Consider the following 234606-nt stretch of genomic DNA (forward strand, 5'->3'; position numbering starts at 1 on the left):
TGCCTGCCTTGGAGGGAAGCATCTTCCTGGTATTTAGGCTTTATCACCCACCACTCAGGTAAGAGCAGATCACTTACCAGAGACGGAAAGACTCCAAGCTAAGGAGTGGACACTGAAGGATGTGCCATCCAGTAGTCTCCAGACTCAGCTGACCATGTTCCATCTTAGTAAAATATTTGAGTAGGCACCCTGTTATTTTTATATATCCACTTATAAGTTATGTACACACACTATGGTACTGACACACTACGAGCATTATAACACATGCACAATAATTTAAAAGATCACGTGAAGATAAAATGTTTTAAAACAATTTTTGTTTTATTATATATTATACAAAGAATTTTTGCTCTCACTAAAAAGCTGCCACCACTGATAACATTTCTTTACTGAGAATAATCCACTTGAATATGCTTCATTACAAAAAAATAAAATCTTGGTTTAGTTCCTTGTGATAGAGGAATCTGAAAGTTTGGTGCAGCCTTAATGGCTGTCATTGCTGAGAAAGATGCTTCTCGAAAATATGTTGATCCAAATGTAGGAAAGATGCATTGTTGGCTGGGATTACTAAATCATGAAACTTATTTTTACTTGCATCCACCAATTATAAGAAAGTTCTTTTTTTAAGTTTGCTAGTGAATTTCATTTTTTCCTGCTCTATCATTTGTTCTTGCCAGCAAATTAAAACTTAATGTATTTTTATATGTTTAATAAATGAATCCTTCAAAATATCCTGAAACGCTTCATTTTAAAATTGATTTTAAAATTTTATTCCTAGGTTTTCTAAGTTTATAATGTTCTGATTGTTAAAGATTACACTTACACAGCTTTGGCAACAAAAATAACATTAACGATGGAAACATTTTCAGCCACTATTTTCAAAATGCTTTTATCATAGCACAGGTTTTTGGTTTTCTTTTTTCAAAAAGCAACTGATTTCTCACCTTAGAGATGTAAATTAGTTTGTTTGACTGAGAAAGACTCTTCCTTTAAACCCCTCTCACTGACTGACTGAGTGATCTTGGGGAAGCCACTTTTTGCCTTTCTGAGCCTTGGTTTCCTCATCTGTAAAATGGAGCTAATGGTCCCTACTTTTCAAGGCTGTGTCATGAGTCAATGACTTAACCCACTTAAAGCAGAACATGCCTGGTTCATGTATCTAAATGGGACCAGTAACTGTGTTTATTTGTTCAAAACTGTCTAAGAAGTCTACTACCATCTGCCACTTGTCACAGGAGGACAACGTACTTGCATGATTGCAAACGTCTTTTTGTAAAAAAAAAAAAAAAAAAATCGCACAACTTTAAGTTAGACTATGCTTTATTTCACCCCTAGATAAGCCACAAACCTCTTTGTGACACAACAATTGTCATGTTTATTTCCCATTTAAGCTAGTGTAAAGATAATACTAGTAGCAATTCTGCAATTTAAGATACATTTCTTTAACAGGGCACAGTTAAACTACAGGTGTTTGGAAACATGTGAATGTAAACGAACCAAGGAAGGTCCTGCTGCAGCCTTCCTTGTTGGAAGACTTCTACTCTTGCTTCAGTGTCCTGTGTGACCTCTCAGATGTGGCACAAGACTGCCTGATTCACCAGACATCAAATGTTAGTAGGCCTACTTTCTTTTTTTTTTTTTTTACCCTTATATAGAATGTAAATATCAAGGGGATTTCATGTACCTTGTGCCCTCCACTGTGGAGTCCACTGCCCTGGTCTAGTGGTTTCCTAACAAAGATTCTCTAGATACTACCAGACCTACTAAATCAGACTACTTGGGTGAGGTCTGCTTCTCCATTAGCTCCCAGCCTGCTGGCGTCTGACAACTTGATGACACTAACCTCCCTACGTGGGCAGCTCCTTTACAGCAGCCTTGATGGTGTTCATCTTCTTGAACATTTCTGATGATGAAGAGCTTACTACCCTCCAGTGTGGTCCAGCTCATTTTTGGACTCCTGTAATTGTAAGAAAACACGTTCTTCTGCCTCCCTGTAGCTCTACCCACTGGTATAAGTATATTGCTCTCTGGTGTCAAACAGAAAATGATTCACCATCTCCTCCCTGTTCTCCCTCTCTCCTCCCTAGACCCTTAAATCAATTCCCAATTGACTTGGTTTTTAGAATATTTCTCCCATCCCGATTCCCCTCCCCTGGCTGGTCTCCTACTTGGAAATATTGCCCAATATCCTGTGTGTCATCAAGCCAGGGCAGAGCACTGCGGGTGTGTGGCCTCCTCTGATTGCTGCTGCAATGGGACTGTTAATGCCAAAGAGATTCATCATCACCAGCTGAGATTTGCCTGCTCTCTCCAATTGGGTGCTACATATAGATGCAGCACATACATTCATGAATGGTAGAAATATTTGGCATAATTGAGTTGAAGGATTTTCATACTCTCTTCAAGATATTCCCTCTGTGGCTACATGTGCATAATATACTGGTTCATGGTGCAAAGTCCTAAAGATATGATATTCTAAATTTTGTGTTTCTATCTTCATCTTGTTTCTTACCATTAAAAATATGCCATCAGGCTGGGTGCGGTGGCTCATACCTGTAATCCCAGCACTTTGGAAGGCTGAGCCAGGGAGATCACTTGAGATCAGGAGCTCAAGACCAGCCTGGCCAACATGGTGAAATCCCATGTCTACTAAAAATACAAAAATTAGGCAGGTGTGGTGGCTGGCGTCTGTAATCCCAGGTACTCGGGAGGCTGAGGCAGGAAAATCGCTTAAACTCGGGAGGCGGAAGTTGCAGTGAGCCAAGACCGCGCCACTGCACTCCAGCCTGGGCAACAGAGCGAGACTCCATCTCAAAAGAAAAAATGGCATCAGGACAAACACTGAACCTAGGATCACGTCAGCTGGCACCATGTAGGCCCACCTCTACTGTGTGACTTTCAGCAGGACACTTACTCTTTTTGTACCTCTCAACCCTCAATAAATAAAATGAGAATATCAGTGCCTACCCTCCTGACCTCAGAAAGTTTTAGCAAGAATTAAATCAGTTATAAATTGTGAAAAATGTTTACAATGGCTTTTAAAAATAGAATGTAGATATTACTACCATTATTATTACTATGTAAGCTGTAGGCACTTAATAAATATTAATGGAGAAATGAAACAGATAAATGATAGAGAAAGGACTGAACAATGACAAGAAGGAAGATCAGAGTAAGATAAGACACAACATCAATTCAAGCTCTTGGCACCTTAAGCCATTGTCTGTTGCTGATGGCAACACAGAAAGAATCACAGTACTTTAAGTCCAAGACAGTGTTTAAAATTTAAAGAATTCAGGGCTTACTTTCTGGCAAGGGATCATCTCACCCACGATTTCTAAAGTTCCATGCAGTTAATGAGGCATCTAGTAGCACCTGTTCAGAATCTACCCGGAAGAAATGTAATGGGGAAGAGGCAGAAGCTAAGAGGCAAGGCTCACATTCATCAATGCACATTGCTAGTCTTCAGAGGATAGCAAAATATTTAACTGCCGGGCAGCAAATCCCATTTGACTGTTTAAGTAAGAGGTAATGATTAATATCAAGCTAAAAGTATGTGCCTTTCTACATTTTATTATATAAAATACACTAATGGCATATATATGAAATAAAATTGCATTTTCAACAAGTTTTTCATTCTCCCATGAACTAAGCATCACAGGATATTTGTTCCTATGCATTTAGTCATCCATCCATTTATTCAAACAAACAGCTCTTAAGTGAATATTATGTGCTCAGCTTTGTCCCAGGTATAGCAGCAGGACTAAAAGAAGAATAACCTTGCAGTCGGGCATAGGAGACACACACACATACAGAGAGAGAGAGAGATTTAAATGCACTATGATGTGATTGAACACAGACAGATGACTCAGGCTGCAGAGGGCCTTACAGGTGATCTTTGAGCAGCAGATCAGTCAGGACTCAGTTGTAGATCAGAGAAACCATTCTAGCAAGTTTAAGTAGAACAGGATTTAATGCAGGAAATCAGGTGCTAACAAAATCTTTGAAAGGTCAGGAAAAGAGGTCTCTGTAAAACCTGGAGAAATATATCCTAGAACAGTACTGCAAAACCGGACTCCCAAGTGGAGCTGCCTTCTCTGCCATATTCAGGAAGCTTGGAAATCAAAAGGCTGACACTGCAACCATTGGCTCCAGGAATATAGCTCATTTGCAATTTTCATGGATACAAATGTTGGCTCCTGTTAGACCCTTGCTGGGGGGAAGAATAAAGGCTAACAGATCACACAGCTCTTGCCATTTAACTCAATTCTGATTTTAAGTCTTGTGCGAATGCCTCTGACTAAAAGAGCCCTAAATCATATTTGGAACCTCTGCAGTACAGAAACCCCAAGAAGAGGGTTTGAACAGCTACCAGTGAGCCTGTTTAGCTCACCCAGCTCAGCAGAAAATGTAAAGATGAAACAACATTAGGGTGGAGAAGGGGAAAGGACTGAAGCTAAGAGGAACAGCATGTGCATGATACTAACCAGTATTGGACCTATGCCCTTGATGAGCCACAAACACAGCCACGTAGAGCACTCGAAATGTCAAAATCTTTTTGGTCATCCTTGTTACTGACATTGTAATACTAACATCAAATCCATATGAGTGCTCTGGTACAGTAAATATGAACTCAGAGTCAAGAGACAGCAATGCAATGCTCTTCCCAGCTCTGACAGTGACAACGTCCCTTGGGAGGTCACTTAACATGCCTGGCTTCATTTTTCCTATTTGTAAGGTAGAAAGAGTTTCCATGATTCTCTTCTAACAGGAAGTAATAAGAAACAGAAACATCAAAACTCTTATCTTGGTGTGAGTGGTTATACACATACTAGACATCCTCTTTAATGGAGGAAAGGGGGACAGTTACAGTGTGTGCAGACTCGCTTTTGACTAGTAAATTCCTTTCCTAATAGTACAGTATTGCAGTTTTGTTAGGATAATGTTAGAACAGTGGCCACTCAATAAATGCTCATTGGCATGAGATTAAAATGTAATAATTCTGGAATTCAGTTTTCTTTGGAAATGTAGAACTCTTCCCAGCTTTCCTCTCACGACTTGAAGAAACCTGTCATAGAACAGCACATGTTGACTGGCAAGGTAAATAAGTGAGAGAGCCAGAGCTTTGCATTGTTTGCTGGGCCTTGTGCTCAGCCAACGTGAAGGCTTGGCAAGCAGAGTTGTCTTCCATTTCACAGTTTTCATGAATATGTAATTCATCTACTCACAATAGACATATTTAATGCAGTTTGGAAAGCCACATGTTATTTCCTTGCTCTAATGGCCTCTTCTGCCCCTTTTTAGAAACAGAGAGGCTCAGCAGCTGTTGAAGGTCAAGCTACCACTGGGTTACTGAGTTACAGCACACAGCAATGGTGGAGACCACGTGACGTATAAACTAACTGCAGGAGTACAGGCGGTATGCCATGGCGAACTATCTTTAAACACCTCTTCCTTCCCAGACCAAGAGGAAACAGGAGTCCAAGCAAGCTATGAGAGATAATATACAATCAGATAAGCTTTTAAGACAGGCACTGGGCTGAGAAAATATGACACATGTAGTAAGGATTCCATTTAGATTTTTTCCCTCATCATCTGCACTTATGTGAGAATCAGTGGTGACCAGAAAATAGCGCAAAACCAAAAAACCACAAACAACCCTAGAATAAGACCTGGTGGCAAAGAAACTGTGTCTTCAAAGTGACCATCTACCTCACGATAGCAGAAGGGAACAGTAAGTCTGAGGTTTGGGCCTTCCTCAGATCCAGATGGAGACAGCTAGTAACACGTCTCTGCTGTTTTTTCATTTCCTCATTTTTGTATACATACACACACACACACACACACACACACACACACACGCTTGGGAAGAAAGAGAGAAGAATTTCACAGAAATACTCTATGCCTTAACCAATTAACAATTACAAGATAAGAAATATGACTATATGATAATTGAATTGCCACCAGCAGTACAAGAAGACAAAGCCAGTTTCATTGCACTTAACGTGTTTCTTAGATTAACTTTCTTTTATTCCACCAAACTTATGCCTTACTCCTGTCTTGTCTCTTTGACTAATGAGAATAACTGATCCCCACTTGCTAACATTCAGACCTGTCAAAGTACTGGTATCCTTCAGTCTCCCTGCTTTTTCCACTCTTGGAAGCTACTAAGAAAGTAGCTACCACTCTTGATTTTATAAAGAACCTTCTTAAATGTATTACCATTTCAAGAGATTTCTTCTGAATCCTGGCCAACTTTGACTTGCTCTTATTAAAAAATGGAAATGTTTAAAATGTAAGAATGCTTTATATCTGCAAGGTAATGAGCAACAATGTGGCTAGTTCAAGCTGAGATTTTTTCCCCCTCTGTTTTAATCTTTCTTACGTGTGGTAACCATTTAGAGTTTACACAGAGCTTTGAAAAGACAGTCTTGGGCTTGGGGTATGGTAAAAGCCAGGGTGCCATAGAAGACTGGCACCTTTTATACTGGCAGAATAACTGTCTTTAAAGGGTTATTGTGAGGAGTAATCGGGGCAGAGTAGGAATTATGGAAAAGAACCAACCATATACAGAACTAGAGAGCCTGGCACATGGCATAGGCCTTGGGTCAGAGGGAACTTCAGAGCCCATTCCTCCAGCATTCTCTGCCTCATCTCAGGACTGCTGAGACATGAGGGCCTCCCTCAGCATGCAGGATTCAGGCGGACATGACTTGGTTTAAACAAGAAACCAGCTGGTTCTCAGAGGCTTAAGAGGATGACTGTGAGGGTCACCAAGACGACTCATCTTTTCTCAGCAGCCAGAGAACACAAATTTCCCTGACATAATTCAGGAGAATGGATGGGTTAGCCAATTCCTTCAGGGGTAAAGTAGAGCACCATCCAGCCATTCTCACCAACAATCCATGCAGGACTCACAAAGCGGGAGAAGACCCTAAAGGTTTCTTGCCTAAGAATTGTATTGTATTCACAATCTCTGGGTAATTACCTGCTTTTCACTTTATTGTGCCTAGGCAGCTTCAGTGCTCATGACACAACCCAGATGTGAAAGTTTCTACAGAGTAGTTTTTTCCAATTCTGTGAAGAAAGTCACTGGTAGCTTAATGGGGATGGCATTGAATCTGTAAATTACCTTGGGCAGTATGGCCATTTTCACGATATTGATTCTTCCTATCCATGAGCAAGGTATGTTCTTCCATTTGTTTATGTCCTCTTTTATTTCATTGAGCAGTGGTTTGTAGTTCTCCTTGAAGAGGTCCTTCACATCCCTTGTAAATTGGATTCCCAGGTATTTTATTCTCTTTGAAGCAATTGTGAATGGGAGTTCATTCATGGTTTGGCTCTCTGTTTGTCTGTTATTGGTGTATAAGAATGCTTGTGATTTTTGCACATTGATTTTGTATCCTGAGACTTTGCTGAGGTTGCTTATCAGCTTGAGGAGATTTTGGGCTGAGATGATGGGGTTTTCTAAATATACAATCATGTCATCTGCAAACAGGGACAATTTGACTTCTTCTTTTCCTAATTGAATACTCTTTATTTCTTTCTCTTACCTGACTGCCCTGGCCAGAACTTCCAACGCTATGTTGAACAGGGGTGGTGAGAGAGGGCATCCCTGTCTTGTGCCAAAGAGCCTGCAGTGCCAAGACAATCCTAAGTCAAAAGAACAAAGCTAGAGGCATCACACTACCTGACTTCAAACTATACTACAAGGCTACAGTAACCAAAACAGCATGGTATTGGTACCAAAACAGAGATATAGACCAATGGAACAGAGCAGAGCCCTCAGAAATAATACCACACATCTACAACCATCTGATCTTTGACAAACCTGACAAAAACAAGAAATAGGGAAAGGATTCCCTATTTAATAAATGGTGCTGGGAAAATTGGCTAGCCATAAGTAGAAAGCTGAAACTGGATCCCTTCCTTACTTCTTATAGAAAAATTAATTCAAGATGAATTAGAGACTTAAGTGTTAGACCTAAAACCATAAAAACCCTAGAAGAAAACCTAGGCAGTACCATTCAGGACATAGGCATGGGCAAAGACTTAATGACTAAAACACCAAAAGCAATGGCAACAAAAGCCAAAATAGACAAATGGGATCTAATTAACCTAAAGAGCTTCTGCACAGCAAAAGAAACTACCATAAGAGCGAACAGCCAACCTACAGAATGGGAGAAAATTTTTGCAATCTACTCATCTGACAAAGGGCTAATATCCAGAACCTATAAAGAACTCAAACAAATTTACAAGAAAAAAACTAACAACTCCATCAAAAAGTCAGCAAAGATATGAACAGACTCTTCTCAAAAGAAGACATCTATGCAGCCAACAGACACATGAAAAAAATGCTCATCATCACTGGCCATCAGAGAAATGCAAATCAATATCACAATGAGATACCATCTCACACCAGTTAGAATGGCAATCATTAAAAAGTCAGGAAACAACAGGTGCTGGAGAGGATGTGGAGAAAGAGGAACGCTTTTACACTGTTGGTGTGAGTGTAAACTAGGTCAACAATTGTGGAAGAGAGTGTGGCAATTCCTCAAGGATCTAGAACTAGAAATACCATTTGACCCAGCCATCTCATTACTAGGTATATACCCAAAGGATTATAAATCATGCTGCTATAAAGACACACGCACATGTATGTTTATTGCGGCACTATTCACAATAGCAAAGACTTGGAACCAACCCAAATGTTCATCAATGACAGACTGGGTTAAGAAAATGTGGCACATATACACCATGGAATACTATGCAGTCATAAAAAAGGATGGGTTTGTGTCCTTTGCAGGGACATGGATGAAGCTGGAAACCATCATTCTCAGCAAACTATCACAAGGACAGAAAACCAAACACCCCATGTTCTCACTCATAGGTGGGAACTGAACAATGAGATCACTTGGACGCAGGAAGGGGAATATCACACACCGGGGCCTGTTGTGGGGTGGGGAAGGGGAGGGATAGCATTAGGAGAAATACCTAATGTAAATGACGAGTTAATGGGTGCAGCACACCAACATGGCACATGTATACATACGTAACAAACCTGCACGTTGGTACCATAGAACATAAAGTATTAAAAAAAAAACAGTTTCTACAGAGGTGCAACGTATTAGCCACCAATAATACCTTTACCAACTGCAACTTTTCTCAATTTCCTTGAGCTGCTTACAGAACAAACAAAAACCAGCTTTATCAATTATTCTAACCATTTGCCAGTTACTTAGGTTTTAAGGAGGCTTTGATGTGCTTTAAAACCACATTTGTGTTAAATACCAACGTAAATGAAGCACAGCAATGAACAAAAAGCCTGCAGCATAGGACTGTAGTTCATGGAGATGGTAGTTCTTCCCCCACTTCAGGATATTTCACTCTGAGGACATTAAACTATCATTAAGATTGTCTTCCCTTCTAGGCCTCAAGGATGGATTTACTTTTGTACAATTCTCAGACTTGATGGCTAATAGCAGTCATGCCGAACACAAACATCTGGACTCACTGCAGGAAATCATCACCTGAGTGAATGGCATGGAAGAGCTTCAGTGCCTCAGCCAGCGATCCAGAAATAAAACGTTGTCTTACCAAAGTAAGAAGTGAAACTGACAAGACCTAAAAACTGAACTTCAGGGAACATTCTCCTGCCATCAAAGTGATCATCTATTCAGAATTTTGATATTTGGAAAATAGTAGGGCAAGAGATGTAGACTATAGGATTTGGGGTGTGTTTTTCTTAAGTAACTCATAAGCACTGCAAATATAGCTAAAACCCTGCACTGTACCCTCAAAGGATTGACAGCACCAAATGAAGAGGGAGATTTTTCATAACTATATTTGAAACCCTGGTCCTTGTCCACCAAGAAGGAGATAAGGTTTCCAAATCCGCATGCTGGAGATTGTGGAAATTCAATATTTCTCTGAATATCTGGGAGACCAGGACACAGGAACAGTGGTTTACAATCACAGAATTACTTTTTCCCGCCCCCCTCTCCCAGTAATTAATGGGATTACTGGATCTAATGGTAGTTCTAAGTCCTTTGAGAAATCTCCAACATCTATTGAATTGTTCTCTGGAGGTTTCCTATGATTGCATCCCTTATGTCAGCGACCCTAACAAGAGACTCAAGTCCTCGGTGACCCCGCTTGTCTTTTGCCCCCTGATCTCCTCCACCAAAGCATCAACAAACACATGTGTAATAGAAGTGTCACTAAAAAGGTAGGAGTCTTCGCCCTGGGCACAGCAGGGAGACATTTTGTAGGCTGTCACGTCTTACCTGGGAAGAGAGATACTTTACTTACTTATTTTTGGATCAGATCTTTTATTTTTATAATTTCGACTTTTATTTTAGATTCAGGGGGTACATGTGCAGGTTTTTTTACATGAGTATATTGTGTGACACTGAGGTTTGCAGTACAAATGATCCCATCACACAGGTAGTAAGCATAGTATCCAATAGGTAGTTTCTCAACCCTTATCCACTCCTTCTCTCCCCACTCTAATAGTCCCCAGAGTCTATGATTCCCATCTTTATGTTCATGTGTACCCAGTGTTCAGCTCCCATTTATAAATGAGAACATACAGCATCTGGTTTCTGTTCCTGCGTTAGTTCACTTGGGATAATGGCCTCTGGCTGCATCCATGTTGCTACAAAGGAAATAATTTCATTCTCCTTTATGGCTGCGTGGTATTCCATGGTATACATGTACCACATTTTCTTTATCCAGTCCACCATTGATGAACACCTAGGTTGATTCCATGTATTTGCTATTGTGAATAGTGCTACGATGAACATATGAGTAGATGTGTCTTTTTGATATACTGATTTATTTTCCTTTGAGTATATACTCATTAATGGGACTACTGGATCTAATGATAGTTCTAAGTCCTTTGAGAAATCTCCAAATTGCTTTCCACAGTGGCTAATTTACATTCCCACCAGCAGTGTATACGTATTCCCTGTTCTCCACAGCCTTGCTGCCCTTATTATTAATTTTTTTTGACATTTTAATAGCCATTTTGACTGGTGGTGTGAGGTGATATCTCATTGTGGTTTTGATTTTCACATCTTTGATGATTAGTGATGTTGAGCATTTTTTCACGTTTGTTGGCTACTTCTGTATCTTCAAAAAGCGCTTTAAAATGCATTATTAGTCCTCTCAGCCATTCCACCATCGGCAACTTCTTAATGGTTGTAGCCACCCTAACCCCTTAACATCTCATGATTTTTCTGATCCTTCTCACCTCTCCCTGTTTACACCAGTTATGGATTGAATTGTGTCCCCCAAAAAGATATATTCATAGTCCTAACCTCCAGTGCGTGTGAATGGGACCTTATTTAGAAACAGGGTCTTTGCAGATGCAACAAGTTAAGATGAAGTAATTTAGGTGGACCCTAATCCAATATGACTGACATCTTTATAAGAAAAGGAGAAGACGCACAGACAGACACACAAGGAGGATGCCATGTGACAACAGAGGCAGAGCTGGAGAGATGCAGTCGCAAACCAAGGAACCAGGGATTGCACAGGCACCAGGAGTAACCAAGAAGAGGTGAGGAAAAATTCTGTCCAGAGCTTTGTAGAGGGAGCATGGCCCTGCTGACACCTTGATTTCAGACTTCTAACCTCCAAAGTGGAGAGAATAAATGTCTGTTATTTTAAGCCACTCAGTTTGTGGTACTTTGTTAAGGCAGGCCTAGAAAACTAATACAAAACTCCCCTTCCTTCTGTCTCACTCCCTTTTATTTTCTCAGCAGAGATATTTAGTATCTCTTTATTATCTCAACACCTATCCTCAGATCTTCATCTCTGGCCCACAAGCTGCCAATGAATGCATTCTCCTGAATAAGGACAGTTCCCTCTCCAAGAGAAATTCTGATGCCAGAGGTCAAGAAAAGAAATTTTTTTCTCCATTACCTACAGTGTATTTAGATTAGGAAAACATATAATCCAAGTGCCCAAATTAGATTTGGTGGTCTAAACTCTACAAATTGGCTGTTGCTCTTTAACAAATAAGCACACTCCCGCTTCACATGCATTGGCAGCTTCCCGCTGTCAATAGAGATGAAGACCCCCTGCTTGCAAGAGCCCAGAAAGCTTGCATAAGGTCGCCTCTACCTCCCTCTGCCTCATCCAGTACTGCTACCCAGCTGCCACTCTTGGCTCCACCCACACTGCCTTCTTTCAGTTCCTCATTTTCAACACATCCTCCCTCCACCCTCACACCATTGACCCTGCTACTCTTGCTGCCTGGAACGCTTTCTCCAGATTCCTGCCCTAGCCTGTCTCTGAGATAACTCTAATCGTCGTCTGATCTTAGGTCAACAGTCAAGTCCTTTCCTAAAGCCCCAGGACTGTGATGTATATATCGCATCTCCCAATCACAGACTTTTATGGCACCCACCGCTTCTCTTTAGTAATATTTATTCGTTGTTAATTACAACAGCTCTCTTAATTCAGCACCACAGGGAATTAAGTGATACTTTCAAATCCCTTTGTAAAACGTATTGATGGATTGCCCAGATCACGATCAACACTTGTGGCTTCTGCCACCTGGTAACCTCAACGCCTCTACTCCCACCAGCTGAGATTATGCTTACTAAGAGTGGGTTGTTTTTGTTCCCAAACCTGTTTATGGCAGTTGTACTTGATTACTATAATTATGTAGTTTAATTAAATATCACATAAACTGATCAAATATGAGCATAAAAAGAGAGTTACTGTTTCTATGAAAGCTCAAATGCTTTGGAAAGACTTGAAAAGCTGGGGGAAAATAATTGCTCTTAAATTAGTTGTAGGCAAGACAAGTTTGTAAAAGATTGGGGAAAAAATAAAAATATAAGTGAATTCACTTAGTGAAGACACTTCACAAGTGTCTTTAAGTTTTCCCTTCACTTTAGAGTATCTGAAACTGGAAATTATAGATGATGTGCATATCCCACCATTTTGAGTGGGTTTTATGCATGAAAGATAACGTAAACTTTCAATGACTGGATAGAGTCTAAAAGAAACCATCTTGACTCTAACAAATTTAGCAAATGAATGTTCATTTATGTATTTTAAGTAAGAAAATAAAATATTTATTATATATAACCATATCTATACAATTAAATATATATATCAAATCATATACATACTTCCCACTTTAACTGCATTTTCCAATTAACTAGTTACTGGTCTTACTCCCATTGGAAAATGGGTTTTCTACAGTAAATATTGACATGATCATTTCATTAAGATTTGACTGTGAGCTCTATTACAAGGAGTACGTGTATCTGGTTCAACACTAACATTCCAAGCTGGGTGCGGTGGCTCACACCAGTAATCCCAACACTTTGGGAGGCCCAGGCAGGTGGATCACTTGCAGTTACGAGTTCAAGACCAGCCTGTCCAACATGGTGAAAACCCATCTCTACTAAAAATACAAAAATTAGCCAGAGGCGGTGGCGTGTGCCTATAATCCCAGCTACTCAGGTGGCTGAGGCAGGAGAATCGCTTGAACCCAGGAGGTGGAGGTTGCAGTGAGCCAAGATCCCACCACTGCCCTCCAGCCTGGGTGACAGAGCAAGACTCTGTCTCAAAAAAAAAAAAAAGAAAACAAAAACAAAAAACACTAGCATTCCAGTCCAGGCACAGTGGCTCAGGCCTGTAATCCCAGAACTTTGGGAGGCCGACGTGGGCAAATCACATGAAGTCAGGAGTTCAAGACCGACCTGACCAACATGGTGAAACCCTGTCTCTACTAAAAATACAAAATTAGCCGGGTGTGGTGGTACATGCCTGTAATCCCAGCTACTCGGGAGGCTGAGGCAGGAGAACTGCTTGAACCCAGGAGGCGGACGTTGCAGTGAGCTGAGACTGTGCCATTGCACTCTAGCCTGGGCAACAAGAGTGAAACTCTGTTTCAGAAAAAAAAAACACACACACACACACACACACACACACACACTAGCATTCCAGTGCTTGACTATGGCACATAGTAAATACTCAGTCAGCATTATTCTGAATAAATTGGAAAATTTCCTTTATTTTTGTCCTGTGCACACATAGCAGATAATATTCAAATATGTGCAAAAAAATTACTCCTCAGAATTCTTCTGAGCAATAAGTGTTAACTTCAACTTTGTGGAAGACTGCTCAGTATGTTGGGGTATGTTTGAGGGCCACAGTATCTTTTCTTTCTTACTGATAGGCTGACTGCCCTGTTTTGTCTGAACAGGACTCCCTGGATGGGGATGAATCTGAACCAGGGAATAAAGGAGGTGCATTTTACTCTCCTCTCTTTATGCTGTGAGAAATCTATCCTCCTCCATGATCTAGCCTTAGTGAACATAACAGATGGGTTTAATCCATAAAAATGGAAAACTTTTCCCATTTCAACTCCATTTCCTGCCTGTCCAGGTAAAACAAAACCTTCCCTGAGGAAATGATGTAAATGCACTCAACATTCTTAAAAAATCCTACATAGCATAAAATATTGCTAGGAACTGAACCATGTTTCTTTTCATTTACATTTAAAAAGAATTATGAATGGGGTAATGAAAAAAATATAGATGGGAGTTAGGAAAGGCTTTCCAATTCCAGCTTCATTGTGATTTCCTTCACGAAACTTCAGTTACCTTGTCTGTAAAATGGGACTGATAAAAATGCATGCCCTGTCTATCTTATAGAATTATTGTGAAGAATCAAATTAAATGATATCTATAAAGACTTGCAATACTACAAAGGGTGACATAAATATGCCCTGGTATTGTTACTACAAGGTGCCCTATGCCATCTTTCCTCAACAGTGTCAGTTTCTGCCCTTCTTCTTTGTGCCTGGCAGGCTGCACTCGATTCATTTCCTTTAGCACAGATACAAGTAATCTTCTGTTATTACAGATGAAAGGAAGTTGGAAGCTACTGATTTTGGAGTAGACAACAATGGTCTTGCTCCAACAAACCTTCTGGGGAAATCCACAGGACACTCATCTCCTATCTTGCCCCACAATCTTTTTAAGACAGATAAAGAAAGAAGTGTGAGTCAAGGTCCCTGCAAAAACTGTAATTTCATCACCAGTAAGGGTTTAAACTTTAACAGCTTTGGTATCCATCTGTCAAATGTCATTTGTTGGTTCCTAGTAGCTCAAACAAAGGAAAAAACACACATCCACTTCCTTCAATAAAATGTAAAAGTCTACAGTTTATCTATATTTGTGCACTCAAGCCATACTAATTTATTCTACAATTACTTTTACTTTTTAGCATTTCTATTTGGCTCTTATACTACATAATTAATGGTGTTTACATGGAAAGGTTGTTTATGTAAATGGCCTAAGTGGATCACTGAGCAAGCTTTAAAACAAATAAACATTTTTCTCCTTTTAAAATTTACCTCACTGTTCTCTGAATGTCTGGCAGAAGAGCAGAGTTTTTAAAATGTCAAAAGGGACACAGGAATCAGACTTTTGAGATCCATTCTCCCCTGGTGAGTTGGGCTTATAATTCTGTTTCCTGTAATGGTTGGCCTGGGGGGAGTCAACAGCGACCCCACTGACCCAGCACATCCCAGACTCAGAAGCCTGTCTTTTCTTTGGGAGGCTGCCACTGTTTTTCTCCACGACCTTAAACATAACACAATATCTGGCCCTTACAGATCGTTTCCTGCAGAGTTTGCAGACCTGAGGATGGGAGACTCATGAGATAAACAAATATGCTCACTATAAAGACCAGAAATACACCAGGAAAGAAAACCTACCAAAGTTTCTGAACACCTCCACCAAAACAACTGCATCACCTAATTGTGGCAATTACTGAGATTGTCCCTCTTTGTCAAAGTTCAAATTGCACGTTGTTTGAGTGGCAACACAGAGCCAAGTTACTGTAAAACAGAGCTGGCATGACAGTCACTACTTGCCAAGACATACATTATTTTTCTAAGGCATTCTGAAGGGAACATATTGACATCAAAGGCCATTTCTTTAGTCCTGCTCTTCCAGAGGCAAAACTAAGAGGGCAGGAGTGAAAATACCTTCCTCCACACCCACACAGGCCACCTTTCAGAGGCCTTAAGAGGGAAGCCTGGCTCCAGGTCATCTCTGGAAGAATAGGTCATGTGTTCCCTAAAGTACCTTTGGAGTTATGTCAGGAGTTACAGATCAGACTGTGGCAGCAGGTTTTCTCTACACCAGGCTTCTGCCTCAGAGATGACCATGGAAAAACTCAACCCAGGTGAGTTCTGAACATTCTAGCACACAGAGATCCCTGCACCAGTCCTATCCAGATTGGTAGAGCATAGCCTAGAATTGCAGTCCAGACCTAGAGGAGGACATGCAAGTCAAATGCCTAATGACAAGCATGTTTTTTTCTTTGTTTGTTCATTTTTGGGTTTTTTTTTTTTTTTTTTTTTGGAAACATACTTTCGCTCTTGTTGCCCAGGATAGAGTCTCAGCTCACTGCAACCCCCGTCTCCTGGGTTCAAGTAATTCTTCTGCCTCAACCTCCTGAGCAGCTGGGACTACAGGCACCCACCACCACGCCCAGTTAATTTTTGTATTTTTAGTAGAGACAGGGTTTCACCACGTTGGCCAGGATGGTCTCAAACTCCTGACCTCAGATGATCCGCTCACCTTGGCCTCCCAAAATGGTGGGATTACAAGTGTGAGCCATCGCGCCTGGCAATAAGCATGTTTTGAATGAACAAAATCGTACAAGACCCATAACTGTCTTAAGACCTTCGCATTCTTAAAACATTCTTTCACATCATTTGAAACATATTAAAAGGTATATACATTTCACACTTAATAATTTTTCTATAAAAGGACTTTTCAAATTTTCCTTGTGAAATTATTTGGCTAAAAGTTAAAATATAATTTCTCTACACTCATCACATATACTCAGGAACTCTCACTTGGTGAGAGCATCTCATCTAAAAACTGTTTTCTAATGTAATGAAGTTGTTATGAATGCTAAATCCAGCCATTAATGAAGCTGACAGTGTTCGATTTTGTGATCATTTAATAAATGCTTATTAATTTTGCTATGACTGCCTTTTTTTGGTTTTGTAGACAATCATTTTTCCTGGCCGGACTCCAGATATTTTCCCAAGCAGAGCTCCTTTCCCCAGCACTGCAGGCCCTGGATCTAGAGGCTAAACTGGTCCTCTGAGCTCATGGCAGTCAGCCAGGCACTCCCAAAGAGGGTATCAACCAGAGTGAGTTCTCAGGGATTCCCAGACATTCCACAGGACTCCCTCTAACCAAAACAATAATGGGGAGGCTCTGGGTCTTGTGCTATCACTTACAAACCCAAGAAATTCTTACTGATGAAACTCAAATTCTGAAAATTTGTGAACTTTTGGCTCCTTAGAGAAATTTACTCACAACCAGTGCTAAAAGCCTTCATTGTTGGCCTTGGTGAATCCATTCTTTTCCTTCAGTGGATGAAATCAGGTTTCATAAGTCAAAGTGATTTTATAAACCTTTGTCTTCCAACAATAAATGAGATTTGGAAGCTGATCTGGAGTTACATTTCTAGTAAGCTTTTCTGTCACTCCGCAATATCTAAGATACGCATGCTCCACCAAGGTGTCAGATCCCTTCTTTAAAGACATCCTATCAGCAACTGTTAGGTGGAGTGTGCTTTACCACTTGACTTTTTTTTTTTCCAGAAAAACTAAGTCTTATCAGAGTGCATTAACTCAAAAATAACCACAGGTAGTCTGTTGACAGTCACAAAATTCCCTCTTTAGCCTATCAGAAAATGCTGAAGTGACAAAGAACTTGTAAATTCTACTATCTTAATGTGGCTTCCAGCAACATCACATAATCAGTGTGGTTTAAGGAATTCATTCCTGACCTTGGTTTGCTTTGTATCTTTTTTAAAATCACTGAGTACACATTGAATTTATAGTGGGAAGCTTAAGACATCAGACAGCATGAGATGGAATTCCAAATCTACCATTTTGTAGCTGTGAGAACTTCAGCAAGTTATTAAACCTCCATTTCTTCATCTGTAAAATGGTACTGATACTTAACTGCATTGTTCTCAGGATTAAACAGACTAATGAGTATAAAGCTTTTTGTGAGCAATCAATAAATGTTAGCTTTGAGTATTACTATAATTATTATCCATCATTTTCTCATTATTTACTATACCACCATTCAAGCCACCACACCTACAACCTCAACTGCTCAGTAGCTTCCTCACCTCCCTGCTTGTTCTACTCTTGCCCATCCTCAACCTTTCTCATCTACTTCCCAAAGCTGAGGGATCCTTTCAGAATGGAAAAGCAATCAATTCACCCCCTTCCCACATAAAACAGAAATGCCCCCAGCTACCCTTAGCACAAACCTGAAAGGCCCTGCATGGCCAGACTCTTGCTTACCTCTCTAGCCTGTTTCCACCTCTCTCCCCATTCCCTTTAAGCCTCAGTCACACTCGTCAGTCTTCTGCATACAACCCATACTGCACACCCTCCACCAGACCCTTCCCACATCCTGCAGAGCTGTCCCCAACCAACGCCCTTCAAATCCCAGCCCCAAAGCTACCTCTTCAACGAGATCCCACTCAGATCTTTTCTCATATTCCTTCCCTGCAAAGCACTTAGCTGAATAAACGCATTACCTATTTAATAAGGGATGATTTCCTAATGTCTGCTTTCCCACACGATTTTCAGTTTGCGGGAGGGTACAGCTGCCAGTTTTGCTCATCGCATTCCCCATAACCTAGTTCAGCCAAGACCTAGTGGGGGAGGAGAGTAAATATTAAATTAACGAAAGAATGAATGCATGCAGAAGGGTTAAAATGGCTCGGACTCCGCAGCCTCGAAGAGTTGGCTCCCGCACCTGAGGCTCGTTATTAAATGGTTCCTAAACATGCGGGGTCACTTTTCCGTGTTTTGTTTTTTAGTTTGGCCTTGGTTTGTGTGTTACTCTTCACGAGTAAAGGTTCAGGCGCCGCCATCCTTGAGAGCGTAGGCGGGACCCCATCTGAGATAAACGGAGTCCGCCCGGCAGTGCTGCAGGCGTGGGGCGGAAGTGCGGGGAGCGGGGCCGGCCCCTGGCGGGTGCGGGCGGAAGTGCTCGGCGCAGGGCGGAAGCAGAGACGTTGGCGGCGTGAGGCTCAGGTGGGTGCCCTTAGCCCCACGCCGAGGTTGGGCGTTCGCAGGTCTCGGGCTCTGAGCCTACGCGCAGGCTGGCGGGGGTTCGCTATGCCGCATGCTGCCAATTTAGATTGTCGTTAGAGGGAATTTAATTAAACCGGGAGCCATAAATCCATGAACCACCCGGGGGGAGATTATAAACGCATGTGCGTGTGTCTGTGATGGCGCTCTGGGAAGTAAAGAAATGACGGGCGGGAAAAGGAAGCTTTTTTTTTTTTTAAGAGCAAGCCGAAAACATCTCAACTTCCTACTCTTCGGTGATTCACAGATGCCCCGTCCTGGGTTTAATTGAATTCTATGAAGTGGTAGTGTAATCACACTTTGGAGCCCGCGGAGCAGACTGCCTTTTTAAATAAATATTTTTGAGCAGCCATGTTGACCTTTAATTGGGGTGAAAAGGTTGAAAGGTGCAGCAGGGAACATTGTGAGTGCTGGGGCTCTCTGGATCAGCTGTCTGGAATTCCTCTCAGCCTTATTGGGCAAAAGCAACCCTCTGGGTACTGAACAATGAGAATAAATCAGAGACTGTACCTTCTCAACAAATATTCACTTCTGACAAATAGCAGCTCATACAGTTAATAAGTCCAAGGGTAGAAAAGTCCCCACTAAAATGTCATTGTGAGTTAGACTTGTGACTGTTTCTAACGCTGTCTTTAACAAGGATTGTTTTGCTTGGGTGATCTTTATTCTTGTTTATTAATAAATAGTGTGTATGTGGTACTTTACATTTTAGTGCCCTTAAAAACAAATCCATAGTATGGCCTTAGCTTGACCCCAAGATTCTCAATTCCTCAAGGACAGGAATGGTGTCTAAGATCTGTTATATCCCAATACTTTCTAGCGCATTTCCCCGCATTAGTATACGTTGCCTTGTTTAAGCAGCTACTAGAGCGGTGCCTTGGCGCACAACACTGAACAACTTGAGGTGCCTATTAGAGGCCACAGCCTTTTCATTTGGTCATATTCTGAGGACTAGCTTATAAAAATGCATGTGAAGCTCTCTACCAATATTTGTAGCTGTATACATTGAGGTGCATTGTAGGTAAATAGCAGAAAGATTTAAAACACTGAGAAAAAAGATACACCCTGGAAATACTGGATAATTATGATAATACTGGGGCAAAGCAGAACTAATCATGGTTCTATGTGAAATATTGTAGCCCAATAACCTGGGTCCTGTTCTGCTGAGGAATTGCCTGGAACCAGAAAGACCCTGTTGTGAAAATTAAGATTGGTGGGGCTGGTGCTTTAAACAGGCAGGATCCTCAGTGTCTTTCTTCCCTGCTGCTGTGGCAGCAATAGCCACATGCCAAGGAAGGATCAATATTTTTTTGTCTCCTTCATCAGAGGAATATGTGACTGTGTGGTTTTATTTAGATGGACTGTTGGCAGGTAAATAATAGAAACGAGGATTTTTCCAACTTGGGAATTGATTGGACTGTGTTTCTACTTTGTTCCAGATGCCTGGCTCTAAAGTACCCAGAGGCACTGTGAGAAATCCCTTTAAAATAGGTTATTTTTTATTATTAAAGTTTTTTATTTCATAACTTGTATATACTCTAGCTGGCTGATATATTCAGTTACTCTAATGCTAGGGTTTCGGGTTTCAAACATAGCAGGACCTTGAGGTGATCTGGTACAAGTAGCGAGGTGTTTTTATGTTCCTTATTTAAATCTAATTTTTGCTACTGCTTTATTCAAGGAGTATACATCAGAGGAAGCCAAAAGCCAGCTGGAATAGTTCCTGAATACAGTTTTAATCTTGTTTGCAATTATTTCAAAGGGGAGAAATCATCTGGATCAGGTATGTGTAACTACACAGCAGGGACTAGGTGAGCTTCCTCTATCCTTCCCCTAGTATTGCATAACAAATTCTAGGGACAAAATCATTTGGGGAAGAAAATTCAAATGAAAAGTTTTGGTGGCCGGGCGCGGTGGCTCAAGCCTGTAATCCCAGCACTTTGGGAGGCTGAGACGGGCGGATCACGAGGTCAGGAGATCGAGACCATCCTGGCTAACACGGTGAAACCTCGTCTCTACTAAAAATACAAAAAACTAGCCGGGCGAGGTGGCGGGCGCCTGTAGTCCCAGCTACTCGGGAGGCTGAGGCAGGAGAATGGCGTGAACCCGGGAGGCGGAGCTTGCAGTGAGCTGAGATCCCGCCACTGCACTCCAGCCCGGGCCACAGAGCGAGACTCCATCTCAAAAAAAAAAAAAAAAAAGAAAAGTTTTGGCTAAGTTTAGCATAGATGTGATTCCACATCCCTAACTTCCCATCCCAGTACAGCCACGGAGAACAGGAAACATGAAGATGTTACTGTCTTTTTATTCCAATCCTTACCAAAGTTAAAGTTTCTAGAGATGGAGGCAAACTGAAAGTACCTACCTACTATTTTTAGAAAGTATCTGTCTCCAAGGATATCAGACCATTTCACCAGTAATATCTAGTAACAGCCTTTTTACTGTTATAGCCTTCATCACTGTGGTATTGTGTTATTTGTTTGTGAGTCTTTCTCCTGCTCAAGGTGTGAGTTCCTTAAGGGCAGGGACAATGTCTTAATCACTTTTATATTTCTAATACATGGCACAGCACCTGGCACATTGCAAATGCTCAGTACAAGCTGTAGAAATGAAAATATATTGTCCCTGAAGGGAGGTTGGATCTATAAAAAGTATAAAACACTGGGAGTGTAACAAGATAGAGAAAAGAATATAAAGCAGTAACCTCCTTTCAGATTGTTACTAGAGACAGAAGTAATGCTTTAATAAACATCTTGGAGCGGGGAAGAGTGTATTTGGGAATCCATTAGATGCTCCTCAAACTGCCTTCCAAGGAGATCTGACCTGGTCAGTTGTGGGTCCTTTGTTGTTTAGAATATGCAAGCTGAAAGCTTCCGCCAATCCTGTCTCCACACTCTCTCCAGGTCTGCCATGCAATGCCTCACCCAAACACCTGTTTAGCAAATATTTGAAGAGTATCTGCTTGAAAGTGTGCCAAATTATTAGCTTACGTAGGGCACCAGTATCTTGGTTTGGTCTTGCCTTAAGCATAGAGGACCTCCGTAGAGTCACTATCTTAAGTCTGGTCACTATTTTAAGTCTAGGTTGCCCAAATAATATTGAAGGAAATCCATGTTTGTCTTTTCTACCTTACTAACAACGTTTCAAAGGAGTTCAAAGTTGACAGCTTTTTGTGTTGTAATAGGACAGTGGTGGTATATGCTGATGCGTTCTGTTGCCAATGGGATTGCAGCAGAAATCACTTTGTTACAACTGGAAACAAATGAATTTACTCTCATTGTTCCAGTGCTTTTTCATGTTAATCATGAAATAATGGGGAAATGATTTTTAGTCAGGAGGGAAGGACATGGCGTTGAATTATTTGATTTTTTTAAAACTCTTTGTTTCTTAAAACACATAGTCCTTCCATCTAGTGAAGAAAAATGATACTATTATTTAATAGAAAACTCTGTAAATTCAGCCATTTTTCCAGGTTCAAAAATGAAATGAATGTGAATCTTTTTCGATTTAGAGAACAGAGCCTAATTCTTATGGTAAAAGAATTCTGTCTGAAACTGAGACTTTCCTTATTCTCTCCATCCTTAAATTAAACCTTATACAAAATGAAGTGTCTGTTAATTGATATACCCTGAGGATTAATATGAAAAGTGTTTTGAGATTTTTTTGGAAGAAAGAGGGTTGAATTTGGAGATCCCTTCTAGTTCTGAAATTATGTGTTGATCTCATTATATATAAAAATATGCCATTGTTCCAGGAGAAAATATAGAGAAATGAACTAAAAAATGTAGTATGAAAGACTTAAGCATTAGTTTGCTTATACATAAAGCAAGAGGAATCTCCAAAGTCACTTCCAGTTCCAAAACATTAAAAAATTCTATCCAGGCACCTGTAGTCCCAGCTACTTCGGAGGCTGAGGCAGGAGAATGGCGTAAATCCGGGAGGTGGAGCTTGCAGTGAGCTGAGATCCCGCCACTGCACTCCAGCCTGGGCGACAGAGCGAGACTCCGTCTCAAAAAAAAATAAAATAAAATATTCTATCAATGATAGCTATTAAAAAACAGAATAGACTCAAAAGATTGTAGAATCCCACATAACTGAGAGATGCCACAGCCTAACATCAAGCAAGAATGGATGGCTCCCAACATTCACATTGAACACTGTATTTCTACAGGCCTGGGTCTTAACTGTTATCACAAGTCCAGGGAAATGCTGGATTTAGCAATTCAGTGTCCAAAGTCACTTGCTACAAAATGGCTAGCAATGAATGAAACGTCTTTTAGGTTTTGTGGGGGCACAAAGATAACTTCATCTCTTTGTCAAGATAAATTGAAAACGGTTGGAATTTTAGGGACAAAGAGAAGACATTGCCTGGGTGGATGGTTTTTGAATTGCAAACAGTTGTTTTTGGGAATAGGATTATGTGCTTTTTAAATAGCAGGGAAACTTGCATTACTAGCTGGGTACAATAAGACCAAGATGTTTAATGGAATTGTCTTCTTTCTAGGTCAGTACTAAGTATGAGAGATATCTTCAAAGGGAATGGGTCATGTTGGTTAAGAAGGATAATGTGGAAAGGAGTCTGCATAATTCCGTATATACTTTGTTCCCATCCCTTGAACTAGAATGATTTTGCCCTCATCTTAATGCTATCTTTATGGAATGAAGGAATTTTCAAATTGGTTTTTAAACTCCATTAAGTCCACATGTATGATATAACCCAACCACATTATTCAGGTTTTCTTGGCTTTCAGGAACAGCTTTGCAGCCATTATGTCATAATTGAACCGAATATTGTTGCACACTCTGAATTTGGAATATGCTGCTCTGGCTCCAGGCCAGTTGCTGAGTCAGTATCTTTGGAGTTGAGGATGGAGGGGAGGGGTGTAGTGTGTACAAACCCATTGTGTTAACAGGAATTAGTCCAGAATTCCCTTTGGAATCTTGGGAACTAGAGGGGGTATATGGTGAGCGTACGTTACTGTTCTTGATTAGCATCATTATTTTATTTTCTTAGCTGAGTGTTTGGAAACTCTTCCCTGACATTGTCATGTGCACCAACCCCATTACTGAGTAGACTCCTCTGAAGCAATGATCTGGAAAGTGTGACTGCTAAGATCTAAAGATTCTAAAACGAAATCTTGCTTATACTGAAGACTCCTCTCCCCTTCCACTTTACATTTGTCAGCTTGCCACCGCTGAGGCAAAGATAGCAGTGCTTCTGGATGGGAAAGAGAATGCCAAGATGAAGAGGATCTTTCATTTAAAATCATCTTGAAAATGTGTTTAATAGAAAGAGAAATTCATTGTTTTCTCTTTGTAGGGGGAGTTCCATCTTGGATACTTAGACAGTTGCAAGATGAGTGCTCTAGTGTCACCTTCCCCATTTTCCAACTTGGTTCCTTCTGACACCAGCACTTACCAGTTATGATTGAGAAGTAAGAAAAGAGAGTCTGCAATGAACAAGTACCTTTAAACTTCTGCCTGGACCTGTAAGTGAATTTGAGTCCTCTTTAAGGGTCTATTTTAGGCTCTTACAGGTAAAAACTACTTTGGATTTTTTATTCCAGGCCTTATTTAGTCATAGCCTATTCCCATGGCATTTGTTTAGCATGGGATTTCCCCTTCTCTGATCAGGAGAATGCTTGAGGCCCAAAGCCCCAGGCACAGTTCCTTTGGGTTTCTAAAATGAGAGAATGGGACAAGTGGTAGCATTTCCATTTAATTGTGGATGAAACTGAGGCCTTAGGAGATGAGGATTTACCTCTCTCTTTGGGGTTTATGTTTATGAAATCCTCACCTAAAAATGAACACAGGGAATTCAAACATGCTGAATTTCAACAGAAACTCTATATGAAGAATAACTTCAAAGCTCAAAATGAAGAATTATACCATTTATGCGTCATTCCCCTGACAAGTTAGTAGGAGCTGTGTTGGTTTAAATTTATTTTGACCTCTCTAGACAATTTACTCAGAACCACTTGGAACAAGTTTTGTCTTTAAAGATTGTGAATAAAATTCACCTTTACAATTACCTAGGCAGCTTCTTTTTTGATGTACATGAATTGAGGATATCCTTGGTAAAATAATAATGGTACTGAATTTTTCCCTGTTTGAGAAATAAAAACAAATATTGGGGAAAAGCAACTGGAAGGGAACTGGCCTTTGCTTAAAACCCATCAAGGGGAAACCTTGATTTCTCAAAATCTAAATTTCAGTACCTTCATAATTTTGTGAAGGCTGAGTAAGTTTAAGCCAATACCTAGTGCCAAGGTATTTGCTAGTCAGTCTTACCTAGACTTAGTGACATCCTTAGGTGCAGATAAATATGTTGAATCTTAAACAGTCTTATCTTAGAAATTCCTGTTTAAGTAATATTTGTGAGAAAACTTTCAGTTATTTCTATTTGAAATTTTTTTCAGTTTTGCAATTCCCTATTTCTGAGACTGCTGTTAATAGAGATTTAAATCTTTCATTTGAGGCCAGTAAAAGCACATTTCAGTCAATAGAATCATTATTATTAATAGTGATCTCTTTTAGTATTATTTAGTAATCAGTACTTAAGCTTTACTTTTCTATTCTGCTTTATAACTTACACAGAGATTTTTACCTTGATCATCTCTTTTTTTTTTTTTTTTTTTGAGACGGAGTCTCGCTCTGTCGCCCAGGCTGGAGTGCAGTGGCTGGATCTCAGCTCACTGCAAGCACCACCTCCGGGGTTTACGCCATTCTCCTGCCTCAGCCTCCCGAGTAGCTGGGACTAAAGGCGCCCACCACCTCCCCCGGCTAGTTTTTTGTATTTTTTTTAGTAGAGACAGGGTTTCACCGTGTTAGCCAGGATGGTCTCGACCTCCTGACCTCGTGATCCGCCCGTCTCGGCCTCCCAAAGTGCTGGGATTACAGGCTTGAGCCACCGCGCCCGGCCGATCATCTCTTTTTAAGATACCCAGTCGACATTTGCCTTCACTCTTCCCACCCTCCCCACTCCATCCTCTCCAGAAAGATCTCCTTTTAGTTAAGATGTTAAATTGGGTAAGAACCACTTAAGGTATTTCATTTTACGGGTAGCATTGGTTGAAAGATTTCATTCCTTTGAGGCAATCATTAGATGCATCTCTTCTGATTTGTGGTAGATTGTTTCACTGTCCCTGTTCTAGTCAAGCCCTCATCAGTCTCCTTGACAATGGACAATTCTTTCATTCTGTAAACACTTTCTCATTGACTTCTGTAATGACACACTTTTCAGGTTTTCCTCCCACCTCACCAGCTGTTCTGTCTGCCTCCTTTGCTGGTTCCTCTCGATCCAACCTCTAAATGTTGAATTGCTTCAGAGATCTATCCTCGGCCCTCTCTTTTTTTTCTGTACAATTTTAGATGATTTCACCTAGTTTCATAGCTGTAAATATAATCCTTAAACTGATGGAGACTCAAGTCTTTATCTTTAGACCTGGACTTTTTTCCTGAGTATCAAACCTGTGTATGTCATTCTCTATGTGAGTTCTAACATGTCCCTAACCAAGCTCTTGGTCTGACATATTCTTCAATCTGTTCTTGCCTCAGTTTTCTTATTTTGGTAACAGGCCCTGCCACCCACTTAGAGGCTCGGGACCAAAACTGAGATTGTCCTTAATGCCCTCTTTTCTTTAATTCCTCATGTCCAATTCATTGGCAAGTCCTGTTGACTCTGTTTCTGCCCTAGTCCATACCATCCAGTCTCATCCAAACTATTGCAGTAGCCTTCTACCTGCATCCCTGCTCCACTCTTGCCCCGCAACAATCTGTTCTTCACACAGCAGCTGAAGTTAACTTTTAAAAATGTATATGAGATCATGTCACTTTCCTCCTGTAAATCTAATTGTACTTAGAATAAAATCTCAATTCTTTAACATAACCCGCAAGGCCTACATGATCTGACCCCTGCTTACTGTGGGTTAACCTCATCTCCTGATTGTATCCCCTTTTCCTTGTTGTACTCTGCTTAAGCCATATGATCTTTTCTGTTTCTTTTAATAAATCATTTGTCCTCACTTACAGGCTTTTGCATATACTCTTTCCTCTCCAGTGCAAACAACACCTGCTCAGAGAATACCTTAATTAAAGAACCTGCCTCAGTCAGCATCACATCACTCTGCTATTATCTCTCCCCTGTACATATCACCATCTCAAGTGCCCTGACGTTAAAGAGTCTCTTCACTAGCACACGGACCCCATGATGGCAACGTACCTTAGTTTCTTGTTCATCACCATACCCCAGCACCTATAATAGTATCTGATACATGAAAAATATTAGATAATTGTTGAATAAATAAATGCATCCCACACCCAGATTTTCATAACTGACTTCTCTTTCCCACCTCCATTCTCCTTTTCTCGACAGTCTTTTCTGCCTGCTGCTGCCAGATTAATCTTTAAAAACACTGATTTTATCACATCACTCATTCAGAACCCTTCGGTGGTTCCCAAGACATACACAACACATCACACATACCACCATTAAAATCCTCCACAGGCTCATCCTAGTCCACCTTCAAAGCTTATTTTCCACTATTATTCAGCAGAAGTCTCTTTACCCTGTTCAAGGTTTCCCCAATCAAATAGCCATGGCATTCCTGCCTCCCTTACCTTTGTGTCTAACCCTGAATTTGGAAAGCTTTCTCTTTTTTCTACATATCCAAATCCTAAATGAAATGATTTAAGATACTTCTCTTGTGAAACCACCTCCAATTTTAGCCTATAGTACTCTTCTTTCCCAGTCTCTTACAACATTTGAATTATATGGTCCTATTACAGTATTTCCTGTATTTCTAATTTACCTGCACATACACATGTCTTAACTTCTGACCAGATTTTTCATGGGTTGGGATCAACTCTTAATTCATTTTTAACCCATCTTTCCATCCCCACTGTGGAACTAATGAGTGAATGATATCATTGGTTCACTAATCATTGTGAAGCCTGACATAAAACTTATTGTTTTAGTTAAGAATTCAACACCTTTCTCCTGAATCTGTATGACTGAAATACATCTTGTTAGTCTTGTTACTTGTATCAAACATGGAGTTGATTACTCCATCTGAGAGCTTTATTTAGAGGTGAAAAAATGAGCTAAACACCAGGCAGGATAAAAAAAAAATTAATGCCTTAATGTTACTGAGAACTAGAAGAGTGAAGGGGATGCACATCTACTAAGTGAAAGATATGTAAATGCTGTATACCTTCAGTGAAATTGCAATCTTAGGCAAGGCCCACACTTCAAATAGCTAAAGAATGTTTTCACTGAGCACTGTGTTGAATACAAATTAATGTAGCACCCATTGAGTCCAAACAGTGGAATAGCGACATCTAGATACTTAGAAATTGTCATGGTAATAATTTGAAGGGAAATAAAGAGTTTTTGTCCCAGGCACTCATGTGACCAATCCTTTCTGGAGACTGATTCTCTGCTGGCTTCTCTCATCCCCTGTGTGGTAAACCTGTTGACACTGACATCTGAAAGTAGAAGCTGCATAGAGGGAGTGGTATGAGGAGCTGCGTCTCAGTCCCCAGGGCTGGGCCATAATGTAGGCCTATTCATAGTTTAATGTGTTGTGTGGAAGCAAATCTGCAGTCCAAACTGTGTAGTCAGAATGAAGCTGAGCATGACACCATGTACAGTCCGGCCCACAGGAGGGTGATTAGCTCAGTATCTCTGTTGCAATATTTTGTTTGAGTTGGCTCTGCCTGCTTAATACTTCCCCCTGGCCAGGTACCCTGGCTGCTAAGGCTGAGACAGTAGAAAAGCACCTCTGATCTCATGTATGCCAGTGAGTTAGAGCCACACTCCAGATTGGGCCTTCTACTCCCCACTCCCTGTTTCTGTTCCAAAGCCTCATTTTCCCTCTGTGTAGCCCCTTGGAATTGACACATCAAAGTATTTACTCAATTTTCAGTTTTGGTTTTGTCCCTATGTGGTGCCTCTTCTTGTCACTCTTGGCTCCACAAGAGTCATTTTCTCTCTTGCCCTTGCACCCAAGTTCCCAGGCTAGGTTCCCACTTGTTTGGGAGAGTGGGAGGTTTGGACACAGATGACTGACCAAAAGCACACAGGCACACTGGGGAGGCATCAGTTGTCCTTGTTTCGCTGGACTGGTAGAGCCCAGTGACCCAGATGTGTCCCCTAAGAGCAACCTCACCTCATTACATAAACTTCCAGTAATCTAAAATAATGGTTTTGTTCCCAGAAAAGGTGTGTGTTTGTCTGTACATGTTTCTAGTCATTTGGGTAAAAATAGGAATGTTACACTTAGATGGTAATAAATGTGAAATAGAGCACTTAACTTCTCACATGGCACAAATGACTGAACAGAAGCCCTGAGTCTTCTTTAGGGAACATAGATTCAGTGAGAGTTACAGTAATAGTGTTTAGTTAATGTCAGCTCAGCATTCAATTTACATTATACTCTTGTGAAGAAGCTCCAACATTATCTGTTGAGTAACCAAGGCGGTACCTGGGCTGATGCAGACTTTTTGATTTTGCACATGAACTAACACTGCAGCTTGCTGATGAGGGATCCCATGAGCTTGAAAATTTGGTGTGCCAAAGGATTCTTTGTATGAATAAAAATTCTGGTCAGTAAAGGTCAGTTTCTCTCCTCAAGCAAGAATAATGTTTCCCTTCTAATCAGACACGCACAGTGTTTGAAGAATCCAGGAGCTCCATGCAAGCGATGTGCAGCCATAGCCTGGGCAGCTCCTCATGCACGAAACGAATAATCTTTAATAAAGACTCAAACGACCCTGGCTTCTTTTTGTACTGTAATCAGTTGCCTTAATGGTGTGCCCTTCAATGCCTTGCAGGGAAAATACTATAAAGTTATTTTTCTTATCTTGCTTCAAGGAGGGCTGAATTGGTCCAGTCAGTCCTCCTCCCATGTTGTATTTGACTCTACCATAAAGACCACTGAAATCAACCTCAGTTTTATTCAAAGGCCAGCATTCCCTTTCTCTTTCAGGGTGATCCGTGCCTCTGAGGGGCACTGGACTTGAAACAGCAGGAGTCACCATCTTTATTGTTAGGCTGTGGAATTTGTTTTAAGCACATTCTAAATCCAGTCTTATGTTTTTTGCTTTTATTTTTAGTCTGTGACAAAGGTGACCCAATTGTGCTTCTTTGATATTATGAACACAGCTCTTTTTGCTCATATCATAGAGGCATATAACAAAATACGAAGGATAAAATCGTGTCTGTGTGTGTAGTAAGGACACATATTTCATGACTAAATTCAATGACATAATCAAAAAAGTGTTGTCCTCTGACAGTCATGAGCTAACAGGCAGAGACCACGTTTCAGGATATTTTTTATAGTGCTGAGATACTGTTCAAAAATAATAGAACTAATGAAAATGTCACATTGACAGAGTAGCCCATATTAAGATTTTACTTCAAGAAGGCATGATTTGGTGAATGTGACATTGACAGCAATGGTGTTAGGGTTTACAGAGTTAGTAAAATGTTCTAAGAAGAATATTATAGCATTCCCATTGAAGTATATCATTTTTCATTTTATTTTTTCTTTTCTAGGATTAAGTAAATGTCAGAAATTAAGGAATTTTAGCGTACTATCTGCCTAAAAGAGGTATAATGAGCTTTTTCTTTCTGTCAGACTCTAATTTTATAATACAGTGCTTCCAAAGAAATAAGTTAATTTAACAATACAATAAAATGCATATACCTTAAGAGTATTTGAAGAATATGCAGGTAGTAAAATTGCATAATATGAATGCATTTCTCAGTAAAAAGATGTGCCATGTTTAAACAATTTAAAATGTGTAAAAAGGTAGAAATGGAGAGTAACAGTAGAAAAGAGAACTAGTTACAGACAGAATGGTTGTAGCATCACTGAAAACTTTAGCTCTGTAGATTGGTTGAACAAATACTCCAGCAAATCTGGAATGAATAGCAACTCTGCTTACTATGACAGGTTTTATTTGTCTTGGGTGCAACCAAGACCACATGCTGTGTTTTGTCATGTTGGAAAAACTGAAGCAGATTTCCGTTGTGAATTTGAAGTTTTTAAGAAAGCCTTAATACCTCAGTCTCAACTCAGCCAGGTAAAAGCAATGTTTTCCTTTTCTTTTCAGCTAGACATCAATAAATCTTAAATCCCTTCACCAAAAGCATGTAGCTGCAGTTCACTGCCCTGGTCATAGTCAGGTCACCACCACAGATGGCCTAATCCTTCTCATTTCCAGGGACCTTTAGTAAAACTATTTTTTCTTTAATAAAGTTAATTCTTCTACCTTTAGTAAAGCCAATTTTTAATTTTCTTTCTTCTAGAAGGGCGTGCCACCATTAGTATAGAGACTTTCCAAATCCCATGATGTATAAGTTTCTACCTAGAGTAAACATGGCTAACAATTCTGTACCTCCTCTCCACTTTTATAGCCTGTGTAGACAAAGCTGTGTTTAGAAGGTATGTCTCCAACTACATTTACCTATTGGAAAATTGTTCATTCTGCTGAATCTATAGAAATATGTATATACCAGTAATTAACACTTCATTGAGAGTAGCACAGAATGTTATGAAATTGTTTAGATCCACTTTTTACCTTGGAACAACCGGATAGCAGATCCTTGCAAAATTCTCATCATATTCCTTTTTTATGCATTTATCAGGATCATTTAGATGGCAGAGAGATCCAAGTAGAAGTGGAAGAGTAAGGGTTGAAGAATAAGGGAATGATCATTGTTTTCATGGATCAGTATCCAGTCTTTTTGTTCTGTGGTCTTTATTCTAGCGTGATATGGGTTGGTAGTTTTCTCTAAAGTCATATCATTCTGTTTGAAATGAGTTTAAGGCTAATCTTACACTGAGGAGCCTGGTTTCCAGTGAAGATTAGCATTTAATTAATATAGTCATGCTCTGTGGAGCAGAGGAGGGCAAGGTTTAAGGTGGTGGTGAAGGGGTTAGAACCAGCAGCAGTACCTCAGCTCAAAATTTTGTGGGTACCCTGAGGAGCACTGATCTTTAGTTATTATATAGAATAGGCCCAAATAGTGACTGCTGTACATACTGAGTATCTAATCAGGGTTAGAGGTAAGATTAAAGAAGGTGAGAAAAGCTCACTTTAATACTTTTAACGTCCAAATAAATATTTGAGCACCAATTATGTGCCAGGTTAATTGTGGGTACTTAGGGGTGAACAAGTGCCTGTTCTTATAGAACTTGCATTGTAGTGGAGGGGACATAAATAATTTTAGATAGTAAAGGGCAAAAGAAAACTACAGCAAGATGTGAGGGTGGGGAGTGATGGGTTAACATTGGTAAGTTAGTCACTAAGACCTCCAAGGCAATGACATGAGTCCCAGGCCAAATGAGGAGAAGCTACTTCAGAGCCTTTCATGCAGAAGTAAAGCAAGTGCAAAATGAGGAAGAAATGATATTGGGTACTCAAGGAACAGAAAGAGAAACTTTGCAAATGCAACTTGCCAAGGCAAGGGAGGGGAAAGTGATAGATGAAGTTGCAGAGATACAGTAAAGCAAAGTTTAAAAATTATGATCTCAGGAATTAGTTCATCCTGGGAATACTGATAAATGACAATGCCAACAGTGCACATGTGTTTTTAAAGTGAAATTATAATATTTCCAGTTTTAAGGACAAAGCTGGAGACAGTAGAATAACTAGGAATAAGCAGAATGATTGTAGCATCACAGAGGACTTATGTCTTATGTTGAGCAAAGTAGCAGGATGAGGAAGCTTCAAAGCCTAGTGTTTGGGATGCTGTGATCACCAAGCTGTTCTTATTGGAATACCTCCAGTAGAAACACAAGTACATTTGTGTATAAGGTTTCCAAAAGTTATGATAATCTCCTTTTAAAACACTTCTTAAGGACTTGAGTAGATTTTTTTTTCTGACAAGGTAACTCAGCCTGATTCTCTCCTATAGTTCCTGTAAGTATAGCTTTGTGTTTTTTGTTTTTGGTTTTGGTTTTTTGAGATGGAGTTTTGCTCTTGTTGCCCAGGCTGTAGTGCAATGGCACAATCTTGGCTCATCACAATCTCCGCCACCCAAGTTCAAGTGATTCTCCTGCCTCAGGTCCCAAGTAGCTGAGATTACAGGCTCCCGCCACCATGCCCAGCTACTTTGTATTTTTAGTAGAGATAGGGTTTCTCCATATTGGTCAGGCTGGTCTCAAACTCCTGACCTCAGGTGATGCCTCGGCCTCCCAAGGTGCTGGGATTACAGGCATGAGCCACCACGCCCAGCCACCTTTGTGTTTTCTTATGTCTCACAGTGGAGAAGCATAGGTCTCATAAGGGATAGTCTGAACCTTTGCCTGGGGACTTATGCTGCTATTGTTTCTTTTTCTTTTTCTTTTCTTTTTCTTTTTTTTTTTTTTGAGATAAGATATCATGCCCATCGCCCAGACTGGAGTGCAGTGGTGCAGTCATGGCTCACTGAAGCCCCAACTTCCCAGGCTCAGGTGATTGTCCCACCTCAGCCTCTTGAGTAGCTGGGGCTACAGGTATACACCACAACACCCAGCTAATTTTTTGTATTTTTAGTAGAGATGGGGTTTTGCCATGTTGCCCAGGCTGGTCTCGAACTCCTGGGCTCAAGTCATCTGCCCATTTTGGCCTCCCAAAGTGCTGGGATTACAGGTGTGAGCCATGGCACCTGGCCCTCATTGTTTTCTTTACCATGACAGTGGCTAGCTGTTATTGAATGCTTACCAGTATAATAAGCTATCCATGAGAATAAAAACCATCTCAGGAAACGTCCACATTTTAGGGGATCATCAAGATGCTGGCAAAATCTGCAGATGAAATTTTGTATTCAAATTAACCAACCCATGCAGTTTACTTACAGAAACCAAGTGATTAGGCACACAGCTAATTCATAACAAGGGGTTTTTTTCTATTCTAAATTCTGTTTTGTTTGGAATACAATGAATGTTGAGACATCAGAGAGACTTGCCAAATTTCTAGGTCTTTCCAGCACTCTTGGACTTGAAGAAACACTTCTAAAGCCTGCAAATTCCATCATAAGCTTGTAAATTACTGTTCATATTGTAAGGAACAAAGTCTAGGGCACATAAGTTTACTGCTTTATTTTTCTTTTGGCAGAATTAAGATGCTCTGGTTTCAAGGAAATAGCATGCAACTTGCCAGATCCGCCTTTGGACTCTTCTTGAGAAATTGCTCTGCCTCTAAAACAACTCTGCCTGTGCTGACCTTATTCACAAAGGTACAAAGTAAAAAAGTAAAATTATTGGGTGAAGAAAGTTGTACATTTAAGAAAAGGGGACAGGCCGGGCGCGGTGGCTCAAGCCTGTAATCCCAGCACTTTGGGAGGCCGAGACGGGTGGATCGCGAGGTCAGGAGATCGAGACCATCCTGGCTAACACGGTGAAACCCCGTCTCTACTAAAAAATACAAAAAACTAGCCGGGCGAGTTGGCGGGTGCCTGTAGTCCCAGCTACTCGGGAGGCTGAGGCAGGAGAATGGCGTAAACCCGGGAGGCGGAGCTTGCAGTGAGCTGAGATCCGGCCACTGCACTCCAGCCTGGGCGACTGCGAGACTCCGTCTCAAAAAAAAAAAAGAAAAGGGGACAAAGTTGAAAGGAAAGGCAATGGAATAAACTTTCTTCAGACCTGCTCTTCAATTTTTCTATCAGCACAACAGCAGCAACTCAGTTTTCTACCCAGATGCCTTATTATCTCCCAATTATCAGAGGGTAAATTGATGTATTTAATGGTCATCTGGCCCCTACATTGAAAAAAATGACATATAGGTTATAATATGATGTTTAAAAATGTATCATTTAGAAATGCAATCAATTATCTTTATTTGTGGTAATTATGTTCTATAAAGTCACCTCGAACCCTGAATTAGTGGATATTGAACCATTGCTCCTAGGGGAAATACACGGGTTCCTATGAGTCTCTGGTCATATTTTCATCAGCCTACCAAATACAGAACCTTATTTTATGTGTGATTCTGTTTAAAGATACTTTATTTTTACACATGCACCATGGAATACTATGCAGCCATAAAATAGATGAAATCATGTCTTTGCAGCAACATGGATGCAGTTAGAGGCCATTATCCTACGTAAATTAACACAGGAACAGAAAACCAAATACTGCATGTTCTCACTTATAAGTGGGAGCTAAACATTGAGTACACTGGACACAAAGAGGGGAATGCTAGACACCAGGGTCTACTTGAGGGTGGAGAATGAGGATCGAAACACTGCCTATCAGGTGTATGCTTACTACCTGGGTGACGAAATCGTTTATACACCAAACCCCAGTGGCATGCAATTTACCCATGTGACAAACCTGCACGTGTACCCCCAGACCTACAATAAAAGTTGAGAAAAAAAATGTTTTAATAAAGATACCTTATTTAATATATATTGTTGATTCATTAACACTCAACTCACAGCCAATAGCAACTGTGTATAACTCATGCCTAAATGAAGCTTATTGAACACATGTATTTTCTCCATAAGGCACATCACAGTCTTCTTGTGCTTAGGAACGCTCGCCAGCACTTCAGCACTGTGTCTGGGGCCTTATTTAAACAGTGAAATCATCAATGAAAAGCACAAAAATGCAAAAATCCTGGCACTATTCAGACGATGAAAAGGACACTAGCTTCCATTTGCAGTATGAGAGCTAAAATAAGAAGGCAGAGCATCACCTTGCTTGACCTCAGCATAGAATGAGTGCTTCGGGTGACTGAAATCTCTCACCACTCTGTGCATGTGCATGTCTGTGAATACCTGCAAAAGCACTTCAAGTATTGATTTGGGGGTTGCAAAGAAGTTTTAGCAATTAGGCAAATTCATAAATATGGAATCCATAAATAATGAGGACTGATTGTACTTGTTTTCTTATCCCTAACACTAGTTTTAAGCCATAAAGCTAGTTTTAAAATGTTTAACAGCTTTGTCTCCCTGAAATTATAATACAGATATTACTGATTTCCTTTTTTGCTAATTAACATCATTTTGTGTGATTTAACAAAAAAGAAATAAAGTGCAGGTTAATAGAAGTAACTTTGGTGAATAATACTGCAATTCAAATGAAGATCTCTTTTCAACAGGTTTTTGAGATTTCAGGCATTTTAGCAATTTGGATATGTATGACAGTTATCTAATAATGAAGTTTAATGAGTTTTAAAAATGAATTTATTGATGAAAATATTTAAACTAAACTACTTTTTGTATCTATAAGTATATATTGCACTGTTGGAAATTATGGAATCAAAAATATTTCATCATCTGAGAGTCTATGATGGGAAACCCATGTGCAAACCACAGAAGTTAACTAATCCCTTAAGGCTGGTGTTGTTCATTCAGCCTAACAGTTCTGTACTGTTCTTCAGTTTGGGCAGCAGCTGATATAGCCAAAAACATTTATTAAAAACAAAACAAAACACACCAATTTTCCATTCAGCTTAATATTTATACTTAATGCTTATTCTGTACCATTAGGCACATAAGAAGATGGCACTCCCACTTTTGGCAGCTTATAATCCAGTGAAGTAAATGCTTAAAAGTATAGTATCAGATTGCTATCGGTTATGAAAAATAGAACGTACTTCCTAGAGTGAGTTAAACAAAAAGATTTTGGAGTTGGTCTGGTTTCAGGAACATCTTGATTTAGGAACTAAACATGTTAACAATCTCTTCAGCTGTCTGGTTCCTCTCATGTGATATGGTTTGGCTCTGTGTCCCCACCCAAATCTCATCTTATAACTCCCATAATTCCCACATGTTGTGGGAGGGACCTGGTGGGAAGTGATTGAATTATGGGGCGAGTCTTTCCTGTGCTGTTCTTGTGATAGTGAATGGGTCTCATGAGATCTGATGGTTTTGAAAACGGCAGTTTCTCAGCACAAGCTCTATCTTTGCCTGCTGCCATCCATGTAAGATGTGACTTGCTCCTCCTTGCCTTCCGCCATCATTATGAGGCCTCCCCGGCCATATGGAACTGTAAGTCCAATAAACCTCTTTCTTTCGTGAATTGCCCAGTCTTGGGTATATATTTATCAGCAGCATGAAAATGGACTAATACATCATTGATGACTGCAGCCATCCCAAGCCTCAGATTTCACATCTCAGACATCTACAGAAACTCCAGCAAAAGCCTTATGGCTATCCACTGACTCTGATTGGCCCATTCTTGAGGGATAGGATGCACTGATTGCCTGAGCCTAAGTCAGGTTTCTCACCTTTCTTGTTCTGGGATGGGGTCAGCCACATGCTGAGAGTAGTTCCTGTGAATCAATATTACAGCACACTTGCTACAAGAAAGGGAAGTGGGCGGTGGACAGCCAACCCAACAATGTCCACTATGGTTTAGGGACAGAGTAAATAACAAGTGTCATGGAAAATCCTAGAGAAGGAAATTTGAATGGTCCATCCCACTGGTATCTTTTTTGGTTCTTTATCCTTTTCAAATTTGATGGGCATTTCCTCATAAAAATATATACACATATTTTCAGGTATAATTTGCATAGACTTCTGTGGACCCTAGGTCTAAGAAACAAAACAAAACAAAAAACCCAATCTAGATTCTTCTAAAGTTTTTAATATAAAAGCAAAAGTTTAGCACATTTGCTAGTTCTGAATTTAGCATGTTCTTGGGGTTTTTTGCTTTTAAGATCCTGTGTTGACTTTTTGAAACTTTCTCTGAAAATTTTATGATGATTATCTTAAAACATTACAAACTATCCATAATCTATGTATTGCTAATGCTAATAATAACATGATAAGCCAATTCTCTGTTCTAGGAAATTAGGGCCAGAAAGATCCTTTAATGATCTAAGTTCTTATTTCAAAACAAGCTATGCGTTAAGCTGGAGGAGAGGCCTCTCTTTTACATAATAGCTTATCTCTTCCTGTCCTGTTAAAAAGAAGGTTTTATATAAGCATAAGTAATTTGGGGTCTGTTTTGAGCTCATGCAAGAGAACCTATAGCAGGTCCCTGTTCAGTCAAGGGCCGAGAAGCCTTTAAAATCTGCAGATGTAGCCTTGTAATATAGTTTGAAGTCAGGTAGCATGATGTCTCCAGCTTTGTTCTTTTTGCTTAGGATTGTCTTGGCAATGCGGGCTCTTTTTTGATTCCATATGAACTTTAATGTAGTTTTTTCCAATTCTGTGAAGAAAGTCATTGGTAGCTTGATGGGAATGGCATTGAATCTATAAATTACCTTGGGCAGTATGGCCATTTTCACGATATTGATTCTTCCTCCAAGGCTACAGTAACCAAAACAGCATGGTACTGGTACCAAAACAGAGATATAGACTAGTGAAACAGAACAGAGCCCTCAGAAATAACAGAGCCCTCAGAAATAACACCACACATCTACAACCATCTTTGACAAACCTGACAAAAACAAGAAATGGGGAAAGGATTCCCTATTTAATAAATGGTGCTGGGAAAACTGGCTAGCCATATGTAGAAAGCTGAAATTGGATCCCTTCCTTACACCTTATATAAAAATTAATTCAAGATGGATTAAAGACTTAAATGTTAGACCTAAAACCATAAAAACCCTAGAAGAAAACCTAGGTGATACCATTCAGGACATAGGCATGGGCAAGGACTTCATGACTAAAACACCAAAAGCAATGGCAACAAAAGCCAAAATAGACAAATGGGATCTAATTAAACTAAAGAGGTTCTGCACAGCAAAAGAAACTACCATCAGAGTGAACAGGCAACCTACTGAATGGGAGAAAGTTTTTGCAATCTACTCATCTGACAAAGGGCTAATATCCAGAACCTATAAAGAACTTAAACAAAATTACAAGAAAATAACAACCCCATCAAAAAGTGGGCAAAGGATATGAACAGACACTTCTCAAAAGAAGACATCTATGCAGCCAACAGACACATGAAAAAATGCTCATCATCACTAGTCATCAGAGAAATGCAAATCAAAATCACAATGAGATACCATCTCACACCAGTTAGAATGGCAATCATTAAAAAGTCAGGAAACAACAGGTGCTGGAGAGGATGTGGAGAAATAGGAACACTTTTACACTGTTGGTGGGAGTGTAAACTAGGTCAACCATTGTGGAAGACGTGGCGACTCCTCAAGGATCTAGAACTAGAAATACCATTTGACCCAGCAATCCTATTACTGGGTATATACCCAAAGGATTATAAATCATGCTACTCTAAAGACACATGCACACGTATGTTTATTGTGGCACTATTCACAATAGCAAAGACTTGGAACCAACCCAAATGTCCATCAGTGATAGACTGGATTAAGAAAATATGGCACATGTACACCATGGAATACTATACAGCCATAAAAAGGATGAGTTCATGTCCTTTGTAGGGACATGGATGAAGCTGGAACCATCATTCTGAGCAAACTATCACATGGACAGAAAACCAAACACTGCATGTTCTCACTCATAGGTGGGAATTGAACAATGAGAACACTTGAACACAGGGTGGGGAACATCACACACTGGGGCCTGTCGTCAGGTGAAGGGAGGCGGGAGAGATAGCATTAGGAGAAATACCTAATGTAAATGACGAGTTAATGGGTGCAGCAAACCAACATGGCACATGTATACATATGTAACAAAACTGCACGTTGTGCACATGTACCCTAGAACTTAAAGTATAATAAAAAAAGTCATATATAATATATATAATAAACGTATAATAAAAATATAGGAGAAAGTAGAAAAAAATAAAATCTGCCGATGATCCGTAGTATTCTCATCAGAATTCTCTGCTAGATGGTTTATGAGTGCAAACAATGGACACTAAAAGTTGTTTGCTCTTCAGGTGGAGAATTTGTCCAGGAAACTTATTGTTGACACTTGTAATGAGAAAACAGGCGGTGCAATAATCGTTGAAGTGAATAGAGATTTGCTTTCCTTTTTAAAGATGAGGCAGTTACTATCTAACTCCATTCTAATGGGTTTGTTCCTGTGGACTGATTAGGAAAAACAGGCTGGCAAGGCTCAGTGCTTTTCAGTCAGAACAGACTTTAAGCCATCCTCGTGGTGTCAGCCAGGCCAACTGTATGAGGCCACAAGGGTGCACCTGACCTAGGAAGGACAAAGCCCTTAGATCAGTGAAAAAGAGAAACATCTCTGTGTATGTATAATACACATACACATAGCTTCATTTATGGAGAAAAATCAGAACAAAACAACCAAAAAAAATGCAGAGAGTCTATGAAATATTATAAGATTCTGTGGTAGTGTTTTACTTTGGAAAAGCTGTGTAACTAACGTGACAGAAAACTATTCTTTGAAATAAGTATAGTCTGCCTCTTAGGGGTTTTTTGTTTTGTTTTTGTAAGGGCAAATGCCATGCTTTGGGTTTACTCGCTTGATGTTTTTGTTCTTCCTGTAGGACCCGTGCCCCCTTTGTGATGAAGCCAAGGAAGTACTCAAGCCGTATAAAAACAGGGTAATATAATACAGTGTGGCTTTTATGGATGTGGAATGAATATTAGATGTGGTATAAAGTATCTGCCTGGATCCTTTCTTTAGGAAAAGAGATTAAATGATTTTTCATTTAAATTTTCTTTCTATTCTTCAGAGAGAGTTTAGTGCTTATTACCATAAAACTCATTACACCTAAGTGTTTTTCTCTGAGCAGTACTGGTTTTCTTACTCTGGCTCTTAATGAGTCAGAGTTAACTAGCAGGTGCAGTATTCGTGTTTTCTTTAAACTTTTGCCTCATTCCTTTTATCTTGTTTTGCAGTTTGCACCAGTGTGTTTTCATGTAATACACCATCACACCTTTCCAGTTCCTATAACCAAAACATTTCTGTCCTGATTCTCAGTCAGCTTCCCGACTGAGACGTGTTTTATTTCATTGGAACTGAGTACTGTCCTGATGCGGAATGTAACAAGGGTAACAGAAAAGCAGCAAGATCAGGAAGTAGAAAATATAATGAAACCAGTCAAGTTTTGGAAATCAGGGATGTTAGATGACTGTGGACCTAAAAAAGCAACTATAAGGAAAACAGCATAAGAAATGGTCTGGGGATCCGTTTATCACTGCAGTTGTTACATCACCCCCATGGTCTCTAAACTACAGAGCTTTAGTCTGTCTCTGTTTCAGTTCATTTTACAGGAGGTAAACATCACACTTCCAGAAAACTCTGTCTGGTATGAAAGATACAAATTTGACATTCCTGTCTTTCACCTGAATGGCCAGTTTCTGATGATGCATCGAGTAAATACCTCAAAACTTGAAAAACAGCTCCTGAAACTTGAGCAGCAAAGTACCAGAGGCTGACTTATGTCCTCATGATTTTCCACCCTCTCCTCCCATAAAGCATCTTCCTAAGAAATGACCATGGCCTGATACTCATTTTGTCACTTGTACAGAACCCTAAGGCTGTTCTGAATTCAGTGGTGCCAAATAAATGTTGACATTCCTCTTTTGGTTGATGGAAGTATCAGTGTGGGAACTATTTGCTTAATGGCATTTTATGAAATAAGAAGAGCATACTAGCAGGGAGGGAGATGATGGAGGGAGAGAGAAGTCCATTTGTCTTATTTATCCTTTTTGTATTAATAGAGAAGCACTTCACATTCACTGGGCAATGCCGTTTATAGGAAGAAGGTTCTGCATTCCTGCTGCTGCCCCGGAGGGCTTAACTTTTTAATGAAAGAGTAAATGCTCTTCCACTCAGTAGATAAAGTGAAATGTGAATTGTTAATTGTGCACAGTCAATAAAGGGATGTTTTAAGGAATACATCTGCATGAAGCCTATTCAGTGGGATTTAATAATACCTGTTTAAAATTAGAGTTCATTTTTGTTGAGTAGAAGAGAATTATTATCCTAGCCAAAAAGGCGTCATTTGAGAAAAACAAAAGAAAGACTTAAGCCCCTAAAATTTATATAAAAATCTCAACATTCTCTACACAGTCATTGAATTGATTTGTAATATTTGAGGACTGCCTTTCATAGTTATTCAGTTACTATCCATTGAGTTAATTTAACTTATTTTAAGACAGTAGGTTTTTTAAAATCAGATTTTAATATTTTGGAAAAAATCACTCCGAAATATGTCATCTAAAGATAAAATACTCTTTGCCATTCTATGTAAAGGGTAGAAATGTATTTGCATACCCTTGTTTATATTTAGTCAGATTAAGCCAGTGTAGAAATGGATTCACTTGAAAACAAAACTGCCTTTCCTCTTAAAATCTTACCACTGCAATTCCATGTGTAATGAAATTATTTTTTAAACTATTTGAATGAATTTGGATACTGTGAGTCACTAGATTTTAATTTGATCAGGATGATTCAGTCTTAGTATAGAATATTAGAGCTAGCTGACCTTAGACATTGTCTAGTCCCACTCTCCCATTTTATATATGAGGAGGAATCTGAATTCAGAGAATATCAGAGACTTAACCCAAGGTCACACAGCGCCAGGTCCTGCCCCACAGCCCCAGATTTCCAGTACTCCCTGGACTCATTGCAGGAGGCTCCTGTTATCTCACATACAGTATCCCCAGCCGTTCTGGATTCAACACAAATCTGGAAGCAACTGAAAAAGCCTTTTAAGCTGAGTACAGTGGTACATGCCTGTAGTCCCAGCTACTTGAGAGGCTGAGGCAGAAGAGCCAGAAGTTTGAGTCCAACCTGGGCAACATGGTGAGACCATGTCTCTTAAAAAAAAAAAAAAAAAAGGAAAAAGAAAAGAACAAAATCTTAGCAATTGAATAGCAGTGTTTATAATTTACAAATTTCTAGAACATGTATTTGACATAAATATTGAACCCTGGGGTAGACAGAATTCTAGGATGACCCCAGTGATCCCCACTCTTGGATAATTCCCTGTCCCTTTGAGTGTGGGTGGAAATATCACTGCTGTGATTATGTTACATTATATGGCAAAAGGCAAATTATCCTGGGTGGGCCTGACCTAACTGGGTGAGCCCTTTAAAAGCAGAGAATTCTCTCTGCTTAGTTATAAAGAGGAAAGTAGAGAGATGTGCTCTAGCAAGCCGGGAAGAAAGCAAGCATTATGTGAATTGCCTAGTGGAACCACATGGCAAGAAACTGGGTAGCCTCTGGGAACTGAGTAGTTCCCAGAAACTAGCAGGAAGATGGGGACATCAGTCCTATAGCTTCAAGGAAATGAATTCTGCCAATAATCAGTAAGCTTAGAAGAGGATCCACAACGACAGATGAGAACTGCAGCCTTGACCAACATCTTGATTTCAGCTCAGTGAGACTCTAATCCAAGAATCCAGCCACACCAAGTCTAGACTTCTGGTTTACAGAAACTGAAAGACAATAAATATGTATTGTTTTAAACTGCTAAATGTATGATAATTTGTTACATAGCAGTAAAGAATGAATACAAGTCCTTACAGCATTGAAGCACAGTAGTAGGTAGTGGGAGTACAGAAATGAATAAATCATAGTCCTTGTCTTTGAGATACTATCTGTTAAGGAGCAAGGAGAGACAAGTGAATAAATCATAGCATAGTACAATGAGGGCTGGAACTGACATGTGTCAAATGGTACCAGGTGGGGAAAGTAGCAGGAATGATTCACAGAAAATTAGACTTAAGCTAGGTCTTGATGGCTGAATAGAAGCAATGGATGGGGATTGGGAGTGAGAAGGGTATTCTATAAGGAAACAGTATATGTAAAAATATGAGGGTGTGGAAGGACACAGCATATTCAGGAAATGCCAGGTGGCTTTGTGTGGCTGGAGTAAAGGGGAGGAGAGTGAAGGAGATGAGACTGGCAAGGTAGATTGGGATCCATATTGTGAAGGCCTTAGCTAATGTGCTTTTGCCCCAGCAGCAGTAGCCTCCCATGCTTTCTGCCTTTATCCATAGTCAGTCCTTCTGGCTCCTGACTACTCAGGGGTGTCTGGCCTCCCTGCCCCAGCCTGTTGCAGTCCTTCTTCCTGTCCTTAAGCCTGCTGAGCTCAACAGTCCCTTCTAGTAGTCCTGCAGGACAATCCCACTCTCAGTACAACCAGGGATGCCACAGACAAGGTCCTCCACTTGTGTGTCTGGGTGTCTGTGTACATTCCTGCCTTCTCCAGGCAGGGTGAGATTTGTGTAGCCCCTAGGTCCTAGGTTGCTGATCCTTCTCCTAGACCACCAGTTGGAAAGGTTCCAAGAGTTTCTTTCAGTGTCTGCTCAACTAAGATGGAGACAATCCATTGGTTTCCTTCAGAAAGCATGGCTGGCCAGAAAGCCTAGAGACATTTGTTCTCTTGGAGCACTTCTTACCCGAGTATAACCACGTGGTTATGGTTTGCAGGAAGTGCAGAGACTAAAGGTGAAACAGGTTTTCAACAACAAATTTCTGATACTAGAATTTCAAACAAGAATCCCATGATATAGGATGCTCAAACTAAAGTATTGGCTGAGGCACCAAGAAATAATAGATGCTACATTTCCAGGAAATACTAAATCACGTGGAGGATTATTATGAACCTGGGAGAGAGGATCTTTGGAGGAGTTTTTTAAAAATAAGATGTCCTCTCACTTATTTTCTACCAAAGTAGAAAGGTTAGGAGTCACTTCATATCAAGAGGGAGGGGTGTAAGTTGGACTCACTGGAAAGCGAATGCATGTCCTTGGGTAAGAAGAACATAGTGGTCTAATTCTCCTGGGAAATCAGGCAAGAGATAGTTTAGCAAGCAGCTTTGGCTGTACAGTGAAGGCAGCTGATGCTGTTTTTCTGAGTTTGCCCCAGGGAAGTAAGAGTGTGTGTGTGTGTGTGTGTGTGTGTGTGTGTGTGTGTGTCCTCGTGGACCAAATATGAACCAAATGTGAGAGGGGACTGGTATGAGGGCACCTTCGTTGCAGGCAGGCCTCAGAAGGGGAGACCCAGAGGGGAACACTGGGTTCCTAGGGGCTGAGGGGTCTGCTTGAATGGAGAGCCCGTTTGCTTGAATCAGGGAACCGCAGGCAAGACATCACCAGTAATGGGTACAGTCTCCCAAGAAACCGCAACAGCCTATACCAAGTGTGGTCTGCTTTAACTATTTATCGGGTCCAGAAAGTAGGCCAGTGTACAACTCCACCACTGAAATAAGAACATTCTCACCTCTCTCCACTTTTTCCTTCTCCCATAGCAACTCTAGAAGGATCAGAAGCTGCCAAGAACAAGGAGAGGAAGACGCTCCCCTTCCTCAGCTTCCCACCCCGACATGGCTTCTCAGTCAGGGAAAAGATACAACTTAACTTTAAACCAAGTCTTAAGTTTTGATTATGACATTAAGTGCACCAAAAACAATTTCAAGTGACTATGGGGCATTCTATTGCCTGAGAATGTTCAAGAGTCCCGAAATGACCTGTTGTTTTCATCCTAAACAGCGAAAAATTCATCCACCAAATATATAGGGATAGAGGGAGACAGAAAGATGCTTTCTGAAGGTATCCCATATTTAGAGTATTGGTTACATATACCTAATGTTGATTTTAACCTATGGATCTTCAATAAACTTACTCATCAATTCTTATTTCAGAGTGGAATATGGTCATGTGACTAGGTATCCTGGAGATCTTCAGCAAACCCATGGGTCCCAACAGTTGGCAAAATGAAAGGTAGATATCTAGAAATATGGCATCTAAAAGGTGGTTTGATTATCCCACTGACAAGTATCAGTGTTATGTCACCTATTACTGTGATTTTCATGTGATGTTTGTAGCAGCAATTACTTTTCCTTTCTGAAATTATGTTTGCAAGGATCAATTTGTTCCTTTTATATGAAGATTAATTTTGATATAAGAAGCTCATCATTCACCTCCAAAGGAAAAAGTGATACAACCTTCCTTTTCTTTCCCCCTTCAACCTAATGCCTTATGAAGAAGTGGAATAGTTTGGAACTTCATATTTCTGCTCTAGAATAGTGCCTCTTTCTTCCACATGTCTCCTCGTAACATTATGAGCTTACTGGAACACATACCTCTTTGGCCAGTTTATTGCAGGAAACAAGGGCATACTCAGACTGGGGTTTTTTAAATAATGCAGCAATCTCATGGACATCTGACAGTAGGAATCACAATACAGCCAGGCTTCAGAAGTCCCATTAAAGAACCACCCAAAACTGAAACATCACCCTTCTCACAGTGCCTTGGCTTATTTTCTTCCCTGGTCTCTCCTGGCTCACAGCTCCCCTGCTTACACACAGTATCTGCTTCCTCATAGCTGCAGCCTGCTCATGCCCATCATTACTGCTGACCTTTCTGTTCAGCAATACAGCACCCTGAGCCTCTCAGGCTTCTCTATTCTGAAATCCTAAAAGAGGAATTTTACTCAGCTTATATTTTACAACCAGGCACCCATGACCTAAGTTGGCTGACCAAATCTATATAAGGAGCCACCTTTAGGACAGAAGCCCATCCCTGGGCCAATTGGCTGTGGAAGCAGTATGCAAATCACAGTCACTGCCCACTGGCAGAGGCCAGAAGCAGGACAGGCAATGACCAGTAACTCTGGCACACCTCCAAAAAGCTTAAGAGTGTGACATTCTACCATACTCAAGAGAAGTCAGGAGGAACACATTGGCGAGTTCATTTATATCCTACTCCACAGGAGTAATGAGGACATGAACCAAGGCAATGGGAGTCAGATAGAAAGAGATATCAGGAGATATTTAGGAGTGAGGTTGACAGAACTTCATGACTGACTGGATGGGTGGGTAGTGATGTGGAGAGGGGAGTAGAGAGAAAGCATGGATTCTGGGATAACTCCTAGTTTTCTTGCTTACACTATGGGGTGAATTCTGATACTTTTTATTCCCTGAGGCAGAGAATATAAGAGGAAGGAAAAGGGTTTTTGGCTGTGCTTGGTGGATGGGAAAGATGAGACATGGTGGATTCTCCATGCTTGTGTGGTATCAAGGTAAAGATTAAAGTTAGAAGTGCAAAACAAAGGTCTGGGGTTAAGGTATACATTTGAGAGCCTACTGAGTATGGTTGGAGCTGTGGCCACCTGGCATATAAGGAGAAAAGCAAGCTATTCCCAAACCCTGGAGAATACTAATCTTGACCCATGAGAACAGAAGAAGTTGCCAGTGAAGGAAAATAAGAGAGTGGTGGTAGAACTAGGAATGGGAGTTCATCCAATTTACATTACATGATGCCTTTTGTGATCTGATAGTGGCAGGTATTACTCCAAGCACTGGGGATAAAACAACAGACAAGGTAGCCAGGATTCCTTCTCTCAAAGTCTTGCATTCTAGGGGAGAGACAGACAATAAAGAAATCATATCAGTGGAAAATAATCATGAAAGTCAGGGAGGAGCTTTTCCCTGAGTAACTGACAGTATCAAATAGCAAGAGAGTTAGGATGAGGACTGAACAGAAGACATCAGATTTGAAAATCAGAAATTCAATGCTGCTATAGGAAGAATAGTCCCCAAAGATATCCAGGTCCTAATTCCTGGAACCTGTTACTTACATGCATAAAGGACTTTGCAGATGCAATTAAGGATCTTGAGATGGGAAAATTATCTTGGATTATCCAGGCAGGTCCTAATGTAATCACAGGTATTTCTATAAGAGGGAGTCAGAAGGAGATTTGACTAGGGAAAAGGGAGTAGGAGATTCAACAATGGAAGCAAAAGGTTGGAGTGATACAAGAAAGTGGCCATGAGCCAAGGAATGTGAATGGCCTGCAAAAGCTAAGAAAAGAAAAAGAAAACAGATTCTCCCCTACAGCCTCCTGAAGGAGCAAGCCTTGCTGACACATTGAGTTTAGTTCTATGAAACTGATTTCTGACTTCTGGCCTATAGAACTATGAGAGTATAAATTTGTGTTGTTTTAAGCCAAGTTTGTGGTAATTTGGTACAGCAGCAATAGAAAATGAAAACAAATGTTTCCTTGACCTTATTGAGAACAATTTTGGTGAAGAGGGAAGAAGTAATTAAAAGAAAATTGCGGTGGGATGATGACTGAAAGACACAGAAAAGACAGCATAGTATCCATTTTTTAGTAAGTTATTATATATCTCATTTGACCCTCTAAGAAAAGATATGTAGAAAGGAGCTAAAGACCAGAGGTAATTGATTAGCTCAGCACCCAAAAATGGCAGGCAGTGTTGGGGCAGTACCAGAATGAGGTAGCCATAACCTTCTACCTGTCTTTTGGCTGAATTGTGGGCAGGAGAGTTCAGAAGCCTCAAAAGTGACCCTGACACTGGAAAGTAAACCATAGTAACCCATTGTAGTCCACAGATACGCACACCAGACCCATGACTCTTGTTCGCCATAGAGACAGGATACTTTGATGCTGTGACCCAAAATCCTGCACCTGGAACAGATCTGGTATCTCTACTGATACAAATTCATGTTGAACATGGAGACGTAATCAAGAGAGAATGGCCTTATTCAGTCGGGCTTCAGTTTAGGCACTGACGTTTTGCATTTTACCTCCTCTCCCAACTTCAAAGATGACTACCAAAGCTAAAGCTCTGAATTCTAAAGCCTACAAAGACATAATGCTTCAGGGAAAGGGGAAATATTAATATTAATGTCATACAAAAGAGGGAGAAGCAGCATATAGGAGGAGTGCCAGCTAATGGACTAGTAGTAATAAGAAGAATCCAGCCATAAGCCTGTATTGAGAGTCATGCCTATCCCTTCTTTATGCTGAAATGGTATATTTGAACTGAATTCCTGATGGAAAACTTTCTATCCTTAGAAATACTGTAGGCCAAATATTAATTGGAACTTTCGTTAATGATTTGAGAACACCAAAAAGTTTAGATGATACAAGTTAAAGGCAAATTGAGCCCATGGCCTCATTGTGCTACTTAGAATACACTGTGACCCAGCTCGCCTCAGAAACCCTGATGGCTTTGTTGCAGCATCGCATTGCACAGAAGACCTCAGTGGTGATCCTGAGTCCTCACCACAAAGTCAACCTGTGGCCTGGCCACTAAGGCAAAAGAGAGGGAAATAAATTTTAGAAAACACTTCCCTTAAAAATGAGTTAAAACATGCATTTGTATCATGAGACTAGGTTAACTGTCACCTGAGAAAGTCCTGTATTCAGAAACACTTAATCCTGGACCAGGTAAGTGAGGCAATTGCTGTATGTTCTTTGTTATGAATTTAATGCTACAAAGAGAAAATGGGCGTTGATTCACAATCTGGGTAATAAAGAGATGTCAGAAGTTGGAAAGAACTGCCAGAAGAGCTATGTTTTAGGATTTCACTCCACCTTACCGTGTGTTTTCTTGTAAAGATATTCTCGAGATTAAGCCAGTTTCACTTTTTTAAGGTCAGAGGAGATTAAGATATTTAGAAATCATAGACTGTGGGATGTAGTCCCATTGTGATTGCTGACTTCTAGTATCAGCCTTTGGTTCTGCATGGATTCTCTCATCTTGCAAACTAGCAAGATTCCTGAATTTGGCCATGATCCTGCTCTGTGAAACATTCTCAAGTTAGGGTTCTTATCAATGTCAGATTTCACTAAGCCAGTAATAAAGGAAAGGTTGAGAGAGCAAAGGATGTCACTGAGTTGACACCTAACAGCACAAAACAACCTGTCATCTGGCAGGCACAAGCCACCATGTTCAGGGTGGTCACAGCCTTTGAGTTGGAAAGATAGTCTTTTAAACCTCCTTACCTCACCAAATAACTTTAAAGGATAAAATTTAGTTACTCCCTCCCACTTTTGTTCTATTAATTTAAAGCATTTTTTTTAAATTTACGTATATGTGACTACCTGAAAAATACATTACTGTGTTTCTTGATGTTTTATGACCTGTACACAAAGTGAGACAAGCAGATGCCTTCAAGAGAAATAAAGGACACTGCTGTCATTCTAACTAAATTGTCCAAAGGAGGAAAGAAGAGTACAAAAATGATTATGAATACTTAAGAAGAGGCATCACGTTGTCGTTGGTGTGGAGCCTATAATTATGTGCAATTCCCTACTTAAGACTTTTTAGTTATGCTGAACATTGAAAAAAAAAACTAAACAGCAGAGAGGAGAAAAGAAAAAGGGGGAAACTTAAACAATTGAACGGAACACATTCATTAAATGGAGACATCGCCCCCATTAGTCATTCAGAAAGTTTTCCATAAGGGGGCAGTTAAGGGTTTGGTAGTCCTGCTCACTTGCTATTGTCAAATCATTTGTTTTATCATGGATTTGGGATCCTTATAAGTCTTCATTATTTTGAAGTCGAGAACGGTTCCTTCTGCTCACAAAACATGATCACTTTTCATTGATTCTGTTTTAAATATTCTGACTGGTTTTGCATATCTGGAAAAGATAAATCTTCAAAACTTGGAAATAAATCTTTTTCCTCCCTGCCAAATCCATAATATGATCCCTTTCTATCACTGACAGCACCATCAGATAAGTGGACATGCCTTGCTTGGTTAGAAGGATGCTGCGATTTTCAGCAGGAACAAGAATGTAGTTACAGACCCAGCCTAAGACATGTTTAGGGCACGTCGTTACAGATTCTTTTGGGTTCTTTTCTAGAGGTGTCTTCTTAAGTCCCAATTTGACGTTAGAAATTCTCATTCAGGGCCAACGTCCCCGCAAACCAGGTGTCCCACAGGCGGGATACACCTTCAGGACTTGGGAGGAGGCTTCAAGACCTGGGCTGCAGCAGGAGACACAAAGACAAGAGACTAAATAAATACAGGGGCTTGGTCTCTTCAGATTCTTGGGATCTTCCTCTGCTCCTCAAACTGGAGATGAGTTTACCCCAGAACTGATGCTGAGAACAAACTGGGGAGGGACAGGCAAATCTGAAGATGTGGAAACCACAAAAAACTGGAGGCATGAGAAAATGAAATCTGGGATTCTGTAATAGCACCAATATTTGTTGTTGTTCCCTTCCACCATTTATAAGTAAAATGTGAAATAAGACAAAGGGAATCAGTTACACTACCTAAAGTTGTATTTTCTAGTTTTCCCCAGCTTTTATTTTATATATATATATTTTATTCTTTCAGCAATCCCATGATATAAATAGGGCAGGTATTACTATCCTTATGTTTGAGATGAGAACAGTGAGGCCCAGAAAGTGGAAATGAGTTTATAAGGTTATGCAATGAGTCAGACAGCCCAAGGAATAATAAATACCCAGTTCTGCTCTTATTTAATCCAGAACATTTCCCTTCCTGGCTTTAAGCATCCCCTTCCTCCTTCTCCCTTTGGTGGTTCTCCTTTGAACATGATCTCTCACCAACTGTGGATGAGTCCATGTTCAGAGTTGCAGAGAACTGTTGTTTAAAGATCCCCAAGGGGCTATTTTCATTGCTTACCTGCGAAGCCCCTGTGATGGAAGTCCCTTAGAGGCAGCCGCTGGGATTCTTCTCACCTGAGACTGCGAGACTGCTGTACTTAGCTCTGCTAACAACCGTGATCTGTGATTGAACATGGCTTGTCATAGTCATTGTTCACTGACAGGCACAGATAAGAGCTGCATCTCGGTGAGTGGTGTTCTAAATGGTGTTCTCCACTTGATAAACTCCTGTAAGGAACTTATCAGGGTCACTGTTCTCAAACTCAGCTAGCAGCAGGCAGTGTAACTAACACCTTCCAAAACACTCAAAAGAGGCTTTAACAGATCCCCAGGGAGTGCACCGCCATGTACTGGGAGAGACTGTGTCTATTTTGACCTTGCCCAGGATTTGCTTGCCCCTCCTTCTAATGGAAAACATAGGTGTGGCCTTGCATGAGAAAAGGCAGTCTTTGTCTTCCTGATCCTTGAGACTCCAAGGTTTCAAATCTCCCCGTAAGAACACTTGTAAGTGAAAGTATAATGGGTGATACATTCAGCCTATGCTTTTCAAAGCCTACACTCTTATTAGAAGCTAAACAAAAATACTGCTTATGAACACCTGCTGGTGAGGACCAAGCCAAGAGACAGTGTGGGCGTTGGATGGGAGGTGTTGCCCTGGCAGTAAATCCAAGTTGCTCACACCAAAGGAAGTGTTTCTAGGGAAGCTATCTGAGCAAGAGGTAAATACTTAGTCATTCAGAATAGTCCATAAATGACGACTGCTTTATCTTCAACAAGGGGAGGTCTGATTGGAAAGTGCTCATAGAATGTTGGATTGCATTGCTGTCTTCAATCCACCTTTGATTCACAATACACATTCCTTTGTTAAGAAATTTAAAAGTGTCTGTAATCAAACCCTTGTTAACAGATGTAAAGAGCTACAATTTGCTTGCTGGACATTATTTCAACAAAAGTTTTTACATTCAAAATAATTTGTCATAAAAGGACCCATGTCCTTATGTGGTTTCAGATAATGTGCTGTCCAATTTCTATGCTTTTCCACCTACTCCCCCAGGGCCATCAGGGAGTAGGTGAGTTTAACGATTCTACTTCTTAACCATCTCTTAAATCTGTCTCCTTGGTCGGGGTGCAGTGGGACCAAGGAGGACTCACACCTGTAGTCCTAACACTTTGGGAGGCTGAGGCAGGAGGATTGCCTGAGCCCAGGAGTTCAAGACCACCCTGGGCAACATAGCGCCCTGACTCTATTTAAAAAAAAAAACTGTCTCCTTGTTTCAGTCCTCACTGCTGTTGCAGTAGTTGAAGGCTTCTTCATCTCTCACCTACACACTGCAATGCCTTTGCCTCCTAAATGGCCTCCCTTACTCACTGCCTTCCCATGCCATCTTCCATCTACCTCATCACTTCTAATTATCCTTCCAAATCACAGTTCTGATCATCCACTCACAGACCTATCGTGGCTTTCCATTGCCTACAAAAATGAAAAACAAACCACAGAACTTAGCATGACAGTAAAAGCCCTGCATCTAGCCTCTGTCTACTGTATCTTCATGCATCTTAAACTCTTGTCTATTCTAGATAACTTGCCCTTGCATGAAAGCACCCCCACTTTGAGTGTCTCTTTGAGCATACCTTCCCTCCTTTCATCCACAGCATCTTACAAAAATCATCCTTTTTGAGTCAGCTCAAATGTCCCACCACTTTCTTCCAATCCAAATTAATTAATCACTCTTTCCTCCAAGTTCATACAGCTCTATCTATCTATCATCTATTGTCTTTATTAAGAGATAAAATTTTCATATCATACAATTCACCCATTTAAAGCATACAATTGAATGGTTTTTAGTACAGTCAACAAAGTTGTGCAACTGTCACCACAATCAATTTTAGGACATTTTGTCACTCCAAAAAGAAACCCTGTACCCACTAGCAGTCCCCCATTTCCTCCATCCTTCCCCACCCCCAGCCCTAGACAACCATCTGTTTTCTGTTTCTACAGATTTGCCTATTCAAGACATTTCATATAAATGGAATCGTACAATATGTGGTCCTTTATGACTGGTGTCTCTCACTTAACATAGCGTTTTTAAGATCCATCCATGTTGTAGCATGTATCAGTACTATATTCCACTTCATTGTTTAATAATAATAATAATAGTTCATTGTATGGAAATACCACGTTTGTGACTGGCTTCTCTCACTTAGCATAGTGTTTTTAAGATCCATCCATGTTGTAGCATTATCAGTCCCCTTTTTAGCAATTATGAATAATGCCTCATCTAACGCTTTGATTATACTTTTTATTATCATATGTGTGGCTTCAGGTTTTTGGTTGGTTGGTTTTGCCTGTGTCTGTTTTTATCACTTGATTATAAACTTCTGGAAAAAGATCATTATTTTCACTCTGAAATCTCCATACAGCAAGTATTCAAAAAGTGTTTGGCAGATGGATGAATGGGCAGATATTATAAGTTCTTACCATGTTGATTATGAAGAAGTACAAAGTATTCAGAATAAAAGCATTAAACGCAGTAATAACCCAAGGTGCACCAGTAAATTTACCCAGTAAATTATAACTTTCAAAAACTGGTTGTTCTTAAATAAACTTTAATCTCTGCACTATTTCCTGGACTTTCACACATAGTTATTACAGTTGATTATTTCAGGGAGGCAGTTCCTCTGCTAATAATAGTTGTGAACTGGCTGGACAGAGGCCTGGAAGACACCAGACTTTCTCTTCTGAATTAACTCCACAGTGTTTCGTTGTTGCTCTTGGCCTGACCAGTGTTACTCTTCTAGTCTAGAGTAGTGGTTCTCATCTCTGACTGAGCATCCAAATCCCCCGTGGAGATTTTTCAAGGCATAATTATCTAAATCCCACTGCCCAGATTCTGATTCTGTCGGCTGAGTAGGAGCCTATGTGCTCACATATTCTAAAAACTCTAGAGACATTTTTGATGCATAGCCAGGTTCAAGACTATTTCAAAAGTCACCCAGAGGTTAAAAAAAACAGAGAGAGAGAGAGAGAGAATTAATCTTATATATCATGTATGAGCACTTTACTCCTGAAGAGTATTTTACTCATTCTGGGATCATACCCATTAATACTACCTAACATTTATAAGGTACTTTTTATTTGGAAAGAGCTTTGCTGTCGCCTTTTATTAGCTAGGCTTGCATGCTGGGTGACCTTGTACAAATCACATAATCCCTTTGTATCTTAAATTTCCTCATATGTAAACTGTAGGTGGTAATACTGACCTACCCTCAAGGGGTATTGTGGGGACTAATGGAGGACTATAAAGCACTCAACAAATATAAAAATGTTACATGCATGCTTATTAGACAGGTATGAAGTCCTAGTCACAGCCTTTAAAAATGAAACAAATACCAAAATAAAACACTTCAACTGTCCTTCCTGCAACTTCATCATCATCTGTAAGATCCTTTCCTAACACAAAACTACCATACAGCAATTCCCTCTTACCACCAAGACTAATAAACACAGTCTGCAGTCACAAAGGAAGGCAGGGCCAATGATGGCAGCAGAGAAGTACAGCAAGCAGCCCTGAAATATAGTTTGCTAACCTTCTCTTATTTATCATTTATAATGCAATTAGAGATTATACCTATAATTACACTCTTCTGAAAAATATTCTTAGGAAAACTGTGCACATTCACAGTCTTTAAACTGATGCTAACTACCCACTGTTGATAGTAAGCCTGAAGTTGTTTTCCAGTTTACTGATGAGTTTTACTAGTCTTGCATAGCTACATTTAACCCCTTCTCATCTCCCACATGTGACTGAAAGAACATGTGGTCAAAATGGGACCTGGAGACCTATTTCAAGTTGGGTGTGGGTGAGAATGGGGAGGCAGAGGAGAAATCTCTAACCTGAGAACGAGGGGCAGGTCTTATAAAGATGTTGACCCATGACTGAGAGTTCATTTGCACTGTATTTTCAGCTTTTTGGAAAAGGGAGGCAGAAAACAAATGTGGTTTTTCCTTGTTTCCATTTTGCTTTGAAAGAGTCACATAATTTAAAGGACCATGTTCATTTTCTGTATTCTTGAAATCAAGGAAAATGTCATGGTGTTTTTAAGACAGGGCAGAAATCAGGTACAATATTCTGGTATAGTGCTTGTTTTCCACATCTTTTAGATGGGAGCTTTAAAATCTTAGGTGAAACTTAATCATCTTGGCATATTTTTCTTTCTTTCAAACTTCCTAAAAAACAAAAGAAAAAAAAAATGAGCAAATAAACAAACATGGAGAAACATTCTACCTTTTATTCACAAATCTCCATGACTTCAGTAGTAAAGGACAGTCTGTTGTGTAGTAGATTTGGGATTTTAAAATGTTCCATTTTGGCCAGGTACAGTGACTCACGCCTATAATCCCAGCACTTTGGGAGGCTGAGGCAGGTGGATCACTTGAGGTCAGGAGTTTGAGACCAGCCTGGCCAACATGGTGAAACCCTATCTCTACTAAAAATACAAAAATTAGGCCAGGCACCATGGTTCACGCGTATAATCCCAACACTTTGGAAGGCCAAGGCAGGCGGATCACCTGAGTTCAGGAGTTCAAGACCAGCCTGGCCAACATGGTGAACCCTGTCTCTCCTAAAAATACAAAAAATTAGCCATGTATGGTGGCGGGCGCCTGTAATCCCAACTACTTGGGAGGCTGAGGCAGGAGAATCTCTTGAACCAGGGAGGCGGAGGTTGCAGTGAGCCGAGATTGCACCACTGTACTCCAGCCTGGGCAACAAGAACAAAACTCCATTTCAAAAAACTAACTAAATAAATAAATAAAAATACAAAAGTTAGGTGTGGTGGCATGTGCCTGTCATCCCAGCTGCTTGGGCGGCTGAGGCAGAAGAATCTTGAACCAGTGAGCCAAGATCATGCCACTGCACTCCAACCTGGGCAACAGGGTGAGCCCGTCTCAAGAGAAAAAATATATTTCACTCCTATGTACTTATTTTTTCTGGAACAACACTGAACTAAGGTGAGGGGCATGTTGTTAGATGGGCATCCTGAGTACACTCTCCAGAATCTACATCCATTCTTTCCATTTGTCTCCATGTAGAAGTCAGGGATCCTACTTTCAAATCTCACATGTCAGTTATTAGCTACATGATCGTAGGGAAGTCTCAACCTCTAAGTGCATCAATTTTTTAATCCATTAAAGGAGGAATAATATGTATCTCAGAGTGACGCGAAGGTTAGAAAAGCTGATGTGTGGAAAAATACCTGTAGACTAAGCATGTATTAGCACTAAGTACAGCACATGTTATAATAATGAGTGAATACGAGAAGTCAGAGATAAGTCCAACCCCCATTGCCCATTAGGCTGAAATCCATGTATTCATGGATTCATCCATGTATTTGGACTGGGCATTCAGGATCTTGGGAAACCCGCTCCTTTCCACTCTCCTGCCCTTTCCCCACAATGGCCCTCCTATAGTCAGATACTCTCCAAAACATCTTAAATTTGCCCACCTTCATGTCTGTCATTCCCACTAGCCACACTTCCATTTTCCAAAATTCTGCCCATCCCTCATGGTCCCTGAATCCAACTCTCTCCAGGAATCCTAGTGAACTCTCACCCTCTTCTCCTCTGAACCCTGGTCCTTGCTGTCTGAGCACTCTGGGAGGCATAATTATGAACCACTTATTGTCTCAGCAGACTACAGGCTCTTGCAAGGTAGAGGCCACATAGACACTGTCTGTCTCCATGCACCACCACCATACAGACTTTGGTGCCTTGCCAAGAATAGATGCATGATTGAATGAATGAACAGTTTCTCACTCTGCCCCTGGCTTTGCTCTTGGATAAACCACTTTGCCTGTTTCAGTCTCCGTTGCCTCAGCTGTGAACAGAGGATAAATGCACAGATTTACTCCCCAGGTGTGCTGTGAAGAATAAGCCAATGACTGAAAAGCAATTTGAAAATGTAAAATGAAATGCTATATATAAATGTTACATAATCAAAATCATTTCCCTCTGTATTATGTTTTATTTGGCTTTATATCTTCAAATCCTTCATGGGTTTCAGAATTTCACAGATGTAGTACCATCCATATTAGCACCTAGATTCTCTTGGGTAATAAACAATTTTGTATAATATAGCTCACGGCTACTTTTCCCTGGCATCCTTACATGTGAATCTGTCATAATTTGGGGTATTCATAATCAGTAATGATACAATTCATTTCTAAGGGATAATCCAGCTTTTTCACTCATTGGCTGGCCAGTTATTGTTCCCATACTGCTGTGTCAAGGGAGCTAACTCCCATTAAGTCTAAAATCTAAGTGCCTATCATTAGTTATTGCTGTCATCTCTGCAAACTGGTCATAAGTACCACTGCAGTTTTCCAGATAGGAAACTAAGATATGGAAGGTTGATGACATGCCCAAGGTCTCAGAATAAATACATTGCAAAGGTAATATTAGAATCTGCAGCTTCTGGGCCAGGCACAGTGGCTCATACCTGTAATCCCAGCATTTTGGGAGGCCAAGGCAGGTGGATCACTTGAGGTCAGGAGCTCAAGACCAGCCTGGCCAACACAGCGAAACCCTGTCCCTACTGAAAATACAAAAATTAGCTGGGTGTGGCAGCACATGCCTATAGTCCCAGCTACTCAGGAGGCTGAGACAGGAGAATCGCTTGAACTCGGGTGGCAGAGGTTGCAGTGAGCTGAGATCGCACCACTGCACTCCAGCCTGAGTGATGGAGCGAGACTCTGTCTCAAAATAAATAAATAAATAAATAAATAAATAAATAAATAAATCTGCAGCTTCTGACTGCATTTCTTTGCTAAGATCTTTGGCTCAACCTCTTTAAATTGTGAACAACTTTCTCAGTAAATATGTGTTGAGAGAGGTGGCAGGAGCCAGGGAGAGGAAAAAAATACTATCCATGTAAGTAAAATTTTCCTCAACTCTAGGTCTGCTTCTACAACTCTTCCTGTTTTGGTAACTCATTCCTATTACACCTTCAAAAACTTTAGGTAACCAAAACTTTTAGAAGCTGTATTCCTCCTTAAAGAATAAAGATGGTTTCCTCTCATTTCCACTTACATACTGAAAGGACAATATCTAATGAGATTAAAATAAATGGGCTGCGCGTGATGGCTCACGCCTATAATTCCAGCACTTTGGGAGGTTGCAGTGGACAGATCACTTGAGGCCAGGAGTTGGAAACCAGCTTGACCAACATAGCAAAACCCCGTCTCTACTATAAATACAAAAATGAGTCAGGCGTGGTGGCCCACACCTGTTATCCCAGGTACTCGGATGGCTGAGGCAAGAGAATCACTTGAACTAGGGAGGTGGAGGTTGCAAGTGAGCCAAGATTACACCACTGCACTCCAGCCTGGGTGACAGAGTGTGAGTCTGAGAAAGAGAGGGAAAGAGAGAAAGAGAGTGAGAGCGGGAGAGAGAGAAAGAGAAAGAGAGGAAGGGAGGAAAGGGAAGGGAAGGAAGGAGGAAATTGCACATGTAAATAGAAAAATGTAAATTGCACATGTAAATAGTAATTGTTCATACCACACTATTTTCCCATCTCAACATCATTTTCATCTCCTTTTTAGCAGTCAGTACTACTATAAATGCAATGCATTTGCAGTGCTTCATAACCACTGTCATGATGTCCCCTTTACGCAGCTACACATAGTGGGCCAATTCTGCCACTACTGTTTTATGGCCAAAGAAGCAAGGATGAGTGACTGCAAGGAGCACCCACTACAGCAGCTGTTAAGATTAGAACCCATGGCTCCTACCAATCACATCCTATTGAAATTTAGGAGATTCTAAAATATTGTCTTAGTGTCAGAAAGGAGTGACAGTGCCTGAAGACAATCTTACCATTCACTAAAGAACAAGCCTTGCTTCCAATGTCCCACCTGAATCTTCTCATTCCAAAGCCATTCCATAAATTTCTTCATCTCTTTGAGTAAAAGAAATTTCCTTTCGCAAAATAGGTTGGAACTAAACAAGTGACTTTGCATCCAGATTTTCATGGTTCTCTGTTCCATACAGATAGTGTGAGCATGGGTTACTGGAGTAGTAACAGATCTTATTTTCCCTTGTAGAATATGGGGATGGCCCAAACTCAAGAGATTGTTAGGGACTCTTGTTGAAAATCAATTACAACAAAAGATGGTATGGAAATACGAATATAGTCTGAATATGCTGTCTTTTCCATGTCTTCTGTTCTACAAGGGAAAATGAGACCTGTTACTTGTCCAAGAACCCATGGATGATCTTATCTGTCTGAAACAAACAGAAAACTTTGGAAATTGGGACATGAAAGTCACCTGCTTAATTCTAACTTGTTTCATGACAGGAAATTTCCTTTATTTCCATTTTTCATCAGGTAATGTAAATACTAAAGTAATTTACAGTCACGACCTAGTGTTTGGCTCCTATTCCCAAAATGATTTTAAAAATAATAATCAGCATCTATGAAAAGCTTCACAGGGTACTAATATGATAAGCACTGTTGGCAAACGTTTTCTCTAGTTATATCCTGAAGTGTGGTAGGAAAAAAAATCCAAGGACGTATATTTCTTCCATGAGCATTTCCTGGTAATTCTAGTCAAAGATGATGTTTCATGGCAGCCTCCATGAAAGCAAACAGAAGAGCACAATTTTAAAAACACATCAAAGTGGAATGCTGCTACAATCAGGTTGGGAGTCAAGTCTTCTCTCTCTTTAGCTCTCCTGTGTGGCACCTCCAGCCATGTCTCTACCCAATCCAGACCTGGGCAGAAACCTGGTGAATATTCCATTCATGTGGACGACATCTAATACTTTATGGGCAAAGGCCATTCTCCTAGGCCAATCAGCAGCATGCTAAGAAACCCCTGGAACTGAGTCAGATGGTCTTCCTTGCCTGTAGCAGTCCTTTGGTTCACGAGATAGAAAAGAAATAACTTAAATATGGACAATTTTTGCATTACTGAGCAATTTTTCAGGGTCTGCAAAGGGCCATCCATGGCCTAGTCTCTTGCCTTTCGGACAACCTTCCTATGAACATTTTCCCATTGAGAAATGGAGCTGAGGAGACAGAGTTGAAACTCAAACCAAGCCAGAGCTCACCTAAGAGGGCCCATTTCACTCCTTTTCAGCTACCAGCCCTTTACATTCCTTCTCCCTGGTGACCTCATCAGAACCTTCTCATGAGAGGTCAGCTATGATGCAAGACCTTATAGAGGCCAGATGGCATTGAAACAGCACCTGCAGCTCCCTTACATGTGAATAGTTGCCCATACTGAGAGACTAAAACCCTTAGGACTCCTGGGACCTGAATGAGGCAATGCTCTGAAGTGCGCTTGGGCTGGGAGCAAGAGGTAAGTGGTGAAGGTCAGTATCCGGGCAGCAGGTTGTTTGACCCTTTACTAATAAGGGCTAGGTGCCTACCCATGGCAAGTGCAGTTCTAGGCAGGGAGAGGCCCCTACCCACCCAGAGCTGATGGTCTAGGGCTTGCTTACATTCTAGGCTTCAGCGGGAAAGCAAGAACACCCAACCCCCTGCTTTTGATTCTATGTTAGTAGCTCAGCGCGCCTGTGCAAGCGCGTGCTGCAGCCAGGGTAGGGGCTCAGAAACTGGTTGACAAGATGAGCAGCGAGGTCCTGGGGATTGGGCGGGAAGGGCCCACAAGGCCATATTCCAGGCTGTTCGGGCGCCAGTGACCCCTGAGAGGTCGGGATCTCCGAGCTCGCCCGATGTCTCCATCCCAGCCAGGAGCTTGCGAAGGGGAAGGAGGGCGGAAGCAGAGTGGGACAGATGTGGTTCGTTCTGGGGCTTCCTGTCTACGAAGTTGGATAATTCCAGCCACCCGCCCGGGATTTTGGAATCCTGGCGGACCCCAAAAACAGCAGCAGAAGTCACCGCAGAGGATGCCACCCCGCAGGGCAGTCCGTCCAGAGGGAGGGTCTCACAGCTTCCGGCACCGTCGAGCGCCCAAGCCTTCTGCTGGCCGCCAGCTGTGCCCGCGACGCCCTGGGTCGGGAGGAGGAGACCCGAGGCGCCGGCAAGTCCCCTGCTGCCAGTGGCCCGGAGGGCAGGGGTGAGGACGGGGACGTGTACTGAACTTTAGGGGGTTTGCGGGGCTGGAGTTTTGTTTCAGAGATAGCCAGATCGAGATCAGAACCTTTTCCAGAAAGCCCAGGTTTCCACCTGTGGCTGGGTGACCCGGTCCGGAACTCATCCTCTCTGGGCCCTCAGCTTCCTCCGGGCGGGGCTCCTATGGGACAGCTAAGTTCCGCGCCTGCTGCGGGCGCCAGGTACTGGCGTGTCGACCCGCGCTGAGGTTGGCTTCTTGCTCCACAGCGCTATGCCCGCGGCGGCTCCGAAGTCTCCTGGTCTCTCTCAGCCAACTGCCTTCTGGGGCCGCCGCCTCCCTCCAGAGCTGTTCGGGTCCCAATGCAGAGAGCCCCGCAGCGCCCGCCGGCAGCCACGGCCCTTCGCAATAACCAACTTCCCAGCCACCTGCGCGTCTCCCTAGCCTGCCCTCGGCCGCTGGCGACTGGACGGCAGCTACGGGGCGGCCCCAACGCCACCACGATTGGCTGCCGGCTCCGCCAGTCATGGGCTGATGACGCCCTGGGGCTGGCTCCGCCCCTCCCGCCGCGCGGCCCCGCCTCCCCTCCAGAGTCTGGTCCGCTCAGCCCGGCGTTCCGCCTCATTCGTTGAGCAGGTCCGTGAATTGTCAGCGCGCTCCGGGCGACTGTGTAGCCGCGGCAGCCGCCAGGCTTGCGGTACTCCTGCTGAGGTGGCCGCCGGAACCAATGTGCCCTGGTCCACTGGGCCGTGAGCAGCCACCGAGTGGGGGCAACTTGGCACTTAGAACCCGCAGGAGGGACGTCGGTTTGCGATCGGGACTAGGCGAGGAGGGTGAGTGGCCGCGCCGGGCTAGCGGCTCCTCTCGGCACGGTTCGGCGCCGGCGAGAGGGGACAGGACGCGTCCTGGCGTTCGGCGGTCCGTTCGTCCGAGCGTGACCGCTGTGGGGAGGTCAGGGCTGGGCGGGATTTACTCCGTGCCAATATCCCCACTCCCGAACTTCTTGTTGTCAAAAGCATCCCAACTCCGCCCGAGACGCGGCCCCCGTCCGCACCAACTTGGCATAAGTGACATGGGTAGGTGGGGCCGGGACGTGTCCCCTGCACCTCTGCGGCGACTACACGGAGCGCTGGGGCGGCCTCCGCGCCCGCGGCGTGCGGACCGCGGTTCCTGAGAAATTACCCGCGCTGTGCCGCACGGTAAGACCCAGCGTCCGCGTCTGAATCCCCAGGCTGAGCGAGCGCTCATCGGGCTCAAGGTGGGTCTCAGCGCCAGAGAACGGGAGTACCAGCCGGGTTCTGTAGCGGGGGCTTCAGTGCTCTGCTGCTACTGAGAGGAATTGAGAGTACTGCTGGGCTTTGAACTTTCTAAAGTAATTGCTTTCTATTAGCACTTGAATCCATGCCCCTCCTGAGGTGCTCGGACCTCCACATCCACCCGCAAGGGGTGTCCGAAGGACTTCGTTAGGACCAGGCGGGAGCTGCTGTCGGTTCTGGTGCCCAGAGCCCTGGAGAATCCTAGAGGCTGCGAAAGGGATCGCCAGCCTGGTCGGTTGGTGTTTGAGCACCTGCGTGTTTAAGTAATGAAGTTGAGTCAGGAATTGACAGCAGAGAACTCAAGGTTAAACCTGACACTCCGTTTGTGACTCGGTCTGGGTTAGATTGTTTTTTCCGCCTTAATGGTAAGGGGGTAAAAGCAGCTCGTTTTTCTGAGGCCAACTACATGCATGTACTTTATATTATGTGTGGACTAAATAGAATTCACTACGATGTTTTCTTATAATTCATATTTGACATGAATGAGAGCTTTTGAAAATACTAGACAGAAACACGTCCAGAATTTGGGGATGTTTAGACCTTTGAAAATACACGAAAATGTTGATATATAGAGTTCTGTATGTGTATATGTAGATGTAGATGCGCATATACACACGTATATACGTGTACATGTGTGAGTGTGTGTATATATATAAAATTAAAAGGTGAATGAGGTAAATATATGAAGAGGAAATTCAGCCTTGAACTTCCCTTAGGTCACAGAGATGGATCCTCTGAGCTGTGGGGTGTTAGTAAGTGTGTATGCGTAAGCATGTCTGCATCTGCCTGGTCTGTCTGGGTCAGAGTATGTCCATGAACTTTACGAGCATTCAGTTCAATACCACTCGGTGCAGATTACGCGTTCCTGTTTTACAGCCGAGCAGCCGCCAGCCGGCCCATCTGTTAAAACATAACATGTACACTTCAGTCTGACACTGGGGTGGAGCCGGGGTAGGGGGCAACTCTTAGCAGAAACAACATGCTACAAACAAAGGCTGCCTCTCAAGTTCATTTTCATTCAATATTTGGCCTGAACTTGCAGTTAGGTGAGGGAGAAGGAAATGTTTGTCTCTAGAAATGGCAAACTGCATTTTGTGAAATAATTATAGCCATGGCTTGGGGAGGGGGAGCTTGGAGAAAAAAAAATCCCTCTAGAAATGTGGTGCTTGTCACATCACCATGCAACACTGGTTTACAGCCTCGCAGTATGGCATGTGTATCAGAAACCGTTTGCTTTTGCTTGTTAAAAGAATGCATTAAAACTGAATCATTTTGCACCAAAAAAAACACAAAAAACAAAAAAACCCACCTTAATAGAAGTAAACAGAGCTTTATTGCAGAAGCTATAGTTAAGACTGCCTTGGTAATTCTAATGAAACATGCTTTTAGGAATTTATAACCTGGACATATATTCACAGTCAGTCTAATCACTAGTTGCAATGGTTCACAATTTATAGTTTTAAAATAATAAAAAGGCTTTATCACAAAACTTCTGATGACTAAAAGGGTATGGGAGGAGTGTAATAGCTTAATAAGTTCTTGCAGCCAAGTGACTGATACTTTAAAAAACAATAAATTCCTTTAATAGCATAATTACTTTGGTGGCAAAATAAAGGCAGTATTCTTGAGAAGCATAGTTCATATTTTTCCCGATAATTTTATGCTCAAAATTACATTTTAATAATGGTGTTCATTATATATGGGCAGAATAAGCTGGAATGGTTTTTAAGAACTCATCACAAGAAGTATTGTTTTCAATTTTATGGTATATAAGCATTTTGGGGAAAACATACAAAACACTAATCTGTGAGTGTCTTTAAATTTCTAATGGACTATATAGACATAATAATTTTCCCACCTTGACATGAATCATCGAAATTAACTAGGCTGTTTCTTAGAAATTCAGTTCTTGGACTGGACCTCAGTCCCTGGGTTTCAATTTAGGAGTCTGGGGTGGAACTTAGGAATATGCATTTTCGCAGGCACTGCCAAGTGATGTTAATGCCGGGGATCCCTTCACTGTACTTTGAGAAACACTGGAATGGTGTTAATGACATAAAAGAACAATTATAGTCTGTGAGTTGATTTAACAAATAGTTGTTCAGAAATGTCCAGGTGGCATCTAGGGGCCATGTGAAATTTATAGGTAATGCATTAACTCTCTGTCTTCAACAATGGACCCCTTTTGTCTTATGTCTGAAAGTGTTTTGGAATCCTCAACGATCCCTATTCCAGGTTGGCCCTGATTCTAAGGAAGTCTGCCTGATTAAACAAGACCTGATGAATTTAAGACCCAACCCCAAACCCCAGTCTTAGTTCCTTCACCCCCAACTCTGAGTTTGGTGGCGTCCTGGGATGCTCTGGGGTGACTTTGCCAGTCCTAATTCACATGGTTGAGCATTTCCTCCTGCAAAGTAGAATCCTTATCTTCATGAGGCACCCTTTTTCTCTTTGAAAGCTGTTCTAGAACAAAGTCCAGCACCTCAGCTGGGCTACTACAGACTATATGAGGTCAATAATCTCCTTGGAAAGCTGTGGCTATTTTGCTTGTGGCCAGGAAGAGTATCCCAGGCCACCCACCCAGAGGCCCAGAGATTCTTACTTTCTGAAAGTCACCTTAGGAGTATTTTGAGCTGCCCAATTAATTGAGTAAATAGATTTTCTCATCACAGAGATGTGGGCTAAGAATTGTTTGCTACCTCTCCTTTCACTGAGAACACTGTGAATTTTTATTAATTATTGTCAATTAGTTTTTTATTTATCATTTGATACTGACATTTGGATTCTGTTCTCCCATTTCAGACTGGCATAATTCTCCATTTAAGACTACTAAATAAGGTTTGAAAGAGAAAGGATCTATCAGAAGTTACCCTTCCCTCTTTCTACCATCCAAGTAGCTAAAAAAACAAATGACTTCTTTCAGAGGTGAGAAGTAGCCTCATAACAAAAGGATGTGGATAGGCCAGAGTATTGAACTTGGATTGTTCCAGACCACTGGATCGTCACTGGAACTTTTACAGAGTAATTTCTGTTTAAAGAAGCACTTGGCAGGCATGTTGATAGGTCACTTATCTTAATAATCCTTTGAGGACAATGATTTTTTTCCCACTTTCTTACAGATGAGCAAACAGCAGCTACAAAAGGATAATATTTAGATCTTATCTTTCATATTCAAAGTTGACACCAATAACTGAGAAGCTGGCCTTGCAACTTAAATTGTTTTTGATTTAGCATTGTGGTGATATGATAGGATTATGCTTAGTAATTGATATTATCTGCAATTTTTTTAACCTTTTTCTTCAAATTGTTTCTTATATTGAATGTGACCTTGTAATAGTTTTCTTTATAAAGTTAACTACTGTATGTAATAATTAGTTCAATGACCCTGACCTTAACCAGGCAGGCTTGACCCAGAGAGGAAAATAATTTGCTAAAAGTCCCAGATTACAAAAGCAGCAAAGCCTACGTGTAGAATCCTTTAGACCAGTGTTTTAGTCCTGTGCTGTTTTGTCTATTGTCATGTTAAGCTGCTAATGTTTTTACTCTGGCAAAATAGGGTTGCTTTTGTTTTATTTGCCTAGCTACTGTGTGATTGGACAGACTTAGAAAAATGGAAAAGCCTAAAATATACTATCCACAGCTCCTGCTCATACAATGGGACTGATTTCTGCCCAGTTAAAAAAACTGTAGTAGAATGCTGCTTTTCTTGAAACTGGGCCGTAGGTCATTGCAAGCTTCTAAGCAACAATTCTATTATAATTTTTTTTTTTTTTTAGCTATGGCATTCTTCTGGCATCTAACTTTCCTTTGACAAATTCTTTTCAAGTTTTTATGCTTCTTTTCTTACCCTTATCCCCATAGCAAAATCTACTTGTAAAAAATTCACTTTTTAAGTCAATCTGCCCTCTTAACATCTCCCAGTTCTTCCATTTTAGCCATTTTACCATTTGTCCTCTGAAATGCCACCTTAAGTTCCCAACCTTCACTTTAACTTTTTGGGTCTAGTAATATCCTCTAATATAGGACAGTCATTGAGCTACAAAAGTTTCACAACAGCTTAAGCTTGTAGATTTAATGATAACGGCAGTAAGAAAAAGAAAAAGATGAACAATAATACTGAAGTCATGTTGATATGTATATCATATTAGATATTCCCAGCTTACAGTGTCAGTGGGAAATTCAAGATCCAGATGAATGAAGTGACAGATGCACTCATCTGTGGCCTCACAGACATTCTCCTGATACAAGCTGAAAAATATAACTGAAGACAGCATCCTGGGTTACAGAAGGAAAACAAATGTTAAGCTCTGAGAAAAGAACTGGGCAAAAAGTGAAGGGTCAGGGGTGGGATGGGTAGCATGGTGGAAAAGAAATACCTCCAGTAAAATGCCAGACAGGGTGGTAAGAAATTTATAGAGGTACAGACGGTTTAGAGTTTCTTGGAGGCATTGATTCTGTTTTATATTGTCTTCACAACCTGCTCACCCTGCTTGCTTTAAATAATTTATTATAGCAGCAGGCCTTCCCCTGGTTAGTTTCTTTATATATATATATATATATATAGAGAGAGAGAGAGAGAGAGAGAGAGAGAGAGAGATAACTTTTTCCTTCTCATCTCTGGGTCTAATCAGAGGCATATATAATAGTGTGGCTGCTCTGGAGTACTTAGGAAAATCTGTGATCAATATCACTATATAATAAACCTATGGCTGTTCTGTTCTATTTTGCAGTGTTTTCTTCCCTGTTATATTAACTTAGTATCTGTGTTTTAAACAATATTTTATTAATCTCTGCACAGTGTTACTTCTGGGTTTATTCCTTTTGGCTAGAACTATCTTTTGAGTAATCCATCATTGGACCACCATTGATCTAATGATGTATTTATTGCTCACTATTGCAGTACTGGCAAGAAACCCAGTATGGTTCTAAAAATTTGATTAAAAAGAAATCAAGTTTTTGCAATGTGTAGCCATCCAATTATGTTAGGAGCTGCTGAGTGTATTTTATGCTAAAATATAAACATCTTTCAAGTGAGCAAAATGTGCTGTTTTTGAAGGCTTTTGAAACTTTTTGCTATGAAATAATAGAACAAGAAGAGACCTCATAATTGGGAAAATTATGAGTACACTCCCCCACCCCTGCCAAAGGTAAGATATAATACTTTTTCAGATTATACCCTTGAACACTAAAATAAATAGACTTATCTTTTTAATTGACAATAATGAAAAAGTGGTGATAAGAACTAGCTCCCAGTCCTTAAACGATATTGCAGGTAATCATTACAAATGAAAGTGAGCTGAAATTAATTAACAAATACTAACTGAGTACCTATCATGGGTAGTATTTCTCTACTTAGCCAATTCAGGATTCAGTTCAAATATTAATGCCTTTGGGAAGCTTTTCCCTGTCCCTCTTTGACCTGATGTCTTCTTCAGGCAGAACCTTATCTCCTGTATTCTCCCTCTTGGAGACCCTTGAGGGGAGGGACCACACTTTTCATCTTGTAGCTTCTCAAGCAAGGTTACTCAAGAAACGATTGCTGGGTGCACTAGAGGCTACAACGAATTACAAGTGAACATTTACAAGGCCTTAAAAGGATATGCATAAAGACAGTTCACCAAAAGTTTGAATGGTAGCAATAACTGAATCCTAGTGTTCAACTGTCAACTTTAGCAGTCATCTCAGCACTTTATAGAACTATTATATCATCCATTCCTGCTCCATCCATCTCCAAAGTCCCTCCATTTCATTTCTACCTTGCCTCCTCCTCTCACTACCTTCCTGTGTGTCTTCTTCAAGGATGTCTCCAACTTCCACCCTAGGCTAGGTCATCTCCCCTGATTTCTCTTTTGTTCCCATACCCCTTGTCATATCTTGAAAAGGCAGCTGACGCATGAGTCCTACTTTGAAACTTGGGACAGCTTCAGTCTAATGTCATTTGAAGCTGAAGATGACTTGGTTCCTTTTGTCATCCAATGCAGGTGACTAAGCTTTGGCCGTGGGAGGTTTAGGGGTCTTTGAAGAGCAAAATGGTGCTTGGCCTGGAGGTTGCTAATGTCTGAAGTTCAGCACGAAGGGGAAGTTTGACATTTGTTGAGGTAACCTTTTTTTATTTTTTATTTTTATTTATTTATTTATTTTTGAGATGGATTCTCACTATGTCGCCCAGGCTAGAGTGCAATAGCACAATCTCGGCTCACTGCAACCTCCACCTCCTAGTTCAAGTGATTCTCCTGCCTTGGCCTTCCAAGTAGCTGGGATTACAGGCATGCACCACCACACCTGGCTAATTTTTGTATTTTTTAGTAGAAATGGGGTTTCGCCATGTTGGCCAGGCTAGTCTTGAACTCCTGACCTCGAGTGATCTGCCCACCTCAGCCTACCAAAGTGCTGGGCTTACAGGTGTGAGCCACCATGCCCAGCCTGAGGGAGACTTTTTTAAAAAAAGACAATTCCAGCAAATTTTTATTTTATAAACTAACTTTTATAATACAGTTGACCCTTGAACAACACAGGTTTGAACTGTGCAGGTCCACTTATATAAGCAGATCAAAAATACAGTATTGGCAGGATTTGAAAGCCACATATAGGGAGGACAGAGTTTTTGTATGTACATAGATTCCTCAGGACCAAATGGGGGACTTATATTGGTGGATTTCAGTATATGTGGATGTCCTGGAACCAGTCCCTTGTGTATACTGAGGGAAGACTGTAGTTTTCATTTATAAATCTCCTTTTCTTTACAAAGCATCCTCTATATAGTCATGTTTAACACATGGTCTGATGGCTTAGGTAAACACTAGTCCTGGGCAGTGGGTTGCTGAGGTCGTGTACGGACCATGTGTCCATGTGTACAGACCAAGGATCAGCTGAATTAAGCCAACTACCTGAAGGGGACATTAGGATAGCCTTTTTGTATTGGATCTTATGGGGCTTTAAATGATTGCAAGAGATCAAGGTCCCCTATTTTCTGTCTCATCTGGGAGATTGATCGTCGCTTAATGTAGGTGCTTTCTTATCCTACCTGCCTGCCAAGAAGAAAATAGAGAATTGAATGGTTAAGCCTAGAAGGTACTTATATGTTTGAGGCCACAGAGAAGATGAGCAATCCCAGATTAGGTCATGAACTCAAATGCTGGTTTCTCTTGGGTCTTGGAAATCAGGAGCACCTGTTTCTGCGTATCCTAGGGCTTGTGCTTTTGCCTTTGGATTCAGGGGTTGGGAGGACTCAAGGGATGTTCCAGATGAGGTTGTAGAACCAATTATGTGCAGACCCTTTGCAGCAACTAGTAGATGTTCTCCCTGTGGAAATTTGCTTTGACGTTTTCCCATATCTGCTTTTCAGTATCCTAACTATTAAATCTTATTCCTCTTACACTTTGCACATACTGAGGTTCTCAGTCAGAAAGTTCTTACCTTTTGTTTCCCTAATTTCAACTTACTCCTTAGTTCAGCCTCCACCTTCCAGTAATGTTTTCCTTTATTTGATATTCTCTTTCCCCATCTTTTCAGGTAAGAGCTCCACTTTATAAAAGCTCTGTTACCATCAGTGTCACCATTAATCTTTTCCCTTTGAGAGTAATGCATTTTTGCCCGTTCTCAAAGGACTTGCTTAGAGTATTCCAGTGTGATTTTCCAATGGGATATTACATGCTCTGACAGCCTACACAGCAAAAAAGTGATTAGCCTCACAAAACCTTAGTTCTCACCAACCTTACCCATCCTTGCCAGTGATACCTCCCCCTTATTTGTCTAATTACTCTTACCACCTCCCACTCACTTATCTATCATTGAGAAACAAGATCATATGACTCAAATAGCAACACACATATTCATTACAATCAAGAAGATGAGGTTTTCTATAAAACCAAAACAAGTATACACAGAATATGGAGAAGAAGGACAGGCCTACCCTGCTTTCTTTAAAAGCAGGACATGTGGACTGATGTATCTTTTGGTGATAGATTCTTAATTTGTTGTTTTCACTAGCTGTGGTCTGTTTCTCTTTTGAGGCTAAGTTATTACTTTTATAGCTAATGTCAACAGTTGTCACTTTTTTCATTCCCTTCAGAATTATTGCCAGTGAATTTCAGGGTTTTCTTCATTTATTTTACTCTATTTTTTGTGTTTTGGGTGATCTACCTAATTAAGTTGTATTGTTTGATCTACCTAATTAAGTTGTATTGTTTCTAACCTCTTCATTTATTTTTCTACTACTTTCCTGCCCCTGGCAACATCTCATAGTTAGATACTCTCCTTACATTGAATGAATTTCCACTTTCACTGCAAATTAGCAATGAAGACATTAAATGGAATCCCGATAGTGACCCTTTCAAGAGCTAAGGCACCATTTACTATTCTGTTTTAATTATGGTCTCTTAGCAAATTTCCACCAGTTATAATGTTCACCCCATTTTCCAAGTAATATTTCTCAAATACTGTATGAAATTATGAAGTCTGTGTGTATTATATTTTCTGCTCTCTATTCTATAATTTTCTTGTAGGAAAACTGCTTATTAGACTGGAATGGTTAATTTGGTTTCATGCCATCCTGCTTTTTGCTTGTTGTGAACCACTAGACATTTATGTAATCTTTTATTTCTGACCCCCACCATCAGTTCCCCAAGCAATAATGCTACTCCATCCTTTCCCTCCATAGTCAGTTATCATCTATGCTTTGTGTGTGTAGGGGGTAGGGGGGACTCAGAGGGATAGTAAATGGATATTTTTTCTGATCCCTAATATTTTCACTTTTTAAAACTCTACATGGCTGAAAAAAATAGCCAGTGTCGTTTGGTGATATCTTAGTCTGTTTGGGTTGCTGTAACAAATAGACTGAGTAACTTATAAACAACAGAAATTTATTACTTACAGTTTTGGATGCTGGGAAGTTCAAGATCGAGGTGCCAGCAGATTTGATGTCTGGGAAGGGCCTCCTTCTCCATAGATGGTGCCTTTTTACTGTAACTTCACATGGCGGAAAGGGCTAGCTAGCTCTCTAGGGTCTCTTTTTATTTTTGTTTTATTATTATTATTTATTTATTTGGTTTTTTGTTTGTTTGTTTGTTTGTTTGTTTGAGACAAGGTCTCGCTGTGTTACCCAGGCTGGAGTGGAGTGGCAGTCTCGGCTCACTGCAGCCTTAACCTCCTGAGCTCAAGCAGTTCTCCCGCCACAGCTTCCCGAGTAGCTGCAATCACAGATGCGCGTCACCATGCCCAGCTAATTTCTGCATTTTTTATAGAGACGTGGTTTCACCATATTGCTCAGTCTGATCATGAACTCCTGAGCTCAAGTGATCTGCCCAACTTGGCCTCCCAAAGTGCTGGGATTACAGGCGTGAGCCACCACACCCAGCCTAGGGTCTCTTTTTATAAGGGTGCCAATCCCATTCAGGAGGGCTCATAATCAATTCTCAAAGGCCCCACCTACTAATACTATCGCACTGGGGATTCTGATTCAATGTCTTTTTGGGGAGATATAAATATTTAGACCATAACAGATGGTCAAGATTTTTTCCTCTTTTCTGTTCAGGTAAGTCTACCTCCTTAAAATATTGCACCCCTTCTCTGGAGGGCCTCTCCACTTTAATCCTCTTGTCCCTATACAGAGTGAAGCTGCTTTTGCTTCCTTAACATCTGGCCTGTGCCTGGGATCTGTGATAGCCCTATGTGATCTCTGTTGAGACTCTTGTAATTGGATAAGAGCTGGGTTGGCTGCTTTATAGCAACAGAAGACCAATGAAAAGTGTGCTTTGTTTAGGTCATGGGAGAAGAACAGATGTCTCAGACAGGTGGGAGGTAAAAGTCAAAGTTATTAAACAGGTAGGGAAAGCCACCGACAGATTATTTGGTACTGGCTGCTCATGCTAAAGTACCATCTTTGTGTTGTGATTTCTAGGGCATTTCCCCTTGGGCTTTTCTGGGTGACTATGCCAGTGTTGTAAATTAAAAAGCTGTCTCATCTCCTATCCCAGGATTCTTGAGATCACTGGGCTAGAATCAGAGTCCTAGTTCCTGTCCTAGACCTGCTAAGAAACAAAGAAATTAGTGACGTTTCCAAATGGAAATGTCCACATGGAAGTAATATGGTGCACTTGATAGTATATCTCCTGCATACAAAACAAAAGACTCCAACTCAAATTGACATAAACAGTAAGGAAGTGTATTAGCTCATGTGAGAAGTAAGGCAGGTGGCAGGATTGGTTGATTCTGTGGCACAGTGACATCATCAAGGAAACAGGGTCCTTTCATCTCTCTGCCTCTGTTGTCCTCAGGGACCATTCCAGTCTAAGTGGTTCTTTTCTTTTTTTTTTTTTTTTTTTTGAGACGGAGTCTCGCGCTGTCGCCCAGGCTGGAGTGCAGTGGCCGGATCTCGGCTCACTGCAACCTCCCGGGTTCACGCCATTCTCCTGCCTCAGCCTCCCAAGTAGCTGGGACTACAGGCACCCGCCACCTCGCCCGGCTAGTTTTTTTGTATTTTTTAGTAGAGACGGGGTTTCACCGTGTTAGCCAGGATGGCCTCGATCTTCTGACCTCGTGATCCGCCCGTCTCGGCCTCCCAAAGTGCTGGGATTACAGGCTTGAGCCACCGCGCCCGGCCAAGTGGTTCTTTTCTTATTTGCAAGATCGCTTCAGCAGTTTAGATGTTACTTGCAGACAAGACAATATCTACAGCACATAAAATGGGTCTGCTGCCCCCGTTCCAAGGTCTCCTTTTGAAGCATATGAAATTATTGCTAAGAAGAATCCCAGAGGATTTCTCAGCTCACTGATCAGAACTGCTTTGCATGTCCGTCTGTCAGTGTCACTAGCAAAGGACCACCATCATTGCCTGAGGGAGGGAGGAGGTGAACTTGAACAAAATTAGGATTCTGTTAGCAAGAAAGAAGTATGTATAGGTATGTGGGGGATGGGGTAGGGTGGTAGATATTGGCAGGCAGTGTGTCTACTACTCGTCCTGACTTGGAAAATAACTATGAAATTCCCTTCATGACTATCTGGATACAAAATGGCAAGGCCTAGGCAAGAGAAAAGGCAAAATACGGACTAATTAAGGACAGAGAAATGTGCCAAAATCAATAATTATTCTGATTAGGACCACAATAAACCCTAATGAACTTGAATGTACTAATTTATATCTATTTGTACTAAATAAGTGAATGATCTTTACTGAATAAAAAAGATTTAAATAATTTGCTTATTTCTCAATAATTCTATGTTTCTGTCATTATTTTGCAGTATAGGCTATTTAAATATAAAATTTTTTATTAACTTTATATTTCATAGCATTAACAATACTGATAATTACTGATGAATGTAAATGGCCATTATTTATTGAGTACCCTTTTGTAAATTAGGATTTTAGCATCCAAGAGGAGCTAGTAATTTGCTTAGGTCACATAGCTACAAAGTGGCTAAGCTAGGATTGGACTTAGATTCAGCTTGCTCTCCATGGTTTCCCTTTGCTTGGAAGACAATCCTAAGACTACCATGGCTTACAGGGCATTGGGTGATCGGCTTGCTTATCTTTGTGACCTCATTACTTACCCTCTGGCCCTCACTCAATTTTCCAGCCATACTGGCTTCCATGTTGTTAGTCTAATGAGCCAGTCCCATTTCCACCTCTGGTCCTTTGCATTTGCTGTTCCCTCCACTTGGCTTATACAGCTTCAGTTTGTATGGCGACATCCTTTCCATTCAGGCCTTTGAATGTCTCCTCTTCATAGGTGCCTCCCAGGACTACCCCATCTCATCTGTTAGGATCCCCTGCACTACCACCAATTTTCTGTTTCTGCCCCATTTTTGTTTCCTTCATGGTACTTGTCATAATCTTTTTTTATTTTTATTTTATTTGTTTTTTTATTTGTATTTATTTTTGAGATGAAGTCTCACTCTGTCACCCAGGCTAGAGTGCACTGTCATGATCTTGGCTCACTGCAACCTCCACCTCCCGGGTTCAAGCGATTCTCCTGTGTCAGCCTCTCTAGCAGCCAGGATTACAGGCGCCCACCACCACACCCAGCTAATTTTTGTAGTTTTAATAGAGATGGGGTTTCACCATGTTGGCTAGGCTGGTCTTATACTCCTGACCTCAGGTGATCTGCCCGCCTTGGCCTCCCAAAGTGCTGGGATTGCAGGCATGAGCCACCGCACCTGGCTTCACAATCTTATGTAATTTACTCATTTGTCTACTTGTTTTTGTTTTTTTTGTTTGTTTGTTTGTTTGTTTGTTTTTTGAGGCGGAGTCTCGCTCTGTCGCCCGGACTGGAGTGCAGTGGCCAGATCTCAGCTCACTGCAAGCTCCGCCTCCCGGGTTTACGCCATTCTCCTGCCTCAGCCTCCCGAGTAGCTGGGACTACAGGCGCCCGCCACCTCGCCCGGCTAATTTTTTTGTATTTTTAGTAGAGACGGGGTTTCACCGTGTTAGCCAGGATGGTCTCGATCTCCTGACCTCGTGATCCGCCCGTCTCGGCCTCCCAAAGTGCTGGGATTACAGGCTTGAGCCACCGCGTCCGGCCTGTCTACTTGTTTTTATCTGCCTCCTCTACTAGAATATAAACTCAATGAAGGTAGAGACCCTAGCTGTTTTGTAAAGCAAATGAACAGATGAGTTAATAAGTTAATGAAGGAATGAATATTTAGAAGTTTTGGCCTCTAATAATCCAGTCTTTATCTTCTACACTAGGAATAAAGTAGGATGCCAGTTGTCATTTGAGCTGAATATATCCCTCTCAGATTTTTTTCCTATAAAATTTAAAAACTAAAAAAAAATTCTTCATTTTGTTTGAGGATGAAAAAAGATACAGATATCAAAGTTCTTTGATATAGGAGTATTATGTAAAGTTTCAAGAGAGCTTAATGCAGATAGTCCTCGACTTAATGATGGTTTGATTTTTCTCAACTTTGTGATGGTACCCATACAACCATTCTGTTTTTCAACATAGTATGCACTAAGTTACATGAGATATTCAACACTTTATTGTAAATAGGCTTTGTATTAGATGAGTTTGCCCCATGGTAGGCTAATATAAGTGTTCTGAGCATGTTTGAGATAGGCTAAGCTAAACTATGATGTTCTAGGTGTATTAAAGCATTTTGGTATACAATATTTTCAACTTATGTTCAGTTCATAAAGATATATAAACCCCTTGTAAGTTGAGAAGCATCTGTACAAGAGGGAAATTTGAGTAATACTCAACTTTAGTTTTTTTAATTGATTGCAGTTTTAAGGACACCATTTTTAATTTGACATATCTTTTAAAAATGAAGGTACTTACAAGACTAAATTGCGGACTGGGATAATTCATTTTTTTAATTATACTTTAAGTTCCAGGGTACATGTGCACAATGTGCAGGTTTGTTACATAGGTATACAAGTGCCATGTTTGTTTGCTGCACCCATCAACTCATCATTTACATTAGATATTTCTCCTAATACTATCCTTCCCCCAGCCCCCCACCACCTGACAGGCCCCAGTGTGTGATGTTCCCCACCCTGCGTCCAACTGATCTCATTGTTCAGTTCCCACCTAAGAGTGAGAGCATGCGGTGTTTGGTTTTCTGTCCTTGTGATAGTTTCGTGAGAATGATGGTTTCCAGCTTCATCCATGTCCCTGCAAAGGACATGAACTTATCTTTTGTTATGGCTGCATAGTATTCTATGGTGTATATGTGCCATATTTTCTTAATCCAGTCTATCATTGATGGACATTTGGGTTGGTTCCAAGTCTTTGCTATTGTGAATAGTGCCACAATAAACACACATGTACGTGTAGTCTTTATAGTAGCATGATTTATAATCCTTTGAGTATATACCCAATAATGAGATCACTAGGTCAAATGGTATTTCTAGTTCTAGATCCTTGAGAAATCACCACAATGTCTTCCACAGTGGTTGAACTAATTTACACTCCCACCAACAGTGTAAAAGCATTCCTGTTTCTCCACATCCTCTCCAGCATCTGTTGTTTCCTGCCTTTTTAATGATTGCCATTCTAAATGGCATGAGATGGTGTCTCATTGTGGTTTTGATTTGCAGTTCTCTGATGACCAGTGATGATGAGCATTTTTTCATGTCTCTGTTGGCTACTTAAATGTCTTCTTTTGAGAAGTGTCTGTTCATATCCTTTGCCCACTTTTTGATGAGGTTGTCTTTTTCTTGTAAAATTGTTTAAGTTCTTTGTAGATTCTGGATATTAGCCCTTTGTCAGATGGGTAGATTGCAAAACTTTTCTCCCGGTCTGCAGATTGTGCAGTGACAAATTCATTTAAAAAATAAAATTTTTTGTGTACAATACACATAGTTTTTCATTGGAACTCATAACAGTAGTTTCCCCTTGTCTGCAGGGAATGTGTTCTAAGTCCCACAGTGGATACCTGAAATTATGGTTAGTACTAAAACCTATATGTACTATGTTTTTTTCCTACATGTATATACCTATGATAAAGTTTAATTTATAAATTAGGCACAGTAGAGATTAACAACAATAACTAATAATAAAAGTAGAACAATTATAGCACTATGCCAGCATCACTACTCTTAGGGCCATTATGAAGTAAAGTAAGGGTTCCTTAGAATCTGCCAACAGTTGATCTGATAATGCAGAGGGCTACTAAGTGACTAACAGGCAGGGAGTGTAGACAGCATAGACACGCTGGACAAGCAGAGGATGCATGTCCAAGCAGAATGGAGTGGGACAGCATGAGATTTCATCATGCCACTCAGAATGTTGCACAGTTTAAAACTTATGAATTCTTTGTTTCTAGAATTTTCCATTTTATATTTTCGGGCCATGGTTGACCAAGGGTAACTGTAACTGCAGAAAGTGAATCCACAGATAAGGGGGGAGTGCTCGTGTATCCACTAGAATGATGTATTCTTAGAACTATGTTCTTAGTGATTCTAGGTAATCATGAAGGTACAAGTTGGAAAATAGCTTTACCTCAAATATTAGTTTGGAAGGGATTGACAGAAATGAAGCAGAGGGCTTTCCTCCGAAGTCCTTTTCTGTGGCTTTCAGCTCAGGACCTTCTCCACTAAAGTGTGTGTTTTCTTGTTTTTTTCTTTCCCTGTCATTCTGTGGGTTGTGTCATTTGCCAACTACATTGTGAGGCATTATTTTCTGGGGCTTGCAGTGTGACTTTCACATTCAACTGAATAAATCATCATTTAATGTTGACAAGAACTTCACTTTCCCCTCCTCCCTGCTAATCTTCCCTCGACCTTTCCCCAGGTGATCTCAAAAGCTCTGTTGTCTCTGCACATAGTGTCAGTCTAAACCTATTTGACATTGTTTTCTAGTCCTCTGGTGTTCCCCCTACAGAAAAACTTGTTAGAGTAGCTTACTATGAAATATACTCTGAGCTAAACTTCCCATATCATATTTTCAAAAACATATCTGAATTTTATGGTGAGTAAAGTACATCTGTATTTGAAAGTAATTTCTCAAATTTATTTATTTTTAACATATAATTGTACATATTTATGGGGTACGTAGTGATGTTTCAGTACATACAATGTGTAGTTATCAGATCAGGGTAATTATCATATCTATCATTTCAAACATTTATCATTTCTTTGTGTTGGGAACATTTAATATATCTTTTCTAGCTATCTGAAAGTATATAATGTATCATTGTTAACTATAGTCATTCTACAGTGCTATAAAACACTACAGTGCCATAAAACTTGAACTTGTTCCTCCTACATAGCTGGAATTTTATATCCTTTAAGCAATTTCTCCCTATCCCCAACTTCCTCTTACCCTTTCTAACCTCTAGCAATTGCTGTTCTGCCTTTTACTTCTGTGAGATCAACTTTTTTAGCTTCTGCTTATGAGTGAGAACATATGGTGTTTAGCTTTCTGTTCCTGGCTTATTTTAGTTAACATAATGTCCTCCATTTCCATTCATGTTGCTGTAAAATGACAAAACTTCATTCTTTTTTATGGCTGGATAGTATTCCATTGTGTATATATACCACATTTTTTAATCCATTCATCCATTGATGGACACTTAGGTTGATTCCATATTTTGGCTATTGTGAATATCAGTGCTGTAATAAACATGGGGCTGCAGATATCTCTTCAGTATATTAACTTCCTTTCCTTTGGATAAATTCCCAGGTGTGGGATTGCTGGATCATATGGTAGTTCTGTTTTTAGTTTTTTGAGGAATCTCTATACTGCTCTCAATAATGGCTGTACTAGTTTACATTCCCACCAGCAGTGTATAAGTTTGTCTTTTTGATAGTAGCCATCCTATCTGGGGTGAGTTATCTCATTGTGGTTTTTATTTGCATTTCTCTATTAGCGATGCTGAGTATTTTTCCATATACCTATTGGCCCATTTTTAAATTGGATTATTTGATTTTTTGCTATTGAGTTGTTTGAGTTCTCTGTATATTCTGGATATTAATCCCTTATCAGATGAATAGTTTGCAAATATTCTATTCTTCAGGTTATTGGTTCATTCCGTTTTTTTTCTTTGCTGTGCAGAGGAATTTTAGTTTTATGTAATCCCATTTACTTATTTTTGCGTTAGTTGCCTGTGTTTTTGAGTTCTTAGTCATGAAATCTTTTCTCAGACCAATGTCCTGAAGTATTTCCTCTATGTTTTCTTCCAGTTGTTTTGTAGCTTCAGGTCTTACAATTAGGCCTTTAATCCATTTTGAGTTGATTTTTGTATAGGGGGAAAGATAGGATCTAGTTTCATTCTTCTGCATATGGATATCCATTGCTTTTAGCACCATTTATTGAAGAAACTGTTTTTTCCCCAATAGATGTTGTTGGCACCTTTGTCAAAAATCAATTGGCCTTATATACATGAACTAATTAATTTCTGGGTTTTCTGTTCTGTTACATTGGTCTCTATGTGAGAGTAATCTTTAATCTAATTCATCCAGATTGTGTTTATGTTATGCATCAGAGACAAGTCAGAAAAAGAAAGGAAGAGGATGTTATGATGTTGTCTGCATCGTACTTCCTTCTTACGGATCCTGGCAAGGATTCCCTTTCCTCCTCACTTAATAACCTGGATAGATTTGGGTGTATAATCGTGAGAACTCATCAGGATCCAGGTGAAAATGAGACCAGTAATTAAAGGGCTGGGTCAACGTCTCATTATTAAGTTAAATGGGTACATGGTCTGTGTAAGCTCTTGAGAGCCTGCCTTTGACAGCAGTTTTCATATACAGTAGATTTAGCCCTGGCTTAACAGAAGCTTTTCTTTTCCTTTCCTTTGAATTACTTTGTTGTTGTTGTTGCTTTCTAAGCTATGTGGGTGAAAAATAGCATGAGGTTATAACAAAATGTATAGCAAAAGCAGTAGCAGTGAGAAAGAGTCCATAATGGATACACACACATTGCTGGAATATTTCTCAAGTATTTCGGGGGGTGGCTGTGAGGCTTCTTTGGCAGAGGCAAAGTGGAACATGTGCTTTTCCATGTGTGAACACTGTGATTTGAAAGGTCCATTATGATTCACTTCAACTAGAAAGCAATTGCTTTCTAGTTGGTGTAGAAGCAGAGTTTTGAACATTCACTGAAATAGGTGTATTGCAGACTCCTGACGTCTGTTTTGGAGATTCAGTGGAGTGTTGGGAATTTGCTTCTTCACAAGTGACATCGAATGAGTTGTTCTTTATGAGAGTGTTGGACTCTATTCATTTCTTTAAGGCTGTGAATTAAGTCTAACAAGAAAAGACTTAAAAATTTGAACAGTCATTTGCTGTGTTACACACACACATACATTTGCACTGATTGCCTTCTTCTTAATTTCGAAAACTATGAATGACAATTTTACTTTGCCTAATAAACCAGCTTTACTGAGGTACCCTCAGGCATATTTTGTTGTGTTGTAAAGCTTTCTTGCTAGGTATTTGCAATCTTATTGTGCACTGTTTTTCAGTGAGCTTTTAGTTTTTGCCCATAGTTTCTAACATATCCTGGGTCTCTGTCTTTTTGTACACTTCTGTTCCATCTCTGAGTATTAGTTTTTATCTACTCTTTTTTATCATTATTAATAAGTTATTTTCACTTCTCTAATGATTTCAAACCTCAGTGATACTAGAAGTATTGTTTCTTATCACTTTCAACAAAGGTCATTTGTAGCCAGTTCTTCAAACAAGATAAGTAACTAGGACATGATTCTTTCACTTTTTGCTGGTTAGTTTTCAGTTTACTAGATACTGACATAATGTGGCATTTTCACAGGTTGCTTTTTTAAAAAGGTGAAAGCTTTGTTTTAATGCTTCATAACTATTATAATGTTTCTAAATGACAGAGCAAAAAAGGTTTACCACAAAATAAGATTAGTGTGGATATCTTGAACTGGAAATCATTTGAAACATTTCATGGCTACATTTTGTGCTAAATATAAAAATAATTGTGTTTCCCATGTGTGAGCATCAAAAGCCCCAGTTGGAAAATCACATGGTATAGCAAGTAGGTCACTATTGATGGTAGAACATGAGACAGGAAATGTCACAGCTAAGATTAGAGGCCCAAGCACTGTGTCTCACCATGCTTGCTGCATTGGTTGTCCAAAGAAGTGGAAGGACTCAACTAACTGTAGGCCAACTGGAAAATATTAGCCAGGACAACCTTTTAATCTGCCATTCCATTTGTTTCTAGATAACTCACTCTCCCAGTTGGGCAAAATAATTGAGCTGCTTGGGTTTGCACATTGGCAGACCTCCGAATGCCAATTAAAATGGCAGCTTTTACATTCTAAAAGTGTCCATGGGAAGCAATAATCAACTATATACAGTCATAATTGTAGATTCACCTGGTGTCTGAAATTGTTAACAAGGAATAACCAACCAGTTAATGAATTCCCTTAAAATCTTATTTATCTCCATATTTGAAGATGTGATAATATAGGAATGGGGGGAAAACTACACTTTTAGGGAATCAGTTTCCTTTTCCTTTTCTTTCTAGGCAACATGAGGAAGATTTGTTGTTTATATGTAGGAAGTTTTACCACAGAAGATACCTAATTTTTTAAACATACGTGCATAGTCTAGTTTTTAAGCAATAGACTAGGGGAAAAAAGCAGTGCTCTGCGGCATACCCAAATGAGAGACAATACCTCATTTTTTGGGCCCAGACCAAAATAGAGCCTTGGATTGTGAGCATAGCCATCCCCTCATGCTAGATTGAGTAGTTGAACACATGCCCAAAGAGCTTGAGGTTATTTGGATGAGTAGATAGAGGCATGCCGCGATGATTGCATTTGGATCAGTCATCAGAGCCTTATTCATTCACTTCCAGCATAGAGTCCTTCACAGAAGTACCCTGGCTTATGGACTCAGCGTACTGAGTGGATAGTTTCATTGCTTAAATCTCAGAGATCTTCCTAGGCTCACATTTTCAAAAGTCTTTAATGCAGATTAAAACATTCTATTTTGAACTAGGATTATTTCATGCAGTTTATCACTTTTAAGAGAGGAAGTGAGTAGCATGAAGGCTCCATGGAAAAAGTATTTTTTATAATTTATATTACTTTTGTGTAGTAAAATTTGCATAACATAAAATTTAACATCTTAAATCATTTTTAAGTGTACAGTTCAGTGGTAGTAAATACATTCATAATATTGTACAACCATCACCACCATCCATCAACAGAACTCTTTTCATCTTACAAAACTCCCTTCCCCAAGCTCCTGGCAACCGCCATTCTCTTTGTTGTCTCTGATTTTGACTACTCTACCTCATTTTGGTGGAATCATACAGTATTTGTCTTTTGTAGCCGACATTACAGTTGGTATAATGTCCTGAAGGTTTACTCATATTGTAGTGTATGTCAGAATTTCCTTCCTTTTTAAGGCTGAATAATATTCCTCAGTGGAAAAAGTATTTTGACAGTATTTTTAGTCTTTATTCCATCTCCAGCTTAAATACAGAGCCTAGATTTTCCTGCTTAATCCAGGGATAGTATGTTGGGAAAGGGATTGGAAGCTCGGCTCTCACAGAATGTTCATTCTGGAGGTTGTTGGTAGTAAGAGGCCTGTTGGCTTCCGATTGGAGAAAATGCAAGAGATGTGACAGTTGGACCTGGATGTGCCACTGTGGCCTGGTTCTCGACCCTCACAAAAGTGAGCTGGTTGTGGGTTATATAGGGTTAGCTCATTTTCTAGGCTTCTGTCAAGGAATGTGAGTTGACAGAGGTTAGTGAAAACTTGCTGGAAAGTATCTAGGGGTGTACAAAAGACTTTTTTGCTTTGAAATAAAACATGTTGATTTTGGTTGTCCTTTCTAGTTTCCTAAATGTATGAATAACTAATAAATATCCAAACCTTTATGTGCCTTGTGTAACCCCTTACCACCTTATGAAATTGGTTACCTAATTTTAGTTACTGAAGAGTTCTTGGACCTTCAGAGATTTCTCTATGAAGTCAGTGTAAATGACCGAATGGCCAGGTTTTCCATTTTGCTTCAACCCCACTCAGAACCCTGAGTGGTCCAGGCTCTGTCTCTGACTGGAGATGGATATAGAAAGTCACCAGGAGTCACCAGGTTCCTCTTCTGAGAAAGGAACAGAAAACTGGATCATTTGTACGGACTTGTTCCAATGTTAACACTATATGCTTCTATTCATCTTTCAAGTCTGTTTGTTTATTATTCCTTCTTGTAGGTAGGGAAATGTAAAGTTGGCATCCAGTTGGTAACTTTTCATTGTAAAGGTAGTACTCACCAGGTTACTAGTTGGCTGCCTAAGTTGCAATTTTGGCTGTTTCTTTTACCTGTGTTGCATGGAAGAGACCAACTAAATGTGTCTGATCACAAACTCTAAGTTAAAGTCACCAATAGGTTTCATACTTTAATACAAGAAGAAACAAGATTTTGGGGGGCAAAGTCTTGACCGGTTGGGGTTGGTAGGGTGTGGAGAATCTAGTTTCATAGAAAATTAAAGAGGGGAAATCCCCTATGCAAACATGTAGCAGGAACCCAGTTGGGATTCACACAGTTAACTCTGTCCCTTTATATAAGAAGTACAATACAGGTGCTTATAAACCTGTGTGTAAAGAAGTAGCACAAATAAAAATGTCATTTATAAGAGCCATTTCTCATTTTTGAAAAGGCCAAGTGGAAAGGGTATTGTAACTTTAAATGAGACACAAATAATCCCTTATTATCTTTAGATCTCTCTGATAATAGAGAATATGGGCAGAATCTCTAACATACAGAAAAACAACCTAAATTGGATATTTTTTCTTGTTTTTGTTAACAAAACTTTTTTCTGAAGAAATAAATACTGAATGTCATCTATATTCTGTACACCTACATTTTCTCAAACATAGACATAGGCAATCAATTTAATTTCCCAAGGGTTTATTATCCTTGCTTTTGGGAAGGATTCTGGTTACGAGAATACTTAACCCCTGAAAGGAATTGGGCTTTGGAATCTCAGGGAATTCCTTATAAGAACAGGAGAGAAGCAGTTTGCGTGGAGGAAATTTGGACAGATTCTGGAGATCATCTTTTGGTCCTGTCTTCTCTTATTTGAAAACCTACCTGTGTTATTGTAACTTAGTACCTTAAAAAGATTTTGCTTATAGGTAACCAGATCCTGCTGCTATAAAAATAACGCCTCCTCTCTCATCCTTTAAGCTAAACCTGCAAGGTTAAAAATTTATTTATTTATTTATTTTTATTTTTTTTTAAAGAAATAACATCTCCTAAATGTTTGTGACTGTCCTTTCAGGCTCTTAAAATAGGGTTTGGTCACTGGACCAGGTTGTCTGGCCTGTTGCCTGCCATATGACTTGGTTACCACTGACTGCAGTGGTACACACTGGACTTCCTGAGCTCCTGCCCCTCAGGGTGGAAATATGGAAAACCATGTTCAAAGCAAATAATCCAGGTGATAAAGACTCTAAATTTAGAAAACTTCTACTTTCCACATAATAGAACACAGTTTATTTCTTCTTCCCACACAAAATAGAGCTGTCCAGAACAACAACTATGAAAACACATGACCCCATCGTATCCCTCCCACTTGCAGCTGTTAAGGCCAAATGCAATTTGTGTGTGCTGAATAATTTTGCTGTGAGACAGACTTATTGACATTACACAGTTCTTCTCCCAACTCTGAATGAATTCACCCAGACTCTCTTCTAAGTGACTGCAAGAGAAAACTCACCCCAGTAACCTCACTTGATTCCTCTCTCAGTGAACTTTTGGTTGGAGGGTTTCTCTGGAGCCACTAGGAAAGAAACAGGAATTTGGGGATTATCCAGGAGTTCTTTGAACAATCAAACAATGAGGGCCAGTGTCCTTCTAGCATAACATTCATTAATTTTTCATTTTCACTTGGAAACGTCACTAGAGATTATCTAGACCAAGGTTTCCAGAGTGGAGTTTGCAAGATAAACCATTGGGGTATGGGAAGAAAATACTAGAACTTCAATGCATTTTTTTTTAATACCCAAAGAATAAAAAAAAATTACTAATATTAAATACATGGATTGACATTTGCACCTCTTCTGTTCTTTAGACTAGAAGGCCATGTGTTGATATGTGATGTGCTCTGAAGGAGGACTAGGTTTTCCTCAGCATGCTAAGCTCAATTGTGATTCCCTCGTGTCTGTAGCATGTTGCATGTATTTATATGTGTCCACTTATGTTGATTTGCAGAATATTAATTAGTTTTAAATATTCTAGCCTTCAGCAACCAAAAGGTCAAGTAGCTTAAAAAGAATGCTGACAAAAGTAGAATAAAAACAAAAACAAAGCATGATTGAAGATGTCATCACTATTTATGCAAGCTAGCACAAATGAACAATATGAAAATGGAGTTGCTAGTTTATCATAAAATAAGCTCTTTGTTAGCCAAATTAGGAATTAAAAACAATAACAATCCAACCAGATCTTATAAGTTAGCCAGATCTCAAAACTGTAGAGATAACTAACTGAAATACAGATTTATACCTACTATCATTAAGAATGAATATATTGGAATGAAGTGTATACTTGGCCTTGAGAAATTTCCTAATAATACGAAGATACTATGATTAGAAAAACATGAAGAATAACTTCTATACTTTTCATCAATGTTTAAATTTACATAAGAATCTTTATAAAACTTTACTAAATATGTGTTTTTAAACTTTGTAAGGTTTTTTTTTTTTTTTTTGTATGCAAGTTAAAAAAAATCCACGTATCTTTAGGAAACACTTGTTCTTCCTCCTGAAACAAGACAAGATAATATGTTGAAATAACATCTATGTAAAATGAGTTTCTTTGTCAGAAAAATGCTGTTGGAGGAATTATAGAAAATGTTGCCAAAATCTTGTTGAAAAAGCAAGTATTATATTAGATCAAAACATGGAGACAAAAGGCTTGTTTTATGTTTGGAAGATGTTAGATCTGTCTTGCTTGTTACTTTGTTTCACTGATGAAATATACTAAGAGATTCTTGGTGAGCCACCACCAGAGATCTGTTCACAATCTTTGTGAAAAATTTTTTAAAAACGAAGTAGTTTTCTCTTAAGAAGCAGCTGTTTCCTTGAGAAGGATTCCAGGGTAATGTTACAAAACATAAATTCATTCACTGCATCATTCATAAGCAAGCTAGTGCAGCCAGGGTGTTAAAACCAGAAGTACACAAAAGGCTGCGGGGCGTTACTAATGTTAATTTTATAAAAACAAACTGTTAATATCTTGTACAGCAGAAGCCATAAAATACTATGTAGTAAATTGTGAAAGGACCATGAAAGTCTTTTGTAACTCGCAGAAGTTTGTTGGTTATCTTGTTGAAAAATACTTAATGAAGAATTGTCAAGCTTACAAATAGTTATATTCATCTTTCTCTTTACGAAAAGGAAAGTATTTCATATTTCGTTAACTACTTCTGTGATAATAAGCAATTTCAGTAGTGTGCTACCTAGCACTCATTTTTTAAAAAACTAAAAGTAATGAATTTTTTCTTTCAAGATAAAGGTGTCATTTTAAGAATAAGAAAGAAAATAACAACGATTTTATAGAGAACATCGTGAAAAAGTGTTTGTAAATGTTTACAGTGTGTGTGAATTTATGGCCTAAAACAATGACAGCCCTTAAAACTCAGCTATGTAAAATAAATTGAACTTAGAACTAGACTTCAAAATTAATATATCACAAATAATTAAAGCTAGATTTTTAAACATAATGAAGCACATTCTTTTATTGTTTAGACAGAGCCTCACCGTGTCTCCCAGGCTGGAGTCCAGTGGCACAATCTCAGCTCACCGCAACCTCCACCTCCTGGATTCAAGTGATTCTCATGCCTCAACATCCCGAGTAGCTGGTAGCTGGGATTACAAGTGCGTGCCACCATGCCTAGCTAATTTCTGTATTTCTTAGTAGAGATAGGGTTTCACCATGTTGACCAGGCTGGTCTCAAACTCCTGACCTTAAGTGATCTGCCCGCCTCGGCCTCCCAAAGTGGTGGGATTACAGGCATATGCCACCACGCCTGGCCAAAAATGTTTTAAAGTATGGTTTATTTTATATTTATTTCATGCTTTTGTAATGTCAATGTTTGTTTATAGTACATATGTACATATCTAGTGCATGAACATGACATGCATACTTAAAAGCTTTTTAGTGTTGGGATTCATGATCTAACAGTTTTGAAGATTTCTACTCTAGGCTAAAGATTTTTAAACTTTTTGGGACAGGGAACAGTCACAGACCTCTTTGAGACAATAAAAGATATATACTCACTTCTCGGAAAAAAATGATGCACATATTCTGCCAAATAAAATTTTGCCCAGAATTTCAGGACAGTCACATGCTTATTGATGGCTGTTGTTATGGACTCAGGTAAAACCCTCTGGATGAGGATGTGAATGCCCTAAGGAGTTGTGTGACTTACCCAGGGTCACGTGGTAGCATAATCTGATCTTTCGATCATGACTTCCTGGCCGGGTGCGTTGGCTCACACCTCTAATCCCAGCACTTTGCGAGGTCAAGGCGGGTGGATCACTTGAGGCCAGGAGTTCAAGACCAGCCTGGCCAACATGGTGAAACCCTGTCTCTAGTAAAAATATAAAAATTAGCCAGACATGGTGGCAGGTGCCTGTAATTCCAGCTACTCGGAGGCTGAGGCAGGAGAATTGCTTGAACCCCGGTGGTGGAGGTTGGAGTGAGCTGAGATCGCGCCACTGTATTCCAGCCTGAGTGACAGAGCGAGACTCCATCTAAAAAAGAAAAAAAAAAAAAAAAAAACTTTCTGAGCATGTATGTCATTCCAGGCTTTGGTCTAGTTACTGAGGATGCAAACATGAGGATGGAACTCTTTTCTGGACTTTCAAGGAGTTTACAAGTCCACTGGGAACTTTAGTATTCAACAAATAATCACAATATGATTTGTGTTTAGGAAAAACATGTTTTTTTTTTTTTTTTTTTCTAACTCCAGCATCAGCTGACACCAGCTGTGTGAGGGAATTGTGCTAGACTCCAAGGGAAAAACAGAGATGGTAAGACAACTCGTGTAGTAAATTGGGTCTCAGTTACTTGCTTTTGTGCCTAGTGCTTTTTCTAATATGCCTTTTATATTGCCAAAGAGCACCAATGAAGGCACTCTTCGCTGGGGTTTTGCAGCTGTTTCCTTCATGTACTAAGTGATGATGTGCATGAAAAGGAAGTTGAGAGAGGGGTCATACTCCTTCCTATGTCTGAGCAAAGTTCTCTCTTTGAGTTTGTGTGCATTTACATGTACTTCTTTGCCCATGGGATAAAGACCTGAACTCTTAGCTAAATTGGCAAATAGAAGAAAACAGGGAATAATAAAGGAGGTATGGAATTTCATAAGCTTCGTGATCTCCTTCCCCAAAGGCCTGAACCTATGTAATGAGGTAGCAGAACAAATTCTTGCCAAGTCTGAATTTATTTCTATTAAAAAAGAAATGATAGGAATGAAGTAAATTTAAATTCTATTTCTGCCTTCATCATTAATTGGTAATATTCCTGAAGGTGATACAGAGTTTTTTTCTACAAATATCAGGCTCTGTATAAGGGCTAAAAATAAACAGAGCAGCACACAGAAATGGGCAAGCATTATTGATCTATGGCAGGGCCATTTCCACTTTAATGTTTGCAAAAGGCACAGCCCCATTTTGCAGCCTATTTATAGGGAGCAGATCATCCATTTCTATATATAGATAATAAAAACAAGGTGAATTGTCAGGTAAATTTTGGTTTCTGTTAGGAAATAGGACTAGACAGGCTCTCCTTTGGAATTTGTGAAAGGGCTCATTTGTTCCTATGGAACAAAGAAAGAGCCATACAGATGGGTGTCTGAAGCTGCCTTGCCGAGGACATGCCTCCACCCTGTGTGCCACCTGCAGCTGGTGTCTGCCCTCGCTGGCTACCCCCAGCCTCCCTCAGCCACTCCCCATGCTGCAGGCAGGGGCCAAAGCCAACAGGGCCCCTCCCAGAACCCTCCACCCTTCATTCTTCTGTCAAGTTCTAGTTCCCCATTAGTATATGCCATGTTTGTGTGCACATGTGTGTGCAAATATGTCCACATTACATTTGTGCACACCTGTGTATGACAAATGTAATGTTTTTGTGGGATCCTCTCGTGACACGTAATTCTCTATCCATTTTTTGGAAATTTTCATCTTCACTCCTCAGCTACCAGGGTTGTTTACTCTTCTAATACCCTATAAGCCTTATTTTTCTAGTTTCACACCCCACTTACCAAGCTTCCACCTCTGGGCTTTTTTTTCTTTCTTTCTTCTTTCTTACAACTGTCAGTTCAACAAGTGTTTTGTGAATGCTGGGCACCTGCTAGGATCTGGGGCTAATTAAATAAATAAGACAGAATATCTGTCCCCCAGTTGCTCAGTCCACTGGGACTTGTGATTGTTGCTTTGCTGTCCTCTCCACTCTGGTTATCGATTGCTCCCTCCAGGCAGTTTCCTGCCAGCGTACACCATTGTAGTAACAGCTAAGCTTTGGCCCAGTAGAAATTCATTTAGTGTTAACCCCTCAATTTTGTCTGATTTATGAAAGGAGCTGTGTTTGTAGAAAGGGGGCTCACCCGACCTGAAAAATGTTCCAAGAAGGGGTTGGAATCTGGGTACGTTAAACAGGTCAAAGGGATGCTAATGGCCAGCCATCTTCTGAGAGTTCTGCAGTGATGTTTTACCAGAGGACAAAGTTGTCCCAACTCTGGAAAATGACTTGTTGACAGTTTTTCCTCTGATGTGGTGATCTTAGTGCCAATGCAGCACTGGAATGCTAACATAACTAAGCATTTTTAAATCAGTGCAGAAAACAAACCAACCCTAAGTAACCATAGTAACTGTTTATTCCAGTTTTGGGCTGGTGAAATTGCTTTCCATCTCTATGCCCATCCCTTCCTTGTAGATATTTTATATGTGTAAGTTTCTCTGTCCATCCAAATACAACAGACATCAGTTTTTTTTCAATGAAGGAGTCACCAAGAATAGTGACAGGCTGGTACATCTTTCATAGTCACAAAACTGTGCTGGTTATATATAAGCCAGACTTAAAACAAGTGGTAGGAAAGGAACTTGAAAACTAACATTTTTTTTAAAAACCCTCATCTCTACTGCTTAGTGTTCTGATAATCACCAGACAAATGGTGTCAGGGCTGAGATAATATGAGATCTTTTTCCCTTCAAGGCCTTGCCATTTGGCTGGAATTCTTAACTGGTTTCATCACTCGTGATAGGGCTAATGTCTTCCTGGTGGCTGGATATTGTTGGTTTACCAGCTTCATTCTTTAAATCCTTTTGCGCCCTGTCATTCTTCACTAAGTCTACTCAATCCATCCTTGGTCTTACTCTGTTTCTCATTCCATATCCTCTGGAATGTGTCACTATGTGTAGTGTCCATTCTGTAGTGTTCTAAGTGGCATGCATCCAAATGATTACAGCTGGCTTCCTTGAGTCTTCGATAAAGTAATTCATGCTTGCCTTTTCAGAGTGTAGTGGTGCTGCGAGATCACTGACACCACAAATCCAAATTATTCCTCATCCTCCTGCATGTTCTATCACTACCCAGCACTCAAGGGCTTATTGGCAGGGACCAAATTCACTGTGACTTACTTGCATCCTGTGGGCACCCTGATCACTGGCTGCTATGGGGAGAATAGATTGTACAGGGACAAAAGTGGAAGCAAGGCAACCAATTAGGAGGTTACCACAGTAATTCAGGGAAGATCTGATGATGGCTTAGGTAGGGTAACAGTGGAGAGGGAAAGAAGTATATGATTTCAAGGTGGCAGTAAAATAGGACTTGATAATAAATTGCACTTATGGGGTGAGGAATGGAAAGGAAGCAAATATGACTCCTGAATTTTTGGCCTGAGCAACTAAGTGCACACTGGTACCATGGGGGAGAGGCAGCTTTTGTAGTTTGAATCAAGAATTATTTATTGACCATGTTATGTTCTATTGTTTTACAGACGACAGTAAAGTTCAGTTCCATATAGAATTTAGATCAGAAGCTTTAGACTAAGATATTTGAACAAAATAAGAATCTTTCTGACCCATTATTCCTACCTTCTTTGTCAAATGGCATTGGAAATCTTGTGTAGTTCTACCACTAGAACCTTTTTTTTTTTTTTTTAAGACAAAGTCTCGCTCTGTCACCCAGGCTGGAGTGCAGTGGCACAATCTCAGCTCACTGCAACCTCAGCCTCCCAGGTTCAAGCAATCCTCCTGCCTCAGCCTCCCGAGTAGCGGGGACTACAGGCATGCATCACCACGCCTGGCTAATTTTTGTATTTTTAGTAGAGATGGAATTTCACCATGTTGACCAGGCTGGTCTCAAACTTCTGACGTCGTGATCTGTCCACCTCAGCCTCCCAAAGTGCTGGGGTTACATGTGTGAACCACCACACCCAGCCCTAGAACTTTTTAAAAGGGCAAACTCAAGAGTCATGAATGATCACTACCTTTGCTCAAAGGTGGTTGCAATTCCTTTCATTCTGCTGTGTTGGTCATGTAGAGCTGGATGGGCTATCAGGTGTTCTTTCTAGCTTTAGTGAGTCTGTGGGGTGAAGACTGTTTCAGCAGTATCTGGTTCTCCCTGGTCCTACTTGTTACTCCTTCCATTGGGTGACTTGGTACAGTTGGGTTTATCTGGGGGTATAAGGGATCATAGAGGGACCTTGAGCCCCCTTGGCTCTGCTGCCATCTAACTCAGTGACCAAATAACTTAGCCACGCTAGGCCCATTGAACTGTCCACATAGATCTGATCTGTCATATCACTTTGTGCCTTAAAATTCTATGTCTTCTAGCATCAAGAGGCAGAGCATGAGAACAGGCATTTTTTTTTTTTTTTTTCAAAAAGTTCTGAGAAACATGTTTCCAAAAGATTTTTATTGAGGCTACAGGGAGAGGGAGGTTGATTAGGAGGGAGGTATGCTAAAAGGGAGGGGGCTAGAGATAGCAAACAAAGGTTGGTTAAATGATATGAAGGATCTCTTTCAATCCCCTAGTGAGACTCTGACTTAAGATCATTAATATAGTATACTTTATAGAATAATATGTATTCTATATAATATATATTCTAATATTAATAATATATATTCTAATATTAATAATATATATTCTAATGTACTTTATAGAATAATATATATTCTAGCATTAATAATCTTAAATCAGAGTCTCACTAATGGAAAAGCTACTGGAAAGCTATAAAGTTTAGAATGACTCTGAAGTATTAGTATGATTTTGCTTTGATTCCATAATATGGATTCAATGGCGTAGCTGATTTCTATCCAATGTGGTACATTAGTAATGGCTGAGTGCTCTGAGGATGACAGTATCTTATTTGATGTACCTTCAGCACTAACAATCTTATAATAATCAGTGTTCATTGTTTGTTGAACAAATAAATGATGTGTATTTGATTGGTAGCAGAGTTGACCATCTGGTAACAAATAGCATGTTTTGAAAATGTATCTCTCTGCCCCCCTGAAGTGGCCAGATGCCAGAATACCAGCAACCAAGTCAGCTGAGAGACATTACTGCAATGCAACTGGATTGACTGGTGAAGCTGTAATGGAGGGAAGGTAAATTGATGCCTAGAAATAGAACAACGAGGGTCAAATCTGAAGGTCAGGGAGAGAGTAGCCTGAGAGAACAACAATGAAGTCTAGAGCTTGGAGGAACGGGAGCTGGGTCAAGCCATCCAGGACTTTGCCCTGTAAACAGAATCCATGTCCCCAAGGGACAGGCTGTGCAGGAAGTTGTGCTGGACTGGCTGGCTCTAATGGACTCACTGAAAGCTGGTCTGGGCATAATTGCCATACAAATGGGTATTGTATAAGACAAAAAAGTCTGCCATCTGGAAAAAGGAAGAAAATTGACACATTTTCTGCATCATCTACAATGGATAAAAACTTCTTATGCAGGTTGGCAGTTTTTTATGTGTTTGCCCCGACTGAGCCCTACAGCTCACCAACCTGCCAGTATTATAGGATCAATATAAAAATTCCTGTTGTTTTGCTGACTTAGGTATTCACCAAGGAATCATTTGGGAGGCAGACCTGAAAAGCAATTATGTGTAAAGTATAATAAGCTGGTTCTCCTTGAGAGGGGTTGCTGAGAGGGAACTTTCTGGGAGCCTCTCTGGATTTTTGGCACACATACTTTCTTCCTAATGTCTTGTGGCATGTAGTACTATTTTTTCCAATTCTTAGTCACAGTTTTTCACTTTGGTCCATGACTTCAGGGCTTCTTTAGGTGACATCCACAGATATTTTGGAGCTTTTTCTTTTTACCACAGATCTTTACAGCTTCTCAACTTATTGTGGCATGTCCTGGGGATTGACAGGGAAAGAGTAGGACAGGGGAACGAGTGAGATTTCTGTTGTTTAAAAGATGACTTTTCTCAGGTTGGTAGCCACAGAAACATCTGTGGGCTGTCCTCCTCCTGGGATGGATTTTAAAGCATTCATGAGGTGGCCTCCTTCTCACCCTGTTCCTGACCTTCCCTTACCCCACCTCCCTACCCGTTTTCCCCAGCATGAGTGTGAGAAAGTACATTTGCAGCCGTCTCCACCTGATGGCTTCTGTGTGTGGCCTCAGCCGTGAAATGCTGAATGTTTGCATGGGGTTTGCTGAGAGCCAAGTCAAGGAACAAGCGTGTTGGTGAGAGGCCAAATACCCATCTTGTGTAGCTTCTCCAGTTTCACTCTTGATCCAAACCAGAGCATATTCTCCAATTTGAAGAAAGCCAATGAGTGCTTTGAAAAGGGACCAGGAACTTGGTGTTTTATTCTTAGCTACTAGAGCAGAATTCTGGTCCACCATAAGTCAGCACTTTCTGTTTACTGATCAGCAGATGGGCCTGGCTGATTCCTGGTTGTACAGCTCACCGACTGCCACATGGGCCACTTGGACACTGCGTTTGTATTTTCATAATCCTCTCTTCCCTTTGTACATGGAGTTTTCTGATTTACTTGTGACAGAATAAAAGATAAAATTTCTCCAAGACCCAAGATTTCCCATGTTGTGAGATACATTATTTCCTGCCATTGAACAGATTGTTTTATGATTCCAGCCAGGAGAGTTTTTAGTGATAGGGTAATATTCTCTTCTTTTTCTTAATATTTCCTCAGTTATTCTTAGACTGCCTATAGCCTCCAATGGACTTCTGTAATAAAAGTGCTTCAATATTTTCTTTCTAGTGATAAACAATCAATAGGCTTAATATGGTCATTCTCCAAAACAACTGGCTGTGTTTCTTTGCTATATTAATACTATAGCACAAATGGTTAATTCCCCAATAGTGGTAGCAGGCAAGCCTAGATTGACCAGGTGTACCAAATGGACAATGAGAATTATTGTTTATCTAATGTAATTTTAAAGGGGAAAGAGATTTGCAAAAAAGCACAACCTTATCAAAAAAATTAAATATGCAGTCATTTTGAATAAACTGGAATTTAGAAAAATAACTGAATAGATGATTCTACTGTTTCTATTCGAAACAGGATCTGAATCCACAGGACAGACTGCCCTGAGGACCCAGTCCTTTCTACCTTGGGGTATCAGTGATAGGGAGAGATCGGAAGCCTATTGATTAGAGAGGAAGTTCTCCCTGGTAAGGGGATCCAGCCTCCCTCATGCAGCATTCTGCCATCCCTTTTGAGACAAGTCCTCACCAAATGGACTTCCCTTCCATGTCCGTTGAAAATCCCACCATGTTTTTTCTTGTCTTCTCATTCTGTTGCTCTTTCTGTGTTTTCTTCACCCATCCAAACCCTAATCCCCGCCTCCACCAGGAAGTCTTCTTTGACTGCCTGGCTTTCCCATGCATTCACATCATGTCTGTTACTGTTCTCTTTGTATTAACTTGTCCACATACTCTGTTGTCAGCTGCTTAAGGATTGGACAATAACCTACTCAGTAACTGCTTAATAAATTAAATGTTTTAATAGTTGCTAAATTTAACATCTGGTATCTATTGGTCCTTTTACAACAGTAGTTGCTAGTCCTCATACTAAATTTCAGGTCAGCCCTGGGAAGTACTGTAAGTATTCTTGAATGCTTACTCATCGTCATCATCATATGAGTTGCTTTTAACTATTTGTTAAGGGTATAAATTCAAAAGTAAAATTTTTGCTTTCTCTTATCCTCATTTTTCACTCCTCAGATATAACAAATGTTAACAGTTTGTACGCACCCTCCTAGAAGTTTGTGTATATATGCGAACATAAATGGGAGCTTATTACACATACTCTTCTGCACTGTGATTTTTAAATAATTTATCCTAGAGATCTTTCTTTCTCTTCACACTTATTTATTTTTCTTACTTGCGTTGTTGTACCCCATTGTATAAATAATCAATTATTGATTTAATCAGTTCCCTGTTGATGAACATTTAGGTGTTTTCCAGTTTTCTCGGTAATGATAATATTACACTGACGGTTCTCCTGCGTTCCTTATTAGTGCTTTTTGCTAATACCACTCCTCAAGGGGATTAAAGATCCTAGATCCATATCCCCACTGGAGAAGAGCTGCAACCCCTCTTAAAGCCTGCCACCAGTGTGCCTTCTCCCTTTCTTTTTTTTTTTTTTCCTTCCTTGCAGTCAACTCTTCCTAACCCTATGATTGCCCACAAGCAATACATTTAAACCAGGGACCCAGCTGAAATGCTTTAATGGACAACACAAAGTGGGAGACTAAATATGTGAAGCTACAGCAAGTGCGAGTGACTCACCAACCTATTTGCATCTGGATCTCTTTCCCACTATCTACTAACATTTTTCCTATCAAAGCTGCTTAATGATTCCTTAATTGCCAAATCAGATAACTGGTTCTGTTCTCCGTGCATCTTGACTGTGCTGCGACATTTGGAGCTATTTATTATCACCTCCCCTCTCCTGCTCTTTCCTCTATAACTTTAGAGGTGCAGTGGGACTCGTGGAGAAATGGAGAGACCTGAGGCCTGAAGACATTGAAATTCAAAAATATTTTCAAATACTCCTGGCTTTTAGGCTCCAGGATGCCAGCTGATGTTCACTGATTTTAACAAATCTGCATTCAAAAGTGTGCAAAATAGTCTCTAAGCCTGGAATGTCTGGAGTCTCACTTCTTATTCATCTTTCAAGGACGCAGCTTAAATTCCACCTTCCCAGATTGTTCCAATTTCCTCTCCCTCTTGCTGCCTTAGCAGTGTATTTATGCCTATATTTATAACACATCGCACATTGCCTTCCATTCGAGTTATCTGAGTAGGTCTAGTAGAATGCCAAAAGGCTGGATTTGAGTTTCTCATTCTTCCTGCTCTTAGCATTCATTTCCATTTAGTGAATTCTTAATAAATGTTTGGCTGATTTGTTTATTGGGAGAAAAACAGGGAAAAATAAAACCTAGCTGCAAGTCACAGACATTCAAAGTGGAGACAGTATATAATGGTCACATCAAATGAAAGTTAAACAAAAATCCTTGAATACCCAGGATGTGAATATTGTTCAGCCAAAAATAAGTCTGTAAAAGGAATCAATGAGAATATCCCAGAATTAGGGAAGTCTCTTTTTTCTGTAGTATGTTCAGTCAGAATAGATTACTTTGCTTCACCATAGAAAACACACAGGGCAGGCTTTAATAATCAGTCTGAAATAATTTCTTGACTCCAAGGATTATGAAAGCAGTGGCACCCAGGCAGTTGGAACTCTAGGAAAAGCAAGATAGGAGCATGTGCAACAACCTGCAAAGTAAACAGCACCTTAATGTCAGAATGGCAGAAGCCCTTATGAAGAACAGGCTTGAAAACATCCAGTTGCATGCTGGTACATTGGCTCAATTGATTTATGTATTAGTGCTTTTTTAAACTGTGTGTCCAAGAGTAACAGGGTGCTGTCTCCAGAGTGCAGACCAAGAGTGATGGTTAATATTGAGTGTCAACTTGATTGGATTGAAGGATGCAAAGTATTGCTCCTGAGTGTGTCTGTGAGGGTGTTGCCAAAAGAGATTCACATTTGAGTCAGTAGACTGGGAAAGGCAAACCCACCCTCAATCTGGGTGGGCACCATCTAATCAGCTGCCAGTGCAGCCAGAATAAAGCAGGCAGAAGAATGTGGCAGGACTTGACTTGCTGAGTCTTCCGGTCTTCATCTTTCTCCCGTGCTGGATGCTTTCTGCCCTCGAACATCAGACTCCAATTTCTTCAGCTTTTGGACTCTTGGACTCAAACCAGCAGCTCTTGGGCCTTGGGCCACAGACTGAAGGCTGCACTGTTGGCTTCCCTACTTTTGAGGTTTGGGGACTCAGACTGGGCCACCACTGACTTCCTTTCTTCTCAACTTGCAGACAGCCTATCATGGAACTTCACCTTGTGGTCATGTGAGTCAATTCTCCTTAATAACTCCCTTTCATATTCACATATATCTTATTAGTTCTGTACCTCTAGAGAAACCTGACTAAATACACCAAGCTTGGGAGAAAGCCTGTAGATCTTGTTGATGTAAGTGGGAGGTTAATCAGTTGTTTTGAAGTCTGCCTTTCTTACACTGAACATTTTACACTGAGATTATGTTTTTCATTGCGTTTACTGAGATAGAACTTACATGCCGTAAAATTCATTCTTTTTTAGCATACACTACTATACATTTTGAGAAATGCATACCGTTTTGTTAACTACTACTACAATCAAGATATAGAAGAGTGCCATCACCCCCCTACCCCCTAGGTGCTCTCATCCCCTTTTACAGTCAACCCTTTCACCACCTCCAGCCTCTGGCCACTACTGACCTGTTTTCTCACCCTATAGTTTTGCCTTTTCCAGGGTGTCATATAAATGGAATCATATGTAGTCTTTTGAGTCTAGCTCCTATGACACAGCACAATGAATTTGAGGTCTGTTCACATTGTTGTATCAGTAGTTAGTTCCTTTTTACTGCTGAGTAGTCTTCTGTTGTGCGGCTGTGCAGTTTACCCATTACCAGCTGAAGGATATTTGGATTGTTTCCAGGTATTGGTCATTATAAATAAAGTCACTATAAGCATGCATATACCATCTTTTGTGTGTATATATGTTTTTATTTCTCTTACCTAAATATCTAGGTGTGAGGTTACTAGGTAGAATGACAGGTGTATATTCAACTCTCTAAGATGCTACTGAACTATTTTCCAAAGTAGTTGAACTATTTTGCATTCCTATAGTATTCACAAGAACTTAAAGGTCTAAAACTAAGGTTAAATCTACCATTGTAGGTCATTTCAATAGGATTACTTGTTTCAAGTAGATCGAAAGTCACTTAAAGGTGTTGATTGGGTTGTTCTGGCTCAGCTGCAGGTGTATTGAGAAGAAAGGAGAGAAGTGGAATGGAGATGTATGTAGACCCCATCTCAAAGAATTAAATTTTTTATTTATATACAGAACACTTTTTTTTTTTCCTGCCTGAAAATGATTAAAGTGAGTGTTTGGCAAGAGTCTGCCCTGATATTCAGGGGAGATTAGAGCAGCTTTGTAGATAAGCTCAGAAAATCTACTGAGCCACATAGTGATTTCCCAGGTCCTCCAGGCAGCCACCAGTGGTGGGGTATTGATGGCATCTGATAATAGTGCCTATCTGGAACCTGAAGATGGGTACATCTTTTAGAGGATGATATTTCCATAAATTGTAACACATGTAGAAGAAGGGAGTAGTATCAACATGTATATTCTCAATTGCCTAATAACTGATTACTTTTGGCTCCTCATCTGAATGTTTTCAGATTCTGACCACTGGAGATACTTTGCTTGTAATTATGGCTTGTTATCATCTACATTTCATATGGTTGAAGTAGGAGGCTATTGAGTTGGCCTCTACACCTCGCCTTGGAACTTTGGCCCTGACTCAGGAGGGATGTATCTGTGTGCTGTCTGCCTGTTGCTGTAGTCAGCACCTTTTATACTCAATGGAAAAATCAGTGCAAGGACTATTTGAGTTGGAGGCCTCGTCTTTCTGTAGTCTGTGGTGGATCATGGTGGTCTGCTTTAAAATCCCATGGATGTCGGCCAGACGCGGTGGCTCACACCTGTCATCCCAACACTTTGGGAGGCGGAGACGGGTGGATCATGAGGTCAGGAGATCAAGACCATCCTGGCTAACATGGTGAAATTCCATCGCTACTAAAAATATAAAGAAATAAACCAGGGGTGGTGGCTGGTGCCTGTAGTCCTAGCTACTTGGGAGGCTGAGGCAGAAGAATGGCTTGAACCCGGGAGGCAGAGCTTGCAGCGATCCGAGATTGCGCCACTGCACTCCAGCCTGGACAACAGGGCAAGACTGCATCTCAAAAAAAAAAAAAAAAAAAGAAAAAAAATTCACGTGGATGTCAAAAAGAGGAAGAAAAAAAATCGGTGACTTGTAGACTTCCGATGTCCCTTTGTAATTGTCAGAGTTCTGTGGTAACTGTATCAGCACCCTGACCTAAAACTCAAGCCAGTAACCTCCAGGAACCCATAATGTGTAGTAGTTAAGTAGAAATTAACTGGAAGATCCTGACTAAGGGAGACATTCAGCCAGGGGCACAAAACTCAATGGAGTTTTTGTATTTTACTCACGACACCACTTTAACAAAATAGAAAGGAGGTGAGAAAGCAAACCGAAAGTGATTATTTTCTGTCTGATTTTGCTTCAGGGGAATGTCCATTCAGATGCCTGCCTATAAGTCACAGGGCTATAAATTCTTCTGCCCTGAGCCTGTCTCCTCTGAGGTGCATTGGAAGGAGCTTGCAGCATCATTAGGGAGGTGCTTGTGTTTTGGGCTGATTTGACATTCTTCTTATGAATGTCAGTTTGGACAGAGTGATAAAGACTAATAAATATGGTATCCTGTGGTATCGAGAAGAAGTTTGTTTTGTTTCGAGCTACAGATTTGTCTGCAGGTAACTTTTTAGAGCTAAGCTAACAGAATGTGAGAGCAAAGAAAAGCTGGGGGAAAAACAATCACAGGTTTTGATTGTACTGAATATCCTGGGGCGACTGTTCACTCAGCATTAACTAACCCCACAGGATGCCTTTCTCTTTTATCATCAGGTAAATTGTTTTCCCAGAGCTGCTAGTGTTTGTGGTCCAAGTGAATTGTTCAGCTTTGTGTATTTCACATGGCCTGAAGAAGACCCAGTTGACAGACCCTGTTGATCAATTAAGAAAGGCAGAAAGTCAATGGAAATACCTTTGAGAATCTAACTTGCTAGGTATATGGAGAGTTGAGAAAAGGAGATGTTTTATCAGGTCGAGGCATACATTTGCCAAGGAAAAGAACACAGTGAGAATGGATGTGGGGGTAAGAAAATGCAGTAATGGAAGAAGCTGTCATGCCACTAGGTTCTTTTTTTTTTTTTTTTTTTTTTTTTTGAGATGGAATCTTGCTCTGTCGCCCAGGCTGAAGTGCAGTGGCTCTATGTGAGCTCACTGCAACCTTTGCCTCCTGTGTTCAAGCAATTCTCCTGCCTCAGCCTCCCTGAGTAGCTGGGACTACAGGTGTGCACCACTATGCCCAGCTAATTTGGTATTTTTTCTGTTATTATTATACTTTAAGTTCTAGGGTACATGTGCACAACATGCAGGTTTGTTACATAGATATACATGTGCCATGTTGGTTTGCTACACCCATCAACTCGTCATTACATTAGGTATTTCTCCTAATGCTATCCCTCCCCTAGATCCCCACCCCACAACAGTCCCTGTTGTGTGAGGTTTCCCTCCCTGTGTCCAGGTGATCTCACTGTTCAATTCCCAACTAAGAGTGAGAACATACAGTGTTTGATTTTCTGTCCTTGTGATAGTTTGGTGAGAATGGTGGTTTCCAGCTTTATCTATGTCCCTGTAAAGGACATGAACTCATCTTTTGTTATGGCTGCATAGTAATCTATGGTGTATACGTGCCACATTTTCTTAATCCAGTCTATCATTGATGGACATTTGGGTTGGTTCCAAGTCTTTGCTATTGTGAATAGTGCTGCAATAAACATACATGTACATGTGTCTTTATAGTAGCATGATTTATAATCCTTTGGGTGTATATCCAGTAATGGGATCACTAGGTCAAATGGTATTTCTAGGTCTAGATCCTTGAGGAATCGCCACACTGTCTTCCACAGTGGTTGAATTAATTTACACTCCTACCAACAGAGTAAAAGTGTTCCTATTTCTCCACATCCTCTCCAGCATCTGTTGTTTCCTGCCTTTTTAATGATCGCCATTCTGACTGGTGTGAGATGGTATCTCATTGTGGTTTTGATTTGCAGTTCTCTGATGACCAATGATGATGAGCATTCTTTCGTGTGTCTATTAATTGCATAGATGTCTTCTTTTGAGAAGTGTCTGTTCATATCCTTTGACCACTTTTTGATGGGGTTTCTTTTTCTTGTTAATTTGTGTAAGTTCTTTGTAGATTCTGGATATTAGCCCTTTGTCAGACGGGTAGATTGCAAAATTTTTCTCCCATTCTGTAGGTTGCCTGTTCACTCTGATGGTAGTTTCTTTTTTTTTTTTTTTTTTTTTTTTTTGAGACCGAGTCTGGCTGTTGCCCAGGCTGGAGTGCAGTGGCCAGATCTCAGCTCACTGCAAGCTCCGCCTCCCAGGTTTACGCCATTCTCCTGCCTCAGCCTCCCAAGTAGCTGGGACTACAGGCACCCGCCACCTCACCCAGCTAGCTTTTTTTAAATATTTTTTAGTAGAGAGGGGGTTTCACCATGTTAGCCAGGATGGTCTCAAACTCCTGACCTCGTGATCCGCCCGTCTCGGCCTCCCAAAGTGCTGGGATTACAGGCTTGAGCCACCGCGCCCGGCCGATGGTAGTTTCTTTTGCTGTGCAGAACCTCTTTAGCTTAATTAGATCCCATTTGTCTATTTTGGCTTTTGTTGCCATTGCGTTTTGTGTTTTAGTCATGAAGCCCTTGCCCATGCCTATGTCCTGAATGGTATTGCCTAGATTTTCTTCTAGTGGCTTTTATGGTTTTAGGTCTAACATTTAAGTCTTTAATCCATCTTGAATTAATTTTTGTATAAGGCATAAGGAAGGGATCCAGTTTCAGCTTTCTACATATGGCTGGCCAGTTTTCCCAGCACCATTTATTAAATAGGGAATCCTTTCCCCTTTTCTTGTTTTTGTCAAGTTTGTCAAAGATCAGATGGTTGTAGATGTGTGGTGTTATTTCTGAGGCCTCTGTTCTGTTCCATTGGTCTATATATCTGTTTTGGTACCAGTACCATGCTGTTTTGGTTACTGTAGCCTTGTAGTATAGTTTGAAGTCAGGTAACAGGATGCCTCCAGTGTTGTTCTTTTTGCTTGGATTGTCTTGGCAATGCAGGCTCTTTTTTTGGTTCCATATGAACTTCAAAGTAGTTTTTTCTAATTCTGTGAAGAAAATCATTTGTAGCTTGATGGGGATGACATTGAATCTATAAATTAATTTTTGTATTTTTAGTAGAGATGAGGTTTTGCCATATTGGCTAGGCTGGTCTCAAACTCCTGACTTCAGGTGATCCGCCCACCTCGGCCTCCCAAAGTGCCGGGATTACAGGTGTGAGCCACCGCACCCATCCAGATTTCATTTTTAATAAAAGCAACTTGATATTGCTGCAAGAGACACTGAGGATCAGAGTGTAATATAATAGGAAGCTGTTCATAATTATAATTGATGTGCTGTAAGTATTGTGATTAATATATACATGTTGATACTACTCCTTTCTTCTACATGTGTTACAATTTATGGTTCACCAGATCACAGTAGTGCTAAACACTCTACAAATCTCACTCCCCAGCTGAGGGAAGGTGTTCAGATGAATCTGTGCCCCTGCTTGTGGAGCTATTATCCATTTTTCCACTTAGATTTACATTGCACTGGCACTTATACATGAACAAGATTCATGGCATCTGGGGAGGGGAGGGGAAACTAAATTGTGGCTTAATTTTCTTCTTTAAAAAAAAACTTCCTTTACTTTCTAACAAAGTGGTTAGTGTAGAAATTTCCAAATTGTCTTACTGCTTTAGCTTCTAAACCTGCATTTGAAATGGTTCTCTTTAGTCCTAGTAGTAGTTGTAGTAGTAGTAGTAGTAGTATTACTACTACTAGTAGTAGTAGTAGTAGTAGTACTAGTAGTAGTAGTATTTTAGAGACAGGGTCTGTCTCTGTCACCCAGGCTGAAGTGCAGTGGTACCATCATAGCCAACTGCAGGCTCAAACACCTAGGCTCAAGCAATCATCCCACCTCAGCTTCCTGAGTAGCTGGGAGTACAGGTGTGCACCACCACACTCTGCTAATTTTTTAATTTTTGTTGAGATGGGGTCTCACTATGTTTCTCAGGCTGGTCTCAAACTCCTGGCTTCAAGTGATCCTCCCACCTCAGCCTAGTCCTACTGTAGACTTTTTTTCTTCAATGAAGTGTGTTGTCGATGTCAGTGGGAGTTACCTACATTTTAAAATCTCCTGTTTCATCCCTGAGAGAATATTTTTGAAGAAACATCTTTTCTTTATTCCCTTTAAAGTTTTTGTGAAAATAGTATATGCATAGGTTAAGAAATAAAATCGCACAGAAACGCTTATAATGAAAAGCCATGGTTCCCTTCCAAAGACAATATTTCTCTGTGGTAATAGATGCTCACTAACATAATAGTGTTTACTTGCCTGATGTAATACTAGTAATAGTAATAATAATGTTTATACTCTTGCCTTTTTGCTATTTGTTCTTTTTCCTTCTCCCTTCCTCAATAGATAGTTATTATTTTAACTTTTCTAGTGATTATCTTTGTACCTTAAAAATCATAGTTTTAAACCTCAATTTCTTGTCCCAATTTATGTAGTAAATCTTGACTCTCCTGCCTGTTAGATCAAGATGTTAATAATCCCTGTGAAAACAGAGCATGAGTTCTCTTTAAGCTTCTCTTCTATGGTCTGAATTGTCTGTGTCTTCAGGAGTCAGAGGCCATGTTTAATTACTTGGCTTTTCTTTTTGGTGTTTCTGTTTTGTTTTTAGATATGAGTGGTGAACTTTGGTTATCCATCTGTATTTAAGATCAAGGGGCTGAGTTTTATTTTTCTTCACAGATGGTGTGGGTTTCCCCTGCTCTTATATATGTAGATCTGGTTTCCTGTTATTGCTGCCTATGAATAGGAAGTCTGCATGGAACCTTGATGTTGGGTCGGGGACTTATCTCCTGGAAGTTTCACTTTAAGATCAAGACTGAGAATGGGCTGGATTTTAATCAGGAGTTTATGTGTATGTGGTAAGGGGATTCAAAGGATTCAAATACCTGGGGATTTGGCGGGGACGGGGTGTGCTTTACTCTAGAGTGTTTGCATATAATCTGGCCCTCCTAGTTCTTTCTAGACAGTTTTTTTTTTAACTTTTTATTTTGAACTAGTTTTAGACTTAGAGACAAGTTACTAAAATAATACATAGTTTCTGTATGTCCCTCATGTGGCTTCCCATAATGTTAATGTGTTATCTACTATATACGTTCCAGGCAGTTTTTCAATTTCTTTATAGATCAAGAGTCCTCTGATATTTGGCCCCTGAGTAAAATCATGGGTTTCTAGTGCAGTGCATGGCCCTAAGGCAGGGAGTAGCGGAGGAGAGTGAAGGGTACCCACAGTGTCCCTTAGGCAGACTTCAGTTCACTTCTCTCTTGTCCACCTGGACTTGAATTCCCAGTCTCTGTTGCAGCTTCCTGGTGGGCCTGGGGTTTTGTTGTTATGTTGCCAGGCATCTCACGTGCACCCTCTGACTCTTCTGAAGTTTTCTCCTGTATATTCTAGACTCTTCCATTCTTATTTTGTAATGCCCACATGAGGTAGGGTTCTCCATGTGGGGATTGGGGGATGGGGAAGTGGCAGAGGGGTGAAAGAAAGACAGAGAAATATTTGGTTTAAGGAATTGGCTCACGCAGTTGTGGGGGCTGGGAAGTCCAAAACCCATGGGGCAGGTAGACATGCCAGAAATTCAAGTAAGCGTTGATGTTGCAGTCTTGAGTCCCAAATCCATAGCACAGGCCAGCAGACTGGAAACTCAGGCAGGAAATCTGTTACAGTCTTTTCTTTTACTTTCTTTTTTTTGTGATAAGAACAGAACATGAGATTTACCCTCTTATCAAATGTTTAAGTACACCCTATATTATTCTTGATAATGTCAAGACAAGAATGACAGTGGATCTCTAGGGCATATTCATCTTGTTTGACTGAAACTTTATACCCACTAATGAATAACTCCTCACTTTCTATGTTACAGTCTTGAAGCAGAATTCCTTCTTCTCCAAGAAAGCTCAGTTTTTGCCCTTATGGCCTTCAACTGATTAGATGAGGCCCACCCATATGATGGCAGGTATCTGATTGACTTTAATTCAGATGATTGTAAGGGCTGATCACACCCACAAACCCCCACAGCAACATACAGACTAGTGTTTGACCAAACAACTGGCCACCATAGCCTAGCCAAGTTGACACATAAAACTAACTGTCATACATTCTATTCTATTTGCCATTTTCTTCCTGGCCTCCAGAAATTTATTGAAATCTTTTCATGATGTACATCTCCCAATTGCATCACTCTCATGTCTTTTTCCTTTCAGTATTATTCTTTTAGAGTCCAGGGAACCACAGTTCATTTGTTAAAGAGAACCCAGTTTTTCATACAGGTGCCTCTCCCAAACATTGGCATGTCAACCGAGGTCAGCAGTCTTTTTGAGGTTAAAAAAGAAAACAGTCATCACATGATTTAGCTCAAATTTATTTGCCTTACATATTACTCTAGACACTTTCATCAGTGTTCATTTTTGGGTGGGTATCTCACTGTTCTTATTTAGAATTTTTTATATATTCATGTTATTTACTCTGATCTATTTAAATGCAACTGTTTGTTTGCCTATTTATTTGGAAGTAAGTCCATCCAATTTGAAATATTTTTTAAAATCTTCATACTGTAAGTTTAATTTTAAAATAATAAACTAAGATTTTTAAAGGGTTTATTCACATTACCTTAACAATACCTTGTCCAAATTAGGTGCTCAAAAAATTGCTTCCATTTTCAAAAAATTATTTAGCTTTGTATAATAAAGGCATAAGTTAATATGATACTTAAAGATTTTGAATGCTTTAGTTGTGGGTATTTAATTCCCTGCCCACATTTGATGCTACTTATAAGGTAGGGAGGTGGCAGGCATTTTTAGTTTCTTGGGTAGCACACTTGGGCACTGTCTGAAATGTTTAATAATTTGCCTGAGATCATTTTCCTTACAGTTTCAAGCCTGCTACAAACTCCAGGTCTTTTAACTCCTACTTCTGTGCTCTTTATTTTGTTATATGTTGAACTATGCTGTACATATCCTTGGGGAATATTTGACAATGAGCATATTTCTGTAAACCCTAGTACTGTTAGATGTGGTTGCAATGAAGTCACATGCAGAGCATGTTCTGCTAATGATTTTAACTCTTTTGTAAGAGGTGAGTTTCCTTGGATGATCAGCCACCCCACTGTGTTCCTTGTGTGTTCTATAACCAGGGACCAAATTGAGTCATGCATGAAAAATACTCTCAAGGTCAGGTTCTCTCCCTGCAAACATGTATTTAAGAATCAAAAACAACTTTGTGTTTTCAGAACCCAAGTATCTCTAAACCCACTATCTCTAAAAATTAATCCAGGTAGGCCGGACGGAGTGGCTCACGCCTGTAATCCCAGCACTTTGGGAGGCCAAGGCGGGTGGATCACAAGGTCAAGAGATCGAGACCATCCTGGCCAACATGGTGAAACCCCATCTCTACTAAAAAATACCAAAAAAAAAAAAAAAAAATAGCTGGGCGTGGTGGCGGGTGCCTGTAGTCCCAGCTATTTGGGACGCTGAGGCAAGGGAATCGCTTGAACTCGGGACGGGGAGGTTGCAGTGAGCCAAGATCATGCCACTTCACTCTAGCCTGGGCGACAGAGTGAGACTCCATCCCAAAAAAAAAAAAAAAATTCATCCAGATTAAAAAAAAGACATGCTCTAGTATTAATGCAAAAACATCAAATTAAACCCGTCATATGATTCACTAAGAGCACACAGAACTGTAACCCTGTCCGTCTCATTCTTCCCAAGATGTATCTTTTCAAAAATCAGACTGTGGTTTAATTAAATGACCAGATGAAAAATAACAATGCCCCTGTTTAAGAAATGGAAAAAGAGCAGCATTTCAATGTTAAGTCCTGGCTCACTGTCACAAATATATATTTTTTATTTTCCTTTTTTTGTAGACATACCATATGCCTTAATTTAGTATGAAACGCATGTTACAAAAGCCAAGAGTAGTCCCCCAAAGGAAATCCCCATCATCCAGGGCCATTCACCATTGTTCTGAATTAACTTTCTCCCACTACCACCTGGGGGAGAGTAGGAAGACAGTTTCCTCACCGCTCACCCCCATCTTTGACTTCTCAATTTTTCTTTATTCCTCTTCTTTCCAGGGCTGCCTCAAAGGCCTCCCACCCAGCCTTCCAGCCCCCGCCTTTCCACTAGAGTCATGCATTCACTGACAGCTTAAGTGCCTAACTAATCTTTGCAGCAAATTATGTATTATTCAGACCAGTTTCAGGCCAGGCCTCATATTATTCCACTTATTTTTCCAGAGTTTTAAAGAATTAAATAATCCTCCAAGTATTTCCTGTGATCACTCCTCTTTCTTCAGTGCATAGGAGTATCCTCTGGACCTGGGGTTCGTAACCTTCAGTCTGTGGCTTGGCTTTCAGGGACCTGTGAATCCCCAGAAGTGAAAAGTAGAATTATGTGAGCATGAGTGCATTTTCTTGGCCGGGGGTGACTCTGTAGTTTTTCTTGTATCCTAGAAGAGACCCATGATCCAAGAATGTTTTAAAGAGAGTGGCTGGCTCTCAGAGGCCCCACCCTGGAAGCCCAGCTCTCGCCAGCTCCTTCTGTTTTTGAGGCCTAGGCTGGATTCTGTAGTGATCCTGTTTCCCGCTGGTTCCCCTGTGGGCCTCAACCTGTGGGGCGTTACCTCCTGTATTCTTTCTCCAGTATACTACCTCCTTCGCTGGACCTAACCTGCTTGGCTTTCCTTACTCCCTTCTGCATCCGCCTGTCCCGCTGTAGAAGGGGTTCCTGTCCTGCTTATTTCCCAAGCACCTTTATGCTGGTTTGGTTTATTCTAGAGTTTCTCTGAATATAGAGTATCTCCAGGAGTTTTCCTCAATCCCTTTCCCCCTCATCAGTCCACCTGGCCTGTCCTAGAGCCACTGTCCTCTTAAAGGGTGGCACATTGCCTTCTTGGGGAATGGCATGGCTCAAAAGACAGTAGCACCACCATGCCCTTGGAAATCCTGACATTGTCTTTTCCCCCAACCCCCTAAAATTGCAAGATCCCACATTAGCATTGCAGAATATCCCCCACCCCAGTCCTATCCAGTTAGCTGTAGATCACAAGCAGGTTTTAATCTTTTACTACAACCTGGCTTAATAACTTCCCTCGCTTAGTTGTATGATAGTGTTTTCTGTATTTTCCAGTTAATTTCTCAATGTTGGAGTTGGGAAAAAATAGCCAACACTAAACATGAAAAAGATCAAGGAAGCTGGAGATAAGAAAAAGATAGAGGAACACAGACTTCCAATGCTCTGCTTTGGTTGCACGTTTGCTTTGGTATAGGCCTCTTCTGAGAGAACCCTTTGCATCCTGCACTCCTTCTGATTTGCCTCCCATTAAGTGTCAGGGATGTGGAAAGGGACAAGTTGGAAAGTGAGGGACCTGGCTCCTCAGCCCTCTGAGCCCCAGTGGACTGACTTCAGCATCATAAATCATAAATTGGTAGCAAGGGTGGATTCAAGGCCTTGAGTAAACTGCTGTTCTAGTCCAAAGTTAGCTCTTCATGAGGTCTGCATTCTGAGCCTGCTGACAGTTCCGAGAGCCTTTGCTGATATCCAAAAGACAGAATTCGAGCCCTGCCATATTTAGATCCCTGCCCTAAGTCAAAGTTCTGAGCTGCTCTGTCACTGTTTCTGATACATGATCTTAGGCTGAGGAAGTGACCAGCCTGTGGCCTCAGAGACTCAGGAAAGTCTGGTCATGGGCAGAGGGCTCGTTCCTGTCCCCTGATAGGGATGGAGGCACCAAGGCCCACCAGATTGCCTGCCTACCCCTTCCCTGCCCTCCTGGAGCCGATTTTTAAGAGGGGTCATCTGTCCCTTCATTAACTGAAAAACAGGCAGCATTCTCGTGAAGCCAAAGCCAACTCCCTTCTGGGACCTGTGGGGGCTGCTGAAGCAGTGTCCGGTGGCATCCAGCGATGTGATTCCTCTGCATGGTTAAGTCAGCTCTTCTCTTGCAGAGGGAAGGTAGAAGCACAGCGGAGGAGTGGACAGCTGGCCCCACACTCCCTCCATGCGCCACTGCTCCTCCTATCTTATAAGAAATGAAAACAGCATAAAATGCTGGGGCCCAGCTGTGCACCTATGTCAGGATTAGCTGTAAGGTCCCCAGTATGCTCAGCCAGCTCAGCCATTTTGCCTTCCGTCAAAGGAGTCACCCTAACGTGGACCACCCAACCATATTAGTGGTATAACAAAAACAATTCAGAACAAGGCATATATACCCCAATTCAGCTCCCATCTCGGAACTTTGTACTCTACTTTATACTTCACATTTGATCTAATTAGTGCTCAGGGTATTTCTGTGAAGGTGCATTTATCCCATGGTACAAATGTGAAAATGTAGAGAAGAGAGTTGATGTGCCCCAGATGTTACAGCTAGCTGTTAGTAAACCAAGCTTTGAACCCAGGTCATCTGACGTAAAAGCTCTTGCTTGTCCTACTACCCCTTGCTACTGTGGCCGTCTAGTAGATCCTAGGACTGCTCATTAGGTCATCTGGGAGACTCTGAAAATAATTAAGTCAGACTGTCTGCAGATGGGGCCTAGATTGCCTTGGGAAGAGCTGCAAAGCAGGTCAGCTTCCTCTCCAGTAGTACTGGGACAGCCTCTCTCACTGTCAGTCATCCCGGGGCCCACTGTGGGTCTAAGCAGAATCACCAGCTCCCTTGCTGTTCCTTCCCCATCCCTGCCCTCAAGACAGAGTCATTTGCTGCCGTCCATCCATGTTATGGTTCAAGGGCTCAGACATGGTGTAGGGAAGATGGGAGCAGGGAAAGACATGAACTGCTGCGCTGTATGACAAGGCCAGGGGGTGTCACTGAGGATGCACCAGGAGGCCCGCAGGCAGGTGAGAGAAGCTGGGGAGGCAGAAGAGAGAGAGTTATTCTAGCACAGCAATGAATGAATTTGATTTGAATGAAGCACAGATGCAAATGTTTGGACAGCGGAACTAGGTTTCATGGTCTTTGGGTTGTCCTCATAACATGTTGGAACTAGGTATTGAAAAGTCTGAGGTAATCTGAAGCTTAGAAAGGCACAATCTATCAAGTTAACTTAAAAGGAAAGGAAGGTGTTAACAAAATTAGAAAGTGCTGTTTTGGAAACAGCCCTAGATATTTTCCAAAAAAGCCTTGGGAATATTCCAGTATAGGGATTCTAAATACCATAGTAGTCAAGTAATGTGTTCTTCTGGTAAAATTAAAAAGAGCATGCCTGGCAGCATATGAAGAACTAAATTTCACTCCGAACATAATATTTGATATTATCCCACTTCAGTACTCTGTTACTGTTGGCTTAGGTATTTGATGTAATATTTTCCTTTGTTGTTTAAGAAAAAAGGTTGGACAATTCTCAATTTGCTGGTATAGTGAGAGGGAAATTTTGTGCATGCACAAGCGTAAATCTCTCTTCAAACTAAACATGTATGTAACACCTTCACTTTGAAGAGAACACTGTGTTTCGTATTTCCTAAAGCCTTGCAAAGTACATTAATATCCTACAACCATTTCTCTAATGTATTTAAAGAAAGTAAGGCTCAAGGAAGTTATCTCCAAACACACTTACGTCTGGAGTGGGAACAAGTTCTTGAAGGTCTCCAAAGTCTCGTCTTGCTAAGTTAGGCTTTTCATAGCTTCCTCCACCGAAGCCTCTGAGGTTGTGTGGTCCAAGAAGCAGGCCAAGAGCACAAGGTGCTCATGGGCTGGATTAGTTGATCCCTGAATGGATGCAAGTTTAGTCAATGTTTTGCACAGCCTTGCTTGAGCAAAAAGGCATGGTAGAGTCCCCCTACTAGGAGAGGTTCCATTATTCTGAGAAGCTTTACTTCGTCACTGGACAGTGACTATCCAGAGATGCCTGGGAAGCAGTCATTCATTGTTTATTGCTGGAGGCCAATTTGCTGCCCATCAGAAGTATACGCAATGTAAGAGAGCAAAGGTAGGCTGTGGATTTTTCTGCAAATTCAACAGAGTGCTGCACACTAACAATCGGTTTGAAGAAGGCTGAAGTTGTATGTCAGTGCTCACCAGGCTGATTCTTTGTGTGGCACAAAGATTGAATGGTGGCTTAAGGGAGGTAGCCACATACAACTGCTCTTGACTTTCAGTCTGGGGCCACGGATGGAATATTTGAAATCCACAGATAGTCTAAAAACAATTTTAACATCTGTGTCCACCACTTCCCTCACTAAACCTTGTTGTAGAGATGCTAACAAACAAAAACTTAAAATACTAATCTTACCTCTCCTCCATGCCTGTAATATGCCACACTGGGCAGAAGATGGTTCTAGATGTTCCCCAGATGAAACTAAGTTTGTAAACTGGTAGCCCATGGGCCCACCCAACCATAGATGTGTTTTATTTGGCCTACACTGGGGTTTTAAAAAATATTTGAGGCCAGGCGCTGTGGCTCATGCCTGTAATCCCAGCACTTTGGAAGGCCGAGGTGGGCAGATCATGAGGTCAGGAGATTGAGACCATCGTGGCCAACATGGTGAAATCGTGTCTCTACTAAAATACAAAAAATTAGCCAAGTGTGGTGGTGTACGCCTGCAGTCCCAGCTATTCGGGAGGCTGAGGCAGGGGAATCACTTGAACCCGGGAGGCAGAGATTGCAGTGAACCAAGGTCACGCCACTGCACTCCAGCCTGGCAACAGAGTGAGACTCGGTCTCAAAAGACAATTTTTTTTGAATGAATCATCAACATCTAAAACTCTAGAGATTCTACATAAAATCTGTATTTCTGGCTTCTCTTAAAATTCTAAAGATCTAGTTACCCTGGGCCCACATTCTCAAGTGATAATGATGAAGTAAGGCCAAGGAGTGGCTATTCCCTTCCTGATGGATTAGGGCTCCCGTCTGGCTGCCCCAGTTCACACCCAGCCCACGTGTCACTTCCAGTATCTACTAGTCCCTGCAGGCATTTGAGTTTGGCATCCCCAACAAAAGAAGGTGCACAGAAGAGGAAAGATTTTGCTTTCCTTATAGATGTTCCTGGTGACATCTCTGTGTCAATAAGAAATTTGATCCACTCATGAATAAGATTATTATACACAAGAGTTCTGGAATCAGAGACAGGTGAAATAAGCTCAATTAATATACAGGATTTCACGTTAATTTTTTTTTTGTTTTGCTTTGGTTTGGTTTGTTTGTTTGTTTTTGAGGTGGAGTTTCTCTCTTGTTGTTCAGGCTGGAGAGCAATGGTGCAATCTCGGCTCACTGCAACCTCTGCCTCCCCGGTTCAAGAGTTCTTCTGCCTCAGCCTCCCGAGTAGCTGGGATTACAGGCATGTACTACCAAGCCTGGCTAATTTTGTATTTTTAGTAGAGACAACATTTCTCCATGTTGGTCAGGCTGATCTCGAACTCCTGACCTCAGGTGATCTGCCCACCTCAGCCTCCCAAAGTGCTGGGATTACAGGCGTGAGCCACCACACCCGGCCTCACTTGCATTTCTAGTAAGGAATGAAGACCATTTCAAAATTAGAAAAGTCTAAGGAAAAACACACTTAAATGGAAGACAGGTAACCTGAGTTCCTGATGCAGCCGCCCTGCTCCCATGCTGATACCTAGTGTCTTTACCTACATAATGGAAAGTGTTAACCGTCACTCAGCATTCATTCCCTTAACAAGATTTATAGAGTGGTTGACATCAAGGGTTTAGAGTCTTCCCAAAATGTACCTGCGTTTAAGACTTCCTTTTCCTCACCTATCAAGTAAGGAATGAAGTCACAAACACCTCAGTGTGTGACATACTCTGAATACCCAGTTATTGTGAGCTCTTATTATTTATTAAGTACCAGCTGTTTGCCAAGCTTTGTGCTAGGCCTTGGAAATACGAAAACACAAGAACACGTGGTCCGTGTCCTAAAGAGCTACAGTCTGGCTGAGGAAGTAAATTCTGGGTTAACAAGTGGAGTCAGTAACAAAGAAAAGCCCCTCAGAATGACTGTACTGTTGAAACGTAAATAGGGTTGATAAAGCCCCAGGTTGTTACAATATCATATTAAATTAAGGAAAGTTCATGTGCAACACCTACATTGAGAAATAAACATGTATATACATATCTAAATATGACAGAGGTAACAAAAGTTTGCAATAATAGGATTTTTTTTAGAGGAGTTCCATATCAGACTTCTAAATCCGAGGTTCTTGACATCTGGAGTGGAGTCTTCCCATTGATAGTTTAGCCAGAGCCCTCGCTCCAGAAAATGTGCGCACACAATAGTTTGCATAACATTCCAGGGATCTGAGAGCCCTGGAAGCCCATCCACGGGGCCTGCTCCATGTAGTTCCTCACTGGGCTGCTCACACAAGACATAAAAGCAGTGGCTCCAAAAGAGGTGCTCAGTTGCAGAAGAAAGAGCCGCTCATAGAAACAGTCAGGGCAGTTCTGGGTGAGAACAAAAAGCTGAGTTGCGTAGAGGTCAAGTGGGCAGTGAGGGGAATGTTGAATGAAGAAAACATCTAATTTCTTTTCTTAGATAATGATGATATCGCTATAACAACTAATGTAGTCAGAACGAGTACTTCATATATCTGTCACATGTTTACTTGTGGCCACTCTGACACATTATCTTCTCTCCTGTAATCCTTTCACCTTTTTCATAAATCTCTGTTATCTAGGTGTGAAAAGAAGCCTTAATATCTACTAAGCCAGAGCATCCTTTCACATAGGGTTGATTTGGCTTTTTGTTCTTTTTCCCCCACTCTTTTCCTCCTCTTCAACGTTCTGTTCCCAGTATGTCCAGAACTGATTCTGCCTGGGACCTAATTATCTGTTGGTGACCTGAATGGGGCTGGTCACTCTGGGCAGTCTCTGTCCTTGGCTCTTTCTAGCCTTTAGGTCACATGTAGCACTTTGTCAGTTCCCTCCAAAACAAATCCAGTTGCAAAAGTATTGGAAAATAAGGTAGGTTTTACTGAGGGTTTTGGGGGTGGAGTGAAAAGAAAACTCGCCACATGAAGACAAAACATCACAAGACTCCCGTTATACAATCCTCAACTGCCAAAGCCTTTCTCTTGAGGGCCAGCCCCTCATCTTTCCTCAGCTCTACCTGCCTTCCCCATACTCTTGCTCTGTACTTGTGCTAATTCAGAGAATATAGCTCCCTCAGCTTCTCCAATTTTGCTTTCTCATATCTGTTAGTTACTTAATACTGCCTTGAATTATGAGAAATCTTCTGCATTAAGGATGACAATTTTTGTTTGTACCCCTAATCACAAATGTCTTTGTTTTTTACTTAATACATTGAAGGCATCCTTGATGTTAGGACATGTATATTAGTCTGTCATTTCTGAATGGCTGAATAGTGTTGCCTTGTATACATGCAACATGCTGTGTTTAGCCATTCCTGGACATTTACCTTACTTCTTTTTCTTTTTTCTATTATAAACAATGCTGCAATCAAACATATATTGCACACTTATATGAGTATGACTATAGGATAAATTTCTGGAATTGATATTTCTGTGTCATGAATATATGCATTGTAACATTTAGTAGTTATTGCTCTCTAGAAATTTATCTTCCAAGCAACGGTGTGAAAGAGATCCTGTTTCAGTTTTCCATAAAACCTCATTTTTATGTTTGTTTACCTTATTTTATGTTTGTTGATTCCTTGATTTAGGAAGGGCTTAAGGTGGCTGGCAAGGAAATAGGTAGATGGGTTGGGGGGAGAAGTGAAAAATGAAAGTACGAATATAAAATGGACCAGTGATTAAGATTATTATAAAAATTCATTTGATTTATTCTATGCCCTAGTGACCTTCAGGTTTGGTGCTAAGCTTTCCAGGAGCCAAGGCAAAGAGAGGAATCACTTATATAAGCCACTACTAAAACAAAGCTGTGTCTTGGGGTCCTTATAAAAAAGAAAAAAGGACTTTGTACAGGGCAACAGTAACCGCAGCAGCATGACTTCATGTGATCCCCACAGCACCTCTGTATCTTCTATTTGCCTCGGACCCAAAACATGTTGCCCTAGAGCAGAGCTCTGCCTTCAGTCATGTACATGCTGATTATGTTGGGTGGACAGCAGTCTGGCCAAAACTGATAAAACCTGTGCCTCCAAATGTGGCCAGATAGCAGGGCATTCAGAGCAGGTATCACCTCTCATATACATAGACCTTCCTTTCTCTTCAAAGCTCCTAGGAATCGTCTTACAGGATGGGACCAAGAAGCAAACCCAGGATCAGTGGATGTAAACCAGATCAGGAAAGCACCACTGTGGGGGCATTCCCAGGCAGGATGTGTGGGCTGCCTGCCACGTGAGCAGATGGAGGGCCCAATGGGGCTCTCCCTGCTGCCAGGATCGGGGCGAGGATTCCCAGAGGGAGAGAGAGCCAGGCGCCATGTGTACAACTGCAGATGCCAGAGTGGGCTCCTGAAGGAGATTGGGTCATTCAGCTCTTGACCTCAAGGACAGGAAATAGGAGGAAGCCATCGTAACCTCAGCTGAGTGGGGAGACAACTAATCAGCCACCCCAGGTCTGAGGTGCCCCGAAGGCAGGTCAAGGATGTGAAGAGGTCTCAATAGATAGAAAGGAAATACAGAGACTCAGCTTTGTGGAAATCACAAAGGGGCTGAGTGCCCCAGCAGAGGGTCAGATAGTTCTGCAAGGAAGCCAGGGTGGCCCAAAAGCAGAGGCAATGAACCTGGAGACCAAGTAGCAGAGGAGCTGAAAGAGAGTTTGACTTGGACCTATATTTGAAACCAGAGTAAGCTAACAAGAAGACAGAATGATTCCCAGGTTCAGGGCTGGCAAAATGCAGAGTGAAATTGATTGAGTCATGTAAGATTTTGTGTCCAAACTCCACTGGGCCATGGATAATTTTACCCTCAAGGTCCTCCACACTGTAGTATGGACACCCAGATGTGTCCCATAGAGGACATAACAAAAATGTATCTTAACTGGGAAAAAAAGATTAACAAAAAGAATGGGCCGGGCGCGGTGGCTCAAGCCTGTAATCCCAGCACTTTGGGAGGCCGAGACGGGCGGATCACGAGGTCAGGAGATCGAGACCACCCTGGCTAACACGGTGAAACCCCGTCTCTACTCAAAAATACAAAAAAATTAGCCGGGCGAGGTGGCGGGCGCCTGTAGTCCCAGCTACTCGGGAGGCTGAGGCAGGAGAATGGCGTGAACCCGGGAGGCGGAGCTTGCAGTGAGCTGAGATCCGGCCACTGCACTCCAGCATGGGCGACAGAGCAAGATCCGTCTCAAAAAAAAAACAAAAACAAAAAGAATGAACATGTGTCTCAGCCCCATGAATATAGAAAGAGAAATATCCCTCTGTGTCATTCCCTGGGTGATAGCAGGAGAACATTATCCTAAGGAGGAAAAAAAGACAGTGGAAACCTGATTGAAGGAGCTTTTTTGCATATCACCCTGGGGAGCCACAAAAGAGAGACAGGAACAAAAGAACAGCTGCAAAGGGAGTAAAAGAAACCCAAAGAGGCATTAGCACAGGCCTACTGGGAATATGATATGCAAAGGGAGAAAATGAGGTATGTTTTCTAGTTAGAGAAGATTGATCTATTCAAAGGACTTTAAATTTTGTTGATTCTCTTTGGGTGCATCCATGTGAAGGTTTAAATTTTGAATCATCGTGATTTTTAGCCAGTAAAAGTGTTCTGGGTTTTATCTTCACCCACATGGATCCCGACCCACTATTTAGAAGCCTATTACCCTTCATGTGGGTTGCTAACAGACTCTGCCTTTGCTGTACCTGGGAGAATGGCTTCCTCATCACCACATTCTACATCCTTCCAGGATGGCAGTGAAGAGCTTCCCAGGGCATCTGGCATTAGCAGAATGTGGCTGATGAGGAAATATGACCCCAGTTTAGGCTATTTTACCAGAATATTACACAAATTACAAAATAATTTGATAGCTAGAAGAGAGGATTTTGAATGTTTTTACTACAAAGAAATGATTAATGGTTGAGGTGATGGATTTATTAATTACCCTGATTTGATCATTGCACAATGTATACATGTATCAAAACATCTCATTGTACACCAAAAATATGTATAATTTTGTGTCAATTAAAAAGAAAACTTAAAAAAAATTTTGAACTATATAAGTGAACACATGAAAATGTAATAGTAAAATTTCATTGTTACAATATTATATCCCACTTTAGCCAGGCGCAGTGGCTCACACCTGTAATCCCAGCATTTGGGGAGCCCAAGGCAGGCAGATCACAAGGTCAAGAGATTGAGACCATCCTGGCCAACATGGTGAAACCCCATCTCTACTACAAATACAAAAATTAGCTGGGCGTGGTGGCACACGCCTATAGTCCCAGCTACTCGGGAGGCTGAGGCAGGAGAATCACTTGAACCTGGGAGATGGAGGTTGCAGTGAGCCGAGATCGTGCCACTGCACTCCAGCCTGGCGACAGAGCGAGACTCTGTCTCAATAAATGAAAAATAAATAATTTTTTTTAAAAAAAAGAATGTTGTATCCCACTTTGAAAATAGATTTCAGAATGAATGGTAGCCAGATTACTTCAGCTGTCACATGTAACTTACATAGCTTTTCGTTAAGACTGTTAAGTCACAGATAAAATTAATTTTTTGGAATAAAGTAATGCTCAAAGCATGATTGAACATGTAAAAACTTAATAAGAAGCAGAGTTTAGGTTACAAAAAGAGACGTACTTTCTTATTGTCTGAGTAACCACAGTCTCCGTAACTTGTATGTGGTGATCTGAAATCTTGGTCAAGATTCCCTGAAATCCACTTTTAAATGAGTTCATCTGACAAACTTAATGCAATGATTTTGATTTCAGAACCTCCAACTGAAGTTCCTAATCATTCTTTTGGTAACAGAGAGTTTTGAACAAAATACAAGGGCAAGAGTATCAGGAAAGGTTACTTATTTTTCCCTCTGCCTCTGATTACCTGGAGAGCAACAGTGAAAAATATGGAGGAAGAGAGCAGAGGGCTCTTTTGGTCCAGTAACAGCATTCAGAAGTAGGACACACTGGGGAGGCTTCTCCCTCCTGCAGTGGTTTTCTCCAGGATTTTTTCACCCTCACTTAGGTGTAGCCTTGACAGGAAAGGATGCGGGCCAGGAGCCTGGACCATCATTCCCAGCAATCTGACCCACTTGAGGGAGGGAAGGGTCCCCATCCATCTTTTCTTCATTCTGGGCACTCACTTTAAAAAATAGATTTTGCTTAATATTCTGGATAGAAAGTATTTATTCCTCTTACAGATGCTTCAGTCTCCAACTTATATATATGCCTGAAAATAATGTTCTTTATGGCCATCACCTTAGGCAATTTGGATGGTGATGAACTACAAAAATATATACATGTTCTTACTAATACAGATAACTTACTGCTTTATCATTGCACAGAAGCAGTAATCCACATGTCTCTCCTAGCACTACTGAACTAGGTGGAGTCATTACAATGCATTTTAGGCAAAAGGAATGTGAGAGTTGAGGATGATTGCCCCCAAATGCTCTCTGCCACCTTCTGCACTTCTGCAATTGTCTGCTTTAGCATCTAGCTAAGTGAGCTCAGATGTGGCCTGAATCAAGAGCAATGTGACCTCAGAGCTGCCAGGTTTGCAGGCGCCTCCCCTACAGGTGGAAACTATACTTCTGGATTGCTCCACCTGGCGGGAGCCCCAGAGAAGTGGAATTTCATGCATTGTGCTTGGACCACCACAAGCTACAGGCTGCTACAGAATGTGTTTACTGGGTTACTGCGACCTAGCGTGTAAACATGTGTACACAGGATAGTCACAACTCCCACGGCAGCCTAAAGGTACTATGCAGGTCAGGTTGTGAAATGGCACCCAGAGTTATTTAGAAGGGCGTTTGGAATTCATAACGAGGTTGGTTTTGTTTTAAACCCTGCTGTTGCCCTGGTAGAAAACAATGAGTGTTGATTACATTTTATTCTACTTAACATCAGTGCTTCTCAAGGGAGATGTTGGTGACATGGAATTAGGTCCTATATTCAGGCATATAGCAAAAATAACTGAAGAACCTAGGGAGAAGATATTAAAATTATAAGTGAAAGTGAAAATAAGACCAGGAACAAAGGCAAAGAGAAAGAATATCTTAAACTGATATATCATGTGATATAGAGACATGAGCCCACACTTCTGTTGGGTACAGGGAGAAATGTGGTATATAAATTATGCCAAAATCAAATTTTTCTCCATTGCTGGAGTATATTTTGGATGGGTGTCAAAACTCTCTCAAATATACGGGGGTTTTTTTTTGGTGTTTTCTTACATCCTGTTTCAACATCCAGGGTCTAGACATTGGACTTCCTTCAAATAAGAGATCAGTGAGAATAAATTTGAGCATGCAGTTGTTAAAACCTCTTTCTTCCTACACGTAGCTCTTGACAGCAACTGCAGAAAAGGAAACCTGCTGGGGATGGAAGTGGATGGAGGTAAGGCAGTCTCAGATGGGAGGAATATGCTGATGGAGGAATCTGACCCTCAATTAATGAATGGCATCAACACCTTTCATGTTGAATGGCACACCCGAGGCCTGGGTGAGACAAGCAGGAAGAGAAGAGAAAGATCATATCTGGTTAATTGACCTCATCTCACCTCTTCCCCCATAACAGCACATGACTGGTAACACAGAACTTCCTTTAATTTCATCACACTGCCTCGCCCAGAAACCAAGCACAGTAGTGATTATGAATGAACAGATACTTTGCCCCTACTTCTTGCCATTATCTCTTCCATAAACACATAGGGAAAGCTAACATGAATCTCACTTCCTGGTTTTTAGTGGGTGTTTCAGGGTCTAGGGATTTTGTTGCTGTTGTTGTTGTTCTTTAATTTTAAGCAGTCAAACACTCTGTTCCAAACAGAGTGCAAATCCCACTCGAACTCCTAACTTCGTATTATAAATATTGGGCTCTGTGAAAGCAGCAAGAGTAATGGTGTAACTGGTGTGGACAATGACAGTTTTTGGTCTTGGAAAAGAAAAAAATGAAAAGACTTGTTCAGAATTGCACAACCGCGGAGTCTGGCAGTTTTTTCTCATATTTCTAGGTGATAGACAAATTGTTAGTTACCACATGTATAATTTATTAGTAATTGCTCTAATTTGTCTCCTAGGTTTCTAAGTTGCCAGTTCACTGAGATCAACTATTTTGTACCCATAAAATAAGAATCATATGGTAATTTAATGAAGTAGCTAGCCAGTTAGCATGATTTCTGTGCAAATGCAGTTATTACCCTTGCAATTTAGAAAAGGGGGAGAGGAATAACAGTGTCAAACTTCTTAGCAGCCTAGTGACTAATTATCGCTCACTGGGATTAAAATGCTACACGCACATTTTCCTCTTGTGGACATATGGACACTAAGATAACTGGCTTTCCTTTGGGTTGTGTTGCAGTCTCTTTAAAACAAGATGCTTCCTTCCTCCTGGGATCAGTGTAAGAGCTGCTGAGTGAAGGAAGCTGGATCTCTCCCATGGGTGATCTGGGGGACAGAGGCCTGGAGCCTGCCAATGAAGTTAGAGCACAACTTAGAGTACAATAGACCTGCTGCAAGGATGTTGGGGATAGGGTCAGCATAGAACATTGTTTTTTTCTTCTTAAAGCAAGTGTTCTACTTCTCTCCAAACATAATTAGTTGACTTCAGGTATGGCTATAAGAACATAAATGCAAAAATGTCTTCTTATGGCCAGACTGTCAGATTTCTCTCTGTTCTTGAATTTTCTCAACCAACCAACAATAAATTGTCTATTTATCTTCTAAACTCAGTAGCCAAATAAGCAGAGGCCTCATTCTGCCTCATGTGACATCAGCAAGACTGAACTCTTCTCTGCTTGCTGTGCTCTGTTCTTGCTGGTTTGTAAGAGGCAGGAACACAGCTTCCCATTTGTTTTTCAGGTTTAAGCTATGGTTTTGGAAATGACAGGAAGTAGGAAAATGAAGCTTTTGGCTGGCCTTTGAAGAAACTGGAAGTAGAGGTGACAGCATACATGTGGATTGCTCTGGACTTTTTTGGAAAATCACTCTTTTGCCCAACGCAGTTGGCAACCATCCCGGGACTGATAAAATTCCTTTGCGCTTCATCAGAATTTAACTTTGGCTCAATCTGTCAAAGTCACAACCACATCTCTCAAGAGTACCATTTGGCCACAAGTCAAATACATTGTCACAAACACAGTAGATGTTCCTGAGTAGCATTCCTAACCCACAGCTGATGTCCACATTCATCGAGCAAGATCAAATACTAAAAAACAGAAAAAAAGTAATTTAATCAATGCTAATTTTATTGAAATCAAGACACTTTCCTAAGTGAACAAATTATGTTTAGAAAAAGAGCATAAGCCAGCTGGGCATGGTGCTCACACCTGTAATCCCAGCACGTTGGGCAGCTGAGGTGGGTGGATCACCTGAGGTCAAGAGTTCAAGACCAGCCTGGCTAACATGGCAAAACTCTGTCTCTACTAAAAATACAAAAGTTAGCCAGGTGTGGTGGCATGTGCCTGTAATCCCAGCTATCTGGGAGGCTGAGGCAGGAGAATCATTTGAACCCAGGAGGCAGAGGATGCAGTGAGCTGGTATCGCCCCACTGCACACCGCACCCAGGAGGCAGAGGATGCAGTGAACTGATACCGCCCCACCGCACTTGCTCTGGGTGACAGAGCAAGACTCTGTCTCAAAAATTAAAAAAAAAAAAAGAAAAGAAAAAGAACGTAAGCCTAGAACCTGAAATGACACCACCAGTGGTTAGAAATTTTAATGAAATTGGGATACTTATAGCCTCTTGAATTTCTCAGTAGATTGTTATCATATTCATCCCCAAGGAGAGTCACCTAGCTTAATGTTTGCTTGGTCAATGTTTGGTAAGCACCAGGGCAAAATGGTCAGTCCCTGTATCTAAAGTAGTGCTGCTCAAAGTGTGGTCTTAGGGCCAGCATCATCTGGAAGCCTATTAGAAATGCAAAGTAATGGCCCCACCCCAGCCTCCTGTAGCAGAATCTCTGCCGATGGGGCTCAGGAAGCTGGGTTTTTATAAACTCTCCAGGTGATTCTAATGCTCGTTCAAGTTTGAGAACCACTGGCCTCAGCATCTCCAGAACAAACTATCAACCAGCAACTGATGGTTTGTGGTTGTGCCTGCAAATGAAAGAAGTGCAGCCATCCATGCCATCCTCCCTTGGTTGGAAACTAAGTCCCAGCTGCTGAGTTTTGCTTCCTTTTCTCTACATTTCCAAATACCTGTGTTAGAACTGTGGGGCTCTATACATAGAAAATGTCTTAAGATAACAGTCTGTGTTTTTAAACTTGGGACTGTAAGGGGCTCCTCCTAAACATGTTTGGAGTATCTTATTTTGCTGATACTAAAAGCTGACCATTTACCTAAATAGTAATATACACTTTTCCAGAATCAGCTCTCTGGACAACTCAGTTGTCTGCTGCAAAAGAGCAAAAAACCCTAAAGTAGACAAAGAAAAGTTCCAATCCTCCAACATGTATGTGTTGGGTAAAATTGTGCATCAAAGCTCATAGCTTTTTCTAAACTCTTGGAGGCTATCAAAGTCTACTCACTCTTACTTTCTAAAATTAGTTGTACCTTAGAAGTACATGATAAGGTTTTTTAAAATGCAGATGTATAAGAACTAAATGTAAGAGCTAAAACTATAAAACTCTTATTAAAAAAAGTGTAAATCTTCATGATCTTGGATTAGGCAATGGTTTCTTAGATATGCCACCAGAAGCACAAGCAATGAAAGAAAAAATAATTAAAATTTGAAACTTTGTGCTTTAAAGGACTATTCAAGATAGAAAGTGAAAATACAGCCCACAGGATGGAAGGAAATATTTGCATATCACTTACCTGAAAAGACTCTAGTATCCAGAACATATAAAGAATTCTTACAACTTAATAGTAAAAAAAATAGGCCAGGCATGGTAGCTCACACTGGTAATCCCAGCAGTTTGGGAGGCCCTGGGTGGAGTTCGAGACCAGCCTGGCCAATGTGGCAAAACCCTGTATCTACTAAAAATGCAAAAATTAGCTGGGTGTGCTGGGGTACACCTGTAATCCCAGCTACTCTGGAGATGGAGGTTGCAGTGAACCAAGAACCCACCACTGCACTCCAGCATGGGCAAAAGAGTGAGACTCTGTCTCAAAAATAATAATAACCCAATTAAAAACTGGACAAAAGATTTGAATGGGCATTTCTCCAAAGAAGGTATATATATGGCCAATAAGCACATGAAAAGATGCTCAACATCTTTAGTCATTAGGGAAATGCAAATAAACACAATGAGATGCTATTTCACACCCACTAAGATGGATAGAATCAAAAAGATAAACAATAACAAATATTGACAAGAATCTGGAAAAACGGGAACCCTTATGCATTGCTGGGGGAAATGTAAAATGGTGTGGCCACTTTGGGAAATAGTTTGGCAGTTCCTCAAAAAGCTAAACAATAGTCACCATATGACCTAGCAATTCCACTCCTAGGTGCATACCCAATAGAATTGAAAATGTATGTGGAAACAACCGAACTGTCCAACTGATGAATGGATAAACAAAATGTGAAATGGTCAACCATGAAAAGGAACAAAGTACTGGTGCATTCTACAACATAGACGAACCTTGAAAACATTAAGCTAAGTGAAAGAAGCCAGACACCAAAAGCCACATATTGTATAATTCCATTTACGTGAAATATCTAGAGTAGGTAAAGCCAGAGAGATAAAGTTGATTAGTGGTTGCCAGGGGCTGATGGAAGGGGAGAATGAGTGACCGCTAATGGGTGTGGGGTTTCTTCTGGGTTGATGATAATGCCCTGGAATTAGATAATGGTGACAATTGCACAATGTTGTAAAATGCTAAAAACCACTGAATTGTATATTTTAAAAGAGTGAAATTTATAATGTGTTATATTAATTATATCTCCATTTTTAAAACACAGGCAGCAGGTTGGATGTGGCCTATGGGGTTACAATTTGCCAATCCCAGCTCTAGTGCAAAAAAAGAGGAGGGGGCAGATAGATGAAAAAAGGCCGACAAAATGTTTGAGACAGAGTCTTGCTCTTGTCACCCAGGCTGGAATACAATGGCAGGATCTCGGCCCGCTGCAACCTGTGCCTCCTGGGTTCAAGCAATTCTCCTACCTCAGCCTCCCAAGTAGCTGGGATTACAGGTGCTGGCCACCATGCCTGGCTAGTTTTTCTATTTTTAGTAGAGATGGGGTTTCACCATGCTGACCAGGCTTGTCTCGAACTCTTGACCTCAGGTGATGCGCCTGCCTCGGCCTCCCAAAGTGCTGGGATTACAGGCATGAGCCACCGCACCCGGCCTAATGTTGAGTATTTTTGAAGCAGGGTGATGAATATGTAGTTGTTCATTACATTATTTTCTCTACTTTTATGTTTGTTCAGACAGGCACATATTTTTATAAGAATCGCGTATCATGTATGCCAAATTAGATAATAGAATCACCAAGGATGGGGTCTGGGCATCTGTAAGTTTTAACCATTTTCCAGTTGATTCTTTTGAAACCAATCAATCGCCAGATTGAAAATCAATAGTTGGGGATCACTGCTCTGTATATAGTTCTGTTAACTTGATTATCTTAGCAGATTAAAAGAGAGGAAAACAACTCCAATAAAAAAACAAATGGGAGTGTATGCTTCTAGGGTGAGGGGTGCACCAAAATCTCACAAATCACCACTGAAGAACTTATTCATGTAACCAAATCACCTGTTCCCCAAAAAGTATGAAAATAAAAAAAATTAAAAATAAAAATAGATAATAGCAAAAAAAAAAAGGAAAAGAAAAGGCTCTCAGAGCCCAATGAGAGAGAAACAGAAAAGAAGCAAATACAAGAACTTAAAGAGCTCAGTATTCTAAGGCCACTGTTAGTGTAAAAGCAAACAGCCTCTGTGCCGTAATAAACTTTGAAATCATCACTGTATTACAGCACAATTTTTAATATTCCTAATGATGACCTGGAGGCATTCAGAGAGGATTAAATATGTTCAGTTAATGGTATTTAAGGTATATGGAAGTAAATACTTATTTTAGAAAATAGCATTTTAAATATGCTCCTTTCTTAAAACCTCAAATATCTAGGAAATCTGATTCACCCAAAAGATGGTTTAAAAATCCTTAATAACTTTATTTTAAAGTCTTCTAATTTTTCCACTTGACATTTATAAACAAAATTCTACCTTGCAACTAAGGAGAAATAACAGGATATAAACATCCTTTCTGAAACAAGCATTGGATACAGAAAACACTTGGGGGGTGGTGGGAACTGAGATGGATGTGATTGTTTTTGTTTCTTAATGTATACTGACTTCTAATCCCATATCTTCTTTTAAAATCAACTTGAGATATAATTTACATATAATAAAAAATTTTAGGTCTATAAGTTGAATGCTTTTGACAAATGTATACACCTGTGTAACCACCATCCCAATAAATATATAAAACATTTCCCTCTCCCCAGAATTCTGTATCCTTTTGCAGTGAGTCCCCCACCCAACACCCACTTTGACTTCAGGAAACCACTGATGTGATTTCTGTCACTATTGATTAATTTTGCCTTTAGACTTTCATATAAGCAGACTCATGCTGTAAACCTTCTTGTGTCCAGCTTCTTTGTGTCAGCATGATATCTATGAGATGCATCCATGTTGGTGCATGTTGTTAGTAGTTCATTCCATTTTATTACTGAGTAGTAATTCGTTACATGAATATACCATGAATTATTTATCCATTCACCTGTTGTTTCTGCTTGCATGAATAAAAATGCAGAAGTCTTTTTTATGTACCTAAGTTTTTATTTCCCTTGAGCAAATACCAGTGTTGGGTCATATGTTAAATATATGTTTAACTTTTTAAGAGACTGCCAAACTCCTTTCCCAGGGAGTTGCACCATTTTATACTTCCACTAGCAATGCACAACAGTACCACTTAAAACCCATGACCTTGACTTACAAATTAGTAGAGAGAAAATCCTCTCTTTTTCTCTCTCAATGGTTTTTATCTCTCACTGACTCACTATTTTGTGTGCTGTTTTAGGCACTTCACCTTGTACTTATATAAAACTTCTCCCATGTGTTTCCAAATTCATTTTAAGCTTCAATCAGCATTAATATTAATATGCTGTTAATAGTGCAGCTAAAGTTTTAAGCCTAAAAAAATTTACCCAAACACTGATAGCTAAAAACTCTCTCTAAAGCAGCATTTGCTTATGTTTCTAGTAAGTAGGCAATGAAAGTGATTGAGTACTTGACCATTCAATATCTTGGCAGTTTTTGTGGTTTACTCTTTTGAACGTCAGCTTTCTGTGGAAGTCAGTGCCAATGTTCATGAAAGAGGAACAACACAGTTCAGTGATAAAGAGCTCTAGCTTGAAGAAGTGGTTAGACCAGTGTAAGAACCTTGGCTTCCTTCCATGGGCCCATTCTTTACTTTAGTAGAGCATTGGTTTCCTCATCTGTAATCTGGAGAGTAGGGGTCATTATTATCCATGTCTCATATGATTGTTATGAAGATGATGATCTCATTTATGTAAAGCCTTTGGCAATGTTCCTGGTCCATATTTATTGCTCAAGAAATGGAAGCCTTAAGAGAGGAGTCGTCATTAGAAACACATCCTAGAACAGTTTTTTCTAGGATGTAAATTCCCTCCTAGAACACATGTGTTCTAGGATCTAAATTCCCTCTTTTTTTTTTGTTTTTTACCAAGAGCATGGTTCTTCTCTCCTTTCAGAAGTCAAGAAGGCTTCCATTTCATTAGCTTCTAATAAGCCCTATCTTTCTCAAGGTTGTTCCCTCCTCCCTACCTGCAGGGCTGGCTATTAGGAGGGAGGAAGGTGATTCTTCTCTCACCAGGGTCTAGTCTTGCTCACTTGCCCAGATGCCTGTACCCAAAACTGGCTCACCATGTTGTTGTCTGCCTCAGCTCGTTCATCTGGTCTCACACTGAAACATCCTGCTTCTTTCCAGAACTTGGCCTTGCCCTCCCATATGCTCAAGAGACTTACCTCTGGGTTGAGGGATTAAGATGTTTCTGCAGTGTGGACCCCAGCCTAGGCTGTGAAATTTCCCTGACCTCTTTTCTCTTGAAAAACAACCATAGCAGGACAACAAGAAAAAAACTCACTGGACTCATATCTTAAAATTTCAGAATATCGTTTTTAATTTTCCAAAGCATGTACCGTAAGAAAGGGAAATTGCCAAGGCTTAGGCCTTCCATTTAAAGACCATTTTGTAAATGTGTCTCTTTGCACTTGCTCTTAGGGCCTTTATGGAGTGCTAGTATTATATCTTCCCTAAGTACTGAATCTGGAGAAATTGAAGTCTGTCAGGAGGTGAAAGAATCAAACCAATAAATAAGCTAATTAAGAAATGTAATGTGTTTATGTATATCCAGCAAATAGAGTAACCAGGGAAACTCAGGATGAACCAGCCTTGTGACATCAGACCACTCATTTGAACATCCTATTGAGGCAAATTTTGTTATCCTCACCTTTGTGTGTGTTGTGTTTTTTGATCTGTGAATTTAGTTCCACCTTCAGGCCAAGGACAGATGAGGCATAGCAAGGAGGGGGAAGAGGAAAAGAATGCAGAGGTTATGGTCTGGCAGTGTTGGGGTGAAGTAAAGCTGACCTTAGCTCAAGATCTTTCTGACTTTGTCAAATACCCTAAAAAGTATCAACTGAAGACAGGCTGTCACCTCTGACCACATGACCCAAGCAAGCGGCTAGCTCACTTAGTCCCCTTAGCCAGAACTGGTGAACATATGAGACAGTCCAAGCTTTTATTAATACTGAAAATATGGCCCGCGGTAGGAGTGCTTATGACTGTCTCAGCCCTGATGCTGCCCCTTAGGTGGGTTCTCTGTTACATGGAGACTAAGAAAGAATGACAGAGATTTCAGTGAATTATGTGAATAGGCTTTAAGAGTTTAACATCAGTACTCTTGATATTGTGGCATCCTAATCTTTTTGTTTGTTTTCCTAACAGAAGAGTGTATACCAATTAAAGAAGAGTCAGAATCCTCTACTTGCTCTTTTTCAGCTGCTTAAAAACTCACCAGATTTTTTCTTAATTTAGCAATTATAAAACTAAGTTTAAATTTTTGTCAGCTTCTATTTCTAAAATATGCTTAGTATCTTAGATCCAATTAATCTTGTCTTAGCTCAAAGTATAAATAAACTTCTGTAGCAAATATCTCTTATGTCATGCAGAAGATGTGAGTGCTTGGTTTTTTTGTTTTTTTTAATTTTCTTCTTGAATGTAGCATTTTTTTAATAGCACTAAGTTTTTTTTTTTGAGACAGAGTCTTGCTCTATCGTCTGGGCTGGAGTGCAGTGGCCGGATCTCAGCTCACTGCAAGCTCCGCCTCCCGGGTTTACGCCATTCGCCTTCCTCAGCCTCCGGAGTAGCTGGGACTACAGGCGCCCGCCACCTCGCCCGGCTAGTTTTTTGTATTTTTTAGTAGAGATGGGGTTTCACCGTGTTAGCCAGGATGGTCTCAATCTCCTGACCTCGTGATCCGCCCGTCTCGGCCTCCCAAAGTGCTGGGATTACAGGCTTGAGCCACCGAGCCCGGCCAATAGCACTAACTTTTTTTTTTTTATTATTATACTTTAAGTTCTAGGGTACATGTGCATGACGTTTATATCATGTATAACTCCCCAATGCAATCCCTCCCTCCTCCCCCCTCCCCATGATAGGCCCCAGTGTGTGATGTTCCCCTTCCCGAGTCCAAGTGATCTCATTGTTCAGTTCCCACCTATGAGTGAGAACATGCGGTGTTTGGTTTTCTCTTCTTGTGATAGTTTGCTAAGAATGATGGTTTCCAGCTGCATCCATGTCCCTACAAAGGACGCAAACTCATCCTTTTTGATGGCTGCATAGTATTCCATGGTGTATATGTGCCACATTTTCTTAATCCAGTCTGTCACAGATGGACATTTGGGTTGATTCCAAGTCTTTGCTATTGTGAATAGTGCCGCAATAAACATACGTGTGCATGTGTCTTTGTAGTAGAGTAATTTATAATCCTTTGGGTATATACCCAGTAGTGGGATGGCTGGGTCATATGGTACATCTAGTTCTAGATCCTTGAGGAATCGCCATACTGTTTTCCATAATGGTTGAACTAGTTTACAATCCCACCAACAGTGTAAAAGTGTTCCTGTTTCTCCACATCCTCTCCAACACCTGTTGTTTCCTGACTTCTTAATGATTGCCATTCTAACTGGTGTGAGATGGTATCTCATTGTGGTTTTGATTTGCATTTCTCTGATGGCCAGTGATGATGAGCATTTTTTCAGTGTTGGAAGTTCTGGCTAGGGCAATCAGGCAAGAGAAAGAAATCAAGGGTATCCAGTTAGGAAAAGAAGAAGTCAAATTGTCCCTGTTTGCAGATGACATGATTGTATATTTAGAAAACCCCATTGTCTCAGCCCAAAATCTCCTTAAGCTGATAAGCAACTTCAGCAAAGTCTCAGGATACAAAATTAATGTGCAAAAATCACAAGCATTCTTATACACCAGTAACAGACAAGCAGAGAGCCAAATCAGGAATGAACTTCCATTCACAATTGCTTCAAAGAGAATAAAAAATCTAGGAATCCAGCTTACAAGGGATGTAAAGGACCTCTTCAAGGAGAACTACAAATCACTGCTCAGTGAAATCAAAGAGGACACAAACAAATGGAAGAACATACCATGCTCATGGATAGGAAGAATCAATATCGTGAAAATGGCCATACTGCCCAAGGTGATTTATAGATTCAATGCCATCCCCATCAAGCTACCAATGACTTTCTTCACAGAATTGGAAAAAACTGCTTTAAAGTTCATATGGAACCAAAAAAGAGCCCGCATTGCCAAGACAATCCTAAGTCAAAAGGACAAAGCTGGAGGCGTCATGCTACCTGACTTCAAACTATACTACAAGGCTACAGTAACCAAAACAGCATGGTACTGGTACCACAACAGAGATATAGACCAATGGAACAGAACAGAGTCCTCAGAAATAATACCACACATCTACAGCCATCTGATCTTTGACAAACCTGAGAAAAACAAGAAATGGGGAAAGGATTCCCTATTTAATAAATGGTGCTGGGAAAATTGGCTAGCCATAAGTAGAAAGCTGAAACTGGATCCTTTCCTTACCCCTTATACGAAAATTAATTCAAGATGGATTAGAGACTTAAATGTTAGACCTAATACCATAAAAACCCTAGAAGAAAATCTAGGTAGTACCATTCAGGACATAGGCATGGGCAAGGACTTCATGTCTAAAACACCAAAAGCAACGGCAGCAAAAGCAAAAATTGACACATGGGATCTAATTAAACTAAAGAGCTTTTGCACAGCTAAAGAAACTACCATCAGAGTGAACAGGCAACCTACAGAATGGGAGAAAATTTTTGCAACCTACTCATCTGACCAAGGGCTAATATCCAGAATCTACAAAGAACTCAAACAAATATACAAGAAAAAAACAAACAACCCCATCAAAAAGTGGGGAAAGGATATGAACAGACATTTCTCAAAAGAAGACATCCATACTGCCAACAGCACTAACTTTTTAATGATTTTTTCTCCTTGAAAACGTTGACTATTTAAGATTGGTCAAATCTTCTATTTTGGTTTATATGGGTATTACATTTAATATTGTCTGAATTTTTACTACAAAAATGTCAAACATGATGTATAATTACTCTAGTTTATCTTTTAAAGAAGAATTGCATTATTTTAGGGTCTATTCTTACAATTCATCAAAAATATTTTTGTAACAATTAATAAAAATGGCTTATCTTCCAAGGAGACAAACTGTAAGACTGGTCATTCTTTGCTCACTTGTTTCATAAGCTAAATAAAGAAGGTTAGAAAATAACAGAAAAACTCTATTGGGTGCCTACTGAGTGTGGCATACTAGGCTAAACATTACATGCATTATCTGTTAAGGCTTACAACATGCTATAAGCAGTGATAGGTGTTGTTATCATCTTAATTTTGTATATAAGGAAAATAAAGCTTAGAGAACATCAAGTTGCCCACAGTTACACAGGCAGAAAGAAAACACTTTTTCATGAAAAAATCATTATAAAATGGAGTCAATAACAGGTTACAGCATCACAAGTGCATATTTGTTTTATTACTGTTGCTACTTTTGAAAACATATAGTTACACACACACACACACACACACTCTCTCTCTCTCTCTTCCACAGGTTGAATATTCCATATTCAAAATGCTGGGACCAGAAGTGTTTTGGATTTCAGATTTTTTTCAGTTTCTGGAATATTTGCATATACATAATGAGATATCTTGGAGATGAGATCTAAGTCTAAACATGAAATTCACTCATGTTTCATATATACTTTATACACATAGCCTGACATTAACTTCACATAATATTTTAAATAATTTTGTACATGAAACAAAGTTCTGTATATTGAACTATCAGAATGCAAAATGTCAGGTATGACATTTCCCACCTGTGCCATCACGTTAGCACTCAAAAAGTTTCCTATTTTGGAACATTTTGTATTTTGTATTTTCAGATTAGGAAAGCTCAACCTGTATATAAATAAGTATATCTAAACACACACACACACACATATGATTATTGTTAATAGAACGTTAGACTGGAAGGGAATGACCATAGCACATTAATCCCCTCATTTTCCAAATGAAGAAATTAAGGGCCACAGAAGTGAAATGACTAGCCCACAGGGACACAGCCAGTTAACTGAATTTCAAAAATCAATCTGCAGATATATCTCTCTCTCTATATATATATATCTATAGAGATATAGAGAGAGAAAGACAGAGAGAGAGAAAGAAAGAGAGAGAGATAGCGTGTGTGTGTGTGCGCCTCCTGAGTTCCATGAATGTTAACCAAAAATTTCTTCCCTAAGTTCTCACATTGTAAAACTATCATGTTAATGTCATAGACCCATATACTTGTTTCTTCACTTGATGCTGCCTCCCTAACTCTGTAGGACAAAGAAACACACTACATATTTATGTTAAGTTTTGCAGGTGCCTGTTTGTTTACACTGTGAATGGGTAACCATGGTTGCTTCAGCATTGTCACTCTCAAGCTGGTCCATATAATTGTATAGTGTTATCATGGGGGTTGTGAAACAACCAGTAATATTCTTCTTTGTGTTTATATTTAGTAGTGACTGTTAATGGTGTGATTATAGGATGTAAACAAGCTCCACCTAGAGTGAGCTCAAATGACTCAGTGACTGCCTGGGGGCCAGTTGCCCCATGCATATTGCACTCGGAAATGAAAATATCCAGCGTAGACAACTTTATTATGACTATAAATTTGACTTCATACTATTACTACTTCAAGCCAAATTATATATGTTTGATGAGGCACGATTTCTTGTTAGATCCGAAGAATACCAGGGCAGACTACATTGCAATGGAATTATAATTTGAATTTTAATCATTTGTTCATTTCCAAATTCTGACTGATGAAATAAATTCAATACTGTAGTTACACGAATGAATAGGGGACAGCATAGGGCAAAAAAGGAACAAATTGTATTGCTTATCATTAATATTTTTTATAAGCATAAGCGTAACTGTTGGCATTTATTCCTGCCCTTTCTATGAACCCTCTTTCATCAGCCTTATGGTGCTTGCTTCTGAAAGACAGATGTCTGAGTTCGGGCATCTCTGATTAGGGATTGAACACCCCAAATTCTGCCCTCTCACGATTCTCTAAAATTTTATTTTGATAACCTCTATGCAAATCCTGCATGTAGATCAATGTTTCTCATTTTTGACAAAGAGAATGTATTGAAACCTTTTCAACAAAATATCTTTTGTGAAGAAGGGAGGGAATTGTAGGAAGGACCTGTGTTTGCTTGTGCTTGGTTGCATTTCTCTCTTTTCTTCAGTATTTCTGGGATTCAGACATATAAATGTTTACAACAAAAGATGCCATTGAATACATGAAGTCATAGCTGGAATTGCCTCTAACACCTCATCTTATTATCTGTACTAAGTACACCATAGCTGCATTTGTATAATATAAATAATAGAAACATGGAGTTATCTGAATAATGAGCAATTTCTCTTTAATTCTAGCTACTTTTAATTCATTCTGGTGAGTACTTAGCTTCTAATCAGAATACTTATTGTCTGATCATTTTTCTAAATCACAGTTACGTATTTGTGTATATGAACAATCAGAGTTTCATAAGGATTAAGAAGTCAGGTGAGATAAGCCAGTGGAAACAAGATGATATATAATTTTGAATATTAAAAATATGGTATTTGCCACACTGCCAGAGAGTTCTCTCTTTTTTAATGCATAAAAATGGCAAAATATCATTGCTGTGAATGTCTTGAGGGTCTGGTATCTGGCTATATATTGTTTTTCTAAAGTATTAAGTCATCAAAACAGTAGCAGGAGGTCATTGTCTAATGTTACTTCATAGCTGGAGGCAGGCAGATCAGGAAGATCTTAGATTCATTTTACGGAAAATGTTCACATGGGAAAATATTAATAAGCATTAATTAAAAATTAAAAAGAAAAATTTTAGGGTTTGCATTAAATAAACAGGAATAAGATTTATACTCTGCTTCTGTAAGGGTATTGAATATCATTTCAATTTGCAAATATTGATACAACTGTCATTTTCACATTGTGACAATTTTGAGTTTTCTTCACTTCAAACATTGTCCCAAGGGGCATTATGACTATTAAACTAATCTTTATTCATGATTTATACAGCCTGAACTCAAATCTCTGAAACAAAATTAATAAATCATGTGTCAGTGGAGAGAATAGCAGAAACCGTAAACAATTTGATGAACGATTTCTAGGTGAATGGCACCACTTATGCCAACTTTTAGTTTACGGAAATTTTCTATGTAAGATATAAAAACTCTTAGGACCTCCTGGAAACAGTAGAAATTCACATTCTTACTGGATTTACTCCAAGATGGGTTGAAACCAGGCTGGATCAAACCGTTGTATGGACCCTTGGAAAGATAATTAGCAGGGAATATCACGCAGCTTGACTCCATAGCATTCAAAAACTCTAACTCAAACCCCTCCTATTGCAATTTATGTCCATTTGTTCCTGCGGTTTTCTCAGAGGAACTCTTAGAGCATAACTGAGTGCCTTCTGTGGAACTATAACTAACTAATAACCTAGGAGACAAAGGTACATTGGTCATTAGTACAGGAAGTGCTGCTGGTCGGAATACCAAGCAATGCTCACTGTCTGTTAGTTACTGAGTTGTTGTCCATGAAGGTATAGTAATTACAGCTTTAAGAACATTCAAGAATTATTGGCCATGATCACTTAAGCTGTGATTATTTTCTTTTTTTTTTTTTTTTTTTTTTTTTTTTTTTTGAGGCGGAGTCTCGCTCTGTCGCCCGAGCTGGAGTGCAGTGGCCAGATCTCAGCTCACTGCAAGCTCCGCCTCCCAGGTTTATGCCATTCTCCTGCCTCAGCCTCCCGAGTAGCTGGGACTACAGGCGCCTGCCACCTCGCCCGGCTAGTTTTTTTTGTATTTTTAGTAGAGACGGGGTTTCACCGTGTTAGCCAGGATGGTCTCGATCTCCTGACCTCGTGATCCGCCCGCCTCGGCCTCCCAAAGTGCTGGGATTACAGGCTTGAGCCACCGTGCCCGGCCGCTGTGATTATTTTCTAAATAAACTCTTTTTTAGAACAGTTTTGTAGTGACAGGAAAAAATTGCTAAGATAGTACAGGGATTTTCCCTATACCTTGCACCTTCTTTCCCCTATTATTAATGTCTTACATTAGTATGGTATATTCGTTAGAACAAAGGACCAAGATTGATGCATTATTATGATATTAGCTAAAGTCCATACATCATTCATATTTACTTAGATTTTACCTAATATTCTTTTTCTGTTCCAGGATCCCATCCAGGAGCCTATGATACATTTAGTTTTCATTGTCCTTAGGCTCCTCTTCACTGGGATAGTTTCTCAGACTTTCTTTGTTCTTGATGACCTAGATAGTTTTGATAAATGCTGGTCAGCTATTTTATAAAAAGTCCCTGAATTGGGATTTGTTTGCTGTTTTTCACATAAATAGACTGGGGTTACGGATTTGGCAGGGGAAGCCCACAGAAGTAAAGGGCTATTTTCATCACATCATGTCAAGGAAACATACTACCAACATGCCCTATCACTGTTGATGTTGACCTTGATCACCTGGCTGAGGTAGTGTTTGTCAGATTTCTTCATAGTAAAGTTATTCCTTCGCCCTTTCCATACCATAGCCTTTGGAAGAGATGGCCAGCCTATACTCAAGGAATGAATAGGGAGTTACGCTCCACTTCCTTATGGTCAATGTCCACATAAATTATTTGGATTTCATCTGCACAAGAGATTTGCCTTTTCTTCCCTTTCCCCTTTATTTATGCAATCATTTATTTAAAGCAGTGTGGACTAATGGATGTTCGTTTTATACTTTGGCAATAATACAATACTTCACTTATTTCGTTACTTAGATTGTTCCACTGTTGGTCATTAGTCGTAGCTCGTTCACTTGGATCCTATGTTGCTTTAAAATAGCCCCATCATTGTGGAGTTAGGTTTGTTTTAGTTGTACATTACACGCAAAAATCAGTCAAATGACGGTTGTCAACTTGTCTTCTCTATGTACCAGGAATCAATTTCTATTCAAGTAAACAAGTGGCATTAAAAAAAAAAAAAAAAGTCACATTTGATTATTAACTAGAAGATTATTCGGTACCCTTGATCTGTGTTCTATATACTTCCCAGTCCTGACACCCTTTTTGGATTCAACGATTAATTAATTTAAAGGCAGTGATGAGCGGATTAGATCAGAATTAACTAGGGACCTAGAATGGAATATGAAGAATTAGATCATGAAAAGGAAAAAATACAGAATACAAAAGCAGTGGGCTTTTAGAAGTTTAAGAAAATTGAGCTCTGTAAAGAAAAAGCTGGTAATTCAAGAAAAAGTAAGCAAGCTAGACCATTTATTAAACTAATACATCTTAATATAATCACTTGTCTTGGCCAGAGAAACAACATAGAGGAAGGTTAATGGTAAACTGGAAGCACCTTATTAAAATCAGAAACAAGACAAAGATATTCCCTGTCATCATGATCATTCAGTATTATTCTGGAAGCGACTGCCCATCTAAGAAACAGAAAGCAGAGAAAAGGAGGAGAAAGATAGCTATGATTCGTATGTTATATTTCTGCTTACCTAGAAACTTAAAAGAATCAACAAAAGTAATGTAATCAATAAAAATTTGATGAACAGTAAAAGTCTGTATACAAAATAAAACTAAAATCAATAGCTTTCCTGTGTATGGGCAATAAGTAGTTACAACATGTAATGGGAAATGTCCCATTTACAAGAGTATAAAATATTCAGTAATAAATCTATATTTGGAAAACTAAAATATTTTACTGAGCAAAATAAAAGAAAATTTGAGTAAACACTGTGTTCCTAGATGAGAAGACTAAATATTTTCATGATACAATTCTTTCTATATTATTGTTCAGCTTAAATACATTTTTGTCAAGGTAATAATTTTAGATGATGGTTTAAAAAATATCAGGAAGGATAAACAAAAGAAATGATCGTAAAGTCTGAGCAACAATAATGTTGGAAACCTTCTTCTACCAGTTACTAAAATGAATTACAAGCCTATAATAATTTTTAAATGTGATGTTTTACAAAAATAGATTAATGAAGCAGAATCTAGGAACAGATTCAAGTATGTATAAGAATTTGCTACAGATAAAGTTGACCTATAAATAAAGAAGTTATCAATAAATAAGATTGATCCAACTGAGAAACCACTGGGAGAACATGAAAGTTACCTTTTAACATCATGCAATACACCAAAATAAATTACAAATGGATTGAAGGGTTTATGAAATCATAAAGCCATAGAAAAATCTAGGATGAGTATTTATCTGCCCTTGGAAGTACAGGAATAATGGAAGAGACTGCAGAAAAATGATTGGTAGGTTTAACTTCTAAAACTTGTGTGTTAAATAGCCTGTAAACAAAATGAGAAGACAAATAACTGAATGTTTTTAAAGTTAAACATATGTGACAAAAGATTACTGTCTTTAATGTATACATGGAGTTCTTAAGCACCACTAATAAAAAGGCAAAAAATATAACCCAATAGGAAGGAGGGAAAAGACATGAATAGACAAATAAAAAAAGACTAAATACAATGGCCAAGAAACATGATAAAGTTCTAAAGGAATATTTATTACTTAATATATATTTACTAAAATGTTTATGTCAAAAAAATCTCTAATGAAAGAACACCATTCTTAGCTGGGCACAGTGGCACCATGGCATGTGCCTGTAGTCCCAGCTACTCAGGAGGCTGAGGTGAGAGGATCACCTGAACCCAGCAGTTTGAGGCCAGCCTGGGCAACATAGTGAGACCCCATATTTTAAAAAGAAAGAAACACCATTCTTAACCTGCCAATTCAAAGAGATGTTTTAAATGATAAAACCTAGTCTTGACAAATATTTGGTGAAATGGCCAATTTCATTCAACTACTGGTGAAGTAAAATTTTCACAGAAAATGGAAACTTTCTGTGAGGAGGGCGTTAGTGGAAAGTGGATTGGAATGCAGTTTAAGATCTGAGTTCAAGCTTTCTGGGGTTTTTTTGTTGTTGTTATTGTTTGTTTGTTTTTTTGAGGTGGGGGGAGGTGGTGGTTGTTGTTGTTGTTATTTGGTTTCATTTTTTTGAGACAGAACCTTACTCTGTTGCCCAGACTGGAGTGCAGTGGCGCAATCTTGGCTCACTGCAACCTCCCCCTGCCAGGTTCAGGTGATTCCCCTGCCTCAACCTCACAAGTAGCTAGGATTACAGGTACCCGCCACCATACCTGGCTAATTTTTTTGTATTTTTAGCAGAGACAGAGTTTGACTATATTTCCAGGCTGGTCTCGAACTCCTGGGCTCAAACTATCCGCACTCCTTGGCCTCCCAAAGTGCTGGGATTACAGGCGTGAGCCACCACGGCCAGACCTAGTTCCAGCTTTCTAATTGTCTTGCTGCGTAAACCTGAATGGGAAATATAAGATCTCTGCATCTTTGTTTCTTCATTTATAAACAAAGAGGCTTGGTTTAAAAATATCTTCAGGTAATTGAAGACAAAAGAAATCCTAAGTTTGGGGTACAGATGGACAATTTGGGGACCAGAAGAAAACTGTTTAAAAACAGGTTCTGAAAAAAATCTGAGACCTATTCATTATTAACAGTGTAGAAACTCCAAAAACAATCTCCAAAATATATGTGGGAATTTGTCGTAGAGTAGACAAGACATTAAAAATAAGTGGGAAAAGAAAGGATTATTCAATAAGTGATTTAGTTCTCTTCATGAAAAAGAAAGGTAATGTCTCATCCCATACAAATGGATAATTTCAGATGTATTAAGGGACTGAGTGAAAAATAAAACTTTGAAACTATTAGAAAGAAATGCAGGCAAGTATCTTTACAACTATGGGGAAGAGATCATTTCTCAGTCAGTACACAAAAAGGACAATTCATAAAGGAACGATTACACTAAGTAAAACTCTTTTATGCAAAAGCCTCTATGAGTAAAGCTAAAAGGCAAATTCTGGACTGGAAAAATATTTTTTCAACACATAAAGCAGAAAAAATGTTTCAGACTATATAGATGGAGAATCCTTACCAATCAGTATGAAAGAGACAGACAACTTACTACAGAAATGGGTTGCAAAGGATACCCTCAGGCAATACACAGCGGAGCGGATTTAAAGAACCAATAAACATAAGAGATGCTGACCTTACTAACAATTAGGAGAAATGCTGGCTAAAACAAAAACTAGCCTTTCTCGCCCTTCATAATGACAAAAATAAAGAAACATGACTGTCCAAATATTGGGCCGGATGAACGAAACTGGGTGTGTAGTGTGGTACACCACTTTGGAAAGCGAGTTGGCAATACCTGGTAAAATTTGAAACGTGGTCCATAACCAAGCAGTTTTACCACAACAAATATTTCCCAAATAAGCACTTGCAACAGAAGCCCTGTACAAGGATGTTCATTGAAGCCTTTTTTTTTTTTTTTGTCATGATGAGACCTAATGTCTCTTAATGGAGAGATGAAAATAGAGAATGTTCATATTTTGTTTCCTTCATTGCTGTGCTCCCAGCCACCAGAACATTTCTTGGAACATTGTTGATGCACATAAATATTTGTTGAATGAATGAATATGGTGGAACCCACATAGTATTGAAAATGAATAAATTAGATCCATATGTATCAACATGGACAGATTTCAGAAACAGTGCTGGGCGAACAAAGGGACTTTGGAGTATGGATGTTATGGTACAATTTCAATATGCATAAAATGATACTATATGCTGTTTATAGATGTCTATGTGTAGTAAAAATATTAAAATGTACTGAAAAAATACACAATTTATAATGCCAGTTGCCTCTGGGAAGGGAGAGGAAGGAAAGATTTCTCTAGGAAAGAGAAAGAGGGAAGGAGAAGAGTGAGGGTAGGCATTGGGAAACAGGAGACTTAAATTTACCTCTGTGGCCTTATTTTTTTTAATAAGAAAATTCATCTGAAGTATAAATGACAAAATGTAAACTTTTTTTAAAATTCTGAGTCATAAATGCATGAGTGTGCTCTATTTATTAAACTTTAAAAACAAAACAAAACAAAACCGGGGCCAGGCATGGTGGGTCACTCCTGTAATCCCAGCAATTCAGGAGGCTGAAGTGGGAGAATCACTTGAGTGCAGAAGTTTGAGACCAGCCTGGGCAACATAGGGAGACTGCCTCTCTACAAACAAATTTTAAAATTAGCTGGGCATGGTGATGCATACCTGCAGTCCTACCTATCCAGGAAGCTGAGGCAGAAGGATTACTTGAACGCAGGAGTTGGAGGCTGCAGTGACCTGTGGCCATGCCACAGCACTCCAGTCTCAGAGACAGAATGAGACCCTGTCTCCAAAAAAAAAAAAAAAAAAAAAATTGTAGACATAAAATTAGAAGAGATTACTACATAAATGGGAGTAAGTAATAAAAGAGTGGAAATTAAAAATATGATGGATTATATTAAAAATTCATTTACTAGGTTTAAAATAAAGTCAAGTAAATCTCCTAGACTATAGAACAAAAAGATAAAAAGATAGAATATACAAGAGAAGGTTTAATGGGCATAGACACCCAATCCTAGAAGTCCAACATCTGATTAATGAGAGCTTCAGAAAGAGCAGACAAAGACAAGGGGGAGGAACAAGCAATTAAAGAGATAATATACCATTTCCCAGAGTGGAGGAAAGGCAAGAGCCTTCAGATTAAAAGGCAAATCCTTATGAAATTTTGAACACAAAAGATAAAGAGAAGATGCTAATGGTGTTCAGAGAGAGAAAAAGTTACTTACAAAGAAATAAGAATCAGAGTGGCATTTTACTTCCATATTGTGTAGCAATATGATATTAAAATTACTTCAAATTTCTGAGGGAAATTTTTTGAACCTAGAACTTATATACCGTTGAGCCATTCATCAATATAAAAGCAGAATAAACATTTTTGGAAATCTTTGGAATCAAAGATTGTGATTTTTTTTTGTTTGTTTTGTTTTGTTTTTTTTTTTTTTTTTTGGAGAATGTTCTCTAACAAAGAAAACAGGGAACCCAAAAGAGAGAAAGAACATTATTCAAGCAAATATTCATCCTAATCTCACAGAATACAATTTTTAAAAATCCTAGGGTAGTGGCAGGTTTAGAAAACAGTATGTGTGAATTACAACATGAAGTTTGGAAGCAATAGGAAGCATGTCTTCAAGAAGAACAGGGATTTTCTGTCATGATTTGATTAAACAGTCCAATGAAATTAAAGTGAAATAATATGCTGTTTTTGTCAACAAGAAAAAAAAGGCAATTAGAACTGCCTGAAAAAAACAAAAACCTTCATAAGAAATCTGTAGTCCAACTATGAAACAAATGAAAATATTTTGATTTTGAGCAGCTGGTGGAATATACTAAAATAAAAACAGACTTGACACTGAGGTTTGGAACATTTTCCCTCAAGCAACACCATTAAAGGACTTAGCATCTCCTTCTCCCAGGGTGCAATTATACTACTTGGTTCTGAAGCAAATAATATCTATACGATCATGATATTGAAATGCTCTTTGTTTTCATTTTCTGGAATTTATTTCTAGAGAATCTGTGGAAGACAATTAAGATTATAGGCAATTCACGTTATAAACCTTAAGAATGCAAAATTAATTATACGGCTAAGAGGATTTGGGTAATGGAAGAAGGAGGAACAATGGAGGGAAGTGAAATAGGGCCAATTTCCCCAACTGAAGTAATTGGGAGTGGTTAAGATACTGTCCTAAATTGATGGATTAAGAAATAAACATTTAGGCGTATTATTTAAAGTTATAAAGATAGCAAAGACCTTAAAAGTAAAAAAAAAATAATAATAACAAAACGTGGGGAAAGGAGGGAACAAGGGTAAAAAGCTAAGTTTCTATTTTAAATTTTGTAAAGGACAGGAAGTTAATAGATAATACTTAAAACTGATAAATCAAGAGAGGAGATAAAAGCACCACCAAAAGAACTAAAATCAAGAATTGTTACAAGAGGTTACTGGGACTAAGGAGGGTGTATAAAATGGAAATGTTAAGCCTCCATTTATACCATCCTTTAATGAGTGAATTTGCATTATTATGAGAATATACTACCTTTATAAATTTTGAAAGAGAGATTTTTAAAATGTAAGGTTTCCTCTGCCTTACTCATTCTCCCTCCCCTCTCCCCAGTAAAAAGAGTCTGGCTAGAAAAAGATACAAGAGTTTGCTGTTGAAGCTGGTTGTTTTGTAACTTGTGTATCCTTCTTACAGGGTGGTGGGCCTAGATTACAGCTGTACAAAAACTCAAAAACCTACTGAGGGCTGGGCGCGATGGCTCACATCTGTAGCCCCAGCACTTTGGGAGGCCAAGGTGGACAGATCACTTGAGGTCAGGAGTTCAAGACCAGCCTGACCAACATGGTGAAACCCCGTCTCTACTAAAATACAAAAATTAGCTGGGCGTGGTGGTGGGCACCTGTAATCCCAGCTACTTGGGAGGCTGAGACAGGATAATCACTTGAACCAGGGAGGCGGAGGTTGCACTGAGCCGAGATAGTGCCATTGCACTCCAGCTTGGGCAATAAAAGTGAAACTCCATCTCAAAAAAAAATAAACACCTACAGAGGAAACACTGAACAATGGAGAAAAATGTCCAAAGAACTCAAATGGAAACATTAAAGGTCAATGCCTTACAGACAGAGCTGTTGTGTACATCTAATCTACTCTTGGCTGGATGCATGAAACATCACCCAAAAGCAGCAGGGAAAAGATGAGTCCCATGAACTTAGCCAGCAGAGAAATAAATTGACTCAAAATGATTTGAGGGTGGGTACAGAGATATAATAACAAAGATAAGACTGTACACTCAAGTTCATTCCTCACTTAAGGAAGTTACCATAGTCAACATATGACTCAAAATATTTCTTGAAAAAAATTCTGCAAGTAGTACAACATATATTCCACCATTTTGAACTCCATAATTATTTTAAAGGAATAATAATAATAATAACTAACACTTTATTTAGTGCCTAATATATACCAAATACTGTGCTGAGTATTGTTTCATTTAATCTCTAAGAGAGTCCAATGAGGTTAGTACTATTATTAATATTATTCCAATTTAAAGATGAAGCTGAGTCACCAGGGGTTGAATAACTTGCTCAGACTTGCACAGCCATAAGAAATGGAGCATAGATCATATCTCAAATTTGCCTGATTCCAGCCTATGAGCTTAGAAAACATGAACACATTTTTAAAAAATAAATTAATAACTAACTGCAATATGAACATCCAGAGATTTTGATGTATTTTGATATAACTCATCCTCCCAATGTATTTCCTATATGTAATACATTTTCTATTTCTTACCAGTTTGGGGATTATGCTATGTTACTATATGTTGTTTGGTAATCCACTTTTCAAATTTAAGAATAAATGAATATTATTTCATATGATTCAATATTCTTCTGCAATATCAATTTTAACATCTGCTTGGTATTAATTTGTTCAACCAATATTTATTAATGCATAAGGCACTATTCTAGATACCTGTATAAGTGACCAAGTAGACAAAAATCCTTGAATTGATAGAGCTCATATTTCAGTGGGGAGAAATAACAATAAAAATCATAAGCAAAGTATATATTATGTTGGAAACTGGTATATATTACATGAATTAAAAGATGCAGCAAGATAAGAGGAATCAGGAGAGTTAGAGGGGATGGTAAGGTAATTGCAGTTTTCACTGAGAAAATGACATTTGAGCAAAGCCTTGAGAGAGGTAAAGGAGTAATCCAAGCAGACATCTAGGAAGAAACTCTTATAAAATTGAGATATCATTCACATATCACAAAATTCATTATCTTGGAGTGTACAATTTAGTGGTTTTTAGTATATTTACACCACTATCTAATTCCAAAACATTATCATCCCCCTCCCCAAAAAATAAACCCCTGTACCCCTTACCAATCACACCCTATTCCCCCTTCCCTCCCTGGAGACCATTAATCAACTTTCTGTTTCTATAGCTTTGCTTATTCTAGACATTTCATGGAAGTAGAATCATACAACATGTGGCCTTTTTTGTCTACCTTCTTTTTAAATGCCTTCAGAGCTCATCTATGTTGTAGCATGTATCAGTACTTCACTCATTTATGGCTAAATAATAGTCCATTGTGTGGATACACTACTTTTTATTTATCCACTCATCAGTTGATGGGTCTTTGGGTCGTTTCCACTTTTTGGCTATTATGAACAATGTTGCCATGAACATTCATATACAAGCTTTATATATATTTTCACTTATCTTGGGCATATACCTAGGAGTAGAATTACTAGGTCATGTGGCACCTCCATATTCAGCCTGTTAAGGAACTGTCAGATTGTTTTCCAAAGTGGCTGCACCAGGGAGAAAGCATTTGACTCAGGAGGAACAGCCCGAGCAATGGCATATCAAAGACAAAGCAGGGTGGCCAGTGTGGGTGGAGTGGTGCAAGTGAGTCAGAGATGGGTTCAGAGAGAGAATCGGGGAAGGGCTAGAATATTTAGGGCCCTTTAGGCCTTTATAAAGACCTCAGCTTTTATGCCAACGGGAAACCATTGGATGGTTTTTAGCAGAGGGATGAAGTGACCTGACTTCATGTGCAAAAGAATCAATATGGCTGCCATGTGGAGAACAGACTGTAGGAGAAAGGTAGGAAAGAAGACCATTGTGATCCAAGCAAGACAGAACAATGAGCCCTTAATGCTGCCCAGCAACTATTCCTCACTTCATTCATTTATACATTTTCACTCTTCTCAAAAACAATTTCACATTGACATTTCTCCCCTCAAATTTCCAACACCTTCTTCCCTATCTTCACACTCCAGGGTAGAAGCAATAGAGGTAGTGAAAGTGGTTAGTTTCTGGGTATGTTTTGAAAGAAGAGCCAACTAGATTTCTGTTGAATTTGGTGGCAGTGGTGAGAGAAAGAAAAGAATCAAGAATAATTTCAGGCCTTTGGCAGCCTGAGCTTTTGGAAGGATGGAGATGCCGTTGACTGAGATGAAGATGACTGCAGGTGGAACAGTTTTGTTGGGGATGGTAGATTCAGGAGTTCAGCTTTTAACATGTTAAATTTGAGAAGTCTCCACTCGGCTACATGGAGATGTTAAATAGACAGTTGGACATACAAGTATGGAGTAGAGAAGTCTGGGATGGAGATATGAATTTGGGACTAGCCATGTCACTAATTATGGATCATGAAGGGAGTGAGTCTAGATTGAGAGGAAAAGAAGACCATGAACTGGACCCTGGGGCCCTGTAGCATAAGATGATAGTGAGAATGGGAGAAACTAGTAAAGAGCATCAGTGAGGTAGGAGAAAAATTAATCAAATACGATGTTCTGGCCGCCAAGTGAAGAAAGTATATCACAACAGAAAGAGAAAACAATGAGGTCACATGCTGTGACAAGGTCAAGTAAGATGAGGACCACTGGATTTAGCAACATGGAATAACTAGCAAACTTAACAAAAACAGTTTTGTTGAAGTGGTGGTGGCAGAAGCCTCATTGGAATGGGAGTAAGAGGGAAGGGAAACGTATAGAAGGAAACTGGAGGGGGATGGATAAGTTCATTGTCTTGATTGTGGTAATAGTCTGATGGTGTGTACGTATGTCAAAACTGATCAAATTTTACACTTTATATTTGTGCAATTTAGGATATTTTAGTTATACCTCAATAAAGCTGAAAAAGGTAATAGGAGACAAAAATCAAAACGCCCTCTATTTCAGAGAGATTTGCTGTAAGGGGAGAAGAAAAATGAGGTGGTTGTTATAGAAAATCTGGAGTAAAAGAGGGACTTTTTTGAGATGGAAGAAATAACCAGATATTTGTGTGCTGTTGAGAATGGTCTAATAAGGAGAAATTGATGATGTTGAAGACAGGCAGTTACCAGAGTTAAACCTTAGAGTAGATAAGTGTGTAGAGGGATGGGATCTAGTGCACAAATGGGAAAAGAAGAACCCAGTGGTTCCTTTGTGATAGCAGCTAGAGAGGCAGAGTCAATAGAGACAGACACCAGTAGGTGAGGAGGTGGGGTGCAAGAGTCTGTGGAAGTTCTCTGTGGATTCTTCCACTTTTCTTCATGAAATGGAAAGCAAGCTCATCATCTGAGAGTGTGAGGATAGGGAAGAAGGTGTTGGAGATTTGAGGGGAGAAATGTCAATGTGAAATTGTTGTCAAGAAGAGTGAAAATGTGTAAATGAATAAAGTGAAGAATGATTGCTGGGCAGCATCAAGGGCTCACTGAGTCTGTGGTCATGAATTTAAAGTAAGACCATTCAGTACAGTCACATATGTTTCTCCAGCCGTGATCAGCAGCAGGAGTGCAGGCATCGAGTTGACAAAGAGTTGGATCCTGGTTTTGCCAGGAAACTAGACAAGAAGTTGTGGGTACATACAAGAGATCAATTAGAATGATGGGCCACTTGTTTAAACTGGGTCAGGAGGACATGAAGGGGCTGAGGAAAAGCGAAAAATGGGTAGGATCAATATATTGGAGGTCCTGGGGGAGTCAAAGGATTATTGGAGTTGGGGTACTGGAGGGAGTGAGCTGGAAAGGTAAGTAGTAGACAAAGACTGGGACCCATGATGTAGTATACCATTATATCGGTATACAGATTTCATCTCACAACTAGGACCACTTTCTAAGATAAGCTGATAGGATCACAGAACCTATCTCTTTTACTTCTGCCACCCCTTACTTTTTGGTCATTGATATTTCTCCCTGAGTTCCCAGGAATTCCTGCAGGGTTCAATTCCTTCCTTCTCAGATCACCTAATCCCAGCCTACCTTTGTGAACACTTTTGCCTCTCTGATCCCAACTCCCTAGCAACATCTGCTTCTGAATTATGCTGGGAATTCTGCAATTCCTTTGATAACCAGGAAGGAAGTAAGGGGAAACCAGTTCACTAGCTACATGTCTCTCCAGGGCCTCCTAGGATGTATTCCGCTTTGTCAAGGTCTGGGTCTCAGATGAAGGATTGCTGAAAGGGAGAGAGATGGAGTATTTTCCTTTTACAGTGAGGATTCTAGCTCCCTCATCCAGGAATGCAAAGATAAAAGGTTTAGGTTTTTCAGAATGTATTAATAGCTCGACATTTTGAGGCCTCTTGCTGTATGGAATGTGATCTGTCACTTTGCCTTAGAAGATATATTCCACATCAGAACTGTTATTTGTAGGTATACCAGCCATTTGGTGTCCTCATATTTTTCTTGGTTTAAATGATCTGTGTGTTATGATCTTTAATGCGAAATCAGTTTAACAGGATAATTAAATCCATTAAGGAGGATTAATTTGAGATTTCGTATCACTTATTAGCTTGCTAGTACCTTGTTTTCTTTAGCATATGTTCGTGTAGGAGTTGGCATTTAGTCTTGAATGCATTTATAACTGTGTTTGCCTCCTAAGCAATGTCTTTTAAGGTGTTTCCTCCATTGGAATTTCCTTTTAATGAAGTTAAAATTCTAATCAAAAGAATTTTTATGCATATGTCATAAGCTTTGTTGATTACCAAGGAAGATGTTTTTTCATGATGGTAAATATCCTCCCTCCTCTCCACATGCCCAAATTGTTCACCCTCCCACCTCCACCACTGCAGGCCGACAAAGGCACACTCACAAAGACACACGGGACAAATGCTATCTATCCAAGGAGCCTGCTTTCACCTTCCTTAGCTCGTGCCTGCCAGATGTGGATATTGAAGTCATCCTTTCCAGCATCACTGTAGCACCATCATACAGGGGTTTCATCCAGTTATTAGTTCCCTGTTGTTCTTATATCCTCTTTGTACACCAGAATCTTTCTGTAACTGTCACCAAGTTCCCTGCCACTGATCTGTGTCACCTGTGACACAGATGTGATGAAATCCCCAAGTACTTAAGAAATAGGCCCCTAAGACATAGCCCAATGATCACTATGCAGAACTCCATGTAACAGACTCCAGTGCCCTGACTTCACACTGCTTTCAGCTTTTGGTTCTCCCGTTCATTCTTTTATCAGCATATTGCTTCTCCATGGAGTATGGAAGTTATCAACACTAAAGTTTTCCCTGTACCTTTGTGTGTTTCTGAACAAGCCCTGGTGTGGTGCACACAGTAGATGTTCTTTAGAAATTACAGTTGACCAGTGAAGAACATGAGTTTGAACTGGGAGGGTCTACGTATTTGCAGATTTTTTTCAACCAACTGTGAATTGAAGATACAGTATTGGGCTGGGCGCGGTGGCTCACGCCTGTAATCCCAGCACTTTGGGAGGCCGAGACGGGCGGATCACGAGGTCAGGAGATCAAGACCATTCTAGCTAACACGGTGAAACCCCATCTCTACCAAAAACACAAAAATCAGCCAGGCACGGTGGTCGCGCCTGTAGTCCCAGCTGCATGGGAGGCTGAGGCAGGAGAATGGCGTGAACCCAGGAGGCAGAGCTTGCAGTGAGTGGAGATCGCACTCCAGCCTGGGCCACAGAGTAAGACTCCATCTCAAAAAAAAACAAACAAAAAAAAGAAGATACAGTATTGGCAGGATGCAAAACCTATACAGGGAGGGCAAACTGCAGGACTTGAGTATGCAGATTTGGGCACACTCGGGGTTTCTGGAACCAGTCCCCATGGGTACTGATGGATGACTGTCTTAGCAGACTGGTTAAGAAAACTGGGCAGGTACATTGAAGATACCCAACAGAGCCTGGCAGTGGCCCACCCAGGGTTGTGGTAGGAGAGGCTCCCAGTAATGTCTAGGAAATGGAAGTAGGCATTTCCTGGCTCCTACTTGATTAATGTAGGAAGTGTATATTGCCTTTTCCTTCCGACAGAAGATGATTTTGATGAGTTAAGAGGCATGGTAGGAAAAGACACAGGAGTTAGGTACCTGCAGATCATTAATGAGAATGTCCTCTTTGACCAAGTACAGTTGTCATGGTTAGGACAACAGTTCTCACACTGCTGCCCCACCTCCAACCCTTCCCAAACTCACATGGGAGGCAGTCTCATAACAGTTGCAGTTTCAATGACTGCCTGGAGTGATCATATGACATCCTGCACCAAGAAAAAGATTGGCCAGGGTGAGGTAGGAAGGGAGAGGATATTTTTCTATGAATATGTATTCAATTTGTTTGAGTTAATTTTTTAAAAGACTTTTGTTTTTTAGAGCAATTTTAGGTTCACAGCAAAATTGAGAGGAGGTACAGAGACTTCCCCTCTTCCCCATGCCCCTATGCACACGTACAGCCTTCTCCATTATCACCATCCCCCACCAGAGGGTACATCTGTTGCAATTCATGAACCTCTAAGTTCACATAAGGGTTCACTCTTGGTGTTCTATAATCTAAGGTTTTGGACAAATGTATAATGACACATATCCACTACATAGTGTCATCCAGAGCATTTCCACTGTTCTAAAAACCCTCTGTGCTCCCTTATTCATCCTCCTCCCCTCAAGATGTTCTTTTGTTCTTTTGCTCTTGCACCTTCCTCAGTAGAATCAAGGGTTTAAGAGGTTATTTTTAGCCACTTTTATCAGGAGGAAAGGGGGAAAGTGAAGGAGCCCTGATGTCTGTCACAGCTTGCTGTAAAGAATGGGCTTTAAAAAACATCATTGGTGAAGATTAATTCCTTTGTCAATAAATGTCAGCAGCTAATCTAGTGCCAATTGCATATGCAGGGGAATGAGCCGTGTGGAAACTCCAGGAAACTAAATCATCATGGGGTGCTTGTTTTTTCTGCCAAACACTGACCAGGCCTCTTGTCATTACTTTCCATTTTTTAAATTGAAAAGGAAAAAGAAATGCCAAACGGTGTTTGCAACTCCAAAGGGCAAATTGGATATATTTTGACATATGTTGAAAAGAAATTATTCTAAAATCTATTCACATACAGAATTATCTTTCTGGGATACACCAAACTAAAAGTCAGTTTCACATACTCATTTCCTTCATGTGCCAAGTGGTTGGGCAGCAACTTGTCTTAGATAGTTCCAATTACTGAGTTAATAAAAACAGGGGTGTTGGAGGTCCTCAGTGCCCCTTCCCCTCCACCACACACACACACACACACACCCACACACACACCCCTACTTACACGAGTCCCTCTCCCTCTCTGACCTGTGAGGCCACTTCTGTGGGTTGTTCTCTTTCCTGACTTTGGGAGGGCAGATAAGCCTATAGTCCTACCCGGCCCAAGGGGCATCCATTTTTACTGGAGACCCAAAGGACTAACTGCCTGAGACATTCCCAATTCCTAGTGGGGTAGGACTCCTTCTCCCAGTCCCCAGGACTCGCCCACAATGTCCTGTTAAATTAAGGGCTTTCACGCTTCTTAAATGCAGGAATAAATTTTACATGGTGACTTCATAAAACTCCATTGTGTTCACACAAACACGAAACTTAACTTTGCAACATGTGATGCACTCTGGCATTTTTTTTAATTTAATTCTATTCCTTTTATTTATTTATTTATTTATTTATTTTTGACAGAACCTCACTCTATGGCCCAGGCTGGAGTGCAGTGATGCAATCACAGCTCACTGCAACCTCTGCCTCCTGGGTTCAAGCAATTCTCCTGCCTCGGCCTCCTGAGTAGCTGGGGCGACAAGCATTTGCCACCACGCCTGGCTAATTTTTGTATTTTCAGTAGATATGGGGTTTCACTATGTTGGCCAGGCTGGTCTCCAACTCCTGACCTCAAGTGATCCACCCACCTCAACCTCCCAAAGTGCTGGGATTGCAGGTGTGAGCCACCGTGCTCGGCCCCTATTCTATTTTTTTAAGTGCCACTCAAGACTCACTAAATTGATTTCACCACTCACAAATGCGTCACTACCCAGAGTGACCTAGCCTACCAGAAGACTAATGTTTAAGGCAGGAAAGGGCTGCCAACACCACCCCTCCACTACAGAATATGTACGTCTGCTCTGTGGTTAGCTGGTCTGTGCTTGGACACCTCTGAAGCAACTGATGAGCCAAATATTGTGCTGTATGTGCCCAGATTCCTCTGTGCTATCATTCCTAGCACCTGTGGCAAATTGTATTTTGCTTCTCTATCCAAAGGAGTTCTAGTAAATGTTCAACAGCCTGCTCTCTGGGGGAAAGGAGGAGGGTGATTTGTAGCATTTGCCAATCCCATGGTGTAAATACTCCCACTATTGCCAATTTCAAGCCATCAATATGGCTTCACTGAATATGAAGCTGCGAAGAGATCTGTGAGACAGTACGAGCTGGCCACAGCACACCAGTGTATGCCTCTCTTGTCATCTCTGATGACAGGGGTGGGAGGGGATTATCTTTGTCTTATTGACCATTGTGTATCTCCTCAGCAAATAAAAAGAAGGGATGGATGAGGGAGGAAGGGGTAGGCAAAAAGAGTGGCTGGTAGACTGCAAAATACTAAGATTGTCAATGTATTGCTTCTTCACAATGAGTAAGGAAGGGATGGGAGAGGCAAGGATAAGGGCTGTATGTAATAAAAATAATTACCAACAATTACTTATTCCTCACAGGATATAAAATACCTCCTCATACCTTGTGTCATTTGATCGTGTCAGCATAAAGATTACAAGGACACATGTTATTTTGTAGATTAAGAAACTGGATGTCCTAAAGGTGAAGTGATTTACAGAGTCATAGTTTATACCTGACCTAGAACCAAGGTCTTCTGAGTTCTAGTCCCACATTCCTTTACTCTTCAAGGTGGCTTCCCATGTCAACATACCTCTTCAGGGTGTGAAAGCAGGTGATGATGATAAATCATGATTTATCATTGAGACACATGCAGAAATTAGAGGAAGGAGTGCAGTGGTTCAGAGAAGTGTGAATACTGTACAGATATGATGTTATATGCACCCCTGACAGTATCTTGGGAAAGGAATGCCTAGTGAGTGACAGAGCTGTTGTTATTAGTGAAATCCCTTAGTGTTAAGAGGCAGGATTATGAGTGGCTAAGATTAGGGGTTCATGGCTGGGAGGAGTGCCTCACGCTTGTAATCCCAGCACTTTGGGAGGCCGAGGCAGGTGGATCACAAGGTCAGAAGTTAAAGACCAGCCTGGCCAAGATGGTGAAACCCCATTGCTACTGAAAATACAAAAAAAAATTAGCTGGGCATGGTGGTGGGCGCCTATAATCCCAGCTACTCAGGAGGCTGAGGCAGAGAATTGCTTGAACCCAGGAGGCAGAGGTTGCAGTGAGCCGAGATTGCACCACTGGCACTCCAGCCTGGGTGACAGAGTGAGACTCCATATCCAAAAAAATAGAGTAGGGGTTCATGAATCTGATGCCAGGGTTCAAATAATTCTGGTTCTGCCACTTTGCTTTGCTCCTTTACAAGTGGCTCTACTTGCCCACGTGACATAGTTTTCTACTAATAACAGTTTTTTTTAAATAGTCCTTACTTGAGAGGATCATTATAAGGTTTCCATAAGATAATACAGGCTAAATGCTTAGAGAAGGGCTCATCAAATATTTTGAGGGTTTTTTTTTTTTTTTTTTTGGAGACGAGATCTGTCACCCAGGATGGAGTACAGTGGCACAATCACAGCACACTACAGCCTTGACCTCATGGGCTCAAGTGATCCTCCCACCTCAGCCTCCCAAGTAGCTGGGACCACAGGCCTGTGCCACCACACTCAGCTAATATTTGTTTTAATTGTTTTGTGTATACAGGATCTCCCTATGTTCCAAGCTGATCTCAATCTCCTGGGCTCAAACAATCCTCCCACACTGGCCTCCCAAAGTGCTGGGATTACAAGTGTGAGCCACCATGCACAGCTCAATAATAATATTGAGCTGGAGTTGCCCAGGCTGGAGTGCAGTGGCACAGTCTCAGCTCACTGCAGCCTCTACCTCCTGGGTTCAAGTGATTCTTCTGACTCAGCCTTACGAATAGCTGGGATTACAGGCACCTGCCACCAGGCCAGGCTAATATTTGTATTTTTAGTAGAGATGGGGTTTCACTGTGTTGGCCAGAATGGTCTCGAACTCCTGACCTAACTGATCAGCCCACCTCGGCCTCCCAGAGTGCCAGGATTACAGGCATGAGCCACTGCACCTGGCCTTAATATTATTTTTATATCCTTTATTACTTTCTCTTTTTGTCAGTGTTTGACACTGAGGAATTTTAGCATCCTTTATTGGTGTAAATCATAGAAAAAGAAAACCTTGCCAACAGTGTAGTGCTGTTAATATGGTAGTGATATAGGGCTATCTAGCATTTGAGTTGGTGAATGTTTTAATAAGTGGCGTTACTGAGAAAGTTTCAAAACACATGTCAGAGAACTGTCCCAAGATAGTCATAGAGTTAGAATAAAAGCCAATAACACTCGGATTTTTCTCATGGAAAGCTCTGATGATTTCCCTTCTTCATGTAAATTAACTGGTGGCTTTAAATGACCTAAGATAGTCATCAGTAAAACTTACAGAGATGTCAAACATCTAATATAAATGGCTTATCCTAAACTGTTATCCTATTGTGTCTGGTGTACAGTTATTTCTCTGTATTTTATTTATATGTCTGTATCAATATTTATTGCTTTAGATGGTCAACTCCTATAGGGCAGGGATTATATCTGCTTTTTCAAACTAAGAGAGTGGTTTTTGCATTCTTAATTTTTTTTTTTACAAATCTAAAACAAAGAATTACTTGAAATTTGAATTTTAATATCCAAAATTTAAGTTTTATTAAAATATAGCCACACTTGTTTAATGTTTGTAGCTATTTTCATGCTACCATGGCAGAACTGAGTATTTGTGACAGACTGTTTGGTCTGCCAAGCCTAAAATATTTACTATCTGGCCCTTTACAGAAAAGGTTTGCTGACTCCTGACCTAGAATAACTAATAGATTCTCTAAAAAGTTAAGATTTAATAAGTAAATGCTATGATGGCCATAGTGGGGCTTTCAAGGTTTTTATTGCTTCTTAAGCCACATGAGAAACAGTGTCGTAATGCCATTTTTAAAAAAGTTACAAGGTGATTAAATAGCTCAAAGTGCTCAAGAAGGCTTCTTTTCAGTGTCTCAAGATAGCTGTGATGGGATTGTGTAGTTAATTTTAGGTAAGATGCACTGAGCAGGAAGATTGCAACTTGAGCCTCAGCACCATGATCCTGTAAACCAGGAATGAACATACTGCCCAGGGCTGCTTAGATTAACTGAGATAAACCATTCATTCCTATTAGGTATGAGATGCCCACACTGTCTGCTTACACCTTACGGGACCTGACTCTCATTTCCTTCCAAGACCTCTTCCACATGCCAAGTATTTGGATGGAAACAACAGTGGCAATGGGGTCAGGGTACCTGCTGGCAGCTCCACCAGCAGAAGGCCTCCAGATGCTTTCCTGGTGCTCTCACCAGTGAACCAAGAAATGAATGAATATGCTTTTCTGGGGTCAGACCCAAATGTAATCACTTACTCTGCTAGAATCTTACTTTAATGCAGTCCTAGACCTAGATGCAAGTCAATTCTGCCTTATTCAGATTCTACTCCACAAGGCACTATTAACACGTATAACACATACTTTGACTTCGGTTTTGAAAACCCAAGCATAATTCTGAAAACTGTTTTTAACAAGTGTAAATTTTCCCACCTTTTTTTTTTTTTTTTCTATTTATCACACCTCATTGTTGGATGGATGTTGTCAAGATTTTCCTCCACAGTTTGAGAGAATACAATAACTTTTAAAAAATAGGCTTGAATTTCTAATCCTACTGCAGGGTTAGAAAGCCCCTAAAATGCAGGTCAGCACAAAAGTGTTTAAGAGGACAGAGGCCTCGTTTTTTATGTGTTCAGTTCAGCAGCTCTCCTTTTCTAGAATGTGTATAATTGTTTGTCATTCTTCTACCAAATTCTAAACATACCTTCTTTGAACCAGAATAAATTGTAATGCATTATAACAAATAACTCTTGTATCTGTTCAAATGATAACTCAGGCTCAACACTTTCCCTATTTCTTTCTAAAACAGGTAAATGGAGAAAATGTTGTAAACTTGTGGTTTTATATTTTCTACCATCCATGTCACATTCATTAATTTTTGAAAATTAAAGTTTCTGACTTCCATTTACTTAAAAAACAAAAAGCATTAAATAATATACAGTTGCAAAAGTTTAAGTGGGTTGTTTATAACACAAAAGATAAATGCTTGAGGGGATGGATACCCCATTGTCCATGATGTGGTTATTTCACATTGCATGCTTGTATCAAAACATCTCATGTACTCCACAAATATATACAGCTGTATATACATAGAGAGCTGTATATATGCATATACAGCTATGTATATATTTGTGGAGGACAGTAATTTTAACAAAAATTAAAAATTAAAAAAAAATTCAAGCCGGGCACAGTGGCTCACACCTGTGATCCTCCAGCACTTTGGGAGGCCAAGGTGGGTGGATCACTTGAGGTCAGGAGTTCAAGACCAGCCTGGCCAACATGGCGAAACCCCATCTCTACTAAAATACAAAAATTAGCTGGGTGTGGTGGCAGGTGCCTGTAATCCCAGCAACTTGGGAGGCTGAGGCAGGAGAATTGCTTGAATCTGTGAGGTGGAGGTTGCAGTGAGCTGGAATCACACCACTACACCCCAGCCTGGGCAACAGAGCAAGACTCTGTTTTAAAAAACAAACAGCCGGGCGCGGTGGCTCAAGCCTGTAATCCCAGCACTTTGGGAGGCCGAGACGGGCGGATCATGAGGTCAGGAGATCTAGACCATCCGGGCTAACACGGTAAAACCCTGTCTCTACTAAAAAATACAAAAAACTAGCCGGGCGAGGTGGCGGGCGCCTGTAGTCCCAGCTACTCGGGAGGCTGAGGCAGGAGAATGGCATAAACCCAGGAGGCAGAGCTTGCAGTGAGCTGAGATCCGGCCACTGCACTCCAGCCTGGGCGACAGAGCGAGACTCCATCTCAAAAAAAAAAAAAAAATTTAAAAACATATATACAGTTGCACTGCAACTGTAATGGCCATCTAGCATAAAAATATTTCTCATTGTTTAGCATGAAAGATTAATTAAGGCTATTAGGAGAAAAGGAGATAAACAAGCATGATCTGCTATTGGATAAGAGGTAGAATTTATAGTCAATCCTCATTATTCATGGATTCCATATTTGTGAGTTCACCTACTCACTAAAGTTTATTTGTAACCCCAAAATCAATACTTGAAGCAGTTTCACAGTCATTCATGGACACGCAGCCTTGTGGTGAAGAATTCAAGTCACCCTACATGCAACTGAGGTCAAACAAGGCAGTGATCTGCTTTCTTGTTTTAACTCTCACACACTAAAAAATGCCCTTTCTGTAGTCTACTTAGTGCCACATTTTCCACATTTTTGTACATTTTGTTTGTGATCTCACTGTTTAGACCCTAAGGGCAGTGCTGAAGTGCTGACTAGTGTTCCTAAGCACAAGAAACTTGTGATACCTTATAGAAAAAATACGTGTGTTAGGTAAGCTTCGTTCATGCACGAGTTACAGCGCTGTTAGTCATGAGTTCAATGTTAATGAATCAATAATATATATTAAATAAGGTGTCTTCAAACAGAGACCCGCATAAACAAGGTTATGTATTGATTGGTAGATGAAAATGTTGTGGCCAGTGGTCTGCAGGAACCTAATCCTGCATTTTCTCTAAGAGCAATGGTTCAGTATTCACTAATTCAGTGCTGTCAGCAATGTATAGAACATAACTACTGTAAATAACAAGAATTGACTGCATTTAAATTTCCTTTCTATTCAAGTCTTAGATTCAGGGTTTAAGTACCTCTAATCCTGATAAATCTCCGGTGTTAAAATTACAACTGAACATTTACAAAGTGCTGGTAATAATTTCTTCTAGTCCTTCTCAGATACTACAGTTCTGTGTTTTATGTACTAATACTGTACTGTGTTCCAAAAGGAATCATAGTGAAGGGTGATCACCCAGGACAGACCACGTAAGAAGGTGTAAGGGATCAGAAAGAAATGAAAAACGGATCGTAGCCAGGGTATTAGTAAGTGCTCTCCTAGCCCAGCCACTCCTGGACCTTTTGCCAACCCTCGTCAAACAACTTATAACACTTTAGGGACCCTTTCCTTTCAAATGAAAGGGCAAGAAGAGGGGAATTATGTAGGTGAGATGTTGATCCTAACCTTTTCATATCTAGGGAAGGTATACTCAAGGGGGTGGGGTTGTCAATGAATAAATAATACTAGCATTTAAGTTGAGGTCACCTGTTATAATCAACCCTAGCATAAGGTTATGTTTGTTACAGAATCATTGCTAACAGGAATCTGTACGTGTACTGTTATTACACAGTATCCAAGAAGGGAGAAACCTCTGGCAATCTTTCTAAGGTTTTCTAAGGAAAAAAGCCATTTGCAACTTTAGTGACTAATGTATCCACAGAATTCATTTTCATTTAGTGACAGGACAAGCTTAGGCCTCTTCCTCCACTCCCCAAATACCTGATTTTAATAGCAAAAGGAAATCAGTATATGGTTTTTCTTGTTATGTATAAGAAATAAGGAAAATTATTTATTTTGGCTTCTGCAAAACTGAGGAAACATTACATTTTCTTCATTTTAATGCACATGTGAAGTGATTTTCCTCCAACCAGATTCTAATTTTCTGTAATTCAGTAGCACAGCTCCCAGAACTTTCTTGCCTACAAATGCTATGGGGGAAAAATTAAATCATTGCACAAGATAGGAAGTGAATGAGTTGTGATGCCTAGAAAAATGCATGATGACTCACAAATATGAAGAGAAATTGAATCCACAGTGTGAGACTTGGGAAATACTAAGGAAAGTGATTTGGCTTTAAGGGTTTTTTTGTAATTCATTTTTGACTTTTTTTGCCCTATATGTTAACTCCTAGCTTTTAAAAACAAACAACTACAGAGTTCTCTAGAATCAGATCAATAGGCCAGGCACAGTGGCTCACACTTGTAATCCCAGCACTTTGGGAGGCTGAGGTGGGCAGATCACATGAGGCCAGGAGTTTGAGACCAGCTTGGCCAACATGGTGAAACTCCATCTCTACTAAAATTACAAAAATTAGCCAGGTGTGGTGGCACACACCTGTAATCCCAGCTACTTGGGAGGCTGAGGCATCAGAATCACTTGAACCTGGGAGGCAGAGATTTCAATGAGCCAAGATAGAGCCACTGCACTCCAGCCTGGGAGGCACAGCAAGACTCTGTCTCAAAAAAAAAAAAAAAAAGAATCAGATTAACAGAGCTGAGAATTATGTTCTATTCTCCCCTAAGTTAATAAAATATGAATTGAAAAAATCTGAGGTGCTCAACAATGTCAGTGATAGCTGCTACAACTGTGTATTGTAAAATGTAGTCATGAAATTCTACAGCTACTACCCATGGTCTTACCCAAGCATTAAATACCAGAATTCTCCTTGTTTCAAAATTTCAGTCTTATCAAAAGAACAGATACCTTCCCTACGCCTTCAGTCCTACTCAGTGTTATTAGGAAACTCAGGAATTTTTTGTGGAATATGCTTGTCATAACTGCAGAAATCACCTACTTTGTTAACTCTAATCTTGGGGGAAGAAAGCTTTTCAATTCTGTAAAAGAATTAAAAAGAATTGCCCTACTCTTTCTTCTCACCCCAAAAACAACAACCAAGGTCACCTTGCGTAGTACATCCATTTTGTCAGTATTAAATAATAATAGTGGTAGCAATTCATAGAAAGTTGGGTCAGAAATTGAGTTAATCAGGTTCTTCCACTAACTTTGTGGTGCTGAGAAAACCATAAAATCCCTTTGCTTTAGTTTCCTCATTTATAAAACAGGTGACAACACCCACCAATTCTCATAAGGCCACATGGTTTAAATATACAATTGCTGTCTGGACAATTTGGATATATAAATTCCAAAGAGGAATGATAAATGATGCTTTATAAAATTTGGCAGATTATTGCTGCTGGCTCCTGTTTATAATTTGTCTTCTCTAGCAAGAATATGACTTCTGTAAAGTATATGGATTTTTAATTTAAATTGGCATCTTTCTGGTTAAAAAGGAAAAAAAAAAAAGCCAACCAGATGTTAATTTAGACACATTGTAGATGTATGAGGAAAAAAAGAGTATATCCTGTCTGGGTCGTTGTCGGTCTACTGTTGACATCTGTGACTGCTCCCAAGTGGGGCAAAGGACCACGGGAAGGTTCAGGCATGAACTTGGTGGTGGTGACCACTGATGACCGTTTGTTACATTGCTGCAGTGCTCTTTAGCTGGGGGCATTTGTGAATTTGTCACTTCATTTTATTCTGACAAAGTCTGGCGTAGCTCACAGAAGCTGATTTAGTTCTTATGTATTACTATTGAGAGACCCAAAGCTGAGGGAAAGCAAATGACACACTAGTGGCCCCAATGCCAGTCTGCAGCACGGCAAAGAGCCTGGGGCCTCTGGGACCTGACCCAGGGGTCTTCCCACTAAGCCAGCTGTTTCTAGGAGCAGGCTGCTGGGGAGAAACATTGTTGAATTTCTTTCCCTGGAGATCTGTAATGTCCTTTCTGCACCTACAATATAAAGGAAATTCTGTGGTTGCCTTTGGATTATTTATGGCAAGGGCGTATGCTTTTTTGAGTTTTGGTTGCTTGCTCTAGTTTCACTTGTGTTTATCGTTTGTTTTCTCAGGAGGCAGTTTAATATGCATTCCCTCCTGAGGGTTATAAAATACTATTTGTTCAACTGTTTTTCTAAATATAATAGAAATTTATTTTAGAAAATTTCAAAAATACAAAAAGCAGAAACAATAAAAGTAAAATAAGAATCACTTGTTACCCAGAAAGAACCACTATTAACATATTGATATACCATCTTTCTCTCTGAATTATACTTGAAATTACAAGTATAAATATTTATCCAGTTTTTTTCACCTAGCCTTATAGTGTGTTTTCCAGTGCTATTAAACATTTGTTATAAATTCATGTTAGTGCCCTCACTGGTAGTCTAGGATATGGATACACTATGTATTTATTTAACCTTTCCCTGGCTGTTGGATGATTATCTCATGTTGTGCTACTAGAAAGGAGTGTAGAAGAGTATTAAAAAGTACTGCAGACTGTGCATAAGTCCTTGTTTGCATTTCTGATTATCTCCCTAAGGTAAATTCCTTTTCTAAAAAGGCTCAAACATTATATCCTAAAAATCAGTTTCTAAAAGGAAAAGCACAACCATCTTAAGGTTATTGATACATACTGCCAAATTGTTCTTCCCGAGGTGTGAAGGCTCATCACCCATGCTCAGAAGAGCCTATGTAATCTCTGCCCAGCACACCCCAGCAAACACTCTTTTGGTGTGTAGCAGGGATTATAGATTACTTTCTATGTAGCCTGAGCATCACCAAGAAGGTGACTGAGAATTTGCTTAAATTTTACTTTATGACTCTTAAAGACATATGTACATGTATAAATATATATACACACCTGTATATACATATATTAAAGCCATATAGGCCAGGCGTGGTGGCTCATGCCTGTAATCCCAGCACTTTGGGAGGCCGAGGTGGGTGGATCACCTGAGGTCAGGAATTCTAGACTAGCCTGCCCAACGTGGTGAAACCCCGTCTCTACTGAAAATACAAAAATTAGCCAGGCATAGTGGCGGGTGCCTGTAATCCCAGCTACTTGGAAGGCTGAGGCAGGAGAATCGCTTGAACCCAGGAGAAGGAGGTTGCAGTGAGCCAAGATCACGCCATTGCACTCCAGCCTGGACAACAAGAGCAAAACTCCGTCTCAAAAAAAAAAAAAAAAAAAAGCCATATATACATTTGTACTTTTTAGATTAGCTCTTTGGTGTTTTCTGCTCTGTTAGTTAGGGTTCTCTAGAGAAACAGAACCAATAGGAACATATATATCTGTTTCTCTAGCAAGCTAGAGACCCAAGAGAGCCATTGATGTAGTTCTAGTCCAAATTCTGGCAGGCAGGAAAAACTGATGTCCCAGCTGAAAGGCAGTCAGTCAGGAGGAATTCCTTCTTATTTAGGGGAGGGTCAGCATTTTTGTTCTATTCAGACCTTCACTTGATTGGAGGAGGCCTACCCATTTTAGGGAGGGCAAACTGTTTACTCAGCCTATCAATTTAAATGTTAAATGTTAAACTTATCCAAAAACACCCTCCCAGAAACTCCCAGAATAATGTTTGACCAAATATCTGGACATCTTATGGCCCAGTCAAGAAGACACATAAAATTAGCCATCACACCTATACTACTGTGCCACCTTTGCCTGCCTGCCTGTCCCAACCAACAGCTACACGTGACTATTTGAACCAGCTCGTAAAAGCTCAATCACCTAATAATATTTCTGAATATGGAAGTAATGATACCATTGCAACTATAGCCAGCCATTTTATTCCCAGTGGGAAAATATATATATGAGTTTCATATCGGGGTGAGGGGGCCACAAACACAGCTCCCACCATGCGCACACTCTGCCTCACACAGCAAATCAGAACCTGGGCCTGGTAGACAGGAGAAGATTTTTGAGCCTGATATCCTCCTTTTCTACACTTTCAACGTGTCCTGAATTGATGGAAAAATGGGACTGTTTTGGCTCTGTATCCACTCATTTCATCATTTATTTTTTTCTTTTTCTTTCTTCCCCTCTTCCTGCCTTTCTTCCTTCATTCTTTCTTCCTCTCAACCTTCTTTTTCAATAATACTCTCCATACCAACTTAAAGAGACTTATGTGCAAGTAGGGAAGGGAATTAGAGATGCTTTGTTTTAGAGATGCCTGCAAGCCATTACTAAGTTAAGAGTTCAGATTCATGGCTTGCTTCTTAATTTTCCTAAATAACCCCTAGATCAGAGTGCCTGATTTCAAGTTTGGTAATGAACGTAAGGATTATCCAGAATTCGTGCAAAAAAAAAAAAAAAACAGGCTACCGTCAAATAGCAGAGTGAATACTAGACTGCATAGAAGTTAAGTCAGATGGAAGATACTGTATTTCTAAGTAGGAGGTCTGTGTTAGCCCTGTGATCGTGTCACTTAACCCGGACATAAATTTTGATATTAAGGTAGGGAATTTATTTATTCATTTGGTGAGTCAGCAAATATGTTTAAGTGCCCATTATATGCCAAGCACTTGTGAAAAAGCAATGGATCCTAATAATATTGTAAAAAAAAAAAAAAAAAACGGAAAGGAAAAAGTAGAGAGGGGCTATCAGGTGGAGGGAAGTTCTGTAAACTATGCCTGTGAATGCAGTCTTCCCAATGACTGCATTTCCATTAAAGAAGATTGCTCATGTAAAGAAATCGCGTATGTTTTTGTAGTTTAAAAAATAATGCAGTTTACTGAAGCAGATTGGAGCTTCATTCCTTGAAGCTAATAAAAGAGGCTTGCGGGAGTTGGAAAGAAATAAAGAGAATGACTTTACAATCATTTGTAGATACACAAGTATCTTTAGATGGCCTTTTTACTCTTTTTAATGAAAATATCCAAAAGCCTCCACAGTAATGGGTAATTCACCTAGGAACTCATCTTCATTATTTGTGTAATTTTTAATTCTCCCAGCTTTTAGTTTTATGTAAATCAAAACATTCAAGGGCTTTAAAAAGATACTGAAGAGAATGCCAGGCATACAGCAGAAAATTCTGTTATTGAACTTACCATAGTGATCATCATTTGTAAATCTAAGAAATGAGTCCAGTTTATGAACAGACCAGGTTAGAGACATCAGCATGCTTTGTTTGTGTATATATGCACTATCATCATGGATTAGCTTTCTTTGCATTTTCTCCCCTCCTGAACAGGATGCATATTTTATGTCACCTTGAAAGTAGAACTTAATAAAAATCATGATAAAGTATATTCTGGCCTCTTTCAAATGTCCGGATCTTTATGACCCAGATATCCAAAAGTAGTAAATTTCCCCTTTACTATGTTCCTGTTTTGTTTTATTTTTTCAGAAACCCTACATTTCCCACTATATACCCAGTAAACATCTAAGTGGGTCCTATGCTGAGCTCTGTGTAAACAAGATGAAGAGTCCCTGGTTTCTAGAAATGTGGGGATCAGCAGATGAAAGTGGAAGTACAAATTTAGTTTGATTCTTTCCTTTGTTGTTAGGAAAGGGGAGAAAAGATATCTCCTCCCCAGAAGAAAATAGGACCATTCATTCCTCTGTATCTGTACAAAATACTTCAGAGTAGCTACCTCATTCTGGAGCCAAAATGGTACCTGGCTCTTGGGAAAACTCAGGGAGGATAAATGGAAAGCTCCTAGAGCTATAGTGGCCCACCTAGCTCCCAAGAGCCCCATATTTTACGCCTTGAAGCCAAAAACAAAGGGAGACAAGTTTGTACTCTGTATTGTACTGTTGCTATATTTTAAGATAATATTCTCTGCATACTTCACCTTCCAGTAACACCTACTTTCCTTAGGTTCCCATTGTGCCTTCATATGTGTCCTCAGTCTTACTTACCCCATTGTTCCTCTGACCATCTCTGGCCCATCCTGCCCAGCCCAGGATCATGCCATCCAATGGCAAGATTCATGAGGCCCACCTCTGTCCCTTTCCTGAGCCTTCTGTAATATTCTAATAATGATGAGAGCTACCACTCAGCAAGCACCCACTGGGTAAGACACTTTAAAGACTCTGTGGACTTTAGAACCACAATTTAAAGCCTTACAATGACTGCAAGGAAGTCACCCTCTTTTTCACAGATGGGCAAATTGACATACGGAAAAGTTAAACAACTTATCCAATGTTGAACCTTTAGTAACTGGTGGCAAAAGCCAGTACTCAAAGCCGTGTGTCTGATTCCTGAGCTTATGTCTCTGCTTCTCCACTCTGCTTCTCAAAGTACCGTGTTGCCTCTCATATTAATGTCAGTATAGTGATAAATGTTTGTTGGCTTGAACAGAAATGCCAAAAACAACAGGGCACCCTGGAAACATTTGAGGCTGCTGTGGCCCTAACACAATCCTTGCAGCCAGTGGTGTTTGCTATGTGCTAAGCTCTGTGCTAGGCGCTTTGTGTACATTATTTCATTTAATCCTCAAATGTTCTGAGATGAGCACTATTTTATCCCTGGCTTAAGGAGGCATAACTGATAGATGGAAAACTGATGGGATTCAAACCCAAGGTATCTAACTCCAATGCTCATATACTGAATTATTACACCAAATAGCCTTCCCCCACTTTGTTTTTTAAAAAGGAAATTGTAACCGTTTTTACTGGTGAGGCTAGTGATTTCTGGCTTCCACTCTAGTCCAGTTGACTATCCCTACCCAATATAATGGCAGCTATTTTCCTTCTGTTATCCTCATGTTACAACTTTGTGGTAGAGATTATACTTTAGTAGTCCCTAGGCTCTGTGGTCAAGTCTAGGATGATAAGATTTTACAGTGAATTGCTGGCATAAAGATAGCCTTCTGTAGAGCCTATAAGTGTGTGTGTGTGTGTGTGTGTGTATTCATGTGTGTATTGGAGGATATGCTTTTATTTACACTAGCCAAGAAGTCAGAACCTAAGCATATGACTAGAGATCCAAATATCTGAGTAATAATATTACTTTCTAGCACAGAACCATTTACTAGAAAGATCTTTGGGAACCAAATTGCTTGTATTCGTTTATTTACAGTGTGCACTTCCCTTTCACCTTGGCTTTCTAAGAAAGTATTTGCTCTTTTTCAAAATGTATGAAAGTCCTCCACTTACAGAGTCATGGAAGCTATTTCCTGCCAGTTCATTGGTTCAGCAGCTCTCAACGAGTTCCAGGGAAGCCAAAAAACAAAAAACAACAACAACAACAACAACAAAAAACACTTCCATCCTGGCCAGCCTCCTTGGCATGCATTTCCTAACCCATTCCCCTCCTTCTTAGAGCAGCAAGCCCCACACTGGTGTCTGCAGAACCATTTAGGAATCTCCTCAGAATCCACCACTACATTATTTGTTCTTTTACCACTTTGCTATTCAACACTCAATTTCAAACTAAATAGAAATGCAGATGGGCACATGAGCATCTAGATTTCCCAAAATACACATTTTTCATGAATGCTTCCCTCTCAAAGTATGTGGACAGAGCCAGCATATTATCTTCCCATTATTACTCTGTTTTAATATCTAAGTGACAGATGCATGTCACTAAAACAAGGCAATCATGGGCAGAAAATACCCCTGCTCTTAGAGAACAAAAAAGAAAGACCCTGGATTGCTGTCAGTCTCAGAGACACTTGTCATCCAGTGTTCAAGAAGGCTTATAAATGCCTCTGTGGGGAATACCTATGAACTGCCTAAATGTTTTCACCCTTATTAGTGAGAAGAAGGAAGGTGAGATGTTTCTCATGCATACACAGATCCTTCCCACAGTGGAAGCTTGCCCTGAGTGTTAATGTGCCAGCAACATGGTGCTGGAGCAGGGTGTGGTTCTGCCACCTGGCACCTGCAGGCTTTTCTGGGTGGGAATAGCTTCCTGCTGGATCACAAAGCCCAAGCTCTACAGGCATGATGACCTTAAGTATTCAGTCTACAGCGGCATTAGTTCTCCTGACCCCCTTCCACAGCCTTGGGCCACCTTCACATGTATCCCATAAATAAAATACAGTGGAGATCTGCAGGGGCAAGTGGCACCAAGTGATCTGTGCAGCAGTAAGCAAAAGAAGATAATGGTTTAGAATTGTTCTCATTTTTCCTAAGGGATGGATAAACGTAGAAAGTTGTTGAGGAGTGTTGGACCTAAGGAAAGACTATATCTACCATAAGGACAAAAGTCTTAGATACCAACGCGGGCAAGGAAAACAGCAGCTGGCCTTCCTTCCAAGAGTGCTGCAAAATGGCAAGGATGATGCCCTTGACTTGCTTTGTGTCCCTTTAAATCACAAATCCAGATCTTCTCTATACTTAAGAAGGGTTTCTTATGGAGTAGTGGTCTGTTTTGTTTCGTTTTTTAATTTTGATAAAGACAGGTAGATCTTTAAGAATAGTGTATTAGTTTGTTCTTACGCTGCTACTAAAGACATACCTGAGGCTGGGTAATTTATAAAGGAAAGACATTTAATTGACTCACAGTTTCACATAGCTGGGGAGGCCTCACAATCATGGCAGAAGGCAAAGGAGGAGCACAGTCACCTCTTGCATGGCAGCAAACAAAAAAGAGCATGTGCAGGGGAACTCTGCTTTATAAAACCATCAGATCTTGTGAGACTTATTCACTATCATGAGAACAGCATGGGAAAGACCTGCCCCCATGATTCAGTTATCTCCCACCAGGTCCCTCCCACAACACATGGGAATTGTGGGAGCTACAATTCAAGATGAGATTTGGGTGAGGACACAGCCAAACCATATCAAATAGTATAAACAACAACAAATACAACTCAGTTATTATAAAACATAACAAAGGTACCAATTCTATACTCTGAAGACTGGCTATCATAGGAAAGAATTAAGCAGTGCTTATGGCTTTTTTATGTAAATCATATTTAACCAGATTGTACTGGTTGATCAAGGAAAGTTCTTTGTTCCAAAAGAATTCCAGCTATTAAATGTGGAAGGGAAGTTAGAATTGGAAAAGCATAATTGGATAGCCCCCAAATGAAATAATTGATTCAGGCAACTGTCATCAGTGGGTGCAATCATTAGACCTTTAGAAATGTCTACCTGGGGACTTCTCTGAGCCCACTAAAAGTGGGACTGCCATACATTACTTGCCATCTGATGTGATGCACCAAGAGTAGACAGTATCACCTACGAGCTGCTATTGCCTGAGAGTTGAACCTGAAATGAATCCAGCCAATCCTGGGGTTCCAGAAAATACAGGAGAGAGAGGAACAAGTGAAATGGTAACACAAGAAGACAGACAAATTTAAAAAGTGGAGATTAGGACAGGGCTCTAGAGGGCCTCCACATGAATTTCCTCAACAGACAATGGCTTGGGAAGAAAGGGAGAGGCCATGCATGAATGAGAGGGACATACGATGAATAACATCCAAATGTGATGTGTTCAACCTGTTTGGGCCATTTAAACAAACCAACCAAAAGATTTTTCAAGACAGTTGGGGAAATTTAAATACAGTCTGGGTAGTAGATGATATCAAGGAAATATTAAGTTTGTTAGGTAAAATAATGGCTTTGTGGTTATATGAGAAATGTTCATATTTTTAGAAATTCATACTGAAGTATATAGGGGTAAAATGACTGATATCTGGAATTTACTTTAAAATCACATTAAAAAGGAAGAAAGGACAGGTGAAACAAATGTGATAAAATCTTGATTAATTTTTAGATTGGCATATATTCATTCTCTTGTAATCGTGTAAATAATTTTTATGAACAAAGGCAAAGAAATGCAAAAAGTGAAACAAAAATATTGGCATAAAAAAATTTTAGATTGGGATGATAAAAATCTCTCTCAGGAGGCCGGGCGCGGTGGTTCAAGCCTGTAATCCCAGCACTTTGGGAGGCCAAGACGGGCGGATCACGAGGTCAGGAGATCGAGACCATCCTGGCTAACACGGTGAAACCCCGTCTCTAATAAAAATACAAAAAAACTAGCCGGGCGAGGTGGTGGGCGCCTGTAGTCCCAGCTACTCGGGAGGCTGAGGCAGGAGAATGGCGTGAACCCGGGAGGCGGAGCTTGCAGTGAGCTGAGATCTGGCCACTGCACTCCAGCCCGGGCGACAGAGCAAGACTCCGTCTCAAAAAAAAAAGAAAAAGTCTCTCTCAGGGATAATAGTGGGGGGGTCCATGGCCTAGAAGCAAGATAGGAGCTCTGACTAGAAAAAGGTCAATATCTGAGAATTCAACATTTAAAAAAAAAATGTTTTTTGATAATCTCCTTTACTTAAACCTATTTCTGTTGGATTTTTTGGTTGGTCACTAGAAACCAAGTTCCTTGCCTTGTAACAGGCAATTGGAGGAGAATTTGGGAAACAACAGTCTCTGGTGTTGAAGTTAATGCTGATCTTAGCTGGAATAACTTGCTTTCTTCAGCATCTGCAGTGGCTGGTCTCCTGGGACTTATCTGGCTACATGTATTTTTCACATTTATTAGTGAAATTGGAGATTCAAGAATAAAACACAGTCCTCGGGAACACTGTGTTAATTTGTGACACGCTAGAGATTTTTTTAGCCCATAAAACAAATGAATGAGCTCCGTGGGGGCATAAGTGTTATTTTCACCCTAGAAGGCAGTAAAGGCCCACTGTATTTATTAAGTACTTAGAAGATGGAAAATGAATAGTGCTATGAAAATAGAAAAATACACTCACACTATTGCTATTAATAGTGTGATTTTTTTGTCTGTCCTGAAGGAAAAGTATCATCAGATGAAAATGTATAAGTGTAGACCTCTGTATATTATTTCGTTATTTTGCCTTGGATAAGAATTTAATTCAGTCTCAACATAGTTGTTTTTGTTTCTATCAAACAGGCTGAATCCGGGTAAGAAACCTCACCCATTATTTTTGGCAGGGCAGGGCCTACCAAAAAAAAAAAAAAAAACCAACAGAACAACACAGATATTTGATTCAGGACCTTCCTTCTGAGTGTCTAAGTGACTTAAGGGGATGTTCTGTGTAAGCTGACACACTGCGGGCGTTTCTAATAGGCCTTACACACTTGGCTTCCCAGGAGGATTGTGGAGACAGCATGCCGGTCCTCCCACTGAAAAAGTCCAGATGGAGCCACTACTCCAAAAGGTGGGGGTGTGAAGAGAGGCCACCCTGTACCAAGATGCAGGGGACTGATGCAGCCACCGAGGCTGTGATGCATGCTGTGCCCATACAGGCAGGCAGGTCCCAGCGAGGGAGCAAGTGCAGGGAGGGGCATGTGTTCCAGTTAGAAAAAAATAGCACCTCAGAGGTTCCCTAAAGAGGTTCATAAGTGCTTTACATTGAGGAACTTAGAAAATAAGTATCATCACCAAGAGAGAGACCCTATTCTCCATCCATTTCATGGTCCACAAGAATCCAGGATACAGACTGTGCAGAGAGCAAGTGATAAAGTGATCTCGGGTAACTCGGTCCTTGGCTATGTGTTACTTTGTTCTTGTGCTTGTTTTATATCTTGATTATTTAAAAGACTGGACCCATTTTATGGCCAATCAAAAAGAATTTTTTTTTTTGTATATATATGTGATTATGTGTGTTGAGGTTTAGAGGAGGGAAGCCATGTCTAAGACCAAGGAAAGTAATTCCAGAGGGAGTTTCTGTGATTTTTTTTACCTGTGTACGAGACTGTCAAAGCAGATGTCAGTAATTGTGTCTTCATGAGCTATTGGCTTGGGAAGATGGGGGCAGGGGTAATGTGAACTGTAGAGGAGGGTGGGCTGAGTGAGGAGCCTAGAGGTGGGATCTGGAAGGGGCCTCTTGTACCCCTACCCCGGCCCCATTATTGGGAGCTCATCCTGGTGTGCTACAGACTTAAGTACTTCTCATTATCAAGAGTCCTCTACGTGGCAGGCCCACACCTACCTCTGGTCCTCAGTCTCGGGGGAAACTGAGGCTCAGCATCAAGTAACTCTCCTGTTGACAAGCAGCTGGGTGGTGGTTCAAAGCCAGGACTCCCTGACCCAAAATCAGAACTCAGTCTCCTCAACCCCAAGGGTCCCAGACAGCTCCTGGCTCAAAAGCTGAATGTGTGAAAAGGCCGTGAAGGAACACTCAAGACAGGTTTGTTTCTGTAGAACATACGTGAAAGAACAATTGGTGTTTTGAGGATGTTTGGTGTTAGGTTTGTTTCTGTAGAACATACGTGAAAGAACAATTGGTGTTTTGAGGATGTTTGGTGTTAGGTTTGTTTCTGTAGAACATACGTGAAAGAACAATTGGTGTTTTGAGGATGTTTGGTGTTAGGTTTGTTTCTGTAGAACATACGTGAAAGAACAATTGGTGTTTTGAGGATGTTTGGTATTATGTAGCATGCGATAGAGAGTTCATCTATCATGCCTAGGAGGGGGATGAAATGCAAAGTCCAAGAAGGTTTAGTCTTTCATCTGCACTTGCCTTCGTATGCCTTGGCAAGCTGAGTGACTTCGCTTATCCTTGTGTGTAAATGGAAAGTAATGCAGTCAAATGTGTTGGGGGTCCTTGTGGGCCTGAAAGTGCTGCAGGGAACGCACAGGGAGGCCCAGCCTACCTGAGGCTGATGGAATGCAGAGTTTAGACTGCCCTGCCGAAGGACAAGACTGCAGCCTTCCTGTGGTCTGGGTGAAATGGAGAAGAGGAAAGTTCCAAGGAATCCTGATTTAAAATAAGCTCACAACTGGCTTTATTCTAGGCTTCTGGAGGCTTGGGTTAAGAATTAGCACATCTATCTAGCTAATACTGGGTTGCTTATGCAGAGAAAGGTGAGGTACAACTTGGAAATGAATCCCAAATCAACTTCCTTCATGGTAGGCTTTCACTTGGATGCTGATTTTTTAAAAATGTGTGTGAGCCCAAAAACAAATTGGGAGCCTTCAGTCCTTAGAACATATTTAGCTTTCATTGTGACTGAGATGTTTTCTCTCGTATTATCAGAGATCCTGGCCAGCATGCTGTACCTTTCATGCCTTTCCTTATGCATGCTGGACAGGTAGCTATTTGCTGCTGGTCACACTGAATATCATTTGAATAGTACATTTTAAATTTTCATCCCTGAGTAATGTCCCATGAAAGTCTCATTATGTTTTCCCTGCTCCTCCCAATTTTTGAACTTGATGTTTAAACTTTTCTGATGTGCCCTCATTGTTCCCGAGCGCCCAGAACTCATCTATGCAACTCCCTCCCTCAGCTCAGTGGGGCTCCGTGTGTAGGAGCCAGTTGTTATTTACAAGTGCAATTCAGCTGTCGCTGTGTCTTTGAACACATAGAGCTGTTGTGGGATTTTTAATTGCCATTTTCATCTATGTAATTAAAATTAAATGAAAAATGTATAGCCTCCAAAATCAGAATTAATTTCATAAGTACTTCTTCAGGGAAAAATATGTCTAAATATGATAATTGTTACTTGATTTGCTTTCAACAGAACTAGAGGATTTTACCTGGCTGAAGAGAAAATACAGTAATTTTAAATGAAAAAAAAAATCTGGCTGATACTTTGGATACTTCTTGTGACTGAGAATCAGAATTAATCACGTGGGTGAGAAATTATAAGTAACTCTGAATATAACTTTAAGGTAGTACACTAGGAACATATTATGGTAACTCTCTCTGGATCCAACTTGTCTTATGCTGGTCAGGTTTTTTTCCTCCCTCTAATTCATCATTGGGGTTTATACATTTCTCAGGAATATGCCTTTACCCCCAAATCAGAACCTCCCTCTTGCTCAAGAAACAGGCATTTCACCTGCTTACTGCTTAACTGTGCCCTGTAAGTGTGACAGTGAGCACCTAGCAGAAAATAATGAGGCAACAAAAAGAGAAGTATTTTTAAAAATTCATTGGACTGGCCAGTGTTTCACTCTGCAGACTTATCAAGTGCCTGATGGACATGTTTGTAAAGACTTGGATGGTCACTTTATTTGGAATGACAAATTCTGTGCCCCACATAATGAGGTCAGTGAAGCATCCAGAAAAGAAATGTATAATTTGGTAGCGCAGTCTGTAAGCACAGCCCTGCCGTGGCTATTTAAGTTTAATGAAGCAGCCACTTTGCTGCTACACATTCTTAGTGAATAGCCTCCTTGGCGCATTTTTGAAAACTTAAATGTTGCTGGTAATCATGTCCCAGCAATCTCCTTGGAGAGCCTTTGTGTCCTGTTCTCAGAAGAAATATACCGCTTTTCCATGTTAATGGTTTTGAAATTAGTCATTTGCCCTATTTTCATTGGAAAGGAAGGTCACTGTGTGATTTCCTACCTTCCCTCATTTTCTCTGAACATTCAAGATACTCTTAAGTCAGTTCATCAGCCATGCAGTGCACTGTCTGGTTATAGCATGCCTGAAAAGCCAGGGGAATGTTCTATCAAAGAGCAGCATCCCTATTCTCAGAGACTGTTCTTAGAATTCAAAGTGTAAAAATCTAACTCACAGAGGAAAGTTCCTGGACAGACCATAATTGCTATGTTTTTTCCCATTTCAGTCACTGACCGCCTTGTATTGTCCATTCATTAGTCTCATTAGAGAAGGCTGTGCTCCCTACGTATGCAACCTCTCACAGAGCACATTTAAAAATCCTTTCTGAGGCAGATTCACTCATGTAAAACTAAGGTCAGACTTATGGATCCTGGACCAGCATTAATGACACAGAACTCTGTGGGAGCAGAAAAACATCTAGCCATTCTCAGTTGTGCAGTGTCGGTCCCCAAACTTAGGGCTTCAGGTGGTTTCCCCTGAATGAGCAAGGACACAATTGATTGTGGAAAAGTGCTATGTCCTCATGGCTCTGCCACCCCAGTGAAGGTCTGAGGACTTCTCCAGACTATTTGGTGGCCTCCACATTTTCTTGGGAAATGTAAAGTAGGATTTGAGATGGCTGGACCCTGCACCACCAGAAACTTCCTAGGAATACCTAATAAGTTCTCAAAAAAAAAAAAAATAATGAATGGATGGAAGGAAGAATAAATGAATTTGCTTCTTTGATTTGCTTTGTCAGCCAACTCTGGTTGTAGAGGTAACACAGGATCCTTCCAGGACATATTGAGACCTGAGGAGCCTACCTCTTCTTCTTTTCAAAAGTTGTATTTTATTGCAGTAAGAACACTTAACATGAGATGTACCCTCTTAACAAAGTTTTAAGTGTCCAATATGTTATTTCTGACTATAGGTATAGCAGATCTCTAGAGATTATTCATCTTGCTGGACTGAAACTTTATTCCTGTTACTAAACTCATTACTTTTGGGGATCATTTCTATAGTATGTTATTACTTCTTGAAATCTCTGGAATTGGGTATGAAGGTTGAATGTGGAGGTCTGGACTTGCTCCAGACTGCCTCCAAGTTAGGGCCTGCTTAGACCACTGTCCAGGCAGCTCACATGACCACGTCAGTGCCAACCAGCACTCACATTCTCCTGCTCTCATTTTCACCTTTAAACCTTTTAAGTCATTTTCCTACCTAAACAGAGGTGCCAATACAACAGATTTCTCCCACTTCTTGACCTCCGTCTAAGAGACTAATGTTGACTTGGCACTGAAAATGTAGTTCTGATACAAGTAGGCCTGAAAAGGGCCTTGGAATTGGCCTGTGTTTTATTTTCTAGTGTATTTATCACATGCTAGATTAGTTAAGGTTAAGATAATGGTAGCTGCTCTAACAAATAGACCCACATAGCTCCAACATCATAGCAGGTTTTCCTCATATATCTTTGTTTTTCTTTTTTCAACTTTTATTTTCAGTTTGGGGGTACCTGTGCAGGATGTGCATGTTTATTACATAGGTAAATGTGTGCCATGGTGGTTTGCTGCACAGATCGTCCCGTCACCTGTCATATATCTTTGTTAAGCATTTTCATAGAAGAATGAAACCTGTCTTCCAGATCTGAAGGCCATAGGGCCAAAGACAATGAGAAGTGGGCATGCAAAGATGAGGCTCCCTCTGTTCTCCCTAGCCAAGACAGATGGCATGGTCGGTGTCAGAGTTCAGGTGTGATGCCAAAGGTACATCAGAGGTTGACCAGACATGAAGAAAGACAGTTTTAAAAGACAGAAATGAAATATATCCCAGGCTAGAAAAAGAGCAGAAATGAAGGTTAACATAATAATAGAGTTCAAACTTCTCTGTACATGGCTTGTTCCTACTTACAAAGTGAATTCATATGTATTATCTTGTTTTAGACCTCACAAACAACCAGATGAGGTGGCTCAGGATATATTAGTACCCTAATTTCAAATATTCAGGAAATCTCAGGAAAAGTCTGAGAGGCTGAGTGATTTGCTTTGGTGAGTAGAAAGTCAGAGTGTAGGCTTTGATGTTATGCCTCCAACAACAGAGCTTTTTCCCTAACTCATGATTCTCCTGGAGGTTTGGGGCTGCTGAGGTGAGCAGAGCCTGCTTTCCTTCCCTTCCCCCACGACCTGTGGCCGCATCCTCATAATGCCAGCCATGTTCCCATGGAAATCACTTACCAGTGGCAACCTATTCAGAAATGCAGCAATGAATCACTACCACCTGGTTAGGTCTCCTGCTTTTGTGAAACCTGTATCCTGTCCTTTTCAGGGGTCACAGTTTAACAGACAAGGCTTTTATTTTAGCAATTCCCTAATCAGACTTTCATTTATTTGCCTACCCGCTCTGTTTTCACTGTCTCCCTCTCATCCACCTACTCCTGCTCCTCCCACTGTGTGCAGCTGAGTTTGGCCAGTGCCAAATCATGTTTTATTCTCAGCCTGAGAAAGAAATTATGCAAGGTGTCAAGCCTGGCCAGCAAATGACCCTTCCCACCAGTGCCATTTGATGTTTTAAGTTTACACGTACACCACTCCCTCCCAGAGAGAATTCTTGGGTAGACTGGGAAGTACTTTACCACAAGAGCAGGGCACTGGCATTGATAAGAAAGCAGTCAGATAGTGCTTGAAATTTTGCAGAAAGCTCAGTAGAAGACCAGTGCTCGACTGCAAACCAACAGCTCAGCTCTTTCTAGCATCCTCGGCAACAGCCTGCTGTTTTCCCAGGTGGCTCTGAACTAAACAGGAAAATGCAGTGGGCCATTTGTCACTGCCCCAGGTGCAACATATGCATGCCAATTGGTGCATGCAGCTTGTGAGGCCCACTTCTGACTGCCCCATGCTGCATCTAGGCCTCTGGGCCTCCCTTTCACTGCGATCAGGGCAGAGTGTGCTTCCTTTCTTCCTCCTCCATCTGAGTAGGTGATTAGATCCACTCTTCTGAGATTAGAACCAACTCAGCCATCCCCACCATGATCAAGAATGCTAATGCTCTGTGTAATCCCTCTTACCCCATTTTTAATTCAAGTCCACGGTCTTTCAGGGCTGATGGGACTCATTGCTGGCATGCCAGTCTTAGAATCTTAAGATTATTCTGATGTGTGGTATACATAAGACATGCTGGTATATTTTTCAGGGAATGCTGAACCGCACTATCATTTTAGTTAGGTCCTAAATTGAACTAGGGCTTAGAGGATCTTGAATGCAGGGTTCTGCAGATATGGCACAAGAGAAAGAGCCAGGGCTTGCTTGTAGAAGAAGGCAAGGTGAGGTTCCTTTTGTTCTTTTATGCTAAACTCAGTGCCCAGCACCCACTATGAATGGAATAAGCTGATCAGGTGGTGGATAATATCCCTTTTACCTGTGAAAGAAGAAATGAAATCATCCAGAAGTGAAATTACATATATAAAATGAATTTAAGGGAAGCTCTGCTTCTAGAATATTTTTAAGGGCATTTTATTGTGGATTTAGGTCACACATTTAGAAGTACTTCCTTTGACGAGGACTTAATCTAGGTTACAAGTGTGTGAACTTGGGGCTATTATGTGCCTGGGTGACAGGCAATTCACTAAGGGTAGCTTAACTACTGGCAGCCCTGGGTCCCATTATTTACTCTGTGCACCCCCTCCTTACCGTCTTCCAGTTCCATCAAGTATAGGGAGGGAGTATTTGGCCCTCTGAGCTGGAGTTATGCAAAAACCGAAAATAGACTCTCAGAGTTCTTCTAGACATAATGATTCCATGCGGCAAGAAGGTCACTGTGTCTGCTTTTCCTGCCAACACACCACTGGCTCTTAATCTATGGCTGCCTTGTGAAGCAAGAGAGTTGTGCCAGGAAGTTACACTTTGTGACTGTGAAGCATTATGAGAATTTAAAATTATGTCAATGGAGTTTTGTAAGGGCAGGCCAGAGGAGAGGAGTTGTGCACAGTTTTAGAAGTGGATGGTCTTTTAACATCTCTTTGTTTTTCGGTCTGAAAGCTACCATAACTCAGTTTTTAAAAACAAAACGAAACAACTGTCTGGCCCCAGTCACAAATCAACTCCACCCTGCCAACCCTTTCAAAAGTATAAAAAGATATCTACCCAAAAAGTTTACTGGGGTTATCCGAATGGTGGGACTATGAGTGACTTTTACTGTCTTCTTTGTGTTCTTCCATAGTTTTTATAACATACCGTATACTAATTGCACTGTGATTTTTTTTAAAAAAAAGCAAAAAATCCTATTTAAGAAGCAAAACTATACCCTATACCAACTAACTGACTGTGCTGAATATTCAGTATTGCTGCTCATGAAAATGGCATGAGTGGGGCAGCCCCTGCCTGTGCCCCCACATCAGGTCTCAGACAAGGACTGGAGTCCACAGCCGTCTCCCCACTGTGGGTTCAGAAGGGCTGCTGGGCAAGGGCAGACACAGATCGTGAGAGGACTCCAGGCAGCCAATGAGGGTGGGAAAGGGAGGCTGCTGGTGCAAGGCCAGCCAGGCACCTCGGCAGCAAGGAAGGGATGATGGTCACGTCCGATTGTTTTGGACAGTCGAGCCTGCTTGACATGTGCTTGTCGGGAGGGAAACTGTCAGTTTCATCAGGAAACACTGCATTCTTGCCCTGAGAACATACAGTTGATGCACATTGTTCTGAAGTTGGGAAGATCCTGTTTTCCAGAACCACAGGGATCAAGGAAAATGTAAGAAGAAGAGACAAATATCTGGGAGAAAACAACCCCTTGCGGAATTACAGGAATCCTCTTGGGGTTTGGGGTTGTGCAAATGACAAGATATTTCATTTATTTAAGTCTGAGCCTTGACCACCTAAATGGGTTATTGATGTGAGCTCAGTCCATCAACTAATCCTGCTGCTGTCTACTGAGCCCAGGCCATGTCGAGCCCAGAAGCTTGAGGTGAGCAGGCTAGCACTCCTAGCCATGAAACTGTGTCATCTCACCTTTGGACAGAATTCTTCCTTCAAGTTTCTGTAAAAACCTCTATTTCTTATGTGTCACATGCAAACCTATTATTGAATCCAGTGGGGTTCCTCACTCAAGTGGGTCTGACTGCTTTGAACTTGAAGTCATGACCCAAGCCTGCACCACACAGATGGGGAGCAGAATTCCTTGCGGTTTATATGATAAACCATGTGCCTAGGAGGTAAGGCCCTTATTAGTAATGGATTATGTTTAATTGGTGATAGAGATCTCATTCATTACTTTCTTACGTTCACCTATGTGTTTCTCTATAATGATGCATGTACGTCTGCATTTTAGGTAGTACACAAACAAGACATCGTGCTAATGTATTTATTGTCACATTCATTAGAAAATAAAAGCTCATTAAACTCATTTCATGAATAACTGGAAGACAAAGCTAAAATAGGTTCCATTTTTACAGGAAGTTAATTTCAAGATGTATTGAGTAGAAAATTTTATTATGCAACAGATATGACAAAAGTCAAAAAGTAGTACAGTCATTGAGTGATTCATGTTTGGCAAATATTGTCCTAGAACATGCTATTAATACTTGGCCAAATTCATTTTTATTTTTCTTCCTTCTTTCTCTGTCTTTTTAATCTTAGTATCTCAGAATGAAACTGCATGGAGAATAAATTGCTTACCAGAAAAAATAGTTGTGAATGTTTTTAGTAATGATTTTAGTAACTTTTAGAGAGTGTCAACAAAGACTTATTGCTTCTCTGGCACACAGCAAGGAACTGCTTATCTTCTCTTCAGATCTGGGCCTCAGAATCATCATTCTGTCCCCTCGTGGAAAGCAGGGCTCCTAAATGTTTATATACACCAACATGCTTGCTGTCTTGTTCATACCATATCCACTGTTTCTTGTGGGCTCTGTGGGTGTGTGTGCATGTGTGTGCACACTTGTATTAAATGGTAACAAGATAATGTGCCACATCTAGGCTACCCCTGTTATTTATATTAAATAATGACATGATGATGATGTTGGTGGCCCATAATTCTCCATTTTCTGTTAACCACCCTGCCCCAGTAAACTGTTTTCTGATCTCTCTTAGATGGAAATCCTGTATGAATGTGGAAGCCATTAGCAGAGTAATTGCTGTCTGTTACCATGACAACCAGCCGCTGCAGTCACCTGCCCGAAGTCCTGCCAGACTGCACCAGCTCAGCTGCGCCCGTGGTGAAGACGGTGGAGGATTGTGGCAGCCTAGTGAATGGGCAGCCGCAGTATGTCATGCAAGTTTCAGCCAAGGACGGGCAGCTGCTGTCAACAGTAGTGCGGACTCTTGCCACCCAGAGGTAGTACCACAATTAAAATAAATGAATCTGTAATTGATCCAGAGAACTCTTTGTCAGATGGAAAATGCTAACGGGAATGTAATTAGTGCTCAGGTCTTTGTGTCAGGTGAGAGGAGGTGCTGGGAAAAAAAAAAAAAGACTACACGAGTTCTGTCATTGCCGTTTCTATAGCAATAGAATATAAAGCTAAAATTCACCTTATTGAGATTTCCCCTTAAAGTCCTACTTACAAAGAGCCAGGAGGGGAAGGAGCCCACAAGATATGGGGTTGTTATTTTGACATTGTTATGTAATTGCTCTCTTGTTGTCTCCAGTAGGTAACAAAGGTAATCCTATTGGAACAGGATTAAGAAGGTATCTGATTTCAGGCGACTGAGTCAAAGTGATTGGATTTGTGGGCAAAACTTTTGAAGTGACATTCTTGGTGTGCATGTGGACTGGCATTGCCTGATGGAAGCGCTGTCCAGGGCTACTTCCTGGGCATGTCTCTTCTCATCACTTGGAGGTCTCTTCTGCTGTCCCCTCCTTCAGCCTCAATGGTCCCCCATCCCTGACCCTTCACACACACTCTGCCCTATGAAGTGCTATTGTGAAAACCTCCTCAGCCTTCCCAAGTGATGAACTAAAGCCAGAGAGCAGGCTCTGAGCAGCTTGGAGACCACTTATCCTGACCAGCACTTTGTCTCCTCTTGTGCTCTTGTTGGATAGGGAGCTATGGGCTTCCAGGCTAATAGGAATTCCTTGGCTTCTCCAGCTTTTTCTCAGAATGGGTAAGTGGGACTTCTAACCTATGCACTTAGAAGGTGGGTCAACATTAAACTTGCCCCCTAGTGTCAGTGCTGACACTTCTGACCTCTAACATAGGACCAGTCATTCACACCTTATTCTCTTACCTCTGTCTGAGTGATCAGTCAACCCCTCTGGTGTAGACACAGGCCCACAGATCCATGTGCCCGCAGCAGGACTACCAGTGGCATCCCACCCTGGGCATGGTGGCCCCCAGACATGGAATCACACTCTCATGCATGTTGTGAACATTGCCCATATGCCCTCCATTTAAAATCTGTGCTGCTAGTGCAAAGGAAAAAATAGAAAAACATTTAATATGTAATTTTCTGACTCTTGGAGAACTTTTAACAATTAGTTAGGACTCAGGATGAGGCAGTGACTATCTTTGGTCCTCTGTGAACTGAGACTGGGTAACTGATGTGCCCCACTCACCCTTGCAGGCATCAAACAGCTCACTTGACCAGGAAGAGCAGGCTATGGTTGACGTGGCTGAGACCTGTGAGCCTCCGTTTGTGTGTGTGTGTCTGTCTGTCTGTCTGTCTGTCTGTCTGTCTGACTGTCAGGTATTTTTACCTGCTCTCCCACCATGCAGTACTGTAAACCAGGTTTCAGAGTTTTATAGGCTCAATGTAAATGAAGGAAGCCCAGAATCATGAGTTTAAAAAAAACTGTCAACTTTCTTTTCCCACTCCTGGGCACAAGTAGGCCTTTCAGGCTAGTGGGAGGAAGATCCTTTCCTTTTTCAATCTCCTTTTGGCCTTCACTCATTACCAGGATCATTCTCGGAAAGGACTTTGGGAAATAGCAGTTCTTCCGTGGCTGTTTCCATTTGGACCAAAGATAGTGTTCAGGAGGATGAAGGGGCATGTGCCTGGGTCACTGTCATCTTTGGGGGGCATACAGAGAGGTAAGGGAGGCTAGGTAAAGAGGCTGGTCCTAGGATTGTCACATATCATGAGGACACATTTTAAAATCTATTGCCCAATGAAGAACAGCAGAAGCAACATAAGACATTCATCAGAGAAGCATGGTCCTCTCCCAGGGCAGGGTACCTCCCAAGAAATGAGGCCATCTTAGTGTGATCTTTCCATTGGCCACTGACTTACATGATGAGGGCCAAGTTATTTGATTTTCTCTGGCCCGAGATTTTCCTTGAGAGACAGTAGCTAGCATTAACTAAGCATTTGCTGTGTGCTGGTCCCTATTCTAAATTTCCAATCTGGGCTATCTTTTCACATGCTCACTGTCACCATATGAGGAACGCACCATTTTTGTTTCCATTTTAGAGATAAGGAGACTAAAATATGGGGAGATGAAGTTACTTGCCCAAAGTTATCCAGGTGATAGACAGCAGAGTTAAGGTTTCAACCCAGCCACCCAGCCCTGCACCATGAACCACTAACTACACTAAGCTGCCTTCATGAAATGTGTAGGAGTGGTTTTTCCAGATTAAAGGCAGAACTCTAGACTGAGGCTACCTCAGTAGGATATACTCATTACTAACTTTCAGTTTGGTATCTTTGGCACCCCATAGAGCATCCTGTGAAAGCTCAAAGGACAATCTACCACTCAGCTTTGTGCTGTGGTTCAGACTGCAGTTCTGTGTAGTGGCTGCAGGGTTGGTTGCTGACTAACTTCCCTCCTCTCATTTTCCCACCCTGTTGAAAAGAGAAATGGAAAGAACCTCAGGGTATACAAACGTGTCCTGGTTTGGTCCAAAAGATTCCATTTGTCATTTCAAACAATTTATCTTCTTAATGGTGAAGGGTGGTTCTGATTTTTGGATTAGTAGTTGACCTGAACTACATCTATATTCAAGGCAAAACTATCCATTGCTTGTTTTCACTCACTTTTGATCCTGGGCCACACCCAGCTACTTTGATATTGACAATCCCCTATTTCTTTGTGTTGTCACAAGTAGATGACCCAAGTGCTCTAGAGTGCCCAGAACCATTTGCCCAACTGCCAAGGTCAAGTGTAGATCTAAGAGGTCCTAAAACAGCTGCCTCTGCAGAGGGCCCAAAGGACAAGAACTAGAGGGCCATCCACTTGGTGGAGGTTTCCAGCCCTGTGACCAGCAGGTGCCCCTCCTTCTCTTGCAGCCCCTTCAATGACCGGCCGATGTGCAGGATCTGCCATGAGGGCAGCAGCCAAGAGGACTTGCTCTCTCCATGTGAATGTACAGGGACCTTGGGGACAATTCATCGGAGCTGCCTGGAGCACTGGCTGTCATCCTCAAACACCAGCTACTGTGAACTCTGCCACTTCAGGTTTGCAGTCGAGCGCAAACCCAGGCCATTAGTGGAGGTCAGTAAGTGGGGCACGTCCTGAAAACTTAGCTCTAATGAGCAAATGATGTCTGTTTTTATGCCTAGATCACAAGCCCTGTACAGCTTTACAGCTTTACTGAAGCACGGTAATAGCTATGTGAGTGTGTGTGCGTGTGTGTGTGTGTGTGTGTGTGTCTGAGAAAGAGAGATGTAGACAGACACACAGAAGGGAGAGCTTGCTAGCTCACTTGGGATCCATCAGTAGAAGGAAAGTAGAAGAAATCAGTATAAGGAGAAACAGCCAGTTTAGAGACTTGATCTCCATTTTTCAATCCCTGTGAAATGGAACAAACAGATCAAACATCTTTCTCTTTGCACACCATCTGCCCAACTTGAAGCAGCAGATAAATGGGCATTTGGGTTGCATATCCTGAGAAGTCTTCATGAAAAAGTATAGCTCTATAGTTTAATGGATATAGATGTAGACGTCCTGGGTTCTGTGATCTCGGGTTTGTTACTTTACCTCTTGGAAGTACTATAAGGATTAAAGGAATTAATATTATAAAACACTTGAAAGAATACAGGGCACATATGCAAGTGTTTGAATAAAAATATCTCACTTGGGAAATTACACACAAACCTCCTTCAGCCAATAACCTAATATTATTGAACTCTTGGCCAGGTGCGGTGGCTCACGCCTGTAATCCCACCACTTTGGGAGGCTGAGGCAGGCGGATCATGAGGTCAGGAGATCAAGACCATCCTGGCTAACATGGTGAAACTCTGTCTCTACTAAAAATACAAAAAACTTAGCCGGCCTGGTGGTGGGTGCCTGTAGTCCCAGCTACCCAGGAGGCTGAGGCAGGAGAATGACATGAACCCGGGTGGCGGGGCTTGCAGTGAGCCCAGATCACGCCACTGCACTCCAGCTTGGGTGACAGAGCAATAATCCACCTCAAAAAAAAAAAAAAGGTTGGATATTGGCAACAGTAAATATTTTAATATATTATGAGCCAGAGATAGCTAAAGGGAGCCAAGACATTGTGGCTATGATTCAGACCTGCTCCTAACCTCCTGATTTCAACAGCTAACTCAGTGAAGCCCTGGAATGAAAACTAGTGCTGGAAATCAAGAAGTGCTTCTTGTGGACTATTTAATAAGTGTGTTAGTGCCTAGGCTTAAGATGCTAGAGAGCTCTGTAGCTCTGTATATACATTCTCTTGGGTTTGACCTTGAAAATTAAATCAAGACCTATAACCGGGGCCTGTTTTAGCTATTATGACTTACTTGGCAAATGGCACAAAACTTATTTGACTTTCCCCAGTACACTCCATGCTTTGCTTAAGAGTCGGGATCTAGTGACCTCTTAATTTAGCCATCTTGCCACTTGACATCCACTTTCAGAAATTCATATTCAGAAAGGGCCTGTGGGGAATTTGGTCTTGTTCCAGATTCATTGGAATTTAACATTTTAGAACTTATCTGCAGAGGGGGAAATATAATTAAATAATAAACAAAGGAGTTGAAGATTTCTCAAGCCTAATGGCAAAAGTAAAAAGAAGCTTATTTCTCCTTTTCAGAAACTTTGTGGAACCTCCCCAGTTTGATATTGCAGGGAAGCAGGTTTCCCAGAGTGAGGAAGCCCTGCTTTGAAATAGACTTCATCTAGCAATCTTTTTAACTAGTGCTTCCCCGGTAAAAATCCCAGTGTATATGCACGTAATATATAACAAAGTAGGGTGTGTGTGTATCTGTGTGTGCACACATGCGTGTACATACCCTAATTTTTCTCAGATGAAATCCATGTGGCAAATCACCCAGTGATCTCTCTCAGTCTCAGAGAGGGTAACGTGTAACCACACACAGGGGTCTTCAGAGTTGCTGATGTCAGGTCACAGACTCATTCCTGGATCTTAGGCAACTGTCATTAAACAAGGAAACAAGGCAAATGACCTTGAGAATGTGTGAGGTGCTCTACAAGATTTAGGGCCTTGCCTACAAAAACTTCACCCAAACGGTCACCAGTGATGAACTTTTCATTGCACAAATGGAATGTGACAATTTTCAGCGTTAATGATGATTGAACAAGTTGAAAGTGAAAGGCAAACCTTCCCAAGCTGGAGGAGGCTGGCCGTTTGATCATCCCATGGCAAAATGAACTTGCTGTTTGACCACAAGCAATAAAAAGAAGTTGTCTTTGGTTTCTCAGCTGGAGGACAAATGAGAACCAGGTGCAGGCAGAGTTTTAAACAAATGACATTACTAATTGACTTTTCCCCTTTTATCAGAGGACAGTTTATTCCTAGTGAGCATCTCTTCTCAATACTTTCACCTCAAGATAAACATCCATCTTTTTTTTAAGCAAATCAGCAAAACCTGCCTATTTGGATTAAGGATTAGGAGTAGTGTTACTTTATTTCTCAGTTTTATTGTTTTAATTGCTTAATCATTACTTTGTTTACCAGTTGGATCTGCCTTCTCATTAAAGCAAGGAAATTCCATAACATTTAATTTCAAAATCGATGTGACAATAACTGCTCTTGTTGCTCGAGGAGGCAGTTTAAAAAGTCATTTATAAATTTTATTTGTCAGCATCTAAACGCCAACATTGGTTGGAATTACTTTTAACACCTCAGACTTCCAGTTGTCAATAAACCCTCTCAGTCCTTCGTTCTGCATAACTGTTCATCCCCCTTCATGCCACCATTCCTAAGACATTTCTTCACTTCCTTTTATTATCTCTGCAGCCCACAGTTGGGTGTTCATTTTTAACTGGGCAGGAACCCAGGGCTGTTGTATATACACTGGCTGCTATGTGAAGTCTTTTTTTCTGCCCGTAAGGGTGAGTTTCTACTCATGATGGCAAATCAATGGGCTGATTTTCGTTGGAACCTCCAAACTGGGCATGCCCTCCTCACTTAGCCACTGGCCATCTGTGTGGGTTGGTTCAACTTCTCTGAGCTTCCCTGTGAAAGAGGGTGAGCAAAGAGCTCTCCATGACATCTTTTGGTCTCTATTTAAGACTAAAAGTTATTGTTCAAAAAATGTGTATTCTCCACTTGAACTGGATATATTGTATGACGTATAATTAGACCTCAGTGAGTTGACTGTGTGTGTCTACTTACCTCTCTACCTACTTTACCTACCTTACCTACCTACCTACATGGCCAGTCTAAATCTTTTAGTCTCTTTTACCCTAAATATTGGTGAATCCTTTTATGGTTAGTAGATATCTATTTACTACATTCTACTGGACCATTATTCATATTTTCTTGGTGCAAGGTAAGCCAGTATAACAAGACCTAGTTTCAACCCAAGAGCACTACATTGCAATCATCTATATTAGTCAGATGTGGATGAATTTCCGATAAAGTCCAACTAATGCAAATCTCATAAGGTCTGAGTCCAATCACACAAAGCTTGAAAGAAAAGCATTCAAAATGTAGATAGCGGCCGGGCGCGGTGGCTCAAGCCTGTAATCCCAGCACTTTGGGAGGCCGAGACGGGTGGATCACGAGGTCAGGAGATCGAGACCTTCCTGGCTAACACGGTGAAACCCCGTCTCTACTAAAAATACAAAAAACTAGCCGGGCGAGGTGGTGGGCGCCTGTGGTCCCAGCTACTCGGGAGGCTGAGGCAGGAGAATGGCGTGAACCCGGGAGGCGGAGCTTGCAGTGAGCTGAGATCCGGCCACTGCACTCCAGACCGGGCGACAGAGCAAGACTCCGTCTCAAAAAAAAAAAAAAAAAAAAAAAAAAAAAAAAAAAAATGTAGATAGCAAAAAGGAAAAGCAAATGTAACATACATAAAAATACCATGACTTGTTCCCCTGAAATACGTGCTTTGACTACAGCCTTTTGCCATTAATGCATTTCTGATTGACCAGTTTGCCAAGGAAGCCCATCTTAGGATGAGCAAATGGCATGCTTATAACGTCAGTTTCTAGTGATGGAATATTTGCCACTAGGCTTTCCTAAGACATGTATTCATAACATCCACCCTTGCCCGGAAAACTCATGAAGTTATAGATCAGCTCAACAATGTTGTGATTTAAATGAAACAGCCAGGAAATAGTGGGAATCTGGAGGAAAGGCCTTCTAGGATCTGATTTTCCTCTGATCAGGGAGACACAGTGATTTTTCACAGTGGAAGTGATTAAGTTTCCGTATTCCTATTTCCTTTACACACAACCAGTTGATTGTTAAGAATTGTATGAACAATTTAAAAGCTGTTCCCTGTGAGTCAGAGGTTTAGGTAAATTGAAACTGAGCATGTTTTCACACATAGCAGTTACCCAGAATAATGGGATATAAAGCTAGGGAGATGAGGATTAAGGATTTTTTTTTCAAACTTGTTGATTTATTAATCTTTTTTATGAAGTCACTGGAGGACAATGGTTTTAAAGTGTGCCCAGGATTCAGCGTAATCTGCAGGTATACCATGGGGAGCAGAGTTGAACAGATATGAAGAAACTACTTTGTACCTTGGCACTTGCTATTTAATAGATTCAAGAATTCACTTAGCTCCTAATATATACAGATAGATTATGTAGAGATTATATATATATACACATGCACATATATGTACACACATGAGACTTAGGTGGGGTCATTGCTGGACTCTTATTATAGTTGGTTTGTTTTGGTTTTGATTTTTAATATTCATTGAAGTAAAAATACGAGTTTTGGTTTCAGAGTATTCACTTTCATCAGCAAACACTTGTGGCATTGGGGTAATTAAGCAATTATGTCATAAGGGATATAAAGTGCTTCAAGAAGATTTATAGGCATGAGGACCCCACTCCATTCTTTATATGAAGGCAGACAAGCCCCTTTGTTCATTCTAACCCATTAGCGCAGCCTCGTGAGTAAGTTAGTTGGACCAGTATCATAGCATGTCATAAGTGCATTGTATTGGATCAGTACTTTTATTGAGGAATTTGAATGCCTTTGGGTGGGACATGCTGTCTTCAGTTCCCCAGGCCTTGCCTTTTGCTTGCACACACCCAGCCCTCCACCATCTTGCATTCCTTCCTGCATTTACAGTTGAGGTTCCAGGACTGGGTGACTTCTCTCACCTTTAAAAGAGTTCTCTAATACCCTGTGCATTTCTTTCTACCAACACCTCATCTTCCTTTCAGGGTATTATAGACCGAACCTAATGATCTCTTTCCCATTGTGCCCACACTATAAGTGAGCTGAAATGATTGATTCAAAATCACAAGGGAAATGAACCTCTAAGAGACAGTGTACCAGCATGTATGGTGGTGAGAGTACAGTTATAACATCTTGCACCTGAGTATGCTTTAGTGTCAGCTGAGCACTTTCTTGACCTCTGACAACGTCGCTGAGCAGGCCATCCCTCGGGCCACCCGCCTCCACGTGTACTCGTGGAACCCTACGTTGTGCCAGCAGTGGAGATGACATGTCTGATGACCACACCCCAGCAATCCTTGATCCTGCAGTCGTCCAGTCTTGAATTTGTTTCTTGTTTTGGTGGCTAATTTGGCAGTTGCTTTGTTACTTAAAGCTTAGATACAAAGAAGCTGTTTGAAGGTATCCATTAAATTCACAGCTTGCTTCATTAAAAATCACTTCATTAAAAAAACAAGCCAACCAAAGTGTTCACATGACCATGCCAGATGGAAGTGAGCTAACTGTTCAGTGTCTGTGTTTTCAGCCCATCCACTGCTGGTAAAGGATTAATTTGGAGGGAAAATCCAGTTCTGTGTATAAAAAGAATTACATGACCAGATTCTATTATTTTCAATGATTCTGATCCTTGCCATGAACTTGGGTTGGATACAAATGAGAACCCACATTCTCAAGAGGACATCTGTCCACCTTGATAGCAGCCCTCTTCGTCTTTGTGAGGACTTCTACGAGCAGAGACACAAAGATGGAAAACACCAAGAATTGCTTCATATAACGTGTTCATTTTAATCTATGTTTTAAAAAATACAGAAGAGGACAAAGAATAATATAACAAACAGGTGTGTATTCACTACGCAGAATTAACAAACATTAGCATTTTGTGAATGACATACCCTTCAAAGGAATAGCCTGTGGGAGAAAACTGTGGTCTTCACTGATTCATCCCTAGGTGTTCTCAAATAGGAGAGGAAATTCAGCCAGGTTTTCCTTAAGCACATCTGGGCCAAGAATAAGAGGAAGTTAACAAAAGAGACAGATCATCTTGAAAGATTCCGGACCCTTTCAGCTAACTCCAAATGTACAAACAATTAGTACAGCAAACGTTGACAGCTATGGAGTTCACTTCTTTGAAAGGCAGAAAATTAGAAGTTATTCCATGGGTGTTGGGGTGGTGGAGGTGAAGATGTCATGGGCTGCTGGCAGAAAGCTTTGTAAAGGAGAGTCTGAGAGAGGAGAAGTGAAATGTCGCTGAATAACTACAGCTGGTAATCACCTTTATCCTAAGTCCTGCTGAAATAACAAGGCACAATTAACTCTCAGGAATTGCCCTTTGTTGGATACAAGGCACCTGGTTGAGCTGAAGGGAAACATAAATTGCAGAAGCCCTGGTGCAGATTTCAGAAGCAGAGTTATAGAATATGCATAATGCTCCCTGCTGGGGGCTCCTGCCAGCCCTCCACAAGTATCTTCAGTTTTAAGTGTCGACAACTGACTTTTAACTCCAAAGAAAGAATACATAGTTTTAAATGAATAATGTGTGAAATATTGTGAACAATACATGATTATAGCTAATCCCTCACACCGCCTAATGATCAGTTGTAAACGAGTGAGCAGAGGGAAGTACGTTCAGTTAGGCACAGGGAGATCAGTGGCTGTTTATTCACTGAATGAGACCTGCTATGCCTGTTTGTGCAAATAATTTTACTTTCCAGAATAGGCACAGATTTTGATTCCAGTCCAGTGGCATTAATTAATGTGAGTCCATTTATGTTTATCAAGATGTTCACACCCTGGAGTTTTCTTCTTCTTAAATTTTGTTTACCCATTTCTGAGGCAAAGGAAAAATATTACATGCAATATTCTTTGCAATCTAGTTTTATAGAGTTAGGGGGATAGATTTACACTGTGGTGGATATGTGAGAAGGAAGTTATGTTGTGCTTGTATACACTTTATATAATCATCTTATTTCAATGTCTCAGGTATCCTTCTCATAGCAGATATTATCCTATTCTATAGATAAGGAAGCTGCAACTCAGACCTAAGTCACTCTTCATTGATCTTAAATACTTTCAGCCTCAGGGCTAGTAAGCGGAGAAGGCAAAAGAATAATCCAGGTGGTCCACGCACGGTGGCTCACCCTTGTTGTCCCAGCACTTTGGAAGTCTGAGGCGGGTGTATCACCTGAGGTCAGAAGTTTGAGACCAGTCTGACCAATATGGTGAAACCCCGTCTCTACTGAAAACACAAAAGTTAGCTGGACGTGGTGGTGCGTGCCTGTTATCCCCGCTATTTGAGACGCTAAGGCAGAAGAATCACTTGAAAACAGGAGGCTGAGGTTGCAGTGAGCCAAGATCATGCCATTGCACTCCAGCCTGGGCAACAGAGTGAGACTCCATCTCAAAAAAAAAAAAAAAATTAAAGAAGAATCCAGGTCTGTCTCCAAAGCCCACATTCTTTCCACCACACCTGGTGTCCTAGTCCATTCTGGCTACTATAACGAAATACCATAAACTGAGTGGCATAGAAACAACAGAAATGTATTTCTCACAGTCCTGGAGGCTGGAAGTCCGAGGTCGGGGTGCCGACATAGTTGGGTTCTAGTGAGGGTCCTCTTCCTTGGTTGCAGACTGCCAACTTCTGACTATGTCCTCATGTGGTAGACGGGAAGAGCTAGTTCTCTGGAGTCCCTTTTGTAAGGGCACAACTGTCAGTCATGGGTGCTCCATCCTCCTGACCTGATCACCTCCCAAAGGCCCCACTTCCTAATACCATCACCTTGAGGGTTAGGATTTCAATGTATGAATTTTGGGAGACACAAACATTCAGACCATTGCACCTGGCTTCCTTCCTGGCTCTAAAGTACTTTCTTTCATTTGCTCATTGGTATGAACCTGTGCACACACAGAGCTGAGGGTTTCTTTGCCAATACCCAGCCTTTCCAAGAAACTAGATGTGCTTCAGAAGGGGGAAGATGGAGAAAAAAGTATGAGTAAAGCCCTTGTTTCCTCTTGACACCAGATTTGTCTATTAAGTCGGAGAGTTAGCAGGGAGGGAAGGATGGAAAGGTGGAGCACAGAGGATTTTTAGGGCAGTGAAACCAGTCTGCACTATAATGGTGGATTCATGTCATTATACGTTTATCAAAACCCATAGAATGTTCAACACAAGAGTTAGCTCTAATGTAAGCTGTGAACTTTGGTGATGATGTGTCAAGGTAGATTCATCACTAGTGACACATGTACCACTCTGGTGTGGGCTGCTGACAGTAGAGGGGACTGTAGGGGGCAGGGGGAGACAGGGATATATGAAAACCCTCTGTACTTTCCATTCAATTTTTCTGTGAACCAAAAACTGCTCTGAAAAATAAAGTCTGTTTTAAAAAACACCCTGAGCTGTGCCAGATCAAGTGCTGGAAGAGTAGAGTGGCAATTCTTTCCTGTGCCTCTTTGTACTCTAGTTGGAAAGCAAAGCTTTTGGCTACAGCACCCTGTCAGAAGCCAGAAAAATCATTCTTCATTTCCAAGTGACTTTACTTAGCCTTTCTTTTTTTCTTCTCATTTAGTTACTCTTCCTCTGCATTTGAGTCTTCATTTTACTGAGTCATTATGTCACCAATTCCTTAGGAGGAATCTTTTAACCCAAAATTGTCAGAAACCTTTCCCTCTTTTCACGAATGGTTGTGAAGGTTAATCAGTCCTCATGTGGCTGTACACACCTGTGAGACAAATTTCTTTAAAAACTACCATCAAGATAATTCAGATTGGTAAACCTTATTTTGCAACCCAAAAAGGAAAACACTGATTTTTCTCTTCAATTATTTGTGGCTTTCCCTCAATTCTTTGCTTCATTTTTTTTGACAGGTGCAGCAGATTTGGGGGAAGATAAGAAAAGACCCCCGTCAGGTCTTCAGGCTTTGCCTTCCTCCTCATTCTTCACGGAATGTGTGTTTCTGTGGCGTGCCTCATCACTGCCCACCTCCTTTCTTGAAGAGATAGGAACCCTGTGAGATTGTTTGTGATAAAACGGTTTCTTTGCAACCCATTATTACAGAGTTAGAGGGATAGATTTACACTATGATGGATATGTGAGAAGAAAGTTATGTTGAGATTGTATAACACGAAAGAGAAAAAATATGCTTTTGAAGCTTTTAGTTTGGAATACTAAAAAAAAAAAAAGTTTAATTCTTAGATGTGCCACTTATGAAAATGTATAAAGATCTGTTTGTGAAGATTGAGGTCAGATTACAAGAAAAAAATGAAATGTTTTCTACTCATTATTTCATCATTGCTTCACTTCTAGCGATGCTATTATAAATAGAAAGTTGGAATAAGTAGTGAGGTTCAAAGTCTTTTAGGGCTCTGAGGGAAAATGGCTAATATAGCTTATATGAAATGCTGGCATGTAGGAGCAGCAGGAAAGTTGTAAAATAGAATTTATAGGCATTTAAGGACTTATATCTGGGAAGAGTCAGTAAAGCAGAAATTGGGAGATGAAGGGAAAATATGCACCATCCTAGAAAATAAAGTGGCCCTTCCTCACAATTCACCACTTCCAAAGGCGTGCTCTTTGCATTATGTAGCTGGTAGGTGATGGGAGAATAGGCATGAGAGATGGAGGTAATAAATGGCTCCAATATTTTTCTAAACACTGATTTATCTGCTAAAAATCTATGACTTTGTGTTGAATTCATTTATCAAAATATACCTACTTCAGTTGTTTCTAAGATATACCTAATATGTATCTGAAAAATCACTCTATTAGATGAAGATGTGGCAAGATAAAGGAAATACCTACATAAGGGAATGTATGCAAGATGGAGGGTTTCTTTAGAGACATCTATAGGATACTTCAGATTTTCCTTAACTAAAGGGTCTTCCAGTCTCAGATTTTCTGAACAGCTTTATCGAGATATAAAAATTCACATACCATACAATTCACCATTTAAAGTGTACAATTTCATGGTATTTTGTATTTTCACAGTTGTATAGTCATCACCACAGTTGATTTCAGAACATTTTCATCACCCAAAAAGAAACCTCATACACTGCAGCCTTCACTCTCCAGCCGTCCCTTCTATGTCCCCCACCCCCAGCCTAGGCAGCCACTAATCTGTCTTCAGTCTCTATGGATTTGCCTGTTCTGGACATTTCCTATGAATGTAATCCTACAGTATGTGGACCTTTGTGATTGACTTCCTTCACTTAGCATAATGTTTACAAGGTCCAGCCTCAGATTTTATAGAAAATGGATACTTTCCTTGCTATATTTTTTATTTCTGATTTTATTTTCCTCAACATCCTGGTTACCTTAATATACTCCTCCTACTACTATTACTAGTAATTATTTCCTGAGGCCTTACCCTGTGCACTGTTCTGGGCGCTCTAATGGTCTCCTATTTGTGAATATAAATGAGGAAGCTCGCCCAGAGGTGTCAATGGTTCCTTCCCCTCCTAAACTTTGGCTCTCTCCCTATCACTGTTCATCTTTTACTTTCTTCTTTTATGGATATCATTTGCACATTGAACTTTTTACATTATCTGAATTTTTGCCATTCTTGCTCAGTAAGAGCCCTCTCCTTCCTTTAAGCCCATTAATTTAATTTGGATGCTTTCTTGATTCTGCTGTCCTGTGTTATCTAAAACTATACAGTTAATTTTTTAATCTCACATTTTGCACCCAAGGTTGATTTTTTTATTTTTATTTGACGAATAAGGAGAAGGTCAGGGTCTAAGGATAAATGATGATCCTCAGAAGGCAACCATATCTGCATTCTTGAATTTCTTGGCCAGGTGCAGTGGCTCACGCCTGTAATCCCAGCACTTTGGGAGGCTGAGGCGGGCGGATCACCTGAGGTTGGGAGTTCGATACCAACCTGACCAACCTCGAGAAACCCTGTATTTACTAAAAATACAAAATTAGCCGGGCATGGTGGTACATTCCTGTAATCCCAGCTACTCAGGAGGCTGAGGCAGGAGAATCGCTTGAACCCGGGAGGCAGAGGTTGCGTTGAGCCGAGATTGCACCATTGCACTCCAGTCCAGGCAACAAAAGCGAAACTAAAAAAAAAAAAAAAAAAATTCTCAAACTTCAGAAATTCGATTGAACCAAGGATTGTCTCAAGGCAGTTTAGGGAAATGCTCCAGAACAGTGCCTCTTACCCTTTCCTGTATCTCCGATATGTGTGAGAATCTGATAAAAGCTTGAACCATCTCCCCCAAAATATACACACATCCATTGTCCAAATACGGGTTCAAAGGGATTTTGATTCACAGATTTTCTGAAGGCCTATACCCTAAGTCGAGTACCCCTAACCTAGAAAGGTAATTATGTAAACTATAAAACAGAGATTTTTCTAAAAGTGTCTCTTGCACTCTTAAAATGCCTTAAGTATGAAAAGTGAGACAAGGTCTCAACACTTCACTGCATTTTCCCTCTTCCATGAGAAGGCCATAGTGTACTTCTGTGGGTACCATGACAGTGGATATGATTTGTTAGTCTTAAAGGGAGAGCTGGTGATTCAGTTATACACATATACAGAGACTGGGCTAGTTATTAACTTGGGCTCCTTAATGGTTGGCTTGGTGCTGCCATAGGGACACCTAGGGGTTGCGTGTCTCAGGATCACTCAAGCTAAAAATGTATATGTGTTTCCCAGTTGGAGTAGAGCTTTCCCACAGACCGCACCTCTATTCATCCAGCTGGTTTCCTGCCTGCCCTTCTATAAATGCCAGTCCCTGATGTCATGAATCATGTCATTTGAGCTGTTGCCCCTTACCTCTTAAGAATGTCTTTTCTGAAGACAAGACTGTTTTATAGCAAAGTGATCTACAAACATTAAACATAATCAAAGGAAGTAAGGCCAGCAAAATAGAGAATATTGCCCTCTGCTCAGATAACACAGCGAGGTGTCTTCATCTGGTAATCTGATATTCTGGGCCCCATACCCAATGAAAGCTATCCAAAATGTCCAGGGGAGTGGTAAACACAGATGACTGGACAGAAAGTGAGAGATATGAGGATGCTACTAATCTAGATGTGAGGATGCTACTGAGGGGCATGTCTGAAATCTGGAAAATCATGAACAACTTAGATAATGTGAACAGGGAGTGCCTCACACATTCCAAATTACTTAAATGGTGGTGGGCTCCCTTTGAAATTCAAAGAGTTTAGAACAAAAATGAGGAGATTTTTCTTCTAATCTCCTCCATCGTGGTGCATGAACTTAAGCCACTGCCTCAAGTGGAGCCTTGAGTAATTCCTATTCCATTTGTTGCTAGGATGTATCTAATGTCAACCAAATCAGCCAGGCCCTCCTAAATATGTGGGGCCCTTTTAGGCAGCAAGACATTGGACTATAGGGACTGCAAATCCAAGAGTTCCTCTGTTTTCATGGTCCTTGTATTTAGAAGAAATTTCCCCTTTTTCAAAGTGTTCCCATTCTTGCTTACTTTGGGAGCATGTGGTGACATTGTCTGCTCTGTTGTCTGTTTTACATGTGCATTGTATTTCCTTGAAATCCCTCCACCATACTCTGCTTGGATAGTCTTCTTACTCACATTCTCACTACACCTGAGGGACACAGATATGTAAGTGTAATATCAGTTTGAAAACCTGGTTTTGAATGTTATTTCTTCCTCTATTCCTTCAAACATCCATATTATCAAAATAGAAATTTATTGTTCATATTCCTGTTATTTATCATATTCTCATCTTTTGTCTAGTGCTGCAGCAGGGTCTCTTATTTGGTACACTGTCCTGGTACAGTGTATCCCATGATCATGTACTTCTGCTGGAAGTAATTATTCAAATGTTCAGAAACCCAGACTCCAACAGCAGTCTGACAGAGTGGTCATTAGACAACAGTAACCTTCCAGTCTGGAGGCCGGTGAGAATTAAAATGAAGCAAGATCAGGGGAATGAGAGCTGCTATTTGTGTTTATAAAAGACCATACAGGGCCAGCCACAGTGGCTGACACCTGTAATCCCAGCACTTTGGGAGGCCAAGGCGGGTGAATCACTTGAAGTCAGGAATTCAAGAACAGCCTGGCCAACATGGCAAAACCCCATCTCTACTAAAAGTACAAAAATTACCCGGGCGTGGTGGTGCATGTGTGTAATCTCAGATACTCAGGAAGCTGAGGCATGAGAATAGCTTGAACCTGGGAGGTGGAGGTTGCAGTGAGCCAAGATTGTGCCACTGCACTCCAGCCTGGGTGACAGAGTGAGACTCCATCTCAAAAAAAGAAAAACCACACAGTATGAATTTATTGTTCCCAAAATAAATAGTATCTACTTTTGTTACTATGCATTTTATCAATTTCTTCTAAAAACTTCTGTTTCCTTTCTCTCCATTCTATCTTGGTTATCTCATGTTTCTTGCTTTACATTGATCAGATATGCCACATAATTCTGAAGTATCTTCTCATATTTCAGATAAGCAATCTCCATTTGGCTGTTGATCACTCCTATGCTGTAATGATCTAAAACAATTAGAGAGATTATTTTTATTTTGTGTATGTCTGAAGTTACAAGTGAATATATAAAATTATTTGCCATCTAATCCTGTTGTGCCACTGATTTCATCTTTGGAAAAATAAACCATTGGTGTGAGTGTGTGTAGCATTGTTTAAATAATGTCAGAGCCAAATTATAATGTCCCAGGCATAAGCATAGTATTTATGGAGCATTATAGCCCATTAATTGGCTTATTGGCCCAAGTCCTCCAGGGAGCATCACAAATCTCTAAGGTGTCCTTGAATATGACTTTATGCTTCAGCCAGATCACAGCTGTGAGTGCCAAAGTAACTGCTATGCACATGTGTGTGGCAAGAATTACTGTATTTAATGGAAAGAGTCCAAGCAAATGGTCTTATATATGCATTTCAGTTATATTCATTTGATGTCTACCCAAAGTGATCCTCTGGCTTAGAAGGATTTGTTTATTTCTTCAGCTAATATTTATCAAGCACAAATTAGATATTTAAGAAATAGAAATGTAGCTGTGGACAGGCCAGAAGAATCTCATGTACTAACAGAGCTTCCCTGCTGGGGAGGAAGGAACAGAATTAACAAGTAAATAAATAAACAAGATTGTCTCTGGTAGTGGTGGTAAAATTTATAAAGGAGTAATCGAGGCTTTGTGGCAAAGAAGAACTGGGGTGAGGGTTTGTGTGTGCTGGTTTGTGAAGGCCCATCTGAAGAGGTGTCATTCAAGCAAAGGTACAGCTGTTAAGAAGGAACCTGCCGTGGGTAAAGGAGTTCCAGGCAGAGGAATGGCCACTGTAAAGGCTCTGAGGTAGGAGCTAGTCTGGTGTTTCTGAGGCAGAAAGAAACACTGCAGGAGAGCATTGCATGAGAGCACAGAGGAGCTAGACACCAGGTGCTTAAACTTTTCTGGACCCTTTGGCAATGTGTTGAAGCACATGGATCCCTTCTCAGAATCATGTTCTTAATTGCATAAGATAAAATACACAGGAATGCAAAGGAAGCCACTTACACTAAAATACAGGTATCAAAATATATAAAAGACACAGTTGTAATATAAATTGTAAATGATGCTTTAGCATGTTTTGTAGCAGATCTAATAACTAACATTAAAATAATGATATTTCAAGATATCTGCAACAATTGTAATGTGATACAAAATATCCGTATTTCTATTTCTACCGGTGACAAAGTCGCAGGTACTGCTGATGCCACCTAGATTTTCTGCATTGCTCAGTGGAATCTTCTATTTCAATTAGAGTTTGTGAAAATAAAGATGTGATTCTTATTTCCCATTCAAAATCATAGATCCTGTGAATCCTATCTGTGGATAGGACTCCAGGGTACAAACACCTGGGCTAAACTACACAGGGCTCTGTAGGCCATGGTAAGGTGTTAGGTAAGGGTGATGGGGAGCCATTGGGAAATTTTAAACTAGACAAGCGTCATGATTTGCTGCTTTATAGAAACTGGATTCTAGGATAACAGGAGTGGAAGGGTGAGAAAGTAAGGAGACTATTACATGGTACCATCTTTTAGGTAAAAAATGAAGAAGGTTTGGAAGGGAATAGTGGTGACCAGGGAGAGCAATGCAAACATACTCAAGATGTATTCTGGAAGAATTGACAGCATTTGCTGATAGACTGGATATAGGGGGAAGGGGAATGAAGAAAGGGAGAAATAAGGATGGGACTGAGGTTGTTTATGAGAGCCACCAGGTGTTGGTGTTCCCACATGCTGGTGTGGGCCACCCTGAGAGAGGAATCTGTTTGTGGGGGAGTTGGAATGGTGGATGGTGAATCTCATGTTCTGCGGTGGATCTTGTAAAGCTTGTCATGTTTGCTGCACAAATGGAGACATATCAAGTAAGCAGCTGGGCACACAAACTTGAAGCCTAGAAAAGGATTGGCCTGAAATCCTTTAGTTAAGCCTGATGTTTTGAACTAAAATGAGAACTTAAAAGTTCTATAGGATTGCTCTGACAAGAGAGCCTGCTCCACCACTCCATCAAAGCCACCGCATCCTTACTCTGTTGAGGTAGACTCCCATTTTTGACTCCACAACAGAGCTAAAGAACTTCATAAAGCCACACAGCATTTGGGGGAACCAGAATGTGGGGCAACTGGAAGTGGTGTCCTATCCCCTGCCTCCGAGCCCATCTCTTATCCCCAGCAAGGTGCTGCTTCTTGAACTTTATCCGTTGCAGGAGGAAATAAAAATTGGGATCAAGATTTTATGTAGTGTGAAAGTAAGTGAAAAAAAAGAATTGAAAGAGCATTAGGCTAGAGGTTTCAAATACTGGCTCCTCACCATGTACCCTTGAACAAGGAACTTAACCTCACTGAGCCTTCATATCCTAATTCAAAATGGGAACAATAACAACACCTGGTGTTACCAAATTCAGTACAAATATCTGGTACATCATAGGCACTCAGTACATATTTTTGGTTGAATTGGAGTTGTATAACTTTTAAGAAGACATGTGGTATGTACACTTCTCAATTATTTCAAGGTAGGTTTCTTCTAGAAAAAAGAAATATATATATAGTAATTGTGACTAAAACAGCACAAGGGATCTTGAATAATTTACTGGGTTTCTCATACGACTTCATGATCTATGGAAAAATAGATGTTCCATGGTTACTTACATCTTAGGGAGAAAAGCTTGAATTGAAACTACAGGTTTTTCATCTTGTAGCAACAAAACAGTGTGTAGATATTTCTCTTGGAAACCTAAGAAGAGCAATATGTAAGAAATGCTATCTCTAGTCTGGAAGGCTAAAAGCAATTAACTTGACAATTTGATGTTTATATGCCAACAAAGTTTCTCCTTTCCAATCAGTTTAACTAGTCTAACTAATACTGTAAGATCATTTCTGGTCAGGCCTAGTAGCATCTCAGATGTTTGTTCACTCATTTTTCTTTTTTTAATCAAGACTTATTTTTTAAATCAAGATTTTTTTTAAATCAATACTCTTGTTGCCCAGGCTGGAATGCAATGGAGCAATCTCAGCTCACTGCACCCTCCGCCTCCTGGGTTCAAGCAATTCTCCTGCTTCAACCTCCCAAGTAGCTGGGATTACAGGCATGCACCACCACATCTGGCTCATTTTGTATTTTTAGTAGAAATTGGGTTTTACCATGTTGGTTAGACTGGTCTCAAACTCCTGACCTCAGGCAATCCACCTGCCTCAGCCTCCCAAAATGCTGGGATTACAGGCATAAACCACCACACCCAGCCTATTCATTCATTTTTGTTAAACATCTCCTATGTTCCAGTGCTGTTCTTAGATCAAGGCATATTAAAATAAACAAAATTGAAGTGGGTAGCAATACATGGGCAACTAAACAGACAACTAAAGAAATAGCATCGTTTCGGAGAGCGTTCTGTGCTCTCGAAAATATAGCTGAGTAATATTCACAGGTACTGGGAGTGTTTTCCATGAGAAGGTGCCGTTTGAGCTGAGACCTAAATAATGAGAAGCTGTAAAAGAATATGCGCAAAGGCTGAAAATGAAGGGAGAGATAGCAGGAGACATGGGAACTGGTAGGAAGGGATGAAGTCCGGGCTTATAGCACCAGGTAGACAGTTTGGATTTTATTATGACCATTGGAGAGTTTTGAGCAAGGAAGCAACCTAATTTGATTTATATTTCTAGAAGCTCACCCTGACTGTTGTTTTGGGACTGGACAGTAGGGTGGCCAGAGTGGAAGCAAGTAGGAGATGATGGTGACCCAGCCTGGGATGTCAGTAGTGGGGCAGAGAGAAGCAGCCAGATTCCAGGTATATGTTGTAGGCAGTAGCAATAGGACTTACCATGTCCTGGGCAAGTCGCTTAGCCCAGGAGGAAAGACACAGAATGGAACAGGATGACTAAGCGACGGGGGTGGATGGTCATTTACTGATATAGAGGAGACTTAGGGGAAAGGAGTTACGAGGTACGTGCTAATCAGGAGTTCTGTTTTGGACAGATTAAGTTTGAGTTGTCTATTAGTCATCTAAGCAGAGATGTTGACTGGGTCATTGAATGTGCATGTCTAGAGGTTTGGAGAGAGGCCAAGGCATGAGCAAATACTCTGTAAAGTTCTCCTTTGAGATGCATTGTTACAAGCCTGGTTTGATGGATATCTGAAGCATGCATCTCCTAAGGTCCCCTGGAGTCAGAATTTCCTTCTGTGCGTCTTCAGCTATCCTGGAAACTCATTGACAGACTGTCGAGTTCAGGGATTTAAAACACTAGTAGGAGTTTGTTTTCATTCTCTGCTTTGTTTCAAGTTAACTGTAAAGCATGATTTTCAACTTTCATCTTGAATTTTAAATCATGCAAGAAACCTATCACTTACCTTCTGATCATTACACTGCCACCCTCACATTCCAGCTCCCCAGATAAGCGAGAATTTAGTGTAGAATGTGTTGGGCTTGCAGAATAAGACCCATCTCAAGAAAGGCAAGGTTAATGACTCTGCCAAGTGTCAGCTTAACAGGAGACTCGGGCAGATAAACCCAAGTGAGTAAACATTGTGAGACCATGCCTTTTTTTTCTTCCAGCTCCATAAATTTATTATGGTTTCCTTTCTATCAGTTTCTTTCATTCTTGTGGTGGTTTCTCATTAAGGAGATTCATGGGGAAGGTTGTAATCGATCAGGGCTATTAGCCACCAGAGTGTAATCTGGTTCTAGTACAAACTGACCTGCACAGCGTCCTGTCTACCTTTGGGATTTAAGCTGATTAACTCAGAGCCTGGGAGGCAGAGTCTAAAGTTCTGTAACACAGCACCTCCAGCACCTCCTCTTCCCCACCAACCAGTAGGAGATTTAACATATTAACACTGTAATTAAATCCAAATCCACACTTAACCCAACTTGAAAGTAGCCACTGGTACCTGGCTTACCTTAGATGTACATTCACAGCCAGTGAATGATGCTGTGGCAAGGTAGTAGAATGCTGCTTTAACCCCCTCTTCTGTCTCAGGCCCTTCAGTGTTGATTATGATGGGGCTTTCTGGTTTATTTGTTGTACTTATTTCCAAGAAGTGATCAACCTCATGGTTCAGAAACAAGTTAAGTGATTAGAATGAGATTTCTACAGAAAAATAGGCAGCTGCTGGGGCTTTCAACAGCATGATCTCTGTACTGCATGTTTTTGATAGAACCAGAGAACAAGATGCCGGAAGGGTGCCCTTGGCTGCCCACAGAACCCCTGGCAGCCGTATGGGTGGGTCCACCAGGAGAAAAATGCCACAAAAATTACTAGTCTCAATCATTGACCTTGCCTTTTAAAATATAGTTAACCACCAAGTATAAGCTGAGGACTAAGATCAAACTTAAGACCCTTCAAGAACGGCATTTGAGCTGCAAAAGCTGTCCACAAGTGGGCAGGATAAGTTAATTGGTATCTCACACCAGAGGAACTTTGGTAAGTAAATATTCCTTCTTGTACTGATAAGTACAGTTAAGGTGTAACCTTTTTCCTCGCCTTCCATCCAGCTACTTCCTGACCCCATGCTTTACTAAGAACTATGATATAGAATAGTTAGGGGCACAGTCTTTGGAGCTAGGCTTCATGGACCAAAGCCACGACCAATCTTGTGTAAGTTATTTAAATTCTCTGTGTCTCATTTTCCCTATCTATAAAATGGCAATGATAATGATTCTAAGATTATTGAGGAGTAAATGAATTATTAGATGTAGCATATAAGATAGTGCTTGGCATATAGTAGGGGCTGAAGAGACGTAAGCTCTTCTCATTCATTTAGCATGAGGTGCCTGCTATGAGGCAGGCCCTGTGCTAGATACCAGTGATGTAAAGGTAAGTTTGAATAGGAAGACAGACACACGAACAAGCCTGCCTTCTGCCTCTCCTGTTCTTTATTAATGCTTAGGAGACGAGGATACTACTACAGAACAGGTATAATAGTCAATGTATATACCCCATAACTGATAAGAAAGGTAGAAGGTATAAGAGCCAAAAATGTAATAGGACAATAATCGAGGAGGTCAACCCCTTGTCTATTATGAATTAGGTCACAATGCATGATAATGTAGCTGAGATTAAACACCCAGAAATTAGACCTCATCGTGGTTTGGCAAAAGAATTGACACAGACCAGAACAAGAGCCTAAGAGAATTTTCTAAAAGTACCATGATCACATCCTGGCCAGCCAACTAAACATTCAGTTACCAGATGTACCCAATAAAACAGCAGGACCTAAATATGTCCCACCTAGCTGAAAAGTTAAAAAACCTTGCAGACACAAGCATACACACACAAATGCCATTTGGTACAAAAAGAAAATGTTAGTAGGAAAACAAGGAAGAGACCTGTGAGGCTCTGATACCCACTTGCTATCTCTCTTTAGGTGAGTTATTAAACTTTCTCCTCCCTGGTGTTTATATCTATGGACCGGGGATACTGTTATCACCTACTACGTAGGACTGTTGTGAGGACTCAGTGAGATATTGTATAATAAACTCCAAGCTGTAGCACTGAGCCTGCCCCAGCCTTCTCTCAGTAATAGCTGTTTTGCTGTTTTAGTTTGCTGTGCACTAGCTAGACATCTACCTCCCCTGACATCCTTGTCTGTCCCTTTCTCTCACTCTGTGTGTGTCTGTCTCTCTCCCTGTTTTGTACACAAGTAGTATATACACATATATTTATACAAGGAATCCATGTTCATTTTACAAAAACAAGAAAATAATGTACAAAAAGAATTTTAAACCACTCACAGTGCCACCACCAAGAATAGCTGTTATTTTGCTAGGTGTCCGCCTGTTCTTTATGTGAATACACTATGTGTGTGTAAATGTAAATGCCTGTCTCTGTGTAAATCTGTCTTACATATATAGGATCATACTATACATTCTGTCCACTAGAATTTTTTTCTGCTCAGCAATATGTCATGCCAGTAAATATAAAATGTACATTAGCATTTGAAATTGCTATTAATATATAGTATTCTGTGTTAAGTAAATTCCATAATTTATTTAGACAATTCCATATTGTTAGAAACATAAGCTGTAATCAAATTTTTCTCTGTTATAAACTTTGCTTGTATTAATATTCTGTATTGATTTATGGATATATCTGGATACTTAGTGGCTCTTACCATAGCCAAGGGTAGTTTTCTCTTTTCCTCAATGAGGATGGATGATTGCTACTGATCTTGCTCACAAACCTGCCTTTGTATAATAGATAACATTTGGAGCTCTGCAGAAGATACATAATTTAACATGATAGTACCATGTAAAGTACTCCATACCTAAATACAACCAGCAGCAAACAACACAAAGAGTAAGCTGAACTCCCCAAAACTAGAGTTAACAAGGTGCAGAATTCATCTTATTGGGTGATCATGGGCACATAAATACGGACGATCAAAGAACAATTAGAAAACAGGAAACTGGGAACAAGCAATTATAATCTCTAGTTTGTCTTCGCACATTTATTTTGCATCAGGCAGAGATAAACATTGATTCATAATTACCTCCTCCCCTCCTTCCATATCTAAGTCATTTCATTGGGTAATGTCAAGGGCCACATAAATAAGTAAAGTACTGAATTAGTTTTAATAAAATGCATCCAGAATTCCCAAGCAAAAGAAAGGAAGGGAAGTCTTAGCTAATGAGGTCAGCATTTCTGTGTACATAGGTAGCATATGTATTCAGGGCCTACTGTTCCAAAATGGAGGTACAGAGAAGAGTACACCAGATGTCTATCTGCTTCCAGGGAAAACCCAAACCATGAGGAGAATTGGGTTGGTTTGCTATGATTTGGTCACCATTGTTTAAGAATCTGGATGTCTGAATGTCTTGCAATTTTAATTTTTGAATATTCACTAACATCTAAATAAGAGTAGAGATCTTGGCTGGGCGCGGTGGCTCAAGCCTGTAATCCCAGCACTTTGGGAGACCGAGACGGGCGGATCACGGGGTCAGGAGATCAAGGCCATCCTGGCGAACACGGTGAAACCCCGTCTCTACTAAAAAATACAAAAAACTAGCATGGCGAGGGGCGGGCGCCTGTAGTCCCAGCTACTCCGGAGGCTGAGGCAGGAGAATGGCGTAAACCTGGGAGGCGGAGCTTGCAGTGACCTGAGATCCGGCCACTGCACTCCAGCCTGGGCGACAGAGCGAGACTCCGTCTCAAAAAAAAAACGAGAGATCTCGATCCTCTTCTCAGTTCAGCTTCTCAACCACCTGGCACCAACATTTAACTGTACTGAGCCTCTGTAAAATTAAGATACAATAATGCCCTATTTCTACTCTCCACTTGATAGTGATATTCCCAGTACTTAGGCAAGAACATGTTAATTAATAAGAGCTCTTTGAATTTCTTTGAAGCTGCTGAGATGTCTGAGGTGGCATGACAACACATGCAGGATTAATATCATTTGCACTTATTTTGGTATTTACATTAAATATTTATAATGCAGTATTTAAATTCACAGACAAGTCAGCTCCGCATTATGTTTTAATATTTATTTCTGTCCACTTTTGAGGTGAAACTGACAGTATTCACCATCTCAGCCCATGTTTAAGGTGGATTGTCTCTGAAATGTGGAATGTTGGGGATTCATGCAAACATTTGAGGAAGGGCACCTCCCAGAAAACTTTCTTTGGTGCCTTTTACCACCTGCCTCTTTTACTCAGTCACTGGGGTTTTGCCAGGCCTTACATTGCTCTTTCCTCAACTTTTTTCCTTCTTTGCAGCTTTTCTATTTTGTCCTTCCATCCTTGAGCATGGCCTTCCCCTCCCTCTCCTGTCAGCCCCACCCACTCTTTTCTCACCCATCATGGCCCTTCCCTTCCTCCCAGTGGTTTTGTAGGATTTGCTGCCCTGGCCGCTTGGGCTGTCTCCTCGGTGGCCAGTGCTCCTGTTTGGCAAGCCAGCTGTGTGGCACTGCTGGGCACGCATCAGCAGACAGTCAATGCTAGGTCCCTGTTTGTTGGTAGGGACAAAATGGAAGACAGAGTGTGCTAGTGTCTCTCCTTACCCCAACCCCATGGTCTGTGTTTGACGCCACTCCTTCTCTGGACAACTTGGCCTCTGTCGTTACTACATGGAACAGTGAGATGGGAATGTCAAATTATCTGTAGAGTGTTTCAATGCTAATCTGAAGAAAAGCTATCAGGCCTCATTAGCCATGTGAATTGACACCAGTATGTAAGAACTGAATTACATATATTGTCGAATGGATTTTGGAAAGCATTATAGCAGGCATTAAGCAGGTACCCAAATGGGAGGACAGCCATCCTATTTTCCTAACTGTAGAAATTATCTTTAGTCTTTCAACAAGCATGAGGTTTTCCCCATCCTTTTGGGGATTGGTTCAGTCAAGATGGTAGCATAATCAAGATGTCAGAGATGTTCCTAAGTGAGGAGGTTCAGGATCCAAAAGCCAAGAGAGGGCATTAATGAGTTCATGGCGTCAGGTGAGTCTTATTCTATGTTGGCTCTCCCCAAGACCATCCGCAGGCTCAATTATTCAGTAAAAGGACTCACAGGACTCAGAAAAAAACTGTTATACTCATGGTTATGGTTTATTACAGCAAAGGGATACAGATTAAAAGCAGAAAAGGGTGAAGGTGCATGGGGTGAAGTCCAGGATAAACAAGACACAGGCTTCCAGGTATCCTTTCCTAGTGGAGTCAAACAAATGTGCTTAATTTTTCCAGCAATGATTTGTGACAACATGTGCGAAGTATTTGCCCATCTAGGAAGCTCACCTGAGCCTTAGTATTCAGGATTTTGACTGGAATCAGTCACACAGACATGAAATATCTGCATGACTGACCTCAGCTACTCAAACTCCAGCCTCCCAGGGCAAAAATAGGTGTTCACCATAAATCACATTGTTGACATAAAGTATCTGATCGTACTAGTATTGTGGCCCAAGGCCTCTGGCATGCAAAATACTCTTATCAGGCAAAATATTACTAGGACTCAAAGCTCATCTCTCAGGAGCTGGTCAAGAGCCAGTCCTAAAAATAGGCCTGTCTTGGGAATGTGCAGGGCTTGAGCAACCCAACACTTTCCTGCACACATTCCCAGGGTCAAGACACTGGAAGACTTTGGACACATGACTGAACTTCTCCTACCTCAGCTGTTACCTTCCAACAGTAACATTCTCTCTTCCTTCCACATGGGATCATTGTGATTCAGAATAGTAACGACTATTTTCACAAAAAGTAGGTCATCTACAGCAAGGAGACTATAAATTATTATTGTTATTTGTATCATATCATTATTATTCAGGGGGTGGGGCATAGGAATGAGCCCTGAACGCTTCCTTGTTATCTCATAACAAGACAGAAATGCCTTTTCCCAAGGTTCTGAAGGCAAAGATAACTTCAGAGCAGCCTTTCTCCACTCCACACTGGTGTTTAACCTTCTCCCTTGCTCTTCTCTGTCTCCCTGTACCTGGCAGTGGCTGAGAAATCCTGGCCCCCAGCATGAGAAGCGGACTCTGTTTGGCGACATGGTGTGCTTCTTGTTTATAACTCCCCTGGCCACCATCTCGGGCTGGCTGTGCCTGCGGGGCGCCGTGGACCACCTGCACTTTAGTAGTCGGCTAGAAGCCGTCGGGCTGATTGCACTCACTGTCGCACTCTTCACTATTTACCTCTTTTGGACACTAGTAAGTATGGGCCGTGGCTGGGGTTCAGGCCATTTGGAGCTGGCAGCCTCACCGCTGGCACAGGCCTTTCCTCTTGTCTGTAATACATCTCACCTGCCTGGTAGAAAGCAGACCTTCAAATGCTGGCAGGAGGGTGAGATTTGGTTTATGACTGTGTGCCTTTGTCTGTGTGTGTGTCTGTGATGCTAAGGCAGATCACATAAAGAAAAAGCTCAGCTTCTGGGTGTCCATCAGTCAAAGACACAGACACACCTTGGACGTTTCCCTCCTCTAGTACTCTAGGACTCCATCTGTTATGAGGCATGGCATTTTCTTTCTCTTGTTTATATTTCTCACTTTTGCTGGGATTGTAGTATATTATGAATGATGCACTTGGCCGCTGTTGCTGTCACTGCCTGCACAGACCATGAATCCTTCCTGCTGGTTATTTTCTTCTTACGTCCTGACACAGCCTAAAGTCTTTGTTGGACGTGGAGGCGCACTTTGCCTGATGATTATTCTGTGTGTTGGGATATTGACTCTGCTGCCCATAAAAGCACTAATTTATCTAGCTGAGAAGCTGTCACCAAAGAAAGGCCATTTCCCAATAAGTGTTCTCGCTCTGTATGAGGAAGAATTTTTAAATATCCCTGTTTACATCCTTTTAACTTTTAACTTCATGCAGTAGGTTGATTGCTTGAGTACTAGTTGACAGCACCCACAAAATGCAACATTTGATCTCTCTTTTTATGCTTTCCTCTGGGAGCTGCAGGGAAGGACATCACTGTCTCCTAGAATATTTTCAGAAGCTGGGCCCCCTGCTTCCTGGCATTACTCTCCTGTGCCTCTCGTTTCTAATCTGAGCACGTTCCATTGTTATTCAATATGTATTTCCTGTCTAAAATGTACCATTCCCATATCCCATAGCACAGTGTCAGCATGTGGAAGCTGCTTCTAGCACATACTTCCTCCCTTTCTCTGTCTCCCAGACTCTGTTCCTCCAGCTGCCACTCCCAAGACCCTGTTCATTTCCCTCTTCTTCATCATATGGCTCTTCCAGCTCTGTGCCACCCCTCCAGTGAGAGTGTTCAAACAGTAAGGAGATACATTTCAGTTTCAGTAAAGAGGGAGTGTTCTAATGCTAAGAACTTACCTGAATCTTATGGTTGATTTAGACATTCTGTTCCCAGGCTAATGAAGCCCCAAGCAAAACTATTATTGCCTCCTTTAGAAGTCTACACTTCCGGCCAGGCGCGGTGGCTCATGCGTATAATCCCAGCATTTTGGGAGGCTGAGGTAGGCGGATCACTTGAGGTCAGAAGTTCGAGACCAGCCTGGCCAACATGGAGAAACCCTGTCTCTACTAAAAATACAAAAATTAGCCGGGCGTGGTGGTGCACGTCTGTAATATCAGCTATTTGGGAGGCCGAGGCAGGAGAATTGCTTGAACCCAGAAGGCAGAGGTTGCAGTGAGCCAAGATCATGCCACTGTACTCCAGCCTTGGCGAGAGAGTGAGACTCCACCTCAAAAAAAAAAAAAATAGTCTATGCTTCCAAAGTACTTCCTGGTTCATTTTTAATCAGGGAATGAAGCTGTTCCAGAAGCTTCCATTGTGATGGGAGGAGGGTTAGAAATAAGAAATGAAGGAGTCTAAGCAGCACCATCTAACTCTTGGTCCACAGCACCACCCTGGGAAAGTCATCTGACCTCTGTGAGGCTCAGTGTCCTCATCTGTCCAGTGGAAATACTGGTAATGCCCATCCTGCCAAATTCCCCTGGTGTTATGAGATTTAAGTCAACGTGTATATGGGAAAGTACTTTGGAGAATAATATAAGCTCTTGCCATGTTTAGAGGTTTTCTAGTCTACAGGTTTTTTTTAGAAGAGTGCCTATGATGAAGGATGGATGAAGTGAACTTACATGCTGGGCTTTCAAAACCAACGTAAGGCCTTTCTGAAATCCTGCTTTGTAAAGCATACACTTATCTAACAAGAAAGAAACAGGGTGATAGGTGGCTGGAAAGGAAGGAAGAAAGAAAGAAAAGAAAGAAGGTTATCTTGAGAAAAAATGGATGTGACCTTGTTTCATCTGCCATCTTAGGTGAAAGAAAGGTTTGGGTGGAAAAGGTACCTAGACTAGGCTGTTTCAGGAAAATGGTAACATACTTCATTCCAGAAATATTTCTCACGGACAGTGCTATGCATGCATTTAGAATCCAAGGGCCCTGTGTTTAAACCCAAGATTTAGCATCCTAATAACAGTGTAAATTCAAATAGGATACTTAACCTCTCTGTTCATCCTTCCTCTTATACAAAAAAAAAAAAAATACAGGAAATAATTGATAACCACTGGGTCAATGGGTTATTGCAAAGAGTAAGTGAGATAACGTCTGAGAACATACATGCAAGCACCTAGCAGAGTGTTGGCCCCAGGCTCCTTCCTGCGGCTTCCCTGCTCTGTCAGCTTCCACCCTCCCCCTGGCCTTTATAGAATGCAAAGTTAGGGTAGGGAAAGAAGGCATCTCTCCCCTTTGACTGGTGTGAAAAACGTGCTGTGGAGTCAGCTCAGCAATAGGTTACTGAACATAGAATAACTCCATCCCAGATAAATGCTGTACTGAGCAGCCCTGGCAAGAGCCGTAATTCAGAAGCTGACAGCACTTGGAAACTGCCCTGCAGCAGAAACCCATTGTAAACAAGCTGTCAAGCTTAAGGAGAATATGCTGTGAAAATGTCTTAGATAAACAAACACGGTGTCAGTCCAAGCCTGGCTCCTCAGAGGAGCCGTTCCTGGAAGGGCCTCCCTGGTACTGTGAAGAAGGACAGGCGCTCATGCTGCACGCCTCAGAGTGCCTTGGAGTTTCTCGCAGGCACACATGGCAATGCGGGTCCAGCCTTGACACACCCTCAGGGAGTCCCACCTTCTGGAACCTGCTGTGTTCCAGGAGCACACCTGGGCCCCAGGAGGCCAGGGCCTTGGCCAGCTCCACTCTAAGAGCTCAGGTAGAAGTGTCCCAGAAACATCACTGTCCATGTCACAAGTGATTTGAAGCCCGTGGACAGACACAAAGACAGCTGGCTGAGAACTGAGTCCACATTAAACATGAAGAAATTGTCGGTAATGGACTTGGTATTAGTCCCAGTTTGGAGTTTGGAGGAGAATTGAGGCACCGTGTATAGGAAGTCTTTCCACTCGCTGCATCACTGGTGCAACCAGTGTCCAGCACAGAAGGGAATGAATGAGCGACCGGGTTCCTCAAAGGCTCACTCCTGGTCCCATGGTTTGATTGTTTAAATTATTCTTGTAAAAGGGGAACCGCCAATGGAATGTTGTCCCAACAAGGCTCACGGTGGGGCTGCTTTAGACACATCCCCTACAAGGCCTAAGAGCAGCCTGAGGGTATTCAGCGGTATTTCCCCTTGACCAATTCACTCCTATACTCCTTTTCCCCAGTGCAGTCAGAGATAGGTGAGCTGGGCACATTGCTGGGGAGGCCATTTGCCAAGTCCTCGTCCGACTGATATCCCTATATCCCTAAGTCACACCATCACTTCCAGACAGAAAGGGCAAAATCAAAATATATAATCAGATATCCCAAAGCCTTCTGTGGCTTTTTTTTTTGAGAGGGAGTTTCGCTCTTGTTGCCCAGGCTGCAGTGCAGTGGCGTGATCTCGGCTCACCGCAACCTCTGCCTTCCGAGTTCAAGTGATTATCCTGCCTCAGCTTCCCGAGTAGCTGGGATTACAGGCATAGACCACCACGCCCAGCTAATTTTGTATTTTTAGTAGAGACAGGGTTTCTCCATGTTGGTCAGGAGGTCTCGAACTCCCAACCTCAGTTGATCCGCGTGCCTCGGCCTCCCAAAGTGCTGGAATTACAAGCGTGAGCCACTGCGCCCAGCCGCCTGCTGTGACTTTATAGCAAACCTTTGCCCCAGCCGCAGTCACTTCCCTTATGGAAAGAGTAGATGCTAACATTTTCTAACCCTTCTCATAATATTCATGTGATCACAGCTCTTTGTACAGCAGACTTGCCCATGATAGGAGGTTAGTTAGATGAATAAACTAAGAAACTTCAGGAAGCCCATCCCGTAAGGAGTGGTATTTTTAGAATAGTGGCCCTATACTCTCTTCCTCCTCTCTCCTAAACTCAAAACTTTAAGAAATATCTACGTGAAATTCCTGACATTATTGTTTTAGCATCTTTTTATTTTATGTTTTCTTTTTCCTTGCTGCCTTATTCTTCTTCTAAATTAGACCTCCTTTCTTTCCAATTATATTGCCTTGCAGGGATGCAGTGTCTTGGAGCATCTAGAGAAGTAGCATTAACCCAGGGCAATGCAAACCTGTGGTCTCCGTGGCGTTGTGCTCAACTGCCTTTATTTTCCTTGACAAAGAAGCATCTTCTTATGATGCTGGCTTTTTATTGATTGAATTTGCCTGCAGACTGTGGTCATTAACCACAACTAAAATAGATTAATGTATAATAAGATCTCATCTGTTTGTCTACACAAGTGAGCTGAATTCTTAAATTTTCTGGCCAAAGAACCAGGAGACCTGCTAAGTCGTTGACTCCCTGTGTCCCTTGAAGCAGTGCGTCTCAGGCTTGAATGCACATGCGGATCACCTGGGGATCTTGTTAAAATGCACTCTCTAATTCCTTAGGTCTGGGTGGGGCCTGAAATTCTGATAGTCTAACAAGCTCCCAGGTGATGCAACCTGCTGCTGGTCCAGGACCACGCTGAGAGCAGAGCCTTAAAGAAAATAGCCCAATCCCTCTCTGTCTCTCTTTGTCATCTTCTTCTTTTTTTTTTTTCTTTCTGTTACCCTGTATCTAAAGGGTGTCACAAAATTCTTTCTTATATTTAAGACACACAAAATAACAGCCCAAGAACACTAAAATGTATGCTCTGTGCCCTGTGCTAGGTATTCTATATGCATTACATCAAGTATCATTATTCACATCTTACAAACAAGGAAACTGAAGCTTGTTGACAGCAAATAACTTCCCCAAGTCATGCAACCACTAAGTAGAGGATGCAGATTCCAGGCCCATGTGCCTGACTCTGGAGCCTGCGGCCTGCACTCATAGCTACTTCTCCAATTACTAATGCCAGTGTGCACAGCTCTCAGCATCATGGAAAAGGGGACTCTTTATTTGAAATCCAGCTTTCTCGTAATGTTCCCAGATTCCAGACTTCTTATATTGCCAGAGTTCCTTATTAGTATAATACTTGTCTGCATCCCACCTCTTTCCTGCCGTTGGCCCTGAACAGCTGGCTTCCCAGCCTGCCTCTCCTATATTCGTGAGTGACACCAAGCAGCAGCAGGACAGAATAGATACAAGAGAATCAAGCTTGAAAAAAAAACCAAAATGATCCACTTTGGCATGTTTAGAGACTTTTAAAGAAAAGCACATCTGTGTGAGTTTAAAAGCGTATATTTTCATACTCAACTCTCTGGCACTCAGCCCGTGACATCTGCTTTCTAGCCTCAGAAATTTGAATAAGTGGCCTTGAATTTCATGACCCTGCCGTGAAGACTAAAAAGCCCATTCTGATCAAGGGCCTGCACTTTCATCTACTTCCAGAAACTCGAGCCCAAGTCATCAGACCAGCCTACTTTCTGACCACCACAGACCTTTAGTGGGATCAACACAACCCATCCACTCCCAGATAATTAAACAGCCCAGACCTGATTTGTCACTCCAAGCTCATGGGCTCCTTCCTTTCCAGCACTTACCTACACATCAGACTCTGAATTTCTTGGACAGCCCATCAATGTTTTATGCCGGCCTTCTCCAAAACAGACTACAGGTTTAAGCATCTCATTCCAATGTATGTACATAAAAAGCGAGCACCTCGGCCGGGCACGGTGGCTCACACCTCTAATCCCAGCACTTTGGGAGGCCAAGGTGGGTGGATCACCTGAGGTCAGGAGTTCGAGACCAGCCTGACCAACATGGTGAAACCCCGTCTCCACTAAAAACACAAAAATTTGCCAGGCATGGTGGCGCATGCCTGTAATCTCAGCTTCTCAGGAGGCTGAGGCACAAGAATCACTTGAACCTGTGAGGCGGAGGTTGCAGTGAGCTGAGATCATGTCACCATACTCGAGCCTGGGTGACAGAGCAAGACTCCATCTAAGAAAAAGAAAAAAGGAGAGGCTTAAGTTTGAAGCAGTGTTGCAATCAGAAAATATAGGATGCTTATTCGCTCATTCATTTACTCAGCAAACTCTTTTGAGCAACTTCCTAAGTGCCAGGCACTCTAACAGGTGCTGGGCATGCAAAGATGAACACAACACAACCCCTGCTCTCAAGATGCTTCTAGTGCAGGGGGAGAGAAAAACATGCACAGTGCTGTTCAGGACACTCAGTGCCATGTGGGTAAGCTTGAGGCACAGTGGGCACCCAAGGGAGTCATGTCCCACCCCCTCAAGAAGATTTATTAGGGGAGTTAGTGCCCATGCTGCGATTTCCTTACTGGAAGCTGTAGAATGCTAGAGCTGGATGCAATCAGGAATCACCCACTGGGGCCATCAAGCTGTTGTGCAGGTTGTCCACAGGACAGTACAAAGGGTGTCCTTCATATCATAGTATGAATGAGATCCTTTGAGTTATGCAGAGTCTAACTTGCAGGAAGGTACGTGAAGCCCTAGCATGCCACTCATTTAACAGAGAAGAACCTAGGCACCTGATAGGCGCATTGCCGAGGTCACACAGCTGGGCAAGGGCTGGCATTGTATCCACCACTAGTCCAAAAATAAATCCAAACTCAGAAAGAACCTCATTTTCCCATTTATATCCTGAATTTACCCAGTATGAGGAGGAACAAAGGAAGCCACCATGCAAGCCCTGCCCATGTGTCCACACATAGGGTGCTCTTTGGCTGCTGCCCAATCTCTCAACACTCACTGCATGCCAGAGCCATTTTGCCCAGGGTTCTTGCCCTGCTTTAGTGCTTCCAGCTCTTTGAAGCTCTTTCAAATGACATATTTGTTTCTTGTATTGATTATCCACTTCTGCTCACCTGAATTCTTTTCTCTTCCTTTTCCTCTCCCACCCCCAGGTGTCATTTAGGTACCACTGTCGATTGTACAATGAGTGGCGTCGGACCAACCAGAGGGTGATTCTCCTCATTCCAAAGTCTGTCAATGTACCTTCTAACCAGCAGTCCTTGCTGGGCCTCCATTCGGTCAAGAGGAACTCGAAGGAGACAGTTGTTTGACGTTTGTGTGGTTGGTTGGTTGATTCATTTTTTGGGGTTTGGAAGTGTCTGCACTGGGGTCGTGCACTGAGCCACCCCCAAGCCCTTCCTTAAGCCTGTGGGTCTAAGAACATCCAGAGCGCGTTAGCACATTACCCCGAGCAACGACCTCCGCCAGAAGAAAGCAAATGCTGTTTTACTTCAAATCATGGATGCTGCAATCATATGATATTTGCTAAGCTGCCAAACATGTTTATTTAGCAGATACTGTATGGAATTTTCTGAACACCTCTTTAACGTATGAGGAAGGTTGTCCTGCTACGGATGCAATTCAATTCTTCCTTTTTTATTACTATTTCAAACATATATATATATATATATATATATATATATATATATTAAACTTAGATGATAATCAAAATCAAAAAGCCAACATAAAAACTGGTTTCTTGGTTTGGTTGGGTCTTATTTGAGTTAGTTTATTTGTTTCTCAGTTTCTCTTATGGATTCTTTGGAGTACTTTGGTAGTCTGAGTGGTCTTTTTCATCTTTTTCTGTCCGTTACTCAAGGAGACAGCATAACAGATGCAGAACAAGTCATATTTGAAGAATGTTTTGTACTAAACTTCATTTAATTATTCAGTTTTTAAAGGGAAAAAGGGCGTGGCAACTCTCCACATAGTGAGCTGTTTATTTAAATATCATTAAGGAGAAAAAAAATATAGTGAGACGCTCGCTCCTTTCAACTTGTTTGGTACTGACAGCTGATAGAAGCTATTTTCTAATAATAAATAATCCAGTGTGTGAAAGACAAAACCCACTGATTGCAATACTCTTTTTTAAATCGTAAAACCTGTGAAGTTTCTCAAAGCAGGTTTTAAAAGGAAAAGCAAAAAGGTTGGTGTTCTCACTCCCATCTCGTTTAGTGCGTGTCTTAATTCTGCATTCATAATGAATTGGAGGATCATTAGACATTTCTAGGAACCCTAGACCTGTTTTGCATATCAATTAGCATTCCCATTGCTCTATTGAATTTCTAGCTTGACAGGTAGATGTGGCAAAAAAAAAAAAAAAAAAAAAAAAAAAAAAAAAGCCTGTCCTAGAAGCCCTGCACTTATTCTAAGACCCCTTTGTCTGATTTTTTTAAAAAGAGCCCCACACAGTGCCTTCCCCCAACCATGAGCCAATTCTGTCACAGTCCGAAATAGCTTTTTCTAAGGGTTTCGTGTCCCTCTTTTATCCGTCGCAGGGTAAAGGGTCTGATCCGCAGCCTGCATTGTGCGCGCGCCGAGGCAGGAGCGGATGTCTTCTGAGGAGAGCCCTGGCCGGGGTTGACTCTCAGGTTCCCGGCTGTCCGCCCGCCCACACACAGCGAGGAGGGGTGGAGCCCTGCTTCGGGAATGCTTAAAACATGGAATTCTAGAACATGACCCACATTCTGAGTATCACTCCAGCATCTGCCTTGTGCTCCCCAAGTGGGAAAACGAGAAGTGCAAAGGAACAGGCAGCGAGGAGGGTAGCGATTTTTGTCTGCAAATTGATGGAGCTGATGCAGGTGTCCCCTTTGTCGGGGAGTCCTCCATTCACTGGCTGCCCCCAGCGCTGCCTGGGGAGGGAAACAGTTGTACTGCTCTCCACCGCAAAACTCAGATGTGTTTTATGGCTTGTGACAATAGATTTCCTCCCCACCACGCTTCACTTGGACACTTCAATTCCAGTAATATACGTCTCAGCCCTTCTGTTTACTCCGCCCTGCTCACCCCCCTGGGCTGTCATTAGCTGCACCACCACCAACAGTTTCTTAATTGACCTTTTTAAAATGCTGGACACCACCGGCTGCACACAGCTGCCACACATTAAATTTCCAGAGCAAAGAGTCCAACTTGGTAGCTGGTGAATTGCAGCCCTGTAATATACTTGATAAATGACGTCCACCCAGCCTTAGTCCCTGAACTGTCAGGTGAACAAACCGGGACGCCTCTCAACTGAATGCCACAACATTCATGAGAGGACCATCTCCCTTCTCCTCCCTGCTTCTTCCATGAATTAAGGAAGCAGATTTCCAGGATGATTTCCTGTCAAGGTTGGTTGCAGAGAATTCCTGCCATCTTGGTTCATGAGATGAGACATGACACCATCAAAGGCAGCCAGGTCCCAGGCAGTTCAATGGGGATCGTGTGTTAGGAAGGGTTTGCACATTAATACTGTGCCTGTGCCACACCTCTTTCCTTCATGTTTGCATCCCTGCCCTATGAAGTAAAGCAGAGTCCAAGATGCAAGGAGTAGATTGCATGTGGGATGGTGGCAGGACACCCCAGGCAGCCAGGCAGAGCATCAATGCCTCCCTTCCCAGGTCACCAGCTTGGGACTTCCTTGTGAGAGGCTCTGATCTCCATCAGCATCAGGGCCCATAGGGGATTCTGAACTCTTGGAGGATATTTCATCCCCTCCAAGCCATGCTCCCTGGAAAGGGCTACACCTCCTGCAGGAGAAGGGGTGCCTTTTGTTCATGGGTACAGAGGCACGGTGCAGCTTACCAGCACCCTTGCTAGCCTAGACCTCTTCCTGTACTTCTTTTTGAAAGATCAAGAATGAAGAGGAAGAGATGAGGAATGGGGGTCCTTTACCTAAAGAACCCTGGTGGTTCATTGCTTCTCTTCCACGGACTTTTTAAAAAAACTCCCTGTCTTCCACACTCCTTGCTGTGATTCTGTCCTAATCATTTTTCTTGAGAATATCATGTAGAGATAAATGTGTGTCACAGTGAAGCCAGAAGGTGAATTAACAACTAAGACAAATCCAGCATGCTCTTGCCTGCCCTGCATGTGTGCTCATTTGGGGAAGGACGGAGGACACAGGTCATCAACACAAATTCTACAGCTCCTCAGAGAACAGAGCAGAGACTCAGATGAGCTGTAAAATCCATTAAGGAAAAATAAATGGCATGATGTGGAAGTTACTTTGATTTGTCTTTCATTGTCCTAGTCTCCCCTGCCCCAAGTGCCTGGGCCCTGCCATGGATTGACACTTTCAGTGGGGCTGTAGCCATAGGCATTTCATTTTCAGTGAAAATAATTCATCTGGGGCATGGAGGAGCCAAAGGAGAAAACAGAATTGAAATCGCAGCCCAAATGACCCCACACTTTGGCAAGCAGGCAGCCTCTGGTTCCACTTCCTCCTAGGTCCTTATCGTTCCCGTGGGGACACTGACCCTGGCTGGGCTCTGGGTCTGCACCTGCACTGTGCATCTTTCTCCCACGTTTGAATCCCCTCAGCCTTGGCTGACACTCCACACAGCTTATGGAGCTGCCCACACTAAGAAATGCCCCATGGCCCAAAGAACCTGAGAAGGAAAGACAGCTGGGAAATGAAATCAGGAAATGCTTCCTTTCCACTTCAATCCAGAGTGTTCTAGAAGCTTCCTGAAGGTCTGCAACACAACTTGTAGTCCCTAGTGCTAGAAGAGAAATGTAGAGTTGTGATTCTGATGCCTGAAGTAGAATGGAAGTTGAGCCAGTACATGGGGACAAGGTTCAGGCTTATTTTAGGACAAGAAGTTAGGGACCATGATGGACTTGGTTTGACATCATTCTTCCCAGCCAAGCATATGAGGACCTGCTTTCTGCAGACAGACCACGTGAAGCCTGGTGCTGCTGAGGTTGGAGTCATGAGAAGTTGGTCCTATGGCTTGTGATATCTGGACAACTGCTAACTCTCTCAAAATGTGTCGGTTCTGCAAAAATACATGGGCTACGATCCACCGATTTTGTTATTTTCTTTTTTTGTTTGTTTATTTTTGAGACAAAGCCTCGCTCTGTCGCCCAGGCTGGAGTGCAATGGCACGATATCTCGGCTCACTGCAACCTCCGGGTCCTGGGTTCAAAGGATTCTCCTGCCCCAGCCTCCCAAATAGCTGGGATTACAGGTGTGTGCCACCACACCCAGCTAATTTTTGTATTTTTTTAGTAGAGACAGGGTTTCACCATGTTAGTCAGGCTGATCTCGGACTCCTGACCTCATGATCCGCCAGCCTCGGCCTCCCAAAGTGCTGGGATTTTTCTTTTTTTATTGCTGCCTTCAGATGATACATTTTTTTGTTTGTTTGTTTTGTTTTTGTTTCTTTTTGTTTGTTTGTTTGTTTCACAAAAGTCTCAGTGTCTAGGAATTGGCTTTAGGACATTTTGCCTTCCTCTTGCTATTTCAGTCATTCTGGGGTGATCCTGGCTCCTCTTCCCAACACGATAGAGTAGAAGAGAACCAGCTAGGGAGTAAGGCTACATGGAAGGTTTTTTGTGAGGCTTTTTTTTGAGACAGGGTCTCACTCTGTCACCCAGGCTGAAGTGCAGGGGCACAATCTCGGCTCACTGCAACCTCTGCCTCCCGGGTTCAAGATATTCTCCCACCTCCACCTCCCAAGTAGCTGGGATTACAAGTGCCCACCAACACGCCTGGCTAATTTTTGTATTTTTACTAGAGACAGGGTATCACCATGTTGGTCAGGCTGGTCTCAAACTCCTGACCTCAAGCAATCCATCTGCCTCAGCTTCCCAAAGTGCTGGGATTACAGGCATGAGTCACCATGCACAGCCAAGACTACATGAGTTTGAATCCTGGCTCCACAGTGTCCCAGCTGCAGATTGTGTACAAGTGACCCCATCTATCTTAGCCTCAATTTTTGCTTCTGTAAAATGGGGATAGTATCTACCTCATATAGTCCTTGTAAGATTCACAAGGCTTAGCTCCCCCTTCATAATGAACAGTGGTGCCATTCCCTTTCTATCCTTCCACTCACTGTTGCTACCGTCTAGGTTATTGTGCCCTAGCCAGGATTTCAAAGAACAATTTCAATAATCAATTTGAAAGACCATAAACAAATTGTTTTAACTCTTATTCAATAGGAAGTGGGATTAATGTAAAATAATCAACAGATACTTACTGTGCACTGTGCTTGGGAATAAAAAGAACTATTAAGATAACTTTCTGGAGGTTGAAATTACTGATTCGATGAGATCTTTGAATTATGGGTAGATTTTTGTTGTCCTTGTATTTCCTGATACCCAGACCTAGGGTTAATTGAGAATTCATTACAGATAAAAATGTGCTGGTTCTGGGTCTAGTGCTACAGAGGAAAACGAATATAGCCCATCAGTTGTCTGTGTTCCCAGAAATGAGACATTCGTGAGTCACTGAGCTCATACATCCAGTGCTTTCTTGAGGCTCTGAATTATCTGCACAAAGACAACATAAGGAGAGTTGGCTCAGGGAGCCCTGCTTCGTTATGAGACACTCTCTTTTTTGGAATACACTTTTCATCTATCAGTCAGGGCCATAGTTTTCCCATCAAGGAAATGAATATATGAGTCTTTATCAGAGGTTTTAGCTTATCTGTGAACATCATGTGCAAAGAATTAAGTTAATCTTACATTCTTGGTCATGACACTATTTCTGTGACCATTAGGTCCTTGTTTTTTATTCCACAAATACGTATATAGTGCCAGGCCCTTCCCATGAGCCATGCACTATCCAGCACTTTGATTTTTTTTTTTTTTTTTTTTTTTTTTTTATAGACCCAATCTTGCTCTGTCGTCCAGGCTGGAGTGCAGTAGGGGGATCTTGGCTCACTGCAACCTCCACCTCCGGGGTTCGGTCCGTGGCATCTGTTTCTAGGGCCCTTTGAAACGGCTGTGGGGGCCCAAGACTCCTTCCTTAGCCTCCTGAGTAGCTGGGATTACAGGCGCGCGACCATCGTACCTGGCTAAGTTTTGTATTTTTTTTTTTTTTTTTTTTAGTCGAGGCAGGGTTTCACCATGTTGGTCAGGCTGATCTCGAACTCCTGACCTCGTGAACCACCCGCCTTGGCCTCCCAAAGTGCTGGGATTACAGGCGCAAGCCAACGAGCCCAGCCCTATCCAACACTTTAAAAATTACCTCTTGGCCAGGCGCGGTGACTCACGCCTGTAGTCCCAGCACTTTGGAAGCCTGAGGTAGGCAGAAGGCTTGACCCCAGGAGTTCAAGGCCATCCTGGGCAACATGGTGAGACCCTGGCTCTCCACAAAATACAAATATTAGCCAGGTGTGTCAGTACGCACCTATGGTCCCAGCTACTCAAGAGGCTGAGGTGGGAGGATCACTTCAGCCCTGGAGGTCGAGGCTGCATGAGCCGAGATCGCGCCACTGAACTTCCTGCCTGGTCGACAGAGCGAGACCCTGTGTCAAAAGAGAAAAAAATAAAATTACCTTATTTAATCCTCATAACCTTATCTAGTGCCACGTAACAGAACTTAGTGGTCCAAAACAACCACTTTATTGTATCTCATTATTCCACGGGTTGATCTGGCCACAGCTGGGCAGTGCCTCTGCCAGGTGTCTTACACAGTCCAATGGCACAGTGCTGCTCCACGTGGCCTCTCCACGTGGCATCTGTTCCTAGGATCCCTTGAAACGGCTGTGGCGGCCCAGGGCTCCTGCTTAAACACGGGACTAGGCAGTCCCAGGGCAGCACTTACTCTGTATCCTATTGGTCAAAGCAGTCACAGGCCCGCCTCTTGTGGGAGGAGCTACATGCAAACAGGGCGGGACAGAATTTTTTGGAGCCCGTCTTTGTCTGTCAGTTACCAGCCCATTTTAGGGACGGGGACAGTTAACTAAAGAGGTTGTTAATTGCCCAAGGTAACAGAGCTAGTAAGAGGCACAGCTGGGATTCAGACCCATGCAATCAGAGCATGGACTCAGCCACTAGTTTTAAAATTTTTCTCCTTCACTTCTAATCTCCACTCCTGTCTCCTTCCTTCCTCCATTAGGCACCCACTCTCTAATATGTTTGATATTATAAATTGAATATGTATGCATCTTTGCAAAACATATTGTTTTGTGAGTATATGTCTTAATTTACATCAACGATATTACAACTATTTTTTTTCACTGAACACTGTTTCTAAGATGCCTCCATGTTGCTGCGTGTACTACCTCATTGCTAATGGCTGCTTGGGATTCCATTTTACTTTTCCATTCCCTTAATGTTACCTCCAGCTCCCTGACCGAGCCAACAGTGCTGTGATGAACATCCTCATACTCATCCGCGTATGAGCCTGTCAGAGAGTTTCAGTGCATCAGTATCCATCAGTGGGAGTGCTGGGTTATTGGACGCAGACATACTTAACTTCACTATTTTGGTATTGTTCTCCAGGAGAATTTCACTTTAGACACCCCTCCCTGCAGTAGTAGCTGAGTTTTCCCATGTCTCCATATCCTTTGCAACACAAGCTATTATTTGTTCATTGTCGCCAATCTGATAGTATAAATCTGTGTTTTATTGTTATATTGCTTATTTGTTCAAATTTACATTTCTGATTTTTTTTCCTGTTGGGTTCCCTATCTTTTCCTTTTTAGTCTCCCTAGTCAGTTTGATGTCAGACAAAGTCATCTCTCATTTGTTCAACCCTATCTTAATTTTGTCTATGGTATTCTTTGTTGAACAGAAATCCTTAATTTTGACATAGTCAATTGTGAGTTTTGCTATGTAGTTTGTACTATGGGTAGTCTTATTTAAATTTAAGAAGTCTTTTCTCATTCCTGAAGCACAAAGTTATTCTCTCATATTTTCTTCCTTTAGCTTTAGTCTTATCTTTCACCCGTAGGCCTCTAATCTGTCTGGAGTTCACCTTTGTATATGGTATAAGATAGGGATCTATTGTTATCTCCCTAAAGCAGGCAGTTTTTTCATTATCATCCACTAAACAATCTACCCTTGGCTCATTCATTTGTAGTGTCACCTGTATCATATATCCAGTTCCATATAAACATGGGTCTCTTTTTGAGCACTCAGTTATGGCTTCAGTCTTTTTTGTCTGTTCCTGCATTATCTCACCATTTATCTTACTGTGGTTTTTTTTTTTTTTTTTTTTTTTCCTGAGACAGAGTCTCGCTCTCTCTTGCCCAGGCTGGAGTGCAGTGGTGTGATCTTGGCTCACTGCAGCCTGTGCCTCCCGGATTCAAGCAATTCTCCTGCCTCAGCCTCCGGAGTAGCTGGGACTACAGGCATCCACCACCACACCCAGCTAATTTTTGTATTTTTAGTAGAGATGGGGTTTCCCTATGTTGGCCAGACTGGTCTCGAACTCCCAACCTCAGGTGATCCACCCGCCTCAGCCTCCCAAATTGCTGGGATTACAGGTGTGAGCCACTGTGCCCGGCCTTTACTGTGGCTTTACAGCATGTCTCAGTACCTCGTGGAGTGACCAACTCCTCCCCAACCCCGTTACAACTTCACTCTTCTTTTTTTCAGGATTGACTTAGTTATTTATGATAAAGCTTTTTATTCTTGTGTATAAATTTTAGAATTGTTAAGTAGTTGAAAAGGTCTTAATGGAATTTTTATTGGCATTGTAGTGAATTTATAATTCATTTCATTAAAATTGACATCTTTACAATTTTTAGTAATCCCATATAATGATCATAGCATATCACCACATATTCAGCTGCTTTCTGTGTCCTGTAATAGCGTTTTAATCTTTTCCAATAAAATTCTTGTGTGTTCTTTGTTAACTTGATTCCCAAATTTTATAGTTGGTGCTGCTATTATAAATGATATTGGCCGGGTGCGGTGGCTCACACCTGTAATCCCAGCACTTTGTGAGGCCAAGGCGGGCGGACCATGAGGTCAGGAGTTCCAGACCAGCATGGCCAATATGATGAAACCTCATCTCTACTAAAAATACAAAAATTAGTCGGGTGTTTTGGCATGTGCCTGTAGTCCCAGCTACTTGGGAGGCTGAGGCAGAAGAATTGCTTGAACCGGGAGGTGGAGGTTGCAGTGAGCTGAGATCACACCACTGCTCTCCAGCCTGGCAACAAAGCGAGACTCCGTCTCTAAATAAATAAATAAATAATATCTATCTTCCATTACATTTTCTAGTTAGTTAGTGCCATTGTAGACGTACACTAGTTATGCTGTATCTTTGTTGAACTCTGCAGGAGTCTCACAGTTTGTTGATCCTGACAGCTTGTTTACACCCAGCTAGGTCTGCTCTCTCCTGTGTTAACATAGCGACCAGGCTCTCCACAGCTCTCCCATTGCTGTCTAGTTAGCAGTTGTATTTGCTGGTTTTCCAGTCTTAAAGGGTGTGTTCTGTTTCTCTGCCAGTGTGATTTTTTTTTACGTTTTTCCTATATTCTATTTCCTTTGTATTCTAATACTCTGTGTTTTAAAAATTCTTTTCAAGAACATTCAATAATAATTATTATGTATAATCAATAGCTATTTATAAAACTGTATAATTATAATCAATTACGTATAATTCACAAAACATTGAGAAAGTTGTGTGACTCTCTACTTTTCATTTGCCAGAGTAGTATGATACGTTAACGTTGCACCATCCTTTCATTCCTGGATAAATCTTAATAAAATTTTCTACATCTATCTATATTCATATATGGAAAACCAAGAGTTCACAGTGACACCCCCAATTCCAATTCAATACCACAAAAGTGAATTTTTTTGCCATTTCCGTATTTCTATCCCCTTTTCCTAACAGTGAGAAAACTTGACTTTCATTGTCTTTGATTTACTTGCCTATTTAATCAATTCCTCTGTGTGTAAGCCATCGCCCGGCTTCATAGCCATCCCCTCCCCAGCACAGAAGGCCTCCTCACCATGAGCTCTGACACCCTGACCAGGCTACCCCCAACCCACTATGAGGACACCCTCCTCATCCCAGTCCAACTCTGGAGCACCCAGTGGGTGTTCCTCACCTTCATTCAGCCTGCAGTTATCGTCTTCTTCATTTGATGTTTTATTTCCATCCTCTCTTTTACTTTTTGTCTAGGAGGGGAGGATTAATGGTGTATCCACTAATCTTTTTGAAGAGTAAATTTAGAACTTTCTTAATCTTCTCTTTCTCTCACCCTCTTTTGTCCTCTATCTCATTGATTTTAGCTTTATCTTTATGTTTTCCTCCTTTCTTCTTTTAATTCACTCTTGTTTCAGTCTTTCTTTTTTTAACCTTTGGATGAGTGATTTAAAGCTATAAATTTTCTTCTAAGTACTACTTTATCTCACACAATTTTTTAAAGTTTTCATTGTTTAAATTTTAGTTCAAAGTATGTTTTTTAAGTTTCTCTTTCTTCCTTCTTTAACCCAAGAATTGTTTAGTAGCGAGTTTTTTGGCTTCCAGCAAATGAACAGAAGGGAGGATGTTATTCTTTCATGCTTTAATTATTTTAATTATTACACTATGATCAAAGAACTATGATCTCTGTGATGTAGATTCTTTGAAAGTATGGCATTTTTGTGGCTTAATACAGGATTGATTGTTGCAAATATATATGCATATATACTATATATGCTAGATATATGTGTCTATAAATAAACTACAGTTTATTGGGTAGTATACATGTTCACTTTTTTCATGCTTTATCTGTCAAACTCTAAAAGGCGCATATAACATTTTCTAATTACAATTGCTGATTTATTTATTTCTCCCTTTAGTCCTGTTAGTAGCTACTTTATGTATTTGAAGCTATATTGATATGTTTATCTTTATTATTATATCTTCTTGACATATTGTTCCTCTTACCAAAATATAATATCCTAATATTCTGCTTGTCCACTTCGATGTTTTAAAATTCTGTTTTGTCTGACATTAATATTAAATATTTCTATAACCTTTCTAACTCAAGAATAGAAAACCAAGCATCGTATGTTCTCACTAATATGTAAGAGCTAAGCTGTGAAGACTCAAAGGTGTAAGAATGATACAATGGACTTTGGGGATTTGCAGGGAAGGGTGAGGGGGCAAGGAATAAAAGACTGCAAATACACTGCTTGGGCAATGGGTGCACCAAAATCATACAAATCACCACTAAAGAACTTACTCATGTAACCAAATACTGCCTGTACCCTAAGAACCTATGGAAAAATAAAAAATAAAAAAAGATAAAGGAATACTAGGAAAAAAATTAATAAACATTTCTATAACCTCTTAAATCTCCTATAGACAACATACTGTTAAATATTATTTTTAAAATGTAATTGGCAAATATTTGTCTTGGGATTGATGAGTTTAATCCACTTACATTTATTTTACTATCATGTTGGTATTAATTCTACCACCTTTTTTCTTTCTTTTTTTCTTTTTTCTGAGATAGAGTCTCAGTCTGGGCCGGGCGCGGTGGCTCAAGCCTGTAATCCCAGCACTTTGGGAGGCCGAGACGGGCGGATCACGAGGTCAGGAGATCAAGACCATCCTGGCTAATATGGTGAAACCCCGTCTCTACTAAACAATACAAAAAACTAGCCGGGCGCGGTGGCGGGCGCCTGTAGTCCCAGCTACTCGGGATGCTGAGGCAGGAAAATGGCGTGAACCCAGGAGGCGGAGCTTGCAGTGAGCTGAGATCTGGCCACAGCACTTCAGCCTGGGCGGCAGAGCGAGACTCCGTCTCAAAAAAAAAAAAAAAAAAAAAAGAGTCTCAGTCTGTTTCCCAGGCTGGAGTGCAATGGTACAATCGGCTCACTGCAACCTCCGCCTCCCGGATTCCAGTGATTCTTCTGCCTCAGCCTCCCAAGTAGCTGGGATCACAGGCAGCCGCCACCACACCCTGCTGATTTTTGTATTTTTAGTAGAGACGGGGTTTCACCACGTTAGCCAGGCTGGTCTCGAACCCTTGACTTCAAGTGATCCTCCCGTCTTGGTCTCCCAAATTGCTGGGATTACAAGCGTGAGCCACCGCGCCCCGCCCACTACCACCTTTTTTCATGTCTCATATTTTGCCTGTGATCTCATATTCTCCTGGGGATTTTGACTACCTTGGCTAGTGATGAGTATTCACGGTGAGAAGAGCTGAATCCCTGATGGATCAGCAGGGAGGGCGGGGCACACACCGAGGGTGGGAGATCCTCTGGTGTTGCCGTTTGAACTCAGCCACTCCCCATTTGCCACAGGTTAGCATGTGACCCTGCCCTCAGGGAACCTCGACATACCTCCATCCTGGCGGAAGTTCCATCTCCCAGAATCGCAGTCAGCTCGCCTTCGAAGACGAGAAGGCTGGGGAAGAGGAAATTCCGTGAGGCTGGCAGATCTGCCTGCACATATTTTGTATGCACCTACCCGAGTGTGCGTGGAATGCAACCCTAATCTTACCCCGCTGCCCGGGAGCCACTGGGCTGCTGTTGCTATCTGTTGTTTTCTGGGGTGTGATGCCTCCACGGAGAAGCATTTCACAGGAGGGAGACGAGGACGCTGCTCTCTGCCCATACCGTCCCCTGGCTGTGGTGTCCTGTTCTCCACCCGCACCTTCTGTAGACCCCGTGTTCCCTCTTTTGTTTTGTTTGGTTTTTTTCCCTCAGACTCACCAACCATTATCTCACTTATTCAGCGTTTGCACGAGTGACTGGGGAAGGGGACCAAAAGTCAGGGTAAGTTTGCCATACTATCTGCCATCAGCACTTCTCCAAAAGTCCTTCTTGGAATCCTGCAGTTGCTATGGGGACAGGCCATGGGAAAGAGACCAATAACCTTGGCTCTGGTGCCTCAGCCCCATTCAGCCAGTTTCTCTCTGCTTTATAGAGTGGGGATCTGGGCTAGATTTCACTGGGAGGAAAAGGATTGCGCTCTTGAAAATGATAATGTTGAAATTTGTTACGTCCTTTTTTATTCTAAAATTCTAGGTAGCCTCATCTGGCTCCCTGGTTCATGGGAACTCTGTGTTTACCAAAAGGCAGTGAAGTGCTTGGTAGGAAAAAGCCTGCACCGCAAGGGTCTGTCTTACATAAAAATGACACCCACACAGCTCTCCTGGCTCTCATCCCTTCCCCAGTGCCAGAAAGGAGGCAGCCTTGACTTTCACCCAGCTGCAAATAAGTAACGCTCAGTAGACATCTGAACTGTGTTTTACTCTCAGATACGGCTTAAAGACTGCTGATGTTAGGAATTTTTGTTAAGTCAGTCTTGAGATTTGTGAGAGAGAATGTCTGGAAGCCACCATGAGGGCAGCTCTGCAGAACACCGGTCCCAGTGCAGCCGGTGCCAGGGAGGCCAGGCAGGCGGCAAGAAGGCCTGCGGTGGGGATGTCCCCAGCAAAGGGTCGGCTACATTACTTTTACAATGTAAGAACTGGAACTGTGTTTTCCTGGCCGTTAAACAGTACACTCAGACAGGCTTTTGGGCACATGGCAATTAACTTCGCTAATGTATAAAATGTCACTGGGTTTTCTCCATCATTGACCTTCTTTGTCACTCCCCCGTCTGGTAACTGCAGGGATGAAACTTTGTTAGATACCTCTGGTCTGGCAGCTGAGGGTGCCCACGGCTCAGCCATGTCCATAAGATGCCACATAGTAGGTGCCCTGCTCACTCAAGGCTTGCCTCTATAAGGACGTCTCAGCCACTAGGGCCCCAGAGAGGCCAGGCTGAGCTGGCCCAGAGATGGAGACGAGATAAGGAGAGTCTAGGGAAGCCATCTAAGTCTCTCTCATCTGGGTATTGGTGGCTCTATTCCAGAGTCTGTGTGAGGGCCCAGGACTCCATCCTCGTGGGCAACATCTTACAGCACAATTAGCAGTCCTGAGTTAGGAGGTCTGCTATGTGAGGAGAGATTCCCCAAAGGCATGCACCATTCTGGACAGTACGCCAGGGTCACGGGGCAGCTCTGGCCGGGTCAACCTTTGCAGCTCCACAGACTCTTGGCATTAGGAGGAAAAGGAAAAAAATCTAACATTTGTTAGTAAATCTGCTTCATCTCAGATGAGAAGGACTAAGAATCAGTCTCAGCCATGGTCTGCAAAAGACAAGGGACTTCAGTTTTCTTGTTTTCGGTTTTTTTTTTTTTTTTTTTAAGACAGGATCTTGCTCTGTTGCCCAGGCTGGAGTGCAGTGGTGAGATCACAGCTCACTGCAGCCTCAACCTCCTGGGCTCAGGTGATCCTCCTACCTCAGCCTCCCGAGTAGCTGGGACTACAGGTGTATAACACCAGGCTTGACTAATTTTGTGTGTATATGTGTGTAGAGAGTGGGTTTTGCCATGTTGCTCAGGTTGGTCTCAAAGTGGAGATCTCACCACTGCACACCAGCAGTACATCAAGACTCTGTCTCAAGCATAAAATAAAAGAAAATTAAAAATGTACTGTGTACTTGAAAGTTGCTTTAAAAAGTAGATGTTAAATGTTTTCACCACAAGAAAGCTAGCTTGATGTAATCATTTCACAATGTATACACAGGTCAAAACATCACATTTCACATCATAAATACATCTAATTTTTGTCCGTTATACCTCAATAAAGTGAATGGGAGAAAAAAGAATATTATGTGACATACACCACATATGCAAATATTATCTTTAGTATATTCTGAAGAGTAAAATTGTATTACAAACTAAAAAAAAAAGTCATGCTATAATGCTATGTCTGGGGATTCACTTTAAAATAATCCAGTGGATGACAGAGTAGAGTGTGGAAGTATGGATGAAATAAGATTGGCCATATGTAGGTAATTGTTGAATTCCGGTGATAAGTATATGGTGTTCATTATACTACTCTCCAGTTTCACATAGGCTTAGGTTTTCCATTTGTGAAGTTACTTGTATTAAAAAAAAAGAGAGAGAGAGTTGGGCACCACTGCCTGATACACGTTCTCTCTAAAATAACTCGCTGCTCTGCAGGGACAGGGAGCTGAGCAGAGTGGAGCCTGTAGCTCACAGGCTGTAGGCTCAAGGTTGGTCATTTTACATGGAGATGTTAAGTATATGAAGTCAAACATGATCAGAGTAGTACAGTAAGGCAGTGGGCTGACTGTGCAGTAACTGTAGGGAGGGGAAGGGAAGCAGAGGTCAGAGAAGAGGCCTCATGCTCAGTGCCAAGAATGATGCTTTTGGTCACGGACAGAAGGGCTTCAGAGCATCCCGTTAAAAAAGAAAAACTCACATCCTGCTGAGATTGGAGGGTGCCGATGAGGCTGTCACCCATCTGACAGTGCTACAGTGACGGAGGCATCCCACCACACTCTAGGAAACAAAAAGAAGACAAATGTCAACAAGATCCTCTGAAGCCTCCATTCTGCTATTATCAAGTGTGCGTGTGCACATGGCTTAGTTTGAGGCAGGGGATGCAGGTTCCGTGATGAGAGGGATGATTCTCATTAGTTTGTTCTCGAGGCTCTCTTTGTGCACCACAAGGTTAATACAGGAAATATGAAAGGCGCTCAGACTGCCAGGAGCAGCTGCTTGTGGGCAGGTCAGCCCTGAGTAAAGCTTCCCCAGGTCCACACCATGACTGTCCTGCCAATTGTTCATAGCACCCAAGCATCAACTTCACTCTGGTGGCTGATGGGGGCCACTAGGAGGGCACATGCTCTGCAATCCATCCCAACGTGGGACATGGAGGGTGGACCCTGTGTCACAGGGCGGAGCAGAGTCCTTTGCCACCCAAACGACGAAAAAGGAGAAAAGCTTGTGAAACAAAGCCCTCCGTGGCCCAGGTGAAGAAAAACATCTAGACAGATGAGCAAAACGTGGTTCCTCTCCTAGCGGAAAACTTATCATTTTAAAAGGTTATTCTGACCCAGAAAATAACCCTCTTGCCCTCCCCCGCCCCCACCCCACATACATACATCATGCATGCATACACACTGAAAAACTCCTGTGGCACAGACAGTCACACACAGCATTAGAAGAATCCTGGGCCAGGTCAACTCTGTTGTCAGTATCAGCAAGTCTCTAAGTGAGCCCTCTGAAACCCCATGATCCCCTCTCTTCCCTCTCCCACACCCCTGATGACAGCTCCTTGTGGCTAAGTTCAGCGCCACGTAAAGAAGTGCCTGCAACAAGCTTGCTTGAGGAGGAAAAACAAGGCGGCAGGTGTCAGAAGCAAGTCACCCCCGGGAGAAGTTGGGGAGAAGTGGCCACATGCCCCTCTGGGGTCAGGATTAGAGCTAAGAAAAAGACTCATTTGTCTCTACAACTCCCCAGTAGCTCTTCTGAACATAAGAGGGGTCACAAGCCGAGACAGGGCCAGTTTGTTATGAAAGAAATCAACGGAGGGCAGGCAGCACACATGCTCACATTCCCTGCCTCTCCCATCTCTTCTTGGAACTGAGTGAGCCCCTTCAAACAGCAACCTTCTGGAATCCTGTCAGTTTCCTCGTTTTCCCCAGAGACAGTATCCGCGCACTAACTTATTTCCCAACTGTAACCATCCAAAATCAGGCCAGGCGCGGTGGCTCACGCCTGTCATCCCAGCACTTTGCGAGGCCGAGGCAGGCGGATCACTTCAGGTCAGAGTTCAAGGCTAGCCTGGCCAACATGGTGAAACCCCCTCTCTACTGAAAATACAAACTAGCCAGGCATGGTGGCATGCACCTGTAATCCCGGGATTACAGGAGGCTGAGGCAGGAGAATCTCTTGAACCCAGGAGGTGAAGGTTGCAGTGAGCTGAGATCATGCCACTGCACTCCAGCCTGGGCAAGAGTGAGACTCTGTCTCAAACAAAACAAAACAAAAAAGTCATTTGCATCAGGTACTCCATTTCCTACAGAGTCTGCCGAAGAGCGCACACAGAAAAACAAATTGCCTAAGAGCAAGGTGCCCTGGAGTCCACTGTTAAGGGGCTGATCTCATTACCGTAGTTTAGGATTCGGGTGCCAAGGATGACAAAAGGAATCGCCTTCCTTTATTTCATAATTCAGTGTTTCCCAACCTTCCACTGTGCATTTTGGGAAAGAGTTGCCAAAACCCCATAGTTATTTCTCCCAGCAACCTGGGTGGGGAAGGGAGGAAAGTCAACTCGGGCTGGGTCACATGTTGCTCTGGCATGCCAGAGGCTTTGTCCGCTGGGGATACTTCAGTCCCCTTTCCCAGCTGAGGCCTTAAACTATTTGTTTAAATGAAAATCTGAAATAAAACTACAGCTATCATCAAGAACAGGCAGGAGATCCTGTCATCTTAGTTCCATGGATCAAGCAGAGGGTCAGTGTTCAGTGTTTGTGCAGAGCACAGGCGTGATTTTCCAGCAGCAGAGGACAGCCCTGTGCAGCCCTGTGAGCTGGGGAAGGTGGACAGAAGTTGGCCAACTGGCAGGAGCCAGAAGATTTTCTTCATGTTTGGGTCTCAATGGAAAACTCAGAAGTGACTGCCAAACATGTTCCGGGAATCTTCTCCACTTTCCAGTGAGCGCTGAGCACACGGGGCACCTCCACAGTCACAGTCATCTTCGGTTTTTAACAACAGGGGTCAGGCCGGGCGCGGTGGCTCAAGCCTGTAATCCTAGCACTTTGGGAGGCCGAGACGGGCGGATCACGAGGTCAGGAGATCGAGACCATCCTGACTAACACGGTGAAACCCCGTCTCTACTAAAAACTACAAAAAACTAGCCGGGCGAGGTGGCGGCGCCTGTAGTCCCAGCTACTCGGGAGGCTGAGGCAGGAGAATGGCGTGAACCCGGGAGGCGGAGCTTGCAGTGAGCTGAGATCCGGCCACAGCACTCCAGCCTGGGTGACAGCGCGAGACTCCGTCTCAAAAAAAAAAAATAAATAAAAAAAAAAAAATAAAAAACAACAGGGGCAAAGGTTCCAATGTGACCGATCTGTCTCAAGTACTGACAGTATTCACAAATGCCTCCTTCCTGCCAGAAATGCAGAGGGACCCAACAGGCACCCGGCACCTCCACACGGTGGAGACAAGCCACTGACTGAGTGTTTAAAGCAAAAAGAAGGGAAATCAAAGCATTGAAAAATGATTTGGAACAAACAAGCACGATGGAGGCTACTTCGGGGGAAAGCTGACGTTTGTCTAAAATGGAAAAATCCAAATGCACTTTCCAAAGCATCAAGCTGGGAATAGTCATTGTCCCTCATATAATATTCAATTTTCAAAAGGAAAAAAAGCAGATGTTGCCATTTATTTAACTTAGGTGTTGCTTTTACTTGTCCAAACCAGGTATATGGTGGAAGAGGACGTGAATTATGATTCCCTCGGGTGGGGATCTCTCTTTGAAAGCACTAGGCCCTCAAACTCTAAATTAACCAGGCACTCCCACGTTCTATCCCAAACCCCATCAGAGCAGGGAGAGCCAAGTCTCAGGGAACTTCAGGGGAACCCGGAATTCCACGCAGTTGGCTGAGCGATGTTCTCGGCACACATCAGCATGCCGTTTCCACGAAAGCACTCTGGACTGACCTGGACTCTTGAGTTTGGGTGCCTGTAAGTACCCAGGACCACTCAGGGAGACCAGGGAAACAGACTGAGGCTGCAGGACTGTGGCCCCTCTTCCCCCACTGTTCTATCTGAAATCAAGTTCTGGCTGGAGTCTGGACGAATTCTTCCAAGGTCAGAGCAAAATGGCCTATCAGGACCACCAGCTATATCCCTTAGCTCATGCTCTGATTGATGATGGCCAGTTTTTAATAAGCTCAAATCGTCCTAATGGGAAGTCAAATAATTAATTTGGACCTCTCCCTTAACATCCACAACCCTGAAGCTGTTGTCATGACTGCAAAGGTGAGAACTTCACCTTTGAAACTCAGCCTCCTACCAGACAATTCTTTCCTAAGGACCATTTCCCGTAAGAGACCAGTGCTCCTGAAGCCTGCTGTGTGGTGCCTTCCTTTTATAATAGCACTTGACCACAGTTGTGGCTCTGCACATCTGTGTGAATATTGGATTGATGCACCTGCCACCCCAACCAGGGTCAGGCGGAGATTTCTTTTCACTCACCATTGTGTTGCCAGAGCACAGCATGGCACTTAAGAAGTCATTTCTAAATGTTTGTTGTGCGCCAGGCCCAGTGGCTCACGCCTGGAATCCCAGCACTTCGGGAGGCCAAGGTGGGCGGGTCACCTGAGGTCAGGAGTTAGAGACCAGCCTGGCCAATATGGTGAAACTCCATCTCTACTAAAAATACAAAAATTAGCTGGGCATGGGGCCGCACACCTGTAATCCCAGCTACTTGGGAGGCTGAGGCAGGAGAATCACTTGAACCTAGAAGGCAGAGATTGCACTGCACTCTAGCCTGGGCGACGGTGAGACTCTGTCTCAAAAAAAAAAACAAAAAAAAAGTTTAATTAATATTACTATTTATTAATACAATGAGTAAAATGTGGTGTTTCCAGTATTCTCAATGGCCTTCCTTGTTTAACCACTCAGTTGACTAAACCCAGGAAAAATGTGAATTCTGACTGGCACTATTTTTGCTGGTAGACTTACAGAAACCAGCAATAATTAACAGCCCTGCCATTCTACAACAGGAGAGCCTCACCTGACTTCCCATCTTAATTCCCCTGATCAAAAAAATTTAAGTTAATCAGTTTTGAATTCCTATTTCTTTACAACCTACTATATTGGTATGACCGTCTTACATGGTCTCATTTATTCCACCATCTACTCTTTGTAATAGGATCTTTAGTTCCAATTCACAGATAAGGAAACTGAGATGCAGGAATGTTAGCTTTTTTAGGCTCACATCACTAAGTGACGGCAACTTAGTGTCATTAACTACTTCTCTTATCAGGCGTTTTCCATTCACAGAACTAGTTCAAAGGCAAAAACAATGCGCTGTTTATTCTTTCTACATGAAGTCTCTCTATGCAGAAGGTCCATCTATGTGGGAACGTACACATTTGGGACATAACCCATGACTATAATTGAATTCTCTATCATTAAAAAATCATTTATTTTATCTCCTTTCCAATCAAAGCTAAATCACCAGTTCCAATAATTCCTGTTATTCACAGCCTCCCCACCCTCCCCACACCAAGATAACTTGGATGTACTTGCATACCCTCTGGGTTGTTTTCAGCACTTCCTAGACACAGTAACACATTGCATCACTGGGGTCCAAACTGCTTTCACCTACTTGCTGTGGGGTGTGTTAGCTTACCGAATGGTGACTAGCCCCCCAGAGGAGACTTTTAAATCAGAACACTTCCCTCCCATCCTGATGTCAGGGAAAGTGCATCCTCCAACAGCCAGTTTAGGAAAGGTCGACCAGGGCTGTGGCTTTCTGCCTTATCTGAGAGTTTACGATGCAATAGTGGGAGGAAGGCAGGTTGAGCAAGAGCTGGAGCTGTGGAAAATGGAATCTTTTTCCTGCTGCTAAGTCCATCTTCATACGCTGAGAGGTGCAAATCAGCTAATATACAAGAAAGCATTTTCCAAACCTCACCATGAAAACAGTATTTATTACATTTGCCATTAATTTGAAGAACATTAGAAACAACAGAGATTTTAAATAGCGATTTGGGGATTATCCGACAGTTGGAATTGTTCCCATTCATTTCGACAATGAATAGCACCGTTTTCATTAGTAAACTGGCTATGTAAATTATTTTCTGACAGCTGCCTGGGATAGCAGAATAGGCATAGTCATCAAGGATAATAGAACTGTGATCAGACTGAGTTCCTCAAGAAAAGAACTGGCTGTCGTCTCATCTTGGTATTCTTGATGCCTTGCTCGGCAGTGCCTGGCAAAACTAAATCTCCCAGTGAATGGTTGGTGAAGGAATGAACAAGTGAATAAATGACAACCTGTAGGCCTGTTATCCCATCTACAAAACAAGGGCAATACCAATAAGGCAGTATTGTGAGCTGTAAGGTAACGTGTGATGTGACAACTCAGGCAGAGTGAACATTCAATACATGTTTGCCCCCTTTCCTTCCACCCGCTTCCTCTTGATGGGTCTTATGTTGCTTTTCTGCCCTCCTATGTGAAAGTGTCCCATATGTCAGAGACCAGCACGGGCCGGTGTGTACTCTTCACATGTCAGAGCAGCACTGCGTTTCCAGACCCTGCCCCTGTTGGTTTCTCCCAGTGTTCCCCAGCTGTAAGGTCCGGTAAGGGCCCAGCTTCAGGTCCCCTCTGGGATTTCTGGTATAAGGTCAGCCTGAGTGACCCAGTGCATTCACCTCCAGCACGCACGGCCTTCTTTCTCCAGGGAAGGCCACCACCTAGTAGGATTGTGATAATACGCATTACTTTTCCTGGTAATGAAATGCAGCATGTCTCGGGGTGGAACCCAGGCCCACTATTTCTTTTATGACACAGTATGAATGTTTTCAGCTCTTGATTTTTTTTTTTTTTTTTTTGCAGAGTTCAAATTTCGTAACAATTTTCCTCTTAGCAAGACAAAAATTTTTTAAAGAGAAATGATCTGATTCAGTAGCCGGGAAAACAGTTCCTGTGAAAATTCTATGATCCCAGAAAGAGCTTGGGTTGAGTCCCTTCCTGGCGTCTGCTGGTTGGAAGAGGCAGCGTTAACAAGGGAGTGAAAGCTGGCAGTGAAGAGGAAGGCTGGGTCATGACCCCAGTCCTGGGAAGAGAATGAACTAGCTGCCAGGGTCATAGTCACACTGCTTGCTAAAGGGCAGGGTGAGAGGAAGGCTCCTTGGCCTAAATGTGGACAATGGAGAGAAAATCAGAAGAGAAAAACAAGTGATCTGGGACTGTTTGTGAAACTAGATAAAAAACAGGTCATCTGAAGATCACTCTCAACCACTGCGTTAGGAAGCCGGAGAAACACATTCAGCCGCCAGACATTTGTGTCCCTCTGGTCACAGTGGACACTTTAGCACTTGTGGCTAAACTTAAGTCGTGGGACACAGGACTAGAGAAGGGGCTGTGGAAACATCCGCATGTATTCAACAGACCAAACCAGACAATTTGAGAGTCATTATCCAGACTGAGTCACAAAACACTGAAGAAAGCTTCGCACTAGCAGAGGGACCTCCACCC

General features: G+C 41.1%; 2 protein-coding genes and 2 long non-coding RNA genes across 5 annotated transcripts; 2 read left to right on the top strand and 2 right to left on the bottom strand.

Annotated features, from left to right (window-relative positions):
• Positions 1-354: 354 nt before the first annotated feature.
• Positions 355-19013, bottom strand: LOC117065939. The gene is made up of 3 exons (XR_004430109.1): positions 18837-19013; positions 18616-18732; positions 355-1957 (listed from the first exon to the last, which is right to left on the bottom strand). It is a non-coding gene; the product is annotated as an uncharacterized LOC117065939 (long non-coding RNA).
• On the top strand, positions 19009-42838 carry CUNH5orf63 (chromosome unknown C5orf63 homolog). Of its 2 annotated transcripts, XM_033181377.1 has the most exons (7): positions 19009-19117; positions 20856-20957; positions 24495-24663; positions 30732-30786; positions 34280-34400; positions 40558-40614; positions 41276-41612. In XM_033181377.1, the coding sequence occupies exons 5-7, from the start codon at positions 34287-34289 to the stop codon at positions 41450-41452; spliced, it is 348 nt and encodes a 115-aa protein (XP_033037268.1). In that variant the 5' UTR covers positions 19009-19117; positions 20856-20957; positions 24495-24663; positions 30732-30786; positions 34280-34286; the 3' UTR covers positions 41453-41612. The 2 variants fall into 2 exon arrangements, with proteins under 2 accessions (XP_033037268.1, XP_033037270.1); XM_033181379.1 differs by lacking the exons at positions 24495-24663; positions 30732-30786 and having other exon boundaries at positions 41276-42838.
• Positions 42839-61851: 19013 nt separating this feature from the next.
• On the top strand, positions 61852-215852 carry MARCHF3 (membrane associated ring-CH-type finger 3). The gene is made up of 5 exons (XM_033181380.1): positions 61852-62327; positions 178129-178372; positions 181264-181468; positions 205498-205707; positions 212757-215852. Exons 2-5 carry the CDS (start codon positions 178185-178187, stop codon positions 212913-212915), a joined length of 762 nt encoding a protein of 253 aa, XP_033037271.1. The 5' UTR covers positions 61852-62327; positions 178129-178184; the 3' UTR covers positions 212916-215852.
• LOC117065941 lies at positions 194990-200043 on the bottom strand. The gene is made up of 3 exons (XR_004430110.1): positions 199963-200043; positions 197718-197802; positions 194990-195065 (listed from the first exon to the last, which is right to left on the bottom strand). It is a non-coding gene; the product is annotated as an uncharacterized LOC117065941 (long non-coding RNA).
• Positions 215853-234606: the final 18754 nt, after the last annotated feature.

The sequence above is a fragment of the Trachypithecus francoisi genome, unplaced genomic scaffold (genome assembly GCF_009764315.1).
Source record: "Trachypithecus francoisi isolate TF-2019V2 unplaced genomic scaffold, Tfra_2.0 Lachesis_group2, whole genome shotgun sequence".
Lineage (NCBI taxonomy): Eukaryota > Metazoa > Chordata > Mammalia > Primates > Cercopithecidae > Trachypithecus > Trachypithecus francoisi.

Bases quoted from the DNA above. Each gene is read 5' to 3' on its own strand.
- MARCHF3 (XM_033181380.1), top strand. From the start codon at position 178,185: ATGACAACCAGCCGCTGCAGTCACCTGCCCGAAGTCCTGCCAGACTGC. The intron at 178,373-181,263 runs GTAGTACCACAA...CTTCTCTTGCAG, and splicing joins CGGACTCTTGCCACCCAGAG to CCCCTTCAATGACCGGCCGA. The intron at 181,469-205,497 runs GTCAGTAAGTGG...TGTACCTGGCAG, and splicing joins AACCCAGGCCATTAGTGGAG to TGGCTGAGAAATCCTGGCCC.
- CUNH5orf63 (XM_033181379.1), top strand. From the start codon at position 34,287: ATGCTCTGGTTTCAAGGAAATAGCATGCAACTTGCCAGATCCGCCTTT. The intron at 34,401-40,557 runs GTACAAAGTAAA...TTCTTCCTGTAG, and splicing joins TGCTGACCTTATTCACAAAG to GACCCGTGCCCCCTTTGTGA. The intron at 40,615-41,275 runs GTAATATAATAC...TCTCTGTTTCAG, and splicing joins TCAAGCCGTATAAAAACAGG to TTCATTTTACAGGAGGTAAA.